Source organism: Loxodonta africana, chromosome 7, assembly GCF_030014295.1.
Source record: "Loxodonta africana isolate mLoxAfr1 chromosome 7, mLoxAfr1.hap2, whole genome shotgun sequence".
NCBI lineage: Eukaryota > Metazoa > Chordata > Mammalia > Proboscidea > Elephantidae > Loxodonta > Loxodonta africana.
The window spans coordinates 49,483,904-49,772,261 of record NC_087348.1 but is presented as its reverse complement, the minus strand read 5'-3'; the positions used below and the strand labels follow the sequence as shown (position 1 = coordinate 49,772,261).

Sequence of the window (288,358 nt, the reverse complement as noted above, 5' to 3'; positions counted from 1 at the left end):
TTCCACCGTGTGACTATGTCATAATTAATTTATTATGCAGTTAATGGACACTTGGATGGTTTCCTTTGGGCTATTACGGATTTTACTGCTTATTTTCATTTTAATACATGTCCTTTGGTGAACATATGTAGGCATTTCTATTGTCTATGTCTGGGTGGGTTATGTGTATATTTTTCTTGGGCATATTTCTGGGAATGGAGTTGCTAGGTCGTGGGGTGTTCTAAGGAGGGACCAATCCCTGGAGAAGGGCATCATGCGTGGTAAAATAGAAGGTCAGCGAAGAAGAGGAAGACCCTTAATGAAATGGATTGACACAGTGGCTGCAACAATGGGTTCAAACATAGCAGTGTTCATGAGGATGATATAGAACTGGGCAATGTTCCATTCTGTTATACGTAAGGTTGCTATGAGTAGGAACTGATTCGGCAGCACTTAACAACAAAGATATGCATATATTCAGCTTAATAAACACTGTTAGTTTCCCAAGTGATTCTACTGCCACCTTTTTTTAACAAAAGAATTTACCTCGACTATCTTTTAAATAAGTGAGTCAATATATTTACCTTATGACTCTGGGTGCCAAATTTTTTTTGATACCCTATACCTTCATAATAATCCCATTATACAAAGTGAAGTCTGTCTGGGTGTGTTGTAACTTTATTCCTGGGAGTTTATTTTCCTTCGAATTTCTCTCTCTTGGCCATCAAAAAAGTCATTTGACAGCTTCAAATATGGCAGGGCTTAAACTCACTCATTTTCAATAACAGTTTCTGTGTTTATTGCAAGCTTTTCTCACCTCCCAATTCTGTGAATGTAACCCTTTGATTATTTACTTCCTCTCACTGAGTTTTCACTTGCTGTTCTAATGTGCAGCAGGAAGAGTCAGTGGGGCATGCTCGCTTTCCTTATTCCACGCAGATGACATTCAGAGAGCCCTGTCTTCAAAAATGCCTAAAGAATTGATAATTTGAAATGTCACTCATTAGGTAAATTCTCCCCTACTGATTTAAAAGGAAACCCTGGCGGCGTAGTGGTTAAGTGCTATGGTTGCTACCCAGGAGGTCAGCAGTTTGAATCCGTCAGGTGCTCCTTGGAAACTCTATGGGGCAGTTCCACTCTGTCCTGTAGGGTCACTATGAGTTGGAATCAACTCGACGGCAGTGGGTTTGGTTTGTTTTTTTTTTTTTTTTCAGAAGTTTTATATCATTATTCCATCTTCATCATCACTGTCACTTATTGCCTGCCTACTATGGCCAGCGAACTGAGTGAATCACTTTACTTATGTTATTTCATTTTCACAGCAAGTCCATCAAATATCATTACAGATTATCAATCTGAGCAAGGCACAGAGAGGTTAAGTCAGTTGCTTAAGGACACAGAGCTCGTAAGTGGTGGAGTCAACATTCTAACCACAGCATGCAGGACTCTGAAACAAAAACAAACAAACAAAAAACCCAACAAACCAGTTGCCATTGAGTTAACTCCAACTCACGGTCACCCCACGTGTGTCAGAGTAGAACTTTGCTCCCTAGGGTTTTTCAATGGCTGATTTTGAGGAAGTAGATCATCAGACATTTCTTCCAAGGCATGTCTGGGTAGACTCAAACCTATACTGCCCAAGGACTCCCTCAGAACTCTGAAGTCAGAGCTAGTTTCTGTCATATACCCTCACATCTCTGTATCCTCTCAGAAGTACTTAAATTACAAGGAGCAAAACAAGCCTGCACAAAACTCTCTGAAGTAAGTCTTAACGTCTGAACGTTCTATTCATTCAGGTTCATTAGTTGGTTGTCGGAGGAATCTCCAGTGAATGCCTATTATCTGGGCTTTTAGTCCGTAATCGTTGGAAATGATGCAACTGTAAGCTCCTGTCTCATCGTCTCTCCTTGCCAACCAGCTCAATATTCTGCTGCCAACACAACCTTTCTCTCCTACCCCTGCTACATGATACCCCCACGCTTGAGTCACATCGGGTTTCAAATCAATGGTAAAGTTTCTGTGCAAGAAATCCAGGCTATTCCCCACTCCTGCCTGCTTTCCCACCCCCCGTTTCTTGCTGCTTATCTCCTGTTCCCACTGCCATCAAATTGAGCCTTGACCTGTCATGCCTGCTTGTTCTGTTGTTTCAGGTCAGAGCAAAGCAATGGGGACTGTTCCTTACTTTCACCATCTGTGTTCTCTAGGAGGTTAATGTAGCAATATTTGTAACAATTAGTAGAAAAGGGAGTCTTCACTTTGATCCTTCCCACGTGTAGCTACAATTCTGGGTTTGTTTTTTACGGCCAGATTTTTTTGGCATCTGGGAATATGCTTCCAGGACTACAAAATATTTCAGTAGCAAAGTGAAATATTCTAATGTTCTACCTCCACGACAACAATAATAGCTTATGTTTATTGAGCACTTATCATGTGCTAAGTATTATTCAGAGTACATTATTATATGACTTATATTGTTTCATCAACACAACAGCCCCATGAGTTATTATCCCCATTTCACAGATGAGGAAATTGAGGAACAGAGAAGTTAAATTTACCCATGGTTATCAGCTAGAAAGTGGCCCAGCCAGGATTTGAACTCAGGCAGTCTAATTCTGGTATAATTTACTCATTATTCTACCCTGCCCAGTGGGCTGAATGCACTGGTTTCTGGAAAGAGCTCTGGATCTGAAGTTAGGAAACTGGGATGGGTCCTGGCTCTGTCCTTTATTAGTTGACCATTTAAGGCAGGGAGGGGGATACTTAGTTTCCTTATTTGTCAAATGGGGACGAGCAGGGTTGATACGATGTCAAACGTGGATCTTGTGTGTAAAAGTGCTTTCGGAGCCATAAAGCACAGGTGTAGCATTGTGAGTGTTGTCTCCGTGAATTACGTTTCCCGAGATGCAGCCTCAGTTAGTCTAGATGTGATTTAAAACCCACAATGGGCTGCAAGAATCTGGCATTAGAAAAATCATCTGATATTTTTTGAGGTGATAGGTTATTTCATCATATTTTTGCTACATCCAAACTATGAAAACACCTAGGTTTTAGCACTTTGGAAGAACATGAATGTATTTGAATGATTTATGAAATTAGGCCTCATTTGATATTGGAGTTATACTTTTATAAAGACATTGAAGCTGACTGATGTCAAAGTCTAGGCTGTTGCAGGAGCCCCACCCCACCCAAAGTCAGGGCCCACCAGCACTGTTCAGTTTTCTGTACCAAACTCCTAAGCCACTTGATTTCCTGGGGAAATACCTAATTGCTGGTGTGACAGTACTTTAAGTGGGAAGCAACATGATGTACACAGGGAAATCTGGGTCTTGTCCAAAGGTGGCTGCTCAAGATACCACCAAAACAACATGCTGCCAAGGCGAAGCTGAGTTGACTGCTAGTTCTAGCCAGGGAGAGCACCATCTTGATGGAGTCTTAGTGTTTCAGAGCTGGGAGAGCAAGGTCAGGATATTTATAATGTTTTGAGGGGGACTTCATTAGAGTTAGATGAGGACCTTGATACAGTAGCTTAGGATTAGTAGACACTGCAAGGCAAGAGTTTTGAAGGGTTTTGGAGTATATGTAGTCATTTGATGCTGTATATTGAAAAGATGAGCCATATTAAATAGGTTTTTGGGAAGTTCCTGAAATGAATAATAAAGTTATTTGTAACTTTAATCTTCCTGGCCGTGAGTTTCCTGGAAGAACAAAGTTATATTGATAGAGACAGTGAAATAGTGAAGTCCTGTTAGCAGGGCTTCAAATCGATTCTTCTTGGTTCAATCATGGCCAAGGAAGTGACACTGGAACAGATCTGAATTTTTAAAATTTGAGTGAACCAGAACCATAACCAGGACGGGAAAAATTATGGGTCCTAGCCCTGCTATAAACTTAATCTCCCCCTTAGAAAACAAGGGCATAGCAACCAAATCTCTTGCCGTTCAGATTTTGTGCAGAGTTGGAAACAGCAGTGCCCCAGTCAAAGATGGTGGCTGACCATGCCAGTTTGAATGTGTATCGCTCTCCTCAGTCCTGGCAATAATCCAATCTCACGTATCAGGCTCCTGAAAGGGCTCACTACACCTCTTCCAAGTCTCCCATCCCAGGACTTCAACCCGTAATTTTTTCCATTCCCGTTATAGTTCCAGATCATCCAAATTTAAAAAATTTGAATCTGTTTCAGTTTTGCTTTGTTGGGCATGACTGAACTGGTTTGAACTGGTTCGAAGCCCTGCCAGCTAGTGAAGTCAGCTAAATAGTCACATCAGTGTACACAATAAGCTGTGTGGGTGTAGATTTTTTCAGTTCTCAGACTATCCCGTCTTAGCACTTGTGTAAACTCGGTCCTTATTTGTGAAATGGAGATAATCATAACTACCTTACAAGGTATTTTTAAAGATTGAGTCATAGGATAGGTATATTAGTTCCTACTCTTCACCTGTTAGCACACACCAAAGCTCATTACAAGCAAAATTTTATTGATATATTACCCTGTTAGGGTTCAGTTGCAGACAATTGAATCCACTTTAGCTAGTTTATGCAGAAATGGGTTATATTACAGGTGTTAGCACTGAATTAGCTTACTAAATCATTGGGATGGCTGAAGAACAGGTTCATGGCTGCACTTTCAGGAATAACTTCCAAAACCACCTTGAAGAACTGGGCCATCAAAGGAACTGCTGTCTCTGCATAATCACAAAGCTGCTACCATAGCTGGTGGCTCAAGAGTCACGCTGCCGTAGCCATGGCCCGCAACAGCAAAATGGATGTGCTACACCTTTCCTTTCTCCACATACGACTTAGTTCCAAATCAAAATCTTACGCAATGCATCCATTTAATGGCACCTAATCCACACAAAAATGCTCACAACTGGACTGATAAGCAACATCATGATAAATAGAGAAAATACTCAAGTTGTCAAGGATTCCATTTTCCTTGGATCCACAATCAGTGCCTGTGGAAGCAGCAGGCAAGAAATCAGATGATGTATTGCATTGGGCAAATGTGCTGCAAAAGACCTCTTTAAAGTGTTGAAAAGCAAAGATGTTACTTTGAGGACTAAGGTTCACCTGACCCAAGCCACATGTTTTCAATCACCTCGTATGCATGCAAAAGCCGGACAGTGAATAAGGAAGACTGAAGAAGAATTGATGCCTTTCAGTTATGGTCTTGATAAAGAACATTGAATATACCATGGACTGCCCAAAGAATGAATAAGTCTGTCTTTGAAGAACAGCCAGAGTGCTCCTTGGAAGCAAGGATGGTGAGACTTCATCACACGTACTTTGGACATCTTATCAGGAGGGACCAGTCCCTGGAGAAGGACATCATGCTTGGTAAGGTAGAGGGTGAGCAAAATAGAGGAAGACCCTTGACAAGATGGCTCGACACAGTGGCTGCAACAGTGGGCTCAAACAAGCAACAATTGTGAGGATGGCGCAGGACTGGGCAGTATTTTGTTCTGTTGTACATAGGGTTGCTCTCAGTTGGAACCCACTCGATGGCACCTAACAACAATAGCAGCAACAACAGTCCACACACAAAACCTCAGCTGCAAGGGAATCTGGGAAGTATAGGCAAGTACAGCTTTTTACTTTCCAACTTTTACATGCTAGAAAGGAGTTGTAATAGATATTGAGTAAGCCAGTTCACACTATCCACCACAGGATGCTCCAAAAATTTTACTGCCAAGGGATGGTGGCTCCATGGGCAAGGAGCCCGGGGCACTGGCCTCTGCTTTTCCCCCTTTCTTATTTCACTGCCCATTACGCTCTTAATTTCAGAGGGAGCAGAGGCAGGGAGATGGGGAGAAATAAATTGCTATACTTTGTTCCTTGTAGATAAGGGAGAAAAGGTTAAAATTAATGGCTACCGGTATAATGCACAGGGCGTGCCAGAGCTGAGGAATTTTACCTGAGTGTCTACTTAGGTGCAGTGTCCTCATTCAGCCTGCCCCCAGGCTTTAGGCACGGTGCTTGTTCCCATAACCCAGATATCGCTCACATCCTTCCCCTGTCCACCTCCACCACACCTGTACCCAGTCTCCTCTTCATTTAATCCTTCCTTAATTATGCCATGCCACACGGTTGCATAAGAAATAGGCATGGCTATTGTGCACAGGCGGAAACCCTGGTGGCGTAGTGGTTAAGTGCTACAGCTGCTAGCCAAAAGGTTGCAGTTCGAATCTGCCAGGCGCTCCTTGGAAACTCTATGGGGCAGTTCTACTCTGTCCTATAGGGTCGCTATGAGTCGGAATCGACTCGATGGCAGTGGGTTGGGTTTATCGTGCACACAGAGCATTTCCCGCCACCACCTTGCAGATCCCTTTGCGATCTGTCTCTGAATGAGGAAAAGGAAGGGTGGTGTTCAAAGAAAATGGAAGCCTGGGATTTGGCCTTAGGCGATCTTGGGCAAGTCATTTCACCTCTGGCTTCAGTTTCGGTTTCTTCGTGTATAAAACAATTGGGGCATATGGTCCTTATGGCTTCCTTTTAGCACTTTGATTCTATCACGTTTTGTTGTTGTTGTTAGTTGCTGTCCAGTCAGTTCCAACTTACGGCGACCTTAAATAGAACAGAACATCGCCTGGTCCTGCGCCATCTTTATGATACAATGAAACCTGTGAGAGCCAGAACTCAAGAAGACTGACTTGTTTTTCTGAGCCTCACAATTTTTCCGCCTTTGACAGGGTGCAGTCTTACCACTTTTCTATCACTCGTTTTAATGGAAAATATTTGAGTTTTTGTTCTCTGACAGGTTTCCGCCTCACAGTTTCCGGCTTTTGCAGGTTTCACTGTAGTTAGTATGTTGGAGTCCATTTTGCCGTTATCGCATAGTGCCTTCCAACCTAGGGAGGTCGTCTTCCAGCACTATAACAGACAATGTTCTGTTGCGATCCTTAGGGTTTTCATTGGCTAATTTTCAGAAGTAGGTTGCATGCTGGCCTTTCTTCCTAGTTTGTCTTATTCTGGAAGCTGCTCTGAAACCCGTCCACCAGGGGTGATCTTGCTGGTATTGGAAATACTGATGGCATAGCTTCCAGCATCATGGCAACAACGCAGGCCACCATAGTATGACAAACTGGCAGATGGATGGTGGCTATCACGTTTGCGGGAGTTCAATTCCTAAATGATAATCGATGGGGTGACTTGTTTTCTGAAGTGAGACTAGCGAATTATGCCACCTTCTCTGTAACCTTGACCCCCCCATTACAGAGTTCCTACCTAATTGGTTTCCATTGCTCTTCTACCACTTAAGGCACTCAGCACACTGTATTTCTAATGATCTGTTGGCATGTCTGTCTTTCTCACAATCTTTAAAGGCAAGGACTCCTTTCTTATCTTCTTAGTGTTAGGCCTAGGGGGAAAGGCCAAACCTGCCCTCCATGATTTGCAAACTGAAAGTACTAGACACACCTTCTAGGCACTACTTTAGTTTCCACTTGTGCATTTTACCTCCAGAGAGCCTTGCACCTGCACCCCCTTATTCTCACTCCTCACTCTAGGACCCAAAAGGACAGCTTATTTTATTTCCACTGGTAATGGACAACATCAGATAACATTTGTGATTCTGAAGAAGTACAAAGTCAAGCAAGCTCGCCTGTTATTACAAGGGTGAACTATTGCTGTTTCTTGGCATCAGCAAGGATCTGCTCTGTAAAGTGAAGGTTTAATGTTCAGTTTCAGGGTGAAGTATAAAAAGGTCATAAGAAGCAATAAAATTTTCATAGTGTTTATGCTGTCCCTGCTTGCTTGGCCTGCGTTCTTGTTTCCGTCTGAGGCAGGAGGTTTGTGATTTAGAGCCTTAGCAGATCTGCATAACCCATTAAAATGTCACTTTTTTAATTGCAGAAGCTATTCCTCTCAAGCACACACCTGCTGCTGCTGGAATTTATAGCCAGGACACAGCGTGATTTGTTTTTGGAATGAATGTAGCCACCTCTGCCATCCCGGGCTGCCCCTAATAATGTTGCTCTGATCATCAAACTGGAGGCGAGAAGAAATGACCCCCACCACCAGAATGTTCCATATTCTCCTCCTAGCACCTTTGGGGACTCATTTAGAATTCTATACACAGCATCAAATCAAGATGGATTTTGAGGGAGATTTTGGATATTGGCTACTTATAGCAAATTGGTGGTCACACTTGGGCCAATAAACTGCAGAAGGGGCCTTCGTTAGTGTGTGCTGTAGGGACTGGCCCAGGACGGTGTAGAAATAGACAGGGATTGTTTCTAGAATCCCAGAACTGTTTGTCTCTAAAGCAACCAAATTTTAGAGACGTCAATATGGAATTCAGGTTTCTGAGATGCTTGCTAGGAAGATGAGGGCGCCTAGAGCTGGCGCGAGCATCTCTGAAGGCAGATATGTGGTTAGGCTGTAGGGAAGGTGGACATAGCCAGAGAGGAAAGGTAAGTAGAGACACTTATGGAAATCACCTAGAATGTGCAAGTGTGGAGGCCATGGTGAGCTCCCAGGGAGCACGGAACAAGATGAGGGGCAAGAAGTAAGTGAAGAGGTTCAGGATTGGCTGTTCTCAGAACCACCTGTGGAGCTTCTTCAAGCGTGGGTATCGCAAGCCATGAGGAATCTGACTCAGTAAGTCTGCGCTTGGTTGTGGCCAGACGTGAAGCCAGGTTTGAGACCACCAAGACAGAAAAACTGACAGGAGGGAAACTGAGGGGGAGCAGTAAGGTGCTGTAGAAGGAGCACAGAATTAGGAGTCACACAGACTGAGTTCAAATCCCACTTAGGCAAGTCACTGCTGGAGACTCCATGTCCTCTGTCTTCTTCCCAAGTGGACCTTCCTAGACCTTAGATAGATAGATAGACAGACAGACAGACAGGTAGATATAGATAGACAGATAGATGATAGGTAGATAGATGATAGACGGATGGATGGACGGATGGACGGATAGATGGATAGATAGATAGACAGATAGATAGATAGATAGATAGATTAGATAGACAGACAGATAGATAAACTGCTATTGAATCTACTCCAACTCATAGTGCCCTTATGTACGACAGAACAAAATGTTGTCCTGCCCTGCATCATCCTCACAATCACCAGCATGTTAGAGTTCATCATCGTGGCTATTGTGCCAACCCGTCTCACTGAGGGTCTCCCATGCCCTCATTGTCCCTCTGCTTCAGCAAACAGGATGCCTTCCTCCAGCAATTGATCCCACCTGTTGATGTGTCCAGAGCAAGCAAGTCGGACAGTGTTCTATTATGACCCATAAAGTTTTCACTGGCTAATTTTCAGAAGTAGATTGCCAGGCCTTTCTTCCTAGTCTCTCTTGGTCTGGAAGCGCCACTGAAAACTGTCCATCATTGGTGACCTTGTTGGTATTTGAAATGCCAGTGGTATTGCTTCCAGCATCACAGCAACACTCAAGCTACCACAGTACAAGAAACTGACAAATGGATGGTTGTCCTAAGCCTTAGAAGCTGGAGAGCTAAAAATGATATGCCCATGGCTCTGGTATAGCTAGGATCCTGGACGCAAGTTAGGATTGGCCAGTCGGATGCTCCACCATGGTATCCAGAAGACAGAGGCCACACTTAAGCTCCTACTCTTCTTCCACGTGCTCACATGCAGTCATGTTGCCTCTTTTTGTGCAGTAACCCGCTTCTTTGGTGTGACTTTGGATATGCTCCTGAATGTCCCATCTCCACCCGTTGCCATCAAGTCAATTCTGGCTCATAGCAGCCCTATAGGACAGAGTAAAACTGTCCCATAGGGTTTCCAAGGAGTGGCTGGTCGGATTCAAACCGCTGACCTTTTGATTAGCAGCCGAGCTCTTAACCATTGCACCACCATGGCTTTGTCCCATGTCTAGAGACCTCCTAATAAATTCCTTAAGCCATTTATTATTCCTAGTAAATCCCTTCCTGCTTATAGTGGCCTCTCTGCAGAGGAAGCCTGGTGGGTACACGGGGACAATAATATTTTACTCAAGGTGTTATTGGGGGGATTAACAAGATAACATATGTCAAATATCTGTACGTAGCTGGCCTTGAGTAAATTTTATTTCTTTTCAGAAAGGAACAAAATTTCCAACCATAAGATATCACGGGAGATCTTTGAGGGATTCCGTGTTAATCAGGGAATCGGTCGTGCAATGTTTACTGAGCATCTGTGCACATTTCCATCTGGAAATTGAAATTGAAGGTTGTCTGGATGAATCTGAGCTGCCTCATCTGCCCTGGTGGCACAGTGGTTAAAGCGATTGGCTTCTAACCAAAAGGTCGGCGGTTCAAACCCACGAGCTTCTTCTTGGGAAAAAGAGATGGCAGCTGCTTCCATAAAGATTCACAGCCTTGCAAACCCTGTGGGGCAGTTCTTCTCTGTCCTATGGGATCACTATGAGTCAGAATCGACTCGATGGCAGTGGCTTTGGTTTTTGAGGTTGAGAATGATCATTTAGATTCTAGAGAGTTTCTTTTGAGAAGCCTCAAGTCTCTTTTTACAAGCTAGTTAGCTATTTCTCCTGGATAATCTTGATAGTATACTGCTGTAAAACCAAAACACCAAACCCATTGCCACTAGTCCATTCTGACTCATAGTAAACCTATAGGACAGAGTAGAACTGCCCCATAGAGTTTCCAAGGAGCGCCTGGTGGATTAGAGCAGCCAGAGCTCTTAACCGCTACGCCACCAGGGTTTTCATACTGCTGTAGGTATGTAAACATCTCAGAATATTCTAATTTAAAACTGTAGATGGTCAGGTAAAATTCCAGGGGCCAGATCGTTTATTTAGTTGATTATATATACACTTACTATATGAGAAATTTTTATTAAAAAAAAATCAGATTTGTAGTTTTAAAAATAGACAAGATAAAAAGTGTAGGTATCCAAACATCTTTCTCAGAGTGATCAGATGCTTAACAATTTAATGAACATAGATAATAATAGGTAACAATGGATTCATTGTTCCTTTGAATTTGGCCAAAATTATCTTAAAGTTTTCGCCTTTTAGTGCTGTAATGGTGGCAATCATTAATAAAGGTAATAGCCAGTTTTTTTTTTTTTTTTTTTTTAATGACTACTGTGTTCTAGGTGGAAACCCTGGTGGCATAGTGGTTAAGTGCTATGGCTGTTAACCAAAAGGTCAGCAGTTCAAATCCACCAGGCACTCCTTGGAAACCCTATGGGGCAGTTCTACTTTGTCCTATAGGGTCGCTGTGAGTCAGAATTGACTTTATGGCAGTGGGTTTGGTTTTTATGTACTAGTTACTATGCCAAATCCTGTTTATGCTTTGTCTTCTTTAGTCTTCATATTATTGATGTGAAGGAGGTATTTTTGTCTCCAGTTCATAGATGATAAAACCAAGGCACAGAGGGGAGGTAAAGTGAGTTGTGCAAAGTTACACAGCAAGTAAGCATAGAGCTGGGATTTTAGTCGGTTGGATTCTAAAGCTCGGGGTGGAGAAATCTGAGCACGGGTGACCTTTGTTGGTGTCATACATTGGCTCTTCCTCCCTTCACCCTCCTCCGTGCCCTCTGGATTGTGTGGTATAGTTGACCTAGGACATGAGAGACAGAGAACATCAGCAGTGCTTCCTGAGGTGCTCCCAACACCATGGTCAGAGGTGGCAGCTGGGAAGCTTGCCCTTCAGTCTCTAGATTTTTAATGAAATCTCATCGAGTATCTTCAAGAAAAAGCCAATTTCAAATGTCATGAAGTGTTTTGGACTCTACCGAAATGTTCACAGATAGACTACAAAAACAAGATAACATGAAACTAAAACAAATATTTTCCAATTACATAGAAAATCCTGTAGTAGAGAAGTGGAATCTTATAATGGAGGAATAACCTTTTTTTTTCTCCCTGAGGTTGGTTGGGGAGGAGGTGTTTTACAATCATCAGTAAGGTTTGGATGGTGGTGGTTCCCTGTAGGTAGTCTTTGGCTGCTAGTAACACTCCCATGAGCTGAGTCGGAGACCCGGATTTTATTGGAAGGCTGCAGGGTTATATTATAGAACCCCAGATGAGAAAGTGCATCTGGGCTTGGAGAAGAGAACGACTGAAATTAGGACCGGCCATCTGTGTTTCTATTGCTTTCTGTCTCTGCCTCTCTTTCCCCCTTTCTTCTCCCCACAGGTTCTCTCATTTCTGCTTCTCTCTGGCCCTCTCCTTTATGTTTATCTGAAGAGTCTCTCTGGGTCCATGATACAAATAAACTAAACCAAACCCGGCTGTTGAGTCAATTCTGACTCATAGCAACCCTATAGGACAGAGTAGAACTTCCCCTTAGGATTTCCAAGGAGTGGCTAGGGGATTTGAACTGCTGACCTTTTGGTTAGCAGCCATAGCTCTTAACCACTGTGCCACCAGGGCTCCATGATACAAATAGCCAACCTGAAGTGGCACCCCAGAGCCCACTGTTCTATGGACAATTAATGGACATTCTCTGTGGCCCAGAGAGGATCTGATAGCTGGGAGACCAGCAGTGCTTGGTTCCCCCCGGGGCAGGTGTTCACCACTGGGCCCATGGCAGCGGTTGAGAATGAACTTTGTGTTTGCAGGATGGCGCATTTGTTATCGAAAGGACCACATGCTGGGCAGATGTTGCAAATAGTGTTTTCTACAGATGAGCAAATGATGATCATTTGTCGGTCATCTACCTTGTGCAAGACCATCTACTATCTGAAAATGAAAATCAAGACTGTACTGACTACTCCAGATTATTTTATTTGTATCTCAGATCTATGCTATCTGGACAGGCAGGTGTCTGAGGCAGCAAATGACAAAGGAAGATGAAGCTACAGCTCCCTCTGCACCAGTTGCAGGGACGCTTTGCTTAGAAAGGTGGAGCCATGTTACGGTGTAACCTACAACTCTCCAGATCTCTCTTTTGTGGCCTTCTGGTCTACTTAAAGATTTACACAACCTGGAAAAGCACCAGAAGATTTATCTTTTCAGGGTTTAAGCATAAACATGGTTTTGGAGTAAACTAGAGGAGGAAGAATAAACTCACCAAAATGGAGGAATATCTTAACGCAAAATCACTGCAAAACTCTGAAACAATTCAGATTTTCCTCTGGGGAATTAGTTTCCTAGGATGTGTGGTGGAAATCATGAGACCAATCAACCCTTTGCTAACCATGTTATTTCAACAGGTCTACACTGAACAAGGTTGGCCTGGGTAACCTCTCAACAGGCTTTTTCCTCAGCATTTTCATAGCCTGTGTCAGATTCAGCAGACTTCATTGAAAATTCAATCCCTGAAAAAGTAATTTGTCTTTTGAAAGAGTTCATTTCTCCTGACTTCATATCATTTTGGTTTCATACAAAGAGGCTATAGAGCAGCTTTAGACAGGCTTTGCCTGAACACTTCCTGGTGTCTTTATTTAATCACAGTTTTATGAACTCTTCCTATGCCAACCAGCCAGTTTTACAGCCTTGGAATCTTGCTAATGAGACAGACGCTGATTTTCCTCCAGCCGATATTAAAGGCCTTACCACCTGGGATTTTTAGTAACTTGTGAGAAGCAAATGGATAACATGTTTTCAAGATCTTGCAGCCCAAACTGTAGGGTTGTTGTGTGTGAAATGCATGATAATGACACAAGCTTGTTTCATAGTCATTTATGAAGGTTGTCATCAAAATAGATTTTAAAGAGCTGATATTTTGTTAATTTGATTTATTGCCTTAATGCCTTACTTGGTAGGTAGAAGGCAGTATTTTATTGCAGAAGTGGAGACCACCCAGGGTTCCACTGACTTAACCAGAAGTCATATTTGCTTGGAGGAATTAGTGGTTCAGTGGTAGAATTCTCGCCTTTCACGTGGAGACCTAAGTTTGATTCCTGACCAGTGCAACTCTTGCACAGCTAACCACTTATCTGTCAGTGGAAGCTTCCATGTTGTGTTGCCGAACAGCTTCCAGTGGAGCTTCTAGATTCAGATGGGCTAGGAAGAAAGGCTTGGTGATCTATTTCCAAAAATCAGCCAATGAAAACCCTATGGAGCATAGTTCTACTCTGACACACAACAGTCTAATCTGCAACAGATCATGGGGATGACGCAGGACTGGGCAGCATTTCGTTTTGCTGTGCGTGGGATCACCATGAGTTGGGGCCCAACTCGAGGGCAGCTAATAACATGTTTGCTGCAACAAACAGAACCCATTAGTTGAGCTAGTTGTAGCAAAAAAGACTTACATTTTAGAACGCATACAAGGGTATCTCAAGGAACACAATAGCGTGTAGTACAGCTGACTCCCGCTAAAATGTAGAACTGGGGCACCTAGTCTGTCTAACTTGCTCTTTCTAGTGTAACACGGTCTCTTTCCCCTGCAGCTCTCTTCAAACCAACATCCCCCTCTCTCTTCAAGCCAGCCTTTGGCATGTATGTGGGGCAATCATTGCTTTCTGTTTTATATCATTTCCCTGGGTCAAGCACACAATGTAGAATGACAAATGTCTCTAGGTTCTGGTTTCAAATTCCTGGGGAAAATATCCAATTAGTCCAGCTTGTACCAGTTATCCATTTCTGGTTCAAGCATCTGTGTTCAGGAGGCCATAGCCACATGCCCAGCTGTTCACTCAGTAGAGGCTGTGAGAGGCGGGTAATACAAGTAGGTTCTCTCTGGGGGGTGATGAGGAGGAAATCCTCAGTAGAGGACACATCAATATCTCTGATTCTCCTGGTGGGAAAGCAGCTTACTGGCACAGCAATTATAGCCTGGGATACAGGTCTGTTTCCTGGCCAATCTCTGTTAATCCTGCTGGTCTCTTCCTGTTTTTTCATTTTGTCCTTCTATAATTCTTTAACTTCTTCCTTCTCACTTCATTTTCTCTCCTCTGTCTCTCAGTTGACACTGCAGAAAAGTAACATGATGCACCTGGTGATGGAAAGAACATTGTTATAGGGAGGCAGGGACCGAGCTTCTAGTTCTGGTGCAAGGCCTTAGGCAAGTCACTTAATTATCCTTAGCCTTGCTTTCATCCACGGCTTCTAACTGGTTTGTTCCAGTTGGAACACTTGCTGAGAATTTGCCTTTCTAACAAGTTGCCAGGAAGTTATACATAAGAATCACGTGGGGATCTTGTTAAATGTAGATCCTCATTCAGTATTTCTGAGGTAGAAATGCAAATTCTCAGCAGGGAACTTGTTAGAAATGCAAATTCTCAGCAGGGGTTCGAACCAGAGTGAACCTTTTGAAGCCCTGGTTTCATCTTCTGAAAAGGAATGGAGCTGGACTAGATGCTGGGAGAAACTTCAGAGATCACCTTGTTGAGGGATGCTAAATATCTATCTACTGATGCTACCACTCTGCAATACTGTGTCCATGGCAGACATTGCTAATTGATTCTAGAACTATTCCCTGCTCATCAAGGAATGTGTTTAGAATCCTTGACAACAGCCCAGGCAACCACTACCAACCAGTTGAAGGTGACCCTTGAGATTTGACCAGTTAGCTGTCTTTGAGCAAGAAATCAAGGCCTAGTATCTACAAGCTTTTCTCCTTCTTACCTCCCTTTGAGGGATGGAATATATGAAGCCTTTATTCCTAATTCCCTGACATTTTGAAGGAAAAAAAAAATGCCCTCCTCTGCTCTTCTCTTCCTAATTATTCATTCATTTTAAAAACCCTGCTTGCTTCCTGACTTTCATCCAATGCCCCCTTTAATTTCTCTTGTGACTGGAGAATTGATAATTCTTTTAGCAAAGGTTTGGAGTCAGCCACGTTTGTCTGTACTGCCGAGATTTAGAGTGGCTCACTTTGCAACTGTGTGGTGGCAGGCATCAGTGAGGATTATTTTACTTTTTGAAAATATTTTTTCTACAGTTATATTTAGACTGAAGAAAGATTCTTGCATTCTTAGCTTAAATTATATTCAATGTGCCTAATTGCTGTTACCCCCAAATACGATACTGAGTGAGGTTGCGTCTTCGATTCACATTTGTCATCTATGTTTACAAATGACACAGCTTTGGAACATCTGCTCTGCCTATGGAATACTCATTTTTGTAGAAGATGCAGCTGTAATGGCTGGTGCAGAATTGTTTCCTCGACGACAATGCTAGGAAACACCTCTCTCTCCCTGCTGGATGCCATTTATTTTATTTATTGTGCTTTTTTTAAGTGAAAGATTACACATCAAGTCAGTCTCTCATACAAAAACTTATACACACCTTGCTGTGTCCTCCTAGCTGCTCTCCCCCTAATGAGACAGCATATTTCTCTCCTCTGCCCTGTATTCCCCGTGTGCATTCAACCCGCTCCTGTCCCCCTCTTCCTTCTCATCTCACCTCTAGACAGGAGTTGCCCACATAGTCTCACGTGTCTACTTGAGCCAAGAAACTCACTCCTCACCAGTATCTTTATCTATCTTATAGTCCAGTCCAATCCCTGCCTGTAAAGTTGGCTTTGGGAATGGTTCCAGTCTTAGGCTAACAAAGAGTCTGGGGACCATGACCTCCAGGGTCTCTCTAGTCTCAGCCAGACCATTAAATCTGATCGTTTTACAAGAATTTGAGATCTGCATCCCACTGTTCTCCTGTTCCATCAGGGATTCTCTCTGTTCTGTTCCCTGTCAGGGCAGTGATCAGTGGTAGCAGGGCACCATCTAGTTCTTCTGGTCTCAGGCTGTAGTCTCTGGTTTATGTGGCCCTTTCTGTCTCTTGGGCTCATCTTTACCATATGTCTTTAGTGTTCTTCATTCTCCTTTGCTCCAGGTGGGTTAAGACCAATTGATGCATCTTAGATGGCCGCTTGCTTGGAAGCTATTTTTTAAGTTGCCTTCTAGAGTCCATTTCCCTCGGAGAGATAGGTTTAAACACCTAAGGCAGCATATTTCTATTATTTCTGCTGTAGGGCTGCCTCATGGATAGTTACCAATGGCAACCTCCATGTGGCAGGGCTCTGCAGGTTGGGGAGCTATGAGTCTAGAGAAGTCTAGGAAGAAAGGACTAATGTAGATAGAAGGATGAAGGGAAATTTTGCAAAGACTAGACCTAGGGTAAAATCTGTGGCCCTAATGCATAAGAGCCCAGAACTGACTTTTTAATTAAAAAAAAAAAAAAAAAAAATCCTTGGTGTTGGTAGAAAATGTGGCCATGACACGTAATTCCTTCTTGGAAAGGGCTAGTGTTGTGGGTGAATGAGTAAGAGTGGGGATATGGTTAATACAGTTTGCACTTAAATGTTTTTCTTGTTATTTACTCCCCATTTCAAAATATTATAAGTTAATAAGAATGAGGACTTACCAAAGTCTTCCATATCTGGATCCAAGTGCCCATTTGCAGGAAATACAAAGGACAGAGAAATATGTGGGAACCGCACTGTAAATATACATCAGACAATTCAGACTGTGGGAAAAATTGAAGGACCCAGATTCTTCAATAGATGCATTGCAAGGGAGGGAAAAGGAATGGAGGGGAGAACCTGGAGATGAAAAGGACTTAAAAGACATAGCAAAAAAAAAAAAAAAAGAGCCAAGATTAATCTATGTCTTGTTGTTGTTGTTGTAGTTAGGTACCATCAAGTCGGTTGCGACTCATAGCAACCCTGTGTACTGCAGGAACAAAACACTGCCCGGTCCTGCACCATGCTCGAAATCCTTGTTATGCTTGAGCCCATTGTTGCAGCCACTGTATCAATCCATCTCACTGAGGGTCTTCCTCTTCTTCACTGACCCTGTACTTTACTAAGCATGAAATCCTTCTCCAGGGATTGTTCCCTTCTGATAACTTGTCCAAAGTATGTAAGATGTACTCTTGCCGTCTTTGCTTCTAAGAAGCATTCTGGTTGTACTTCTTCCAAGGCAGATTTGTTCGTTCTTTTGGCAGTCCATGGTATTCAATATTCTTCTCCAACATCGTAATTCAAAGGCGTCAGTTCTCCTTTGGTCTTCCTTATTCATTGTCCAGCTTTCGCATGCATATAATGTGATTGAAAATACCATGGCTTGGGTCAGGCGCACCTTAGTGTTCAAGGTGACATTTTTGCTTTTCAACGTAATCTATGTCTAGGTTGTTGAAAAGGAGTCCTGGTGACACAACAGTTAAGCGCTGGGCTGCTAACTGAAAGCTGGATGTTCAAACCCACTCAGTGGCTCTTCAGGAGAAAGACCTGGCAATCTGCTTCCATAAAGATTATAGCCAAGAAAACCCTATGGGGCAATTCTACTCTGTCACATGGGGTCATTATGAGTCAGAATTGACTTGCTGACACCCAACAACAACAGGATGCTGACACTATTTAAAAATTATTTTTCACCTAAATGAACTTTGAAAACATTATGCTGAGTGAAATTAGTAAGTCACAAAAGGACATATGTTGTATGGTCTCACTTATATGGAATATCTAGAATAGGCAAGTATTTATAGACTAAAGTTTGTTATTGGTTACGAGGGGTGAGCAAGAGGGAGGGGAAAAGAAGGACACAATGCTTAGGGGACACTGAGCTTCTGCTAAGGGTAATGGTATAGTTTGGGAACAGACAGTGTGATGATTGAACAAAATGATAAACATAATTAGTGTCACTGAACTGTACATGTGATGAATGTTGAAACGTCAATGTGGTTAAGTGCTACGGCTGCTAACCATAAGTGTCAGTTCAAATCCACCAGGCGCTCCTTGGAAACTCTATGGGGTAGTTCTACTCTGTCCTATAGTGTCGCTATAAGTCGGAATTGACTCGACGGCACTGGGTTTTTGGTTATATTTACCACAATAAAAAAGTATTTTTCAGTTTAAATTATACTATAATTAAAGGGTTCTCTCTTATAAACAAAAACCCAACCCCTTGCCACCAAGTCGATTCCGACTCATAACAACCTTATAGGACAGAGTAGAACTGCCCCATAGGGTTTCCAAGGCTGTAATCTTTAGGGGAGCAGACCTCCACATCTTTCTTCTGCAGAGAGGCTGGTGGGTTCTAACCACGAACCTTTTGCTTAGCAACTGAGCACTTCACCACTGCACCACCAGGGCTCCTCTACTCAATGTCACCACTTCTTGTTACAGATGAAGTCCCTAAGGATTAGTCAGGCAAAGTGACTTGCTTGATGCTGCAAAGGGAGTAGGTGGGAAATTATCGTCAGAATCCAGGTCTTCTAGGTCTTTGTGTGATGTTTTTACTACTCCTTCCATCTATGATCCTGTATCTACATTAACTTTATCATTGAGTTCATTGAAACAGACGAAATCACAGCAGTCGACAATATATTGGAGACTACTTTGTGTTAATCCATTCTCTTAACTGCTTTTCAAACAAAATTGGCTTCTGGCTTCGACCTGTGTATAGTGGCAGTAAGCCCAGGAACTGTGACGCCATCCCTAAGTTTTGGAAGCCTCAATTCACAGAATAAAGTTATCCTTTCACTTTCTACTCGCTTTGACATTATAAAGTTAGTTTCATTATTCAGCACTATTAAAATACTCTGAAGTTGCAATTAAAGTTATAACATAATCTTTGCCTTTGTTATTAAATTTCATTTTTTCCCAGTAGTTCTTCTAACATTGCTTTAAATTACTTATTTTCACATGTGCAGCGCTTTGACTTGGGGGATCCATTATTTAGCAGATTGGATTTTTTGAAAATGAGAACTGTTTGATGTAGGTTGGCATGAAAAATAACCAGTTAAATTCTCAAATTCTGAATTAAGAAATGTATATCTCTACCGTGCAATTTAGTCAACAAATTCACCCTCCTGCAATAAATGGTTTTAATTATTCAATATTTCATTCTAGGTTGCATAAAAGTAGATTTTAAAGAAGACTCAATGTCAATTTCTATATGCTACAGTGATATATGTTGGCCATTAATTATTTTTAAAAGAGTCAGGATTTGGATTTAATTACAAGTAATTAACGGCCCACCCAGGGTGCCACAAGAAACATTTAATTTCTCTTGGTATTTGTAAGAAGTCAACAAAACATGCCACTATTTCACCGGTAAATGGTTCTAACAGTTATTTACTGTGAAAATAATAGTGTTAACAATTCAGGGTAGAAGATAGAATTGTATGTTATTTATCTGGAGGGTAAAAGTCTGTGTTTTTAACTTCAAGGCACTGTGCGTGCATAATGACAATGGAGCTAGAAGTGTGAAAAATCACAAGCTGGATAAAATCTTGACACCAAGAGAACTCTCTTTTCTTCAGGGGCCATCACAGAAAGTGAGATAGTGTTCCATTGGCTAAAAAGTCTTTATGCATGCAGTTTTTCCTTGGTCATCCAGACTGGCCCCTCACAGTGCGTACAGTCAGAATGTCCTGTCAAGGCTGTTGCTGCAATGTCAGGCCCTCCTTATGCATCCTCCCCGCCTCCTGCCTCCTCAATCCCAGTGGAAATGCTGTTCTTTGTAGTAAAGTCCTTACCTATGGAAAGCAAGCTTCTTCAGAAAGCGTTAAAAAAAAAAAAAAAAAGGGTAGATTGGGGGTTTAAAAAAAAAAAGGGTAGATCGCTAATTTTCAGACTTGGAGAGTTCAGGGACCAGTAAAATGAAAAATTTTGGAAGTCCAATTTAGCCTGGCTAACTCTTGATTTGTCAGTTAGGGGCATGAAGAAGAAAACAGCTATCACCTATAATCACCATCATTTAGAAAAGAAGTTTTGACACTGAAAACGGAGGAAAGGCAGTTGATGGACACACACCCACAATTGTTATTTTTCTTGTTTGTCTTGGTTGGGTAAAAACTTTGCCTTGGATTGGAGTTTGGAGTAGCATTTGGAAACTTTGTGCTAGATGATTTGTGTTTAAAAAGTAGTATCTCTAAAAAATGGGCTCCCTTTTTATTTTATTCTGGTAAATATATTGTAACAAAACATTTGCCACTTTACCATTCTTCACATAAGGCAGGCCCTGGGTTAGGAATTACAAACTTAGAACCTGTAGTTCCGAACCAGCCCCCCTAAAGCCTATTACGTGAAAAATGTAAGGCATGTACAATGGTTTGTAATAACAAACAGGTGCTACTTTGCAAAGGCATCAAAACATTATTATTTTTACTGTATTATTATGTTAAAGATGTTTTAGTGTATCCGGAAGTGTTTCTTTGATGTTTTTTACGCATAGAAAGGAACACTATATCCTATATACTATGACAAACATTTAACTAACTGATGTTAGATACAAACTGTACCTTAACTGTTCCAACTTGACTTGTGTACAAATTCGACTTAAAGACAGATTAAGAATGGAACTCGTTTATAATCTGGGCACTACCTGTATACAATTCAGTGGCATTGATTATGTTTATCATGTTTAACCATCATTATTATCCACTTCCAATTTTTTTTCGTCAAAAGGTGGACCCTTTTGAAGCCTTTTAAGGAGTTATACACCTTGAGGTGGGGACTCGTCTTACATGCTGTTCTGTAGTGGGGCAGGATGCAGTTGTAGTTAAGAACACTGACTCTGAGACCAGACTGCCTGGATTAGAATCACAGCTCCACAATTTGCAAGCTGTATGACTTTGGGTAAGGTTTTAAACTTCTCCATGCCTGTATCTACATCTGCAAAATGAGAATAAGAATTAGCACCTTCTTCGTAGCATTGGCATTGTTGTGAGGAGTAAACGTGTTGATATTTGCAAACAGAACAGTGCTAGACGATGGGAAACATTCAGTAAGTTTTAGTGTTTGGTGCATAGTAGGTTTTCATCAGGATTGTTGAGTGAATAAATAAAGGATAAGTTTCTTGTATATAGTAGAAAATGTTGACTGTGGACAACTATCTTTTTTAATAACTTATTTTTATTGTTGTTGAGAATATACACAGCAGAACATATACCAATTCAATAATTTCTATGGACTATTGTTTTTATTGTCTTTTAAGTACATGGCAATCAGCAGACACGTGGCACATCCTCCCAGACTCCTAACAAATGGCGTACAGTCCGTCCTAGGCTTTTCCTAGAGAAGAGTTGTATCAGCACTAGTTAGCCCAAGGACCAGCATTCTAGTTCCCCCTCTGTGGGCACCCCTAGTTCTGGCCAAACATCTCAAGACTCTGTCGCTAGTCACAGACTGGCCTGGAGGAGACGGGTTGAATAAAGGAAAACCCATCGCCAATTCTGGAAAATCATGTCCAAGCATGACTCCTCTGTGTGTTGGAGCTCTTTCTTCAAATAAAATCTTATGTGAAAGTCCAATATATAAAGCATTAAAAACAGAGCTGGTCTGGGCAAAGGGATAGAACATTGCCTCTCTCTCCTCCACATTCCTTTCTTCATAGCTCCTCTGACTCTGATAAGTATTTTGATAGCTGTCAGCATTTACCTAAGGCTTCTCTAGAGATGAACCAGATTACTCTTAGAAACCATGACCCAACCAGTTTAAATGGTTTTAGAGAGGACTAAGGAAGATGTGAGGAGAAGAATTTAAGGAGATTCAGAGAGAAAACTTGCTGGGCTCTGGAATAGGATACAATGGCACAAGGAGTCATTGTTGGAGGCTGGTTCGGGAACATGAAGGAATTAATGGGGCAGAAAAGAAAGGGCTTAAGCAGAGTGGTTAAAAATGTGAGGTCTATAGCTTGCTATTTACTAGCTATGTTAACTTCAGTGAGTTTTTTGCCTCTCTATATGTTATTCATCTGTAAAATAGAGATAATGATAGTTCCTACCTCTTAAGGTACTGCAATAATTAAATCAGTTAATATAAAAATACTTAGAATAGCATTTGGCATATAGTGTTTTAACAGGAGTCCTTGTATGGTACACATGGTTAACTCCCTAGGCTGCTAACCCAAAGTTTGCAGATTTAAGTCCACCAGGAGGCACCTTAGAAGAAAGACCCAGCCATCTACTTCCTAAAAATCAGCCATTGAAAACCCTACGGAGCACAGTTCTGCTCATGGGATTGCCGTGAGTCAGAATCTACTCAACAGCAACTGGTATGGTAAATGTTATGATGATGGTGACGATGATGTTGATGAGGGTGGGGGGCTTGGTAGGGCCTCCATCTCCATTCACCATGGAACCTTGTCATCAGTTCTGAAGCAAACTGGAAGCCACAAATAACGTTCTGCTTTGGGATAAATGGGTACCAGGTGAAATATATAGACATATTTAAAATTGCTTGTCACACCTGGACAAGGGAATTTACTTAATCTCATCAGTGGACTGAAGTGCTCTGAAGAGAAATAATACAAGATAAAGTAAAAAATAACAAATATGGTGACATAGAGAAGCCATAAAAAGTAAACGTTATAGGATATGAAATGGAATCTGCTGCTAGAAAAATACATAGATATCAGCCCACCAAAAGGTCAGAAGAAACACTTAATGAATAAAGGCCAGTGAGCAGCAATTTTATACTAAATAAGAGAAAATATAGGCTCATTTATAATGTCTAAATTATAGAATTTAAAAAATAAATGCTATTTTGATATGATCACATATGTAAACAAATCAAGGCAAATAAATAATAAATGAGAATTGTTGGATATGAACATATTATTTCTTTGCTTTTTGGTGCTTCTAAAAGGCTTGAAAATTATTTACTTGGAATAAAATATTTTCTTTTTTTATCTTAGAGATAATCAATTTAATCATTATTCAGTCTTAATAGAGTTGGGCTATAATTTCTTATTATAAGAATCAGAATGAACAAATCCTGAAATAGTATTCGTATTAAAGTTAGACCTCTATAGTAAAATTTAGACTTAAATGGGTCATCAGTGAATATGAGTTAATGAGTTAATAATTACGTTTGTTATTAAAATTGGCAAAATATTCTGATTCTTTGACCCCAAACTAGATACTTGAAGATTTTTAGTGTTTAATTGTGAAGACCATCAATATTCATGAATCATCACACTGCCTTTTACAGTAGAGCATTTTTCTTATATGTCTGCAGTTAGAGGTGAAATTGATTATTATTGATATTATCATTTTACCAAAATTAGTGCTCCGAAGAGGCAGTAGAGCCAATTGGTATAGTAATAATGGGTCCTTAAATTTGCTACAGCACTTTACAGGTTTCCTAGTGCCCACCCATATGCCATCTCAAGTAATGTGAAGAGCACATGGAATGTAATCCATGTCACTATATTGTACATGCAGAAATTATTGAATTGGTATATGTCCTGCTGTGTATATTCTCAACAACAACAAATAAATAAATTAAATTAAAAGATAGAAAGTTCACAAATAAGTCTGATAAAAGACACTGTGAAATACGCAACCAGTAGAAGAGTTTGTCAGCTGTATTATGATAAAGAACATATTTTCTGATTCCATAATGACTCAGTCTATGTCATGGATTGAATTGTGTCCCCCCAAAATATCTGTCAACTCGGCTGACCATGATTCCCAGTATTGTGTGATTGTCCACCATTTCTTCATCTGAAGTGATTTTCCTATGTGTTGTAAATCCTATCTCTATGATGTTAATGAGATGGATTAGTGGCAGTTGGTTAATGAGACGGGACTCAATCTATAAGAGTGGATTGTGCTTTAAGCCAATCTCTTTTGAGATATAAAAGAGAGAAGTGAGCAGAGAGACAAGGGGACCTCATACCACCAAGAAAACAGCACTGGGAGCAGAGTGCACCCTTTGGACCTGGGTTTCCTGCACTGAGAAACTCCTAGTCCAAGGGAAGATTGATGAGGAGGACCTTCCTGCAGAGCTGACAAAGAGAGAAAGCCTTCCCCTGGAACTGGCACCCTGAATTCGGACTTCTAGCATCCTAGACTGTGAGAGAATGTTAAAGCCATCCACTTGTAGTATTTCTGTTTTAGCAGCACTAGATAACTAAGATAGTCCACCAATCAATTCTTTGTTTTTTCTCTCTCAGTACCTGAAGTTGCTCAAGGGCAGTGATGTTAACTCTGAAATGACCTAAGCTAGAATTCCCCTAAGGAGCTCTTCACAGGAGTGGTTTTTGGGCTATTAACTGGTATTATACAAAAAAGAAAAAAAAGAGCTCCACAGTCAAATAGTTTGGGAAATTTCTAGGTTAAAGAGCACTTTTGTGTACCATAAGACTTTTCAGAGCCTTGAGTGTACTTATATGCACTGTGAATCTTCAGTAAGGAGATTTTCGAAACTTCTTTGAATGCTGTTATTAGTTGCCGTTGAATTGGCTCCAACTCACGGCAACCCCATGTGCAACAGAAGAAAACGTGCCCAGTCTACTTCATGGACACATCCAAACTCCCTGAGGGACCAAATTACTGGGCTGAGGGCTGGCGACCATGGTCTCAGGGGATATCTAGCTCAGTTGGCATAACATAGTTTATGAAGAAAATGTTCACCATCCTACGTTGGTGAGTAGTGTCTGGGGTCTTAAAAGCATCTAAGATACTCCACTGGTCCCACCCCCATCTGGGTTGGGGAGAATGAAGAATGACAAAGACACAAGGGAAAGATTAGTCCAAAAAAAAGTCCAAAGGACAAATGAATTACAGCTACCACAGCCTCCACCACACTGAGTCCAGCACAACTAGATGGCACCAGGCTACCACCACTGACTGCTCTGACATGGGTAACAATAGAGGGTCCTGGACAGAGCTGGAGAAAAATGTAGAACAGAATTCTAACTCACAAAAAGAGACCAGACTCACTGGTCTGACAGAGACTGAAGAAACCCCGAGAATATAGCCCCTGGACACCCTTATAGCTCACTAATAAAGTCACTCCTGAGGTTCACCCTTCAGCCAAAGATTAGACAGGCCCATAAAACAAAACGAGACTAAATGGGCACACCAGTCCAGGGCCAAGGATGAGAAGGCAGGAGGGGACAGGAAAGCTGGTAATGGGGAACCCAAGGTTGAGAAGGGGAGAGTGTTGACATGTCATGGGGTTGGCAACCAGTATCACAAAACAGCATGTGTACTAATTGTTTAATGAGAAATTAATTTGCTCTGTAAACCATCTAAAGTACAATTAAAAAAAAAAAAAAAACTTTGGCCTGGTCCTGTGCCGTCTTCATGATTGCTTGTATGTTCGAGTCCATTGTTGCAGCCACTGTGTGTTTTGAGTGTTTTCCAATGTAGAGGCTTACCTTCCAACACTATATCTGACAATATTCTGTTGTGATCCATAGGGTTTTCATTGGTTAATTTTCAGAAGTAGATCACTAGGCCTTTCTTCCTAGTCTGTTTTAATCTGGAAACTGCACTGAAACCTGTCCACTATGGGTGACCGTACTGATATTTGAAATATTGGTGGCATAGCTTCCAGCATCATAGCAACATGCAAGCCACCACAATAAGACAAACTGTTTTGAATACCGAACCCTTTTTTTCCTCTCAGATCATCTCATGGGACCAGTGTTTATTGGAACAGATGTCGAAACATGGTTATCTCTGCTTATTGCTCGTTTTAGAGACTGTCATATTGTCTGGATCTCCATAAAATAGAAGGTCCTTTTTCTTTGTAATCTAACAGAATACCCTATGCGATGCAAAATGAACGAAAAGGTCTCTGCCTATCATGAGCCAGCAGTGTCTATGGTGTGAGTCTGGGATTGCAAATGACAACCTGAAGGACAACTTCAGAATCTTGGGTATGACCTAGATTCCCACTACTTTGTCCTTAGATTATTTCCTATTTATGGCATAAAAAAATAAATGCAGTAAAAAGTCCTTTTGTATACGTGTGCACACACATGCTTGTTTATGTGCTTGTGTTGACTATCATGGACTTAATAAAATTTTTATTTGTGGTTGATAATTACGTTTTATATTATTAAATAATTTGCTGTTTATAAATACACACGCATAATTTTTACATAATTGCACAAATGTGATCCTATAGGGTGCAGAGGTTTTCATTTTTATCGCAGTCTTTTTTCCTCCACTTTTGCTTGGCTGCCTCGTATTCACTTGTTGTTGTTGTCGTTGTTAGGTGCCATGGAGTCGGCTCCGACTCATAGCGACCCTATGCACAACAGACCAAAACATTGCCAGGTCCTGCGCCATCCTTACAATCGTTGTTATGCTTGAGCCCATTGTTGTAGCCACTGTGTCAGTCCACCTCGTTGAGGGTCTTCCTATTTTCCGCTGACCCTGTACTCTGCCAAGCATGATGTCCTTCTCCAGAGACTGATCCCTCCTGACAACGTGTCCAAAGTATGTAAGACGCAGAGTCGCCATCCTTGCTTCTAAGGAGCATTCTAGTTGTACTTCTTCTAAGACAGATTTGTTCGTTCTTTTGGCAGTCCATTGTATATTCAATATTCTTCGCCAACACCACAATTCAAAGGCGTCAATTCTTCTTCGATCTTCCTTATTCATTGTCAAGCTTTCATATGCATATGATGCAATTGAAAATACCATGGCTTGGGTCAGGCACACCTTAGTCTTCAAGGTGACATCTTTGCTCTTCAACACTTTAAAGAGGTCCTTTGCAGCAGGTTTACCCAATGCAATGTATCTTTTATTCCTTGACTGCTGTTTCCATGGCTGTTGATTGTGGATCCAAGTAAAATGAAATCCTTGACAACTTCAATCTTTTCTCCACTTATCATGATGTTGCTCATTGGTCCAGTTGTGAGGATTTTTGTTTTCTTCATGTTGAGGTGCGATCCATACTGAAGGCTGTAGTCTTTGATCTTCATTAATACGTGCTTCATTTACCTGTATGGTATTTTCATTATTTAAAAAAAATTAGTTTAATGTATCTTTATTGGGTTTTGGTATTAAAGCAGTGTTGCTTCATAAAATGAATTGGGGATGTTTCCATGTATTTCTAAGACCTGAATTAGTTTAGTTTAATAACATTGGAGTTGCATCTTTTTTTTTTTTAAGTTACATAAGACTCAGCTAAATATATCTGATTCTGGTGCCTTTTTAAATAGCGGCTCTTTTTTTTCTATGTTAATTTGTCTCTTTAGGTTTTTTACTTCCGGATTAATTCTTGTTATAAAAGTTATTCATTTCTTCTGGGTTTTCAAAATTTTTGCCACAGAATTGCATATGGAATTCTCTTATAATTATTTTAATTTCTTCTTATATGGTTTGTCTCCTCTCTCATTCAAATCTTTTATAATTCTGTTCTCTATTTTTTGTTCCTTAACCAGGTTATTGAAGGCTTCATCTATTTTACCCTCTTTTTTTCTTCAAAGGGTCCGCTTTTAAATGTATCCTTTCTACTCTTATTTGTGTTTTAATACAGTAATTCCCACTTTTATCTTTATTTTTTATTTCATTTTATTTTTTTATTGTACTTTAGTTGAAGGTTTATAGAACAAACTAGTTTCTCCTTAAACGGTTATACACACGTTGTTTTATGACATTGGTTAACAACCCCACAACGTGTCAACACTCTCCCTTCTCAACCTTGTGTTCTCTATTACCAGCTTTCCTGCCCTCTCCTGTCTTCTAGTCCTTGCCCCAGGGCTGGTGTGCCCCTTTAGTCTCATTTTGTTTTATTGGCTGAAGGGTGAACCTCAGGAGTGACTTCACAACTGAGTTGAAAGGATGTCCAGGGGCCATGCTCTCAGGGTTTCTCCAGTCTCTGTCATGCCAGCAAGTCTGGTCTTTCTTTTTGAGTTAGAATTTTGTTCTACATTTTTCTCCAGCTCTGTCTGGGACCCTTTACTGTGATCCCTGGCAGAGTAGCCAAGTGGTGGTAGCCGGGCACCATCCAGTTGTACTAGACTCGGTGTGGTGGAGGCTGTGGTAGATGTGGTCCCTTAGTCCTTTGGACTAATCTTTTCCTTGTATCTTCAGTTTTCCTCATTCTTCCTTGCTCCCAAAGGGGTGAGACCAATGGAGTACCCTAGATGGCTGCTCACAGGCTTTTAAGACCCCAGATGCTACTCCCCAAAGTAGAATGTAGAACATTTTCTTTATAAACTGTTATGCCAATTGAGGTAGATGTTCCCCAAGACCATGGTCCCCACAGCCCTCAGCTCAGCAGTTCGGTCCCTCAGTGAGTCTGGATGTGTCTGTGGAGCTGATGAGTAGTAGGTTTGTTAACTTTCTTTGTGGTTACCTTGAAATTTACCGTTATCTTCCTAGGTTTGAACCAGTCTATTATTACTTGGAATCACCTTCTTCTCCATTAGAATGTTCTATACCTGCACTGTTTATTCCATCTTTTATTGTTCTGACTTTGTTGTCATTTACAGATTAACTTCTCTGGTTCACTGTTGCAATTCTTTTGGTTTTGGATAGTCTTTGAGAGTTCATTTCCTAGGTTAACATCTGGCTGGTACAGTCTTGCATCCTAGATTCAGGCTGTGGTCTGATGTTCGTTCTCAGATCAAAGGACTCCCTTTAATAATTCTTGTAAGTTTGGTTTGTTTTTTACATATTCCCTTAATTTCTGTTTATCTGGAAATATCCTAATTTCACCATCATATTTGAACAAAAGTTTTGCAGGATGTATTATTCTTGGTTGGCAATTTTTTTCTTTTATGGTTTTATATATGTCATTCCATTGCCTTCTTGCTGGTGTGGTTTCTGCTGAGTAATGAGAAGTTAGTCTTATCGTTTCTCCTCTGTATGTGACTTTTTGTTTTTCTTGATCTTCTCTCAGGATTTTTTCTTTGTCTTTAGTTTTAGCGAGTGCGATTATGATATGCCTTGGTGATTTTCTTTTGAGGTCTATCCTATATAGGGTTCATTGAGCTTCTTGGATGGTCAGCTTCTCACCTTTCATAATATTAAGGAAGGTTTCTATCAGCAATTCTTCAGTGATCCTTCCTGTGTGTTCCATTTTCTCTCCCCGTTCTGGAACGCTGATCACTTGCAAATTTTTGCTTTTCATTGTATCCCACATAATTCTCAGGGTTTCTTCCTTTTTTCTTCATTCTTTTTTCTGATTTTTCCTCAAACAGAGTTGTATTCAAGTATTTGTTTTCAATTTCACTGATTTTGTCTTCCATCGTTTCAAACCTGCTTCTCAGCCCATCTATGACACTGTCCATTTCTGAAACCTTTTTGTTTATCTTTTGGATTTCTAATTGTTGTTTTTGTATGATTTCTAGTTGTGAATTTATTTTGGCATTTTGTTCCTGTATCATTTTCCTGAATTCTTCTTTTGCCTGTATGTTCCATGAATTTGTCTGCCTTTTCCATAAATTTGTCCATTTTTTCTTCATTTTTGTCTGCTTTTTGCTTCAGCTCTTGGATAGCTCTGAATATTAGAGATTTGAATTCCCTGTCAGGTAGTTCTAGTGCCTTTTCTTCTACTGGAAAGTCATCTTGTGTTTTATTTTGGACGCCTACTGGAACCATTCTGTCCTGTTTTATTTTTTATGTTTTGATATTGTCTGTTGTCTTCAGGACATTCAGTAGTTATTTTCTTTGTTTATTGACTGTAGATTTGTTTGTTTTATCCTGCTTTTTTTGTTTTATTTGGTTATGTCTGAGTAGATGGACTGTGCGTTCTTTGTTGTTTGCTCATCTGTATTCATGATAATTTTCACCTCCTTGTCCAATGCGTAGCACCAGTCACTCAGCTGTGGTGGTGCAGGGCACCAGCTGAAGGGGAGGGGCTGAGATGGGTTGTTTGTGGCATGTACTACAGCCTACAGGGCAAGTCAGGAATCAGTGCTGTGCAGGTTTAGGTTGGCCGTGCTTATGCTGCTCGGGGGTGTGATGTTCAGTGCATGGTCCAGGTAGGCAGAAAAGAGGTGGGAGGTTTTGATGTGTGGAGCTAATATGGGTATGGGAAAGAGGAGAGAGAAATAGGAGCCAAAAACAAGCAAACAAACAAAGGGAAAAAAAGTGCTAAGGGAGCTTGCTGTTGGAGTGGAGAGATGAGAAACTGAGAAATGGACAAAAGGAAAGTAAATGAAAGGAAAAAAAAAGCTAGATAAAAATTTAGAAAAGAAAAGCCCCCAGGAGTCCTACCAGTGCAGCCATTAAGACTGGGGAAGTGGCTCCCAGGCTGCAGAGTGTAGCCTGGCTAGAGGGGGTATAGATGTCACACAGCACCAGGTATTCAGGAGACAGGAAAAGAAGGTAAGTATAGAGAGATGAGAACTGAGAAAGGAAGAAAGACTGAAAGGAAAAAAGAGAAAATAAAAAGAAAGGAAGAAAAAAGAAATGCCCCCAGGGGATGCACAGACTGAGGAAGTGGCTCTGAAGGCATGCAGTGCAGCCTGGCTAGAAGGGGCTCCAAGCCGCGAAAAGAAAAAGAAAACACAAACAGAACAAAGCCCCCCCCCAAAATAATAATACCCCAGGGGTTCCACCAGTGTGGTGTCTCAGCCGGGGGAAGTGTTTCCCCAGTCAAGCAGGGCCTCACAGCCTTTCAAGAAGAAGCAAAGACGGCACATGGAACCAGGTGTTTGAGAGAAAGGAGAGGGAGGTTGTGGGAGGCACGGAAGAAACGAAAAGAAACAGAAAAAAGCAATGTTAGCTCAGGGAGCTGGCCAGTGTGGGCAGAGTGAATCCAGGTGGCCTGGGTCTGAAGCAGTTGCCCCCTGGCCAAAAAAGACCTGCAACAGGCAGGAAGCAGAGGAGGCTGGAGGGGGGGAAAGGTGGGGGTTAGGAAAGCAGATATGACTGGTTACCGGGTGCTCCATCTCCTGCTGGGAACTTCGTGAAGCTGCTCTCCTGTACTCCCTGTCCGCGGATATCTGATGTGGGCAAGATGAATCCAAGCAGCATGGATGGTGCACTTCCTGCCTGGCCGAGCCGCCACAGCCAACCAGGCAGTTCAGAGGTAGAGGGGAGAGGATGGGATGTGAGAAAGTGTGTATTGCTGGTGCTCTGTCTCCTGTCGGGAGCTCTGTGAAGCTGCTTTTCTGTGCTCCCCGTCTGCCAATCTCCAACAGGAGTCTAAGATGGCGAATCCGTGCTGCATTAGCCAGTAGGGGACCTTCACACGTATCTCCCCTCGCTCTCTGGCCTCTTTCAGTTTCTTATTCCATTCGGTGTTTGGCTGAGTTCTTTATTTCTTCATTTGACACTTCGGGTTCAGGAATGACATTTGTCGGTTTTAATTAGTTTTTCAGGTCTTTGCTGTGGAGAAACAGCATGGTGTTTCTGTATGTGGTGCCATGTTGGCCGAAAGTCAACAGTTTTATCTTTAATTTTTTTCCCAGTTTTTTTTTTTGCGGGGGAGGGATGGCTTCTTTTCTAATTTTTAAATGTTTTAAAATAACACTGTTGTTCTGTGCTGTGGAGTCAGTTCTGACTGGTAGTGACCCTATAGTGCACAGTAGAACTGCACCCTAGGGTTTTCAGGGAGCAGCTGGTGGATTCAAACTGCCAGCCTTTCGGTTAGTAGCTGAGTTCTTAACCACTGCACCACCCTAGGGCTCCAAAATAACACTAAGCTCCTTTACTTTTTAGCTTTCTTTTTTAAAAGGAAGACATTTGAGACTTTAAATTTTCCTCTAGGTACAGCTTTTACTGTTCCAAACGTATGTTGGGAGAGTGTTAAGAATTCTTCGATCTGAAAAATGATATAAATATATGTATTTACATACATAAAATATGTATATAATTGGAGAAGCTCTTGTTCCAGCTCTGCTTTCTCCTCTTAGCATCTCAGTTATAGTTGTAACTGAAATTGTGAGGAATCTTAATGGGAAAGGCATTGCTTTGTAACCATGTCAAAAAAGTCATCTCCAAAACCATGTGCTTGATTGTGGAAATAGGCTGACGTTAGGGGAGAAATCAAATGCAGAACTGCAGTGAGTCGTACTAATGCTAAGAAAGCCAGCTGGATTACCCAGGTGCTCATTGGAGAATTATGGTCAGAGAAAAGGGTATCATTTTAAGAAATGTGAATGATTCCAGAGAAGATAGAAGAAGGTGACACAAAGCGGGTACATAAGAATTGATTATTATCCTACTTTAGGAAGATGATAAAACTCTGAAACCTCTTAGATTTTGTTCTCCTTGATAATAATCATGATAACTAACATTTATTGATTACTGACCATGTACCAGGATGTGTTCCAAATATTTCATATGGATTAATGCCTTTAAGCCTCCAAACAACTTTGTGAGATAGATATTATTATCGTTTTAGAAAAGAGGAAACAGGTATAGAAAGGTCACGTAAGTTGCCTAACTTTTCACAGTTGGCAGAAGGCATCTGGGTTACAAACCCAGTCAGTCTCACTCCAGATCGCATATTCTGAACCGTGATGCTTGGCCACCCTCACAGTGAGGACAACAGCTTGTTAGTCTCTGCAACTGAGTGACCATCCTAGAAAGCATTCAATGAGTATTTGTGGAATAAATGATTAAATGATTGAGCAAGTAAGGAAGGTAACTGGCTATAATACTAAGCAGGATTTATAGAGCTATAAATAAAGAGATGTAGGAGTAGTGACTTCTTAATTATGGGACTATCACTTAGAAGAGGTTTATATTTAAATCTTTACAACATAATGTGAAGCCCTGAATTCCATTTTGTCTTTTTGTCCAATTCCCTAAGCACATATTACTGCTTTTTTTTAGGTACAGAATTTTCTATATTCTCAAAGTCTTTCTTGCCTAATGGATCTAAATAGCCTCAACTCCCCACAGGGCCATTAGAATGAAATAGTAAACATTAACATGGAACTTTGGAAAGGTTTGCTGATAGTATTGTCCTGGTTTTGAAGGTCAGCTCTTGGTCAATCGTGTTTCCTATTATGGCATTAGACCACTGAGCGGGGTGAAGATTTCAAACTTATAAATGACCCCATCAGAAAGATACAGGGGGGTGGGGCTAAGAAGAAACCCCCAGTTTGATCGGCTTACTTCTCTTGATGCAAATGATATTCTTCTGAAAAAGTGACTGAGCTTCCAGGTGTGTGTTATCTTAGTCCTTAAGTGGAGGTCTTTGTGTCTACTCTATCTGTCGCATAGGGATTGTGATGACAACATAACCAAAGAGATGAGGCCATTGCTTATAATACTGAGAATTTATAAACAACCAGTGTGTTAATAGTCAGCAAATGGTTAAACAAATCATAGTACCATGTCTCAGTGGAAATAGTATGCAGACTTTATAACAATGTGGAAAAATATGTGTTATATTAATAATATTAAGAGAGAAAAAACAGATACAAAGATGGATGTGCAGTGTGATCACAGTTATATAAAGCAAGCACACAGAAGCTTTTCCAAAAAACAAAGTCTGGAAGTAAATTTCACCACAGTATTAATAATGGTTTTCTCGATATGGTGGGACATAGAAGTGGTGAGACCGAGGGAGGGAGTGAGATTTTTTTTTACTCTTCCGCCTTTTCTAAAATTTCTATAATGATCATGTATGCCCAGGTCAAAAAAAAAAAAGTGAAATTTTATTACCATTCTAATGGGGAAAAATCACCTTTCTGTTTAAACCTGTTCCACAAAGGATTTGACAGCAATCAACTTTTTAAAAAAGAAAATAGCTGTGAAAGAGCTTTGAAAGTTAAAATGCTTCTGTTGATGCAGTAAACAGAACCTTCTATTTGCTGGCATCATTTCAGGGAATGGCAATTTGATTCTATTAACTGGTACATTTTGTTTTAAAAAGCCCCAAGAGAAATTGTCTTAGGCAAGAATATCCCAGGCGCCAAACTTCAGAACATATGTGCCCTGTCAGGGTTTGGCGCGAGAGGGTTGGGGTGTCGTGGATGCTTTAGCACAATGATGGCTCTTACTGCATCTCTTTGACCTTCTGGGAATCAAAGCGTGACAGGTCTTGGTGATTTAGAGCTGTGTTCAGTAATGTTTGCCAAAGCATCACCATAGAGACATCATCAAACCCAGAAAAAAGAGGCAAGTACTATGTGTACAAGGAGCCCTGGTAGGACAGTGGTTAAACGCTTGGCTGCTAACTAAAAGGTCAGTGGTTTAAACCCATCAGCCACTCTGCAGAAGAAAGATGTGGCAGTCTGCTTCTGTAAAGATTACAGCCTTGGAAATCCTATAGGACAGCTCCACCATGTCCTATAGAGTCACTATGAGTCGGTATCAACTTGATGGCAACGGGTTTGATTTTTTTTGATCACTATGTGTGTGCCAATATGTTCGAGTCACTCTATGGGAGGATGGAACCGACCCAGACCTGAAAATGGAGGAAGACTATACTCCTCACCTGTGCTGCAGAGAGCCTTGGGTCAAAGGACTGGGGTTGAGTCACACTGGAATACAAAGTAACTCTTAGTTTGACCTTCACCAAGCCACCCTTAACCTCTCTAAGCCCTGGTTTTCTCACGTGAAAAATGGAGATAATAATTTTTACCCTTTACCTCATAGTTCCTGTGAGGAGCAATGAGGGATGATGGATACGAAAATATTCTACAAACTATAAGGCATTGCAGAGATGTGAGGGACAGTGACAGTGAACGCTGTGTAACCATTTCTGAGTTTTCACTGGCTCCTGCATTCTCTGAGGAAGCTCCTGAATGCATCCATGCCTGCCTTGCCCTGAACAAATAATGATAATAACAATAGCAATGCCAGTAGCAGCTAGCATTTTTAAACACTAACTGTGCCAGGTATATTCTAAGGAGTATACATGTATTGCTCCATTTTAACCCTTGAAACAATTTTATGAGGTGGGTAATGTAATTGTTTCCGTTTCTGCAGATGAAGAAACTGAGGCACAGAGAGGCTAAGTAACTTTCCCAAGGTCACACAGTTAACAAATGGGAGAGTGGAATTTGAATCTAGGCAGCTTGACTTGAGAGACTTCTAGAAAGCTGTAGTTATTTTTCTTTAACACATAAGGAAGAGAGGTTTGGGAGGTTTATCAATTGGTCGCCTTAGTTTCTTGCATTAAAGAGCCATGGTGGTCAGGTTTGCTTTTCTTTAAGTGCTGCAGTGAGGGAAACCTGGGCAGTGATTGGACAAAGTGGATCATCTGATGTCCATGGTTGAGAACACAGCCATGCCTATACCCAGACTGGCCGTGGGGAGGTTTTCTTCTCAGCATCTCCGCCAGTCAAAGAAAGGGAAATGTAGATTGGGAAAGGACCGAGTTCGTGGCTGGGTTACAAGAGGAAGCCAGGGAGCAATAGAATGGCAATAGAACCTGAATGGAGAGTACTTCTTAAGCAGCAGACTATTTGATGGCTTTGAAAACAGCCATGAACAGGGGACTGACACAGGCCTGGATTGAAGAGATTCAGAAAGGAGAAAGCAGCAGAGGACCCTGATGTACGTGTGGGCTTTTTGAGGTAAAAGTTCTGTTTGCTGCGTGGCAGGGGCAACTTGAGGGTAGCAGCATCACAGCCAGGGTCCCAGTCTTGTGTACAAGTGTTGTTGTGCCATCAAGTCAGTTCTAACTCATAGCAACATCATATATAACAGAACAAAATGTTGCTGAGCTCAGTGCCATCCTCACGATCGTTGTTATGTTTGAGCCCATTGTTGCAGCCACTGGGTCAATCCATCTCATTGAGGGTCTTCGTCAACCTAGAGTGATAATCTAGCAGCACTAGGATCCTCGGATAGACAGAAGTCTGAACAATCCATCATTATGCTCCTTGGTGTCCCCACGTGGGTCTCTGAGGCCTCGGGACACAAGGGAGGGAGTTCCTACCATTTCTTGACATTAGTCAGTGACAGACTGTACGTGTCCAAACATGGCCAAGCACTTTCTTAACTCTTTTTATGTTTCACTGTGTAAATGATCTACTTCCTGACTTTTAGTTCAGGGCTAAAGTTTAGCTTTCATGGGATGCTGTACAAACTTTCTAAGCACACAAAAGCATTTGATACTTAACCTATGTGTATACACTTGTGTACACTGAACCAACTTGTGCAGGTTATTATTAATTCTAATATTCTTTCCGGAGTGACTTATCATTTTCTTGTAGCCCTGAGTCCTGTGGTTATATTTAAACCTGGCTGGAACAAATTAAGTTTAAAATGTGTGTGTGTGTGAGTTACCTATTGAATAGGATTCTGTATGACTACCCATTCTCCTTACCTTGAGATGGGAAGAGGCAGGGCTGACTCATTTTAACTTTTCAGTATTTTCAAAGTCTTTATCTTGCTTGTGGGTGACTCTTGTTTCCAACATAAATCCATCTCTGCTCCCCATCTTGCTTCATCCCCCCCCAAAAAAAAACAACACCCTGTTGCCGTGAAGTCAATTCCGACTCATAGTGACCCTGTAGGACAGAGTAGAACTGCCCCGTAGGATTTCCAAGAGGCGACTGGTGGATTTGAACTGCCAACCTTTTGGTTAGCAGCCAAATGCTTAACCACTGGACCACCTCCTTAAATCTCTTACCATTTAAGCAACTGCTTTTTTAAATTCTTTAGATTACTAGTCTCTTTGTGGAAGTGTAAGGGTCAATTCACTTCAATCTATTTCAATCTGTTCTGTTCTACTTCTGTTCTGACACCGGCTGTACATGCAGCACTTCTTCCTCTGACATGAACCACTAGGAGCTGGGTCAGATCTTACAAGTTAAAGGGCATAGTCCTCCATGCTGCCAAGTCTTCCCAAAACAGCAGACACAAGAGACAAGCTTGGGGGTCCTCAAGACACCCTCACTTCTGACCACCTGGCTGCAATTTCAGGGTTTTCCCATTGCCCCTTCAGGATGTCAGCCACAAGCTCAGGGCCCCCTGGCCTCTTTTCACTTTTGACCTGCTGGCTACAAATTTGTGGGTTGCTTTTAACCCCTCAGGATACCAGCCATAAGCTCAGGCATTCCCAGGGCCCCCACTTACAACCTTTTGGCTCCCACGGCTCCCTCGAGTTCAATAATTTGCTGTAATGACTCCCAGAACTCACTATGGAACTTCAAAAGTGCTATACTTATAATTACTGGGTTTTTTTTTTTTTAATTTTTATTGTGCTTTAAGCAAAAGTTTACAAATCTAGTCAGTCTCTCATACAAAAATTTATATACACCTTGCTACCCAGTAAAAATACACCTTGCTATACACTCCTAATTGCTCTCCCCCTAATGAGACAGCACACTTCTTCCCTCCACTCTCTCGTTTCGTGTCCATTCAGCCAGCTTCTGACCCCCTCTGCCCTCTCATCTCCCCTCCAGACGGGAGTTTCCCACATAGTCTCATGTGTCTACTTGATCCAAGATGCTCACTCCTCACCAGTATCGTTTACTATCCCATAGTCCAGTTCAATCCCTGTCTGAAGAGTTGGCTTTGTGAATGGTTCCTTCTCAGGCTAACAGAAGGTCTGGGGACCATGATCTCTGGGGTCCTTCTAGTCTCAGTCAGACCATTAAGCCTGGTCTTTTTACGAGAATTTGGGGTCTGTATCCCACTGCTGTCTTGCTCCCTCAGGGGCTCTCCCCTTGTGTTCACTGTCAGGGCAGTCATTGGTTGTAGCCGAGCACCATCTAGTTCTTCTGGTCTCAGGCTGATGTAGTCTCTGTTTTATGTGGCCCTTTCTGTCTCTTGGGCTCATAGTTACCTTGTGTCTTTGGTGTTCTTCATACTCCTTTGCTCCAGGTGGGTTGAGATCAGTTAACGCATCTTAGATGTCCACTTGCTAGCGTTTAAGACCCCAGATGCCAGTCTCCAAAGTGGGATGCAGAATGTTTTAATAGATTTTTTTATGCCAATTGACCTAGATGTCCCCTGAAACCATGGTCCCCAAACCCCTGTCCCTGCTACGCTGGCCTTTGAAGAGTTCAGTTTGTTCAGGAAACTTCTTTTGGTTTAGTCCAGTTGTGTTGACCTCTCCTGATAATTACTATTTTATTATAGCAAAAAGGATACAAATGAAGGGAGGCTTAGGGAGAGGCCTGGGAGGATTCCCAATGTGGAGCTTCCATGTACCAAAAATGGACATGCTATCCTCCCATGTACCTTTCACCAACCAGGAAGCCCATGGATCTTCAGGTCAAGAGCTTTTATTTGGGGGTCTCATTACATAATTCAGTCTCCAACCTCTCTCTCCTGAGGTCGGTTGATATCATGAGGTTGATTATCATGTGGTAAGTCTTTCTGGCATAGTCAGCCCCCATCCAACATAAGTCATAAACCCTTAGGTGTGGTCTGGAGTCCTCATCAAAGACGCTTCAACAACTAGGGATATTCCAAAGTTTTAGAGGTTATCTCTCAGTTACTAAGAACAAAGACCAAATTCTGTGGGTAAAGTTAACCTCACAGGGAGGCATTGTCTATCCAAACAGAGGATAATAGTTGGCTTGCCCCTGGAATGGGTGATCTTGGTAGATGTTTGGATGGGTGACTGGTCTGGGGCTTGTGCAGGAAGACATTACTGACTTTCCCTGTACCATGCATGGGACTCCTCTTTCCACTGTAGATTTCCCTGATGTCATTCTAAGTAAAAGAAAGTAATGGTTTTGGGGGGGAGGTTTGGAGGGACTGTGGGACTTCACTGAGAAAAATAAGAATTCAGTAATTTAGCTAAAATAGTTTGGCATTTTTTTTCCCTTGGAAAATGGGACTTTGAACATACAGCTTGCTTCACGGCAACATTTCAAAGTGTTTGTGGCTGTGGCTTTGTTTCTACTCTTGCAAAGACTGTGTTCTCTTTAAATAAGCTCCGCGGAGTACCAGGTACTATGTTAGAATTTTTATTTCACAACTCATTCTCTATTGTACTCCAAACAAACTTAACTTGTGCTTCTTTTTTTACTGTCTTGGTCATAACTTCTGTCCTTCCTTCATGCTATTCCTCAGTCCCGATACCCTGTGCTTTGTCCCTTTTTCTTATATTCCTGCTTCACCATAAAATCTTCTATAGCTCCCTACTTCCTACCTGTATTAGTTTTCTATTACTATGTAACAGAGCTGTCACAAACTTAGCAACTTGAAACAATGCACATTTATTATCTTGTAGTTTCTCTGGGTCAGGAGTCTGGACACAGCTCAGCTGGTCCTGTGCTCAGGATCTCACAGGCTGCGATCAAGGTGTCAGCTAGGTTGTGTTTCCATCTGGAGGCTGATTGGGGAAAAATCCATTTCCAAGCTCACACAGGTTGGAAGAATTCATTTTCTTGCAGTTGTAAAACCAAGGGCCTCCGCTTCTTGTTGACTGCTGGCTAGAAGCCACCTGCAATTTCTAGAGGCCACCTGCAATTTCTAGAGGCCACCTGCAGTTCTTTGCCACATAGGTTTTCCCAACGTGGCCACATACTTCATCAAGCCAGCAAAAAGAGCCTCCAGAATGAGTCTGCTAGCAAGATGGAGTTTTATTCTTAATTGTGATAAAAATATGTATAACAAAACATTTGCCAATTCCACAATTTTTACACATACAATTTAGTGGCATTGATTACATTTGTCTTGTGCAACCGTCACCACTATCCTTTTCCAAATTATTCCACCACCATTAACAGAAGCTCGAGAAGCCCTGGTAGTGCAGTGGTTAAAGTGCTAGGCTGCTAACCAAAAGATCGGTGGTTCAAACCCACTAGCCACTCCACGGGGAGAAAGATACGGCAGTCCACTTCCGTAAAGATTTTCCAACCTTGGAAATACTATGGGGCAGTTGTACTCTGTCTTATAGGGTTGCTATGAGTCGGAATCAGCTTGATGGTACCCCCTAAGCAATGACTCCTCTTTATCCCCTCCATCACACCTCTAGTAACCACTAACAACCTTTGGTCTCTATAACCTGAAACACCCATTGCCACCGAGTCAATTCTGACTCATAGCTAACCTATAGAACAGAGTAGAACTGCCCCATAGGGTTTCCAAGGAACACCTGGTGGATTCGAACTGCCAACCCGTTGGTTAACAGCCGTAGCTTTTAAGCACTACTCCACCGGGGTTCCTTGTTCTCTATACATTTGTCAATTCTAGATATTTCATATAAGTGGGATTATACAATATATATCCTTTTGTGACTAACTTACTTCACTCAGCATAATATTTTCAAGGTTCATCCATGTTGTAGTACGTATCAGGACTTTATTTCTCTTTATGGCTGAGTAATATTCCATTGTATATATATACCACATTTTGTTTATCTGTTGGTGGACATTTAGGTTGTTTGCACCTTTTGGTTATTGTGAATAGTGCTGCAGTGAACATTGATATACAGTTTATTTCATTCCTGCTTTCAATTCCTTTGGGTATATACCTACACTGGGATTGCCAGGTCGTATGGTAGTTCTATGTTTAAGTTTTTGAGTAATTGCCAAACTGTTTCCCACGGCAGCTGTACCATTTTACATTGCACCAATAATGGATGAGGGCTCCAATTTCTCCATATCCTTGTCAACACTTGCTATTTTCCTTTTTTATTTTTTTATTATAGCCATTTTGTTGTTGTTGTTGTTGCTAGGTGTTGTTGAATTGGTTCCAACAGAACGAAACGCTACCCAGTCCTGCACCATCCTCTCAGTCATTGTTACGCTTGAGCCTATTGTTGCAACCACTGTGTCAATCCATCTTGTTGAGGACCTTCCTCTTTTTCACAGACCCTGTACTTTACCAAGCATGATGTCCTTCTCTGGGACTGATTGCTTCTGATTACATGTCCAAAGTATGTGAGATGTTGTCTCACAGCATCTTTGCTTCTGAGGAACATTCTGGTTGTACTTCTTCCAAGACAGGTTTGTTTGTTCTTTTGGCAGCCCATGGTATATTCAGTATTCTTCTCCAACACTGTAATTCAAAGGTGTCAATTCTTTAGCTAAAATAGTTTGGCATTTTTTTCCCTTGGAAAATGGGACTTTGAACATACAACTTGCTTCATGGCAACATTTCAAAGTGTTTGTGGCTGTGGCTTTGTTTCTACTCTTGCAAAGCCTGTGTTCTCTTTAAATAAGCTCCGCGGAGTGAGCATATGCATATGAGGTGATCGAAAATGCCATGACTTGGGTCAGGAGTACCTTAATCTTCAAGCTGACATCTTTGCCATTTTAGTGGGAGTGAAATGGTATCATATTGTGGTTTTGATTTGCATTTCCCTAATCACTAATGGAAACCCTCATGGCGTAGTGGTTAAGAGCTAGGTCTGCTAATCAAAAGGTCAGCAGTTCAAATCCACCAGGTGCTCCTTGGAAACTCTATAGTATAGCTCAGTTTTACTCTGTCCTATTGGGTCTCTATGAGTTGGAATTGACTCTATGGCAATGGGTTTTTTTTTTTTTTTAAATGACTGATGACATTGAGCATCTTTTCCTGTGCTTTTTGGCCATTTGTATTTCCTCTTTGGTGAAATGTCTATTCAAATCCTTTGCCCATCTTTTGATTGGGTTGTTTGTCTTTTTGTTGTTCAGTTGTAGGAGACAGAATTTTATATAATGTAATATAATCACAAGAGTGGCATCCCATCACCTTTGCCTTGTTTTAATAGTTAGAAGCAAGCCATAGGCCCTGCCCACATCCATCTATACCTTCTCCCCACAGGCCCTAGTTTTATCCTTGGAGCAGCAAATAATGCACTGATCCGTTTTCCACATCCTCAAGGATATAGGAAAGGCATGGCCACCAGGAGACAGGGATCATGGGAGGGGAGAGAAGTGTATCTTAGAGTCTGTCTGCCACACTTCTTATACCAAACTTTTACACCACTGCCTTCCTTTTGGTGCATTTTAAGGTTTCTGTAAATTGGCTTTGCCCTACTTGCAAACCATGAGGCAGTTCTCAATGAGTACAGGTATTTTGATGAAATGATGTGTGGATTTTGATGTCCTCTAGCTGTATATGCATTTTGCTATGGATTTCTGTTTATGGTATAGCTTCTGGCTAGCCGAGGCCAGAGGAAGCTTTGGGTCCTGCAAGTAAGGTCCCTAATGATTCAGATCTGATGATCAGAAGAAAAAGAGATTGAGTGGGGCAGCTGAGGATGGCTTGTCCAGAAGAAGGATTTGGCTCTCACTTACAAAATCTAGTGAACAAGTCAATTGATGGATCTACTATTAGCTTACACCCCAACATGTTCTAAAAATGGTTTATGACCAATTTCTTGGGTATCTATGAATCCCAAGAACGGGGAATTTTAAAAATAAGAAAACAAAGAGTCAGGAAGGAAAATTTTTTGTGATACCTAACTCAGGGTAAAAGACTCCTTCTGTCCTCACTTTTCCATAAAGCCTTAAAAAATGAATTGAAAATAATATTTCAGTAAATCAGCAATGTTTAGCTTTTGTGGCTGCAGAGAGGCACAGAGAAGGGCTTTCTTTATTGCGTATGCTAAAACCTCCAATGTTTTACAATTTTGGGTTTAGTTTTGTGTTTGCTTGTTTGTTGTTGTTGGCAGAGTCCAAGGGGATGAGGTGAAGACTAGGAACTGTGTTGAAAAAGACAGTGCAGAAAGAAAGTGGGAAGAAAATCCTTCATTGTGAGTGAGGAAACCTTGCATCTAGACCCACGTCTGCCCCTGATCAGTTAGGTGGCTTCTGGAAAATGGTGTCCCCTCTCTTGGCCATAGTGTCTTCTTTGGTTAAACAGATGAATAAAAAACCATGAGGGCTTGGAGTTGTAATGATAGCTAACATTTGTCTTGTGCTTCTTGGTAGAGCCCTTACTTCTACCTTCATAGTTTCATTTGCTCCTCACAGCATCCCGAGGGATAGTTGTTAGCTTCAGTCAGTTTGGTCCCTCGATTCATGGTGACCCCATACACAACAGAGTTCAGTGCTGCCCAATCCTGCACCATCTCCATGATCAGTTGCATATCAACCCATTGTGATCCATAGCATTTTCATTGGCTGGTTTTCAGAAGCAGATTGCCAAGCTGCTCTTCCTTGCTTGTCTTAGTCTCAAAGCTCCTCTGAAACCTGTTCAGCATCATAGCAACATGCAAGCTTCCACTAATACAGGTGGTGGCTGCACGTGAGCTGCATTGGCCAGGAATCAAGTCCAGGTCTCCTGCATGGAAAGTAAGAAATCTACCACTGAACCACTGCTGCCCCTGTGAGATAGTTAGGGTGTGTTTATTGTTCCAACTTCATACAACAGAGATCCAAAGACACACAGCTCAAAGTGACCAGTGGAGGTTGACTGCAAACCCAGACTTTCTGGTTTCCAATCTTGGTTTATTTTTTCTATCACATGCTTCTATCATTTTTAGAAAATAACATAGAAAGACAGCTCTTTCTTTTTTATTTTTAGTTTAACAGATTATCTAAATATATTTACAACAATGACCAAAAAAAAAAAAGAGTAGCTACTGAGGGTGCTTATGTACCACCAAACACCTTTTGGAATTTGGTTCCTTGGTTTGGAGGTTTAGGGTCATGGTTTCAAGTGACATCCCAGTTCATTGGCCTAATAATGTGTTTAGTGCACCTGTTCTACCTCCTAGTTTGTTGTGTAGTACCTCGGGTCTTAAAAGGTTGCACGTGGCCACCCAAGGCACAACAATTGGTCTCTATTCGCATGGAACAACAGAGGAAGAAGGAGAGTCAAGAGCAGAAGGAGGATATGGAATATGTGGCTAACTGAACGTGAACAACTGCCACTTTTGCTATGAGACCAGAAGAACTAGATGATGCCTGGCTACTACTACTGAACATTCTGATCAAGGATTCTATAGAGGAATCGTGATCAAAAGGGGGAAAATACAGAACACAATTTCAAATTTTCACGGACTCCAGATTTTCTGGAGCCATGAAGACTAGATGAACCCCTGAAACTATTGCTCTCAGTTAATCTTTGTGTGTGTGTGTGTGTGTGCTTTAGGTGAAAGTTTACAGCTCAAGTTAATTTCTCGCAAAAATTTATACACATGTTGTTATGTGACCTTAGTTGCAATCCCTATAATGTGACAGCACAGTCACCCTTTCCACCTTGGGCTTCCTGTGCCCATTCAACCAGCTCCTATCCATTTCTGCCCTCTCATCCCACCTCCAGACAGGAGCTACCTGTTTAGTCTCATGTATCTACTTAAGCACACTCTTCATGAGTATTATTTTATGTTTTATAGTCCAGTCTAATCATTGTCTGAAGAGTTGGCTTTGGCAATGGTTTTAGTTCTGGGTTAACAGAGAGTCCAGTGCCATGTCTTCTGGGGTTCCTCTAGTCTCAGGCCATTAAGTCTGGTCTTTTTACATGAATTTGAGTTCCGCACCCTACTTTTCTCTTAGTCCGTCAGGGACTCTCTGTTGTGTTCCCTGTCAGGGTGGTCATTGGTGGTAGCCAGGCACCATCTAGTTCTTCTGGTCTCAGGCTGATGGAGTCTCTGGTTTATGTGGCCCTTTTGTCTCTTGGGCTAATATTTTCCTTGTGTCTTTGGTGTTCTTCAGTCTCCTTTGCTCCAGGTAGGTTTAGACCAATTGATGCATCTTAGATGGCCGCTTGCTAGCTTTTAAGACCCCAGATGCCACTCACCATATAAAACGTTTTCTTAATAAACTTTGTTATGCCAGTTGACCTAATGTCCCCCTAAACCATGGTCCCCAGACCCCTGCCCCTGCTACTGTGTCCCTTGAAGTGTTTGGTTGTGTTCAGGAAACTTCTTACTTTTGGTTTAGTCCAGTTGTGCTGACTTCCTTTATATTGTCCTTTCCTTCACCTAAGTAGTGTGTTGTCTACTATCTAGTTAGAGGAAACCCTGGTGGCATAGTGGTTAAGCGCTACAGCTGCTAACCAAAAGGACGGCTGTTTGAACCTATCAGGTGCTCCTTGGAAACTCTATGGGGCAGTTCTACTCTGTCCTATAGGGTCGCTATGAGTCGGAATTGACTCGACAGCAATAGGTTTGGTTTTTGATTTGGTTTTATCTAGTTACTGAATTCCCTTCTCCCTCCCTCCCCTACCCTCGTAACTACCGAAGAAAGTTTTCTCCTGTGTTTGAACCTTTTCTTGAGTTCCTGTAATAATGGTCTCATGAAATATTTGACCTTTTGCAGCTGACTAATTTCACTCAGCATAATGCCTTCCAAATTCGTCCATGTTGTGAGATGTTTTGCGGCTTCATCATTGTTCTTTATCATTGGGTAGTATTCCATAAACAAATATACCATAATTTGTTTATCCATTTGTTGATGGGCACCTAGGTTGTTTCCATCTTTTTGCTGTTGTGAACAGTGCTGCAATGAGCATGGGTGTGCATGTATCTGTTTGTATGATGGCTCTTATTTCTCTAGGATATATTCCAAGGAGTGAGATTGCTGGATCATATGGTACTTCTATTTCTAGCTTTTTAAGGTAGTGCCAAATCAATTTCCAAAGTGGTTGCACCATTTTACATTCCCACCAGCAGTGTGTAAGTGTTCCAGTCTCTCCACAACCTCTGCAACATTTATTATTTTGTGTTTTTTGAATTAATGCTAGCCTTGTTGGGAGGAGATGGTATCTTATTGTAGTTTTGATTTGCATTTCTCTAATGACTAATGATCATGAGCAATTCCTCATGTAGCTGTTAGTCACCTGAATGTCTTCTTTGGTGAAGTGTCCGTTCATATCCTTTGCCCATTTTTTATTTGGGTTAATTATCTTTTTGTTGTTAAGGTTTTGCAGTGGCTAGTAGATTTTAGAGATTAGACCTTGATAGGATATGTCTTAGCCAAAAAGTTTTTCCTAGTCTGCAGGTTGTCTTTTTACTCTTTTGGGTGAAATCTTTTGATGAGCATAAGTGTTTGATTTTTAGGAGCTCTCAGTTATCTAGTTTCCCTTCTGGTGTTTGTGCATTGTTGGTGATGTTTTGTATACAGTTAATGCCAAGTATTAGAGCTCTCCGTGTTGAAGACTAAGGTACACCTGACCCAAGCCACGGTATTTTCAATTGCATCGTATGCATGTGAAAGCTGGACAATGAATAAGGAAGATCGAAGAAGAATTGATGCCTTTGAATTGTGACGTTGGCAAAGAATATTGAATATACCATGGACTGCCAGAAGAACAAATAAATCTGTCTTAGAAGAAGTACAACCAGAATGCTCCTTAGAAGCAAGGATGGCGAGACTATATCTTACATACTTTGGACATGTTGTCAGGAGGGATCAGTCTCTGGAGAAGCACATCATGCTTGGCAAAGTACAGGGTCAGTGGAAAAGAGGAAGACCCTCAATGAGGTGGATTGACACAGTGGCTGCAACAATGGGCTCAAGCATGACAACGATTGTAAGGATGGTGCAGGACGGGGCAGTGTTTTGTTCTATTATGCATAGGGTCGCCATGAGTCGGAGCTGACTCGACGGCACCTAACAACAACAACAGTGTTGTCCCTATTTTTTCTTCCATGATCTTTATTGTTTTAAGTTTTATATTTATGTCCTTGATCCATTTTGAGTTAGTTTTTGTACGTGGTGTGAGGTATGGGTCCTGTTTCAGTTTTTTGCAGATGATTATCCAGTTATACCAGCACCATTTGTTAAAGAGAATGTCTTTTCCCCAATTAACGGACTTTAAGCCTTTGTCAAATATCAGGGGGTCATAAAAAAATGTATTTACATCTGTATTCCCAATTCTGCTCCATTGCTCTATGTATCTGTTGTTATGCTATACCAGGCAGTTTTGACTACCCTGGAGGCATAATAGGTTCTAAAATCAGGTAGTATGAGGCCTCCCACTTTGTTCTTCTTCAGTAATGCTTTACTTCTCTGGGGACTCTTCGCTTTCCATATGAAGTTGGTAATTTGTTTCTCCATCTGGTTAAAAAAAAGTCATTGGAATTTGGATCAGGATTGCTTTATATCTGTAGATCACTTTAGGTAGGATTGACATTTTCACAATGTTGAGCCTTCCTATCCATGAGCAAGGTATGTTTTTCCACTTATGTAGGTCTCTTTTGGTTTCTTGCAGTAATGTCTTATAGTTTTCTTTGCATAGGTCTTTTATGTCTCTGGTTAGATTTATTCCTAAGTATTTTATCTTCTTAGGGGCTATTGTAAATGGTAGTGATTTGGTGATTTCCTCTTCAACATTCTCTTTGTTGGTGTAGAGGAATCCAACTGATTTTTGTATGTCTATCTTGTATCCTGATACTTTGCTAAGCTCTTCTATTAGCTCTAGTGGTTTTCTTGTGGATTCTTTGGGGTTTTCTGTGTATAAGATCGTATCTGCAAATAGGTATACTTTTACTTCTTCCTTACCAATTTGGACGCCCTTTATTTCTTGTCTTGCCTTATTGCTGTAGCTTGGACCTCCAGCACAATGTTGAATAAGAGTGGTGATAAAGGGTATCACCTTTGTCTGGTTCCTGTTCTCAGGGGAATGCTTTCAGACTCTCCATTTAGGATAATGTTGAGTGTTAGCTTTGTATAAATGCCCTTTATTACGCTGAGGAATTTCCCTTCTATTCCTATTTTGCTGAGAGTTTTTTTTTTTTTTTTGTCATGAATGGGTGTTGGACTTTGTCAAATGCCTTTTCTGCACCAATTGATAAGATCATGTGGCTTTTGTATTTTATTTATGTGATGGATTACATTGATTGTTTTTCTAATGTTGAACCATCCCTGCATACTTGGTATGAATCCTACTTGGTCATGGTGAATTATTTTTTTGATATGTTGTCGAATTGTATTGGCTAGAATTTTGTTGAGGATTTTTGCGTCTATGTTCATGAGGGATGTTGGTCTGTAATTTTCTTTTTTTGTGGTGTCTTTACCTGGTTTTGATATCAGGCTTATGCTGGCTTCATAGAATGAGCTTGACAGTATTCCATCCTTTTCTATGCTCTGAAATACGTTTAGTAGTACTAGTGTTAACTCTTCTCTGAAAGTTTGGTAGAATTCTTCAGTGAAGCCGGCTGGGTCAGGGCTTTTTTTCTGTTGAGAGTTTTTTAATTACCTCTTCAATCTCTTCTTTTGTTATAGGTTTATTTAGTTGTTCTGCCTCTGTTTGTGTTAGTTTTGGTAGTAAGTGTGTTTCTAGAAATTTGTCCATTTCCTCTAGGTTTTCAAATTTGTTGGAGTACAATTTTTCATGGTACTGTGTCATGATTCTTTTAATTTCAGTTGGGTTTGTTGTGATATCGCCCATCTTATTTCTTATTTGGGTTATTTGCTTCCTCACCTGTTTTTTTGTTTTTGTCAGTTTAGCCAAGGGTTTATAGATTTTGTTAATCTTTTCAGAGAACCAGCTTTTGGTCTTGTTAACACTTTCCATTGTTCTTCTAGTCTCTATTTCATTTATTTCTGCTCTAACTTTTATTATGTTCTTTCTTCCAGTCCCTGTGGGCTTCTTTTGTTGCTATCTTTCTTTTTGTTCCAGTTGTAGGGTTAATGTTTTGATTTTAGCCCTCTTTTCTTTTTGGATGTGTGCATTTATTGCTATAAATTGACCTTTAAGCATGCTTTTGCTTTGTCCCACAGGTTCTGGTAGGAAGTGTTTTCATTCTCATTTGATTCTGTGAATTTCTGTATTCCGTTCTTGATTTCTTCTATAACCCAGTAGTTTTTGAGCAAGGTGTTGTTCAGTTTCCATGCATTTAACTTTTTTTCCTTGCCTTTTCTGTTGTTGATTTCTACTTTTATGGCTTTAGAGTCAGAAAAGATGCTTTGTAGTATTTCTGTGTTTTGGGGCTCTGTTAAAGCTTGCTTTGTGGCCTAGTATGTGGACTATTCTGGGAACATTCCATGTGTTGGAAAAGAAAGTACACATGGCAGCTGTTGAGTGGAGTGCTCTGTATATGTCTATGAGGTTAAGTTGGTTGATTGTAGCGTTTAGATCTTCCATGTCTTTATTGAGCTTCTTTCTGGATGTTCTATCCTTCACCAAAAGTGGTGTGTGGAAGTCTTCTACTATTATTGTGGAACTGTTTCTCTTTTCAATGCTGTTAGAGTTTGTTTTATGTATTTTGGAACCCTGTCATTGGGTGGGTAAATATTTATTATGGCTATGTCTTCCTGATGTATTGACCCTTTAATCATTACGTAGTGTCCTTCCTTAGCCTTTGTGGTGGATTTTGCTTTAAAGTCTGTTTCACAGAGATTAATATTGCCACTCCTGCTGCTTTTTGATTGGTGTTTGCTTGATGTGTTTTTTCTATCCTTTGAGTTTTAGTTTGTGTCTTTGAGTCTAAAGTATGTTACTTGTAGGCATAATGTAGACAGATCATTTTTTTTAGTTAATTTAATTATTGTGCTTTAAGTGAAAGTTTACAAATAAAGTCTCTCATATGAAAAGTTATACACCTTGCTACGTACTCCTAGCTGCTCTCCCCTTAATGAGATAGCACATTCTTCCTCTCCACCCAGTATTCTCTGTGTTCATTCAACCAGCTCCTGTCCCCCTCTTCCTTCTCATCTCGCCTCCAGACAGGTGTTGCGCACATAGTCTCGTGTCTACTTGAACTAAATAGTGTTTTTTTAATCCATTCTGCCACTCTCTGTCTCTTTATTGGTACATTTAGTCTGTTTATGTCCACCAAGTTTAGTGCTGTCATTTTGATGTATTTTTTTGTGTGTTGTAGAGTTTCTTTCATTTAGTTTTCTGTGCTGAGTAGTTTTTCTTTATGTATTTTCATTGTTGTTGATTTTGTATTTGCTGAGTCTTTATGTTTTTCTTTTTTATTTTGACATGTAGGATCGTTAGTTTCCTTTGTGGTTACCTTAATATTTACTTCTGTTTTTCTAAGTTTAAACCAATCTTTTATTTCTTCATATCGCCTTGACTTCTCTTCATATGAAAGTTCTATGACTACGTTATTTAGTCCCTCTCTTTTGTTTTAATGTTGTCGTCTTTTACATATTGATGTCTCTGTTTCCGTATTTTCAGTGTTTTAGCTTTGATTTATTTTTGTGACTTCCCTATCTGGGTTGATAGCTGGTTGTTCTGTCCTGTGTTCTAGTCGTGGGTTCTTATCTGATGTTATTAATTTTCTAATTGGAGGACTCCCTTTAGTATTTCTTGTAATTTTGGTTTGATTTTTACAAATTCCTTTAAATTCTGTTTATCTGGAAATGCCCTAATTTCACCATCGTATCTGAGAGACAGTTTTGTTGGATATATAGTTCTTGGCTGGCAATTTTTTTCCTTTCAAGTCTTTATATATGCCATCCCATTGCCTTCTTGCCTGCATAGTTTCTCCTGAGTAGTCACAGCTTAGTCTTATTGACTCTCCTGTGTAGATGACTCTTCATTTATCCCTAGCTGCTCTTAAAATTCTCTTTATCTTTGGTTTTGGGAAGTTTGATTATAATATGTCTTGGTGACTTTCTTTTGGGATCTACCCTGTGTGGTGTTTGATGACCTTCTTGGATAGATATCGTCTCGTCTTTCACAGTATCAGGAAAGTTTTCTGCCAACAAATCTTCAACAGTTCTCACTGTATTTTCTGTTCCCACCACACACACACCCCACCCCATTCTGGTACTCCAGTCACTCGTAGGTTATTCCTCTTGATAGAGTCCCACATAATTCTTAAGGTTTCTTCTTTTTTTTTTTAATTTTTTATCTGATTTTTCCTCAAATAATTGGTATCGAGTGCTTTATCTTCAATCTCACTAACTCTGACTTCCATTGCCTCAATTCTGCTCCTATGACTTTCTATTGAGTTGTCTAATTCTGATATTTTATTGTTAATCTTTTGGATTTCTGTTTGCTGTCTCTCTATGGATTCCTGCAACCTGTTAAATTTGTCATTATGCCCTTGAATAACCTTCTTAAGTTCCTCTGTTGCTTTGTCCATGTGTTCCTTGGTTTGTTGTATGTTTTGCCTGATCTCCTTCCTGATCTCTTGAAGAACTCTCTATATTAATCTTTTGAATTCTACCTCCAGTAATTTCAAGACCTTGTCTTTCTCTGGGAGATTTCTTGGTTCTTTGTTTTGGTTACTTGCTGAAGCCATCATGGTCTGCTTCTTTATGTGATTTGATATTGACCATTGTCTCTGAGCCATCAATAAGTTATTATATTTATTTATTTTATGTTTGCTTAGTGTCCTAGCTTCTTGTCTTGTTTTGTTTTGTTTTGATATGCCCAAATAGGCTGTGTGAGCTAATTTGACTATTGGCGTCTTTGAAGCTCTCACATCCTGTTACCAAGTGGTTAGAGCTGTTACTAGGTATGTGAGCCCAGAAGTCCATTTACTTTTCTTGTGTGGATTCAGCTCAGGTGTCCAAGTTGTCGGTCACCAAGTGTGTGGTGCAGACTCTCACCTACAGCCGTAGACAGGCATGGCTACATAGGGGTGATTTAGTAGGAACAGGTATCTGGCTGAAGTAGGGGGTTATGTGCTGAGCAAGGAAGGGAGCTGATAGCTGACCCTGAGTGCCTGGGTGGAAGGTGTGTCCCTGTTCCCTAGAGCACGTAGGTGGGTGGGTTTTGCAGCCAGACTTTGAGCACCCAAAGCTGTTGGCTGTAAGGACTGGGAGACACCACTTATTCTTGGACTCCTGTCATGGGTAGCTAGGTGGAGTGGGTGGAGTCACCAGTCCTCAGGTCCCTGATGTGGGTAGGTGAGGACCCTGCTTAACGGGTGGTGTCAAATGTCATGAATCTGTCACTCCCTCTTAGCTGTTGCAGTTGAAATAGGCTTCAGGTATATACACTGTTGTACTGTGCCAATGGAGAAGGACATCATGCTTGATAAAGTACAGTGTCAACGAAAAAGAGGAAGACCTTCAGTGAGATGGATTGTCACAGTGGCTGCAAAATGGGCTCAAGCATAACAATTGTGGGCATGACACAGGGCCAAGCAGTATGTTGTTCTGTTATACATAGGGTTGCTATGAGTTGGAACCGACTTGATGGCACCTATCAACAACAATACAGTGCTAATGAGGGTGTACACTGTTGAAATGGGCCCACACAGATCTAGGCAGGGGTGAAAGGCATTCAAAGTCTGTGGACCCCTATGCCTATGCCTAGACAAAGGGGCTCTGCCTCCTCTGAGTCCTGGCTTAGGGGAGCTGGCAGATGATTTTTTCCTGTTTATTAATTTGTTCCCTCTCCAAAGCCAGGAGAATTGCTCAGAGTGCAAGATGGGTCCTACCTCTGGCCCAGGGGGCATGGCAATCACTGAAGCGGGACAGACCACGACCAGAGCAGAGCAGGGAAAGGGCAGGTAAATGGAAGAGAGGTACTTCCCAGAGGGAAGAAGGGTTTTTTGATCCGCGACATAGCTTAGATGCTCGCACTTAACTTTCACGGAGTCAATGCTACTTCTCTCTGGCTCTAGAGGCTTGTGCAGTCTCTTCACTGCTCAGTTTCAACCAGTGTGGAAAATGCATCTCAAGTGCTACTGCTTCCCTCAACCCATGCAAGCCGGCCAATCCAGCCTGCAGAGTGCGGGTGCTGGCCAGATCAGGTCTGGCAAATCCTTACTGCTTCTGAACTGTCTCTCCCGCCCCCTGCTGCTCAGTCCAACACCTCAACTTTATCTTTGTTGTTCAGGGCTCCTAGATTGTCATATATAATTGATTCCCTTTTTTTTTCCTGGCCTTTGTTGTAAGAGGGACCATAGGAAGCGTATGACTACTCTGCCATCTTGTCCCCACCTCCTGCCCTCAGATAATTGTTAAATCTTAAACCAAAAATGTCCTGTCAAGTCTTCTTAAAACCAAACAATGGTTTAACTTAACTAATAAAAAATCCCTGCCGTGAGGATTATGCTCTTTTAAAAACTGTCTATATGGGATCAAATTGACAACAGCAACTTGAAAGATTAGACGGGAACATTCGGGGGGGGCGAGTTTATGTTAATGTGGGAAAAACAACTCATAAAAGGTGGGTGAGAATGGTTGCACAACTTGGAGAACATAATCAATGTCACTGAATTGTACATGTGGGAACTGTTGAATTGATATATGTTTTGTTGCATGTATTCTCAACAGCAACAACAAAATAAATAAAATTTAAAAAAAATAATAAAAGAATAAAGAAAAATTATTTAAGAGCACTTAACCACCTCTGGGGTCATCAGAAACATGGAGAAGGGGACCGGAGAATCATCAAGCCTGTCCTTTCTCTTCGTGTGTGAAATTCCTAGCTTTCTGGTAGATTATTTCCTTCTTCCTTTACTGTGGATGTTACCATTTTGTGCCCTGCATGTTTCTTTGTCTTTCTACCTGTGGTTTCGCACATCTGCGCTGACCGTTTCAATCTCTTCAGGTGCTTGTAGTGACACCAGGCCTGGTGGGAGGTGTCTTTGGTAGAAGATTGGTTGTGAATAACTTTGAGGGTGTAATCTGAAAGAAATTCCCTTTGCTATTTGACATAACATGAACAATAGTATCAGGAATCCTTCTAAATCCACAGAAATAAATTTGTCTCATTGGTGCAATCTTTCCAAACATAAGCAACCTCAGAGCTTCTGCTTGAAATGCCTTGGGTTCCTAGAGCAGGATTTGTGCTCAGATATGGTTTTCCTTTAGGATTACATTTTGGGCTCTTGGACGAGGTTTATTTTGGTGTCATCGGCCATGTCAGGTAGCCACATTCATCTTTGATTTTCTAAGTTGTGGTTTTCAGAATCCAAGCCTCACAGGTGGTACAGAAAAAAAAAATTATATAAATATTTTCCAAGCATTTATTTGTCACTTCATCAGAGGCAACTTCCCGCCAACCTTACCCAGTAAGTTAGCTGTAGCACTTTGCATATTTGCAGTTACTTAATTCACTATTTGAATTTGGTTAATGAGTCTTCTGTGATGGAGTGGAAGCTTTGTGAGGTCCAGGCAGCACCAGTCTTGTCCACTTCTTACCTCCAGCACCTGACCACAGCAGGCACTTGATGACCATCCATTACCTGACTACCTGATACTTTGTTTCACAGGAATAGACAATCTGCAGATAAATGTCACCCCAACCCCGGAGTCATTTCCTCACCAGAAGTTGTTACCAATTTCACCAACATGGCCTTTCTCAGAAGTCAAGTTTTCCTCAGCACTGGACAGGACCAAGGATGTGCCGGGACTGACCCCTGACAACACAAGCTTGCTCCAGTTCGCCCAAACACCTCCGCCCAAGACACACCGCAGAACTAGGGCTCCCGAGGATTTCTCCTCTTCCCTGTACCAAGGAAGTGGACACAGCGCCTCCCTTGAGCTTTCCAAGGATTCTACCAAGTCCCTGGTCCAACCAAGACCTCACGGGGGAAAAGAAGCAGCCGATGAGTCAGGTTTGCCTCACACCAGCATGCTCTCCCCATTGTCCATAGTCCCATCGGTGACATCCTTGGGTGCTGTCCTTTCATCTTGGCCAGTACCAGTAGGGGGTTCCTCCATTTCAAAGCCAGGCATTCTCCCGCCTCTCCCCCCACCTTCGTCCTCTTCATTGGCTTCTGACTCACCTCATTCCATCATCTTTTCTAAGATAGCAGAGCGACCCACCAAAGTGCCTTTATTCCCTCAGACAGCTCCAGCTGACTCCTACTCAAGTCAGAGTGTAGCTAACTCCCTAAGCCCACTTGCTGATGAAATGAACCATACTCCATCCAGAAACACCCAGGATTTAATAGGCATCCCTCGTCTAGGTTTCTCCGGACCTACAACAAAGCAATATTCTGAGCCCTCCCCAACAAAGAGTCCCGGCTCAGCAGCCTCACCCACACCTAGGTTTTGGAGCCCCATGGCAAAACTGACCCATCTGTCTTCCCCTCCTCTAGCACCTGGAAGTCTTCTTTGGCTTCCAGGTGGGACACCCTCCTTGTCAAAGTTGGAAGTAGCTTCAAGCCCTGCATTCATGCAGCCAGTCAAAGCTGAAGTGGCTAAAAAAGCACACGATAGGGTGCCTTTGCCAACTCTTAAGAATACAGCAGCAGCCCCTGATGCTGAGCCTTCACCTTTCCAGACCACAGAATCAGTGGGCATAGAAAAGACCAGCAGAAAGCTTGCCCCCACCCCTGTAAAGGACCCTGCTCACCTGCTGCATTTGTCAGCAGCTCCAGAGCATTTCAGGGGGCTCACCCTTATAGCTGAACAAGCCTCTTCCTCTTTGGTGTCATCTCTGCCTTCCACCACTACGAGTCACAGGAATGTGTCACCATCAAATGGCACAGCAGACTTTACCTCCACATTTACTTTCCTCCAGCCAGCACAAAATCATCCCTTTGCACCCAGCGTACCAAATATGCCGACTCCTCAAGAAGAGGGCGATGGTGGGTCCCCTGTCACTGCAGCTACAGACCTCTTCAGCAAGACTCCTAATCTTCCTTCCACCACTTGGACATTTCCCCTGAGGAAAGACGATAGCGTGACAGCTGTTTTAAAGGAAAATGAGAAGGCAAATATGACGGTTCCTCCCCAGGCCCTGCCAAGTAAAGAGATTTCAAGTCTTCACACTGTAAGCAGATTCACTTCTGATTTTAGCACTGATCCTATTTCATCTACTGTCATTACAGCATTGAGGACAAATCTCACTCTTTTAGAATTACTTTCACCTACCATCCCAGCCATACAAGCCATGCAGACTAGTTCCCCATTTCCTAGCTTTTTCAATACCAAGTCAGAGACTTATGCAGCTGCTGTGGACTCTTCTGGATTCCCAGCTTCAGCTTCCAAGCAGGCGACAGCATTTCCCTCTTCCACTGATATCTATGATTCTTCAACAATGGGACACGTGAAAAAGCCAGCAATCACAGATGTTTTCTGGCGTTCTTTTTCAACAGAAATTGGATCCCCTTCCACAGAATCAGTGATATCTGGCTTGCTGCAGCAAGCAGATTATGATTTAAATGGACACACAGCTAACTCCACAAGCTGGGAAACTCGTTCAACTTCGACTACTACTCCCAGTGGTTTAACTTCAGCTGCCAGTGCAGTAAACCCTCAGGGCTTTAAGGATATCGCTGGGCCTTCAGCGACAGCAGAAGGCCTTAGTGTTCAGGATCCATTCCTTAGTATAAGCATAAACCAGCTCGTGCAACAGCCAAATGTTACCATGGTTGGAAACTATACAAATTTCTGGCCCACCAGCAAAAACAACCATGCCAGAGACTTCAAAACAGCTGAGGTTGAAGATTACCCATCCACAAGTCAACATTCTGGGTCTCGTCCCCATTTACAGCTGCCTGCCCATCCAAGACATCCTCTTTTGCCAACTCTGCCAAGTCTAACTTCTCTAGCTAGTTTGCAGGAAATGCTTTCAGATGGAAAAGATACAAGTTACCAAATTTCCAGCAGCATCTCTCCATCACTTGGGATCAATGTTTCCACGCCACTCCAGAGTGTCCTGAGATATCACTCTACTGCTGAATCTCCTCCTGTATCAGCCAGTGCCTTATTCAGGACACCCTCCAAAGTACTGCTGGCTTCTCAACGCCCCGAGAAATGGACAGGTGCAGCCACTAATGCAGGTAGTTTGTTTCCTGGTACCCAACCAACAGGTATGACCACTTCCATGGCCAAAGCATCTTCAAGCTCAACACAAATAACTAGGTTTACTCTCAAGGACCACACATACCCTTTCAGCAATGAGTTAACACTCCAACTAGTCATGTCATTGATCCTCTGCCTCCTTGATTTTTTGAAAGTATTCAGAATTTAAGTGTTCCTATGACCAAATATAGCTTTGCTGAAGCTGGCCTTCTCATTGTAGTTAATCACCTTAATAAGCCTAAAGCTGTTTTGCTTAAATTCACCCTACTGCGATGCAGCTCAGCGCTCAGGGCCTTTTCACCCTAGCAAGCCCATAAGTTGCATCCATTCATCACCAGAATACATGACATGTGCATTCCAACCCAATAACAAACTTTGCTTTATCTCTCATTTCAGTGAAGTCCTCAGTGTCATTCAAGGCAGAACCAACAGCAGCATCAGCAGGCACGGTGTTTTTGAGGAAATCAAGTCCACTGGTGCTGTCTGCAGCCCTGGTCGCTAAGGGCACTGGCAGCAGCCCTTCGGCTGTGGTCGCAGGATTAGCCAAGAGCAGTTTGTCCACCACTCTAGCAAAAAATATCACAAGCAAGGCGGCATCTGGCTCGAAGGTGACACCAGGGGCCATCCATACTGCCTTCCCATTCACGCCAACCTCCATGTTTGCAAGGACAGCACACACCATGAGCACGCACACAGCCCTGCAAGGAAACATGGGCAGTGCCTCTGGCCTATTGTCCACAACACACTTCCCCAGGAAACCACAAGCCATGCACACGGACCTTCCAAACCCCACCAACCCAGAGATACCCAAAGTGTCCACCACACGCCCACTGACAATCACGGCAGCGTTGACATCCATCACAGCTTCAGTAAAGGCGACCCGGTTGCCACCTTTGCTGGCAGAAAACACAGATGCTGCTCTTCCTGCTGTGTCCACTGCAGTGGTCACAACTGGTAAAATGGTGTCCAACCTGGAGTGTCAGATGTCCAGTAAGCTCCTGGTGAAGACAGGTAAGTGTCTACTGTCCCTCTGGTTTTACCTGAAAGCAACAAGCACATCCTGGCCTCAGATGTAACAGAATTGTTATGTTTTCTTTCAGACCACTAGTTCTCAACCAAGGGTGATTTTGCGCCCCAGGGGACCTTTGGCAATATCCAGAGGTCTTTGTGGTTGTCAAAACTTCGGGGGGTGGGGTGCAACTGGCATCTAATGGGTAGAGGCCAGGGATGCTGCTAAACATCCTACAATGCACAGAGCATTCCCCCACAACAAAGATTTTTCCAGCCAAAAAAGTCAGTCGTGCCAAGGTGGAGAAGCTATTTTTTATCAAGTGACAGAGAAGAGGAAGCTCATTATGTGACATGGCTACTAGAGTCCTGGTCCCATTCCTGAGATCAGTGCACCAAATGCACCAAATATATGCAATTATGCACCAAGTTTTGCCTATAGAGTGAATAAATGATGTCTCACATGAATGAATGATGTGACTAGTATAAGACAAAATCTTTGGAGGTGCTACAAAATCTAGAAAGGCTTTTTGTCATGTATTTTCTCAATCAGCAGATACTAAAAGTACAGCTACGGTATACTATGTGGGAGCCCCATATTCTAATGTTAAAAAGGAAAACTTCTTCTTGGAAAAATTGGGTGGGCATCATTAGAACTGTGAACAAACCTTGGGTGCTGTGTGTTTAGCCCCCAACCCCTCGCTGCAGCAAAGCAGGCTTAGAGGTGCATGGGCGCTTTTAATAGGGTGGTGGTGTTTGCTATAAAAAGCATTAGAGAAGTTATGTGAAAGAGCATGCCAATGCTGAATGCTCATATCCCGCCTTCCTCCTCATCCTACAAAGAATTAAATGAAATTATGTCTTGAGACATGTCCTATTCTAAAAGGGGAAACTGTGAAACTAGGCATAGCACCAAGTACAGTATCTTTTTCTATTCCTCAAGAAATTACACCATCTGGCTTTTCACACCCCTCCCCCTCTGAGTGGCAGGTGGCCACCCAGAGCCAGAATTCTCAAACATTCTCCCCTTTCTCTCCTTCTCCGTGTCTCTGCACCCTGGCCACATCAATTCTATCACTACGTCCTTTCCATTCTACCTCCTCAGTGCCCCTTCTGTCCATACCCACTGTCACTTCCCTAGTTCAGGCTATTGTTGTCACTCATTTAAATTTCTGCAATGACTGCCACATTTATCTCTCTGCCTGCAGACTTCCCTCCTCTCCAGTCTGTTCTTCACTCTGTAGTTGGGGACCATCTAAATGCATTCATTTGCTGAAAACCCTTTACTCCCCATTGCCCTCAAGACAGAGCCTCTCTCCCCTTGCACCTGGTGTTCCCTCTGTTGGGAGTGAGTGGAGATAACCCCTTCCCCACTGGCCTACTCCAGTTATCCATCTGGACTCACTGAAACATCACCTCCCCCAGGAAACCTTCCCGGATCCCCCAAGCCCTTCCTAAGTCAGGGCAGGATGCTCCTCCTAGGAGCTCCCATAGTATCCTACGCTTCCTTTCCCATTGCACTTGCACATTCAATCCCAAATGCCTCTTCTCCATCCCCACTTGAAAGCTGGGGGCTGCACCTGCCTGGTTGACAGTTGTTTTAGGCAGCAGCACCTAGCTCGGGGCCAGCATCTGAGCAAGCTGGCTGTAATTGCAGTTTCAGGAGTTTCTTTGCATGTAGACCCATCAGAGGTCTCCTCTGGCAGGCACTGATGATGAGCTGGCTTTAGAATCAGAGGCAGCGTTGGTCAGAGATGAGGTTCCACCAGCATGACGGCTCTTATCCAAGAAACCTCCCCAGATCCCCAAGCCCTTCCCAAGTCAGAGCTGGATCCTCCTCCTAGGAGCTGCCACAGCATCCTAGGCTTCCTTTCCCATAGCACCTCAATGTTCAATCCCAAATGCCTCTTCTCATCCCCATCCCCACTTGTGAGCTGGGGCCTGTACCTGCCTGGTTGTGCTGTTTTCTCTTCCACGGCCATGCAAATGGCTGGGACCTTCTGTCCTTACAACTTTAGTGGGGCCCCATCCTACCCTCAAGGAGCTCTGGTGACACAGTTAAGCACTGGGCTGCTAACCAAAAGGTCAGCACTTCAAATGCACCAGCCATTCCTTGAGAGAAAGATGCAGCAGTCTACTTCCATAAAGATTACAGCCTTGGAAACTCTATGGGGCAGGTCTACCCTCCTATAAGATCTCTATGAGTTGGAATTGACTCAATGGCAAGGGGAGCAGGTCCCACCCTTTTACCAATTAGACCTGTGCTCACCGTCTTTACTGAGAACGGGCCAAAGGTGGTGGCTGGGGAGGAGGGGAGGGCTTGTTAATGATGATGTCCACTGCCTCACCCTGATTACCATGCTTCTATTTTGCCCCACAGTTCTCTTTCTGACCCAGAGGAGACTGCAGAGCAGTGAATTCTTGAAGCTCAATGTGGCTAAAGGGCTCACACAGGCATTGCGGAAGGCCTTCCACCAGAGTGATGTCTCTGCTCACGTAAGCCCCTTGCCTTTGTACTCAGGATAATCCAACTGCGTCTCCCCCTTGGCCCAGAGTGTGTTTAGGTTATTTTCTTCCTTCCCAGGTGCCATAACCACACTTGCCAGAACGATCTCTCTTCATTTTGGCAAATAGCTAAATGCATGGTGGCTAGAGACAAAGGTCAAATTTCAAGACAGAAAATTGAAGCAAATTGCTTTTTGTCTATAGTTTTCTTTTTAAGCCTGGAAATGTGGCACAAATGGTTAAGCACTCAACTACTAACTGAAAGGCTGGCGATTCAGACACACCCAGAGGTGAAAAAAAAAAGAACCTGGAGATCTGCTTCCAAGAGGTCACAGTCTTGAAAACCCTATGGAGCATAGTTCTACTCTGTGATACATGGGGTCTCCATGAGTCAGAGCCAACAGCAACTAGCTTTTTGTTATTGTTGTTTTTACTGTTTTAAATTGACCCATTATCTTGTTGATCTGGGAAAGTAATATCTTCAGTGTGATTCTCCAGATACCATTTCAGTGCTTTTTCCTTTGTCCTCCTCATCCTTGCAAATAGTGATTTATTTCTGGACATTTTAAAATTATTATGACTTGTAAATCAAGTCCAACTTTGCGTAAATTGCCAGAAGCAGACAGAGAAGTAAACAGATTTTTTTGTTTGTTTTTAGTTTTCTTTTTTTTCCTTTTCCCTGCAAACACTTTAATGCCAAGTACTGTTTAACAACTGCTGGCTAATTTTGATGGCATACCGAAGTGATGGAAGCCTTGCTTTACACTCTTTTGGTTTGATTCCAAGCATTAAAGCAGTAAATGCAATTGGCAGTCAGTGGGCGCCCTTTCGTACCACCTAAAGTTATTGCTCTGGCTTCCTGCTGTGATGCTCTGGTCTACAGCTGCATACAGCCTAGTGGTCCTCCCCCACCCCCAAGGACTAGACATGAGATTTGGTACATAGTTTATGGGCCGTTGTCAGCCTCTTTTATATAATTATGAAAAAAAGAAATGTATTCTGTGAAAGGTTTCTGCATCAGAAATTGTATTTAAAAGTTAAAAAATGTGAATGTCTTGGTTGCTGGATACAATTTTCACTAAACTTAATTATTTGCAAACTACCTTCATGGTTTTTATCTTTTCTGCATGTCGTCACGGACTATGGTGACAATTAGTAGGTGTTAGTATTTTCAAACAGGCTCATTTTTTAAAACTTAAGTACATTTTTTTTGAAAGGACATTTGATATTACCACCACAAATGAAAACCAGGATCATTTGCCACAAATAAAAGGTAATCGTAAAAATGAGAATAATGGAAACAAAACAAAAATTCAAACTAGACATTGTTGCCTACTGAAGCCTCTGAACCTGGCGTCCTTTTAGTTTGTTTTTTAAATTTTATTTTTTAAAGGACTGGCAAGGGCTGTAGAGGTGTTAAGGAATCCCTGGTGGTACAAATGGCTAATGGACTGAACTGCTCTCCAAAAGGTTAGAAGTTCGAGTCCACCCAGAGATCCCTTAGAAGAAAGGCCTGACGATCTGCTTCTGAAAAAGCAGCCACTGGAGATCCTTTGGAACCCAGTTCTACTGTGACACACGATGGGTCTCCATGAGTCAGAGTAGACTTTACAGCAGCTGGGAGATTTTACTGGTAAAGAGATGTTAAAGGGAAATAATCCCAAACTGAGACTTGCTGCTTGGGGTAATTAGAAGAATTGAGAAGGGAGTAATTATCTCACTGGGTGATTTAGTGTTTAGTGATGTGTCCCATCGTCTCTTATCACTAAAACAGACGATGGAAAAGCTCAATATCATCAGTCAGGACAAGGCCAGGGGCTGACTATAGAACAGACCATCAATTGCTCATATGCAAGTTCAAGGTGAAACTGAAGAAAATCAGAGCAAGTCCACGAGAGCCAAAATATGACCTTGAGTATATCTCACCTGAATTTAGAGACCACCTGAGGAATAGATTTGACGCATTGAACACTGGTGACCAAAGAGCACACAAGTTGTGGAATGACATCAAGGACATCATCCATGAAGAAAGCAAGAGGTCATTGAAAAGACAGGAAAGAAAGAAAAGACCAAGATGGATGTCAGAGGAGACTCTAAACCTTGTTCTTGAGCGTCGAGCAGCTAAAGCAAAAGGAAGAATTGATGAAGTAAAAGCACTGAACAGAAGATTTGAAAGGGCGGCTCAAGAAGACAAAGTAAAGTATTATAATGACATGCGCAAAGAGCTGGAGATAGAAAACTAAAAGGGAAGAACACGCTCAGCATTTCTCAAGCTGAAAGAACCGAAGAAAAAATTCAAGCCTCGAATTGCAATAGTGAAGGATTCTATGGGGAAAATATTAAACTATTCAGGAAGCGTCAAAAGAAGATGTAAGGAATACACAGAGTCATTACACCAAAAAGAATTAGTTGATGTTCAACCATTTTGAGAAGTGGCATATGATCAGGAATTTTGCTTGTGAATTTTGCTTGCATGTGATATTAATGATATTGTTGGAAGAAGTCCAAGCTGCTCTGAAGGCATTGGCAAAAAACAAGGCTCCAGGAATTGTTGGAATATCAATTGAGATGTTTCAACAAATGGATGCAGCGCTGGAGGTGCTCACTCGTCTATGCCAAGAAATATGGAAGACAGCTTCTTGGCCAACTGACTGGAAGAGATCCATATTTATGCCTATTCCCAAGAAAGGTGATCCAACCGAATGTGGAATTGTAGAACAATATCGTTAATATCACACGCAAGTAAAATTTTGCTGAAGACCATTCAAAAACGGCTGCTGCAGTATATCGACAGGAAACTCCCAGAATTTCAGGCTGGTTTCAGAAGAGGACGTGGAACCAGAGATATCACTGCTGATGTCAGATGGATCCTGGCTGAAAGCAGAGAATACCAGAATGATGTTTACTCTTGTTTTATTGACTATGCAAAGGCATTCGACTGTGTGGATTGTAACAATTTATGGATAACATCGTGAAGAATGGGAATTCCGGAACACTTAATTGTGCTCCTGAGGAACCTTTACATAGATCAAGAGGCAGTTGTTCAGACAGAACAAGGGGATACTGAATGGTTTAAAGTCAGGAAAGGTGTGCGTCAGGGTTGTATTCTTTCACCATACCTATTCAGTCTGTATGCTGAGCAAATAATCCGAGAAGCTGGACTATATGAAGAAGAACGGGGCATCAGGATTGGAGGAAGACTCATTAACAACCTGCGTTATGCAGGTGACACAACCTTGCTTGCTAAAAGTGAAGAGAACTTGAAGCACTTACTAATGAAGATCAGAGACCACAGCCTTCAGTATGGATTGCACCTCAACATAAAGAAAACAAAAATCCTCGCAGCTGGACCAATGAGCAACATCATGATAAATGGAGAAAAGATTGAAGTTGTCAAGGATTTCATTTTACTTGGATCCACAATCAACAGCCATGGAAGCAGCAGTCAAGAAATCAAAAGACACATTGCATTGGGTAAATCTGCTGCAAAGGACCTCTTTAAAGTGTTGAAGAGCAAAGATGTCATCTTGAAGACTAAGGTGCGCCTGACCGAAGCCATGGTATTTTCAATCACTTCATATGCATGTGAAAGCTGGACAACGAACAAGGAAGACCGAAGAAGAATTGGCGCCTTTGAACTGTGGTGTTGGCGAAGAATATTGAATATACCATGGACTGCCAAAAGAACGAACAAATCTGTCTTGGAAGAAGTACAACCAGAATGCTCCTTAGAAGCAAGGATGGCGAGACTGGGTCTTACATACTTTGGACATGTTGTCAGGAGGGATCGGTCCCTGGAGAAGAACATCATGCTTGGCAGAGTACAGGGTCAGCAGAAAAGAGGAAGACCCTTAACAAGGTGGATTGACACAGTGGCTGCAACAATGAGCTCAAGCATAACAACGATTGTAAGGATGGCTCAGGACAGGGCAGTGTTTCGTTCTTTTGTGCATACAGTCGCCATGAGTCGGAGCCGACTCAACAGCACCTGACAACAACAACAACAAGTGATGTGGCCATGTTCTTTCCAGAAGTATCTCTTGTTTCACCTAAAATCATCTCTAACACCATCTTACAGAAACAAAGTGATGGGGACACACAGTGTGGAAGAACCAAAGACCCACCCATCCTGTCACAGGATCTGTCGTCTTGGCTTCTTTGGAAAATACACATGACACTACTTAGGATGATGCAGGCATAAGCAGAGAAAGGCTGGTGTTAAAAAACACCCTGAATTGTTTATATAAAATACAAAGTAAACAAAGTAAGGTAAGAATAAAACCCAAAGCCTCAAAATCATCCATTTGGGCCAGAAAAGAGCTCAGATCACCAGTGTCCCTTAGAACTCTCAGCTGTAAGACAGACTCTCTGGCTCATCCCTGCCTTGGTCTTGAACCAGTTTACAGGTCAAGGAAATGTGAGATGGAGTCAAGTCTGAGTGACTCATCTCTCAGCTCAGCCCTGGTAGAGCAGTGGTTAAGTGCTTGGCTGCTAACCAAAAGGCTGTTGATTCAAATCTACCCAGTGACTCAGTGGTGGAAAGACCTGGTGATCTGCACCTGTAAAGATTAAAAAACCTCTTGCCATAGAGTCGATTCCAACTCTAGTAATCCTGTGGACAGAGTTGAACAGCCCCACAGGGTTTCCAAGGCAGTAATTTTTTGTGTGTGCTTTAGGTGAAAGCTTACGGCTCAAGTTAATTTCTCATACAAAAATTTATACACATATTGTTATGTGACACTAGCTGCAATCTGTATAATGTGACAGCACACTCCCCCTTTCCACCTTGGGTTTCCCGTGTCCCTCCAGCTAGCTCCTGCCCCTTCCTGCCTTCTCACCCTGCCTGCAGACAGGAGCCGCCCATTTAGTCTCTTATATATCTGCTTGCACTAAGAAGCACACTTTTTTTTTTTTAATATATACATATATATCTTTTTTTTTTCTTACTTTAGATGAAGGCTTACAGGACGAACTAGCTTCTCATTAAATAGTTAGTACACATATTGTTATATGACATTGGTTACCAACCCCACGACATATCAATACTCTCCTTTCTCAACCTTAGATTCCCTATTACCAGCTTTCCTGTCTCCTCCTGACTTCTAGTCCTTGACCCTGGGCTGCTTTGCCCCTTTAGTCTCATTTTGTTTTATGAGCCTGTCTAACCTTTGGCTGAAGGGTGAACCTCAGGAGTGACTTCATTACTGAGCTAAAAGGGTGTCCGGGGGGCCATACACTCAGGTTTCCCTAGTCTCTCTCAGGCCAGTAAGTCTGGTCTTTTTTTGTAAGGAGCACACTCTTCACGAGCATTATTTTATGTTTTATAGTTCAGTCTAACCTTTTTCTGAAGAGTGAGCTTTGGGAATGATTTTAGTTCTGAATTAACAGAGTGTCCAGGGTCCGTGACTCTGGGGGTTCCTCCAGTCTCAGTCAGACCATTAAGTCTGGTCTTTTTAAGTGAATTTGAGTTCTGCTCCACACTTTTCTGCTGCTCTGTCAGGGACTCTGTGTTGTGTTCCCTGTCAGGGCGCTCACTGGTGGTATCTCAGCACCATCTAGTTCTCCTGGTCTCAGGCTGATGGAGTCTCTGGTTTATGTGGACCTTTAGTCTCTCAGTCTGATGTTTTCCTTGTATCTTTGGTGTTCTTCATTCTCCTTTGCTCCAAGTGGGTTGGGACCAATTGATGCATCTTAGATGGCCACTAGCAAGCTTTTAAGACCCCAGACGCCAAGGCTGTAATCTTTACGGAAGCCGATTGCCACATCTTTCTCCTGCAGTGTGGCTGGTGGGTTTGAACCACAAACCTCCCAGTTAGCAGCCAAGTGCTTAACCACTGCGCCACCAGTGTAAAGTTTACAGCCTAGAAAACCCTACGGGGCAGTTCTACTCTGTCAAATGAGGTTGCTATGAGTTGAAATTGACTCGGTGGCACCTAACAGCAACTTCCTGACCCATCCTGAAGGTACCCCACTTAATCTATCATTTCTACCTGTTAATTTTCATAAACTAAGAGAAAGATAATAAAACTGTTTTCCCCTGAATTCCATTCCCTGGAAATGTGTTTTGTCTGTCACTTCCTTTCTTTGCCTTTTTGGTAATAATTGTTGTTTATAGGATTCTACTGAAACACTGAAGGAATAAAAAAATACAGATTTAATTCTAGTCCATGTAGGTTTGATGAAAATTATATTTTGTTGTATTCTGATACCTTGAGACTTGGCAATCCATGTATGCTTTATAGGATTGTTACAGTATTTGTTGAATAAGAACATTCTATTCCCCAGCCACGCTACGTAACCGTTGTGATCCTAAGAAACTCCAAGAAGAACCTAAAGTACTGTGGAAATAAACAATGAGTTCTGTGGGTCCATTTGTTTTGTAGGTGGACATTCTGGAGTATTCTCACAATGTCACAGTTGGTTATTATGCTACCAAGGGGAGGCTGGTGTACCTGCCTTCAGTAATTGTCGAAATGCTGGGTGTTTATGGCATCAGCAATGTCACTGCAGATCTGAAGCAACACACCCCAAACTTGCAGTCTGTGGCAGTACTTGCCTCCCCGTGGAATCCTGAGCCTGCAGGCTACTTCCAGCTAAAAACAGGCAAGTAACTCAGAAGGAAGGAGTCTCTGGATGGTGCAAACACATCCAGCTGCTAACCAAAAGGTTGGAGGTTTAAGTCCATTCAGAGGTACCTTAGAAGAAAGTCATGATGATCTACTTCAGAAAACATCAGGCATTGATAACCCTATGAAGTACAGCTCTTCCCTGACACACATGGGGTTGCCATGGGTTGGAATTGACTCGATGGCAACCAATAAACTCAGAAGGAAAGACTTCATATCTGTTCTGGGATCCGGGAGGTACCAAGAGGATGCCTGTCTAAAAATTCCATTGTCAGGTGGTCAATCATCTTTTAAAGTTCTTAAGTATCTTCCTCAAAGGTCCCTGCTAATCAAATGCCTGAGTTCCCTCCACATCAGCCTAAATTTTTCCAGCCCTGTATTCATCAGAAATGTCCCATCACAGGAGCCTTTTTTGCTAATTTATATCATTTGTGAGTAACAAGTACTATGTTTTTTTCTGTATTACCAGTGGACACTAGTAAGAGTTGAGTGTCAATAAAAATCTGTAGTTTACAGCAATGGATTCCATATGCCACTGAATTAGAATCTCTAATTTCGTTAGCACCTTGGAGTCATTTTTTTCTTTTAAGCTGCCTCATGATCCTGATCTGCAAAGTTTATAAACCATAAGAGTGGGGAAAGCATTGAAATTGAAAGACTCAACTTAATAATGGAGGTCAGTTGATTTTTTTCCTCTTCCAAGGAAATAGAAGGCATAATCTCTTAGGTTAGTCTTTTCTTGGTCTTTGAGCAGATGCGTACATATTCCAACCAAATGAAATCACAAAATCCTTTGCGTCGGAGGGAGTCTCAGATTCAATCGTGCTTTTAATTCTTGGATGTTATCAATCATTTTAAGAGCCACTTTCAAAACTACAGTGAAACCTTGTCTGGCCTTATTGTTCATTTGCCTGATGTCCCTAATCTAAAATCATGCTGTTTTATATCATGTCCACTAGTAAATTCAAGGAACTAAGACGTGGAGCTTTGCTGTTGCTTCCTTTGATTTATACCTCTTATTCTAGTGCTGCAGTTTGTGAGTCAGTCAGACAACATACAGTCCTGCAGGTTTGCCCAGACAATGGAACAGAGGCTGCAGAAGGCGTTCCAGGATGCCGAGAGGAAGGTCCTGAATACCAAAAGCAACTTGGCAATTCAGGTGAGGAAGAGAGTGCTCAGGTTGTGCTGTTGACAGAGGCTGATCCTATGGCCCATGCTGGCGAGAAGTTACTTGGGCCCCCCATTTCAAAGCTGCCTTTTTAAATGTAACTTTGTACTTGGGGCATGTGATGTAGACAGGAGAAGGTGCCACTTTGATGCCACTGAGTTGAGTTGATCATGACACTGGTGAGGATGTCTGGGGTATGGCTGTCACAGCTGGGGATGCTGTCATTCTGTACTTCCTGAGGCTTGGGATTTTACATATATTTTCCCATATGGTGCTTCCTCTTTCCTTTCCAATACATTTATTATTTTAAAAAATTGAACTAGAATATATTATGTGTCATAGCTTGAATCGTGTTCCCCAAAAATATGTGTATCAATTTGGCTAGGCCATGATTCCCAGTATTGTGTGACTGTCCACCATTTTGTCATCTGATGTGATTTTCCTATGTGTTGTAAATCCTGTCTCTATGGTGTTGATGAGATGGGATTAGCAGCAGTTATGTTAACGAGGCAGGACTCAATTTACAAGACTGGATTGTATCTTGAGCCAATCTCTTTTGAGATATAAAAGAGAGAAGTGAGCAGAAAGACGTGGGGACCTCATACCACCAAGAAGGCAGCACCAGGAACAGAGTGCGCCCGTTGGACCCGGGGTTCTTTCAAGGAGAAGCTCCTAGATCAAAAGAAAATTAATGACAAGGACCTTCCACCAGAATGGACAGAGAGAGAAAGCCTCCCCTAGTGTGAATGCCCTGAATTTGAATTCCTAGCCTACTAGACTGTGAGAAAAAATTTCTCTTTGTTAAAGCCATCCACTTGTAGCATTTCTATTATAGCAGCACTAGGTAACTAAGGCACTATGTAATATATGGAAACGCTAGTTGTGTAGATTAAGTGCTACGGCTACTAACCAAAAGGTTGGCAGTTCGAATCCACCAGGTGCTCCCTGGAAACTCTATAGGGCAGTTCTGCCCTGTCCTATAGGGTCGCTATGAGTCAGAATCAACTCGACAGCAGTGGTTTTTTTTTTTTTTTTTTAATATAAGTTATGTCAAATTTCTAATATAAAATGAATCAGTTCTAAACTGCTTACTCACCAAGATTCGCCTATTCTGCGATTTGCATTGGGTTATACTCCAGACACCCATGTGGACCATTACTTTAGTTTAAATACACACACACACACACACACACACACACACTTTCTCTCTTTTTATATTGAGAGCTTATTATATGCCAGGAACAGTGCTAAGCGTTTTACAAATGTTTTGCTACGTAATGCTTAAGACGTCCTTCAGAAGAAGGAAACGAGAGAGGTTAAGAAACTTCCAGAAGGCCACACAATTGATAAAGAATGGAAGAAGTACTTGGAACATTGGAACTTGGCATGGAACTTAGAAGAATGGAACAAGCCAAGAACCTATAGCCTTAGCTACTATGCTATCCCAGTGTCAGAGCGATGTAGAAATGGGGTCCTTGATGAAACTTTTGACAAACACGTGAACTCTTTCCCAGGGAAATTCTATCCCTGGTGCACTATATATATTTGAGCTTCCTTGATTAACAGCATACACACCATCAAAAGCTTTTCTCAGACCCTTTTTTTTTTTGCAATTTTATTATCTCACCAAAGACAGATGCTTATTAATGAAATCCATCCAGCTCCCAATTTCTCTCGTTAACTGTACTATCCAATGTCCCTGTTTTGACTACAGATCTCAAGCCTTTATAGTTAAACCCAGAGGTTCTGAAATTGACATTTAGCATAAATGAATTATCTGAAAAGCCAGTATAATGTAGAAAGCATACAATTAAATTTGAATGTGCAGCTTTCCTTTTCTAGATTCATCCAAAGTGTGTATGGAAGTATCTCATTATGGTTTGGTTCATATTAGACTGAGATCTAAAAATATGTCACCGACTTAAGATTTATGTAAGGAGTATGACTCAGTGCTCTCTGAGAACTCTTTTTCTTTCCGATTCGATCTGTGATCCCCACAAGTCCATGAGCCTAGTTAGAGCTTGGCAGCAGAGCATACCCTGTAATTGTATTTAGGAAGCTCAGTCTTCTTGAGCACCTGCTATTTATCAGGCATTGGGAGGGACACCAAGATAAATAAGCTGCCCTTGACCTTGAGAAACCTCTCTTGTTTTGCTGTGTGGTAGTCTTGGGTCATTAGATGAAACAAAAAGCAACTAACATGCCTTCCCTGGAAATGACCACAACAGGTGATTTGAAAATTGCACCTAAATAAATTTATTACTTAATTATACCCATTGAAACATCTCTTGAAACAAATGGGTAATTGTGTGGATTGTTTTTACTAATCCTGCTTCCGTTTTTGCTTTGGCTGATAGGGAGCCCACAGCCAAACTTGTTGCCTGGATTTATTAACCTTCTACGGCCCTTATATCACCCATAGATAACTACATGGTAATGAACCCCCTGGGTTGCCTTTCATTAGTTTTTTTCAGGATCCAGTGTTGTAGTTAGTAACTTCCCATTTTATTGTATTAAATATAATTTGTGAGGCACCTTAAGTCCTTTGCAAAATAAGACCATGTAAATATTTAATTGATCAGAGAGTCCATGAAATAGTGACTTTCTTTTTTTGTTTTTACTTAAATGGCGTTGGTTTTAGGGGCTAGACTACAGTCAGGTCAATTAGGACTTTCTTGGTGGCATGTGACAGAATCCAAAAAGAGGAAGCTGTTGACTTGTAACTAAAACATTCAGAGTTCATTTACTTCAGGCACAATGAGATGCAGTTGCTTAAATGATTTCTTTATGAAGTTCTTTTTTTGTTTTTTTGTCTCGCTTTGCTCTGGGGTGGCATCATCCTCAGGCCCCATGGGGTGGCCCCTGGCACCTCCAGGCTTGCCTCATCCTTATTGCTCACAGTCCAATGGAAGCAAAGTGTCTCTTGTGTCATTCATAAAAATCTTCGGATGAGCTCTGATTGGATTAGCGTGGATCAGGTGCTCATTTGGGAACCATTAACTGTGGCTGAGGACATGGATGGTCCCACTGAACCAGGCTGGGCTCCAGTGCCCACTCATGGCTGTTTGGGAGGGGCAGCCCCGTGCAAACCACATGGACAGAGGTGGTTCCCCAAGGAAAATTGTGGTGCTGTCATAGAAGAAGGGGGAATGGATGCTAGGTTGGCAAAAAACAGCTTTCTACTCTATCAGCCTCGTGGGTCTAATTGCAAACTGAATCATGGCAGGAGTGAGTGAGAAGTTAAGAGACAGCACTCAAAAATCTTTGGGAGTCTAAGACTAAGGGGATGGTGGGAGAGTTCCCCCCGCAGGGCTGCTTCTGTTGGGGGTCAGGGGCATGACACAGTGAACAGGGGATGTGATCTTGGTCTGTGAACCTCGTCTTATTTACAGAGCACCTGACTTAGCCATAAAAAATAAGTATAACTTACCTGGATGAGTATGCTCTTGTTAGGTGCTGTCCAGTTGGTTCTAACTCCTAGCGACACTATGTACAGAATGAAACATTGCCTGGTTCTGCGCCATCCTTAGAATTGTTATGCTTGAGCCCATTGTTGCAGCCACTGGGTCAGTCCATCTCCTTGACGGTCTTCCTTTCTTTCACTGACCTTCTACTTTACCAAGCGTGATGTCCTTCTCTAGGGACAAGTTCCTCCTCATAACATGTCCAAAGTATGTGAAATGAAGTCTCACCATTCTTGATTCTAAACAGCATTCTGGCTGTTTCCCTTCCAAGACAGATTAGTTCCTTTTTCTGGCAGTCCATGGTTTATTCAGTATTCCTCACCAGCACCATAATTCAGAGGCATCAATTCTTCTTCGGTCTTCCTTATTCATTGTCGAGCTTTCACATGCATATGAGGCGACTGAAAACACCATGGTTTGGGTCAGGTGCACCTTAGTCCTCAAAGTGACATATTTGCTTTTTAACACTTCAAAGAAGTCTTTTGTAGCACATTTGCCCAATCCAATACATTGTTTGATTTCTTGACTGCTGCTTCCATGGGCACTGATTGTGGATCCAAGCAAGATGAAATCTTTGACACTTTCAATCTTTTCTCCATTTATTGTGATGTTCTTATTGGTCCAGTAGTGAAAGTTTTTGTTTTCTTTATGTTGAGATGTAATCCATATTGAAGGCTGTGGTTTTTGATCTTCATCAGTAAGTGCTTCAAGTCCTCTTCACTTTCAGCAAGATTGTGTCATCTGCATAATGCAGTTTGGTAATGAGTCTTCCTCCAGTCCTGATGCCCATTCTTCAGGTAGTCCAGCTTTTCGAATTATTTGCTCAGCATACAGACTGAGCGAATATGGTGAAAGGATACAACCCTGATGCACACCTTTCTTGACTTTAAACCACTCAGTATCCCCTTCTTCTGTTCAAATGACTGCCTCTTGATCTATGTACAGTTTTCTCATGAGCACAATGAAGTGTTTTGACATTCCCATTCATCACAATGTTATCCATAATTTGTTATTATCCACACAGTCAAATGCTTTTGAATAGCTGGTAAAACACAGATAAACATCCTTCTGGTTGGTATTCTCTGCTTGCAGGCATGATCTATCTGACATCAGCAATGATATCCCTTGTTCCACATCCTCTTCTGAATGCAGCTTGAATTTCTGGCAGTTCCCTGTTGATGTACTACTGCTTTTGAATGATCTTCAGCAAAATTTTACTTGTGGGAAATTAATAATATTGTTCGATAATTTCTACATTCTGTTGGATCACCTTTCTTTGAAATGGGTACAAATATGGATATCTGCCAGTAGATTGGCCAGGTAGCTGTCTTCCCAAATTTCTTGGCATAGACAAGTGGTCACTTCCAGCACTGCATCCGTTTATTGGAACATCTCAGTTGGTATTCTGTCAATCCCTGGAGCTTTGATTTTCTGCTAATGCCTTCAGTGCCACTTGGACTTCTTCCTTCAGTACCATCCGTTTTTGATCATATGCTACCTCCTGAAATGGTGGAATGTTGACCAATTCTTTTTGGTACAGTAACTCTGTATATTCCTTTCATCTTCTTTTAATGCTTCCTGAGTCATTTAATATTTTCCCTGTAGAATCCTTCAGTGTTGCAACTCAAGGCTTGAATTTTTTCTTCGGTTCTTTTGGCTTTAGAAATGCTGAGTGTGTTCTTTCCTTTTGGTTTTCTGTCGCCAGGTCTTTGCAAATTTTATTATAGTACTTTACTTTGTCTTCTCAAGCTGCCCTTTGAAATCTTCTGCTTAGCTCTTTTACTTCATAATTTCTTCCTTTCACTTTAGCTACTGAATATTCAAGAGCAAGTTTCAGAGTCTCTTCTCACATCCGTTTTGGCCTTTCTTTCTTTCCTGTCTTCTTAATGACCACTTGCTTTCTTCATGTATGATGTCCTTGATGTCATTCCACAACTCATCAGGTCTTCGGTCATTAGTGTTCAATGCATCAAATCTATTCTTGAGATGCTCTCTAAATTCAGGTGGGATATACACAAGGTCATACTTTCGCTCTCATGGACTTGTTCTAATTTCCTTCAGTTTCAACTTGAACTTGCATATGAACAATTGATGGTCTATTCTGCAGTCATCCCCTGGCCTTGTTCTGACTGATGATTTTGAGCTCTCTTTCCACAGATGTAGTCAATTTGATTCCTGTGTATTCCATCTGTCAAGGTCCATGTGTATAGTCGCCATTTATTTTGTTGAAAAAAAGGTATTTGTAATGAAGAAGTCACTGGTTTTGCAAAATTTTATCATGGGGTCTCCAGCATCATTTCTTTCACCAAGGCCATGTTTTCCAGTTACCAGTATTTCTTCGTTTCAGAGTTTTGCATTCCAATCGTCAGTAATTATCCACGCATCTTGATTGCATATTTGATCAATTTTGTATTGCAGAAGTTTGTAAAAAGCTTCAATCTCTTCACCTTTGGCCTTAGCGGTTGGTGCGTAAATTTGAATAATAGTTGTATTAACTGGTCTTCCTTGTAGACATATGGATATCATCCTATCACTGACAGCATTGTACTTCAGTATAGATCTTGAAATGTTCTTTTTGATAATGAATACGACGGCATTCCTTTTCAATTTGTCATTCCTGTCATAGTAGACCATGTGATTATCTGATTTAAAATGGCCATCACCAGTCCATTTCAGCTCATTAATGCCTAGATATTGATCTTTATGTGGTCCATATCGTTTCTGACAGCTTCCGGTTTTCCTAGATTCATACTTCATACATTCCACGTTCTGATTATTAATGGATGTTTGCAGGTGTTTCTTCTCATTTGAGTGTTGCCACATCAGTAAATGTAGGTCCTGAAAGCTTGACTCCATGCATGTCGTTAAGGTTGACTCTACTTTGAGGAGGCAGGTCTCCCCCAGTCAAATTTTGAGTGCTTTCCAACCTGAGGGACTCGTCTTCTGGCACTATATCAGACAATGTTCTGCTGCTCTTCGTAAGGTTTTCACTGGCCAATTTTTTCAGATGTAGACTGTCAGGTCCTTCTTCCTAGCCTGTTTTAGTCTAGAAGCTCCACTGAAACCTGTTCACCAAGGGTGAACCTACTGGTATTTGAAATACTGGTGGCAAATCTTCCAGTATTGCAGCAATATGTAAGCCGCCACAATATGGCAAACTGATAGACATGTAACAGGGGTGAGTATAGTATGTACAAAAGTACCCATATGGCCGGCATTACAGATTTATTTGGTCAAAGCTTCCCTTGAGATTCAGTGGATTCCGTTGTGTTGTAAGTTGAAAAATAGAATATTTACAATAAAGACAAAGATTGAAAATTTGTTTTGATTATTATAATTATTTTAGGTAGAGGTATGACGAGGTCCTTTGAATTGTTCAGAAAGAAGTGTCTTTTCCAGGGATTGGACTGGACTATGGGATAGAAAATGATACTGGTGAAGAGTGAGCTTCTTGGAACAAGTAGACACATGAGACTATGTCGGCAGCTCCTGTCTGGAGGGGAGATGAGAGGGCAGAGGGGGTCAGAATCTGACTGAATGGACACGAAAATAGAGAGTGGAAGGAAGGAGAGTGCTGTCTTATTGCAGGGGAGAGCAACTAGGAGTATATAGCAAGGTGTATATAAATTTTTGTATGAGATACTGACTTGATTTGTAAACTTTCACTTAAAGCACAATAAAAATTTTTTTAAAAAGATGTGTCTTTTCTCTTTGGTACCTCGGGAAAGAGGCCTGAATACCTGTGGCTAAACTGCTTTCCAAGAATAATTCCAGAGAGTGAGAGTTGCCCAGAAGGATTGACTCAGCTTATCGTTAATCATGGGAGTGTAGACTATGGGTTAGAGAATTAAAAAAGAATTTCCACTTATGGCGAAAAATGGGAAATATAGGGGCAAAGCTATTTTTGACTGCCTTCCTCAAAGTAAGGTTTGAAAGCAAAGTTGGCAAAGACCGTATGCGCATATATATGTCAGGGTCCCAGCAGGAAGTAGGTGGCACACTCAAATTAAGGTTATTTGAGGACAGTTCAATAAAGGGGCCATTGCAGATGTGTGGGCAGGCTCTAGCTAAACCACAAGGGACAGTGTATACCCAAGGTGGTAACACTTGAACCTGATGGGGCGACAGGAGGAAGTAGTTACCGGAAGCTCCAGACCAAGAGGCCAGAGCTGACTGACAGGAGCTGTAGCCCTGCAAGGAGGGGAACCAGACATTTGTACTCTGATCTCACTCTCCTCCCTCAATCCCATGTCCTCTGGAGCTCCCTTTTACTGCAGCCAGAGGGCAAAGGAGCCCATGGAGCAGGCCTGAAAGTGGGTCTGGAGGGGTAAGGGAAAGACCCCAGCACAGAACCTGAGCTTAGAATGACTTCCTACTGCATCTGCTTTCCTGATCTCATCCATGGGCTATTTTAGTCCATCCACTGACCCAGAAAACCTCATTCCCCAGTAACTAAATAGCTGACTTAGACAAAAAGAGAGAAGAAAACCATGCCATCTCATTGTAATAGTTGCATGTTCTATATTGATGGCACACAGTAACAACAGCAATATATGGAGTTAATAGGAGTCCCTGGGTGGCACAAATGGTTAAGCACTTGACTACTAGCTGAAAAGTTGGCATTTCAAACCCACCCAGATGCACCTCAAAGACAGGCCTGGCAGTCTGCTTCTGAAAGGGCACAGCTTTGAAAACCCTATGGAACAGTTCTGCTTTGCACACGGGGTCACCATGAGTTGGAATCGACACAACAGCAACTAACAACAACAACATATGGAATTAATAGACTGCAAGGAAATGTAATAGCTCTCTAAAGAAGCTGTCTTAGTCATCTGGTGCTGCTGTAACAGAAATACCACAAGTGGATGGCTTTAACAAACAGAAGTTTATTCGCTCACAGTCCAGTAGGCTGGAAGTCTGAATTCAGGGCCCCAGCTCCAGGGGAAGGCTTTCTCTCTCTGTCAGCTCTGGAGGAAGGTCCTTGTCATCACTCTTCCCTTGGTCTAGGAGATTCTCTATACAGGAACCCCAGGTCCAAAAGATGTGCTTTGCTCCCAGTGCTGTTTTCTTATTGGTATGAGGTCCCCCCGTCTCTCTGCTCATTTCTCTTGTATATCTCAAAAGAGATTGGTTTATGACATAATCTAATTTTGTAGATTGAGTCCTGCCTCATTAACATAACTGCCACTAATCCCATCTCATCAACATCATAGAGAGAGGATTTACGACACAGGAAAATCACATCAGATGACAAAATACTGGACTATCACACAATGCTGGGAATCATGGCCTAGCCAAGTGGATACACATATTTTAGGGGGACACGATTCAATCCATGACAGAAACTATTTTGTATTTCTGAATTCCTTTCATAATCAGGTTCAGTCGCCCTGTTCGTTACTATTGGTGTTCAGCTGTGTGTGTTCCTAGTCCTTTCAACTTTAAAATTTCCTGGAAGTTTGCGTTGGGCTTTTTCTGTCTGAGGCGTTGAGCCCTTCTTAAATTTAATGTTCCTATAATGCTTATCATGCTTGACTGATAATCACAAGGTTGGAGGTTTGAGTCCACCCAGAGGCCCCTTGGAAGAAAGGCCTGGTTATCTACTTCCAAAAAATCAGCTAGAGTTTTGGAGCATAGTTCTACTGTCATGCACATGGGGTCGCCATGAGTCAGAAACGACTTGATGGTAACTGTTGGTTTATGCCCAGTTTTATGTGTTTAGAATCCTAAAAGTAATCTGAGACAATTAAGCCCCTGGAAAAGATACGTGACAGTGGTTACAAGCTCAGAAGTCAGACTCTCTGGGTTCGAATCCTGACTCTGCCACTTATTAATTCTGCAACCTTGGCAAAGTCCCTTGAGCAGTCTGGGCCTCAGTTTCCTCATCTGTAAAAGGGAGTCATAACTTCTGTGAACCTCCTCAGGCAGTGGTCAGGATTAAATGAGACAACATGCCCTTCCTTCACACAAAGCCTGGCATATAGTAAGCAATCAGTAAATGATGACTGTTGTTATTCTTGTCTCTTCCTTGCTCTTTTCCCACCTCCCTTTCATTCCTACCCTCAACTTCTGCTTAAACTTCTCCACCCACAGCCTCCATGAAACAGACCCTCATCTTATTTGGCATGTCTCCCTCCCCTTTCCTCCTGTGTCGATTCAGATTGTGAGCACGTCCAACGCCTCTCAGACAGTCACCTTGGTGTACGTGGTGAGCAATCAGAGCACATTCCTCAACGGCACTGTGGCCAGCAGTCTTCTCAGCCAGCTCTCCGCTGAGCTGGTGGGATTCTACCTCACCTACCCGCCGCTCACCATTGCCGAACGTGAGTACGTCCACGTCCTGCAGAACTCTTTGTTGTTTTCCTGAGGTCTGTCTCCATTTGAGGAGTCCCACGGTGGTGCAAATGGTTAAATGCTTGGCCTCTAACTGGAACGTTGGTGGTTTGACACCACCCAGAGGCAACTTGGAAGAAAGACTTGGTGATATGCTTCCATAAAGATTACAGCCAAGAAAACCTGTGGAGCTCAGTTTTGCTCTGTAACACGTGGGGTCGTCATGAGTCAGAATCTACTCACCAGCAACAGGTTTTGTCTCCACTTGGCAAACACCTATTGAAAGCTCACTATGTGCCAGGTCGCATACCACCTGTTTTGTCATAAAACAACAACTGGAATATATGGTAATTTGGGGTAGAATTGATGAAAAGTTCATTGCACATTGAAAAATTCAATAGCTTTTCCTAAGAACTCACTATGTGCCTTTACCTTTACAAATCTATTATCTCATTTAATCTTCACAACTACCATATCAGGTTGGTGCAAAATCAGTCCCATTTTGGAGAGGAGAAAACCAAAGTACCCAGAGGGTTAACAAGATGCCCATTGTCACATAGCTTGTGAGAGGTGGAACCTGGGGTTCAAACTCAGGCAGTTGCCTTCAGAGCTTACAGGACTGCCTGGTAGGCCCTCTTTCTTTGGGGTAAGCTGAGTTGCTGGGGATTTCCCCCACTTCTGCCATCAGCAAATGTTGGTAGACCTTCAGCCTCTGCCCTAGCTATAGATACAATGCAGCACATTTGCAATTAGTGTCATGACTTCCCTTGATGAAGTCCCCATAGTCTTGTGGCCTCGTCTTCCTCTAATGCTTCAGTTACATAAATCTCATTACCATGCAGTAAGCATAGACTTTGAAGACAATGCAGCCTGCATTTGGTATTCAAACACTTACTTGGTAGCCAAAGAAAAAAAGGTTTGTGCTCTTCAGTTTCATCATTGGTACACTGCTTAAGGTCACTGGGCATTTTTTTTTTTAAACACATATTAGCAAAAATCATCTCAATTTCCTTCTTTAGTTGTTTTTGATACTATAAATGAGATACTGTGTGTCAGTGTACTTATTAGCACATAGTGACCACTCAGATTTTTTTTTCTTGAGTGTTTCAATGGCAAAGAAGCCTTGGTGGTGCAGTGATTAAGTGCTCAGCTGCTAACTGAAAGGTCAGCAGTCTGAACCTATAAGCCACTCAGCAGGAGAAAGATGGCAGTCAGCTTCCTTAAAGATTACATTCTTGGAAACCCTATGGGGCAGCTCTACTCTGTCCTATAGGGTCGTTATGAGTTGGGATTGACTCAGTGGCAGTAGGTAAGGAAAGATAACTCTGGGTTTTATTAAAACGATGATGTCATAAAAGATGCCATCATATCACATGGCAGAAAGAGAAGAATTTATTTTGTTTCATGACCTTGATATTTTGATAACAACAACAACTAAGATTTATTAAGTTCTTACTATGTCCCGGCATTGTGTTAAGCCCTTTATGGGTGTTAACTCTAATTGTCGCTAAACTTGTTAAAAAAAAAAAAAAAATTGGGCCATTTGTTACAAATATTTGGCTACTGAGCTTAGTTCTTGGCATTGGAAAAATCCATGCAAGAGATAACCGTTCCTAAAAATGTTAGTGATGGTTGGATAATTTTAAAGATAAAGCTATAGATAAAACAGGCTCAAACTGTGGGTTTTGAAAATGAAGGTTTTCAACTTTGGAGGGTTTTGTTAGAAAAAAATGAAATAACAGAACCTTCCAACTCTAAAAAATTCTTCTTCTGAAAGTTAGACCTTCACTAAATATTTTACTTGCCTATACAGCAAGATATTTTTGGCCTGTATACCTATTTATACCTAAAGCTCCGAAGAATGATAACACAGCTTGGGAACTGCTTGATGTTTTGTTTCCTGTGTCTGTTTGCCTTGAGAATATTCATCTAACTTATAAAGGTCATTTGATGTGTTTCTTGTTTGTTTTAGCTCTGGAATACCCCAACCTTGATATATCAGAAACAACCAGAGACTATTGGGTGATTACAGGTAACCTATTGTTTTTGTTTTTTTCCCGCTTCATGCTCTCAGGCTGATTTGGCTTTTAAAACTCCATGCCATATACCAATGTTCAGTGCAGTCTTATTCACAATAGCCAAAAGGTGGAAACAATCTAAGTGTCCATCAGCAGATGAATGGATAAAAAAAATGTGCTGTGTTCCTAATGGAATGTCATTCAGCCATAGAGAGAAATGAAGTCTTAATACGTGCATGACATGGATGAACCTCAAAAACTTTATTCTGAGTGAAATAAGTGAGACACAAAAGGACAAATATTGTATGATTCCACTTATATGAAATATCTAAAATAGGCAAATGAATAGAGACAAAAGTTTGTTAGTGGTTATCAGCAACTGGGGGGAGAGAGAAATAGAGTGTTATTGCTTAAGGGGTACTGAGTTTCTGTTTGGGTTGATGAAACACGTTTGGAAGTGGATAGTGGTGATGGTTGCGCAACGTGGTGAATGTTAAAGTGTGAGCAGTTCAAGACCCTAAGGAATGGGCAGAAATTAGTCACCACAGTGACAGAAATTGCTGTGTAAGGGAAGTGCCACTGGGTGCTTTTCCCTCTCCCTTCATGTTATCAAACCCAGGAAGGTGGGCCCTGGTCGGACACACTCAGATCTGCTAATAATCTGGAGACCGGTCTTTGAGAAAAAGAAAGTAACTTAGCTGCAATGTGCAGAGCAAGTTCCTCAGAGCTGACTCCCAGAATGGCGGGGGAAGCGGGGTTTGTATGTGGTTTAGGTAGCAAGGTAGCGGCCGCTCAGGTGCACTGGGGAGGGGAAAGTCCTAGAAAGAATATGTAGGGAGGACGTTGTTGGCAAGTGATTTTCACGGGGTCAGACTGCATTCACACCATGGGATAAATCTGTATCAAGTCGTTTCTTTTCTGGATTTCCTCTGCCTTTCTGCTCTGAAACTGCGTCTCTGCTCTGCGGAGCACAGTCACTTGCCTTCACTGAGATATACCTCAGGGTGGGATAGCAGATCAGTTGACCATCTGCCAAAAGGTGCCACTTTTCCACTGTCAACTCAACCACACCACCAGTTCATTCTTAATGAACTGCAGACCAGGATTGGTAGGTTTCAGCTTTCAGCTTTTAGGGGTTATTCTACTAACAGTCTTTTGGGAAGACTAAAACAGTCCCTAGGAATTAACTGATCAGAATGTTCACAAATGAATCTTTTTCTAACAATGCACATGAAGGTAGCAGAAATCAGTGTGATTCCAGCTGGTCCTTCTAACCAAATTCATTTTTCACTGTTGATAAGTGAGGCAAAGGTTGCACTGAACCAAAGGCTGAGGCTTGGCCATCTAACATTCCAAGAAAAATTGTTTCCCGTAAGCATTCCTTTTATTTTGCATTCCATCCTGGGTATTCCTGAACCATGAAAGAGTAGGTTCTCCTGTTCTAACTGCTATACCAGTGCCCTGCACCTCAGACAGTTAAGAGTCCTGGAGCCTTTCTCTGGGATCCCTGCCTAGCATCTTCCTACAGAGATGACTTTTTAAAAAAGGGAAAACAAGAACACACCATTCCAATCTAGCATTCCTTCCTCCTTCGGTGCTAGGTGCCTGTCATTCGTCTTTACTGCCTCCTTTTTCCTGTCATGCTCAGCATTTTATGGCTTCTGTCCAGGCAACCAAACAGAGGACTAAACCCTCCAGTGCAGGCTGGTTTTAGGTCTTGATTTATGTAAGAATCTTGTACAGCATTGCTAGTGTAGATTTCAGTTTTTCCCTCTAGGGCAAACACCAAAATATACAACTTTTTCCTGGGAAGATAAATTGCCCTGTGACTTCTACCCATTTCCTGAGGCCTGTGGAAATAAACCTTTATGTACTTAAAGTTATGCAGAAAATAGAATAAATACCAAAAAAAAAAAAAGAAAAAAATCCATCACTGAACAATAAATTGTACCCTTAAAATGCTTTAATAGCAAATATTTCGTTATATATATTTTGCCACAATAAAATTAAAAAACAAAACTGCATGGCATTCTGTAATAGGATTGGCATCTTTTCTTGGGTCATGTCTTCTAAGTCAGGGAGTTCCTTCCAGAGGAACAGAAGTGAGAGGGGTAAGCTTAGATAAGAACAGACATCACATGGGACATGAATATTAGATAAACAATTCAATACAACTACCTTTAAAGTCCCATTACGTGACCTCCTCATAGTTACAGCATTAACATGTGGGTGTCTAGGGCTTGGCCATGTGAGTGGTTGTTTACGTATTAGTTTCTCGAAGCGCCCATAATAAGATACCACAAGCTAGCTGGCTTATAAGAAGAGACATTTGTTATCTCAGAGTTCTGGAGGCTAAGAGTCCAAATTCAGTGTCAGCAGGACCATGATCTCTCTGTCCGCCCTAGGGGAAGACCCTTCCTTGTCTCTTCCAGCTTCTGGTAGCCCCAGGCTTGTAGATGTATCTTCATGTGGCTGTCTTCCCCTCGTCTGTCTCTCGGTGCCTTTTCTCCTTTTTTTATAAGATTGGGTTAGGACCCACCCTATTCTGGTATGCTTCATGTTAACTAATAACATGTTCAAAGACCCTGTTTCTAAACACATTCATAGATACCGGGGATGAAGAAATCAACATATCTTTTTGGGGACCACCATTCAATCTATTTAAAGATGGTAAGCCTTTCTGCCCTGCCCTACAAAATCCACATTAAAGCAAGAAGATTGCTGGGCGTGCACTTTTCCATCTCCAAGGCATGAGTCCCCGCCCACACTAACGCGGGTGGAGTCCAGGCACATCCTGACTTTGTGGGCGGATGGAAGTAGAAGGGCGTTTTGGTGATGTTTTCTTTTTTTTCCTTGACATTTCCCAGCTGAGCTTTATGAAACAGCAAGAAAGTTTTTTTGTTTTTCAAAAGCCAGAGAGTAGCTCTGAAAATCGGAGAAGCAAAGATTGAGAACAAGAGGGAGAGGACAGATGTTTGTAGAAGGAAAACTGACCAGCCCAAAAGGAGAAGAAAAAGAACAGCAGGAGGAGAGAGAAAGATCCTGCAAGTCGTGTAAGACTCAAACCTCCCTTTTTCTCTTCCCAGTCTTCTCCCTTCTTTGCAGCCCCAAAGGAGCAATATAGGTGGGCTGCTGCCTAAAATACTAATGAAGGCACACACAGCCCTGCTTGATGAAGCCTGCTCAAGACCTCTTCTATATTGCAGAAAATTGCATTTCTTTCCTCCCTGAAGAGCCATGGGTATGTGGAGATTATTTTACCTGCTAAGAAAGCAAACCCAAAGAACATGTTAAAAAAAAAAAAAAAAGACCGTATGCCCAAGAGACAGACAATGCTAACCCAGTGTTTTAGTTATCTAGTGCTGCTATAGCAGAAATATTACAAGTGGATGGTTTTAGCAAACAAATTTATTCTCTCACAGTTTAGGAAGCTAGAAGTCTAAAATCAGAGTGCTGACTTTAGGGGAAGGCTTTCTCTGTCTCTGTCAGCTCTGGGGGAAGGTCCTTATCTCCTTTCACCATCTGTGGGCCCGGCCTTCTTTGGAGGTCTCCACGTATCTTGGCATCAGTCTTCCCCTGGATCTAGGAGGTTCTCAGCGCAGAGATTCCAGGTCCAAAGAACACACTCTGCTCCCAGCTCTTCCTTCTTGGTGGCAGTGAGGTGCTTCTCTCTGCTTGCTTCTCTCTCCTTTTATCTCTTGTAAGGTAAAAGGTCATATAGGCCACATCCCAGGGAAACTCCCCTTGAGTTGAATCAGAGCTGTGATCTGAGTAAGGGTGTTGCATTCCACCTTGATCCTCATTAACATGACCTGATCCTGCCTCATTAACATAACAGACAGCTCACTCCCAACTGGGACCATAGACACAGGCATAGAGGCTAGGATTTGTAACACATCACAAAATGGAGGATAACCAGATCACAAAATGGAGGACAACCACACAATACTGGGAATTATGGCCTAGCCAAGTTGACACATATTTTGGAGGGACACAATTCAATCCATGACACCCAGCAACACATTTTTGAAGCCAGCAGATTATGTAACATTTACAAAGTCATGTTTCCCTCACAAGGTATGCTGCTTTTTAACTTACAGACATTTTCCCCTTTCTATTAACTTCAGTGGCGTAGTGGTTAAGTGCTACGGCTGATAACCAAAAGGTCAGCAGTTTGAATCCACCAGGCGCTCCTTGGAAGCTCTATGGGGCAGTTCTTCTCTGTCCTGTAGGGCCGCTATGAGTCAGAATCGACTCAATGGCAACAGATTTGGGTTTTTTTTTTTTTTGGTTTATTAACTTTAAGTAATGGTTTACATTAAGTAACACGTTCACTCTTAAACGTAAGATATGTGTTCTGAACAATCTTGTTTCATCTCTCCCTGCCTCTTTTCTGATGGCATAATCTTAATGAAAAGCCCCACACGTGGTCTTGTTTTCAAGATTCTCCTGGGGCTTAACCCCTGCCCACTTATGTATGTGTAACCCTCTGTTGTTGTTGTCGCTATTGCTGTTGGTAAGCAGAATAAACAGTGCTGTTCATTGCTGTGTTTGGGACTAGTTGGTACAGTTGGTTAGCACTTGGTGCCCAGGAGGGCAGAGGGACTGGACCTAGGTCTCAGGATGATCCACCTGCCTTCCCTTTGGCCCGTGACCACTTTCTGAACCTGTGGGCAACACCTCCAACCTGCCCCATTATTCACAAAAGAGATGGGGGAGTTTAGGGGCCTGAGAGATGAAGAGAGCTTTGGGCTGTGTTATTTGACCTGTTCAAACCCATGGCCCCTTCAGTAACCATTCCCACCTTAACTCCTCGACATCCATCACCGGCACTCTGATCTTCTCATTGCTAACAGTCAAGATGGTTAGGACCAATTTCCTGTAGTTTCCAACCAAACTTATATTAAATTGGGTATTATATGGATTGGATGATATCCCCCCCCAAAAAAGATATATTGAAGTCCTAATCCCTCGTACCTGTGAATGTGACCTTGTTTGGAAATAGGGTCTTTGAAGATGTTATCAGTTAACAAGAGGTCATATGGGTTAGGGTGAGTCTGAATCCAATCTTAGAAAACGTTTTGTTTTCCAGCAAAACTTATGTTAAATATGTTTTTGCACACTGTACACTTCTCCCCTCCCAGAGCATGGGTCCCTCTTTGATGTAAAATCGTTTGCTTAGGGTGAATTCTACATGCCTTATGTACAGAGGTCCTGTAGTCGGGTTTATATAGATGAGGGCAGATAGAAATGTACAGACTTATGCGGCTGCCTGACAGAGGTGAGAGCCCATCTTAGGTTTACTCAACTGATTTTATTGCCCCCATGAGAGTCAAAATATCCCAGGCCAATGAAATGAGGGATTTCTTCTGATCTCAGCTCTGCTATTTACTAACCTAGTGAGTCCTTGAGCATGTCACCCAGGCTTTCTAGACTCCATTCTCCCTTCTTTAGAATGAGGGATGATATTAGCTGAGTTCTAAGAGTCTTTTGGAGCCCTGGTGGTGCAGTGGTTAAGAGCTTGGCTGCTAACCAGAAAGTTGGTGGTTTGAATCCACCATCAACTCCTTGGGAGAAAGATGTGGCAGTCTGCTTCTGTAAAGATGTACAGCCTTGGAAACCCTATGGGGCAGTTCTACTCTGTCCTATAGGGTCCCTATGAGTTGGAATTGACTCAATGGCAGTGGGTTTGGTTTTTTTTGTTTTGGTTTGGTTTTGGCTTAAAAGTCTTTCAGCTCTAAATGCGTAGGATTCAGCTATGAATAAAACAATTTAGCTAGAGTACAGGAAGCTGAATTCGGCCTGATCGTTGGAATTTTAGAGTCCAATGTGATTGTAAGTAAAGAAGGAGTAAGAGAACAGTGATATAACAGTTGTTGAATCTTCTGGACAAAACTCCTGTGAATACCAGTGCGGACTTGTCCAACTCCTTTAACCTTAGTTATTGGTGGCCAAGGGTGGCAGCCAGGACCCCGGCTGTTGGTCTGAAGAGACTGCTGTCTTCCTAAGTGCCCATGCCAGGGTTGGAACCCCCCTGCAGCTGCTGTGTCACTGCTTGAGGGAAATGGGTGCCCATTTGCTTCCCCATTCCCTTCCACGCAGGCAGAGAGGGCCAGAGAGCCTGAGGCCAGCAGCACTTACTAGGGAAAAGAAGAGGAACCACCTCCTAGAACACATTTCTGTTCTTTCCATGTTGTTTCTCCTCTGTAAAGATGTGCCTAGCAAAGATGTGGGCACATTTTAACAATAGCAGCTACTGTGTATTGGTGTCCTATCAGGTGCCAGTCACTAGGCTATAAGCATTTTTTTAATGAATTATCTATTCTTCACAATGACATAATCAGGAGTAGATTACGATCAGATGAGGAACGGAGGCCCAGAGAGATTTAGTGATTTTTCCAAGAACACACAATTAATAAGGAGTCAGGATTCGAACTCAAGGCCCCTGGCTCCAACCCCTAGCCCTTCCCCAGATGCGTCCCAGGAAGAACACATTCTTTTTGCAAATAGAGGCAATGAGGCATGTGTGAACAGTCTCCTGTTGATTCCATGTAACTCTGTGGGAGGCAGCCACAGCCGCCTTTGCTTCCCTGGAGGCTTATTATTATTATTTAATTTATTGAAATGAAATTTACAGAACATAAAATTAACCATTTTCAAGTGGTTAAACTGAACAATTCAGTGGCATTTAGTACATTCAAATGTTGTGCGACTACCACCTACCTCTATCTCATTCCAAAACATTTCCATCAGTCCACAATAAAACCCCTTTAAGCTGGCAATCCCCATTCTCCCCTTCCTGACCTTGGATGACCACCAATCTGCATTCTCTCTCTATGGATTTATCTATTCTGGAAGTCTCATGTAAATGGAATGATATAAATATGACTTTTGTGTCTGGCTTCTTTCATGTAGCATAATGTTTTTTCAGGTTCATCCACGTTGTTGCATGTCTCAGAACTTCATTTCCCTTTATGGCTGAATAAAATTCTCTTGTATGTATATGCTACAAATTGTTTATCCATTTATCTGTTGATGAACATTTGAGCTGTTTTCACCTTTTGACTACTGCGAATAGTGCTACTATGAACACATGTGTACACGTACTTGTTTTGTTTGAGAACTTGATTTCAGTTCTTTTGAGTATGCACTAGGAGCGGAATTGCTGAGTCATATGGTAATTCTATGTTCAACTCTTCAAGGAGCCACCAAACTGTTTCCATAGCACCTGCACCATTTTACATTCCCACTAGTAATGTCCAAGGATTCCAGTACTTCCACGTCTTCACCAACACTTAATATTTTCCGTTTTTTGGATTATAGCCATTCTAATGGGTGTGAAGGAGCCCTGGTGGCATAGTGGTGAAGGACTCGGCTGCTGATTTGAACACACCAGCAGCCCCGCGGGAGAAGGGCCTGGCAGCCTGCTTCTGTAAAAATTAACACACCACTGCCGTCGGGTCAATTCCAACTCATAGCAACCCTATAGGACAGAGTAGAACTGCCCCATAGAGTTTCCAAGGAGTGCCTGGTGGATTCAAACTGCCAGCCTCTTTGGTTAGCAGCCATAGCACTGCTGCTATGCCACTGTGCCACCAGGGTTTCCTCTGTAAAGACTATAGCCTTGGAAACCCTATGGGACAGTACTAGGATTGCTGTGAGTCAGAATCGACTTGGCAATAGGTTTGATTTTGGTTTAGTGGGTGTGAAGTGGTACCTCATTGTGGTTTTGATTTGCATTTTCCTAATTACTCCTCTGAAGGCTTTTATCTTGACTCTTGCCCTTATTTGATGTCTTCCTTTGAATCCTCAGGGAAAACTCACACAATGTCATCTGTATCACCTCTTTCACTCCTGTCTAGTGGTCAGGAGAGGCGAACTCAGTAGTAGTAGTAGTAGCATTTGAGCAATTTGTTATGTAATTTTACAAACGGGGCATCTTTGAACCAGGACGCGAATAGGCTTTCCTTCTGGTGCCAGGACACAAGGTGGCTCTTCCTGGGACTGATAGCTCTGTTAGGAGGAATCCTGAGGGGCATTTCTGGGACCTGACACAATGGGAACAGCACGGGAGTGTTTTGTCTTTGTTTACAGGAATTTGGTTGACAGATGAGCTGGGAGCCACTCACAAAGGCCCTAGAAAGAGAACTGCTTTATACCCTCCATGGAGATGATTTGGCATTTATGGTTTCAAAGAAGTAATTTCTAAAACCCAGCTGTGGGTTTTATTTCTCTCTTGATCGCTTTTAAATGTCATTCTTTGTGTCTCATTGTCACCGGTGCTTGATCTGGCCCTGTATAGAGAATGTGATCATTAGTATTGGCTACTGGTAGCGCCCCATTGCACCGGATGCCGTAACAACAGCACGTCCTTTATATCCAAGCTGTTTCCACATCCCAGTGGATGGATGGTATTAATGATCCTTGGGTGGTCTGCAGTAGAACAAATTCTATTAAATGAATAATCATGCATTATGTTCCCAGATCATGTAAGTTTTGTTCTCTTTAGAAAGATCAGAATTGTTTTAAGCATCTATGATTGCAGGGATGATTGTCCCTGAAGGCAGGGTTTGTATGTTTGGGATGAAGTATGCTTCCCAAGGGACATGGAGGAGGGGCTGGACTTTTGGGGTACACAGAAGGTGGCAATTGCCCCCACAGTAAGTGAGACTCCAGCAGTCCTGAGAAAGCTCTAGTATTCATTGAAACCCTCCAAATGCTTAATGTGCTCAGCTACTAACTGAAAGGCTGGAGGTTTGAGTCTATCCAGAGGCACCTCGGAAGAAAGGCTTGGTGATCAACTTCTGAAAAATCAGCCATTGAAAACCCTGTGGAGCACAGTTCTACTCTGACACAAACGGGGTGGCCACACATCCAAGTTGACTTGATGGAAGCTGGTTACTGGCGCATGCACTGACCATTGTTTTTATTTCCATCGTTAATGCCTTGCTTGTTGACTACAGATACGCCTGGTATTGATGAAGCATGGCAGCTGATTATATGGGGGGGTGAGTGGGATGGGAGAAAGATGGGAAAGAAAGGAGTTCCATTTATCTTCTATGCACCAGGCACTGTGCTGAGCTTCTTTGTACATCCTCTCTGACTTAAACTTTAGAGCCCATTAGGAATATGTTCTGTGATGTAGACTTTCTTATTCCCTTTTTACAGAGAAGGACTTGAACTCTGAGAGCTCCAGTGGGTTCACAACTGGCAAGTGATAGAACTAAGAGAGAGCCCAGTCTCTCTTAAGCTGTCCTCCTTCTCAAATGAGAGAATACCTGAGGGGGTTCTGGGCATCTTTGGGGTGGATATCAAAAGGACCCCATAGAGGAGGAAGGGGTGAGGACACACAACAGGGTGGTTTGCCCAGGTATGAGGGGCTGAGTTATAGGGAAGCACTCAGATTCCTCAGCAAAGCTGTGGAGGAGGAAAAATAAAACATCGGCAGCCTTGAGCCAAGGCTTATGAGTGGGAACCAATGAAAACCCAGTTAGCCATACCTGCAACTGTGCTGTATTCCTATATGGACCTTTAACAGCACACATTCTTTTAAATAAAATGTGGGTTTAATGAAGCTGCATTGGAGATGTCACAGCTCACAAAGGAGGGAGCCCAGGCTTTTGGAGTTACACAGGCTTGGGCTTGAACTCTGCTTGTTACTGGCTGTGTGACCTGGACAAGTCACTTAACTTTTTCTGTATCCATAACACGTGGATAATAATTCCTAACTCCTGGGGTTGTTGGGAGGGTAAAATGAGGTAAGAACGGCCAAGCCCTAGCATGGGGCAGAGCATGGTAGCCTTAGTGGTGGGTGCAGGGCCAGCGGTGGCTGTGGTTCCTGAGGCAGCAGGGAGTCAGCCCTCCGAGCATCCCCTCTGCCTTCTGCCTCCGCAGTGCTGCAGGGTGTGGACAACTCGCTCGTGGGCCTACACAACCAGAGCTTTGCCCGGGTCATGGAGCAGCGCCTGGCCCAGCTCTTCATGATGTCTCAGCAACAAGGCCAGCGGTTTAAACGGGCCACCACCCTGGGAAGCTACACCGTGCAGGTGAGTGTGTGCAAAGCTTCTAGAATTGTCTAATAAACGTGGGGGATATGCTTCCCAAGACTAAGTAAGTCATGCTGTGTGCAGAGAGCACTGGTGCTGTAAACTAGTTAAGCCACTTAGTCAACACTGCTTTTAGGTTTGGGCGACTGATGGTCATAACCATCAAAAGCACGAAGGAGGGTGAGAGTTAGCACCTCACCCTACTAGCTCACTACCCTATTGGTTGTTGCTGTGGGTTGAAGAGTCTTTGGTGGTCTGCAATGACCTCATCAGGTAAAGCAATGGTCAATTTTGTGGCCCAGGTTCGTGGTTTCCCCTCTGGTTCCACGGGACCCCTATAATTTACAGATCTCCAAATGACAGAAAGGAAGTCTCTAGAACTCAGACAGCTCCAAAATGGGATTTACCTCAGCTGAGGGGGATAAAGAACTGCCATACAATCCTCACGTTATTTGTAAACCTAAGAAGCCTAACACATTCTGTGCGTCTAAAAGGCCCCAGGGAGACATTCTTTCCCTGGTTTCTTCTAAGTGCTCTGGTCACTTGGTCCCTGTAGCTGCCTAGAGAGTCTACGAAGCAGATGGGGGTTTAACTCTGGAAATCCTTAATTACAGAGGCTGCAGATCACCTTCTAACATTACCCTTGGAGAAATCTTGATATGAATCATTTGCTATTAAATCAACATAGAGTGAAGTTCTTAGATATTTAAAAGCTCATTCACCTTCTACCTGGTTGTACTAACACTCTCCTCGTCTTCTTTCCCACTAGGAAAGTGGATAACTTTCCCAGGTTTCCCCAAATAAAATTCGTTCTACATAGCTTACGTCACCTTCCACCCAGAGGCCTTTCTTCTGGGCCCAGATAATTTTAAACGTGGAGCCCTCTTCAAGAATATTTAGATTTAAAGATACTTCCCTAGTTGATATGTTTGAAAAATGAGTCTGAAGAAGAAATACATAGGGCTAATAAAGATTTTTAAATACTTAGCTCCATTCGTGATCAAAGTAATGCAGGTTTTAACAACAAGATGCCATTCCCACCTGCAAAAGATAAGTAAAATTGTGCTATCCAGTGTCGGTGAGCATAGAGTAGATTTCAAATACAGTAAATTGGTACGACCATTCTGGAGGGCAATTGAGTAATTTAGACATCAAGAGCCTTTGAGAAGGTCCCAAACTTTCTCCTAGGAGTTCATCTCTGGGAGATAGAGGTGAACACAAAGATGTATAGGTAAGGGCAGTGTTTTCTCTGAGAGTGTCCAGAAAATGGTCCTATGAGGAGGCCTGAGTCAAAGGGGCTCAATGGTCAAATCAGTCTGGGCAAGTGTACACCCCATATTCCCTTCTTAAAGATTTTCAAAGCGTATTTGCACACCAAAAACTCTAAAAAGATCTGCAGTAAAGCAATCTCAGCTTTACTTCATATGCTGCTTTCCAAATAAAAGACCCTTGTTTTCAGTAATATCTACTTTCTACTTTTCATAATACTTTATTATAATACTTTTTCTACTTTCCACTTTTCATACTTTATTATGAAAAGTTTCAAACATGCAAAAAAATGAGAAAATTATACAATGAACACCCATCTACTCACTATCTAGGCTCTATGATTAATATTATACTATTTTACTATTTTATACTTGATATAGATTTTTTTGCAATTCATCAGTGTTGTTGCATTATTCAGTAGTTTATTCCCTTTTATTGCTGAATAATCTTTCCTTATATGAGTATACTATCTTTTGTTTATCCATTCTTCCATTGAATGACACTTGGCTTTTTCCAGGTTTTAGCTTTTATAAATAAAGTTGCTGTGAACGCTCTTCTACAAGTCTTTTTACGGCCATATGTTTTTGTATCTCTTGAATAAATAGTGGAGTTGCTACTTCATAGAATCAGTGTGTGTTAGTGCTCTAAGAAACTGCTAGTCCTTTTTCCAAAGTGGTTGTACCATTTTACACTATTACCAGCTGGCTGTGTAGTTCCCGTTGCTCCACATCCTCTTCAACACTTGGTGTTCTCCTTATTTTTAGCCATTGTGGTGGGTATATACTGGTGTCTTATTGTGGTTTTAATTTGAATTTGCTTGATGACTAATGTTGAGCATTTTTTATGTGCTTATTGGCTATTCTGCTGGTGAAGAATACTGAATATACCATGGACTGCCAACAGAAGGAACAAGTCTGTCTTGGAAGAAGCGCAGCCAGAATGCTCCTTAGACATAAGGGTGTTGAGACTTTGTCTCGCATATTTTGGACATGTTATCAAGAGGGACCGACCAGTCCCTGGAAAAGGGCGTCATGCTTAGTAGAGGGTCAGTGGGAAAGAGGAAGACCCTGAATGAGATGGTTTGGCTCGGTGGCTGCAACAGTGGGCTCAAGCATAACAAGGATTATGAGGATGTTGCAGGACCAGGCAGTGTCTAATTCTGTTGTACATAGGGTCGCTCTGAGTCAGAACCACTTGACAACACATAACAACAACAACAACAGTTGGCTATTCAGATATCTTCCTTTGTGAGCTTTATGGCTGGATTTTTTGCCCATTTTTTATTGTGTTGTAGTAATATCTTTTTTTTTAATTGCTAAATATAGCATATAGAGAAACTCATATAAAAAATATAGGAGCTTAAAGAACACTGATTAAAAAAAAAACACACAACCCAAAGGCAAAAACATTACATTTACCTTACTTACCCCAGAAGCCCCTCCTATGTGCCTTCTCTGATTGTACCTCCTTTTGGTGGCATGGTGGTTAAGAGCTCAGCTGCTAACCAAGAAGTTTGGCAGTTCAGATCCACCAGCCATTCCTTAGAAACCCTGTGGAGCAGTTCTACTCTGTCCCATAGGGTCGCTATGAATCAGAATCGACTCGACAGCAGCTGGTTTGGTTGTTTTTTTCTGGCCAGAGTTCAATGTGATTCTGAAGTTTGTGTTAAATCGGTCTTGTATTTACTGTATAGTTTTTGACACCTGCATATGCATCCCTAAGTAGTGTATCATTTAGTTTTGCCTGATTTTGAATTTTATATCCTGTGATTTATTTCTTTCACTCAATATCAGGCTTTTATATTTACACATATTGATATAAATAGCAGTAGTTCATTTATTATCACTATAATATTTCATTGTATGACTATACCTTAACTCACAGTCTACTATTAATGATTTTTAGATTTTTCCAGTTTTTTGCTATTATGAACAAAGCTGCTATATTTTAAAAAATATTTTTAATATCCTCTGAAATGCGTATTCTGTAGTACATATTTTGCCAAATGCTATATTATAATGTTTATCGATTGTTAATGATAGTAGTGAAAAGTTGATAATCTAAATGTTCAATAATAAAGGGTCAGTTAAGTGTATGTTTATGAGATACCTATATAATAGAATACTACGTAGGTATAAACATTTATGTTTTATGTATTTAGAATATTTATAAATTGTTCATTAAAACTGAGAATTAGTAGCAATTAAAATGATTAATTGTAAAGGAGTTGTTAAGTAAATTCATGAGATACGCATTGGAAATCGTGTAGAAATTAACATTTATGCTTTTGTTATATTTAAGGCCATTTAAGGATACAAGAAAAAATAGCAAGACATGATACTATATATAGGATGTGATAAACAATTTTATAAAAAGAAAAAAAAAGATTTGTGTGGGAAAAGGCAATGAATAGAAGCAAATACTCCAAAATGATAACAATAATTAGCTTGTGATAGAGGAATTGCAGATGATTTTTATTTTATTTCTTTATGCCTTTCTGGATTTTCATCTTTTCTGAAGTGAATATGTCAAACTTTTAAAGTGAGAAAAGATAACAAATGTTAATTTAGAAAAAGGACACCGTGTCCCAAGTACTGTTCTTATCAGCCATATTTTGAGTCACGAACATATACCTTAATTTTTTTTTCGTTTCTGGCAGTTGCAGGAATTTGAAATTAAAAGCTGTGTTTGAGACTAACCTAGCATGTCCTGATTTAATGTGACGGCCTGTTTTTAATTGAGGTCAGAGTCCTGTGTGGAAGCTGGGAAACATCAGCATTCCAGTGTTTCCTTCTCCAACCCCGAATTGTTCTTTCTGGATGTTCATATTTTCGCAATCTTTTTTCTCTTCCCATCTCCCCCTCCACCCACAGCAGGGCTTCTTGAGCTGTTGCTGAAAGGGAGGCACACAAAGACTGAAGTCTAAAACACACGTTGTGGGGCCACTTAACTGCTGAAGGCTGCAGCAGTTGGGAGAGAGCCCGCTGATGGCAGGGGTGAATGCAGGGGCAAATGCAAGGTCAATGCCAGATGCCCTGTAAACATGGCCTCTCTTTTTCCGAAAGATGGTAAAGATGCAGCGTGTGCCGGGGCCGAAGGACCCAGCGGAACTGACTTACTACACCCTGTACAACGGGAAGCCTTTGTTGGGGACTGCAGCGGCCAAGATCCTGAGCACCATCGACTCCCAGAGGATGGCCTTGACCCTGCATCATGTTGTCCTTCTGCAAGCTGATCGTAAGGGGACAGCCTTTTAATGCTTTATTTTTAATGCCGTTGTTAAATGTCTTCTGCAAATCAAAGTGATTCCTCAAACCCGTGTTAATGGACCCAGAGGTAAACATATTTCTGCTGATAGAAGATTCTGAAATCAATCTGCTATGTTTCCTGTGTGGCTTAAAGCAATAGGTTTTGGGCAAGGAATATTTTGAATATTAGAATGATGGTAATGATATTGCTTTGGCCCCCAAGTCGTACCCACTCTTCCTCCTCAATGTAATCTACTGACTAGCTAAGAAAAATCACAGTGGCCGAGATTATATTTGTATGCCGGGGGAATTCAAGATAATTTGATTCAATAAATATTTATAGAGTCCTCCATGAACAGTGCTAGGTGCTGGAGGACGTGCAGAAGTGAGCAAGACCTGGAAGAGGAGAGGAAGTTAATGCAGGTATGAAGGGGTACAATGCAGGAAAGTGCTGCTGGAAGGCAAAGTGACATAGAAATCAACAGAGTTTGCATTGAATGGGGCACCTGGAAAGAATTAATAGAGAAAGGATATTAAAAATAATAGCTACCACTTTGAATATGCTACCTGGTGACAGATACTGTGCTAGTTGCTTTATATAAAAAAAAAAACCAATTTCTGCTCTCATTGCAACAGAGTTTAGTCACCTCCAAATTACAGATGAGGAAACCGAGGCTCCATAAAGGTAAATGACTTCCTCAGCATCACAGAGCTAGTACTTTGGCAACCAGGATATGAATCTGGATTGTCCTGACTTCAAACCTGTGTTCTTAACTGTGTTACACTGTGAGATTTCAGCAGGAGGGCTGTGTGTTCCAGAAAGAGGGTACAGTGTGAGCAAAAGACTGGAGGTGAAAAGCACCAGGTGTGCTTGAAAACTGGGAGTTCAGATTGCCTGGAATGAGGAAACAGGTAGAGGAGCAGATGCAATTAGAAAGGTGTAGTGACTGGGGGACTGTGGCCTTGAGTGGCAAGGGAAGGAGTGTAGCATTGTATGATCAGCTGAGTGCAACTGTTACAGATTTCTGAGCCAGAGAGTAATATCATTGGAACTGGCCCTTATTTAGGGAGGTTGCTCTGCCAGCGCAGAGTACAGGGCCAGCAGAAAAGAGGAAGACCCTCAACAAGGTGGATTGACACAGTGGCTGCAACAATGAGCTCAAGCATAACGATTGTAAGGATGGTGCAGGACCGGGCAGTGTTTCATTCTGTTGTGCATAGGGTCGCTGTGAGTCGGGACCGACTCGATGGCATCTGACAACAACTCTGTCAGCAGTGTCCAGGAAGGGTCAGAATAGGAGACGGAATATGGTGTGACCATTAAGTAAGGGCCTTACCATGGCCCAAGGGTTTGGGGTCCAAAGGAGGACTATAAGTGAAAAGAGAGTTAGGAAATGAGGAGTGGAAGGTGAGAGCTTTTGTGATAGAAATTTCAGTATTTGGCAACAAACAGCATAAAGGACATGGGAGATTATCTTCCATTGATTTCCCGGTTGGTGTCCACGCTGCTTGAGAACTTGATGCCTGGCTCATGGTTTTCCTTCCCTCCTGTCTTCTCCCTTTTTCCTGAATGACTTTTGCTTCTGGGGTGATGGCCCAGACCACATGCTGTGGTGGTTTTCACTTCTTCTTTGCCTAGGAATGATGGTTGCCCTCTGTATTCTTGAGTTTTGAAATGACCTTTTCTGACCAAAATGCTCTTCTTTTGCACTTTCCCGTTCCCTCCTTTTGGGCTCTGTCCCCGTCTCTGGTCAACCACTTGTTTCATCTGTTTTGCTTCATCCTCTTTATGTGGATTTTTGTAGGTTTCCGCTCTCCAGGAGCAGATGAGAAGAGACAAGCCAATGAGAAAGAGGAGGAACAGAGATTTTTTAAGTCCCATTTTCTCCTAATAGTTTTGAGGTCGGCACTTTGAATAGAGAACCACAGTGTTGAATGACCACCTTGTCCCTGTGAAGGAGACTGTAATGCCCTGTGTGTTTCCCAAAACCTCACTGCTGTCGAGTTGATTCCGACACATAGCAACCCTGAAGGACAGAGTAGAACTGCTCCATAAGGTTTCCAAGGAGTACCTGGTGGATTCAAACTGCCGACCTTTTAGTTAGCAGCCGTAGCTCTTAACCACTACACCACCAGCGTTTCCCTGTGTGTTCCAGTGCCTTCTAAATCACTAGTTCTAGAACCAAGATGGGAGTGGGCAGTGGCCACTTGACCTTTCCACCTCTGAGTAACAGAGCAGCACTTGATTCCTTAGAAGTGGCTATGTTTCAGATGGAGGTTCCATTTGTGGCCTTTCAGGGTGGTTATCCAGCTGCTGGGGTAGGGAAATGTCTCCCCACAAGAAGCAAATTAAAGCTAGAAGTGGTTTACCATACATGGCCATCAGACATTTATCTCAAAAAAGGCTGCTTAAAGAAAGCAATAGACTGACCCTAGGAGAAGGAACTCTCATTCATTCATTCTTTCAACAAATTTTTTTGAGCACCTACTATGTGCCAGGCACTGTTGTAGGCCCTGGGGATGCAACAGAACAGAGCAGACAAAACCATTACCCCCGTGGAGCTGATGTTCCTAGTGTGCAGATCAAATAAACAAAATAAATGAGTGATATGTTAGATGCTGATAAGTGTTATGGAGAAAGGTAAACAGGAAAAGGGCTAGGGGACAACAGGGAGGGGAATCAGGGAGATACTTACTGAGGAAGTAACCTTTGAGTGACCATCTGAAGGAAGGCAGCAAAGGAATGATCCCTGAGGATATCTGAGAGCAGGGTTCCAGGCATAGAGCTGGAGACAGGAGATGTTTGAAGGGTTTGAGGCCCAGCAAAGCGGCCACTGAAGAAGGATAGATGAAGCCAGGGGTGCAGACAAAGGGGCCAAGGTGCAGAAGTGCCCCAAGTGGAGTGGTGTGTGGGGTAGGAAGCCACAGAAGGGTTTAGGCAGGAGAGAAACATGGACAGAGCACTCACTAGCTGTTGGGCACTGGGCTACAGTCTTCCCGGCATTGACTCACACCAAGTTAAGGAACTCATGTTTGAGACAAAGGTGACAGCATGAAAACAAGCTGGGAACATTTTTTATTTTTTTCTTTTTTGTGTTTTTCCATCCCTCCCTCCCTGCATAACCACCGAAGATTGTTTCTTTTTGTGTGTAAACCTTTTCAGGAGTTTTTACAGTGGTGGTCTCATACAATGTTTGTTCTTTTGTGATTGATTTATTTCACTCAGCATAATGTCCTCCAGATTCATCTCATCCATGTTATGAGATGCTTCACAGATTCATCACTGTTCTTTATTGTTGCATAATACTCTGTTGTATGTATGTGCTGCGGTTTGTTTATCCATTCATCTGTTGATGGGCAGCTAGGTTGTTTCCATCTTTTTGCTATTGTGAATAATGCTGCAATGAACATGGGTGTGCCTATGTCTATTTGTGTGAGGACTCTTAATTTCTCTAGGCTATATTCCTAGAAGTGGGATTTCTGGATCATATGGTATTTCTATTTCTAGCTTTCTAAGGAAGCGCCATATCGTTTCCCAAAATGGTTGTATTATTTTGCATTGCTGGGAACATTTTTTAATGGGTTCTTTTCCCCTGTTTAACATTTGCTTTCTGTGAGAATAATTTATCATGAATTTGGATTATTCTTCATTTCTCTGACAAATACTTCTGCGGGGACACGTGTACTTCCATTCATATGTGTTAACTCAGGAACGACTTACATTGTGTACTGTTTCAGAGAAATGACTTCAAAATGTCTAACCTCCCTGGGGCTCAGTTTCCTCATCTGCAAACTTGGGATCAGAATAGCATGTGAGCAAAGAGCCCATCACATAGCCACTCAGTAAACTTTGGCTCCTTCTATCTTCCTCTACTGCAATTTTTGCAAATTAACCATTTGTTCCATTTCACCTCTGTCCATGACTCTGTACTTTTAGATCATTATGCCAATGAATATATTGGGTTTGGATGGCTTCAGTTGACCTAACTTTACTATCATTTTGACAATTAAATGAATTTATTAATGTGCAAAAGATAAATCTGTTCTCTCCGCATTTCCGTAGAGGTGAAGGGATTTTACATACTGCACCAAGATGAAATACAGCTGCCAAAAAAATACAGCTGAGTAAAAGCCAAACACATGTAAATATTTCATTCTTGCCGATGAAAAATGTATATATTCAGGGGATCATGCTCTAATGTGCTATATATATATATACATTTTTCTCCATCAGGATAGAATAGCATAGCCAAATAGAGGCATACTGATACTTTTCACAGAAGCTGTAAGCTTTAAAAAATGTTAATGGCATAAAACTCACATATAAATACTGAATTACTAAAAATAGTAGCAATTAAGTGTTAATGTCAACAGAAGTACATTGTCTAATGAGCTGTTTTCAGAAGCTAATAATGTGATTAATCACCAATCGATAAAAACTGTGGAAAAGAAGCTCTTTTGTACTAATAGTATTTCAAATCCAAGTGCAGCCAGAAGAGAGGAAATTCTTGGCTAACAAGATACTGGTTGAAATCAGGGGGTGGTTAAAGTCAGAGAGAAAGCTGACTGGCTCCTCAGGCAGGTACTCACCACATGGCATTTACTGGTGGGGTCTTTATATCCTAGGGTCTGGTCCTCAGCTTTGCAGGTCTAGTACCCACCTCCCTGGAGATCAGCAGGTTCAGGAGGACCAACTCATGCTAACCAGACTTATAAGAGCTTGATATGTAAACCAGATGGCCAGTATCTTAATTTAAACTATGACTAGAACTGCCAAGGAGATGGGACTTTTCCTTTTAGCTGGTTGATAATCTGTCCTGTAAGAAAGCCTATATGAGGAGCCAAATTGTAACGGATAATGTAATTCATTTATACATTCATTGAACATTTAATTGAGTATCTACTATGAGCATGTAAAGAAGACCTGGTTGTGTAACGGTTAAGCACTTGGTTGCTAACCTAAATAAAGTTTGGCAGTTAGAATCCATCCAGCAGCTCCGTGGGAGAAAGACCATTGCAGTAATTCAGGTAAGAGATATTGGTTGCTTGGGCCACAGTGGTAGCAGTGGTAAGAAGTGAAGATTCTGGATATATTTGGAAGGTGGAAGTGACGGGATTTGTTGATGAATAGGATTTTGGGTGAGAGTAAAACAGAAAGATAAGCTTTGATGTCAAGGTTATTGGCCTGGGACAATGTAAGGAAGGAATCGCCATTTATTGGAGTGGAGAATATCACAAGAAGAACAGGTTTGCTGGGAAATTGAGAGTTTGGTTCTAGGTATATTAAGTTTGAGTTACCTCTTGGAGATTTGAGTATGCAGTTGGATATAGCAGTCTAGAGTTTAGGGTAGAGGTCCTGGCTGGAGATATAGAAATCAGCATCATCAGAGCACAGATGGTGTTTAAAACCATGAGTCTGGATGCTCATCTCAGTGCTTTGAACCGGTTGCATTTCTAACAAGTTCCCAGGGAGTTATACATAAGAATCACCTGGGGATCTTATCAAAATGTAGATTCTGATTCAGTATATCTGGGGTGGAAATGCACGTTCTCAGGAGAGGTTCAAACTGGAATGAACCAGTTCACAAAGCTCTGAATCATCTAAAAAGTGAAAGAGAAGAGAACTTTGGTGGTATTAATGGGCAATTATCACCAAGCTGAAAGAGCCCATTGCAGCCCTCTTGTCCACCAAGGTAGACCTGCTTGCTCTCTGACCAGATTCTTCATGTCTGCCAGTCAGCATATGTTCCCCTGGCATGGACAAGTTCATGCCTGCCTTTTATGCCTTTTTCTAGATTTCCTGCAGACCCCACTTCCTTCTGATGATAACTTTCTTCCTGCAGATAATCACTCTGGTTATTGTTTTTTATTCCAATCCTAAGAACATATTGGTCATTTTGACTTTTCAATTGGACCAAACTATTCCAAGCTTCCCACCAGTGATCCTGGGGGAGACTCATTGATCTCACGTTGAGGGCCTTTTCCTTTTTCCTTTTCTTCCTTCCTTTTTTCCTTCTTCTTTCCTTCCTCCCTCCTTTCCTTCCTTCCTCACTTACTCCCTCTCTCCCTCCTTCCCTTCTTTCTTTTAGATTTTTCCTAACCAAACTTAGCAAAAAGTTGAAAAAAGTATATAGTGAACACCTATGTACCCACCACCTAGATTCTAAGTCAATATTTTACTATATTTCTGTTATCACACAATCTATCCTACCATCCATCCATCTTACTTTTTTTGATGCATTTCAAAATAAGTTACAGACATCAGTATACTTCAACCCTAAATACTTGAGCATGCATATCATTAACTACAGTTCAGTGTTTGTTTATGATATGTTTAGGCAAAATTTACGTACACTGAAGTACACAGATCTTAAGTAGAGAATTTGATGAGCTTTGACAAATGAATTCAGTTTTGTAACGCAAATTCGTACTGTGATAGAGTATGACATTCACCCCATTGCCCCTCCTAGGTTAATTAATCCCACTTCCACCACTGCAGGCACCTACTGTCCTGATGACACATGCTTTCTACTGACGATCACTTTGGTTACACTTTTCTTTACTCGGATTCTGAGGACAGCCTGGTTTTTTTAATTAGACTGAGGCATTCTCAAACTTCCCCTGCCAGCTATTTTGGGGGAGATACACCTACTCTTTTTGTATTTTATTCATTGCTTACTCAGAGGTTCATCTCTCTGTAGCCTTTGCCTCCTGATTCTACCACCTACTTCTTTTTTTTAATTTTTTTTGTGCTTTAAGTGAAAGTTTACAAAAAAGTCAGTCTCTCATACAAAAATTTATATACACCTTACTATGTACTCCTAGCTGCTCCCCCATTAATGAGGCAGCACACTCCTTCTCTCCACTCTCTCTTTTCGTGTCCATTCAGCCAGCTCCTGTCCCCCTCTGCCTTCCCATCTCCCCTCCAGACAGGAGCTGCCCACATAGTCTCATGTGTCTACTTGAGCCACGAAGCTTGCTCTTCACCAGTATCATTTTCTGTCTTATAGTCCAGTCCAATCCCTGTCTGAAGAGTTGGCTTTGGGAATGGTTTCAGTCTTGGGCTAACAGAAGGTCTGGGGACCATGACCTCCGGGGTCCTTCTAGTCTCAGTCAAACTATTAAGTCTGGTCTTTTTAACAGAATTTGAGGTCTGCATCCCACTGTTCTCCTGCTCCATCAGGGATCCTCTGTTGTTTACTACCTACTTCTAATCCTTAGATCTCTTCTCTCCTCCTTTGGCTCTTGGGTATCATCAGTGGAGGAAGTTAGCAATGACACATCTTCCTCCTCCTCCTCTTAACAATAATGAAGACTAGCATTTATTGAGCACCTACTGGGGACCACATGCTGTGCCAAATCACCACATGTACTTTGTGTCATTGATTCCTCACATAATGATAGCCCCATTTTACAGATGAGGAAACTAGGCCTTAGAGAGCTCGAGTAACTTGCCAAGGTCACCCAGCTACAGCGGCAGAACCTTTCTGACCCCAAACCCTCTTAACCTCCACACCCTCCCCTTCCATGACTTGGGTTGGGAGGAATTTGTCTTGGGGTCACTTCCCTCTTCCTTTCCTCAGTGCTGCTCGTCACGTGCTTCCTGCTTGTTCTTTCCCACAGCTGTTGTGAAGAACCCGCCCAACAACCTGTGGATCATTGCTGCGGTGCTGGCGCCCATCGCCGTGGTCACAGTGATCATCATCATCATCACTGCCGTGCTCTGCAGGAAGAACAAGAACGACTTCAAGCCAGACACCATGATGAACCTGCCTCAGAGGGCAAAGGTATGCGGAAGCAGAGCAGGAACCCAGGCCTGCACAGCTCTTCCTGTCTTTCCCCTCTGGTTTCTGAGGCCATTGCAAATACCATCAAAGACATCCTTACAAGCCCTCATTTTGAAGGAGACCCTTTATTTTTATAATCAGGACATGATAGGTAATACTTATCTAATGCTCACTCTGCCATCAGTGCTTCTAACTGCTTTACATGTAGCAATTTGCTTAATCCTTATAGCAATTCTTTGAGGAAGTACCATTATTTTACAAGTGAGGAAACTGAGGCACAGACAGGTAGGAACTAGATAGACCTGAAAGGGGCCTTGTTATTGTTGTTGGCTGCCATGGAGTCAGCTCCTGATTCATGGCGTCCCCATACACAAGGGAACCAAGCACTGCCTGATCCTGCACCACCTCGTGATCAGTTGCAGATCGGACCATGGTGATCCATAGGATTTTCACTGGCTGATTTTCGGAAATAGATTTGCAGCCCTTTCTTCCTAGTCCATCTTAGTCTGGAAGCTCTCCTGAAACCTGTTCAGCATCATAGCAACACACAAGCCCCCAATGACAGATGGGAGGTGCCTCACATGAGGTACATTCCCAGGTCTCCTGCATGGAAGGCCAGAGCTCTACCACTGAACCACCCCTGCCTCTGAAAGGAGCCTTAGATCATCTAATCTGACTCCCTCCTTTTACAGATGAGAAGCAACTCCTTCAAGGTTACACAGTTAGTAAGTAGAAGAACTGATTATATAGAACCAAGTCCCTTGGCTCCCAATGCAGGGTTGTTCTGGGGATATTAGACCCTCAAAAACAGCCCTTCTTCCGTTGGCTGGAATGATGTACCTTCGAAGGCTGCCATGGTGGACTAGCTGCAGAACCTTGGCCAGGTAACCATCAAACTCCAGTTCTGTGGCTTGACTGAAGCCTGACTGGAGCCTGTCCTCCTCCAGTGAAGCCACCTCTCTGTACCTTCCACCTCCACTGACTGGGAGGGGCATGGATTAAGGAGACATTGAAGGCTAATTTTCCAGTCATGTCTCTCCCTTCATGATATCCACCAAGAGAAATATAATAACTTGTAATACCCGATGTTTAAATAATGCCTTAGAATTTGCTGGGCTTTTCTGGGTTCATCACCTCCTTTGCTCATCACAGCAGCCCTGTGAGGTAGATCATAGTTAGGGCAGGTTTTATTATTCTCATTGTGCTGCCGAGAAACCCAAGAGAAAGAGAATCTGAGGGACTTGTCCAGAGTCATATAATGAGCACCAGAGGGGTGACTCAGGCACATGTCTGAGTCCCTGAGCTCTTTCTACATTACACACCTGCCAGAACCTTGAGATTTGGCAAGTAGAAATCCCCTTCCAGCTCTGAACTTCAGAGCTGGGTCTGCCTGTGCAGGAATGAAACAGTGAATACATCTTGCACTTCATATGCACTGGAATGTGCAGCAGCTGTGGAGATCGTCCCTGCTGGGAGCCACACTACAGGCTTAGTTCTTTCCAGATGATCACACCTCGCTTCAGCAAAGGAAATCAAAGGATTTCCATTGTTTACTAAACTGATACACCTGTTGCAGAGCTGCAGCTTGATTAGACACTGTGTACTGAATAGACAAACCCCGAGGAAGATTGTTCTATTTCTGTTGCCACAAAGGCACCCGCTTCCCAGTTACAGTATGATGTTGGTAAGAAATGTATGTTGGAAAATTATCCAAGCAGGGGCATTTCTGTTCCATCTTAGCTTAGTTACAACTTGAGCCTTTCAGATGTAACAGTAATTACCAGAATCTAATTGCAGCCTAGCCCAGGAATGCAAAACACGCCGTACTGAGGCTGTAAATAGTATTTTTGTGATACAGATTAAACCAAAGTTTTATTAATTTGCCAAGCTGAGTTGGGCAGTACACGATTTCAGCATACCTTCTGGCTGGAGAGCTGCCTGAAGCTGGAGCCAATGAATGTTTGTGGGTTTTCGTAGCCCCTTTCATGTTCCCACCCGGTGCATTGTGCTTCTGAGATACCTGGCCGATACTGAAAATCAAGCATACTTATGTTTCATGAGAAGATTGAATTCACTTATGTGTGCTGGCAGTGGTGGTGGTGGTAATGGTGGTTGTGATTGTTTTCTTCCTCAGTGAGGCTGGGCTATGCATTTTGCTTTCCAAAACCCTTTTATCACGGGAAACCAGCAGAGTGGAACTGTCTCGTTCTCACCGAGGTCCTTCTGCCATTGCAACCCAGGCACACTGCAGTGTTGGAGGGAGGAGAGAGCTGCCCACATCGCTTCTTACAACCTTGTGTGTGTGAGCAGAATTCAATTAATGCCAAGGGGACAAGGCTGAATGAGAGAGTTAGCCCTCGCCACCAATCCATGAACTCGGAGGATGGTCCCAGGGGCATCACTGTGTCTTTGGACTGCAGGCTCCAGTGGCAGAGGACAGTGCTGGGGATCCTTGCTGAGACTCAGTAATTAATTAACACGCTAAGCAGAGGAGGTGAATGTGCCTTCCTGGGAGCTGAGGCTAGGGCGTGGATGCCTGCACCCTTCTCCAGAGACAAGGTACTATGGACGTAACCTGTTACCATTGTCGTCAGCTAGGCTTCTGCAGGGAGAATGTTGAGAAAATGATACATACAGAAGGGCCAGGAGTCATGCCTTTTCCACCTCTTTTCTTCCTAGTTCAGTTCTCTGTATCCCTTATCATTGGATTTGCAGCCTTTTCCCAGTTGTTCCCTTCATATAATTGAAGAGAATGTGCCACCTGGAAAAGGCAACCTTAGGAGAAGGTAATTGGGGCCATACCCTGATGTAGGATGAAGCAGGGAGGGCCTGCAAGGGTTGGCATGAAAATCTGCTTGGGACAATCACCCCCCAAGGACAGCCAACTGTCTCCTCTCTTGCATACTATCTGTATGACCTTGGGAAGTTATATAACCTCATCGTGCCTCAGTTTTCCCATCTGTAAAGTGGAGGTGATAACAGTACTCACAAGTTATCATGAAGATTCAGTTACCTATACATTGCTTTGATCTGTGCCTGCCATATAATAAATATTATATGCAAGTTGGTCTATTTGAGCACACATGCTTTTTTCTTAAAAGGTCTGGGTAACATGTCTACCTTTGTAATTATTGGAGATTATTTTGATTTGATAATTTTATAAAATCCCACTGAAGCACCTATACGTACTTCATAATGTTTTTGTTTTTCTTTTGCCGTTGCCAAGAGTCACTAATGTGCATCCAATGGAAATTAATTCATCTCAGGTAACTTTCAAAGGTTGAGAGTTGAAAGGCCACATTGTCCTGGGAGTCAGAAAACCGAGGGACTAGTTACCTCTTAGCTGTGTGATCTTGGGCAAGTCACTGAACCTCTCTGAACTTCCATTTTTCTTTATCTTTAGAAGGAAGATGGTGATATTTTTCCTCCTTACCTCATAGGGGTATTGTGAGGATGAAATGAGGTGTCAGTGTTTTATGGACTTTAAGTACCAAACATATGCCTGGATTGTTATTATTAACCTAATAGCAATGGCCATCTTTTACGCTTGTCATTCCTTAATGTCTCTCTTTCAGCACTCTCATCATCACTAATCTAGTCACCTGAAGTACCCAGTGGATAACTCCAACCTAGTGTGAAGGGTAAGGGGTCAAATCCAGACAGAGTGAGGGTGACTGGGAGATAGGATCAGAGCCACCTTCTACACCTCACGGGGATCTTGGAAAGCCTTGCTGCCATTAGAGAAGGTCATTGCCTCACTACAGGCCAAGAGTCTCAGTAGGAGGTGCCCAACCAAGATGGCAGACTATAGAAGGAAAGGAGAGGTCATGGGAAGAATCATAAAGCTGTGGTTAGATGCTCAGGCTCTGAGTCATATACTACTGGGTTTAAATCTTAGGTCCACAACAGAGCCGCTGTGTAAGCCTAGGTAAGTTGCCTAACTTCTAGAAGCCTCAGCTTCTTCGTCTATAAAGATTCATAATACCAACCTTCTTGAACTAGATAATTTATGCAATGTTCAGTACTGTACAGGTAATACTGAATAAGGCCAAAACTGTGAGTCCCTTGAGGGTAGGGGACCATTTGTTGTTCATCTTTATATTATTCATCTTTATATCTTCAACGGCAAGCACAATGCTCAATAACTGTTGTTGGAACTGAAGTGAACTGGACAATGGGGCATGGGGGTGCAGCAGAAAAGGAGCCAGGGGATGAGGCTGGGCAGGTGGGTGCAGCCAGATTGTGAAGGGCTTTGAATGCCTTGCCAAAGAGTTTGGGTGCCATCAAACATTGTTCATGAGGGAGTGACATGACCAGACATGGTTTTAAGGATGATAACACTGGAGGCTTGTTGAGGGTGGACCTAGAAAGATGAATAGGAGCAATAAGACCAGTGCAGGAAACAATGGAACGGTGGATGTGGGGAGAAAAGGTCAACTCCAAGAAACATTTCTGGAATTGAGTCAATTGGTGACCAATTGCTTGGGGAGGAACAGACAATTCAGTATTCTAGGGACATGATCAAGTCATCCAAAGGCTCTGTTCTCTTTCACATAGCACCAGTGCATAGGACAGAAAAGAACAGACATTTGCTTCCCTTAGCAAAACACTATTTCAGAAACACATCCCAGATCCTGGTGTCAGAATGCCAGTGATTTCACATGGATTAGAGCATGGCTGTCTCAGAGGAGAGGAAGGGTGACCACATTTCCCAGAGTGAGGTCCCCCAGGGAATTGGAGGAACCATCCATGGAAAAGCTACCAACTCATGGCAACCCCATGTGTGGCAGAGTAGACCTGTGCTCCACAGGGATTCCAGTGGCTGATTTTTTGGAAGTAGATCACCAAGTCTTCCGAGGCACCTCTGGGTAGACTCAAACCTCCAATCTTCTGATTAGCAGTCAAGTGTGTTAACTGTTTGCACTATCCAAAGACTCCATGGTGGGATTAGAGGCATCTTAAAATGAGGAAGATTTAATGGATTTAACAATAAAACTCCATCCTATTCTGAGACTCAGTGGTAAAATTTGATGAGTTGGCCCACAGTCCCAGATATAATAAATTTGGAGCCTCCCTGGAGCTCCGGTGGTGCAGTAGTTAAGCATTCAGCTGCTAACCAAAAGATCAGCAGTTCGAATCCACCAGCTGCTCTGGGGAAACCCTATGGGGCAGTTCTGCCCTGCCCTGTAGGGTCACCATGAGTCAGAATCGACTCGACAGCAACAGGTTTGTTTTTTTTTCCAGAGCCTCCCTGGTGCATTTCTTAACTAAATTAGCTTCTGAAGGAGGAGCTTCTGATCATATCAAGTTCTGATAAGATTCAAGTGGTGAAGGTGGCTTTTCATCCCCAAATTTTGTTGAAAAGAATGACTGACGTCCATTTCATCTGGACTGTGAGTTAGTGGAAGCGCATGTGACAATGATAACTAATGTTGATTGAGCTCTTACTAAGTGTCACTTAGCTAAATGCTGAACAAGAGTTTCCTTACTTAATCCTCACAGGAGCCCCTGAGGGCAGTTAGATATCACTCTCACCTACACACACATGTCATCATATTTACCCTAATATCATTCCCATTTTACAGATGGAAACGGATGCTCAGAGGACTTCAGTAATTTACTCCAGGTCATACAGCTAATAAGTGAAAGAGCCAGGATTTGAGCCCAGGCAGTCTGCTTTCGGAGCTGTTGCTGTAATCTCCACCCTGTACTGCCTCAGATTTGTATTGTGCTGCTTTGGGGTGCCAAGCAGAGTTGAGGCACTCCCAGGAATTGTTTAAACATGGCTCTTGTTTTTTTATTACCCCATTAATAGATGTCTGTTGGGTTTTGCTCGCAGCTGCCCTATTCACTTGGGATTTCAAACACTGTATAATAAATTCTTTGCTTATTTCCCAGTAATGAATTATAGGAGAGCCAGCCTGCTTAAGGGAGAAGTCTGGATTAAAGAGTAATTCTATAAATTCCATTTTATTGTTAATGATTTGCTGCCTCACATTTTATAGCATGTTTCTCTGTGTTTTCAGATCTGCAATTCTCTTTAATACCCAAGCATGGTGGAGGTAAAGCAGATATGATTATCTTAGTTTCTCAGATGAGAACACTGAAGTGCAGAGTAGTTAAATGGCTTGGCAAAGCCACCCACTTGCTATTACCTATAAAGCTGTATGAGAGCTGAGTTTAAGTATGATACACTATATCTAGACAGGAGATTCTGCAGGGCCTGTTTTAACACATCAGTTAAGAGTGTTTCTAATTAGCAGTCTCCATTGACTTAAAATTAATGTTCTGAAATCTTAGAAATAAGTTTGTTCTCGCACGCATATTTGCATCTTTATTACACTTTTATCTACAGAGATTCTGTAGCTGGGTGCAATTAACACCGATTCTGACGTTGCAAAGGCAGAAGTTATGATGGAGATTAGAGTGAACCCTCGTTCACTGGAAACCCTAAGTGTGGTTGCATGACATGCACTTTCCCGCCTGCCTTCTCTTAAAGTCGTCTAATTAGAGTCACACTGCTAGAAATGTGATTGCCAATCGGTTTCCTCTTCACAGCCAGTGCAAGGCTTTGACTATGCCAAGCAGCACCTGGGCCAGCAAGGGGCGGATGAGGAGGTCATCCCGGTGACTCAGGAAACGGTGGTCCTCCCACTCCCTGTTAGAGATGCTCCAGCCTCTCAGGAAAGAGAGGCTGCTCCGGATGGAAGCACCATCAAGACCGCCAAGTCCACGGAAACCAGAAAGAGGTAGGACAGGGCCAACTTCTGCCTCTCCATATCAGCAAGAGAGATGATTGATGGCGAGAGCTGCGAAGCCCTCACGTTAATTCTGCTGTTCTCTTTAGACATCCCCCCCCCCACTGCTGATTTTAAATATTTGAAAAGGAGACTAAGGGAGGGGATGAGAATCACAATACCTGCTTCACATGACCCACCCCTTGTGACAGCAGAGGTCTCGCTCTTATGTTTATTATAACAAATTTCGCGTTGATGTGGCACTTATATATTTTAATTTATCTTAAAAGTAGTGCCTTTGATCCAGCATAGTTGTATTTTATCTGGCAGTTTCTCAATAAAAACCTGTTGCTGTCGAATCGATTTCAACTCAGAGTGACCCTACAGGACAGAGCAGAACTGCTCCATAGGGTTTCCAAGGCTGTAATCTTTATGGAAGCAGACTTTCCCATCGTTCTCCTGTGCAGTGGCTGGTAGGTTTGAACCATTGACCTTGCAGTTAGCAGCTGAGTGCTTAACCACTGCACTACCGGGGCTCCTAGTTTCTCAACAGAATATATGATTTCTGCTCAAAAAACGTTTATTGAGTTTTTACTATGAACAGAGCACTTTGACGGACATTGGGGGGGCTACAATAGTTAATAAGTTTTAGGGGGCACTGGGAGCCCTGGTGGTGCAGTGGTTAAGAGCTGGGCTGCCAACCAAAAGGTTGGCAGTTGGAATCCACCCGCTCTGCTCCTTGGAAAGCCTATGCAGCAGTTCTACTCTGTCCTGTAGGGTTGCTATGAATGGAAATTGACTCCACAGCAACGGTTTTAGGAGGCACTGAGTTTCTGTTAATGGTGGTAGAATAATTTGGAAAAGGAGAGTAGTGACAGTACCACAAGATGGTGAACATAATCAATGTCACTGAATTGCACAGATAGAAACTGTTGAATTGGCAAATGTTTTGCTATATATATTTTTGCCACAATAAAAAGAAAAAAATCAATAAGCTTGATTCCTGACCCCAAGAATCTCATGATGGAGGAGACGGAGAGAGAAATAACTGGAATATCAAGCATAATGTGTGGATGCCCACTTTGGAGTCTGAACCAACTGCTATGGAAAAGGGAGGGGGAAGAACTTAATTCTGACCAGGGAAGGCTTAAGGGAGGAAGGATGATGGCATGTCAGTTGGTGGGGAGAGATAAAGGCACCCCTATCTGAAAGAGCTGGGAGAAGAGAGGGACAGGCACACTGACTTAACTGGTGAATGTCCGTGGAATTTAGAGTTCACAGCGGTTGGGATGCAGAGAAGGTAAAGATAGAAGATAGGTTAACATTGTGGAGGGTCTTAACTGCCAGGCTAAGGAGTTTGATGTCCAGTGTGTATTTTATAAAGATGACTCTAGTGGCACAATGGTTAAGTGCTTGGCTGCTAACAGAAAGGTTAATGGTTCAGACCCACCCAGCAGCTCCACAGGAAAAAGACCTGGTGATCTGCTCCTGTAAAGATTACAGCCTAGAAAACCCTATGTGGCAGTTCTACTTTGTCACATGGGATCACTATGAGTCAGAATAGACTCAGAGGCATCTCACAACAACTCTGGTGGCAACATGGTTGCTAGATGATAGATGATAGATTAGAGGCTAGAAAATTCATTAGGAGGACTCTGCCCTATAATGGAATAATGAACCCTATAGCAGACTCAAAAAAAAAAAAATTTTTTTTTTTTATAGCAGACTCAGTTGGCTAAACCAACACCCATTGCCAGCTCCCTTCTCCTTGTCTGAGACCACTTGGAGGCTTGAAAAGCACCTCCTGTCTCCCTTCCTCCCTCCCTCTTTCCCTCCTTTCACCTAATAGATATTTATTGATCGTCTGCTGTTTACCAAATGGTGCAGTGGTTAAGAGCTTGGCTGCTAATCAAAAGGTAAGCAGTTCAAATCCACCAGCCACTCCTTGGAAACCCTATGGAGCAGTTCTACTCTGTCCTATAGGATTGCTACAAGTTGGAACTGACCTCACAGCAATGGGTTTGGTTTGGGGTTTGGGGATATTGCTGTGAGCAAAAGAATGTTCCTGTTCTCATAGAGTGTACAATCTGGTGGTGAGACCTAGATGGTAAACAGAGAAATAGATACATAGTACTTTAGGGGGTAATAAGTACAAAGAAGCACAGTAAAGAGATAAAGAGGTAGAGAGGGGCATGTTGCTATGTTAGATAGGAAGTCATAGAAGACCTCTCTGATGAAGTGACATTTGAGAAAGACCCAGCTGAAATGAGATGTAAGCTATGAGGCTATCTGGAGGAAGAGTGTTCCAAGGAGATGGAACAATATATGCAAAAGCCCAGAGGAGGGAACTTCCTTGACATGCCTAAAGAAGAGCAAGAAGGCCAAGGAGGCTGGCATGAATTAGAGAGGAAGTGGTAAGGGGTAAGTCAGAGAAGTAGCCAGGGGTCAGATCACATCAGGCTTTACAAACCAAACTCAAGACTTGGAATTTTATCTTTAATAAAGATCAGAAGTTGTTAGAGGTTTTGAAAAGAGGAATGACATGATCTTGCAGTTTTAAAGGCTCACTCTGGCTGCTGTGTGGACATAGATGGGGGCGAAGCAGAGTGGAAGCATTAGGACACAATTAGGAAGCTAGTTTTATAGGATGCTATCAACACTGCTTGACATCAAGTTGACTCTGACTCAAGGAGACTCCATGGGTGTGAGTGAAGAACTGTGCTCCGTAGGGTTTTCGATGGCTAATTTTTTGGAAGTAAATCACCAGGCCTTTCTTCCAAGGCACCTCTGGATGGACTTGAACCACCAGCCTTTCAGTTAGCAGCCAACCACATTAACCATTTGTACCACACAGGGATTCCCCAAAATGTTTTCTAGTGAGAGGGGATTGTGGCCTAATAGATTGGGAAATACCTGGTTAAACAAAATTCAATAGGCCTCTTTATGACAGAGTCATCAGGGCTTTTGATATTTTAATGAGCATTAGGAATCTTCAATGAAGAAATACAATGAATAAACTTGTTTGTGGAGCTTTGGGGTGGGACAGAGCTGGGGTGGAGCGAGGAATGTCTCACTTGGCTCTAGTGTTCCATGGAACACTCTTAGCAGATGGGAGCCTTATTCCATGGATGTGAGTGGTCATTTTCATTGTTCATGGCCTTCAGAGTGCTAAAGTACACTGAAGTCCACAGAGCTGAGAATTTGAAATTCCCAGAGGATGAGGAGGGAGTGAACAGAAGGAAGAGGAGGATCTGCAAAGATACACGGCTTTGACTTAAGATGCTGCTTACTTGTTGGCCAAGTGCATTTTGTTGTTGGTCGGTGTGTTGAGTTGGTTCTGACTCATAGCAACCCCATGTACAACAGAACAAAGCACTGCCTGGTCCTGCACCATCCTCACAAGCATTTCTTATGTTTGAGCTGATCACTGCAGCCACCGTGTCAATCCATCTCCTTGAGGGTCTTCCTCTTTTTTGCTGACCCTCTACTTTCCCAAGCATGATTGGCCTTCTCCAGGGCCTGGTCCCTCCTGATAATATGTCCAACATATGTGAGATGAAGCCTTGTCATCCTCACTTCTGGCTGTACTTCTTCCAAGGCAGATATGTTTTTCTTCTGGCCAACGAAAAAAACAAAATTCATTGCCTTCGAGTCGATTCTGACTCATAGCGACCCTATAGGAGAGAGTAGAACTGCCTTCTAGGGTTTCCAAGGAGCAGCTAACAGATTCAAACTGCTGACCTTTTGGTTAGCAGCTGAACACTTAACCACTACACCACCAGGGTTCCTGTCTTCTGGCAGTCTATGGCATATTCAGTATTCTTCACCAACACCATAATTCAAAGGCATCAATTCTTCAGTTTTCCTTATTCATTGTCCAGCTTTCACATGCATATGAGGTGGTTGAAAATACCAAGGCTTGGGTCAGGCTTACCTTAGTCCTCAAAGTGACATCTTTGCTTTTTATTCCATTCAGTTTTCCATTGTAGGGACTACACGCCATTGTTTTCTGAATTTGGACGATTGACAATAGAAAAACAAGAGGTTTGATAAGGCCTCTGGATATCTGCCTCCTGATTGTCTCTCACAGGGAAGAAGGCAGTTGGTCTTTATGCTCAGCCCACCCACAGGCTGGCATGATGTGAGTGTGGTGTGAGGCACTGGAAGCTCAGCAGGGGCTCATTTTCCCGCAGAGCTCTGGAAGAGAAGTCCTGCCCTGAGGGAAGGAGAGAAAGCCCTGTGGCTTGCTCTATGTAAAGGCCCCCCTTGTCTGGGATCACTGTAGAAGACAGTAGAAGGAAGCAGCTCTGGCTGTGTGGGAGACCTCCTACCTGCAGGGGTGCCCTAGCTTCCAGTGCTAACTTGCCACTTCCCAACACTGCCCTCGACAAACCACTTCACCATCTTGAGCTTCACATTTCTCACTTGCTAAACAAGGTTGACAATCACCAAGTCAGAGGGTCTATAATGATTCATTAATGCTTTTGAAAGCACTCCGCACCATCCTTGACACATAGTAGTTACACCTGGGAGCTTTTGGCGAGCATAGGGTGCTGTCTTAGTATCTCTTTGCACCAGTATGCCTAGCACAGTGCCTGATAGAGAGAAGGTGCATAAAAAGTATTTTCTGGCTGAATGATTGGCTTAAATTGGTAGTTTCAAAATATAGGTGGTTACCACATTGGTTGCCATAGTCAAAGAATGTGCGTGTGTGTGTGTGTGTGTGTGTGTGTGTGTGAGAGAGAGAGAGAGAGACGGAGTGAAGACCTCACTGGTGGGATAACTTTAGTAGTTGAGGTATAAAGAGAGCAGTACAAGAGAAGCATGTTTTATGCATGTCCCTGAAGATGTCCATGTGATTGAAACATTCTGCAACACTACCCAAAGTGCTGTGTTTTAAAAAGAGGGTAAGAAAGAGCCGTTGCCACTGGTTCCATTGTCACTGGGGGTTAATGAAAAAGAGGAGGCAACTGAGGACTGTGCTCATTGAACTTCTCTGCAGAGCTGAACCCCAGTAAATGCCCTTTAGAACAACCAGCTGCTTAACCCATGCCATACTGTGGGTTGTTGTGTGTTATTTTGTTTTCATTTTTTTCCCCCACCTCCGTGTCATTTCTTCTTTGTGGATAAAACTGGAATGAAAGGCTGTAGACATAAACGGTGCAAATAAGATAACCTTGAGAGGAGGCTGCTTCAGTTGAAACTTACTGTCTCCCCTGTTGCTATGGTTACTTCCAGCAGGTCTCCCAGTGAGAATGGCTCTGTCATCAGCAACGAATCAGGGAAGCCCAGCTCAGGGAGGCGCTCACCGCAGAATGTAATGGCACAGCAGAAAGTGACAAAGGAGGAGGCAAGGAAGAGAAATGGTGAGACATTGTCCCTGCCAAGCACCACCCCCACCCCATCCCACACACACGCACACACGTGTGCGCACACTCACGCACACATACACACACATGTGTGCGCACGCACACACACACACACGTGTGCTTTAACCCTCGTTTGGCTCTATTCTGTCCCTCAAGGGTCAGGAGGCTCATACCTACCTCTTGAGGTCCCACCTTATCCCCTTCTCTGAATTATTCTGTCTTACTTCCTCTGCCCCCTGTTCTTACAGAATTTACGTGCCTTAGAAAGACCCTTGCAGACGAAACTGATGTTTGCATAGAGATTTTTCTAATTCTTGGGTGAATCAACATGATTTCCATCATCAGGTCCATGAAGGTGACAGGTCTCTGAAATGCTGCTTGTCTTGGAAAGCCCCCTCATTTTGTTGCCCAGACTCCCCTGATAAGTTTCAGGGGTCCAGTCTATGTCAGTGAGTCCAGATTTTGCAAATCTGTCTCTCCCAGAAAAAACAACAAAGGAATAAATCTGTCATCGTAAAAATCAACCTCATGCTTCTGCCTTGGTTCTCCAGGGAAACTTAACTGTTTAGTTTCTCTCTGTCGCAGATTTGTCCCCCGCCCCCCCGTAAAGGATTGGGGTTGGGGGCTTGTTGACTAGTCCTCTGAGCTGCCTGACTGTGCAGTGCATCGTTAGTTATCTGTAGATCACTCCTGGTGGATATCACTGCTCTGCTTTGCTTTCCTCCGATCCCACCTTTGTTCTGACCCTCTCCACGCGGTTCTTTTGTGTGTGATGCTGGACCTCCAGCTGTGGCTTCCTGGAGCCCAGGTTTAAAGCACCTGTGGCTGTCACTCAGCGCAGAGAAAATTCCTTTTGGATTTCAGAGGGTGGTAGGTGGGGCCAGACAGAAATGCCAGGTGAAAAGCCAAGGAAGGAATCTGGCGCTCTGGGTACCTGAGCTTCCCTTTTAAAGGAATCTCAGGGACTTTGTTTTGAAACTAGTGCCAGAATATTCTTTTGTTTTCAAATGTCCCTTTTTCTGGCCCATAAAGGAAAAAGAAAGAAAGAATGACACCAGAGGCAGATTATGCAATTTCACTACAGATTAATAAGTAAGCACAAGTAAGCCTGTGCGTACCTCACTTACTGGATCATCCGCCCGTTGGGGGTTGTATATTTAAAAAGTGGCTTTGATTCTGTAGGAAGGTGCTGTGGGGTTGGGAGAGAGAGAGATGCCAGCCATACCTAGAAGCAGAATATTTGATGTGGTGAAAAAAATGTGAAATTGTTCACTACAGATAATCTGGTAAGCAAGGTAAACACCGTGCTTACCTTGCTTATTGGCTGATCTGCTGAATGACACAGCGAATTTATATTCTGAAGGGAAAATGTGGACTCTGTTCCCATTTCCAGCTATTATATACTTATTTAAACTGTCATAACATTTTAGTTCTTGAATTTTTGCTTACCCTGAATTCCCCATGACCTCCAACATAGACTCTGAGCTTTCCTTGCCAGAATTAGGGCATGACATGTGGGGTTTTCCTGGAATATCTGCCCTACCTGGGACCACTTGAAATCCTGCCCCATTAGCTCCCTGCCAACCAGGCACACAAAAAGTAAGAGGGGCTCTAGAACTTGTGAAAAGAGGTATGAATTTAGCAACTTTTTTCTCTTTTTCTCAGAGTGAGGTAGTAAGAGAAATGGGTAGTGGGAGCCAGTGACAGCAGAGACGATGGACAGTGAGGCCACAAGGGCAGGTTGTTTTCACTATTGTCATTGCCACCAATCCAAGATGATACCTCCCCTCCTCTCTCCTCCTGTCCCTCGTCTTCCCCCTGCTTCCTTTTCCTTTCTTCCTGTATACACTTCTAGGAAGTGTTTAAATGAGTCTCTGTGTGGTGCAAATGGTTAATGCAATCAACTGCTAACAAAAAAGATTGGTGGTTCGAGTCTACCCAGAAGCACCTCAGAAGAATGGCCTGGTGATCAATTTTCAAAAAATCAGCCATTGAAAGCCCAATGGAGCACAGTTCTACAGTGACACACATGGGGCTGCTATGAGTTGGAATCAACAGCAGCTGGTTTGGGTTTTAGAAGTATACCCAAACCCAGTGCCGTCAAGTCAATTCCGACTCACAGCGACCCTATAGGGCAGAGTAGAACTGCCCCACAGAGTTTCCAGGGAGCACCATAAAGTCAAAATCTACTCTCTCCTCCATGCCTCACTCACCCAACCCTAGTCCACAAATGACCTTGAATAATTCAGTGTGGGTCTTTCTCAGACCTTCTATGCGTATGACAACACATACATAACCTTGTTTTTTTGTTGCATTGCTCTGTTTTATTTCATAAAATGGGATCACTGCACATATTGTTCTGTGCCCTTTCTATGTACTTAAAAATGTGGTATCAACAGACTCCTCTGTCAGTAAATGCTGTCTACAGCCCGATGCCTTTCCTCCTCTGCATTTAATCCACAGAGGAAGAGGGCGCTGAGCCAGTACCAGACACCGGACTCCCCACCCCCAGTTTACTGAACACTAATCTACGTGTTCTTGCTGACCTTCACCGTTCTGTCCGTCCACCCCCTCCGCCTGCCTCCTTGTTCTGTTTAGGTCACTTTCTTTGAGTATTTAAGTATCACATTCAGATAAAACAGCAGATGAGTACATGAACCAAATGCCATTACTGTACTGGGTTGAGGTTTTCATTTGTTTATTTTATTTATCTCCAGGTGTAGAGTGCTTGGTTACATTTTATTTCTGTCAAAAGCAAACCCACTGCATTTTCAGGGTTGGTTGCTTCTGTTTCAGCACAGGTTTCCATTCAGTGAGGTTCAGGTTGGAAATTTTCAAACAGAAATGAAAGGACCAACTCACTGAATGTAAAACGCAGCAGATACTGAAGCACATCAGGATTCTAGGATAGGCTGTCAGTGAAGCCTACGCTTGTCCTTTTTACCGAAGGACTCCATTTTGTCATAATACTAAGTTACATTCTAACCAAGAGAATTAATAGTGTATTTTATTGGGTTGGAAGATGAACCAAAAGGAGGCAGGGAGGAGGGGAGAAAGGAGGAAAATAACAAACATTGAATGGAAATGTGGAGAAAACAAAAAGGTATATTTTCATTGCATTGTCAGCTTATGAAAAGTATTAAGGACTTTATTGTCTGAATGGGGCTTGTTAGAAGAGATTACTCTGTTGATCTGGAAATTCAAGTACTGTTTCCTTATGGCATGTCTGTTCTAGTGTCCATTCTTAGGGTTAATAAGTATCGTTAAGAAATGTTAATATACCTACATTCCGAAAGGTTTGTTGTATCTGTAGCCTCCAATTTTCTTTTTTTAAGAAAATCAAAACTTTTAAAAGGAAAAGACACTATCTTGATGGCAACATGGTTGGTGTGGATTCTTCTAGAAGCTCAGTGACCTCATTAGTTACCATAGCTTCCAGGCAATTTTAGGGTCTGTTTCATGATGCTGTTTAAATATAACTGGCAAAGATACATGCGAGAGCTGGGATTTTGAAAGCAAAACAATTTAGTGTTTTTTTCAACCAAATACAGACACTTGAACTTCTGAGTTGAAACCAGTGTCACCTTAGAAAGGGTATTTTCCAGGAGCAAATTAAAATTGAGTTCAAGATTCTAAGGTAACATACGCATTTGCATCTCTAGTCATTTAAAGGCAAAGGAACTTCCTAAACCCCTCAGTCATTGAGAGATTTCACCGTCAGGCTCAGAATCTAATCAGGCCTTGCCTTCTAGTAGTCATGGGACAGGTGGAGCAAGGCCAGGACACGAATCAGAGCGCCTGGAGAATAGATTACTACTTTCTTAGCAGGGGCCTTGAGGGGATTCTGGTATTAAGAAATAAAGGAAAATTTGTCAGAGACATTAACTCAAAAATCAGTTTCAGTTTTTATTCTTTTTTTGCTTCCCCAATGAAGTGCAGACTTGCTTATTGCCTGAGGGCACTGATGCTCGTTATAGATTATTTGTCTTTGAGCTTTAATGAAAATTTTGGAAAGAAAGTGCATGTGTTGTTTAAAAAACATTTTCTGCCTCAAGTGGGAGGCCTCTCCCCATTGCCGATTCAAACAGGAAGCAATGAAGTTTGCCCTCCCAACCTGATTTACTGAAGTTAAAACCAGCCATGCAAATAGAGCCGAAGTAGATATGAGATGGTTGTTGAGTAGCATTTGCTGTGATGGTGGGATGTTGTTCTAGGATACTTCCTCGGTTTATCTATGGCCCTTTCCTTTAGCATTCTACAATGCCCTTTTCTTTAGAAACTAATTATACATTAAAAATTCCCAGGAACCTAATGGTCTGACTGAAACTGGAAGGATCCTGGACATCATGGCCCCCAGGCCCTTTGTTAGCCCAAGACTGGAACCATTCCTGAAGCCAACTCTTCAGATAGGGATTGGACCGGGCTATAAGATAGATAATGATCCTGGCGAGGAGTGAGCTTCTTGGCTCAAGTAGACACATGAGACTATGTGGGCAGCTCTTGTCTGGAGGCAAGATGAAAAGGCAGAAGGGGGACAGAAGCTGGCTGAATGGACACAGGGAATACAGGGAGAAGAGGAGGAATGTGGATCTCGTTAGGGGGAGAGCAGCTGGGAGTACATAGCAAAGTGGGTATCAGTATTTGTATGAGAGACTGACTTGATTTGTAAACTCACACTTAAAGCACAATTAATTAATTAATTAAAAAAATTCCCAGGAACCTTCTGTATTCACACAACATTTTAATGTACAAATGTATTAATATTTAATGGAATGTCTTTTCCCATACTTTTTCCATGAAGCATATTCTAAGACCTTTTTTCTGGAGGATATCCTAGAGGAATTATTGTGCCAATCTGAATCTTGACTTTTTGTGAGTGAGGATGAAAAAAACACCTGTAGTTTGTACAGTTCCCAGTATGTCATTTTCTTGCCTCGTTATAGTTATGCCCCGCCCCCCGTTACCCTGTCCATGGGATCACGACCCAGAGCAATAGAAATGCTACGTACCACTTTTCATCCTCTTAACAGCTTAGTGATAGCATGGCATTAACTTCTACGTGTTCTACAGGTACTAACAACATCTTTTCCATGTTAAGAAAGTTGATTCATTCATTCATTCAACAGATTCTTATTGAAAACCAACTATACGTGAGATACTGTTAAAGGTAATGGGTACAAAAAAAAAAAACCCAAACCCGTTGCCTTCGAGTCAATTCCAACCCATAGTGACCCTAAAGGACAGAGTAAAACTGCCCCATAGGGTTTCCAAGGAGCGCCTGGTGGATTTGAACTGCCAACCTTTTGATTAGCAGCCATGGCTGTTAACCCCTCTACATATCAGCCTTTAAAAAGAGGGGCAAATATGGAGCTTCTGTTCATTCTAGTGGCAGAGGTGGGGTAAGACTGTAAATCATTACAACAAATAGTAGTGATATGTGCTAGGAAGAAAACATAATAGGGTGATGAGGGGGTTATTTTAGATTGGTGGTCACAGGAGGTCTTTCTGAACCTAAGACTTGAAAAATAAGAAGGAAAACCAGCCGTGTAAAGCTGTGGGGAAGGAGCATTCCAAGCAGAGGGAGCAGCTAATGTCAAAGGGCCGTGATGGAAACAAGCCTGATGTGTTCAAGGATCAGAAGGCAGATCGCTGTGGCTGGAGCAGAGTGGATCCAGGGGAGAGGTAGGAGACAGGGTCAGCAAGATGCCCAGCACCAGATCATATAAGACCTTGCAGGCCACGGTAAAGACGCTGGAATTTTTCCTGAGAGAGATAAAACCTCAGAAGGTTATGAAGCAAAAGAGTAATGTGACCTGGCTACCTTTTGAAAAAATTAGCCATCCTGGCTGCTGGGGGAGGGTACAAGAGTGGAAGCTCAGAGGTGAGAGGCTGTTTAGGAAGTATATTCATTATTTATTGTTGTGTAACAAATCACCCTAACAGTTGTTGTTGTTAGGTGCCGTTGAATGGATTCTAATTCATAGCGACCCCATGTGATAGAATAGAACTACCTCATAAGGTTTTCTAAGCTGTAATCTTTATGGAAAGCAGTCACCAGGTTTTTCTCCTATGAGGCTGTTGGGTGGGTTTGAACCGCCAGCATTTTGGTTAGCAGCTGCGTACTTAACCATTGCATCATCAGAGCTCCTAATACTTAGTAAGCTAAAGCAACAATAAGCATTTATTATTGCATATAACGTCTGTGGATCAAGAATTCAAGAATGGCTTGGCTGGGTGGTTCTGGCTCAGGGTCTCTCATGAGGTTGCAGTCAAGATGTTGGCCTGAGGTTGTAGTCATCAAAAGGCTTGACTAGGACTTGATGATCCACTTCCAAAATGGCTCACTCATATGGCTGTTGGCAGGAGGCCTCAGTTCCTTGCCACATGGACCTCTCCATAGGGCTGCTTGAGTGTCCTCATAACATGGCAGCTGGCTTTTCCCCTAGTAATTGCTCTAAGAGAGAGCAAGATAGAAGCCACAATGTCTTTTATTACCTGGCCTTGGAAGCAACACATTGTCATTTCTGCAATTTTATATTGGCTATACAAAAAAAAATTTTTTTTTTTTTTTTATACAGGTCAGTCCTGCTCATTGTGGGAGGATGACAATATCAGGAGGCAAGAAGTATTGGGAGCCATTTTGGAGGCTGGCTACTAGAGATGGCTTTTGTAGCAATTTTCCAGGTGGGAGGCGATGGTGGCCAGGCAAGGGACGTCCAGAAAAACTATATTCTAAAAATATATATACATCTGGCAACACATCGGAATAGAGATTTTCCTCTGCAGTTGGCTTCTTGGTGGCCTGCTATTTGCAAATAAGCCCACAGAACTCAAAAAATCTCCAATTACAATACATTGTTAGACTCAGAGGTTTTTCTTTCACACTCTAAAGTAACAATTTACTTGACTTAATTTGACAAATTTTCTGTGATTATGATAAGTGACAAAATGATACAACTATGTGTCTATTACTTTACTCAATAATTGAAATAACATCTCAATCTCTTGGGCAGACAGGAGGAAAGATAAACACACTTCTAGTACAATCAGATTTTCTGTAACACCGATTTTGCTCCTAAATTGTTTACTGTTTAGTTGTTTGAATAGGCTTAATTTATCTCTTGCTGAGCCATGCTCAATAAGCTGTCATTCTTATAGTTACTTAATGGGAATACACTTTAGGAACAAGTAAATCAGCACGATACCATGGGCCCCGGGAACTTCTCTTGTCAGTTTAGTTATGGGTGCACAAGGCAGACTGGTGTCTCTCAGCAATCACAGCAGAATTACCTGTCAGAGGGGAGAATTAATTTAACAGAGCGTAGGTAGAAATCACTCCATTTAATTAGGGGAGTTGTCTGTAACTTTAAATTAGTTTCTCTGGTGGTTATTTCTTAGCTTTCTTTTGTTTTAGACAAATGGAAGAAACCAAAACTCAAATCACTGGAGAAGCAGCCTTTAGAAAGAAAAAGAATGAAGTGTCATCAGTGAGTAATGTGGCCAGTTGACTAAAGAAGACGTGTTACCTTAACATTGGTAGCTTTGGTGGCGGAGAACTGAATGTCATATTTTTAAAATAGTTGCTCGATCTGACCAAATTGAACCTTTCCCACCTCTGGCTGAAACATAGAGAAATGATTGTTCTTTTTCTTTTCTTTCCTTCCTTCTTTCTCTTTTTCTTTCCTTATTTACTTTTTTTTTTAGTGCATATGGTTGCAGTTTTGGAAGAATCATTTTTACTGTTTAAATTCAAACCTTTATCATTTCTTTCCAACCTACCAATAACGCAGCTGAGGTGTAGCTAGTATGTTGTTGGGTGCCATCAAGTCAATTTTGACTCATGGCTACTCCATGTGACAGAGTAAAACTGCCCCATGGGGTTTTCTTGGCTGTAATATTTACAGAAGCAGATCGTCAGGCCTTTCTCCCATGGAGTCCCTGGGTGGGTTTGAACAGCCGTCCTTTCATTTAGCAGCGGAGCATGGAACCATTTGCACCACCAGGGCTCCTATACCTAGTGTAGGTCTTGAATTTAAAAGAAATCCATGAGCAGTGGTGTCCCTTGGCACTGAACGAGATACTGTTGTTCCGAGGTTGTTTTTGAGTAAAGCAATATCTTAAGCTATGAGCGTTTCATAAATTCTCCCAGTGCGGTGCAGCAACCCTAAATCATAAAATCAATGTGTTTATGTTGTGCTCTAGTGCCAGCGAGTGATGAAGAGGAGGGAGCAGTTCTTTTTGATAGCTCTGGCAAAGCGGCTGCGGATCCCTTTGACTCGTCTTCTGGCTCAGTGCAGCTCATTGCAATAAAGCCCACTGCCCTTCCTGTGGTACACCCAGCCTCAGACAGGAGCCAGGAGTCAGCAGCCCTCAATGGTGAGGTAAGGAGCTGAGGCCCCAGAGCGGGAGTGAGTCCAGCCAGATCTCAGTGAATGAGCACCTCGGAGCAACACCTCGGAGTAGTTGGGTGGGGATTGGGTCTGTCAGACATACTTCGTGTAAGCACCAGGGCTCTGCAGAATGAATCAGGACTCAGATCACCCAAAAGGAATTTGTTAGGGGATATTTTCAGGGTATTTTCTACCATTATTAGAAAACCCAGAGGAAACTTTTTAAAAACTGTAGCTATGAAGAGAAACATCAGAAGTTCTATGTTCTCCACCTGCACATAAAGACTTGCCTTTCTTGGTGACACTCCTGCCTTAGGTACCTAGTGCTGCAGTAACACAAATGGGTGGTCTTCAAGAGCAGGAATTTATTTTCCTCACAGTTTTGGAGGCTAGAAGTCCAAATCAGGCTCTCAGCTGTGTTGATTCCTTCCCTGTTGGTAGCTTGAGTGTTCCTTGGTTCCTTGGCTTGTAGAAGAAGGTTCTCACAAGGTGTCTGTCTTCCCCAGAATGTGTCTCTGTGTCCATTCTGCTTTTTTGGTAACTCAGAGATGATGATTTAGAATTCACCCTACTGGGGTATGAGATAATTAACATAAGGAAAAAAACCCTGTTTCCTAGTGGGAATGGGAGAAGCTTGAATTGAGAGGGAGCCAGAGAAGATATTGTCATATGGACAGGGATGTAGCCCATATTATAAGCTCTGAAACAACTTTTACTCCTTTGAACAAGCTTGAAATAACCCATTGTCTGCTTCTAAGATTGCGTTGTGTATCTAATGTTAATTAACTTACCCAAGAGTTTTAAAAAAAACTGATAGCGTCTACCAAAGAAAAACAGGTATTAGATAGATAGTGTTTGTAATTTAAAGGAAGAGCAAGTTGGGTAAAAATTATCTGCCATTCTTCCATCTTCTGCAGCAGAATGGTCAGTGGGCTGAAAATGCTTGGGAACCTTTAAGAACAACACACATATGGAAGCTGATAAGAGTGTTTATATCACATATGTGCACATGTACACACATACACACACACACTTTCCTATATTTTTTTGTTAAGTTGGCAGATTTGTTGTTCATTTCGTTTGTATATACCTGCTATTGTTACCTGAAAAAAGTGAGAGATTTCCGAAGTTTTAAAGCCTTTTACCCCAGCACCTCAAGGAGCTTACCACAGCCCTATACAAATGGGCATGGTAGCATGGTGAACTCATGTCAGGTGCTTGCCGTCATTCTACCATCCAGGCCACTTACAAAAGCGTTTCACAAACCTGACTCAGGAAGCACCTCTTATTTCCTGGGCAGAAGGACTGAGCTAGCCTAAATCTCTCTGTGCCTCAGTTTCTTCATCTGTAAAATGGGGCTTCTGTGAGAATTCAAATGAGTTAATGTGTTTAAAGCACTTAGAACAGTGCCTAGCTCACAATAAACACTCTATGTGTTACTTATTACTATCATCAATTAGACAGCCAGGGAACAAGGACTCATTGACCAACCCCTTTATGCCACTTGAGTCTATAACCCGATGGAAACTGGATGTCTTCCCAGAGCCAGTCACAGCCTCTGAATCTTTCCTTGGGCCTGGCTCTACCACCAGATACACAAGCCCGATTAGAGGCCTCTGCGCTTCCACTAATAGGCTGAGAACTGCTCTTGATGAGGACCTTCAGCCCAGTTACGGGCCCAGGTAATAGCCACCATGCCTGGATCTTATCATCACACCTTAATGATGTGGATGCCGTGGGGACAGATTCCAAATCTTGCTAAATTCAACTTACCGATCCCCTTTTTCTGCCAGCCCCATCACCCTGTCACAGAAGGAGAACAGATGAACATGTTTCTTGTCCAGAAATGGATACTAGCTGTATTTTGGTAGTTAAAGGAATGGATATTGCTGGCATTTGCATTGGAAAAGAGCCCCAGACTGTTCTCTGTTATTGGCTGCCTCTGTGGAGCTCGAGGCAGATTGTCTTATAATTTTCTTTCTGTTCTTCTGAGTGTCTGGTTTAAGTGAAGAAATCACAGCTCAGAAGCCATAAATTTATCTTTTGTGGATTACATGAAAATCTTTTCAAAAAGATATTTTAAAGAAAATACAAAAACAGTATCAAATATAACAGAAAGTTCACACAATAACAGAAAAATCACTATAATTTCACCCTCCCTTACCATATCCTCTGTTTTCATTTTTGCACATTTTCTTCAAGCTTTTAACCAAACTGATGTATATTTTAGAATCCTGCAACTTTACGTTGTACGCCTCGGTCCCCAGCTCTCAGCCCTTGGCATGGGCTAGTGAGGAAGCTCCACTGCCATGGTCCTGGGGACCTGCAAGCAATGTCTCTTCTGTCATTGGTCTTCAGGGGGGCACCACCATCACCCATATATTTCTTATGTGCCCACCTCAGGCCCATAGTCCTGCCTCTTTTTCTTCCCAGAGCCCAGTTCTAACTAATTGGGACATTGGGCCCCAAGTTTCTGATCCCCTAGACCAGCAGACCTCACACCTTCTCTACGCCAAAGCCTTCCTTCGAACAAGCTGTTGTGTGGAAATCCAATATGGAACATGCATCAGGGACATGGGCTGGCTGTTGGAGCCCAGATCCAGCAGCCCAGCATCATCTTTTTGCTGCTCCCACACTTCCCTAACCCCTGAAAATCCTCCTGGAAAGCTAGGGAAAGAGTTCTTAACCTGGGTCCCTGGAGTTGCTGAACTTGTATGAAAATTGCTGTATATTGGCTTATGGGGGATAAGACCCATAGCTCTCATAAGAGTCTCAGGAGCAGTGACCTTCCAAAAAAACCACGAATCCATGGAACACAGTTTGGAAACTAGCACTCTGCACCAAAGATGCAACCCAGGTAGTGGATCAGAATCAGCTCCAGGGCTTTTCAGAAATTCAGATGCCCAGGCCCCATGTTTGAAGATTCTGATTCAATAGGTCCAGGATATAGCCTGGGCCTCTGTATTTTTGCCACCTCTGCAGCCAGCTTGGATATACTGCCAGGGAACTACTGTCTTGGTCATGTTCCAAATTGAAAGGCCCAATTCTGGTGAGCCCATGCCAACCCCAGTCCCTAGCCCCTCCCTGGGCAGAACCTGCCAGTCCAAGGGCTTTGACTTTGGGTCTTCCCCACTTGCTGTGTTCTGATCCTAAGGGGCGTTGCAATAGTACACAGCTGGACTCTGGCTGCCCAGAGTCAAATCCTCGTTCCACTTCTGGTTATCTGTGAGGCTTTGAGAAGGTTCCTTAATCTCCTCATCTGTAAAACGGGGAGTAATAGTGACCTGCCTTATGGTTGTTGTGAAGATTAAGATGAGTTCGTACACATAAAACACATGGTGCCTGGCACATTGCTACACTCTGTTAGTCTTTATCAGATAACTGGTGCCCCAGTTCTGCAGTTTACTAGCTTAGCCTTTTTGGGCCTCAGCTTTCTCACCTGTCAGTTGGAAGTAATATCCACACTTACCAGACTTTTGATGAGTGTCCCTTAAAATTACAGCTGTGAAAATGCTCTCTACACTACTATACCAATCAAAAACCAAACCCATTGCTGTTGAGTCAATTCCGACTCATAGAAACCCTATAGGAAAGAGTAGAACTGCCCCATAGAGTTTCCAAGAAGTGGTTGGTGGATTCAAGCTGCTGACTTTTTGGTTAGTAGCCCTAGCAATTAATTAAGCCTGACTACATGGAGCACCAATGGTTCCCATAAGTACCAGGCAGATTTCACCATGCAGCTCCATTTATGGATATAACATTCTCAGCATTTGTTATTTTTACAACAGAGTCATCTACTTGTATCTTTGACACATCATGGGGTACATTTTGCCTTGTTCCTTTCTGAAAGCCCAGATCAGGCTTTGCCCTGTTGAACAGGACCTGATTGGTATTGATGGTCATGCAAGCTTTCAAAATTACTTGTCTCTCAAGAAAGACATGGATCTACAAAAATAAGTTCTCAAATGCAAGTTGATAGTCTGGAGAGACCGCCAAAGCAGGGTGTTCTTACTCCCTTCTTGTCCCATTCATCTCAACTCAACTCTTTAAGGAATGGGCTGTCTTATCCAGCTGGGCACCAGCTAAATGGGCAGGGAAGGCCATCTTGTGGTGCTTAAGGTCTGATAGAAGGGAAAGATAACCTTTGGCTGGAGCTAGAGTAGGGGTATCAAGAGCTAGCTTGTGTGTCAAGGCAGAGGTTCCCAAACAGGGAAACAAAAAGGCATAGGCAGGGACCCAAAAGGGCATAGGTGAGGTTAAGACCAATGCCACAAAGCTAAGAGCTTGAAGCCAGGTCTAGCCTTTAGCAGAGCCAGGGCAAATGGGGAGAAGGATACTCAGGTAGAAGATGTCTGGTGACTTAGGTGAGTGCCAGGCTCCACATTACTTGTGGGCTGGCCTTGGAAAGGGGCACGGGTTGGTCTAGCTGACAAGAGGTGAAGCCTAGGATGGCTTTTGCACCTCTGATGAAAGCTCTATACCTGTTAGCACTGCTGGGCCAGGTATGTACGTGCCTGAGACAGTCTCTCTCCCCAGGTGAACAAAGCTCTGAAGCAGAAATCAGACATTGAGCACTATCGGAACAAGCTGCGCCTCAAAGCCAAAAGGAAGGGATATTATGATTTCCCTCCAGTGGAGACGAACAAGGGTCTGACTGAAAGAAAAAAGATGTATGAAAAACCCCAAAAGGAAATTGACCACATCTTGGATCCAGACCCAGAACTCTGTGCCCCATTCACGGAGTCTAAAAACAGGTATGGTATCCAAGAGATTCTTGCAATGTTTGTGGTATTGCTGGTGGGAGGGGGGCAGAGGATGCCTCGGGCAATACAGTCTGTGATCTGTTACCCTAGGACTGTAATCTTTGCAGGCTGCTCATGCGTGAAAGCATATGCTCCATAATGAGTCTGGGAGAGAAAAGAATTGAAACCATTAGAAAAAAATATTTGGGCAAACAACCATGATTGTACTTTAGCTTTTTTTTTTTTTTTTTTTTTTCTTTAACCCAGTAGCTGTTTTGGGGCTGGGCGAAGATATAATTATCACTTACCCAGGTTTTATGCAAATTCCAGATCAAGGGGCATTGTATTTTTCAATTATTTCAGTGGTTCTTACATAAGAAAAGCAAATTGCATGCCTTAGCATTTCCTTCGGCCTTAGTGAGTGTGTACTGCACAGCTACTCAGAGCTCCATGCTCGATCGTTTCTTTAACTCACAGTTCGTGCACTTACTCAACATTAATTGTCACCTACTATGTATTAGGCACTGAGCAAGATGCCGAGTTCTCTCATGGCTGTGTGTGCTTTTTCTCATTTGTTCATTCAACATTTATAGTGGACAAGACAGATTGGTGCTCTTGTGGGGCTTAAGGTCTGATGGAAGAGAAAGATAATCATCACCCCAAAGGTTTGTTAATCACAGGTGCAGTGGGCGTATGATGGAAAAATTTGAGCTTCTGTGACAGCTTAAAAGGGGAACCTGTTCTTCAAAAAGTTAAACAGAAAATTACCATGTTGTTGTTGTTGTTGCCGTCGAGTTGATTCCCACTTGTGGCGACCGCGCATGGGCAGAGTAGCACTGTGCTCCGTAGAGTTTTCAAGGCTGTGACCTTCAGGAGCAGATCACTAGGACTGTCTTCTGAGGCACCTCTGGGTGGGTTCAAAGTGCCAATATTTGGGCTGGTAGCCAAGCGCTTAACCATTTGCGTCACCCGGGGACTCCCGAAATTACCATATGACTCAACAATTCCGCTCCTAGGTATACACCCAAAAGCACTGAAAGCCGGGACTCAAGCAGGTACTTGTGCATCAGCGTTCGTTGCGGCGTTATTCACGATAACCAAAAACTGAAAACAACTGAAATGCATATCCACAGCCGAATGGAAAAACAAATGGTAGTGTACCACACAGTGGAATATTATTAAACCATAAAGAGAAATGAAGTTCTAATGCATGCTAAGACATAGATGAACCTTGAAAACATTCTGAGTGAAATAAGTCAGGCACAAAAGGACAAATATTATATGATCTCACATATATGAAATATCCAGACTAGGTAAATGCATACAGACAAAAGTTTATTAGTGGTTACCAGGGGCTGAGGAGAGGAAGATAAGAGGAGTTATTGCTTCACGGGTAGAGGCAGTTCCCAGGTTATGAAACTCCAACTTATGTACAACCTGTAGTTATGAACCAACCCCTGTAAAGCCTATTATATTAAAAATTCGAGGTATATACAATGGTTTGTAGTAACAAACGGGCGCTACTTTGCAATGCACATCAAAACATTGTTATTAGTACTTCTGTATTATTATGTTAAAGATGTTTTAGTGTATCTGGAAGTGTTTCTTTAATGTTTTTTATACATAGAAATGTACAGTATATACTAAGACAAACATTTGACTGACATTAGATACAAACCATACCTAATTGCTTCTACTTATATACAAATTCGATTTAAAGACAGATTTAGGAATTGAATGTGTCTATAACCTGGGGACTGCCTGTACTGGGTTTCTGTGTAGGGTGATGAAAAACATTTAGAAGTAGACAGTGGTGACAGTTATACAACATGGTGAATATTAATATAATTGGCGTCATTGAGTTATACACATCAAAATAATTAAAGCAGCAAATATTTTTTTATATATATTCTATCACACTAAAAATTTTTAAAGGGGGGATTGGACTGGCCTAGGGAGGAGGGGTTAGGCCAGGTGCTTAATTTGGAATCCTTCCAAACTTTGTTGTTAACTAAGCAGAGGCAGGACTCACATACTAAAGGGGTATAAGTTTGCAAAGCTAAACATGCCCACCTTTCTTCCTTTTCTCCCTACCGTGAAGCACTTTCTCAAAAGCATTCTCAGGGCTTAAAACCACGTCTTTCAAATATACGTCCTTCTTAGTGACAGCCTCTTGGCTCTGAGCAGTGCTGAGACTCCAGCCTGGCACACAGCCTTGGCAGATGCATTGTACACAGACTGAGGGGAGTAGGGCAGTTCCTGGGTATTTATTAAAACTAAAAAATGAACATGTGACAGGCTTGGATTGACGGCACAAAATTAAGCTGGGAGGTGAGGCTAAATTTTATGAATTCAAATCAACAGAACTTTATTTTCAATAAAGAAAGGAGAGCAGTCTAAACCCGTGCTCAGTTCACCATGCTTCTAATTAGGCTAGGTTGGCGTGACAAGCCATTGATAGAAAATTACACCATGACAGGGTTCATGGTGTATGTGTCAACATGTTATAACTGCAGTAAAGAAAAGCTAGGGATTTCATAGCAAAGCTGGTGGCTTCTCTAGCTTTTATTTTGCAATTTGGGACTTTTTACCTCATTGGTAGACTGGGGTGAAGAGTTGTTTTCTATGGGTTTCCTGCTGGCACTCAGGAAAATAAATCAGTGATCATATACAAATAAAAAGAACTTAGTTTGGAAGTTATTTGAGAAATAAATTAAAATTTTAGTTAAGACTTTCATAAGAATGAAGAACAAAACTCTCTTCAGTGGTGATGTATCCCCACTGCCTAGCATAGGGTCAGGCCAGATTCCTAAGGCCCTTTTTATTGCCATAGGGTTTTCATTGGCTGATTTCAGAAGTAGATCATCAGGCCTTTGTTCCTAGTGCCATCTTAGTCTGGAAGCTCCACTGAAACCTGTTCAGCATCATAGCAACACACTGACAGATGGGTGCTGGCCACCCACGAAGTATACTGGCCAGGAACTGAACCTGGGTCTCCCACATGGAAGGTGATAATTCTACCAGAGAATCACAAGTGTCCCCTTAATTATGAGTAAGTGTCTGTTGAAAAAAAAAAATTTAATAGCTCTAAAACACAAAAAACAATTAAAAAAAAAATTTTTTTGTGACCAGTTAAGGGAAGAAGATAGATAACCACAATCAGCTTGAGGTAGGATCAGGAAATGGTGGGGACAGAGAGAGAAAGACTGACAAAGGAAAGAGAATGACAGTAACTCAGTAAACTCAGGGTGTTTTTCTCGGTACACTGTCCTCTTTACTCCAGAGAACACCTACAGTTTGTTACCTGTTATCACAAGTCACAGTTACCTGTTAATTGCTAGTCACAGTTCAAATATCCAGAGGTTCTGCTCTGAATGACCTAGCCACAGCAAGGCCCAAGTGAGCGAATTATTCTTTTGTCTAGAGGTAGCATCGCTAATCAGAATTTCACCCTAAGAACCAAATTAAGGCAAATCAAAGACAAAGTTGAGACTTCAAATTTCAACTCCTCACTTGTTGTTGTTGTTGTTAGGTGCCATTGAATCGGTTCCAACCCATAGCGACCCTATGCAAAACAGAATGAAACACTGCCCACAGTCCTGCCTCATCCTTACAATCGTTGTTATGCTTGAGCTCATTGTTGCTGCCACTGTGTCAGTCCATCTCGTTGAGGGTCTTGCTCTTTTCTGCTAAGCCTGTACTCTGCCAAGCATGATGTCCTTCTCCAGGGACTAGTCCCTCCTGACAACATAGCCAAAGTACGTAAGACGCAGTCTCGGCATCCTTCCTTCTAAGAAGCATTCTGGTTGTACTTCTTCTCAGACAGATTTGTTCATTCTTTTGGCAGTCCATGGTATATACAATATTCTTCGCCAACACCACAATTCAAAGGTGTCAATTTTTTGGTCTTCCTTATTCATTGTCCAGCTTTCACATGCATATGATGCGATCAAAAATACCATGACTTGGGTCAGGCGCACCTTAGTCTTCAGGGTGATATCTTTACTCTTCAACACTTTAAAGAGGTCCTTTGCAGCAGATTTACCGAATGCAATGCGTCTTTTGGTTTCTTGACTGCTGCTTCCATGGCTGTTGATTGTGGATCCAAGTAAAACGAAATCTCTGACAACTTCAATCTTTTCTCCATTTGTCATGATGTTGCTTACTGGTCCAGTTGTGAGAATTTTGTTTTTTTTATGCTAAGGTGCAGTCCATTCTGAAAGCTGTGGTCCCAGATCTTCATTAGTAAGTGCTTCAAGTCCTCTTCATTTTCAGCAAGCAAGGTTGTGTCATCTGCATAATGCAGGTTGTTAGTGAGTCTTCCTCCAATCCTGATGCCCTGTTCTTCTTCATGTAGTCCATCTTCTCAGATTATTTGCTCAGCGTACAGATTGAATAGGTATGGTGAAAGGACACAACCCTGACGCATGCCTTTCCTGACTTTAAACCAATCAGTATCCCCTTGTTCTGTCTGAACAATTGCCTTTTGATCTATGTAAAGGTTTCTCATGAGTACAATTAAGTGTTCTGGAATTCCCATTCTTTACGGTGTTATCCAGAATTTGTTATGACCCACACAGTCAAATGCCTTTGCGTAGTCAATGAAACACAGGTAAACATCCTTCTGGTATTCTCTGCTTTCAGCCAGGATCCATCTGACATCAGCAATGATATGCCTGGATCCACGTCCTCTTCTGAAACCAGCCTGAAGTTCTGGCAGTTCCCTGTCAATATACTGCTGCGGCTGTTTTTGAATGATCTTCAGCAAAATTTTGCTTGCATGTGATATTAATGATATTGTTCTATAATTTCCACATTCAGTTGGGTCACCTTTCTTGGGAATAGGCATAAATATGGATCTCTTCCAGTCAGTTGGCCAGGAAGCTGTCTTCCATATTTCTGGGCATAGATGAGTGAGTACCTCCAGTGCTGTATCCATTTGTTGAAACACCTCAATTGATATTCCATCAAATCCCGGAGCTTTGTTTTTCGCTGATGCCTTCAGAGCAGCTTGGACTTCCTCCTTCAGTACCATCGGTTCCTGATCATATGCTACCACTTGAAATGGTTGAACATTGACTAATGCTTTTTGGTATAATGACTCTGTGCATTCCTTCCATCTTCTTTTGGTGCTTCCTGCATAGTTTAATATTTTCCCCATAGAATCCTTCACTATTACAACTCAAGGCTTGAGTTTTTTCTTCAGTTCTTTCAGCTTGAGAAACGCCGAGCATGTTCTTCCCTTTTGGTTTTCTATCTCCAGCTCTTTGCACATGTTATTATAATACTTTACTTTGCCTTCTTGAGCCGCCCTTTGAAATCTTCTGTTCAGTTCTTTTACTTCATCATTTCTTCCTTTTGCTTTAGCTTCTCGATGTTCTAGAGCAAGTTTCAGAGCCTCCTCTGATATCCATCTTGGTCTTTTCTTTCTTTCCTGTCTTTTCTTTCTTTCCTGTCTTTTCAATGACCTCTTGCTTTCTTCATGGATGATGTCCTTGATGTCATTCCACAGCTCGTCTGGTCTTCGGTCACTAGTGTTCAATGCGTCAAATCTATTCTTCAGATGGTCTCTAAATTCAGGTGGGATATACTCAAGGTCATATTTTGGCTCTCATGGACTTGTTCTGATTTTCTTCAGTTTCAGCTTTAACTTGCATATGAGCAATTGATGGTCTGTTCCACAGTCAGCCCCTGGCCTTGTTCTGACTGATGATATTGAGCTTTTCCATCATCTCTTTCCACAGATGTAGTCAGTTTGATTCCTGTGTGTTCCATCTGGCGAGGTCCATGTGTATTAAAAAAAATAATAATAATAGTCACTGTTTATGTTGGTGAAAGAAGGTATTTGCAATGACGAAGTCGTTGGTCTTGCAAAATTCTGTCATTCGATCTCGGGCATTGTTTCTATCGGCAAGGCCGTACTACTTCTTCTTTGTTTCCAACTTTCACATTGCAATCACTAGTAATTATCAATGCATCCTGATTGCATGTTCAATCAATTTCAGACTGCAGCAGCTGATAAAAATCTTCTATTTCTTCATCTTTGGCCTTTGTGGTTGGTGCACAAATTTGAATAATAGTCGTATTAACTGGTCTTCCTTGCAGGCGTATGGATAGTATCCTATCGGTGACAGCATTATACTTCAGGATAGATCTTGAAATGTTCTTTTTGACGATGAATGCAACACCATTCCTCTTCAAGTTGTCATTCCCAGAAGAGTAGACTATGATTGTCCAATTCAAAATGGCCAATACTAGTACATTTCAGCTCACCAATGGCTAGGATGTTGATATTTATGTGTTCCATTTCATTTTTGATGATTTCCATTTTTCCTAGATTCATATTTCATACAGTCCAGGTTCCAATCATTAATGAATGTTTGCAGCTGTTTCTTCTCATTTTGAGTCGTGCCACATCAGCAAATTAAGGTCCTGAATGCTTTACTCCATCCATGTTTTTAAGGTCGTCTCTACTTTGAGGAGACAGCTCTTCCCCAGTCATCTTTTGAGTGCCTTCCAACCTGGGGGGCTCATCTTCCAGCGCTTTATCAGACGATGTTTTGCTGCTATTCATAAGGTTTTCACTGGCTAATGCTTTTCAAAAGTAGACTGCCAGGTCCTTCTTCCTAGTCTGTCTTAGTCTGGGAGCTCAGCTGAAACCTGTCCTCCATGGGTGACCCTACTGGTATCTGAATACCGGTGGCATAGCTTCCAGCATCACAGCAACACACAAGACCCCACAGTATAACAGACAGACACATGGGGGAACTCATCACTAAACCTTATTAAATAGTTTCCACAGCTTTTCATTTTTATTAATCAGAAGAACACTCCTATTTTTATGCTATAAACCCTTAAGCAGCGACACAAGGTATGTAACATACCTGAGGCAGACGCTGTCAGTGGCCCCATTTATCTGCTTGCCTGTCACTGCTCCTGAAAGGCTAGCAGCCTCCTACTTACTGAAGATACCTGCACCTACCACTTGAAGACTTTCCCCGTCAGTGGCTGATGGGAAGTGCCGGGGAGCTAAAATGACCTCTGGAGCATCCTCAGTGAATGGCAGGTGGGAACTGGTGAATAAATACCCCTGGCAGAGGAACTCTGAGGTGTGAGCTACACTGTCTCCCAAAACTTCCCCAGCGGCTTGGAGCTCCAGTTGCCCACAGCACTCATCAGCCACCTATCATGCTCCTTACTGGCTTCCTTCTCTTCTCAATTAGTTCTCCTAGGGCTGCTGTGACAAAGCACCACAGTTGGGTGGCTTTAAACAACATAAATTTAATGCCAGCTTCACAAAGCTAAGAGTTTGGAGTCAAGCCTAGGGCCAGGGCAGACTGGGTAGAAGGAGGCCCCAGTGGAAAGCCTCAGATGACAGCTCTGGAGGCTGCTGTTGGGTGCGATTCAGTCAGTTCCAACTCATATCAACTTTGTGTACAATAGAATGAAATACTACCTGGTCCTGTGCCATCCTCACAGTTGTTCTGATGCTTGAGCCCATTACCGCAGCCACTTCATTAGTCCATTTCGTTGAGGGTCTTCCTCGTTTTTGCTGATGCTCTACTTTTCCAAGTTTTATGTCCTTCTCCAGGGACTGGTCCCTCCTGGTAACATGTTCAATGTATGTGAGACAAAGTCTTGCCATCCTCAATACTAATGAGCACTCTGGCTGTGCTTCTTCCAAGACAGATTTGTTCATTCTTTTCGCAGTCTGTGGTATATTCAGTATTCTTGGCCAACACCATAATTCGAAGGCATCGATTCTTCTTCCGTTTTCCTTATTCATTGTCCAGCTTCACATGCATATGAGGAGACTGAAAACACTGTGGCGTGGGTCAGGCGCACTTAGTCCTTAAAGTGACATCTTTGCTTTTTAACACTTTAAAGAGATTTTTTGCAGCAGATTTTCCCAGTGCAACGGGTCATTTGATTTCTTGACTGCTGTTTCCATGGTTGTTGATTATGGATCCAAGTAAAATGAAATCCTTGACAGCTTCAGTCTTTTCTCCATTTAGCATGATATTGCTCATTGGTCCAGCTGTGAGGATTTTTGTTTTCTTTATGTTGAGTTGTAATCCATACTGAAGGCTATAGTTTTGATGTTCATCAGTAAGTGCTTCAAGTCCCCTTGACTTTCAGCAAGCAAGGCTGTGTCATCTGCATATCACAGGTTGTTAATGAGTCTTCTTCCAATCCTGATACCCCGTTCTTCTTCATATAATCCAGCTTCTCAGATTATTTGCTCAGCATACAGATTGAATAAGTATGGTGAAAGGGTATAACCTTGATGCACACCTTTCCTGATTTTAGACCGCTCAGTATCCCCTTGTTCTGTTTGAACAGCTGCCTCTTGGTCTAAGTACAGGTTACTCATGAGCACAATTAAGTGTTCTGGAATTCCCATTCTTCATGGTGTTATCCATAATTTGTTATGATCCACACAGTTGAATGCCTGTGCATAGTCAATAAAACACAGATATACATCCTTCTGGTATTCTCTGCTTTCAGCCAGGACCCATCTGACATCAGCAATGATATCCCTTCTTCCACATCCTCTTCTGAATCCTGCTTGAATTTCTGGCAGTTCCCTATCAGTGTACTGCTGCAACTGCTTTTAAATGATCTTCAGCAAAATTTTGCTTGCATGTGGTATTAATGATATTGTTCCATAATTTCCACATTCTGTTGAATCACCTTTCTTTTGGAATGGGCACAAATATGGATCTCTTCCAGTCAGTTGGCCAGGTAGCTGTCTTCCAAATTTCTTGACATAGACGAGTAAGCCCTTCCAGCCCTGCATCCGTTTGTTGAAACATCTCAGTTGATGTTCTGTCAATTCCTGGAGCCTTGGTTTTTGCCAAGGCCTTCAGTGCACCTCAGACCTCTTCCTTCAGTACCAATGGTTCTTGATCATATACTACCTACTGTAATGGTTGTATGGGACCAATTCTTTTTGTATAGTGACTCTGTATTCTGAATTCACGGTGATGTCAGCAGGGGCACGTTCTCCCTGAAGGCTCTAGGGAATGGTCATTTCTTGTCTCTTTCAGCTTCTGGTAGCCCTGGGCATTTTTTAGCTTGTAGCTGCAGTAATAACAGTCATCACATGGGTATCTTCCCTCTGTCTATCCCTGTGTCTCTTCTTCTATTTTATAAGGATGTCACTGAGATTGGGTTAGGACCCCCACACACACCCACTCCCGTTATGATCTCATGCTAACTGATAACATCTTCAGAGACCCTACTTCCAAACAAGGTCACGTTCACAGATACAAGGGTTAGGACTTCAGCATATCTTTTGAGGTGACACAATTCAGTCCATAATACTTTCCTTCTCCTATTTCCACACTCTCCAACAGGTGCTCCTGGGAGTCCCCTCCCAAATAAACCACTCGCACTCAAATCATCTCAGGGCCTGCTTCAGGGAGTACCCAGCCTAAAACAGTAACATAAAAACGGAGTTGCTCTGGTAGAAGCAAGGCCTCCCCTTCATCCTTCTCCGTGGCTCCAGGGCATCTCTAGGGAAGCCTGGGGTTCCATAGGATACAGCTTGAGAACTACTTTTTTAAACTATTTCTTTCAATTGCTGTCGAGTCAGTTCCAGCTCATGGAGACCCCACGCGTGTCACAGTAGAACGTGCTCCGTAAGGTTCTCGGTGGCTGATTTTTCAGTAGATCACCAGGCCTTCTTTTGTGACTGCTCTGAGTGAGCTCAAACCTCCCACTTCTCAGCTGACAGCCAAGCGCATTAACCACTTGCACCAACAAGGGACTCCTCTTAAACTAGACTGGGATGAGAAAGATCTGGAAAACTTAAGTAAAACTTGTCATTATTCGCCCACCAAGATTTTCAGAGGTAAAAAAAATCTTGTTTGTGTGTTTCAGATTTTTGTTAAAAATAAAATATGGAACACTTCACCAATTTTGCATGTCCTCCTTGCACAGGGGCCATGGTGATCTTCTCTATATCGTTCTAATTTTAGTATATGTGCTGCCAAAGCAAGCACTGCATGTTTCAAACTTTATTAACTTTTTTAGATACAGCAAAATACCAACAAGAAGTGAATACGCCTAATAAAACTCTACTTAATTAAAATAAGCTATCTTTTCTTCCAGAGAGCCTAATAGCTAAGTAGATGCTCACATACCAGCACCCACTGGTGATCTGGTCAGCTGACATCCGTGTTAAACAGCATCTGTAAGTTGTGTGTCATGTGCCTCTGGGGAAGAGTAGACAGGTGTGCGCTCCAGTGTCTCAGCTCTCACCCACATTCGTGGTTCCTGAAAGGGTTTACAATCTCACTGTTTTATTTCTAATACTTACAGAATAACCTATTTAAATATCAATTGCTCATCCTAGCATTTTACTTCCCCACCACCCTTATCAGTAAATCTTTTCTAAATAGGCTAATTGGCAGCCTTAAAACAGTGGCGAAGTCTGCTTTTTTCGGAAGATGATTTGTAATTAGGTCAAGGATGACAATTCTTTGGGATCTGCCTTAAAGTGCGATTCGCTCAGAACAGATTCTATTTCATGAGCTTCCTGTGGTTGTGTTCCCTTCCTAAAGGAAGGCTCTACTTGCAGGTAACTATTGAGCATAGTCTATAACACTAGGTTATAAGCTCCTACATTAGTCAGGATTCTTTTGGCTGCAAATGATGGAAATCGGGCACAAATTGGCTAAATAAAAAGGGAATTTCTGGTTGAACATTATTGAGCGGTTATGACTGTAGGCATGGCTGGTGCCAAAGGTCCGACAGTGTCTCCCATTTTTGACGTTGTTCTCTGTTCACTCTTTGCTGGCCCCATGTTCAGACAGGCTCTTACCTCATGGTGGCAAACTGGCTGCCAACAGCTCAGGCTTATATCCTGTCTTAGAAAAACTCAATGCCAAGAGGACCTATTTCCTGGTTGCCCTAGCAAAAGCCTATACACTGAGTCTCATTGAACCAACTTGGGTCATGTGCTCACCCCCTGACCAATCACTGTGGCCATAGGGATATGATGCTCTGATTGGTCCAGCTTAAGCCACTTGCCTACCTGTGCAGGAAGGGTAGCCTCCAAGGAACATCAGGATATTCTTACCACAAGAAGTTTGTCATAGGTGCCGGGCAAAGACCACAGATGTTCTCTAAATAGGTGTAAGCTCCTCATGCTGAGGGAGTAGATCTAATAGTTCCTGTTTTATTTCTAAGGCTCGTTATAAGGGTAGTCCTCTGCTTTGGAAGTTCTGTTGTCTGTTCTTCACGCCATGACTACCTTGTGTGATCGTTAAAAGGTACGTACATCTTCCAGGCTTCTGACTCACCCAGTGCTGTCGAGTCGATTCCGACTCATAGCAACCCTGTAGGACAGAATAGAACCGCCCCATAGAGTTTCCAAGGAGCACCTGGTGGATTCAAACTGCCTACCCTTGACTACTCACAGGAAAAATAACCATGTAACCTCTTCAAGCCATGAACAGGTAGAATCTTTAGAACTGAGACATTAAATAGGTGGTGTTTGAGGAGTTCTCTGAAGATAGATGCTCTGAAAACGTAAGTTGTTTGTTTACAGAGAGAGTCTTATTGTTGGATGAGAGGCAAGTAGCAGTGATTTTATCCCAACTTTGCCACTCTGCAGGATAATGTGAGAGTCACCTGTCCCCATTGGGCATCACTCCCCACTAGTAAAAGGACAGAGGACATTACCTGTTGCTTTTTGTGAAAGAAGAAAAGAGAAGCCACAACCCCCATCATATTGTTATTTCTTTCCTCCTCAAAAGGTCCCTTTAATGACAAGTGAGGAGTCCCTGATAATGCAAACGGTTACTGCACTCAGCAGCTAACTGAAAGGTTGGAGATTTGAGTCCATTCAAAGGCACCTTGGAAGAAAGGCCTGGCAATCTTCAAAAAAAATCAGCCATTGAGAACCCTGTGGAGCACAGTTCTTCTCTGACACACATAGGGTCGCCGTGAGTTGGAATTGACTCAACAGTAACTGGTTTTAATGACAAATGAAAACAAGACAATGGTGACAAATGTATGAATTTTCTAGGGGTAGCTGAGTGGAGCCTCTGAATGTACCACTCCCTGAAACTGAAGTGCTCTGTGACTGGATCGGCACATGGCTGGCTCTGCTTAGGTCTCGACTTAAACATCACCTCCCCAGAGAGACCTTTCCTGACCATACTATCTAAAGTTATTTCTCATTCTAATCACCCTCTGTCATGTCTTCTTAGATTTTTTTTTTTAATTGTGATAAAATACACACAACATAAAGTTTGCCATTTTAACTATTTTCAAGTGTACAATGGGGTAGCAGTAATCACAATCACCATGCTGTGCAACCATTACACTATTTGTTTTCAAAACTTCTTCATCTCCCAAAGAGAAAATCTGTGTCCAGTAAGTAATAGCTCCCCGTCTCCCTCCCTTCAGCTCACGGTAACCAGTAATCTACTTTCTGTCTCTATGCATTTTGTTGATTCTAGATAGTTCATATAAATGAGATCATACGATATTTGTCCTTTTCTGTCTGACTGACTGACTTAGCGTAATGTTTTCAGGGTTCATCTATGTCTTAGCATGTATCAGAACTTCATTTCTCTTTATGGCTGAATAATATCACACTGTATGTATATACTGTATTTCGTTTATCCATTCATCTGTTGATGGACGCTTGGGTTGTTTCCACCTTTTGGCTATAATGAATAATGCTACAGTGAACACTGGTGTACAAGTACCTGTTTGAGTCTCTGCTTTCATGTCTTTTAGGTATATGCCTAGGAGTGGAATTCCTGGGCCATATGGTAACTCTGTGTTTAACTTTTTGAGGAACCACTAAAGTGTTTTCCAAAGCGGCTATACCATTTTACCTTTCTCCAGCAATGGACAAAGGTTCCAGTTTCTCCACATCCTTGCCGACACTTGTTATTTTCCATTTTTTCCTTTTCAATAATACCCATCCTAGAGAGTGTGAAGTGGAACCTCATTGTGGTTTTGATTTGCATTAGCCCCAATGACTAATGATGTTGAGCATCTTTTCATGTTCTTATTGGTTATTTTTATATCTTCTTTGGAGAACGTCTATTCAAGTCCTTTGTCCATTTTTGGATTGCCTTGTTCATCCTTAGTTTTTCTTAATAGCACTTATCACTCTGAAATTATTGTGTTGTCTTCCTTCATTAGAATGTAAGCTCCAGGAGGACAGGGGCCGCTGCTGTCTTGTTCAGTCGTGGATCTTCCACAGTGCCTGGCATATAGTAGGCACTCTAAATATTAGAGGAAGGAAAAAAGGAAGGAAGAGAGGAAGAGAGGGAAAAAGGAAGGAAGGAAGCCCCCATGTGGTTTATGGATCCTTAGCTCAGAAGGGAAGCCTCTGTGATGAGGTAGAAAAGAAAGTCTGTTAACAGTCACAATATTAAACAGCCCATTAGCAGCACAGTTTATTAACACATCATAGAACCCCGCACATGAACTCAGAAGAATTAAAAGGAACAGGAGGCTGCTGAGTCAACAAAGGCAAGTTAGTGCTTCAGGTGTTAGCCGTTCTAGAGGGTCGAGGAAAGCCACTGACCTTTTCATCAGCAGAATTTTAGATTAGGTTGCAGTGTTGCAATTGATTATAGTTAGTTTTCATATGAAAAAGCATTTACAACTCAGCCAAATGGTTACAGCACCTGGAGGCGGGGGAGCAAAACCTTTATTCAACTCTTTCTTCCACCCCTTATGGCCGGGGAACAGATACCATCAATTCTGAGATTCGTGAGGCAGATCCAAACCCTTCATTGGTTGCCTGTAGTTTGGATCAGTGGAGAATTCCATCTGTCAGGGCATTTGCTGCATCATAACAGTTGATTTTTCTTCAGGCAACAGATGAAGAACTCTGTCTACCGAAGCCGGCAGTCTCTGAACAGCCCGAGTCCAGGGGAAACCGAAATGGACCTTCTGGTGACACGCGAGCGACCCCGGCGTGGAATCCGTAACAGTGGATATGACGTAAGTCTCTCAGGTGGATTAGGGTGAATACAAGCTTTGTTTTCCTCTTAAAGCAAAGGGAATATGTCATCCCATAATTTTTCAGTTTCCTACATATCAATGGAATTCGTAAATGCACTAAAATATTTTCTATCTTATTATTTTTTATTACCTAGTTTGCAAAGTAAGGTGCCCTGGTGGTGCAGTGATTAAGCGCTCAGCTGCTAACCGAAAAGGTTGGTGGCTCGAGCCCACCAGCCACCCCACAGGAGAAAGATGTGGCAGTCTGCTCCTGTAAAGGTTATAGCCTTGGAAACTCTATGGGGCAGTTCTCTGTCCTGTAGGGTCGCTATGAGTGAGGATCAACTCCATGGCAATGCGTTTGGGAATTTACAAAGTAAGACTGCTTGGAATGTGTTAAAGTAACAAATGACTGCTAAAGGGGTCTTTATTTCTAAATTCTACCTTTTTATGAATAGTATATTGTTGACTTTAAACTCAACAATGACTATGTCTGTAATTTTCTTCGCGTCTGTCCTTAGAAACTCAGTAAGAAGCCTGGCTGTGGGTTAGAATTCATCTGAGCACAGGTTTCTTTTAGTCCATAGCACTGTTGAGAAGTTGGATTTGTTCCTGATTTCGTAGCTCCTCAATATGCCATAGAAACAATGGGATGTCCAGCAGAACAGTTTGGCGATTTCATATGATGAAGCACATGCTTATGTTCAGAAATGTCTCCAAATTGTATAAATTCTTCTAGTCCCACCAAATGTCCCCAAATTCTGAGTTAGAATGTGGTGCCTCCCACAGAGTTGTATACATGACGTGCGGTTACATCCATATGCTCGTGTGAATGATACTATGCGCAAATATTCAATAATGCTTTACCCTGCCTCAAAATTCCAAATAATCTTGAATATACTTTTAGGTTTTGTGAAAAATGTTTCTTTCTTATTCCCCTAAAACGTCCCTCTAATTACAAATGAAAGGTTTCGTTAACGAGAGTTATAATTTAAAAATGTCTGGATAAAATCTGTTATAATCTGAAAAGTTGTAATTTGAAAATGAACCTTAATTCCTTAAATACATCATGCTCATTTGAAGCCAAGAAGATTTTTTTTCTCCTCAGGATTGGTCATTGTTTGCTACAAAAGCTCGAAATGGGATTTTTTAATGGTTCATTTGAAAACAGAGATATCCTACCTAATTTGAATTTTTGATTACCTTACATTCAAACTTGATGTTTGCATTGGTGGCAAGGCCCTTATCTTTTTTTGTTTTTCCTTTTCATAAACAAATGTTTGATCATCTAGTTTTATAGGATTCCAGATGCTTGCACATTTTTTTTTTCCCCTCCCTGGGTTGGATTATTCCATTTAATTTTTCTCATAAAAAATATTTCTTACACCAAACTCAATTATTAATTTGACAATCAGCCTGTGATTAAGAATTGGGCATTTGAGGTTACCAACTTATCTCTCCCTCCAACTGTGAATACTTTTCCCATATGGATGCGATGCTGTTGTTCTTAGGTACGTTGGTTCCAACTCATAGATTCTTAATTTATTTCAAGTTTTGTATTAATAGATCTCTTGTGAGATTCTAGGCACAGACACTTTTACAGTTGTGAAGAAAAAGGTGAGAGGTTTTCCTACTAGTCATGAAATGAGAACGCTGCCGATTTTTTTAAACCACAGAGACATGACTTGCAGTTCTAACTTAATACCTTTAGAATGTCATGTTTGTAAATTATTGTCTTAATTTCCTAGGTCTGCCATGACAAAATACCACAGCATGAGTGGCTTTAAAGAGTAGAAATTTATTATCTCACAGTTCTGGAACCTAGAAGTCCAAATCAGGGTATCAGCCATGTTGATTCCTTCCGAGGGCTCTGAGAGAGAAGCTGTCCCATGCCTCTCTCCTAGCTTCTAGTTTCTGTAAGAAATCTTGGTATCCCTGTGGTTCTTGTAAATGTATCTTCACATGGCATCTTCCCCTGTGTGTGACTGCCTCTGTCTCTCTTCTCCCCTATTATAAGACACCACTCAGAAGGGATTAGAACTAGGACCCACCTTATTTCAGTATGACTTAACTGACAAAGTCACATTCACAAGTACAGGCGTTAGGACTTCAACATATCTTTTTAGGGGACACAATTCAATCTATAACAATTACCTAGAGCAATAGGAAAAGAAAGGTTGCTAACCCCTCATAAACAGGTATAAACATTCCAATTACAGATTATTTGGTGGGGGGAGGTCTACTTCATTTTTTCAAAAATGTACTTTTTTAAAAATATACATTTCTTCCAGAAGTGCATATGTCAAAAACATCAACAAATATAAGCTTCCTTAAGAGAAAATGATCATCTAGGAAACAACTATAAGAATTTAGACCGTTCACTGTAAAAACGAAATTGCTTCACCTGAATCTCCTCATTCGCTCTTTATACTAATCATAAGTAGCTAAGAGTTACGGACTGCTCACTATAAACCAGGCCCTGTAGTCTTTTTATGTGTATCATTTAATTGAATTTGCACAGTCTCCAGTCAGGTAGGTACTATTATTATTCCATTGTATAGATGAGGAAACCTAGGCACAGTACAGCTACGTAATTTGTCTGCCCAGCTCCAGAGCCCATCCCCATAGCCACCACACAATACGACTTCCCATATGCATCCCCCATACTTTATGTCTGTCCTTGCATAACATATGTCCTGTATTTCTGCACCCTGGAAGAGGTTAAATGTCACCTTGCACAAGGATTCTTACATGGCTAACACATGTGCAAAAAATGAACCATTAGGTGAAGTAGAAAAAGAGAAGAGCCATAGTTCTAAGCGATACATTCATTTTCTGATCTCCTCAAAAATGCCAAAGCACTCCTGGCAAAGAACCCAGCAGCCCAGCAGAGAACAGGTAATTCATTTGGAAAGATGTTATCCTTCCTACTGGGTCTAGGATCTTGATGCCAGGCCCAAATATCCGGTCATTTCCACCAGGGTAGTGAGCAAGCCAGGAAGACCTGCACCTGGATATGGTAGAAACAAAAAAGTTAGAAGACGGATTGAATTTTGAATTTTTCAAAAGTTGGCACAAAGGCATGTGTGAAAATAAGTAAGTAAGTAAGTTACAAGCAAACAAATGACACACACAGTATGCCGGAAAATCTTGGCCCCAGGGCTGGATGGCAGCCTGAGTTTTTTCAAAATTTTTCCGTAGACTCTAACGGGCCTGCAGAGAGAGACTTTTAGCTCTAAGAGGTTTGAGAATCACTGTGTTTCACAGCAGCAAACCTCAACCTTTTGGTCACCTTAAGAGCTAAGGGATACAGCACACTCCCAGGTACCTGTGGCTCCCTGGGGTAGTGATTTTCAAAGAGGAGACACTCCCTTTAGAAGGACACATGGTTTGAAAAAGATGCCCAGAACTGACCACTCCTAAAAGGCTAGATGATATCCTAACTAACTTTGCCATTGAAATTAATTCCTCTCTATAAACCAACCAGTTACCATTGAGTCGACTCCAACTCATGGCAGCCGCATGTGTGTCGAAAGGGATAGAAAAGATGTCAACCTAATCTTTAAAAGCAAAAATGCCTGTATTTCAGAGCATTTTTAAACTCCTATTTTTCAAATGAAAAGCAGCAGAAAATACCAAGGCAGCGAGAAAGAGGAAAGAAAATGCCCCCAGTGTGAATTCTCGAGCAGACACCCAAGTCAGTTTTCCCGTATCGGCCAAATTATTTCACCCTATATGTGGATGACGAACCCCTCTTTGCTTCCAAAGGGCATGTCATAATCAAATTATTCTCCAGAAATAAAAGTGCACCATCTCAGCCTTGATTTAATTTTTGGAGCTAAAAATTCTAGGACAGGAATGGAATCAGCTATGTGCCTGGACTATGAGGGAGACCCTGAAAACAGATTATTTGAATTATACCTTTGAAAAGGAATGTTGACCTGTATTCAGAAGTAGAGACCTTTACAAGCTACTTCCCTTAGGTTTCTCCCCAGCATCTTGTCCAAGGTTCCATACCCTGGAGGTGCTTGGAGCTCATTCCTGACAGACTGAAGGATTTGGACCCTAAAACGTAGGCATTGGGCCTGGGACTGTTGAGGAGGATCGTTGATCCGTTGATGCATCTCAGGAGAGCCAATGTTGAAGGCTCTGCTGTAGGACTCAAAGTCATCAGTTCTCATTCTGGAGGCTTTCTTCTGGGAAACATTTTGAAATGTTATCAAAAGAAGGATGATTTCCTGAAAAGTGCATGTAATCTTCAAAAATGGGACTCTATCAGGCAAGGTTGCAGAAAATAGAAAAACCTAGCTTTTTTACAGACAAAAAAATAATATATGAGAAATTAGATGCTTACAAAATCATTGGAGGGACTAAAGGAATGGTCTAAGATAGACTCTTAGAACAAATCCATAGAGCTGGCCCTGAGGAAGGGAAGCTGGCTCTGCCCCAAGCAGGAAGGTAGGGAAGCAGGGTTCCCTGGAACTGCTGAGTTAAAGAACACACAGCTATAACATAATCCAGGAATAAAAGAGCCCCACAGGGTCAGAGACTGGACACTGATACTCAGCTTTTGAAAAACCCCGTGTCTCAACTACTGGGCTTATAGCAGCAACAGCCAATGCAGCAGAAAGATCACCCCTGCCTCACTTCTGCTGTCCAAATCGCACAGTAGACAGAACCTAATTCTTATCCACGGGGGCACTGGTGGTTCAGTGGTAGAATTCTTACCTTCCACGTGGGAAAGCCAGGTTTGAATCCCAGCCAGTGCAGCTCATGTGCAGCCACCACCTGTCTGTCAGTGGAAGATTGCATGTTGCTGTGATGCTGAACAGTTTTCAGCAGAGCTTCCAGATGAAGATGGACTAGGAAGAAAGGCCTGGCAATCTACTTCCAAAAATCAACCAATGAAAACTGTTTGAGCCACAATGGTTCAATCTGCAACCTGTCATGCAGGTGGCGCAGGACCTGGCAGCTTTTCATTCCTTTGTGCATGGAGTCACCATGAGTTGGGGCTGACTCAACAGTAGTTACCAATAACAACAAGTAGAACAACAATTCTTATCCAGAGCCGTAGCTTCAAGGAAGGCCAGCAAATGTGCATTTTAGGCGCTCAGCCATGGCACTAAGGGAGGTGTACTATAAAGAAGTTGCCAAGTGCCGATCTACCATCTCTTCCAAGGGCACAGGGGAAAAGGGAGATAAGAGGAGAATTCTGTAGGCCGGCAATACTTGGAAAGCAGTGGGGGACTGGTGGAGAAAAGTATAGCAAAAGAGGGAGATGGAAGTGTAGCACTATATCACTCAGAGCTCAGTCTCAGCAGCCTCTGAAGGCCTGGGGCATTGTGTCGAGTGTAATGGGGGGTGGTATCTTGCTGGCTTCTCTTGGCTGACAGTGCAGTCGGCTCCCTTTGTTACAGGTGAGCAGTGGTTACTGAAAGGAGACCAAGGCAACAAAACAATTGTTTTGTTTTTAAACCGAGCACTTCTTTATTTTTTTTTTTAAATTTCTCATTCAGAAACTTATATACATATTGTTTTGTGACATTGGTTGCAATCCCTACAATGTGACAGCATGCTCCCCCTTTCTACCCTGGGTTCCCTGTGTCCATTCGTCCGGTTCCTGTCCGTTTTTGCCTTATCGTCCTGCTTTTGGACAAGAACTGCCCATTTGGTCTCATATGTTTGATTGAACTAAGAAGCATGTTCCTCACATGTATTATTTTTTGTTTTATAGGCCTGTCTGATCTTTGTCTGAAAAGTGGGCTTCAGGAATGGTTTCAGCTCTGGGTTAGCGGAGCATCCAGGGCCATAGTTTTGGGGGTTCCTCCAGTCTCCGTCAGACCAGTGAGTCTGGTCTTTTGATGGGTTCCTTTTGCAGGGAGATAAGATATGATCTTGAAAGCCCCTGGCTGCCTGCAGTAGCAAGTTGGAAGTCTGGGGTCTTCTAGGAAAATGTGTAAGTCCCATTACTAAAGAGAGTCTCTCCTGCCCACCCACTCGCACTCCTGCCTCAGCATTTCATGGCTTTGGCCTGATAGCCTGTGACCTGACAAAACCCAGGAATGTCCTGGTGCCACATGATGTAAAAGCTCCAGGTTAAGGGAACAGTCAGCTCTTGGCTTCTTTGGGAAGCAAACAGTTGGGAATTTTGTCGTTCATCCCAGGAGTCCCTGAGTGCAAATAATTAATGTGCTGGGCTGCCAACCAAAAGGAAGTTTGAGTCCGCCCCCAGAGATACCTTGGAAGAAAGGCCTGGCAATCTAATCCCCCAAAAAATTAGCCATTGAAAACCCTACAGAGCACAGTTCTCCTCTGATACACATGGGGTCCCCATGAATCAGAGTCGACTCAGTATCAACTGGTTTTTTTTCAACTGGCCCTTCACCCCAGAATCAACCTGCTTGTTGCCCCCCAAAACCACCCTGCCCCCACCATCACCACCTTAGCATCCCACCTAGAGTTTTCCTACTTCTTTTCTGATCCCAGCCTTTAATTCTTTCTCCTACCTCTGCCACGTAATTTAAACTGTTAATAGCCCTGATTTGATATGTTATTGAAAGTTAATTTAGAGCGTATTGTATTGTAACAGGGGTCTCTATGAGTGGAAATCAACTCGATGGCAACGGGTTTTTTTTTTTTTTTTTCATTCAAGGAAAGTATCTGACAGTGGGAACTTAGCTCCCTGGGAGGACCTCAAGCAGAGAGGTTGAGGCATTTGATGGTGAAGGGGCTTTTGTTACAGTTCAGATCTTACCAGGCAGGTGGCTGCCCAGAAAGATACTTATAAAGTCCACCAAGATGGAGGCCACTTGGCAAGTTAAAAAAAAAAAACCCATTGCCATCAAGTCCAACTCATAGTAACCCTATAGGGCAGAGTAGAAGTGCCCCATAGAGTTTCCAAGGAGCGCCCGGTGGAGTCAAACTGCCGACCTTTTGGTTAGCAGCTGTAGCATTTAACCACCATGCCACCAGGGTTTCCACTTAGGGGAAATTCTTGTTGGCAGGTTTGGGAGGGAGCAGGCTGGGTTTTGGGATTGCCTAGTGATCTCATCTGCAGGCCCAGGACTCCACAACTCCCACCCCCCATTGCAGGCAGTTTTCCACAGCGCAGGATAAGAATAACTTCCCTCTGTTTTGAACTCTCAAGTGTCACCTCCCTGCTCATTCTGTCAGATCCCCTGTGCTCTAGACCTTGCCTGCTCCTGCTCCTGGGACTGCCTGCTCATCCCTGCTTCTCCTGGAGCCTGAGACCTCTTAGCCTCTTGACATGGGGTAGCCACTTATTGCAGGCCAGGTGCCCCAGCATGCTCTTAGTATTAACACCTCTGGGGGAAAGGGAAGGAACAGGACTGGCAGAGGCAGAGTCAGACTATGGTGCAGACACTTCAGATCCTTAGCTGACCCTTAGGGAGCTCAGAAGCTCAGGTGGCCCTGCTGAGTTGTCCCAAGTTTGGGTGAAGGGCTGGACTTTTGTACTCTTGTATTAACCGGTCAGTGGGTATTTCTGGGGGAGGCACCTCTCTTTAGCCAAGGGCAATTCCCAGAGAGGGCTGACAGCTGAGGCCTGGTAGCTGGCAGGTAAGTATAGTCCTGAGCATCACAGCACAGCGTCCACGCCACACTAGTTCCTTCCATCCCTGTGTGTTCCTTGGCCCACCTGTGGCCTCCAAGCCCCTGCAGGTGCTGGAGGCCAGTGGACAAATGAGACACTCCTTGGGAGTTGCTATGCCTTTCATTTCTTCTAGCAAGCATTTGTTGAGTGAAGGAACCATTGCATCATATATGCATTTAGTGTGGACAGATTCAACAATATAAGCTCTGAAAGGAAAAGGAAAAATAATACATAATGGTAAAAAACTAACTTTTGCAAATATTCTCAAGATATTTTACATTACAGGTTATATACTTGGGTTTACATATTATTCTATAAGGTTGTATACACAGAGCTACATATACTATATTACATAGATGACTTAAAGGCTTTGCGATGGTTTTACTATACAGGATTTTTACCTTCTCTGCTAGCATTCACATCTAAGCCCTGTCTATGATTCCACTGTGCCTCCTTGTGTGAGGCTCTATGGAGAAGAGAAAGATGAACTAACTATAGTGCCTGCCCCAAGGTGCCTACAGACCAGTGGAGGAGGGAAGAAATGCATGTTTAGTAGAAGCACAGACAGCACACTGTGGCAGTGGAAAGAAAGGGCAGTGACCTTGGACAAGGGCATTAGCCCTCCAGAAGGTCTGTCCCTTCCTGACTGTCCACAGCCACTGCCCAGTCCAGTTCCAGCTACAATACTGCTGGAGCTGCCAAACAGCTGCTGAGAACATCCTTCTGAAACACACACCTTTGTTTAAAATCCTTCGGCAACTCCCCATGGCTTTTGGGATGACACTCGAACTCTACGCTTCAAGCTTAGGATTCAGCAGTTCTGGCTGGCCCCAACATGGCCTTCTAGCTGACGCTCATCACTCCTCAACCTACCTGTGGGCTCCAGCCCTGCATCCCCTTCCCAGGCTTGTCATGTGGTTCACAACGCCATGCTCAGCCCTCTGCTCAGAACACCCCTTCCCACCTGGCTCCATCTGTGCCACGGTTTCTCAGCATGAGCACTATTGACATTTGGGGCCAGATGATTCTTTTGTTAGAGAGCTGTCCTGTGCATTGTAGGATGTTTAGCAGCCTCCCCTGCCTCTACCCACTAGATGCCAATAGCACCCCCTATTCCCAGTTGTGACAGCCACCATTGTCTCCAGACATTGCCAAATGGCACTAGGGGAACATTGCCCTCAGTTGACAACCATTGATCTAGTCAATGCTTTCAGAATAGTATTTAAACATTAACTCCCCTAGAATCTTTCCCTAAACTCATGCCTATGTTTCTGACTTAGATGCCCGTCCTTTACCAGTAGCACATGGTACCCACCCCAGAGCCCTTATGCCATCTTCCATTTGTTGGTTTCCTTGTACTGTTCCCCCATTTGACTCCTCAAGGATAGGAATCACATCATATTCCTCCTTGAAGCCTCAGCACACGGTGTAGGAACTGGTACACAGTAAGTACGTGAGCAAATGAACAAATGTGCCGATAAGAAGTGACTCCTGAGCCAAGACTTGAAAAAACGGGGGCCAAGATTTATAACTCTGCAATATACAAACGTTTGATTTGATTACCAAAAGTGTAGGCAAATGTACTTTACTGCATGGGGTTCATAAAATCCTTTGCCATCGAGTTAATTCTGACTCATAGCAACCCTTATAGGACAGAGTAGAACTGCCCACATAGACTTTCCAAGGCTGTGATCTTTACAGAAGCAGACTGCCACATCCTTCTCCTATGGAGCAGCTGATGGGTTCAAACTGCTGACCTTTTGGTTAACAACGGAGTGCTTAACCACTGCACCACCAGGGCTTCTCTCAGCTTGAATGGCAGGTTATCAATTAAGATGCTGTGACTAAAACTACCAGAAAATGCAACCCAATTCAAACTGTCTTGAAAAATAATTTATTAGGTCAGTAAATCTAGCCTTGGTTTGATGGGGGCTGCAGTTCAGTTTCTCTGTATTACACAGTGCTGTCCTCCTTCAAAGGAGCCTTGGTGGCACAGTGGTTAAGTGCTCAGCTGCTAACCGAAAGGTTAGCAGTTAGAACCCACCAGCCACTCTGTGGAAAAAAGATATGGCAGTCTGCTTCCGTAAAGATTTACAGCCTTGGAAACCCTATGGGGCAATTCTAATCTGTCCTTTAAGGTAGCTATGAGTCAGAATCAACTTGACGGCAATGGGCTTTTGGCTTTGGTCCTCCTTCAAGGATCCCTGGATAACGTAAATGGTTAAGTGCTCAGCTAGTAACCCAAAGGGTGTTGGTTGAACCTACCCAGCTGCGCCTTGGAAGAAAAGCCTGGTGATCTGCTTCCAAAAGGTCACAGCCTTGAAAACCCTATAGAGTGGTTCTACTCTGTACACATGTGGTCACCATGAGTCAGAATCAACTCACTCCATAGCAGTGGGCTTGGTTTTTTGTTTTTTTGTTTTGAATTGTCCTGCCTCATGTATTAGCTTCATCACAGACTGGCTCCTTCCAGTAGAAAATGACCACAGCTGCCCCCTGCCTCACATCTCCAGACTGTGTTGACCAATGCAGGAGAGAATTTCTCTTTTCCCAACCCTGAAATAGGGTTTATGGGTTTCCAGCTGACGGAGCCACTTGCAGGTCAAGCACCCACCCTGTATCAGCTACTGTAGCAGAGAGGAATGGACAGTTACACTGGTTGATGTAAACCAGTCAAGCCTCACCAATAGAGCTGGGGCATGATCAGTCCCACCCAGTCGTCCTGGCTGAGACTGGGGCAGGGGTGGTGGGGTGGAATGGATATGGAGGAGGCCATTGCAGTACCTGCTGCTTGGGGAACACTGGTGGTTGGGCTTTACAAGGTGCAAAACCAGAGTAATCCTCTATGTCACTCCTCCAGTTTCAGGCTGTCATCCTTGGTTGGTCCTCCATGAAGGGAAAGAGCTATGTGGTGATGAGCCAATGACTACTGTTCACTGTGGGCTTAGGAAGTCAGGTTACAGTTAGAAGTTTGTGATTTGAAGTAGGAAGGTAGAGAGCCATAGAGAACTTTGGTGCATCTTTCTGGCTTTTTCAAGACCTGAAAAAGCAGTTTTGAGCTGACGATGGGGAGAACCTGTTTTGTTATGGAACAGTGTTGACTCACAGGATTGGTCCTCTCAGTCTCCTTGCTGTCTGCAGTGCCGGCTCAGCTAAGAAAAAAAAAAATAAAAAAGAAGGTGAGAAAAAAGCAGGTGATGACTCATCTCAAAAGCTAAAAGCAAAATAGCTCCCCAGGAGAGAAAGCCACTCTTACACGTTTACTTTCAGGTTGATGCCTTTTAATTAATTTACTATGGCTCATAAATTGCTCTCAACGTTCAGAAGCACCACTGTGCTGTGGTTATGCTCACAGCCTCTGGAGCTAAAAAAAAGGAGCTAGGCTGGGTTCAAATTCCAGCTCTCCTACACTACCCGTCTGTTTGGGGTTTACTTAACCTATCTGTGCTTTAGTTTCCCCATCTGTAAAATGGGAATATAAATGGTACTTACTTTTTGGGTTGTTGAATTATTGGTTGTGACTGTGAAATGAGTTGATAGGCAAAGCACATAGAAAACACACAGTGAACATCAGTTTTCACAATTATATTTTCCAGAAAAAAAAGCACTTCCCAGCAGGGCTATAGTTTCCTCCATGTTTGTTCCTGTGGTATTTCAAAGAGAGGCTGAAGTCGGATACATAGTCACTTTGTGGGCGGTTCTAGGTGTGGGGGACAGTTTTTGCTCTTTTGAAAACCACACTGAAAGGATTGCAGAATGCTTGCTCAAAACCAGAGCCCCATGGGTTCCATGTGGAGAAGGAACAGCCTTAATTTCTTCCCAATATTTGTAGCCTTTGTTGACGAGTTATGATATAGCATAAACCCATTGCTGTCAAGTCAGCTCTGACTCATAGCGACCCTATAGGACAGAGCAAGACTGCCCCACAGAGTTTCCAAGGAGTGCCTGGTGGACTCAAACTGCCAACCTTTTGGTTAGCAACCTTAGCACGTAACCACTACACCACAAGGGTTTCCATGATATTGCATAAATATCTTAAATATGTGCATATCCTCTGACCCAATAATTCCACTTCTAGAAATTGAACCTAAGGCAGAAAACATGGTTACACACAAAATTTAATCACAAGGACACCTACCGCAGCTTTGTTTATATAGTAAGGCATTAGGTAATCACCTAAAATAGTGGGCTTTTAAATGTAGTCTGAAAACTCCATATAACAGAACACTATAAAATCATTTAATATTACTCTCTGTGAGCGTATTTACTGACAGAAATTTGCTGACATTATTGTTAGATAAAAAACTTTCCAAATATTATGTATAATATAATCCCATTTTATAAAAAATCTTTTACGTGTGCCTATAAATATGCATACGTGTGTGTGTATATATGAGTGTGTATATTCTGTTTATAAAATCATGACCTAGGTGGCTCAGTCTGTGACCAGTATGTAAGTCAAAAGAACTGTGCCACCAAAAGTAATTTTGCAATAACACTACTTCTCTACTGATTCCTCACATACCTGAAGGGGAATACATCAGGCCCAGCAATATTTTTTTAATTCCCTTATTGCCTTTCCCATCCATATGCCACAGCTGCTTCTGCACCTTGCTGCACAACTCCACCAAAGATCTGTAGCCCACACCCCGTCTGCCTTGTTGGTTACCCCCACTTCCTATCCTCCACCGCAGAAGCAGGAGAATCTATGTGGTCAAGGCTGGAACCTCCTTCAAAGCGGAGGCGGGGAGAATCTGACATGAACCAAGCCAGCGTCCTGTGTAGGGACCAGAGGCTGGGGCTGGGGTGGGAAGGGGCTGACAACGCTCCAGCATCCATAGTCTTCATCCCCCTTCACAGGCATAGAACACATCAGGAAGAACATGCACAAAGGTCAAAATGTTAATAGTAGTTCTTCCTGGTGGTGAGATTAGAGTGGATTTTAATTTTCTTCCGTTTGCTCATCCGTGTTTTCTAATTTCCTACCATGAACCAACATTCCTTGATTAATTTTTTAGAATTTTTTATTGGAATGTATCTTGATTAATGTATAAAAATAGTTTTTAAAAATAGTTTCCCAGCTTTTTTCAAGAGTATGAGGTTGGAGAGGCAAGTATGGTGAATTCTAAGTTAAACAGGCTTAAAAATAGATTCTCTGTCCCACTACAATCCTCAACATCACACCCAAGCCAGCTATCAGTCAACACTGGAGATTTGTCTTTGCTCTGTCTCCCCCTTTATTTTAAATAAAAGCAAAAGGTATTTTCAGAAATGTACAAGTTGGGAAGAAGGATTTAGGGCAAGTTAAGCCAGGAGAGTTGATATCCCTTGTCTGGAACACAGGTGTAATTGTGCCTTTCTTAGGGATTAAGTGAGGTAACACCAGGGGAAGGGGTGCAGATGGGGAGGGTGGGACCCAATGCAGGGCCAGCACACCCCAGGACCTCAAATGGACTTGAGACCTACGATGTTACCTTCTTCCACTTACCAGATAATTATTGGCTTCAACTCTGTGCTTGGCACTGGGTTGGGGGCTCTGGATACAATAATGAGTGAGATGCTGACCCTTCTCTCAAGAAGCTCCAAGTCTATGGGAGAAGCCAAATAACAACAACAATAATCACTAACATTTATTAAATACTTATGTGCCAGACAGTCTTCTAAGTGTTTTTGGATATATTGATACTTTTCATCCCTACAATAATCTATGAGCTCAGTTTTCTCAATAATTATTTTATCTTCTACTGGTCACAGAAGCCTATACTTCCCTCTGTCAGAGCCCATACCTGTCGTACTGTGATGGATCTGTTTATATATGTACAGTGGGTAAGAGTTTGGATGCTGAGGTCAGACTCTGGGTTCAAATCCCAGCTTTGCCAGCTATGGGCAACATACTTGATTTTTCTATGCCTTAGTTCCCTCATCTGTACAATAGAGATAATCACAGTTCTTCCCTTACAGATTATTGTAAGGATGAAAAGAGTCAATATAATATATATAAAGCGTTTAGAACAGAGTCCGACATATAAGCTGTTAATACATATTAGAACCTGTTGTTGTTGTTAAAACTGGGAGCTCCGTGAGGGATGGGTCAGTGTCTCATTAATTGCCATATCCACAACCCCCAACCCACGACCTAGCACAGTGTTGAAGGCAATAATTGTTTGTCAGACATGTTGTGGGGCCAAGATGCAGGCTGTATACAGGGTTGCCCTTCAGGAGTAGACATCAGAGTCCCCCAAGGATAGCAGAAGCAATCTACTATCCTGGGGCAGAGAGAGTCCAAGAAACAGTAAATGTCAGAACTAGCAAGGACTTCATAGGTCATAGTTCGACTCTTCCATTTTACAGATGAGGAGACTGAGGCTTAGGAGCCCATGTGACTTACCTGTGATCATGCAGCTTTTTAGCACTGGAGAAAATTTGTTAGGAAATATAGACCTTTTATCTCACCTCAAATTCTATCCATTGGCAATTGGGCAGACTTTATATTTCAGTTCAATTTCACAAAGCTTATTGTATACCAAGTGCCTTATATTAGGCTCATGGGATTCAGAAGTCAGATGGGCTCAAGGAACTTCCAGTCTTAAGCAGGACAGACATTAAATTGTTGTTGTTGTTGTTAAGTGCCATCGAGTCAGTTCTGACACACAGCGCCCCATGCACAACAGAACGAAACACTGCCCAGTCCTGAGCCATTGTTACAATCGTTGCTATCCTTCAGCTCATTGTTGCAGCCACTGTGTCAATCCACCTCGTTGAGGGTCTTCCTATTTTCCACTGACCCTGTACTCTGCCAAGCATGATGTCCTTCTCCAGGGACTAATCCCTCCAGACAATATGTCCGAAGTATGTAAGACACAGTCTCGCCATCCTTGCGTCTAAGGAGCATTCTGGCTGTGATTCTTCTAAGACAGATTTGTTCGTTCTTTTGGCAGTCCATGGTATATTCAATATTCTTCGCCAACACCACAACTTCAAGGTGTCAATTCTTCTTTGGTCTTCCTTATTCATTGTCCAGCTTTCGCATGCATATGATGCAATTGAAAATACCATGGCTTGGGTCAGGCGCACCTTAGTCTTCAAGGTGACATCTTTGCTCTTCAACACTTTAAAGAGGTCCTTTGCAGCAGATTTACCCAATGCAATGCGTCTTTTGATTTCTTGACTGCTGCTTCCATGGCTGATGATTGTGGATCCAAGTAAAATGAAATCCTTGACAACTTCAATCTTTTCTCCATTTATCATGATGTCACTCATTGGTCCAGTTGTGAGGATTTTTGTTTTCTTTATGTTGAGGTGCAATCCATACCAAAGGCTTTGGTCTTTGATCTTCATTAGTAAGTGCTTCAAGTCCTCTTCACTTTCAGCAAGCAAGGTTGTGTCATCTGTATAATGCAGGTTGTTAATGAGTCTTCCTCCAATCCTGATGCCCCGTTCTTCTTCATATAGTCCAGCTTCTCGTATTATCTGCTCAGCATACAGATTGAATAGATATGGTGAAAGAATACAACTCTGACGCACACCTTTCCTGACTTTAAACCATTCAGTATCCCCTTGTTCTGTCTGAACAACTGCCTCTTGATCTATGTAAAGGTTCCTCATGAGCACAATTAAGTGTTCTGGAATTCCCATTCTTCGCAATGTTATCCATAATTTGTTATGATCCACACAGTCAAATGCCTTTGCATAGTCAATAAAACACAGGTAAACATCCTTCTGGTATTCTCTGCTTTCAGCCAGGATCCATCTGACATCAGCAATGATATCCCTGGTTTCGTGTCCTCTTCTGAAACCAGCCTGAATTTCTGGCAGTTCCCTGTTGATATACTGCTGCAGCCGTTTCTGAATGATCTTCAGCAAAATTTTGCTTGTATGTGATATTAATGATATTGTTCTATAATTTCCACATTCGGTTGGATCACCTTTCTTGGGAATAGGCATAAATATGGATCTTTTCCAGTCAATTGGCCAGAAAACTGTCTTCCATATTTCTTGGCATAGACGAGTGAGCACCTCCAGCGCTGCTTCCATTTGTTGAAGCATCTCAATTGGTATTCCATCAATTCCTGGAGCCTTGTTTTTCGCCAGTGCCTTCAGAGCAGCTGGGACTTCTTCCTTCAGTACCATTGGTTCCTGATCATATCCCACCTCTTGAAATGGTTGAACATCGACTAATTCTTTTTCGTATAAGGACTCTGTGTATTCCTTCCATCTTCTTTTGATGCTTCCTGCATCATTTAATATTTTCCGCATAGAATCCTTCACTATTGCAACTCAAGGCTTGAATTTTTCTTCAGTTCTTTCAGCTTGAGAAACGCTGAGCATGTTCTTCCCTTTTGGTTTTCCATCTCAAGCTGTTTCCACATGTCATTATAATACTTTGTCTCCTCGAGATGCCCTTTGAAATCTTCTGTTCAGTTCTTTTACTTCATCAATTCTTCCTTTTGCTTTAGCTGCTCGATGTTCTAGAGCAAGTTTCAGAGTCTCTTCTGACATCCATCTTGGTCTTTTATATCTTTCCTGTCTTTTCAGTGATCTTTTGCTTTCTTCATGGATGATGTCCTTGACGTCATTCCATAACTCATCCAGTCTTCGGTCACCAGTTTTCAATGCGTCAAATCTATTCTTCAGATGGTCTCTAAATTCAAGTGGGATATACTCAAGGTCATATTTTGGCTCTCGTGGACTTGCTCTGATTTACTTCAGTTTCAACTTGAACTTGCATATGAGCAATTGATGGTCTGTTCCACAGTCGGTCCGTGGCCTTCTTCTGACTGATGATATTGAGCTTTTCCATCATCTCTTTCCACAGATGTAGTCAATTTGATTTCTGTGTGTTCCATCTGGCGAGGTCCATGTGTATAGTCACCGTTTATGTTGGTGAAAGAAGGTATTTGCAGTGAAGAAGTCGTTGGTCTTGCAAAATTCTATCATTCCATCTCTGACATTGTTTCTATCAGCAAGGCCATAGTTTGCAACTACCGATCCTTCTTCTTTGTTTCCAACGTTCGCATTCCAATCGCCAGTAATTATCAATGCATCTTGATTGCATGTTCAATCAATTTCAGGCTGCAGCAGCTGATAAAAATCATCTATTTCTTCATCTTTGGCCCTAGTGGTTGGTGCATAAGTTTGAATAGTATTTGTATTAACTGGTCTTCCTTGTAGGCATATGCGTATTATCGTTATCACTGACAGCGTTGTACTTCAGGATAGATCTTGAAATGTTCTTTTTGACGATGAATGCAACACCATTCCTCTTCAAGTTGTCATTCCCAGAAGAGTAGTCTATATGATTATCCAATTCAAAATGGCCAATACCAGTCCATTTCAGCTCACTAATGGCTAAGATGTTGAAATTTATGTGTTCCATTTCATTTTTGACAGTTTCCATTTTTCCTAGATTCATACTTCATACATTCCAGGTTCTGATCATTAATGAATGTTTGCAGCTATTTCTTCTCATTTTGAGTCGTGCCACATCAGCAAATTAAGGATCCGAATGCTTTACTCCATCCATGTTTTTAAGGTCGACTCTACTTTGAGGAGGCAGCTCTTCCCCAGTCATCTTTTGAGTGCCTTCCAACCTGAGGGGCTCATCTTCCAGCACTATATCAGACAATGTTTCGCTGCTATTCATAAGGTTTTCACTGGCTAATGTTTTTCAGAAGTAGACTGCCGGTTCCTTCTTCCTAGTCTGTCTTAGTCTGGAAGCTCAGCTGAAACCTGTCCTCCATGGGTGACCCTGCTGGTATCTGAATACTGGTGGCATAGCTTCCAGCATCACAACAACACGCAAGTCCCCACAGTACGACATTCTGACAGACACGTGGGGGAGACATTAAATAAGCAAGTACAAATGTGATGAGGGGAGCCCCAGATACAATGAGAGCTAGTTTTGTTTCTGCCTGTATATATCAAAAGACTGAAAACCAAGTGAGAATTATAGGAAAACAAGACTACTTTAGAAGAAGGCTTGAACAAACCTGCCTAGGTCTTACTTGTGTTATGACTCTGGACCCAGCAGTTAAAGGGGAACCCCCATGCAGTATGGAAACCCTGTGGAGGGAAGCAGAGGTTAGTTTCCCTTGGGAAGCCATGGGGCAGATGGTAATGTTAGTTGCCATCAAGTCAGCTTCAATTCATGGCAACTCTGTGTAGGAAAAAAACACTGCTGGGATGGCATTGGGAGCTATGGAATTCCTTAAAGATGGAATTGGAGAAAATGTCTCAGCCTCTCCAGCAAACATATCACTTCTCCCCACCAGCCTTACTCAGAGAACTGTCCCAGCACAGCCCCATTGCAGGGCTCCCGGGGGAGTGGAAGAGTAGGAAGATGTTGCTAAGGAAAGTGGGAAGACTTTTGCCGTACTTATGGCACAGCTATAAATCCACATAATAATAGCTCCACCAGTGTCACTGAAAGGCACAGCACAGCTCAGGAGTGGGAAAAATTATATCTCAGTTCTCCCTGGTACCATTAATCTTCCACCTGGGAGTAGTTTAGCATTAAGTATCCATTATTTATTAAGGGGACTCGGGATATAGGGAGGAAGGGCAGCATGTGGTAGCAACGAGCATTGATGAGGAAATGTAAGAGACAACTTGGTGCCGCTGGATGTGTGTGGGACAGGTTCTGGGAGAGCGAGGCTGTGCTACTGCCCACCTCTCGGGGACTTTGGACAAGTCAACACTTAAAATACCTGGCCTTGACCTCCTTATCTGCAAAATGGGGCTTGAATCAAATGGTCTCCTAAAGTCTTTTCAGGCTCTGGAAGTCAGCTTCAGAATGTTTTATCCATTGTGAAGAAAACGTCTTTCAGAAGTTGCATACAGTACCCTAGAACTCATTTAAAAGGCAATAGACTTGATGCATATTCAGGACAGTACATGCATTGGCTATTTAATCCTCCCGGCTGACCTTAAGGGCCCTTAGCCTCATCTTAGAATGTCTGCATTTCCTGTCTGCCCAGCCAGCCACTCCAATTTTGTTCACCACCGAAGGTGTCACCAAGCAGAATCTCAGCAGGCAGCTTTGCAAGCCTTTGGCCCGTTGAAGGTGTCACCAAGCAGAGTCTCAGCAGGCAGCTTTGCAAGCCTTTGGCCCATGCTGGCATGCGCAGCACGGAGTGCATTGCCCTGAGAATGTTCTCCACCTTTCACTAATGATCTCCTACTAGCAAAAGAGCCCAGTGCCTCCCCCAATCCACAGTTTGAGGGCATGCCCCAGGCATGAAATGTCTTAGAGTTCTCCTTTATGATTACAAAGTGAATTTTGCATTCGACTCCATAATCCATCACCTGCCTGTCAGTCTGTCACGTAGCTAGGATGCTGGAAGTGATGCTGCCAGTATTTCAAATACCTGCTGAGTCACCTATGATAGATAGGTGTCGGTGGGGCTTCCAGACTAAGACAGACAAAGAAGAAAGGCCTGGTGATCTACTTTTAAAAATTAGCCAATGAACTGGTCAGCGGGTGGGAGAGAGACGCTGATGAAGAGTGAGCTAATTATACCAGGTGGACACTTGAGATTGTGTTGGCAACTCTTGTCTGGAGGGGGGATGGGAGGATAGAGAGAGAGGGAGGCCGGCAAATTGTCAAGAAAGGAGAGACTGAAAGGGCTGACTCAAGAGGGGGAAAGCAAGTGGGAGTAGGGAGTGAGATGTATGTAAACTTATATGTGACAGACTGATTGGATTTGTAAACGTTCACTTGAAGCTTAATAAAAGTTATTAAAAAAAAAATTAGCCAATGAAAACTTTATGGATCTCAACAGAATATTGTTTCTATGTAGTGCTAGAAGATGAACTCAAACATACCACCCATCACGAAGATGGTTCAGGAACTGGCAATGTTTCCTTTGGTTGTACTAAGCTAGGGAGCTGACTCAATGGCAACTTAACAACAACAACTCCATAATCTATCCTTGCTTATTTTAATATAAAAATGGTGCTTGAAATTACTTACTTTAAATGTTTGTTGATGAATCTAGACTTGAAGGTCAACAGGGAACTGCACTTTTGATCTTGCAGGATAGCCAAGCCTTGACCCTGGATGATAAGATTACAGGCGACGTTTAATGTCTTTTTCGTGCGTTATGTATTTTCAGTTTCTTCTCTAATAAGCATGTATTAACTTAATACCAAAGAAAAGTAAGTTTAGTGTCTCTATGTGTGGCAGATTTTGATACGAAACTTGCTTTCACGATAACCTAACAATGTTATCATGAAAATAACAAAAGCTTAGCCTTTCATGTGTATTGTTTAAAGAGGGAAGGACTTCACTTACGATGAGTTTCCTAATAAAATTTTCCTGCCGTACTCATTTTTACACCTCCCAATGCTTTATACATAGTAGTTACAAGTATAAATCAATGTGTGTAGTTGAATGAATAAAAGTAATGATAATAACAATTATGACAGCAACTACTATTACTGTGTTTTTACCATGTGCTACTGTTCCAAACTTTTTTAAATGTGTTGTCTTATTTAATCTTTATGAAACCTTTTGACTCAAGGTCTGTTATTATCCTCATCTTACAGATGAGGAAACTAAAACAGAAAAGTTAAGTAACTTTCCTCATTAACCCACAAAAAAAAAAACCTGAGTCGGAACACATTTATGCCCTGTCTTTTATCTTCTCAATGCACCTTTTAGATCTGGGCGTTGCTAGGGCAACCCACCCTGCATAGCAGCAGCCTGACTGTGTCCGCTGAGCAGCCCCATAGCTCTTGCTTTTTGCTCTGAGACTTCTCTGCTGCTGTTATGTGGGACGCTGTGGGGGTCCGTTTCAGCCAATCTGCCACAATGACAAACCTCAGAGTGTGAGGGTGTCCTCGGGGCAACCTTGCTAAGGCACATTCTGTGTAGTTCCCCAGAGGGTTACCACCAGCTCATTAACCCACCTTGACTGGCTTTTCTTCTCCAATTTACTCATTCTAGGCCTCCACTCCTATTCCTGAGATTGTTTTCCAAAATCAGTTATCTGCCCTGTGTCTTGGACTCTGCTGTTGAGAAAACATAAGCTGCCATGTTGCCCAAGGTCATGCAACTGCTAAGTGGTGGAACCCAAGTAGGAAAATATTCACTATATATAAAATAATACTGACAATCAGAATCAGGATCTAAATACATTTTAAATGGACATGTACACACACACACATATGTGCACACACACAGATAGGATTGGGAGTGGAGTAAGTACACCTAAATGTTAAAAAGTAAAGTGATATCTTTTATGGTAATAACCCATTCCGACCCTATAGGACAGAGTAGAGCTGCCCCATAGGGTTTCCAAGGAGTGGCTGGTGGATTCGAACTGTTGACCTTTTGGTTAGCAGCTGAGCTCTTAACCATTTTGCCACCAAGGTTCCTTTTATGACAGCAAAGGGGACTTTAATTTTTTCTTCCTCTTTTTTCCTACATCTGTATTTTCTAATTTTTTTAAGATGACTGTGTATTACTTAAGTAATGGATGGGGAGTGGGTTGGCAAACTGGCCTAAGCCAGTTTATTCCTGCAGAACTCTCAGGTTCTTTCAGCAGACAATGGCAACCATGGAAATATCTGAAGTGGACACGGTTTAACTACTTCCCCACAGCCTCACTGCCAGGCTATCATGAAAACAAGTCTTCTGTCAAAATCTGCCACACATACAGACACTAAACACACATTCATGAACAGACAGGCTCAAGACAGCCCACACAGCGGGTGCGGGAAGCTCAAAGAAGTTCTAGCTCTCTGCCCATTTAGGTGCTGTAGCTACTGGCTGTATGAAAAGCTCACTGGAGGAAGGCAGGAGAATGTTCTAGATCAGTGGGTCTCAAACCTGAGTGGGCATCAGAATCACCCAGAGGGCTTGTTAAAGCACAGATCACTGTGCCCCATCCCAGAGTTTCTGATTCAGGTCTAGGGGTCTGGGAGGCCCTACACTTTGAGAACAGAGCAGGATTTTGTCATTCTCTCTGATCACTGGTATTGAACAATCAGCATTACCTAACCAGTGGCAGGACACAGGGCCATTTAGAGAGTTAGTCTAGGATGCCATCCCTCAGGGTATACACTACAGGACTCTAGAGTCTTATATCCAAAAGGCATGAGGGTGGGCATGGTCTCTAAAAGAGTTTAGAGAAAACTGTTAATTTCACCAGTGAAAATCCATTTCTCAGAATCATTATGCTAATTAACAAAGCCTGTGGCATCGACTGAACTATGAATAACTGAAGAATGGATAGCTGGAGTGTAGCCTCACCAATGTAATGCTAGCTGGCCACCCCTGTAGTGTGAGTTCCTAAATAGAACAGGATAGAACTTCATATGATATCACTTAAATTAGCACAGATGCATAAAATCACATTATCCATGCTAAACATTTTAGAATAAATTACCCCGTTCTTGGGAAGGAAAGTTAATTAACCAATCAATGGGCTTTTGTTGGATCCCACAGACTGAGCCGGAAATCATCGAGGAAACGAACATTGACAGAGTTCACGAGCCCCGGGGCTACACCAGGTCCCGGCAGGTGAAGGGCCACTCGGAGACATCCACGCTGAGCTCCCAGCCCTCCATCGACGAGGTCAGACAACAGATGCACATGCTGCTGGAAGAGGCCTTCAGCCTGGCGTCTGCAGGCCATGCAGGCCAGAGCCGGCACCAGGAGTCCTATGGCTCAGCACAGCACCTGCCCTACTCAGAGGTGGTGACCAGTGCTCCTGGGACCATGACACGGCCCCGGGCAGGGGTGCAGTGGGTGCCGACCTACCGGCCAGAAATGTACCAGTACAGTCTGCCCCGACCCGTAAGTCGCACATCCACCAGTCTGCCATCATCAGGCCAGCCCCATCCTATGTGTCCTGACAGGGTCTCAGAGCAGGGACTGCTAGTGATAAGCCACCTTGGAATTTGGAGATGAGCTTTGCTGGGCTCTCATCATGCCCTCTACACCATGATCCAAAGCCCTTTCCCTTTTAATCCTGTGGCAACAGGCCACAAGAAGCCCTTTTGTCCAATCAAAAACATCAGCATCATATATTTTTTAAATGAGGCCACCTAAAATGGAAAGGAAAGGAACTGAAAAAGAACACAATAGAGAGACAGGCCATCAAACCAGAACATTAAAGTCAGTTCTTTTGTTATTAAGGTTTCGTTTTTTGCCAGCAGCACATGCGGTCTCTATTTTTATGAAAGCAGAAGGTGGCTAACGATCAGTAGAAATGATGATTCTTAACCCAAGCTCTTGCAGAGCCCCCGCTTGCCCTAATAATGTGGAAATCAGTAGAAAAGGTGGCAGTACAGAATGATAACTATGATTACTTTTCGTCTTCCAAAAAGGAAGCGCTTTGAGCTCTGCCGGAGGGTAATTGGAAGCTGGTGGTTTTAAATGCACTAAGCCAAGCTGATGACATTTATATCATGGAAAAGGTTACTTCTGGCAGCTTGGGATTTCTGCACTGCAGTTCAGGATACTCTTGATCATATTTTACCCTTTGAATCTGTGAAGAAATTGGACTCGACACCTAATGATCAATCCAATTTTGGGAGCAGCTCTAATGGGTCTGTGTCCAATGGAATGAAAACATCCTAGAGCCTTCCTGTTAGTGATCAAAGTAGGGGATTCTGAGAAAGGCCGCAGGGCTAAAACATCTTTCCCACTAGAGGCTTTCCAGGTGGAACTGAAGTAATAACAACAATAACAACAGCTGCCATCTATAGAGCTGGGCATTATCTGCTCTAATCTAACAACTACACTTATGAGGTCAATATTATTATCCCCATGTACTCAGTGAGGGGGTCCCTGTATGATGCAAATGGTTAAGCGTTTGGCTACTAACTGACAGGTTGGCAGTCCAAATCCACATGGAGACATCTTGGAAGAAAGGCCTGGCTGTCTCCTTCCTAAAGATCACAGCCATTGAAAATCCCATGGAACACAGTTCTACTCTGAAACACATGGGGCGGCCATGAGCTGGATTTCACTCAACAGCAGCTGGTTTGAGTTATTTTTGGTTTGTACTCAATGAGGAGACTGCAGCTTGAAGAAGTAATTTGCCCAAGGTGGTACTGCTATAAATGGCAGAACCGGGATTTGAATCTACAGCTGTCTGACTCAAAGCCTGCACTCTTTCCACCACATGTCACCTGGCCAAGGGGAGCCATAGGGATGTCCTTCAGGCTCTGACGAAAACTCAAATCTCCAAAACTCTGGAGTTTGATCCTCTCATAAGAAGCTTACCCAGTGTGAGAGAATTTTGCTCGTTCCTGTCATTGCCCCTAGTAAGGGAGACATCTCCAGTAGGGTGAAGTTAGGAATTTTACAGTCTTTCCTCCTCAAAAACAAAGCAAAAAGAAAGGCCCTTCCCCAAACCTTTGTTAGCACTAAAATATGCAGGTATGTCCAGCATGAGTTTGCATTCACCGTGACGCTTGGGTTCCAGAAATGTTACATTTCTTCTGTTTCTCCAAATCAAACTTGAATCTGCTCTGAGCTCCTATCTGGCCAAATGAGTGGGAATTTCACCATCAGTTATTGTTGAGTTCCCTCCACTTCTTGTTGTACAAAAGTCGTTGGCAGCTTGATGAAGTTTAGAACACCAGGGGAGGGTCTACACCGGTCACTGTTGATCTGTGTGCAGTACCCAGTTCTCAGGGGCCCTTGAAGGTGGGTCACTCTACCGTACTTGGGCCAGCCTGGGCACAGGGATCTTTACTTTTGAAACGCCCTGAGAAATCCCCTTTGAAAACCAACTGAGTGCCTGACATCTGGCAAGAACTTACCCTCTAAGCTTAGAAAGAGCATTAGAGTGAGTAAAAACTGCAGTGTTACAGGCAGGTTGCTTGGGAAGGGAGAGAGGGCAGGCAGGAGAGGGAGGACTTATCTCAGTCCATAAACTTGAGTGTGCAAGAATGTTACCATTTTTGGTTTCTCTGTATTCTTCTTCAGATGAAGCTCAGTTTCAGTCAGCTCAGGGTCTCCTTCTCTTCCCTTGAGTTAGGCTTATTTCAGAGGGAGAGGGAGGGGCTACAGGATACAAAGCATGGTGGGGATGGGGAGAAAGCTTCCCTATCTGGTCCCAGTTTATCCTCATCTACCACTCTGATAAGTATCCCTGAGAAGTCCTTATTTGCATTTAGTCTCCAGTTCATCCAGACAGACTGCAGCTGTATCTTCCTCCTGCTTCCAGGCTCCCTCCAGACCCTCCTCCCCATTCTCTAGAGCTCTCTTGTTCTTTGGTAACAGTTCTAAGCAATAGCTTCCTGTAGGATCCCAGTCACAAAGCAGCCAGCAGAGGGCCAGGTCCAAAAATTGTGGTAAGACCAAACCCATTGCGGTCATATATCGACCCTAAAACCAAAAAACCTGTTGCCATCGAGTCGATTCCAACTCAAAGCAACCCTATAAGACTGAATAGAACTGCCCCATAGAGTTTCCAAGGAGCGCCTGGTAGATTTGAACTGCTGACCTTTTGGTTAGCAGGCAAACTCTTAACCACTGCGCCACCAGGGCTCCAGTATATAAGAATGGGCACCAAAACACAAAAAGCCAGGAGGGCTTTGGAACCACAGGAGCCTGCACAGCCAAAGGTAGAAAAACACTATGTAGGGGAATTCCCTCAGCTCACAAGCACATGACACAGGCTGTCTCTGTGTTTTATGTAGTCCCTGTGGTTGCCCCAAGGCTTCAAGGATACAGCCTGAAGGGGACTGTGTAATATCCTGTGCAGTCTTGCTTTGTACCTGGAAAACCCTTCCAGAGAACGGAATTCCCTCAGTGCTTGTCAGAAGTTCAGAGCTTTAATCAGTTCTTTGCTTGAACTGCTGCAGGACAGACACCGGCATAGAAAGCCTGTTCTTGGCTGGCAGACTGTGGTGACTATGGAGTAAACCTTCCAAGAACCAGTGATAAAAGTAGGTCGTCTGCCTCCACTGCAGAATATCATGAGAGGCCAGAAGAGAGAAGAGGGGCTACAAACCCTTTTCTCTTTTTGAGGAAAGACGTGTCCTTACTTGTTGGTTTATTGAGAATCATGGATTGCAAAGCTGAAAGGACTTCCAGGACAGTGACTTTCAAACTGTCTGCAAAATCTTATGGTTGGGGTAGGCTGGGGGGTGGTTCCCAAGGCACCATTATGATGCTAAGTGAAGGGCCAAATTCACCAGGCATCCCCCTCCCAACTTCAACCAGAAAAAAGAAAGAAAAGCTCTGCTTTAATCTGCTTATATATTTTGTCAAAATATAGGTTCTGTCAAAATTATTTTATGGCTAAAGAAATGTTTGGAAATCCAGGAGTTAGTCTGCTATCTTATTTCACAAAGAAGAGAGAGAGAGAAACTCAGAAAGGCTGAGTGACATGTCCACCAAAAATGAATGGTTAAATCAAGATGAGAGCCTGGGTCGCCTTAGTCCTGGTATACTCAACATTCATTCAGCAAGTAGTTATTTACAAGGCACTTTGTTGGTAATGTAGGCATCCCAGGATGAGACAGAAATGGTTGCTGAACCCCAAGTTGCTTAGGATCTAGTGGAGCTGAAGATTTTGGTTCCTTGAATGCTACTTTAGCATACATAGTTTACTGATGCTCAAGAAATAGAAATTATTTCAGTCATACTGCTAGATCTGGACAAATCTCAGAGTTTTCTTTACAAATTCTACTCTTTCTTACTGCCCAGGACTATAACTATAGAAGAGTAAGCTAAATTTATACCAACTCCAACATGTACACTAAAACCTGGTATCTTTGGTTTAATTCAAGAGCTAGAGAAAGTATCCATAATTCTAACCTGAACTTCACTTGGGTAACTGCAGGTCTCATTGATTGAATGTCTTGGCCCCTTAGAAGTATTTTTCAGTCTGCCCGGTCCCAGCCAAGTTGAGAGGATTCCTTTGATGGGTATCTTAGACAGCATCCCTGCCAATAATACATTGGTTGTAACAACCAGGGTTCATTGGATGCAAGCAACAAAAACTGGCTAAGAAGGTCAACAACAACAACAAAAAAGATTTGGTGACATTTTTGGAAGCATATGGGATAGTTCACTGAATTAAAGGGAAAGCTGGAAAAAAAAACAGCTAAGACTTAGGATTGTTCCAAGTGTCTGACTAGCAAAACTAATGGATAATGTTTCTCAGGGCATTGCCATGAGGATTAATGAGTGCAACCTTGTGTCACTCTGGTTAGGAATCAGATTCCAGTAAGAAAGAATTTGATTCGAGGTCTAGCCTGAAACACGTCCGCACCCCTTGGCCAAGCCACCAAGACTTTATCCAGTTAGGGAAGGATAGTTTCACAAGATCAAATTGAGATGCTGTTAACCAGGAGACAGAGGATATATACTGGGCAGTCAAAAACAGGAGCTGTCAGTACACAGACAATAATGGCTTAGGGGATGGTTCAGGGTGAGACTATGAAAATGACTGTCTCACATTAGTGATACTAAACCCATTGTTGCTGAGTTGATTCTGAATCATAGTGACCCTATATTGTTGTTAGGTGCTGTCAAGTCAGTTCCGACTCATAGCTACCCTGTGCACAACAGAACGAAACACTGCCCGGTCCTGCGCCATCCTTACAATGGTTGTTATGCTTGAGCCCATTATTGCAGCCACTGTGTCAGTCCACCTCGTTGAGGGTCTTCCTATTTTCCACTGACCCTGTACTCTGCCAAGCATGATGTCCTTCTCCAGGGACTGATCCCTCCTGACAACATGTCCAAAGTATGCAAGACACAGTCTCACCATCCTTGCTTCTAAGGAGCATTCTGGTTGTACTTCTTCCAAGACAGATCTGTTCCTTCTTTTGGCAGTCCATGGTATATTCAATATTCTTCGCCAACACCACAATTCAAAGGCATCAACTCTTCATCACTCTTCCTTATTCATTGTCCAGCTTTCACATGCATATGATGCGATTGAAAATACCATGGCTTGGGTCAGGTGCACCTTAGTCTTCAAGGTGACATCTTTGCTTTTCAACACTTTAAAGAGGTCCTTTGCGGCACATTTGCCCAATGCAACGCATCTTTTGATTTTTTGACTGCTGCTTCCACGGGTGTTGATTGTGGATCCAAATAAAATGAAATCCTCGACAACGTCAATTTTTTCTCCATTTATCATGATGTTGCTTATTGGTCCAGTTGTGAGGATTTTTGTTTTCTTTATGTTGAGCTGTATTCTGTACTGAAGGCTGTGGTCTTTGATCTTCATCAGGAAGTGATTCAAGTCCTCTTCACTTTCAGCAAGCAAGGTTGTGTCATCTGCATAACGCAGGTTGTTAATGAGTCTTCCTCCAATCCTGATTTCCTGTTCTTCATATAGTCCAGCTTCTTAGATTATTTCCCCAGCATGCAGATTGAATAGGTATGGTGAAAGGATACAACCCTGACACACCCCTTTCCGGACTTTAAACCACTCAGTCTCCCCTTGTTCTGTCCAAACAGCTGCCTCTTGACCTATGTACAGGTTCCTCATGAGGAACCTGTACGTAGATAGCAACCCTATAGGACAGAGAAAAATCGCCCCATAGGGTTTCCAAGGAGCAGCTGGTGGATTCAAACTGCTGACCTCTTGGTTAGCAGCCGAGCACTTAACCACTGTGCCACCAGGGTTCCAACCATTGCTGTAGAGCAGATTCCAACAGTAGTGACGGTAATCATGTTTCTCTACCCCTCCCTTTGGGATTAAAAATAAAACGAGAAAAATGCCCCTCTCATGGCTCACAGGTTCCAAGGATTATTGAATTTATCAGAAAATGTTTTCTTTCAGTCTTGTTCTTGAAAGTTATTATTGCTGAATACAATTCTAGGTTGACAGTTATTTTCCCTGAGCACTTTGTCCTTCCTGGGCCCTATTGAGAAGTCAGCTGTCTAATTGTCTCTTTGTAGGTGATATGCCTTTTCTCTCTGTCTGCTTTTAAAAGCTTCTCTTTGTCTTTGGTGTAAAAACAGTTTCACTACAATGTCTTGCTGTGTATTTTATTTATCCTGCTTGAAATATACTGTACTTCCTAAAATTATTTATTTAATTTCTCAACTGGAAAATTCCTAGGCATTTTTTCTTAAAATTATTGTCTCTCTTCTCCAACTTCTCTCTTTTGGGACTTTGATTAGCTGCATGTTAGACTTTCTTATTCTATATGCCACATCTTTAGCTCCTCTTCTGTATTTTCTACCTGGAATGCTTTTCTCCCAGTTCTTCATATGGCTTTTTCCTTTATTTCATAAATCCAGCCACATACTCCCCTACCAAACCTTGTTTCCTTGTGGAGCCCTGCTGGCATAGTAGTTAAGAGCTTGGCTGCTAACCAGCAGGTTGGCCGTTCGAATCCACAAGCTACTCCTTGGAGACCCTATGGGGCAGTTCTACTGTGCCCTACGGGGCGCTGTGAGTTGGAATCGGCTTTATGGCAATGGATTTGGTTTTTTGTTTGTTTCTTTGTTTCTTTGTACTGCATTCTTAGTAATTTCTTCAATTCTGTTTTATAGTTCATTAATTCCCTCTTCACCTGTGTCTAATCTGTTGTTTAACTCCCCTGTAGTATTTTATTTTAGTAGTAATGTTTTACTTCTAAAAGTTCTCTTTTTTTTGTGGGGTCATTCCTGATAGTATCTGCTCAATTTTGTAATTCCTCTTTTATTTCTTTAAACATTCCTTACGTTGTTATTTTCCTGTTTTGTATCTGTTTATTTTTTCTATTGACTTCCACTTGTGTTTCCTGGTCTTTGATTATGAGCTCATATTTGCTTCAGCTTAATCTGTGGAAATCCAGAGAGCCTGTTTAGGGGTACTCTCTTCCAAAAAGGACTTACAATTGTGTCTGCCTGAGCCTGGGAATGCTACCAACCAGGGACCAATGTTAGCCCCCTTCTGGCTTTGATATGAGAATTCAGCTCCCCCACCTTGCCCTATCCAAAATGATTCCCAATCTGGCATTCGCCTTTGGGTTAGCCCCACCTTTCATACTGCTTACCACTCACTACTCTCGCCTCTGGTTTCAGTTCATAGTTTTGTTTTAGTTTGCTGAGGTGTGTATAGAGGGGGCTGGAGAGGATCCCTGGAGTTTGCCCTTACACTTTGCACTTCCCACAAAGCATTTAAAAGTACGTTTTATCCAGGATCTATTTGTTATTTAATAGGTTGACCCTCAGCAGTATGTAGTCTGCTATAATGTCAGAGGGGAAGGCCCATTCAGTTTAAGGAATCCTGTTTATGGATTCCCTGTGCTGCAGTTTTTTTGTCCTGATGCCTTTGAGCTTAAAGTCCTGTCATCTTGCTCCTTGAGAGATCTGGCAGACATGATGCCTAAAGAAAGGAATGGATGAGAAGCACAAGTTAAGCTCTGTCATCCCTGAGAGCATTTCTGGATTTTCTCTTGCTACAGGAGCTGTGGCCTGGCTCTCTAATCGTGTCCATCTCTGTCCGTTTCCTTTTATCCCCTCACATGTTGATAAAAGTCTTCATTTTTGTGACAGTTCCAGTCTCATATCCTTGAATAGTACTTTATAGACAGAAAAATGCTTACACATACACCTACTTGCCTGATCTTCTCAGTACCCTTATGAGTAAGGTATTGTCCCCATTTCAGAAGAGAACACTGACCCAGAGAGGTCACCATGAAGTCTATTCATCAGCAGGCCAGGACCTCCACCCATGCCTCCTGAATCCAAATCCATTGTTTCCCTGCTAACCTTGCTGGGAAAAGTGAGAAAGTAAAACACAATCAATGATTCAGTTATCCATTCATCTAATATTTATTGAGCATCTGTTACATGCCAGGCACTGTTCCAGGCATGAGGATATAGCTGACAACAAAGCCCCTGCCCTCATTACAGTGTAGTTGGTGACAGATACTAAAGAAACAAACAACAATATAATATAATATAATGTTAGGGTGGCAGTTGCTATGATGGAAAATAAAATAGTGGTTAAGTGCTACGGCTGCTAACCAAAAGGTCAGCAGTTTGAATCCACCAGGTGCTCCTTGGAAACTCTATGGGGCAGTTCTACTCTGTCTTATGGGTCGCTTTGAGTTGGAATTGACTCAATGGCAATGGTTTTGGTTTGTTAGGGGCGTATGTGACAGGGTGTATGAAATAAAAGAAGAAGCTATATGAAGAACTGGGAGAAAAGCATTCCAGGTAGAAGGAGCAGCAAGTATCAAAGCCCAACGCAGGAAAGAACTGGGCATGTTCTAGGACCATCTGAAGGGCTTTGTGACTTTGAGCCTGGAATGCTACCAAGCAGGGACCAACATGGTGTGAGCAAAGGGGAGAGTGGTAGGAGATGAGATGGAAGACGTGGCTGGAGACCACATTAAAGAAAGATCTAAGAAAAAAGTTTGAGGAAGAAATGCAAGTCTGACCCTTGGAAGCCTGCTTCTCTCTGGTGGTGCAGTGGTTAGGGGCTCAGGCTGCTAACCAAAAGGTCGGCAGTTCAAATTCACCAGCTGCTTCTTGGAAACCCTGTGGGGCAGTTCTACTCTGTCCTATAGGGTGGCTATGAGTTGGGATAGACTCAACAGCAATGGGTTTTTTCTGTTTGTTTTTTAATGTGCGGATGGGCACTGGGTTTTAACAAGCCTCCCTCCATTTGCTTGTCTCTTTCAACAGGCTTACAGGTTTTCCCAGCTTCCTGAAATGGTCATGGGCTCTCCCCCTCCACCTGTACCCCCCCGGACTGGTCCTGTGGCTGTCGCTTCTCTCAGGCGGTAACATATTCCTTTCTTTGCTTTGTTTGGAGTATTTGGAAAGGGTTTGGCCCTGTGGGCCCTGGCCTGACAATAGCACCACAAATGTCCCTCATGCCCTACCCCCTTCAGGGTTCCTCAGCTGTACAGACAACCGCATGCCTAGGGTAGTCTGAGTACCATGAGGGAAGTGGGAGCCACAGAGGGTTGACAACTTTCACATCTTTTTAAACGGAGAGTCGTTTAGAATCCATAGTTAAAGAAACCCAAGGTCAATTGTCCCATGCCCTGACCATGAATATCTAAAAATTACTCCATTCTGGACCACTATGACAGCTGCTACAAGTCTGGGCACCTCCTGCTGTATTTGCACACCCAGAAGTCTGTTTGTTTTTTTGCTTTCTTAATTTTTTTTTATTGTACTTTAGATGAAGGTTTACAAAGCAAACTAGTTTCTCCTTAAACAATTGATACACATACTGTTTTGTGGCATTGGTTGCCAACCCCACAATATGTCAACACTCTCCCCTTCTTGACCTTGGATTCCCCATTGCCAGCTTTCCTGTTCCTTAATGCCTTCTAGTCCTTGTCCCTGGGCTGGTGTGCCTATTCAGTCTCGTTTTGTTTTATGGGCCTGTGTAATCTTCGGCTGAAGGGTGAACCTCAGAAGTGACTTCGTTACTGAGCTATAATTTTGTTCAGGGGCCATACACTTGGGGTCCCTTTATTTACAGGTGGTGTCCAGGAGGCCAGGGAGAAACATGTCAGGCACTCACTGACAGCTCATGACTTCCAAAGGCTAAAAACACATGAACTCAGATCTGTCAATTATGAAGCACAGGCTTAAAATTCTCTTTGCTATGTCTCAATACAGAAAGCACACATTTTATAAAAATAAGAAAAAATACAAAAGCCATGAGCACTGGTTGGAATGGTCATCATGTCCTAGGTTGGGAGAAACAGCTGTGCCCTGGAGTATATATGAACCATTGCCCTGGCCCTCGCACCCCAGCCTCTCCACAGCATTCCAGTCACATGCTGTTTGTGGACCACAGGCCTGGACTTTATCAGAACAGTGAGGAAAACACGAACTTCCCTCAGAAAAGACCCTGCCTTCATTCTCAGCAGTTTAGACTGCGGAGCTGTGTGTAGACACCATCCATCAGTCCCAGCAGACCCCAGTGGACCAGGGCTGCAGTCCCTAATCTGCCAGCAACTCACTGTGTGACCCCCAGCAAGTTGCCATGCCTCTCAGGCCGCTGTTTCCTTACCTGTGAAATGAGGGCAGTGGCCTAAATGATCTCAAAGGCTCTGGGATTCCTCATAAGGGGGCCAAGTGTAGAGAGCCAGAACCCAGGGATTCTCCTGGGAGGAATTTTCTGAACCAGTAGTAGATGCCTGGAATGGCATAGGGAAAGCCAGGGCTGAGGAAGCAAGCAGGTTACAGATGGAAGGATAGACGGAGAGAGGGAGAACCCACACTGAGCCTTGGGCACCTACACTGATATGTAGTCCAGTCATCACAGCCTCTGCATTTTAACCCTCTGTGGGTAAATCCTGAGATGTGTGGAGTAGAGGAGCCTTTACACCGTCCATTTATGGTATCTCTTCTATCAACCACCAGCCTCCTTCCATGCCCTTCCACAGCTTCTTCCATCCTTGCCAAATATCAGGTCTCTGGTTGAGGTTCTGCCCTCCATATAAACCCAGAGAATCAGACCAAGAAGGAACCTTAGAGATGAGCTCACTTGGCCCTTTCCTTTTACAGACAAGTAAACTGAGGCTCAGAGAGGGGAAGTAGCTGGAACCCAGCCCTCTGCTTCCTCACCCAGTTCCCTTGCTGTGGCTCTTTTCTGCTCTTACTGTGACAGCCGCTCCTGCTCAGAGGGTGGCCTTGTGGGCTGGCAGCCTGCCCACCCGTGCAGCAGCTTTTGCCTCCCTCCCCTTTTAATTTTAGGGGAGTCTGACTTCCTTCTGTGAGACTGCCTCAGGCAAAGGGTGATGCCTGTACAGAAAGACAGAGCCTGCAACCCCCTTTATAAAAGGGCGAGATGCCAGAGTCTACCCAACGCAGTCAGCACTCCTGTTCTATACATGGCTTTCTGAGCACTAAGTGCAAATATGGTGTGTTAAATGGGCCTGATTCTCTGGCTGCCGGGGGCGGGGAGGGGGGCAGGGGGGTTCTCATTCATAATGCCCAGAAAGCTAGGCTCCTGCTCCCTGGAGCAGCCTGAGCTTCCCACATGTTTCCTGTCCCTAGAAGAAGGGACGGTGATCCCAGCTTCCTGGGTCACTAGTTCTAGTGTCAAGAGGAGGAGCAGACCGTTCGCTACAGACGGAACCTTCTCATTGGCTGCCGATGATGTCATCACCTCCTAGGTCGACCATCCCCAGCTAATACCCAGCACTAATTGCTTTGCTTATTTTTATGTGGAAATTAAGTGTTCTACTACCCAGAGACACCAGAGCCACCCTTAGGGGAGAACTGACCTTGAATATCTAAAAATGACTCCAACCTGGGCCACCACGGGGGCTGCTACTAGTCTGGGCACCTCCTGCCGTGTTGGCGCACCTAGAAAGTCCCTTAGTTGTTTGGGGGCAAATCCAGCCCTGAGGACCCCACCCTTGTGGGGCTTGGCGTGGGGGGGTGGGCTGCCCACTGACTGGCAGGAACTTCCGCCCACTGCTCCTGCCCTGGCAGCCCCGCGGAGAAGTCTGCCGGAAGCGGCTAATGCAGCCCCTGTTCCCCATCCAGATCCACCTCGGACATCGGCAGCAAGACACGGATGGCCGAGTCCGCGGGGCCAGAGCAGGCCCAGCTGCACGACAGCGCCTCCTTCGCCCAGGTGTCCAGAGGCCCCGTGTCCGTGGCTCAGTTGGATCAGTCGGCTTTAAATTACTCAGGTGGGCAAACGAGGAGGAGAGCCTGGAAAAAGCCTGAGCGGTACCCCAGCCCGGCACCTGCTGCTGTCGCCCCCGCCCTACCCCGCCCCCAAATGCACGTTCTGCAGAGGGGTTCCTTCTACCTTCCACACCCAGGCATCAAAGCCATCGTATCTCTGCATCCCTGGTGACTTCAGTAGCCCTGACCAGTAGAGCTACTGGTTTTATTTCTTAAAAAGATCTGAAATCTGACAAAACGTTAAGATATGTTAAGTCGTGGTATATGTTAACAGTTTGCAGACCTCAGATTTTTTTTTATTGTATTTTTGAAGCATTACAGATACAGCCGTCCACCTCCACCTCATTTCCTTCCCTCTCCCCAAAGGTAATCACAGTCCTGAAGTCGTGGTTTTAACCTTCCTGGTGGTATGGTAGTTAAGAGGTACAGCTGCTAATCAAAACGTCAGTAGTTCGAGTCCACCAGGCACTCCTTGGAAACCGTATGGGACAGTTCTACTCTGTCCTGTAGGGTTGCTATGAGTCGGAATTGACTGCACAGGTTTGGTTGGTTTTGGTCTGTGTGTATATATATATAGTAAAACAGAATGTTATATATATACATTCATATATATTTAAAACAGCATATTATTGATTTATGTATTTTACGTTTACAAAGCGATATCATGCTATACATTTCCTTCTGTGGTTTGTTTTCTTGGTTTAACATTGTTTTTGAGTTTTTCCATGTTGCTACATATAGATGAAGTTAATTCATTTAAACTGCCATAATGAATATCATATGAATATGCCACAGTTTATCTACTACCCTAAAAAAAAAAACAAAACTACCCTACCGATGTACATATTGGAAGTTTCCAGTTTGGCAGTATTACAAACAATGCTGAAATGAACATTGAGGTTTAGGCATGCTCTAATTGTTTTTATTGATGTAAAATTCAAATAACATAAAATTAACCATTTTTAGGTGTACAGTTCAGTAGCATTTTGTACATTCACAGTGTTGTACAGCTATCAACTCTATCTAGTTTCAAGACATTCTCATCACCCCAAAAGGAAACCCCATAACCATTAAGCACTCACTCCCCATCCCTCCCTCCTTCTCCCCAGGCCCTTGGCAACCCTAGTTTGCTATCTCTCTCTCTAAATTTACCTATTCTGGATGTTTCATATAAATGGAACGAGACAATATGTGATCTTTTGTGTCTGACTTCTTTCACTTAGCATAATGTTTCCAAAGCTCGTGTACATTGTAGCATATATCAGTACCTCATTCCTTTTTGTGACTGAATAATATTCCATTGTATGGAACCCCTAATTTGTTTTTGAGTTTTATTCAAACCATACCTTTTAGGCAGGCACCCAATTGTCAGCATTATGAAAGCATTCACTGTGTCCAGAAATTCCACCAGTGAAATTCTTTCCTTGGCTGTCTAAAAATACACATTCTCCTGGGAGGAAAACACTGGGACACGGAGCTGTCATTTCCTCTAGCCAGCAGGTCAGGGATGTTAGGGGCAGGGTGGTGAGAATTCAGGGAGGGGAGCTGAACCGTCACTCCTTCAGAAAGCCAGACTTAGGTCTGAGCCACAACAGCTGGATGAGGCCTTCCACACCAGCTGGCAGAAGTGAGCAGGGCCGGGGCCCCAGGTGGACGTCAGCATCTGGAGTGCTGCAACCCCCAAGGCCTTCGTCCCCTCATCCCCCAGCTGGAGCCAGTGCTGAGTCCTCCCCTCCTTCCCTGGCTTTAGCTTGTGGAGATGTAGGCTCAGTGGATAGGGTGCTGGCTGGGCGCACATCTCCCTCTTCAGGGGGATGGGAGGATGGGAAAAGTCCTGGGCACTCCTAGCCCACACTGCATTTTGGCAGAATTAGAAAAAAGCTTCCCTTTCTCTGAGCGAATGGAGACCGCGGCCCAAGCAAAGAGAACAGAGGCTGTGTTTTAGCCCTATTTGGCTCCTAGGCCAGATGCCCTTGAGCAGTACACTACCGCTCAGCTGTACACAGTGGCCCTGAATGAGTCCCATAAAGAAGGGAGGCCAGGTTCCGTCCTCCACATCCCAGTCTCCTCCCTATTTCTAGCCTATCTAGGATCTCGGCCATCATGGCCAGGGTGCACCCTACCTTGGATAGAACTACATCTCCCAGCAGGTGTTATAGCCAGAGCAAGCCCCTCTCAACTCAGACTTGCTTTAACGAGACTTCAAATACAGCAGACAGGAAACCTTTATTCAGTTCTTGAGTGGCTGGATCCTAGAGATGAGCATCTCATAATCTGCCTCATCCATCTCCACCATGCCAGGTAATACGGTGCCGGCAGTGTTTGCCATCCCAGCTGCCAACAGACCCGGCTTCACTGGCTACTTCATCCCAACGCCTCCCTCGTCCTATAGGAACCAGGCCTGGATGTCCTATGCAGGAGAGAACGACCTCCCGGGCCAGTGGGCCGATTCGGTGAGACCCTTGCTCGCTCCCTCTCAAAACCTTTACACATTTGTGTAATGTGCTTTACACATTTCAGGGAGAAAATGGGTTAAAAGGTTGAGATTAAGTGTTGTTTTTCCTTAGCCCCTTCCACCAAGCAGGTGGCTAGAGTCAGCCATTTTTAAGGAGACAGTGTGATAAGGTAGGCGTCCTCCGGATGGAAGGAGCCCTCAGGGGGCAACAGTTAGGCCCTCAGCTGCTAACTGGAAGGTTAGCGGTTCAAACCTACTCAGCTGCTCTGTAGGAGAAAGACCTGGTGATTTGCTCCCATGAAGATTACAGCCCAGAAAACCCTGTGGGGGAGTTCTACTCTGTCACGTGGGTTTGCTGTGAGTTGTAAATCGACTCCGCAGCACCTGACAACAACCACCACCTCTGGATGGGGGAACTTGAGACCTGCCATCAAGTCCAGGTTCTGCCTCTTTCTAGCAAGCGACCTTAATCAAGTAGTTTTTAATAATTTTTTTTATAATAATAATTCCCATTTGTTGATCTTGTGCCAGTTAATATTTTAGATGTTTTGTTTATCTTGTTTAATTGTCACAACAATCCTATCAGGTAGGTATTACTATTCCCTCGATTATTCCCATTTCACAGATGAGAAAACTGAGGCCTAGTCAGGTGACCTGACTTATCTAAGGCCACACAGCTACTAAGTGCCACCGCCAGAATTCAAACCTGCGTTTGTCTGGCTCTAAAGCCTTCGTTAAATTTGTTCCTTTTAGCTTTGAAATTCTATAAAAATTTAGATTAAATATCAGAAAATGAACTGTTAGAAACTCACATGTAGATCCCAAGGCTTCCTGCCTGACTTCTTCTGAGGACTGTCTTGTCATGATCCCTGTGTTTTCTTCCTTCATCACAAGTGGGAGCATAAGACACAGTGGACCTGCCCCAGCCTGGACCAAAGAGGGGTAGCAACAGGTGAACCTGGATATTCATGCCCAAACCTGCCTTCTGAGTCACCTATTTAAGGGCTGCCAGGTGGAAAAAACAAGCAAACCAAAAGAAGGCCAGTGGTGACCTCTAGAGGGGGTTGAGATCGGCCATCATGGATAAGAAAGCAGACTGTCTCCCCTGGCTGAACCCGAGGCCACCTGTTCCAAGTCGTTAGAGTTTGGTCTCAGCACTTGGAGTACCTTCTAGAATTAGAAACACATTGACACCCAAGGTCTGGAGCATCAGCTTTTTTCCCTGTCCAAGCCTTGGGGTCATGCCTTCTCCTCCTACAGGCTCCAGTCTTAACCCTGGTGTTGATATCAGTTCTTCTTGTAGTGATGCCACATTTAAGTGACATCACCAGGGGTCAAGCTATCCTCTGTATATTCACTTTCCTGATGATGAAAGCTTTAATTTCTGAAGCAGTTTAAAATACAAGGCATCTTGCATAAAAATTTCTTTAATTAATTATATCCTCTTCCTTCCTGCTTAACAAGAAGATATAACATAATTTGATTTGTCTTTAATGACTGGTTGAATGTTTTTTTGCCTTACTATACTAAATGAGGTTTGTAGGATGGGCTCTGATTATTATTGTTGTCAGATATCCCCAAGCTATTATAATTTTTGGAGTTATTATAATGATTGGACATGGCTTTTCTTTCTCTGACCTTGCTACCATCTGGCACTTTCTATTGCTCTTAATGTCCTCCTTTCCAGCAATATAAAAAAAAAACAAACGAAACCGCTTGCCGTTGAGTTGAATCTGACTCAAAACGACCCTGAGGACAGAGTAGAACTGCCCCATAGAGTTCCAAGGATTCGAACTGCTGACCTTTTGGTTAGCAGCTGTAGCACTTGACCACTATGCAACCAGGGTTTTCTCCAGCAATATGCTCACCCGTAAATATGCTTTTCCTAATGTGCTACGATCTGCAAGTGAGGGAGGTTCGAGCTCATTAGGATTGTTTGTAAAGTTGAAGTAAATAAGCTCTAAGAGAGGACCTGAAGGACTCCCTGCAGTTAGGTGTATGAATCGTAATGCTTCCTTTGTCATCCTAAGCTGTTCTCAGTAGCTGAAGTCACTGTATATAAGTTGGTAAATTCAGAGACAATTTGACTGTTCCATTTACTGTGTACAAATATTGTAACTTGGCAGAGGTAGATGATATCTCACTAGTGTTAATCAGGCAGTAATCCTGCAGCTTTGACAACTCACCCACGATGTGAGAGTATTTCCCTGGGTACTCTGCAGGAGTCTGCAGAAGTACTTTCCAGAATCTTGACCCTTGCCCTGAAGACGCTTAGAATAATAACTTCACCAGTTTTATAGCTACATCCAGGTGCCCTTGGGTTCATATCACTTTAAAGATGATGGAAAAGGAACCTGGCAAATCAGAACCTAACCTTCCTGGCAGGACAACTCCATCATCCTGGGCTCATCCTCCTCCGTGTGAGGGAGAGCCAGCTTCCTATTATTTGTTCTTAATTAAGACGAAGGTGATTGCTGCAGCCTAACTGGGTCTTTCCTAGAGCCCAGTTATCACCTGTAGTTAAGCAGGGAGGTGTGCCTATGCATGGAGCTCGGCAGCCAGGGACCAAACCAAGAGAACGGGTGATTTATGACATGCACAATACAGTCCAGGAAGCTCAGAAGAGACCAGTTTGAGAAAAATACCACATTAGAGCAAGGATAAGGCACACCTGGCACATCCATATGGAAGAAAAAGTCCCCTTCATCATTTGGATGTCTGACCTTTGTGATCCCAAGTATCCCAATGAAAGGAGCTAGCTTGGATAAAATCACCAGGTCCCGAGATGGCAAATAGGTTTCATTGTTGGTGCTTCCTCTGATTGACTCTGCCTGGAGCAGGGATGGGAGGACTCAGAAGGAAAGTGTGCTGGAATCAATTGGTGATGTCTGCCATGGGCACTGGCTAGGGAAGGAGTGGAATTTGCCAGTACTGAGTTTTGGCTGACAAGATGTGATGGCTTCTACCTGCATCTCCTCCTCTAATTTGCTTCAGTCCCACTTCTGAATATTATCCTGAGGCCATTTCGGTGGGGTCAAGTGTCTTTTGCCCGTTCCAGCCACCAGCACCGAGACACTTGATGCAGAGTCAGTATTAACTCTTCCAGCTCTAGGCAAGTACAATTAGCTGAATTTGAAATGCAAGTAAAGGGGTACATGGCAGCCTCCTTCACAAATATTTGGCACCAGGTGATCATCCTCCAATGATTTTCAAACTGTGTTCCTCAGAACCCCAGGTTCTGAGAGACTCCCTACTATGTCCTTGCGCAATTCTGGGCACTGGCGTACAGTGGTAAGAAACGAGACACAGTCCCTGCCTTCACGACGTTGACGGTCTGAGACAGGTGGTTATGTGATGAGTGATGACTGTTGTGCTAGAGAAGCTGCACGCAAGCATCTAACAGGGAGCCCCAGCCTGATACAGGGCTGCGGAAGGTCTCCTGGAAGAAAGACTACGCTGAGATCTAAAGTGTGAATCCCAAGTCCTGGCTTTGCTTCTCGTTAACCTCAATCGCCTGCACTTCCCCAGCTCTTATGGCCCAAGGACTCGGACAGTCTGACTCTGGTTTTCCTCTAAGGTTCCAGTGAAACACACTAGCCCTTGTGTACAAAGACCACCATTAGCACCTATTTGCCACTTTGTCTTTCTCTTTTTGCCTTTGGGTCTTATGGGGAAATTAAAGTCCCAAACTAGGGGGTCCTTTCCATTATTTCTTCCCTCCCTCAGGTCCTTACCAGCTCTCACCTGACTATTGAGGCAGCCTTATAACTCACCTCCGCCCTGCCTCCAGTGGATCCACCTCCAGAGTGTCCTTTCTAAAATCCAGACTGCTCTTCTGCCTGACACCCCTCAGTGGCTCCCAGGCGAGGCATCAGCCCTGCATTGGCTCTTAGGAGCCTTGCCATCTCAGGAGGGGCTGTCAGAACATCTTGGGGTTGGGGGCAGCACTAGTTCACACCACATGTTCCATGACCCAAAGTGTCTGAGCCATCACCCAATCCCATCCCATTCCATCCTCACCCTGCGCCCGGGTGAGCATTTCTATTAAGAATGGGAACGTACCGTATTCCTCAGAAGTGTTACATAGCGAACTAACAGGATGCACCAGGGAAACCCACACTCCTTAGCCTGGCATTCCATGGCTTTAGGGCCTGGCCCTGCCTGTCTCTCTCGGGCCTGAGCTCCTCCCCCTGACAGACAAGCCCTCTCTGGTCAGACCAAACTCATTATACTCTGCATCTCTGTCTTTGCTTTTGCTTTACCCTCTCCCTGGTATGCCCCTCCCCAGCTTGTCATCCTGGCCTGTTCATCTTTCATACTCAGCCAAGCTACCTCTTCTGGAAAGCTGCCCGACTCCCACATATGCTCTATTCCCTGCAGCTCCCTATGCCGCTACACCCAGGAGCACTTATCCTACAGTGTCCCAGCTGACATTATGGGATATCACGGCCTTTTGTGGGCTACCCTGGAACAGCATCCTCATGTGTGGCAGTGGTTCTGTGAAGGTTGAGCCTGAATCCCAAATTACCAACTTGTCCCTATTACTAGAAGTTTCCGTACATTTACGCATAGAATTGTTTGTCCTCTACTTTTAAAGAAAAGTTAAAATTTTTTTCACAAAATGAAGATGATTCTCAGATTTAAGGCATTCTAGTGCAGTGGCTAATTCCCACCCTTAGAGCCAGACAGACTTGTTCCCAGCCTGGCTTACCAGTACCGGTTACCGTCAAGTTGATCCTGACTCATGGTGACCCCAAGTAGCTCTTGGTGGTACAAACGGTAAAGCACTTGGCTGCTAACCAAAAGACTGGAGGTTTGAAGTTCCACTTAGAGGTGCGGAAGAAAGACCTGCTGATGTACTTCCAAAAAGTCAGCCATTGCGCAGGGGAGCTGAGCACAGCACCCTGAGATGGCGCAAACACGGGGCACAGCCCTAGCCCCCAGAACTGACCTTGGGGGAAGCCCAACCAGTGCACGCAGGCAGCGCAGTGACGCAGCTGACAGGAGGAGAAGTCACCGGGAGGCAGCGACTGGTTTTGGAGCCAGGAGTGTGGCGTCCCAGCCAGGGAACCTTGGCGCTGGGCTTTGGACTAGGAGCGGAGGAACTTGCCACAGCTTCTGAGACAGGCAAGCACGGGAGGCGGGCCTGACCCTCGGGGACAATCTCTACCCAGCCAGCACACACAGTTGACGCCCCCCCCCCCCAGGAATCTCAGATAAAACAGTCATCCCAAGCAAGATAAGTAACTTTGTCTATATTCCAGGGTGCTACTCTCTCCTATTTATCTGAACCCTCCCTCCCCTTCCCAGGCGGCTTCATTAACATTGGAATTTCCTGAGCCAGAGAGTGAGCTGCACTGCGGTTTTTATTTCTTTTTTTTTTTTTTTTCGTCTTTTCCTAACCCATTCTCCTGGCCTGAGAGAAGCAGCTACAAAAAACCCAGGGACCAAAAATCCTTCCCTAATTGAACTAAAAACACAGAACCAGCTCCAGCCAAGCATATGTGATCCACAGTCTTGGGCTTTCATCCCTACAGGGAACAAGGTGGCTATTATAATGCAAGGCATTTCTGATAGGGATCTGACTGTAATTGTTTTAGTGGATTACTGGAAAGACAAGTTTCCCAGGTCTGATATCTCTGCATATTCAACAGAGCCCTCACTGGCCCACAACAGGGAACTGAGGGCTGAAGCTCCCCCGAGACCACCTAGCCTCCTGCCTTAGGGGTCTAAGGAGGGTGACACCTACCAATCTGTAGAGGTACTTGCATTGGGGGCCTAAGGTACAGCTGCAGAGCCCACCCACCAAAGTGCTTGAGGAATAGAGACACACCTACCTCACTGGCACTTGGGGGAAGCCTGTCGGCATCCTGCCCCCCCTGGAGTGAGAACCCCTGCTGCTACTAGAATCTGGTGCACACAACTATCACCACTACTTCTCTAGGTGGATAGATGACAGTCTGCACCACACACTTGATGACCCAAAATCAGATTCTACTCAAGAATAGTGAATGGACTCTTAGGCTTATATATCTGGTAACGGCCCAAACCAGCTGGTAATAGGACATAAGTGAATCAAGGGCTACAACAATCAAGACAACGCAATCTAGTAGCCCATCTACGTATATTGAAAGAAAACAAAACAAGATAAGACTCAGTGAGCAAACATAGAATAAATCACTACAATATCTTAGTGATGGCTTGGAGACAGCAATCGATATCAAACCACATAAAGAAGCAGACCATGATTGCTTCTACAACTCCCCAAACTAAAGAATCAAAATCTTTCCCAAATGAAGATACAATCCTGGAATTGCCAGATACAGAATATAAAAAACTAATTTACAGAATGCTTCAAGACATCAGGGATGACCTCAGAAATGAAATAAGGCAATCTACAGAAAAAGCCAAGGAACACACTGATAAAGCAGTTGAAGAACTCAAAAAGGTTATTCAAAAACACAGTGGAAAAATTAATAAGTTGCAAGAATCCATAGAGAGACAGCATTCAGAAATCCAAAAAGTTAACAATAAAATTACAGAATTAGACAACACAATAGGAAGTCAGAGGAGCAGACTCGAGCAATTGGAATGCAGAGTGGGAGATCTGGAGGACCAGGAAATTGACACCAATATAGCTGAAAAAAAATCAGATAAAAGAATTTAAAAAAATGAAGAAACCCTAAGAATCATGTGGAACTCTATCAAGAAGAATAACTTGCGTGTGATTGGAGTCCCAGAGCAGGGAGGGATCACAGAAAACACAGAATAGTTGAAGATCTGTTGGCAGAAAATTTCCCTGACATCACGAAAGACGAAAGGATATCTATCCAAGATGCTCATCGAACCCCATTTAAGATTGATCCAAAAAGAAAATCACCAAGACATATTATCAGCAAACTTACCAAAACCAAAGATAAAAAATTTTAAAAGCAGCCAGGGATAAAAGGAAGGTCTCCTACAAAGGAAAATCAATAAGTTCAGACTACTCAGCAGAAACCATGCAGTCAAGAAGGCAATGGGATGACATATATAGAGCACTGAAGGAGAAAAACTGCCAGCCAAGGATCATATATCCAGCAAAACTCTCTCTGAAATATGAAGGTGAAATTAAGACATTTACAGATAAACACAAGTTTAGAGAATTTGCAAAAACCAAACCAAAGCTACAAGAAATACTAAAGGAAATTGTTTGGTCAGAAAACCAATAATATCAGATACCAGCACAACACAAGGTCACAGAACAGAGCATCCTGTTATCAACTCAAATAGGGAAATCACAAAAACAAATTAAGATTAATTTTAAAAAGAAAAAAACACTCAAAACAGGGAATCATTGAAGTCAATATGTAAAAGATCACAGTAATCAAAAAGAGGGACTAAATACAGGAGGCATAGAACTGCCATATGGAGAGGGATACAAGGTGATATAGGACAATACAAGTTAGGTTTTTACTTAGAAAAATAGGGGTAAATATTAAGGTAACCATAAAGAGTTATAACAACTCCATAACTCAAAATAAAAACCAAGAAAAACGTAATGACTCAGCAAACATAAAGTCAAATACTATGAAAATGAGGAACACACAATTTACAAACAAAAAGTCAGCCATTGAAAACCCTATGGAGCACAGTGATACTCTGACACACATGGGGTCACCAAACATGGTGCAGTGCAACCGATTACTTTTGTGTGGCTTTCTAGCCATGGTCTTGTAACTCCCATCCTGGTGATTGGGCAGTACTGTGTGATAAGGTAATTGTGGTCCACCAAGGGGATTGGTCAGTTTTGCTTTAAAAGAGCCAATTCCAGAGCAAAGAGGAGAATCCTACCACCACCAAGGAAGAACAGCCAGGGGCAGAGAGTGCGTCCTTTGGACCCAGGATCCCTGTGCTGAGAAGCTCCTGAAAGCAGGAGACGGAGAGAGAGAAGGGGAGAGCATAAGCTATAACCCTGAAGACAGTGAGAAGCGGTGGCAGGAGAGACCTAGCAGCAGAGACCCAACAGCAGGAGATGGCGCGGTAGACTTCCCAGTCCACGGAGAGAGAAAGCTGAGTGCCTTTGGGGAGACATGTAGGGCTTAGGGAGGCGCTTGCCTGTGAGCATAGTTTGGAGGAGACTGTCCTGATGGAAGAACTGTAGCCTGAGTGTTCCTGAGCCTGAATTGTAACTGTTACTTCCCTAATAAACCCCAAAATCGTGAGTATGGTCCATGAGTTCTGTGTGTCCATTGCAATGGATTATGGAACCCAGCAGAAAAGTAGAGAGTGCTATGCAATGAACGGTTGGTGAAGGAATTAGTAAAGATGGTGGAGAGAGGAGGCTTGTCTGGCCATCTCCTAATGGGAGTCAGCCTTGTGCTGTTGATCTTACTTCTCCTTAGCCCTTGTGGGGTTGGAGGAGGTCAGACACTGCCTCCGAGCCATTTTTACACATGGCTTAGTGGCTTATTAACTGTGTCACCCTTAGACTACGGTATCAAATTCTTTGCTTCAGTCTCCTCATCTGTAAAATAAGGATAACAGTACATACCTCATAGGTTGTTTTGAGAATTAAGTGAGATAATGTGTATAAAAGCTCTTAGCACTAGGCCTCGCACATGATAAGTGGTCAATCTATGTTAGCTATTATTAATAATACACACCCCAAGTTCCTTTGTGATCCCTAAATAGTGACAGTTGTGCTTGCTGGCTTGTGCTTATTAATAGACTCAGATAGACTCAGATATCATCCAGATGTTTTCAGGAAGGGTTAAAACACCTGGTTAACTCGTTCACCCAGCATATTCAGTGATTGCAAATTACCTATTTTCTAAACAAAACCTGGACAATGGTACTTGGCTTCCATTTGCTTCTAAATGTCTTTCCTTGTCCTCAGATCCCTTCTGCTTCCAATATCGAGCACATCCTGTGACTTGGACACTTCCCTAACCCTACGTCTTTGTTTCCCTATGGCTTCTGCAGGTCTCTCTCCCAGGATACATCGAAGCTTATCCGCGGTCACGTTATCAGCAGAACTCACCCTCAAGGCTGCCTCGTCAGTACAGCCAGCCATCCAACTTGCACCCCAGCTTGGAGCAAGCCCCAGTACCCTCCACAGCGGCCTCACAGCAGAGCCTAGCAGAGAATGACCCGTCAGACACGCCCCTGACCAACATCTCCACTGCAGCCCTTGTCAAGGCCATCCGGGAAGAGGTGGCCAAGCTGGCCAAGAAACAAACGGACATGTTTGAGTTCCAGGTCTAATGCCTTGTCCCCAGGGGACTCTTGACTTCCAAACTCTGAGGAAACGGTCTTTGGGTTTCTCAAGCCTAACATCTTGGGACTTGTGAGAAGACATAGACAATGGGTGAGTCTTTCTCACCCTCTGTTTCTGATAAGGTGAACAGTGAGACTTCTGGGAAACATAGGAAAGTTTTGAACGGCTGGATTCTTGGCGTAGTCAACTGATCGTGTGTCAAGAAGTCCCAGCTTGGGACCATATGTTTGATATTCTGTTAAATGTATGAACAATGGGTGTGTTTCCTTATGGAGGCTTAGTCACAAAAGGCATTAGCTAATCTACAGATTCTTATCCAATACCACATTCTAATAAACCACCGGGGGGGAAATCTAGCTCTATCTTCAGTGACCTCTGCATGTTAACTTTGTTTCTGTGTTAAAGCCAATGCAGGACTGTGGATTAAGCACCAGACTGTACTCTCTCTCATCCACCTGTGATTGTAACTGTAAAAATCATCTCCAGTCTGTAAGAAAGGTGCTGACTCCAGCCAAGGAACTTGAGTCTTTCTTTTTAAAAGTTCATGTTCAAAATCAAATGAATTGGATGAAAACCAGTAAGTACTACCAGTGGCTGCGCCTATAAATAGGCCTGACTCTTCCCCCTCCCCCAGGTATTAAACAAAGGCCAACTAAGAGAGAAGATGAGAAAGGATGGTAGATTTGTGTGGACAGGTTTTTGAAAAGATGCTGTCATTTTGGAAGTAGAGTACCCTACAAGTTGGGATCTAACTGAAAGAGGATCGGTGCTAAGAGCTTTTAGGATCCTACAAAGGAAAAACAGCTATGTGTGGAGGTGTTTCTTTGCCCTGCATTGAAAGTGGCCTGAGAATGGAGCGTCTCTCTCTTCCGAGATAATAGATACATTGACTTTTACGAGAAAACCTCTGCCTCTTTAACAATGACGTCCAGCATGTGCTGCCAAGTGCTATAAAAGGAAACAGCAATTGATGCCTATTAGAGACCAGAATGGGGGATTCACAGTCTCCCCAGGCTGCGGCCAGTGTGTGTAGAAGCTTACGAATGTAGAGAATCTGTTGATTTATGTTTAAATGTAAATAACATTTTTCAAAGTGTATGAATTCAGCCAGATCCGTGCAGTTTAATGGATGCAGAGGACATTTGCTGAAATAACAAGGCAGCCAACCTTGTGACCAGGATCTTGTAAATCATCCTGCCTGGCATGGGGAGTCGGCCACCAGAGCTCCAGACAGAGGACATAACCAGGCAGAGGATGTAACTTTGCAGCACTGAAGGTGCCAGCAGTTCAGTACCCGTCAAAGCAAACAAAACAGTCACTGACTTTGGTAGTGAAGAGGGAGGGAAATCTTTGGTTTCCTCACCAAATTTGGGAGCCGTGTACAATGTTGGGGGCTTACTTGGTGTCTGCTGGAGAATGAGGTCTTGTCCTGCCTTCACCCATGATCCATTTAGCTTCAGCTGTTTCCATCCCCTTCTGAGGCCATCTTTCCTTCTGTTCATGAGTTTCTTTGGTCTTTACTGAAAGAAGAAGGTGGGAATTTAAAATCTGAGAGAAGAGTAGGAATGGAACTGATTAGAGTTGGAGACTCAAATTGTCAAAGCACAGACTTTTCAAAGAAGCTGTTTTTATTTCCCAGTAGCAAATCGCCTTTTCTGGAAAGTACTGGAGATGGTGTGTCATGGAATCCCCAAACGGGTCTCTCACTCAGATATTAGTTAGTGTCCTTTTGGTATGCTGGTTGATCTTTCATAGTGTTAGCTTTTTGTTACTTAAAAAAAAAAAAAAATCAGCTATAAATAAAATGTATTTTTGTAATTTCCATGTGTATATATGGTATATTTCTACCAATGGCCAGTTGTTGTAGTCCAAAACCCAAATGAGCTTGCAAAACACTGTGGACAGTGCAAGATTTTATTGACAGATTAACACGCCTAAGTCTATCAAAATAGGCATGCAGTGCACTTGAATGAACAAAGAGCCAAAGAAACTCAGCCTTTTCATGCAAATGGTATGAGTCTGATAAAGTCAATTACATTGTCCCACTTTATCAATAACATTAATATTTCATGAGTGCAATGATATCTATCCAGTACTTTGTCTACTTGGTAAATGCCTGGAAATACTGTATGTGAAAATGAAGTGTCAAGACCTTAGTATAATTGAAATGTATGTACATGCTTCAAAAAACAGCGTTTGGACTTTGGATGTTCCTGTGACTCACAGAGAATGAGTCCACAGTTCACAGTGGTATACAGCTCCAGCTTGCTGAGAGAGTAGAGCCACAAATCATGTGGTCTTCACAGAACCCCATGAAATATTGAGTCAACTAAGGTGACTAAATATCTAACATGTTAAATCAAACACTCTTTGAACATAGACACCGCAAGTGTAAGAAAAATATATGGGAAGAAAACCATAAATTGGAAAGATACCAATGTGTCCATATTTTTCTACCAATTGGGAGACAGCCACCATTGTTTTCACTGACTGAGATGTGGTCCTTTCTCTGACCATATGGAGGTGACAGATAATTGTACAGTTTACTCTGAGAAAAATCAGATGGTTTTAAAAAAAAAAGTGCCTCATGGAAGTAAAAGTAGAGTTCTGTGAGAGCCCAGAGGAGGCGGCAGTTAACTGTGTTCATCGTGATACTCCAGAGTCACAGGAGCCACAAAGGAAGGACCTTGGAGACCTCAGAGGAGGAAGCTGAAGTTCAGAAACATGGTGTGAGCTGCCCGAGGATTCAGAATCAAGCCTGTGGATTCATTAATCCAACTTGCTTCCCATTTCACCATGCTGCCTCCATGCTTGTCTGTGACACACTTCTTTAACTGTGCTGTAATTTTTTAAAAGTATACAAGGGTCATGTGAGGCCCTCCTCATGTTCTTGAGAAGAAAAAAGATGACTGAATATGTAGGGAACTTCAGATAAAGTGTGTAGAGTGCAAATCATTTGTGGCATAATAAACACTTGTTGGCACTGGTCTTGATGTGATTCTTCTGCATTAATGAAAAAGAAATACATTCTACAAAAGTGGCTTCTTCCAGAGAGGGCCATCAAAGAAATGGTGTTCTCAACTGCTATTCATGATGTGGGGATGTATTCCTCTCTCAGGGCTATGGATCCAAATGGACAGGGACACCATTACAACTTGTCACCGTGAGGCAGCAGATGCCATTCTCTGCATTGGGTTGACAATGCCTACAGTGGTGCAGGAGCACCAAGGCCTGTCGTGTGCCCTGATAGCATGATCTGAGGCTTGTGCAATAACGAGAGGGAAATTGTTACCGCTGGAGCAGGAAGTTGCCTCTTTCAGGATAGGTTATGTAAGAATCAATTCTCTGGTCCCGGGGGACATTATATTGTGTGTTTGTTAATTTAAGGACTCAGCAGAAAGGCATGTAATTTCTGAGCAATCTTGATGGAAGAATGGATAGGAAATTGTTAGATCTATGATTTAGAAAAGAAAAAGAAAACCCTCCTGAGAGAGAATGTAAATTGGAGGGTGTGAGGAATTTAAATACCTGATAAAAACGCTTCACTAAATTAGGGTAATGGATCAAAAGATTTAAATAGTGCTGTTGTTAGGTGCTTTTGAGCCAATTCTGACTCCTAGCAACCCTATGTACAGCAGAACAAAACACTGCCTGGCTGGTCCTGCACCATCCTCATAATCGTTGCTATGCTTGAACCCATTGTTGCAGCCAGTGTGTTGATGTGTATCATTAAAGATCTTCCTCTCATTCGCTGACCCTCTACTTTACCAAGCATGATGTCCTTCTCCAGGGACTGGTCCCTCCTGATAATATGTTCAAAGTATGTGAGACGAAGTCTCGCCATCCTTGCATCTAAGGAGCATTCTGGCTGTACTTCGTCCAAGACAGATTTGTTCGTTCTTCTGGCAGTCCATGGTATATTCAGTATTCTTCGCCAACACCATAATTCATTAAAAATTGATTATATATAAATGAGCTACTTTTTTTCTACGTAACACACAGGTGCTCAATGTTTAATGAATAAAATAGCAGATTTTATTTTTAAACTTTGAGAACAGAATTTGAACTTAACCCATTTCTTTTATCTTACATGATACACCAGAAAATAATTTGGATTTTCCTTATAAAATTCAGCCAAAAGTTCTTCAGAAAGGAGAATGATTGAGTTTGGAGTAGTAACCAACTCAGGTCTAAGTGCTAGAAATTAAATCCTGCCATTTAGTCCAAGCTTAAAGATATTCTAGTCAAAGAACTTGGCAAGGACAAAAACCCACTCACACTTAAGTGTAGGGGTTGACTGAAAGAACAGGGATCTATCATGAAAAAAAAAAAAAACAGCTCCCATCATGGGGAAGGGATCAAGCCAGCAGCCCTCACTCTTGCTCTCTTTATCTCATGTGCTCTTTCCACACGAGTTTTCATTGCTGTTTTTCTCTTCTTATCTGCCCAGTTCTCTCCCCTCAACCAACAAACTTTCTCTGCTTTCTCATTAAGATATTAAAAAAAAAAAAAAAAAAACCCATCACCGTTGAGTTGATACTGACTCACTGCAACCCTATAGGAGAGAGTAGAACTGCCACATAGGGTTTCCAAGGATTCAAACTGCCCACCTTTTGGTTAGCAGCCATAGCTCTTAACCAAAAAAAATCCAGCCCAGGATCCACTCTGTACAACTTTTCCTTTTCAGTTTCCACCACTCTCTGACTACCATCTTTGGCCACTAGGGCAGATTCTTAAGAATCTGGTTGATGCGGTTCATCTGTCACGAATGAGCCACCCCCCCGGTCTGGTGCCCAGCCAAGAAAACCTTAAATTGACAAGATATCAATGGATAGGCAGGGTCATGTAATATAAGCATGGCCACTTGGACTGACCCTTCAGAGGAGGATTTTGATGGGGGCCAATGTGCAGAGGAGGGAGCATGAGCCGGGCAGGACTTTCAAAAGGAACCTACTACAGGTGGAATTGACTGGAACTCCTAGGATGCCACCCAGTAGCCAGTACTGAGTGAGCAATCCCTGTGGATCCTGTCACATAGAAGAAGGGGTATCCTTCAGTCCAGCATCAGGTGAGAATGCATGCTCTTAAAACCCTGGTAGGCTGGCCGGACCTGCCTTGGCCACTTCCCACCCCAGCACCAGTACTGCTGATACTGCTGCTGGCCTAAGAAGTGAGTTCTGACTAAGACCCAGTTAGCACAATACCTTGCTCAGTAGACTATAAATACTTGTAAATTGAATTGCATGGTCTTAGCTCAAGTGCTATTAATGTGACTCACGGCCACCAACTTGCATGGGTGAGAAAACCGATGAGCCTCTCAATCGAGTCTTTTGAAACAAAATTGGTTTCAGGTCAAACTGATATTGTAGCTCTGACCTTCCAAATATAACAAGTTAGTGTCCTGAGAATTGAAAGGCCTCTTGATTTTTTAAGGTGAACTGTTACAGAATCCTGGCCTATGACAAGTGCTAAAATGTAGGGTGTTTCTGAAAAGGAATATTTAGAAAATACACTGAATAGTGCCAGAAACAAATTATTGTAGAAGATGTTCCATTGGCTTTGATTCTACAGGTTTAAAAAACAAGGAAATTTGTGACAGGGCAGAATTTGTCATAAGTCAAACCTATATTTTAGGGAGCACCATTATGTAATGAAACCTATATTGATAATTTTCATTCTCTGACCTTGGTCGGACATTTTTAAGTTATGAGGGGATGCCATCAATGGATTTTACAGATATTCACTGTGGCCTTGTCTTATTTTCTTCCATCTCTTCCTTATGTTTATTCTCACCCACCCTACACACAAACTGAATATAGAGAATATTTACACAGAACAGAGTCAGAGGAGTATCACTGGACTGGAAATTCTGAAAAAGGTGTAAATATTCTAGACCTTGGGACACTTGCTTTAAACCAGTCTCAGAGTCCTCATCTGTCAAATGGGTATAACAACATTCACACCTCCTACCTCACATGGTTGCTGTGAGGAACACATGGCGTAATGTATCAGATAATGTCGTAAAACTTATGTTGGAAGGTTGTTGTGTGCTGTTGAGTCGATGCCGACTCATAGCAACCCTGTAGGACAGAGTGTATTGGAAATTATTCTTACTAAATTATTTGCTTCATAATCCAGTTTTATCTAACAAGATATTTCAGCTCCCCCATCCACGAAGTTATTTTGTGTTTTCACATGGTCTGTGACACAACTTCTTGTTGAGGAAGAATAAAGAAGTTCCTAAGTTTGGAAGTGCCCGCAGAAGCCAGCCTCATCTGGAGTTGTATTTTGCTGTTACTGTTGTTGCATGTGATTTGGAGGTGGTGTAAGTACTTGTACGTGTGCTTTAATCTGGGGGGAAAGAACTCAGTCCTGTGTTTCTTTACCAGCCCCATTAGACCCATTGAGCACAGACAGACAAGTACTAAATGGGAGCTTTGAATGTCGCTGTTCTCATTGTAACACTTTGCTTTCTAAAGAACTTTGTACATCCTTAGCCTCTGCCGGGAACAGAGCGTTCACATGCTGTTAGAATTTTTTATTGTAAAATAAAATGACAAAGGCTTTCATACCCCAAAACCTGCCTGGCTCTCATTTTACCTCCTCCAGAGGGTGAGATGGAATCCCCTTCATGACCCAATTGTGCAGAGGTTCCTGCTGGGGGTTGTTAAAGAACAGCCACAGGGTTACAGGCCTGGCAGACCCAAAGTGGGCCCAGAAAATGTCCCTATGTAGGGCATGAGGTCATGGGTGGAAAGAAGCTTGCTCCTTGGCCTTTCACAGGCCCCAGAGAAGCAGCAGCAGACTATCCATGACATGGCAACTAAAGGAAGATGTATTCTTGGGACTGATGGTGCCCCGGGGCAGAAGAAGCCAATAACTATTCAAGTGTCCTTCTGAGAGCATAAAGGAATCCCTTGAGGACTGTACCTACCGATGAGACCAGGGATGACACTGATATGGGACACAAACTCCAAAGACCACCTACCTCTCCCACCCTGTGCTAGTCCTGGCAGCCATGATGCCTGCCATATCTTTAGCCCTATCCAGAGACCGTGTGTAACACAGCATGCTCTGCCCTCTGGCCTAAGCTGGTTGGACAGGAGAGACATCCAGCCTAGGAGCCATAGGCTGACCAGCAGCTAAGATGTGGCTCAGCCCGTGGGCTGGGCCAATTGGATTCTCTCTTTAGGAAATCGCAAGAAACAGAGTGTTAGCAGCAGATGTTGAAGCTGGATGGTCTTGACTTTAGAGAGGTCATGATGGGCTGTACTCCAAATAAAAGTCTAAGAAAGCAACTACTACAAGAAACTAAAAAGGACCTACTTAAGTGGAAAAATATACCTTGCTCATGGATAGGAAGACTTAACATAGTAAAAATGTCTATTCTACCAAAAGCCATCTACACATACAATGCACTTCCGATCCAAATTCCAATGACTTTTTTTAATGTGATGGAGAAACAAATCACCAACTTCATATGGAAGGAAAAGAAGCCTCAGATAAGTAAAGCATTACTGAAAAAGAAGAAGAAAGTGGGAGGCCTCACTCTACCTGATTTCAGAACCTATTATACAGCCACAGTAGTCAAAACAGCCTGGTACTGGTACAACAGGCACATAGACCAATGGAACAGAATTGAGAACCCAGATATAAATCCATCCACATATGAGCAGCTGATATTTGACAAAGGCCCAGTGTCAGTTAACTGGGGAAAAGATAGTCTTTTTAACAAATGGTGCTGGCATAACTGGATATCCATTTGCAAAAAAATGAAACAGGACTCATACCTCACACCATGCACAAAAACTAACTCCAAGTGGATCAAAGACCTAAACATAAAGACTAAAACGATAAAGATCATGGAAGAAAAAATAGGGACAACCCTAGGAGCCCTAATACAAGGCATAAACAGAATACAAAACATTACCAAAAATGATGAAGAGAAACCCAATAACTGAGAGCTCCTAAAAATCAAACACCTATGCTCATCTAAAGACTTCACCAAAAGAGTAAAAAGACCACCTACAGACTGGGAAAGAATTTTCAGCTATGACATCTCCGACCAGCACCTGATCTCTAAAATCTATATGATTCTGTCAAAACTCAACCACAAAAAGACAAACAACCCAATCAAGAAGTGGGCAAAGGATATGAACACACACTTCACTAAAGAAGATATTCAGGCAGCTAACAGATACATGAGAAAATGCTCTCGATCATTAGCCATTACAGAAATGCAAATTAAAACTACGATGAGATTCCATCTCACTCCAACAAGGCTGGCATTAATCCAAAAAACACAAAATAATAAATGTTGGGGAGGCTGCGGAGAGATTGGAACTCTTATACACTGCTGGTGGGAATGTAAAATGGTACAACCACTTTGGAAATCTATCTGGCGTTATTTTAAACAGTTAGAAATAGAACTACCATACAACCCAGAAATCCCACTCCTCGGAATATACCCTAGAGAAATAAGAACCTTCACACAAACAGATACATGCACACCCATGTTTATTGCACCTCCGTTTACAATAGCAAAAAGCTGGAAGCAACCAAGGTGTCCATCAACGGATGAATGGTTAAATAAATTGTGGTATATTCACACAATGGAATACTACGCATCGATAAAGAACAGTGACGAATCTGTGAAACATTTCATAACATGGAGGAACCTGGAAGGCATTATGCTGAGTGAAATTAGAGGCAAAAGGACAAATATTGTATAAGACCACTATTATAAGATCTTGAGAAATAGTATAAACTGAAAAGAACACATACTTTTGTGGTTACGAGGAGGGGGAGGGGGGTGGGAGAGGGGCTTTTTACTGATTAGTTAGTAGATAAGAACTACTTTAGGTGAAGGGAAGGACAATACTCAGTACATGGAAGGTCAGCTCAACTGGACTGGACCAAAAGCAAAGAAGTTTCCGGGATAAACTGAATGCTTCAAAGGTCAGCGGAGCAAGGGCGGGGGTTTGGGAACTATGGTTTAAGGGGACTTCTAAGTCAATTGGCAAAATAATTCTATTATGAAAACATTTTGCATCCCACTTTGAAATGTGGCGTCTGGGGTCTTAAATGCTAACAAGCGGCCACCTAAGATGCATCAATTGGTCTCAACCCACCTGGATCAAAGGGGAATGAAGAACACCAAGGTCACACGATAACTAAGAGCCCAAGAGACAGAAAGGGCCACAGGAACCAGAGACTTACATCATCCTGAGACCAGAAGAACTAGTTGGTGCCCGGCCACAACCGATGACTGCCCTGACAGGGAGCACAACAGAGAACCCCTGAGGGAGCAGGAGATCAGTGGGATGCAGACCCCAAATTCTCACAAAAAGACCAGACTTCATGGTCTGACTGAGACTAGAGGAATCCCGGCCGTCATGGTCCCCAAACCTTCTGTTGGCCCAGGACAGGAACCATTCCCGAAGACAACTCATCAGACATGGAAGGGACTGGACAATGGGTAGGAGAGAGATGCTGGTTAAGAGTGAGCTACTTGTATCAGGTGGACACTTGAGTCTGTGTTGGCATCTCCTGTCTGGAGGGGGGATGGGAGGATAGAGAGAGTTGGAAGCTGGCAAAATTGTCACGAAAGGAGAAACTGGAAGGGCTGACTCATTAGGGGGAGAGCAAGTGGGAGTATGGAGTAAGGTGTATATAAGCTTATATGTGACAGACTGACTTGATTTGTAAACGTTCACGTGAAGCTCAATAAAAATTTAAAAAAAATGTCTAAGAAAGCAGAATATTGAGTAAGAAGTAGCTTTCAGGCAGAGGTGAGTTAGAGGAGAGGAGAGAGAACCTGTAACAAAAACAAACAAACACCAATTCTGATTGTTTCTGAAGAGTTGGTATACCTCACAGAGAACCATGACCCTGGGGTTTTTGTGGCTTGATCAAGGCTTGGGGAGCCACACAGTGTTGCTTCTCACTGGGACCTAATCTGCTGAAGTTCTCTGCCAAGTACTCAGAAAGTAATGAGAGACTGAGGGTGAATTTTTTACTTTCCCCTCTACCCTTCTCTAAAAAGGGCTCAAATATGCACGAAAGATGATGCAACACCACTGCCTTGCTGCAGTGATGAGGAATAAACTTGGAGCCTGTGTGGGCTCGCCATGGGTTAGGGACCAGTGTAGAAAACAGACCAATGGGCCCAGGAAACTGAGGGGCTCTGTACTCCTCCCTTCTCTTTTTCCTTCCTCTTGGAGGCTGGCTACTCTTAGCTTTCAGGACAAAGGAAGTAATCAAGTGAAAAGAAGTGGTGCCCAGGGATGGCAGGCAGACACAGACCCAGAAAGCTGGAAAAGAAGCGTGCAAACCTACCTGCTCCTTGCTGGATCCCTATCAGAAACAGAAGAACAAACTTATTCCAGAGTCTCTAGACTTCCCCGAGTAAATATAGTGCATCCATTTCATGAGCTTTGCTGGCCACTATACGCCAGAAAGAATGTGCTTAGAAAGGAGTATGGGACCGAGTGGTGAAAACATTGTCATTTTTGGGTACCATTGAGTCAGAATTCATAGCAACCCCATGTGACAAAGTAGAACTGCCCCATAGGGTTTTGACTGTAATCTTTACAGAAGCAGATTGTCAGGTCCTTCTTCCACATTGTGGCTGAGTGGGTTCCACTGCGCCACGAAGGCTCCTAATAGAAACATTAGCAAGAGTGGTGTTGATAGTCAGCCACCTGTGAAATGTCCACAGTGGTTAGGAGGAAGCACAGTTGCTTTGAGTCTCTCTATGACCTCTTCAAAATGTGATTATGGCAATACTGCTATGCACCATTGGGCACTTTGCTTAACAACACTCCACTGCTAATATTTCCACCTACCATAAAAGAAAGAAGAAAACCCCACCGCTGATGAGTTGATTTTAACTCATGGAGACTTCGTGTGCTACCGAACAGAACTGAGCTCCAGAGGGTTTTCTTGGCTGCGATTTCTACGGAAGCAGATCACCACAACTCTATTCTGCAGTGCCATTAGGCAAGTAGAGGAAACCAACAGAAACCCACATTTGGGGAAAGGCCATCTTCCTCATTGGAACTGGAGTAAAGTTTCGTTAGCATAACACTTTTACCGCCAATGCCTCCTCCGAGCCAAAGAGCTCTGGCAAACTTTGAAGTGAAAGCACTCCAGATTATCTCATCTCTGAAATGGGCTATACGCACTTGCTCTGGACTCTGGTGGGCCTTCACTCAGCATTAAAAAAGAGCTTGAGTTTTCCCTTGGTGCCCACTCCCCCACCCAGCTTCTCAGTCCCAGTGGCTGAGGCCTTTAGATCAATAGGACCAGAAGAAGCCACACCCCTTGAAGTCATCTCCCCAGTGATGCCAACACAACCTAATGAACCATCAGGCTGCCCCCCTCCCTCCTCCCCCCGCAGATGCCTTGCTTATGCGACTTGGGGAAACAGCTGGATTTTGAACATAGAATCTACCAAAAACCTGGATGTTGGGCTGGATATCTCATGTTTCATCCTACTGTGCTGGGATTCGTGGAGGTAAAGCCAGAGGCTGTTTGCATGATCCTGCAGAAGCCCATTTTCTGAGTCAAGTTTTCGCAGCATCGAAAGTGTCTAGATAGTCTTAAGATGGTGAAAACAAAGGGCTGCCAAATGGCCTGAAATAATTTGTGTATTAATGGCTGTCAGCTTTGGGGACTGCACATTTAAGTATTTGTTTCTAAAACTGGTAAGTCCCAAACACACCTCCTGCATCCCAGAGACGGACCCTTAAATATGGGTCCAGGTAAAAGAGAACCATTGGCTGAGACAAGAGACCAGATGCCGCCACTAGGCAGACATTCAGCCCCAGAGAAGTATGGTGGGGCTGTCTCTCTGCCAGGAGCAGGTGTGTTTGTGTATGTTTGGTTTTATCCTGTTGATCATTAATCTCTCATATAACTGGAACTGATAGACCCTTCCCCATAGCTGTCTATTTGGTTTTTCATTTATTAAGCAAACATCCCCAAGCACCTACGGTGCATCAGATACCACAATCCGCAATGGGGACTCAGTGGTGAGAAACGCACAGCTCCTGCACCTCCCAGAGCTCACAGTCAAGTAAGATCGATCCTTGAGACACACACACAAAAAACAGCAAACCCATTGCCATCAATTCAAACTCAGGGCCATGTTATAGCTCAACATACTATGAGCACACCATTCATTCAGTGCTTTTTCTACCTCATAAAAGCAAACCAAATAAAAAACTTCCTTCTGAAAACATCTAGGCTTAGAAAAAGACAGGCTCAGCTGTTGCATCTTCCTATTAGGCTACACAGCTTTTCCCTCCCAATTATCTTTAACCAACTAGTAAGATGCCCACAACATGCCCAGGGAAGAACAGAGAAAATTGCCAACTGCCTAGAATCAACAAGCCTTACAGACCCAAATTTCAGAGCTGTCATCACCAAATGGAATCAGGAGCCTGAATTGTAAAGAAAGGAATAACCAATTTGGGGACTATACTATGCAAGCCAAATGAATGAGACCACAGTACACCGAACACTCTGATTTTGAATTTTGGTATCAATAAAGTGCTGTTCAGAATGCACTCGATTATTAAGGTAGGGGTTTTGGTTTTCATTCAGCCTCTAGGAGGTAGTGTTCTATGGAGCAAATCTAAATAGGGAACCAGGTAGAGCTTTGCAGTGATACTTTTTTTTTTCCCCCCCAGCATTAGTCTGTTTGGCTTAGTTGAAATTGTGTTGTTTCCCACCCCGCTTTGGCAAATTCACACACAAAATAAACCACATTGTCTTAAATCTGGCACTGTTAGCTGAAAATTTTCCTCCCAAGGTGCTCGTGAATATTTGTGTTCACATTTTGTCTATTCTCTTGCTGAATATTTCTTTCTCCATCCTCCATAGGGAAAATATTTGAACATTTACAACATTCTCTGATGATTAGGAACCACCATTTCTGTGATGCATCGGTGATGAACTGATGTATCTTGCCGTCTTTGAAATGATAAGATCCCAGGACTCTTAGAGCTGAAAAGAAATTGAATGGTGATATTATCCAGCTTTGCCAGTGGCACCACTAGGGTTGGTGTCACTCAGTGCAGTAACGCATGGTGTCACCCCCTCCCCATGCTAATTACTACAAGATTGTAACTAAAACACCAGAAAATTTGACAAAATCAGAAACTACAAAAACACTGGCGGCAAAGAAAACGTGCTCATAGCGTGTGCAGATGGAACCACGTGATTGGAAGCGTCCTTGTAATTGGGTAATAATGACAGCTGCGACCAGAGTGCAGTATAAAGTTCAAAAAATAAGTTAGCATAGACTTTTAGCCTTGTAGGTCCTTTGGACATGTTATCAGAAGGGACCAGTTCCTGGAGGACATCAAGCTTGGTAAAGGAGAGAGTGAGCAAAAAAGAGGAAGTCCCTCAAGGAGATGGATTGACATAATGGCTGCAACAATGGCCTCAAGCATAACAACGATTTTGGGGAGAAGGGAGAGTTTCGTTCTATTGTACGTAGGGTCGCTATGAGTCAAAACCTACTCGAAAGCACCTAACAACAGCAGCAACAACAACAGGTATATTGATACGTGTAAGCTGGGCTTATGAAAAAAAAATTTATTGTCATAACTAACTACAGGTATATTTTTATTTAAAAAATTAATTTCTGCTGAAACACTGCACAAAATTTTTCTAGACAGTTCTCATTATCCTAGTGACACCACTGGCTTTGCGCCCCACTGTCGTCACAGGATAAACCTCATGACCTGACCTCTGTACACAATATTGATTTACCTCGTCAGAGATTAAGCAGAATTAGGGTTTCTGAGGGGGATGGAGGAGTGGAGAGGGACATTGGGAGGGAGAAGGGGCAAGGGAAGGCAAGCTATGGATTCAGACTCACAGCGACTTTATAGAACAGAATAGAAATGCCCCGTAAGGTTTCCAAGGCTGTAATCTTTACAGTCTCCCAAGGAGCAGCTGGTGGGTTCCAACAGCCAACCTTTTGGTTAGCAGGCGAGAGCCTAACCCCTGTACCACCAGGGTTCCTTGGGGGAAGGGAGAAGAGGTTTTAAATACAATTTGATATTGGGGGGAGGAACAAGCAATGTAGTTGCCCTGTGGAAATAAATCACAACTTTATTGAACTTCTTTATGCTTATTTTAGAGTTTAGGATTATATTGGTTTTAAATTACACATGGGATTAGAGGGCATCAAAATTTATTTGAAGTTTGGGGCCTGAATCTATGTCACAACCACTGTTATCCTACCTTAAAGGGATCCTCACCCAGCCCTAGGTCTGAATTTGCCTTTACCACTCTCTGTGTTTCTTTGGGCAGTCATGTCCCCTCTTGAGCCTTACCTGTGAAATGCAGGTAAGACTTAGTGAAGTTACTGCAGAGTCATAAGGGGACACTGCACATTTACAACTGTATGGCACTCTGCAAGCCCGACAAATTGTAATTTACATAGCCTCAGCTTAAATAGCTGGCCAGTTGGGGAACTCACAATCCTACCAGTGCTGATGATCACCCAGAAGGAAGGACTCTTGTGCTTGGCCTCACCTTGTTTTGGTTGTTAGCTGCCATGGACTTAGCCTGTGACTGAGGGAGAACCCATGCACAATGGAACAAAACACTGTCTAGTCCTTTGCCTTCCCCATGATTGGTTGGGGATCATACCATTGTGACCCATAGTGTTTTCATGGCTGATTTTGGAAGTTGATCATCACTTCTTTCTTCTTAGTCCATCTTAGTCTGGAAGCTCTGCTAATACCTAACACAATCCATAACTATATATATATCCAATACAGCAGACACTAACCACATAAAAAAGGCTATTTAAACTTAAGATTAAATAAAAGTAAAAACTCGATTTCTCAAATGCATTAGGCACATGTCAAGTCTCAAAAGCCACATATGGCTAGTGGCTACCACATTAAACACAGCAGATAGAGAACATTTCCATCATTACAAAAAGTTCTCTTGGACAATGCTAATCTAGACCATCCAACCACTAATGGATAACGAAACAACATAATAAACAGGCAGACAATAGTCGATGTAGATAAATAGTTGTGTAGCTGAATAAGAGGAACTAAGTGTAGGGTTGCTATAAGTCGGAGTCCACTTGATGCCAATGGTTTGGTGTTTCTGTTTGTTTTAAATTAGATAAATTACAGAAAAGAGCAAAATAATTAGGTATTGTTGTTGTTGGGTACCATCAAGTTGATTTCGACTCAGCAACTCCATGTGACAGAGTAGAAGAGCCCCATGGGCTTGCTAGGCTATAATCTTTACAGGAACAGATCGCCACGTCTTTTTCCTGCAGAGCCACGGGGTGGGTTTGAACCACCGACCTTTCAGTTAGCAGCCAAGAGCTTAACCCACAGACCACTTGGTATACACTGTAGATAAGTGCTAATGAGTTCAGCCCAGCGTCTTTAATTTGTGAAGACTGGCCTCTTCACCTTGAAACCCGTTCTGAAAAGGCCAGATTTTCCCTTTGTGAGCAAGATAAGGCTTTCAACTGGCAGCCTGCCCAGTGCGGCAACTATGTTTATTTTTGCAATGAACGTCCTCAAGACTGCATTGTCTCCTCCCCCAAAAGCTTCCAAAGTGGGTTTTCTTTTAGATGATAATGAACTGGCTGTTAAGCGGCAGCCAGGGACAGGGAGATGAATAGAAAGGGAAGGAGGCTGTTTCAACCCACTTCTAAGTCCAAGCTGCCACCTAGTGGATCCCACCAGGAGAGAAACTTGGGGATTTTGTGTTTATGTTCAGAAACCTTGATGCAAATTTGTCCAGCAAACCCTATGAAGCAAAGATTGTGGTGGCAGCCGGTCAAACTGTGCATCAGCCAGGTGGTGAGCTGACCAGTTTACACACATTATTTCAGTTAACTAGTGACAACCCCAGGCAGGAGGAATTATCGTGCACAATTTCCAGACGAGAAAATTGGGCTTAGAGGAGTTCTGAACCTGCTTGACTGAAAGAATGATTAAATGCATAAGCAAATGAGTCAATGAGTAAATGAACACAGGCTTAATTTAAAATGCTGTTTTCAGAGTTACAAGGGACCCTGGAGGCACAGCGGTTAAAGCGCTGGGCTGCTAACCGGGACTTGAACCCCGAAGCCGCTTTCTGGCAAAAAGATGTAGTAGTATGCTTCCATAAAGATTTACAGCCTTGGGAACTCTATGAGGCAGTTCTACTCTGTCCTGTAGGGTCACTATGAGTCGGAACTGACCTGACAGCAGTGGGTTTTTTGTTCCTTGGTTTTTCTTTTTTTTCTTTTGGTTTTCAGGGTTACAGACTGTTTGCACTGGATTCAGATACACTGTGAGATGTGACGAACAGTGCTGAAGGGTTTGTGAAGAAGATGAGCTAGCTAACACTTGCCGAGCGCTTTGGCTGGGCATCGTTCGGAGCGCTCCATACGTATTTACTTACTTAAACCTCACATAGTACTCTATGAAGTGGCATTATTATTAATTTCCTCATTTTACAAATGAGGAAATTGAGGCACAGAGAGGTTATGTAGTTTGCCTAAAGTCACACTGCTTGGGATTTGGACCCAAGCAGTAAGGGTGCAGAGCCAGCACTTTTTCTTCACATGTTGTCAAAAGTGTTTTTAATGTTATTGAAGAACACTTTTTGATACAAGGATGGGAAATTTCCGAATACATCCTTGACTGTTAAAATACTACACAGATTCTTGCATGGAAGTACTTTTTTTTTTTTACTTTTTTTCCCTACATTTTATTTTGTTGTTGTTGAGAATATACACAGCAAAACATACACCAATTCAACAGTTTCTATATGTACAATTTAGGGATATTGATTACGTTCTTCAAGTGTGCAACCACTCTCACCCCCCTTTTCTGAGTTGTTCCTCCCTCATTAACATAAACTCATTGCCCCCTAAGGTTCCCATCTAATCTTTCAAGTTGCTGTTGTCAATTTGATCCCATATAGATCTTACTATATATGGATCTTAAAAGAGCATAATAGAGCCAGGACTCTTAATTGCTGCGTTTATACTGCCTCTTAGACCAGGAGAGATATCTAAGGCTGTGTTGTTGTTGTTAGGTGCCATCGAGTTCGTTCCAACTCACAGCAACCCTATGTACAACAGAATGAAATGTTGCCCGGTTCTGCTCCATCCTCACAATCGTTGCTGTTTCAGCCCATTGTTGCAGCCACTGTATTTCAATCCATCTCGTCGAGGGTCTTCCTCTTTTTCGCTGACCCTCTACTTTACCGAGCACAATGTCCTTCTCCAGGGATTAATTCCTCCTGATAAGGTGTACAAAGTGCATGAGATGAAGCCATCTCCCTTCTAAGGAGCATTCTGGCTGTACTTCTGAGACAGATTTGTTTGCTCTTCTGGCAGTCTGTAGTATATTGAATATTCTTCACCACCACCATGATTCAAAGGTGTCAGTTCTTCAGTCTTTCTTATTCATTCTCCAGCTTTCACATGCATATGAGGTGATTGAAAACACAATTTTGGGGGTCAGGTGCACCTTAGTCATCCAAGTGACATTTTTGCTCTTTAACACTTGAAAGAGGTCTTTTGCAGCAGAAGTGCCCCCTGCAATGCATAGTTGGATTTCTTGACTGCTGCTTCCATGAGTATTGATCGTAGATCCAAGTAAAATGAAATCCTTGACAACTTCAATCTTTTCTCTGTTTATCATGATGTTGCTCATTGGTCCAGTTGTGAGAGTTTTTGTTTTCTTTATCTGGAGGTGTAACCCATACTGAAGGCTGTGGTCTTTGATCTTCATCAGTAAGTGCTTCAAATCCTCTTCACTTTCAGCAAGTAAGGTTGTGTCATCTGCATAACACAGGTTCTTAATGAGTCTTCCTCCAATCCTGATGCTGCATTCTTCTTCACAGAGTCCCGCTTCTCAGATTATTTGCTCAGCATACAGATTGAATAGGTATGGTAACAGAATACAACCCTGACACATGCCCCTAAAACTTGGTGTAAAAAAAAAAAGTCAAGACATATTTTAAACCTCAACCTATCATAAACAGGCTTCCAGCCTAAATGGTTCCCAGGATATTACATCTAGATCATCCTTTCTTATGATTTTATGCAAATTGATGTTTTGACAGGTTGCACTATAAATCAAATCAAAAGCCCAGAGACTGCATTTCCTTCTCCATCTACAGCCATCGGTTTGCTCAGCAAGTACCTGAGGGGTGTCTACTTTGTCCAAAACCCTGTGCCTAGGATGATGAGAATACAGCCATTGCCTTCTAGAAGATCACAGTCAAGTTATGGAGACAGATAGATGGGCAGTCACAATCCAGGGCATAAGTGTGAAAAGAAAAGGTGTTCGAAGTGCTAAGGGAGCTCAGAGAAGAGACATGTGAGCTAGATGGCTGGTGAGTGAGATCAGGGAAGGCTTCCTGGAGGAAGTGACTCCCTGCACCAGTCACTCAACAGTAAGGGCTGAGTCCTGAACAGAAAAAAAAAAAAAAGGGAATAGTAATATTGACTTTTACTTGGGGAGCACTTTCATATCTGTCATCTTATTTGTTGTTCCCTCACTGAACAGGCATGCTATGAGACCGATATCTCCATTTTACAAATGAGGAACCTGAGGCTCAGAGAAGATAGGTAACTTTCCCAAGGTCACATATGTTAGTGATGGAATCAGGACACTGTTAAAAGGAAAGGACCTGTGTGTCATGAGATACCAACATGGTATCCTCCTCCCATCCAAGGAAAAGATTCCAAGCAGTGATTACATCTCTCTTCATTCCATTTAGGGAGGGCAGGCTGCAGCAGGCACTGCGTCCTGCCTGATGTCTTTGGCAGACAGGGTGTGGCACACATCACTTGGATAAAAGGGTATGGGAGGTCCTCCCATCACACTTGAAATCTATATTTCTCTCAAGATCTGTGAAAAATAGAGTCATGATTTAAATAGCTGGTTTCATGTTCTGTCAGGCTTTATCTTCTGTCTTGCTCAAAACAATTACCCCTGGAGAGGGACAGACTTCAGCACTCCCCCTTACATCTACATACAGGCTTCTACCTCTGCTCGTTCTCAGCCCTAGTTTCCCTAATATAGGAGAAGTTGCTAATCTGATTGGTCAGGGTTCAGGACATTCCTTGGACCCCATTTTAACAGTGGGCAGGTTTAAAATAAATCAGTAAAACTCACTGCCATCAAGTCAATTCCAATTCATAGCAAAGCTATAGGACAGAGTAGAACTACCCCATAGGCTTTCCAAGGCTGTAAGTCTTTATAGAAGCAGATTGCCACATCTTTCTCCTGTAGAGTGGTTGGTGAGTTTGAACCACCAACCTTTTGGTTAGCAGCTGAGTGCTTTAACCACTGAGCCACCAGGTCTCCTAGGCAGGTTTACTACACCTTAAAAGTCAGTAGAGAGTGCTGAGCCCATTCAATAGGAAAGAATAGTCTCTTCAACAAATATTACTGGGAAAATTGGATTTCCACATGCAAGAAAATTAGGTTGAACCCCTACCTCACACCATATACAAAAATTACCTCAAAATGGATCAATGACCTATACGTTAGAGCCAAAACCATAAAACTCTTAGAACAAAATATGACTTTAAGCTATATATATTTTTACCCTAATAAAAAATTTTTAAGCCAGTATAATGTGCTTTACTTCTTCTTCCTGAGCCCTTGTAATAGATTGAACAAGGAAGAGCCTGCCTTTGCAGGTCAGGCACCACCTGGTTCTTCTTTCCTACCTCTTCCAGTCTATAACTGGGTGGGCAAATCAAGCCAGAGGAAGCAGGGAGCTTCATTTATACCTTTAGCCCAACCTTAAATGCTCCATGGCAACTTTCCCTCTACTTGTGGCTGCCTGTTGAAGCCATCTGGGGTCCTCTCGTTCTGGATTGTCACAAGGAATCTAGATCAGGAGCCCCCATCTACTTCAAGTGTCTTTGTGGCTCTGTGGGTGGGCACTGAGGGGTCAAGGCAAAACAATGTGCCAGCGTCATCGTCCTTGACAGTGTGCCTGTGCCAGTTACCATACCATACCAAGGGCACCAAGAACATGCCTGAGGGCTGTGAGAGATCAGAGCCCACCTAAGGCTTCTTCTGTGTCTGTACCTCACTGAGGAAGGAGAGCTCAGAAGAGCTTTGCCAGATCAGAGTTCCAAACATAGCTTTGCCATTTCCTAGCTCTGTGACTGTGGGTAAGCTACTTTACCTCTCAGAGTTTCAGTTTCCTTATTAGCAAAACATGCCAATAGTAGTACCTACTTTACAAGGTGTGGGTGAGGATTAAATGAGATTATGCATGTCTACTTTGCTTCCCTCCGTGTCCAGCACATGGTGTGCACTCAATAAGTGGCTGCTTTTATGAGTCTGACCTGGGGAGGGCTATTGGGACTCTGGGGGAGGGAATAGAAAACAACTCCTTCCATTCTGTGACTCCATCTGAGCTCTGCGCTGGGTTTTCCTGATGCCTGGTTAATTTCTAAACACCTCATTAAGATTCTCAAGCCCTCTACCACTGAAGTTTTCTGGGAGAACAAGGGAGTTTCCCTAGTAACAACATGCCCGGGCAACAGAAACCTGCCTCCTTCCTGGGGAAGGGAGATGGGGCCTGGAATCCCTGCCCCCTGTGTGAGAGCTCCCTTGGTAAAGCAGAGATTGCAAACTCTGAGGGAGTGACCTGTCTCTTAGTTCTCCTCAAGTCTGCTCCGACTCATGGCGACCTTATATATAAAAGAATGAAATGTTGCTTGATCCTGTGCCATCTTCATCATTGTTGGTATATTTAAATCCATTGTCGCAGCTATTGTCCAGCCTCTGTTGTTGTTAGGCACTGTCGAGGCAATTTCGACTCATAGTGACCCCATGTGACAGAGTAGATCTGCCCCCATAGAGTTTTCTAGGCTGTAATCTTTATTTTTTTATTTTTTTTTTAATCTTTGTGAGTGGCACAGTGGTTAAGAGCTTAGCTGCTCCACTACATCATCCTGAGACCAGAAGAACTAGATGGTGCCTGGCTACAACCGATGACTGCCCTGACAGGGAACACAACAGAGAACCCCTGAGGGAGCAGGAAAGCAGTGGGATGCAGACTCCAAATTCTCCTAAGACCAGACTTAATGGTCTGAGAGTGGAAGGACCCCGGTGGTCATTGCCCCCAGAACTTCTGTTGCCCCAGGACAGGAACCATTCCTGAAGCCAACTCTTCAAACATGGATTGGACTGGACAATGGGTTGGAGAAGGATGGTGGTGAGGAGTGAGCTTCTTGGATCAGGTGGACACTTGAGACTATGTTGGCATCTCCTACCTGGAGGGGAGATGAGAGGGTGGAGGGGGTTAGAAGCTGGTGAAATGGACATGAAAAGAGAGAGTGGAGGGAGAAAGCAGGCTGTCTCATTAGGGGGAGAGTAATTGGGAGTGTGTAGTCTCACTAGCAAGGTGTATATGGGTTTTTGTGTGAGAGACTGACTTGATTTGTAAACTGTCACTTAAAGCACAATAAAAATTATTTAAAAAAAAAAAAAAAGAGCTCGGCTGCTAACCAAAAGGTTGGGAGTTCAAATCCACCAGCAGCTCCTTGGAAACTCTATGAGGCAGTTCTACTCTGTCCTGTAGGGTCACTGTGAGTCGGAATCAACTCAACTGCAATGGGTTTGGTTTGGTTTAATCTTTATGAAAACAGATTGCTAGGTCTTTCTCCTGTATAGCCACTGGGTGGGCTTGAACCAGTTGAGCGCTTAACTGTTGCACCACCAGGGCCATTTGGCCTGCAAAGTTTTTTTTTGGACACATTTGAATTAAAAAAAAAAAATTTTTTTTTTTTTTTAATTTGAATTAGTTGCTGAGATTCAGAAACCAGAAGCTTTCATCTAACACTTGGGTCCACACTCCTGCCTTGGCAGCAAAGCACTTGTAACTGGGTATCCGCTCCCCCTGCAGTCGGGCATGACTACTGCAGTATATTGCAGTATAGCTATAGGGTCCTACCTGAACCAGACCCCTGTCACTCTGCCCTCAACCCCACCACTCTCCTCTCACTCATCCTGGGCTCTTTGCTGACCCTCAAACATGCTCCCACCTTAAGTGACTTTGCACTGGCCCTTCTGCCGGGAACATTCCCCAGGGTGCCACAAAGCCATCGCCCTCAACCTCCTTCAAACCTTGTTAAACGTTCTATCTTCAACAGACTATGTGAACTTCTACCCTGTCTCCCTCCAACCCTCCCCACTCTTTTTTCCCCCTTAGCATGTGACCTTCTATGATACCATATTATAATGTACTTATTTATATTTACGACTTGTCTCTCCCCCACTCGGAATCCTAAATCCTAGAAGCACTCAAATTTCTTGAGTATGCAAATTTCTAGGAAAAACCATGGCTTTGATCAGTTTTCAAAGAGTTTTGTGGTCCAAAAGCCATTTAAGAAAAAACAACTTCCAAGGATTAAAGTTCTTTGAAAAACCTCCCACTGTTCCAGTCTTCAAAGAGTCTTTCTGAGCAGAGACACAGCAACATAAGCAAATACATTTGCCCTTGGTTTCTTCCAATTTCCTTCTGACCTATCAATCACTCTGGTTTTGACTGACTGTGGCAGTGTTTGGGGTCCCCGTCCCGGGAGGGCCTCACAGGTCTCCTCCCCTGGTCTCAGGAGCCCCTGAAGGCCAGCAGGGCAGCAGCTTCCAGGTCCCACAAGAGAGCGTCCCAAGCAGCAGAGGGTCCACGGCACAGAGAAGAGAGAGACCAGGAGATTTATGCAAGCAGGCATGTATGTGGAATAAGTGCTGAGAGCAACAAGAACAGCAGTAAATACAGAACAGAAAATAACGATCTTTGAAAATAACAACAAACAGGACACATTATCTAAGCACTAACACCTAAGGAGGCTGCTGCCCAGGCTCTGGTGAGGTAGCTCCTCAGGACAGAGAGGCCGACTTCCTTCCAGGCTGCCTGGTCTTCAGTCCTTGTAACTTTTCATCTTTTAGCGCTTTCAAGAATTTATCTGCAGGAGAGCAACACAAAGCTAGCTGTAGTGGAGATAAGAGCAAGGCTTCTAGGCATCTTTCGTGCTCACTACATGAGCCCCAAACCCATTTATGATCCAAGTTGGGGGGAAAAAGAACCCTAACAGCCAAAAGACATTTAATTGGAGATGGAGAATACATCATTAAGAAACCCAGGTCTTAGAAAATCCCGGGTTTCTAGGGCCATGCTGACTTAAGCATTTGGGATGATTCATTCTCCCCTCCCTGTGTGGCAGGGGACCTCTTCGACCTGTTACACAATAGTGGGGGTATTCTTTTTGGAACCATCTGCACTTCCCCAGTGGTCAAATACAAGCCTTATCCGGAAGAGCTAATGGGAATGACAAAGCCTGAAGAATGTAGGTCCTTCGGGCAGTAGAAATGGATTTAACAACTTTGTCCTCCAACATGGAGGAACCAGTCAGCTTGCATCCCAGAGGAATCCTGCCCACATCCCTATACCACAGCAGGTCTGCCCTGGTCCAGATCCCTAAGACTTAAGGCTTACAATCAGACACGGGAGGCCAAAACCCTGGAAAGAGAGCTTCCAGGGCAAGGGCCACAGGGCCACAGGAAGCTGCCCTCCAGCATCAAGAAGGGAGTGTCCCAAAGATGCTCAATGAATGCCCTTGGGCCTTCCAGGCTTTGCACAGTTCCCATCTTCCCCTCCGGACGCAGAAACTGATTCTCTCCTACTTCCGTCTACTCTCATGAGGGCCCCAGTTTAAGACAAATACTAAAGCTCCGGCCTCTGGCAATAAGGGCTGTCTGTGGTGGGTGGAAAATACTCCAGAGAACAGAGGTGGTGGGACTACTGGGCTGGAGGCTTAAAATTCAGGATGGGGGCGGGGGGGGGGTGGTTGTGGATGGCATTCCAGATTTGGGGGCTCAGGGTCCAGACTACTGAGAGAAAGGGTTCAGGATTGATGGAGGATAGAGTTTGGGTTCACGAAGTCCAGATTTGTGGTGGTGGAAGGGGTCGGTTGAAATCTAGGATGGGGGAGTCAGGGTTCTGGGGGATGGATTTGATATCTGGGATTCCTAGGGGCGAGGTCTGAGTCCAGGGACATATTCTGGAGCGAGGCATTGAGCCAGGGAGGGAGCCGAGGTTAGGCAAAGGGTGGACCATTAGGACCAGGGAGGTCACGCACAGCGCTGAGAGTCGAAGCCGTCCCCAGTGATGGTGAGCAACTCCAGCTCCTTGATCCGGATCTCCAGCTCACACAGCTCCTCCGGGTGGGAGGCGGAGGCGAGCCGCGGGGTCGGGGGTCCGGGCGCCAGGAGCGAGGTGGCTGCCTCCGGCCCCGGCGGCTGCGAGTAGAAGAAGCGCAGGGGCTCGTAGGGGATGGAGGCCAGGCCGGAGGGCCAGGGAGGGGGACAGGGGCGCTCGCTGGGGGGACCCAGGCCGGGCGGCGGGGGTGGTGGCGCCGGGGCCGGGGGCGTCTGCGGCAGGGGCCGGCTCCCTGCCGCCCCACCAGTTGGCGTCCCGCCTGCCTTCAGAGGCACGAAGAGCTTCTTCCAGATGTTGAAGTCGCTGAGCGGAGACGAAGAGATGCCGCGGTCGTAGAGGGACGGGAAGTAAAGGGGTGGGGCCGGCCGCTGACTCATCGTGGGGCTCTGGCTGCCGCGCCGCCCCTTCGGCATCATTTGAATGGGAGGCTGCGTGGGAGGAACCCCGCGCCAGGAGACTCGCGCCCCGGCCCCGAGTCTGAGGGGTTCGAGGTTCCACAAGCCACGCCCAAGGGGTGTGACCCCGCCCCTTAGCCACAGCTCCGCCCTAAGAAGGCGGGGTTCTAGGCATCAGGCCACGCCCCAGAATGTGGCCCCGCCCATTGACGGCAGGCCGCGCCCCTGGAGAGCAGAAAGCCACGCCCAGCCGAGTGGCAAGAATCGGAACGCCCACAGTGGCTCCAATCCCTCGGTTTTCTCTCTGCCCCGCGAACGTCCGGGGTTGTGAATTTGCACGACCTGTCACGTCTTAGGTGGCTGACTCCCAGCCTGGCCCCGCCCCTCGGCTTCTTCCACTGTTCCTAAATTCCACAAACCACGTCCCCGCGCCGTCGTGGCCCTGGGCTTTGAGGCCCGCTAGGTGGCGAACGTTCTCAGCTTCGGAGATGGTGAAGGGCGGCTTCTTCCCCTAGGTGTCTTGCCGCACCCCTACGGTTACCGAGACCTAGCATCTTGGCCAGTCTGGTGTGAAGTCTGCGCCCCCTCGCCTCTTGACTCCTTGCCTTGACCCCTCGCCTCTACTCAGGCTGATCCCTGGAAGGAATGTCCTTTTCACTCTCCCTTTTAGACAATCCCTGACACTTCCTGCAGGCCAAGCTTGCATCACCTCCTCCTTGAAGCCCTTCTTAACTCCCCCAAACACTCAGCCTCACTTCTTGCTCTCCCATTGCCCGCTGGGGAAAATTCCATTGCTGCAATAGCTCCCGGTATCAAAATGGTTTATTTGTCTTCCTGTCTCCTTCACCAGACTCTAAACTCTTTGAAGGCATGACCCTTGCTTTGTGTTTGTGTATCCTACAAATAGATTCCAATATCTGTTATGCGACGGAAACTGATGGTGGCAGGGGCTGGGGATATAGTGGAGAACAATGCCCACGACATCGTTGGAACTTGCTTGGTGCCTCTTCAACAAATACCTTTTCTCCCTCTCCCTCGGGATGGATTTCAGAGGTAGCTCCTTGGTGCCCAGAACCCAAATCAAAACTCTGAGAAAGGGCTGTGAAGAACTGTGGATCAGAAGTATATGACAGTGTCCTAGACAAGTCTCTTTCTTTCTCAATCTCTGGTGAGAATTGAAATATACTCCAAACTAGCTTAATACAAAAGAGGTAACTCACAGAATTCTAAGAAGCATTTAATGGTGGGAATTGAGACACCATCTCTGGCCTCAAAGGCCTTCTACTTCTCCTCTATTAATAAAATTCAGCCTCCTGTGCCCCCAGGCTCTATATCTCAGTGTAATTTCTTAAGCATTTAGCCAGCTATTCTGTGGTAGAGACAACGTTACGTATGCACAGAAGCATTTTCTTATCAGGCACACGGTAGGACTACATTTCTTATTTTTCTTTGCAGTTTGTTGTGGTCATGTAACTGCTTTCTGACCTATGGAATGTGGGCATCAGTGATGTAAGCCACTTTGAGGCCTGGCCATTAACAAAATTGTTTTGATTTTCCTGGAATCCATACTTCTGAGTTTATGGAATTGGAGTGACTCACCCAGGCCATCTTCCCTTAGGTGTCCTTTTGAACCTTGTAGGAACTGGTTCCCTGGAGTCATCTTTAGATCAAAAAATAGCTTAGAAAATAGTTTAGGCATTGGGTTCTTTTGGAAAATTATGTGCAGATAGCTTTGAGAAGCAGGAACTCCAGGGTCTGACTGTTGTTGTTGGGTGCCATCCAGCCTGTTCCAGCTCACAGGGACTCCATGAGACAGAGTAGAACTGCCCAAAGAGTTTTCTTGGCTGTAATCTTTATGGAAGCAGATCTCCAGGTCTTTGTTCCACAGAGCTGCTGGGTGGGTTCGAACAACCAATCTTTTGGTTAGCAGCCAAGGACTTAAACATTGCGGCACCAGGGCTCCTTACAAAAAATAATACCTGTCATCCAGTCTGTCAGGGAGGCAGTATGTGTAGTGAATAAACACTGGAATGGAAATCTGGAGGCCTCAGTTCTGGTGCTGGCTCCAACTTAGACAAGGGGCTTCAATTTGTTTCTTCCACTGATACAATTAGGTTAAGTCTGGTGATCAAGGTTCATTCTGGTTCTAAAACTACAAAGACTTATTCTACAATAACATCATTCCCATTGCTCTTACTTCCAAGTGGTCATAATGAAAATACGGTTGGCATATAACACATAAACGTACCCACACCGATATTCATTCTTACAGAATGAATCAACTGTGTTTTAGGATGTATGGTGGGTATGGCCTTGGTGATTCTGTTTCTGTGAAGAATGGACCCTGAAACCCTGCTAGTGCTTTAACGTTACCTTCTAAGCAGCTCTGGTGGCTCAGCGGTTAAAGCGGTCGGCTCCTAACCAAAACGTCTGCAGTTTGAATCCCAATGGGATCTTTCTGCGGGAGAAAGATGTGGCAGTCTGCTTCCCTAAAGATTACAGCCTTGGAAACCCTATGGGTTCCTTCTACTCTGTCCTATAGGGTCGCTATGAGTTGGAATTGATTCCATGGCAGCAGGTTTGCTTTTTGTTTTTTTTCCTGAGAAATTAACATAACAGTGACCTATCTAACCCACTTTCACTGTCCCTTCTGTGGAGCGCCTTCCCAACATGTTCAGGTGACACTGCCCAATTCGAATCGTGTCTGCTCAAAATAAATATATTCTGTTATAGGAATTTTTTGTGTTTCTGTAAGCAATGTAGGTTTTTGATGCCATAAAACCCTTTGCATTGTTAAGTTTATGTTTTAGTCTCCAGACTACCTGCAGTTAAACAAATTCTTTAAAAGAGTTAAAGAGGCTGGATTCTTCTACCTCAGGCCACCCTGTTTGAAATGCCCCATCTCTGACCTTACTGGTAGGCACAAACATTTCTGCTGCACATATTTTGTTTTGCCTGCTTGCTCAGAGTTTAAGCTCTTTTTTGAATAGATAAATTTAAATGTTTGGGTGTTTTTATATGACCTGATGGCTTCTCAAAATAGGTGGAAAATATTTAGTTTCTGTCTTTCTGCCTTTTAGGTCTTATAAAAACTTCTAGCTTTTCTTTGCCCAGCAAAGCATGTCTCACAAGGCTGCTTCTGGTTCATGAACCTCTTCTGAAACCAAAATAAAATCTATAAAATTAACTTTATGAGAATATTTTCTTAACAGTATAAACCTTCAAGCTCTCCTTTCCCAATGCACAAAGACCTTGTAGAACAAGTATTAAGATAGAATCCTGGGATTCTGCATACATGCAGCAGAGCCATTAGACTTGTCAAAAAGAGAAATTGAGAGCAGTATCTTGCTTTGATTTTGGGGTTTTCTTACCCACTGTCTTAGCCTGGGTTCTGTAGAGAAACAAAACCAGTAAAGCATATAAATATATATAGAGAGAGATTTATATCAAAGAAACAGCTTCTGGAAGGTCCCAAATCCATGGATTAGTGTAGAGGTTTCTCCCGATTCTCGTACCCACATGGGCTGGCAAACCCAAGATTGGCAGGTCGGAAAGCAGTGCTCTTGCTCACAGGCTGTGAATATCAACAAATCCCAAGATTGCCAGGCAAGACCGCAAGCCTTCTCCAGATTCACGTAGCTGCAGGGGCTGGTGAACCCAGGATCTGCAGGTTGGAGAGCAGGGCTCCGCTCACAGGCTGTGAAGATCAACGAATCCCAAGATCGGCAGATAAGCTGATAGCTCAAGTCCCAAGAGCTGGAGGTCAGATGAACAGGAGGCAGCTGCAGGATCCAGAGCAAGCAAAAAGCCAGAATGTCTGCTTATATTTGGATGTAGGCCACACCCCCAAGGAAATGCCCTTTCAATTGACTGGCTACTCACAGCAGATCCCATCATAGGAGTGATCACGTATAACATTGAGAATCATAGCCCAGCCAAGCTGACATACAATCTTAACCATCACACTCCACCCCTTGTCAACTTGGCACATGCACACATCTCCTTAAACCATACATAATCTCTGAATAAAGACAATTATAAAGTTATACTTGCACCTAACATGATACAACTACCATGCATATAACTGAAAACACACTAGCCCCGTTTACATATTTTATAAGTGAAGAAAACAAAAATGTTTGATGCACACACACAAAGCAGAAATACTCATAACAATTACAGTCCTTGTTTCTGCAACTGGTCACATGGCCGTAACTGGTATTTAGAACTACCTTCTTTCTTCCACCACCCATTCCATATTCCTTTGCCCTCAGCAAGCACCTCAGTTGATCATGGTTCTTTGCCTGGTGGGGTGACCCAAACCTTCATTCCTGAAGGGTCAGAGTCATTAGTAGTCATATCGGAATTGGGTTGCTGTAGTTTTCCATGGACTTTAATCACAGGGCATGGTAGTACTAAGAGATGCCCTAAGGGATCACCTGCATTCCGGACATACTCTTCTTTACCTCCATTATGTAATATCAATTCGATTTCCTCTTGGTAATCAGGATCAATCACATCAGCCAGTATGGTAACTCCCTTCTTTGCCTGTTGATCCAGAGGCATAAGGAGCCCAAAGTGGCCAGGTGGCATTCCTAGCTTCCAGTTCAATGGAATCAATGATGTGTCTCCAGGTGGGAGCATTCCCTCCTTTGGAACTAAAACCTCTAGACCTGCAGAGCATAAGGTCATAGGGACAGGAAGCAAAAATCTTGCAAGTGGGTTACTAGGGGTAATAGCAAAAGTGCCACTCCATTTCCACCCCTTTGATTCCTGAACTCATGAGTCCTGGCTATGGGAGAAACAGCACCATATACTGGACACTGATTTAGAGTTTGTATAGCCTCTGGAGAACATTGCCCCAACACTGTAAGGTACTCCCACCTAGCTGGCACTGTAATTGTGTCTTTAGAAGGCCATTCCATTGTTCTGTCAAGCTAGCTGCTTCAGGATGATGGGGAACATGGTAAGACCAGTGAATTCCATGAGCATGGGCCCACTGCTGCACTTCATTTGCTGTGAAGTGAGTCCCTTGATCTGAGGCAATGCTGTGTGGGATATCAAGACAGTGGATAAGGCATTCTGTAAGTCCACAGATGGTAGTTTTGGCAGAAGTGTTGCATGTAGGGAAGGCAAATCCACATCCATATCCAGAGTAAGTGTCTATTCCAGTAAGGACAAAACACTGCCCTTTCCATGATGGAAGTGGTCTAATGTAATCAACTTGCCACCGAGTTGCTAGCTGATCACCCTGAGGGATGGTGTCATATCAGGGACCCAGTGTTGGTCTCTGCTGCTGGCAGATTGGGCACTCAGCAGTGGCTGTAGCTCAGTCAGCCTTGGTGAGTGGAAGTCCATGTTGCTGGACCCAGGCATAACCTCCATCCCTGCCACCATGGCCAGTTTGTTCATGAGCCCATTGAGCAATGACAAGAGTAGCTGGGGAAAAAGGATGACTGGTTTCCACAGAACCCATCATCCTCTCTACTTGATTGTTAAAATCATCCTCTGCTGAGGTCACCCTTTGGTGAGTATTCACGTGAGACACAGATATCTTTACTTCTTTGGCCCATTCAGAGAGGTCTATTCACACACCTCTTTCCTATAAATCCTTGTCTCCAATTTTCCAATCATGTTCTTTCAAGTCCCTGACCATCCAGCCAAACCATTGGCCGTAACCCATGAATCAGTATACAATTGCACATCTGGCCATTTCTCCTCTCAAGCAAAGTGAATAACCTAGGGAAGTTCTGCCCATTGAGATGATTTCCCTTCACCAGTCTCCTTCAGGGAGGTCCCAGAAAGGGGCTGTAGTGCTGCCGCTGTCCACTTTCAGGTGGCTCCTGCATATCGCGCAGAACCATCTGTAAACTAGGCACGAGTTTTCTCTACTTCAGTCAACTGATCATAAGGAACTCCCCAGGAGGCCATAGGTGCAGAGTGGGAGATGGAAGGTAATGTGATAGGAGTGGAGGCTATGGGCATTTGGGCCACTTCCTCATGCAACTTACTTGTGCCTTCAGGTCCTGCTTGAGCCTGATCTCATGTATGCCACTTCCATTTAATGATGGAGTGCTGCTGTGCATGTCAAACTTTATGACTGTGTTAGTCAGACAACAGCCAGTTCATGATGGGCAGCTCAGGCTGCATGGTGACTTGGTGCCCCATGGTTAAGCATTCGGTCTCTACTAAGGACCAGTAACAAGCCAAAAGCTGTTTCTCAAAAGAACAGTAGTTATCTGCAGAGGATGGCAGGGCTCTGCTCCAAAATCCTAAGGGTCTGCACTGTGGTTCACCAATAGGGGCGTGCCAAAGACTCCAAACAGCATCTCTATCTGCCACTGACACTTCAACACTATTGGATCAGCTGGATCATACGGCACAAGTGGTAGAGCAGCTTGCACAGCAGCCTGAACCTGTCATAGAGCCTTCTCTTGTTCTGGGTCCCACTCAAAACTAGCAGTTTTTCAAGTCACTTGATAATTAGCCTAGAGTAGTACTCCCAAATGAGGAATGTGTTGCCTCCAAAATCCAAAGAGGCCCACTAGGCATCGTGACTCCTGTTTAGTTGTGGGAACAGCCAGATGCAATAATTTATCCTTCACTTTAGAAGGAATGTCTTGGCATGCCCCACACCACTAGACCCCTAGACATTTCACCAACGTGGAAGATGTCTGAATTTTTGTGGGATTAATTTCCCACCCTCTAACATGCAAATGTTTTACCGATAAGTCCAAAGTCATTGACACTTCTTCTTTACTAGGTCCAATCAGCATAATGTCATCAATGTAACGGAGCATTGTGACATCTTGTGGAAGGGAAAGGCAATCACGGTCCCTCTGGACTAAATTATGACATAGGGCTGGAGAGTTGACGTAGCGCTGAGGTAGGCAAGTGAAGGTGTATTGCTGGCTTTGCCAGCTGAAGGCAAACTGCTTCTGATGGTCCTTGAAAACAGGTATGGAGAAAAAAGACATTAGCCAGAGCAATAGCTGCACGCCAGATACAAGGAGATGTACTAATTTGCTCAAGCAATGAAACTACATCTGGAGCATCAGCTGCAATTGGAGTCACCACCTGGTTAAGTTTTCGATAATCTACTGTCATTCTCCAAGATCCATCTGTTTTTTGCACAGGTCAAACAGGTGAGTTGAATGGGGATGTGATGGGAATCACTACCCCTGCATCCTTCAAGTCCTTGTTGGTGGCAGTAATCTCTGCAGTCCCTCCAGGAATGTGGTATCTCTTTGGTTTACTATCCACCTAAGTAGGGGCCATTCTAATGCCTTCCACTTGGCTTTTCCTACCATAATAGCCTTACTCTATTTGTCAGAGGTCCAATGTGGGGGTTCCACCAGTTGCTGAGTATATCTATTCCAGTTATGCATTCTGGAACTGGGGAAATCACTACAGGATGGGCTCAGGGAACCGCTAGACCTACTGTGAGACATACATGAGCCAAGACTCCATTAATAACTTGACCTCCATATGCCCCCACTCTGACTGGTGGGCCACAGTGACATTTTGGGTCTTCTGGAATTAGTGTCACTTCAGAGCCAGTATTCAATAATCCCCGAAAAGAAAAGTCCAATTATTTCCTTTTCCCCAGTGAATAGTCACTCTTGTAAAAGGCTGTAGATCCCTTTGGGAAAGCCTGGGGGAGAGATTAACAGGAAAAAGTTTCTGGCAGTGTGTTGGAGTTCATCCTTAAGGGGGCCCAGCCTCCCCTTTGTTCAAGGGGTTGTGGGTCTTTAACTCACTCAAATCTGGGAATTGAAATCCCTGACCAAAATCACTCCACCAGCTGCTTTTCTTTCACCTGAAGTTACAAATCCTTTCTTTCCTGTTCCAAGTCAGGCTTACTAAACTTGAATCTCAAAAGGTATGGCTGGGTGGAGGGACAGAAAATATCTTGTGATCTTGATATCCATTGATCTCAGTAAAACGGGGAAGGCAGGGTTCAATCACGTTAAGATTAGCCAATGGTAGGCCTTCTATACTTCTCCCTCCTCTTCTGTTTATATAAGGAACCCTGGTGGCACAGTGGTTAAGTGCTCAGCAGCTAACTGAAAGGTTAGCGGTTAGAACCCACGGGTGGGGTTGGAACCTATCAGCTGCTCCTCAGGAGGAAGTTGTGGCAGTCTGCTTCCTTATGGATTGCAGCCTTGGAAACCCTATGAGGCAATTCTACCCTGTCTTTTAGGCTTGCTATGAGTCAGAATTGACTCGATGGCAATGAGTTTGAGATTTTTGGGTTTCTTCTCTTTACAAGCCTCATTGTACCTAACTTCTTCAAGTCATTTGTTTTTTCTGCAATCAAAATGGTCTCTCTATATGCAGATAGAACATCAACCTTATGTTCAAATTTTGGTGTGTTTTGATTTTTTTTTTTCCTTTTTTATTGTGCTTTAAGTGAAAGTTTACAGGTTAAGTTAGTTTCTTATAAAAAATTTATACACACACTGTTATGTAACTCTGGTTGCTCTCCCTATAATGTGACAGCACACTCCTCCTTCCCACCCCAGATTTCCTGTGTCCATTCAGCCTGTCCCTTTTTGCCTTCTCATCTCACTTCCAGACAGGAGCTGCCCATTTAGTCTCATGTATCTACTTGAGCTAAAAGTACTCTCTTCATGAGTATTATTTATGTCTTATAATCCAGTCTAATCTTTGTCTGAAGAATTGGTTTCAGTTCCAGGCTAACAGAAAGTCTAGGGGCCATGTCTTCCAGGGTACCTCCAGTCTCAGTCAGACCACTTAGTCTGGTCTTTTTACTAGAATTTGAGTTCTGCACCCCATTTTTCTCCTGCTCCATCAAGGACTCTCTGTTGTGCTCCCTGTCAGGGCAGGCATTGGTGGTAGCCAGGAACCATCTAGTTCTTCTGGTCTCAGGCTGATGGAGTCTATGGTTTATGTGGCCCTTGAGTTTTGATTATTTTTAACAGACTATATTGGACTGTGATATGAGCAATAAAGTCTTACTACGGTAAGCCACTCAGCTCTGGGGTTGTTAGAGCAGCTTGCATACTCTAATACAGCTTACCTGGGATCGGGTGCCTACTCCTACTTCAATTATTAATGGCCATGGGGGAGGTTAATGTACCAGAAACGTGGGTAGAGTTTTTCAGAGATGAGAGGTGTGGGCTAGGCAAACGCCATAAAAGGTCCTATTATAGGTAGAAATGTACTGTTTATTTACTCAAACATTTGTCTGAAAATAATAGAAAAGTAAACTTGCAGTAGCTTACATCAGGAGTCAGCAAACTATGACATGTGGGTCAAATGCGGCCCACCGCCTGTTTTTGTATGGCCCACAAGCTAAGAATTCCCCTTGGCCCAAAAAGCCTAAAGCATTTGCTGTCTGGCCCTTTAGGAAAAAGTTTGCTGATCCCTGGCTTATACCACAAGGGCTTGTAAAATGCCTTAACAAGATGCCTGATAAAACAAACTTTAACAGAATTGAAAAGTGAGATAGACACCTCCACAATTATAGTAGGAGACTTCAACACACCACTTCCGGTGAAGGATAGGGCTTCTAGGAAGAAGCTCAATAGAGACATGGAAGATCTAATTGCTACAGTCAACCAACTTGACCTCATAGTCTTATACAAAACACTCCACCCAACAGCTGCAAAGTATACTTTTTTTTTTTCTAGTGCACATGGAACATTCTCTAGAATAGATCACATATTAGGTCATAAAATAAACCTTTGCAGAATCCAAAACATCAAAATATTACAAAGCACCTTCTCAGACCATAAGGCCATAAAAGTAGAAATCAATAACAAGAAGTCTGGAGATAGGCAGTGCCAGGGTTCATTATCTCCACAGGGTTAGGCGCTAGGCTGATGCCTCTAGGATTCTTCTCCTTATGGTCACAAGATAGCTGCCACAGCTCTAGCTATCATATCCCAAAATAACCTCATCCCAAAGCAGAGGTGTCCAGGATGGCAAATGAAAACTTTCTTCAGTATTCCTCTCCTTTTATCAGGAAAGAAAAATATTTCCTAGAAACCTGCCTCCCTGCCCCAAAAGATTTTCCTTACATCTCTTTGACCACCCTTCACTGTGAAGAAGCCGGGGAAAATGAGTAACTATCTTCTACAGTGGAAGGCAAGGAGCCCTGCTGGCACAGTGGTTAAAGTGCTCAACTGCTAGCTGAAAGGTCAGAGGTTCAAAACCACCGGTGGCTCCATGGGAGAAAGATGTGGCAGTCTGCTTCCATAGAGATTTATAGCCTTGGAAACCCTATGGGGTCGCTATGAGTTGGAATCAACTCCACAGCAGTGGGTTTGGTTTGGTTGATAGTGGAAGGCAGACAAAGGAGAAGGGTGCTGCGTGGAGACAGCTGTTAGAGCCAATCCATGTTTCTGGCAAACTTGCAGTGTGTCAGAGTCTGGGAAAGGGGACTCTCATCTGGATTTGTAATAGATCTGAAGTTGAGAGTATTTTCAGTGAAATGCAGTTTAGCTCTCTTTCAAGCATAAACATTATCATGAGCTAACAGGCCACAAACTAACCACCAAAAGGAAATCCTACTGGATCCACCTCAACTTACATGAGTCACCTGGATGTTCTGTCCAAAGCACATGCCCAACTCATTGATATGATTCCAAACCAAACCAAAGTACTGTCGAGTCAATTCCAACTTAAAGTGGCCCTGTAGGGCAGGGTAGAACTGCCCCATTGGGTTTCCAAGGCTGTAATCTTTACGGAAACAAGCTGCCACAGCTTTCTCCCAAGGAGCAGCTGGTGTGTTCAAACTGTCGATCTTTTGGTTAGCAGCTGAGCACTTTAACCACTGTGCAACCAGAACTCCTGTATTGACATGATTAGCCTATGACTATTTGTCATAGACTGAGGGGAGGTAAATGTCCTTGAGAGCCTTAGCCTAATAATCCTTGGTGTGAATAAATAAGAATGGGCGGGGGCCAGTTTAGGCTGTTGGCCAGTTAAGATCTGAGTTAGTATCAGCTTCACAATCGAATGTTATATATGTATTTATTTATATAGCGGTGAGGCAACAAAGTGGAGAGAGTCAGATAACCAAGTTGGGTAGATTTGGGCAAACTGCTGACCTCTGAGTCAGTTTTCTATAAAATAGAAATGAGATATAGAGGTGGAGCCAAGATGGAGAAATAGACGCTTCCGTCGAGCCCTCTTTACAACAAAGACCCTAAAAAACAAGTGAAACGAGTATATTTGTGACAAGCTGGGAGCCCTGAGCATCAAAGGCAAGCTTAGACAACAAACTGAGGGGCAGGGGAAGGAAGAGACTGTTCAGAAGCGGAGAGAAGTTACCGGACCTGAATCGCAGGGAGCCCTCAGGCACCATTCCCAGAGTGGCAGCGGCAGCAGGCTGGCACTAGCGTTCGGCTGCAGTTTCCTCAAGGAGAAGCAGCCAGCCACACAGCCCACTCACACTTCCGGAGCCTGAGCAGAAGGGCACTCTCGGCAAAAGCTAAGTACTTGTGTATATTTTACCGCGCCCACCCGACCCCCAACCCAGCTTCGGCGGCTGAATCCCTAGACCTGAGATAGACCCTGGTGAGCATCTGGAGCCATCCTCCTGGCCTTGGGGAAGGAAAAAATTTCCAACTGGGGGGAAAAGATAATTCGCTAGCTCCATTAACTGGGGGAGCTCAGGACAGAAGTGACTCCTGTCCAGGCATAAACCGTCTGTGGACCTTGAGCACCTTTCCCTTCTGCATGGACCTGTGTTGGCCAATTTTGAGAGAATAGGCCCTTGTTGGCCAACTCCAACCATTTCAGCGGTGTGCAGGAGAGGTGGATGTTTGATGTTTGACATTGCTTTGCCTATTAAACAAGGTCCTCACCTACCCACAACAGGGACCTAAGGACTGGTGGCTCCACTTGGGTCGCCCAGCCACCCGCGACAGGGGCCCAGGGATAACTGGTACCTCCCAGTCCTTACAACAAAATCTTTGGGTGCCCATGGTCCCTCTGCAGAGCCCACCCACCAGCACGCTCTAGGGAACAGAGATGCGTTTTCCTCAGAGACACTTGGGGGTCGGTTCTCAGCCTCCTGCCTTGTTCAGAGCATGACCCCCTGCTGCAATCAGATATGGGTATATACGCCAATCACCCCTGCCCCTGCGCCTCTAAGACAAGAGCTCCAAAGGTGAAAATAATCAAGCTAGCTCACTCAAGCAACCCATAGGGGTATACCAAAACAAAACAAAGCAAGCAGCTACGACACAGTAAGCAAGCATAAACTAATACAATAACTTATAGATGGCTCGGAGACAACAGTCAATATCAAGTCACATAAAGAAACAGGCCATGATCACTTCAACAGGCTCTCAGAACAAAGAATCCAGGGATCTTTTAGATGAAAGTGCATTCCTGGAATCACCAGATGCAGAATACAAAAGTTTAATATACAGAACCCTTGAAGACATCAGGAAGGAAATGAGGCAATATGCAGAACAAGCCAAGGAACACACAGATAAAGCAACTGAAGAACTCAGAAAGATTATTCAGGAACATAATGAAAAGTTTAATAAGCTGGAAAAATCCATAGACAGACAGCAACCAGAAATTTAGAAGCTTAACAATAAAATATACAGAATTAGATAACTCAATAGAAAGTCAGAGGAGCAGAATTGAGCAAGTAGAAGACAGAATTTCTGAACTCGAAGATAAATCACTTGGCACTAATATATTAGAAGAAAAATCAGATAAAAGAATTTAAAAAAAATGAAGAAAACTTAAGAATCAAGTGGGACTCTATCAAGAGAAATAACCTATGAGTGATTGGAGTCCCAGAACAGGGAGGGATAACAGAAAATACAGAGAAAATTGTTGAGGATTTGTTGGCAGAAAATTTCCCTGATATTGTGAAAGATGAGAAGATATTTACCCAAGATGCTCATTGAACTCCACATAAGGTAGATCTTAAAAGAAAGTCACCAAGACATATTATAATCAAGCTTGCCAAAACCAAAAATAAAGAGACAATTATAAGAGCAGCGAGGGATAAAAGAAAAGTCACCTACAAGGGAGCGCCAATAAGAATAAGCTTGGATTACTCGGCAGAAACCATGCAGGCAAGAAGGCAATGAGATGACATATTTAAAAAACTGAAGGAAAAAACTGCCTGCCTAGAATCATATATCCATCAAAACTGTCTCTTAAATATGAAGTTGAAATTAAGACATTTCCAGATAAACACAAGTTGAGGGAATTCATAAAAACCAAACCAAAACTACAAGAAATACTAAAGGGAGTTCTTTGGTTAGAAAATCAATAATATCAGGTATCGACCCAAGACTAGAACACTGGGCAGAGCAACCAGAAGTCAACCCAGAAAGGGCAATGCAAAAAAAAAAAAAAAAAAAGCCCAACACAGGGTAATGGCGATGTTATTATATAAAAGAAGACAACATTAAAATAATAAGAGGGACTAAGAAATGTAATCATACACCTTCCATATGCAGAGGAAGATACGGCAATACAAAGAAATAAAAGTTAGTTATAAATTTAGAAAGATAAGGGTAAATAATAAGGCAACCACAAAGGAGACAAACTATCCTACTCATCAAAATAAAATACAAGGGAAAAATAGAGACTCAGCAGAAACAAAATCAACAACAACAAATATGAGGAAAGGACAATATATAAAGAAAAGCTACTCAGCACATAAAATCAGGTGGGAAAAAGAAGCTGTCAACACACAAAAAAAGACATCAAAATGATAGCACTAAATTCATACCTATCCATAATTACCCTGAATGTAAATGGACTAAATGCACCAATAAAGAGACAGAGAGTGGCTGAATGGATTAAAAAACAAGATCCATCTATATGCTGCCTACAAGAGACACACCTTAGACTTAGAGACACAAACAAATTAAAACTCAAAGGATGGAAAAAATATATTAAGCAAACAACAATCAAAAAAGAGCAGGAGTGGCAATATTAATTTCTGACAAAATAGACTTTAAAGTTAAATCCATCAGAAAGGATAAGGAAGGACACTATATAATGATTAAAGGGACAATACGCCAAGAAGATATAACCATATTAAATATTTATGTGCCCAATGACAGGGCTGCAAGATACATAAAACAAACTCTATCAGCATTGAAAAGTGAGATAGACAGCTCTACAACAAGAGTAGGAGACTTCAACACACCACTTTTGGTGAAGGACGGGACAGCCAGAAAGAAGCTCAATAAAGACACGGAAGATCTAAATGCCACAGTCAACCAACTTGACCTCATAGACATATACAGAACACTCCATCCAACAGCAACCAACTATACTTTCTTTTCTAGTGCACATGGAACACTCCCTAGAATAGACCACATATTAGCTCATAAAGCAAGCCTTAGCAGAATCCAAAACATTGAAATATTACAAACCATCTTCTCTGACCATAAGGCCATAAAAGTGGAAATCAATAACAGGAAAAGAAATCAAACACTTGGAAACTGAACAATAGCCTGCTCAAAAAAGCCTGGATTATAGAAGGCATTAAGGATGGAATAAAGAAATTGATAGAATCCAATGAGAATGAAAACACTTCCTATCAGAACCTTTGGGACACAGCAAAAGCAGTGCTCAGAGGCCAATTTATATCAATAAATGCACACATCCAAAAAGAAAAAAGGGCCAAAATCAAAGAACTATCCCTACAACTTGAACAAATAGAAAGAGAGCAACAAAAGAAACCCCCAGGCACCAGAAGAAAACAAATAATAAAAATTAGAGCTGAACTAAATGAAATAGAAAACAGAAAAACAATTGAAAGAATTAACAAGACCAAAAGCTGGTTTTTTGAAAAACTCAACAAAATTGATAAACCATTGGCCAAACTGACAAAAGAAAAACAGGAGAGGAAGCAAACAACACGAATAAGAAACGAGATGGGCGATATTACAACAGACCTAACTGAAATTAAAAGAATCATGTCCGATTACTATGAAAAACTATACTCAAACAAATTTGAAAACCTAGAAGAAATGGATGAATTCCTAGAAACACACTACCTACCTAAACTAACACAAACAGAGGTAGGACAACTAAATAGATCCATAACAAAAGAAGAGATTGAAAAGGTAATCAAAAAACTCCCAACAAAAAAAGCCCTGGTCTAGATGGCTTCACTGCAGAGTTCTGCCAAACTTTCAGAGAAGAGTTAACACCACTACTACTAAAGGTATTTCAGAGCATAGAAAAGGATGGAATACTACCAAATTTATTCTATGAAGCCACCATATCCCTGATACCAAAACCAGGTAAAGATACCACAAGAAAAGAAAATTATAGACCTATATCCCTCATGAATGTATATGCAAAAATCTTCAACAAAATTCTAGCCAATAGAATTCAACAACATATCAAAAAAATAATTCACCATGACCAAGTGGGATTCATACCAGGTATGCAGGGATGGTTCAACATTAGAAAAACAATTAATGTAATCCACCACATAAATAAAACAAAAGACAAGAATCACATGATTTTATCAATTGATGCAGAAAAGGCATTTGACAAAGTTCAACACTCATGATAACTCTCAGCAAAATAGGAATAGAAGGAAAATTTCTCAACATAATAAAGGGCATTTATACAAAGCCAGCATCCAACATCACCCTAAATGGAGAGATCCTGAAAACATTCCCGTTGAGATCGGGAACCAGACAAGGATGCCCTTTATCACCACTCTTATTCAACATTGTGCTGGAAGTCCTAGCCAGAGCAATTAGGCTAGATAAAGAAATAAAGGGCATCCAGATTGGCAGGGAAGAAATAAAAGTATCTCTATTTGCAGAAGACATGATCTTATACACAGAAAACCCTAAGGAATCCTCCAGAAAACTACTGAAACTAATAGAAGAGTCCAGCAGAGTATCGGGATACAAGATAAACATAAAAAAATCAGTTGGATTCCTCTACACCAACAAAAAACATCAAAGAGGAAATCACCAAATCAATGCCATTTACAGCAGCCCCCAAGAAGATAAAATACTTAGGAATAAATCTTACCAGAGATGTAAAAGACTTATACAAAGAAAACTACAGTACACTTCTGCAGGAAACCAAAAGAGACTTACATAAGTGGAACAACATACCTTGCTCATGGATAGGAAGACTTAACATCATAAAAATGTCTGTTCTACCAAAAGCGATCTATACATTTAATGCAATTCCGATCCAAATTCCAATGACATTCTTTAATGAGATGGAGAAAGAAATCACCAATTTCATATGGAAGGGAAAGAGGCCCCGGATAAATAGGGCATTACTGAAAAAGAAGAACAATTAGGAGGCCTTACTTTACCTGATTATAGAACTTATTATACCGCCACAGTAGTCAAAACAGCCTGGTACTGGTACAACAACAGATACATGGACAAATGGAACAGAATTGAGAATCCAGACATAAATCCATCCACATATGAGCAGTTGATATTTGACAAAGCCCCCAAAACAGTTAAATGGGGAAAAGACAGTCTTTTTAACAAATGGTGCTGGCATAACTGGATATCCATCTGCAAAAAAATGAAACAAGACCCATACCTCACTCCATGCACAAAAACGAGCTCAAAATGGATCAAAGACCTAAATATAAAATCTATAACCATAAAGATCAAGGAAGAAAAAATAGGGACAATGTTAGGAGCCCTAATACATGGCATACACAGTATACAAAACATTATAAAGAATGTAGAAGAAAAACTAGATAACTGGGAGCTCCTAAAAATCAAACACCTATGCTCACCCAAAGACTACACCAAAAGAGTAAAAAGACAACCTACAGACTGGGAAAAAGTTTTTAGCTATGACATTTCCGATCAACGCCTGATGTCTAAAATCTACATGATACTGCAAAAACTTAACTGCAAAAAGACAAATAACCCAATTAAAAAATGGGCAAAAGATATGACTGGACACTTCACTAAAGAAGATACTCAGGTAGCTCACAGATATATGAGGAAATGTTCACGATCATTAGCCATTAGAGAAATGCTGATCAAAACTGCAATGAGATTTCATCTCACTCCAACAAGGCTGGCACTATTCCAAAAAACACAAAATAATAAATGTTGGAGAGGCTGTGGAGAGATTGGAACACTTGTACACTGCTGGTGGGAATGTCAAATGGTACAACCACTTTGGAAATTGATTTGGCGCTTCCTTAAAAAGCTAGAAATAGAACTACCATACGATCCAGGAATCCCACTCCTTGGAATATATCCTAGAGAAATAAGAGCCTTTACACGAACAGATATATGCACACCCATGTTTATTGCAGCAGTGTTTACAATAGCAAAAAGATGGAAGCAACCGAGGGGCCCATCGACGGATGAATGGATAAATAAATTATGGTATATTCACACAATGGAATACTATGCATCGATAAAGAACAGTGAGGAATCTGTGAAACATTTCATAACATGGAGGAACCTGGAAGGCATTGTGCTGAGTGAAATTAGTCAGTTGCAAAAGGACAAATATTGTATAAGACCACTATTATAAGAAATTGAGAAATAGTTTGAGCTGAGAAGAAAACATTCTTTTGTGGTTATGAGGGGGGGAGGGAGAGAGGGTGGGGGAGGGGCACTCACTAATTAGTAGATAAGAACTACTTTAGCTGAAGGGAAAGACAGCACACAGTACAGGGGAGGTCAGCAGAATTGGACTAAACCAAAAGCAAAGAAGTTTCCTGAATAAACTGAATGCTTCGAAGGCCAGCGTAGCAGGGGCAGGGGTCTGGGGACCATGGTTTCAGGGAACATCTATGTCAATTGGCATAATAAAATCTATTAAGAAAACATTCTGCATCCCACTTTGAAGAGTGGCGTCTGGGGTCTTAAACGCTAGCAAGCAGCCATCTGAGATGCATCAATTGGTCTCAACCCACCTGGATCAAAGGAGAATGAAGAACACCAAGGACACAAGGTGATTATGAGCCCACAAGTCAGAAAGGGCCACATGAACCAGAGACTACATCATCCTGAGACCAGAAGAACTAGATGGTGCCTGGCTACAACTGATGACTGCCCTGATAGGGAACACAACAGAGAACCCCTGAGGGAGCAGGGGATCAGTGGGATGCAGACCCCAAATTCTAATAAGACCAGACTTAGTGGTCTGACTGAGACTGGAAGGACCCCGGTGGTCATGGCCCTCAGACCTTCTGTTGGCCCAGGACAGGAACCATTCCTGAAGCCAACTCTTCAGACATGGATTGGACTGGACAATGGGTTGGAGAGGGATGCTGGTGAGGAGTGAGCTTCTTGGATCAGGCTGACACATGAGACTATGTTGGTATCTCCTACCTGGAGGGGAGATGAGAAGGTGGAGGGGGTTATAAGCTGATGAAAAGGACACGAAAATAGAGAGTGGAGGGAGAGAGCAGGCTGTCTCATTAGGGGGAGAGTAATTGGGAGCGTGTAGCAAGGTGTGTATGGGTTTTTGTGTAAGAGACTGACTTGTAAACTTTCACTTAAAGCACAATAAAAATTATTTAAAAAAAAATAGAAATGAGAACCAAGTTGCCTTAGATGGTTGTTTATGATAATCAGAGAGAGAATAGTGTGTGTGAAGCACTTTATAAACTTGGACGCTCAGTCCAAATGTAAGGGGCAGCTATCCCCACCAAGGGGCTTGTTTGAAGCTGGGAAGCTTTTCTTCCCACACTTGCTATAAGCTCCTTGAAGGCAAGGATCCATCCCAAGGATTCTATTATGCTGACCTGGTAACGTTGTTGTTAGTTATTGTGGAGTCAGCTCTGACTCACGGCGATCCTATGCATAACGGACAAAATATTACCCGGTCCTGCCCTCTCTTCATGGTCATTGGTACGTTTGAGTCCATACTTGGCAGCTCTCGTGTCAGTCTATCTCATGGAGGGTTTTCCTCACTTTCACTGGCCCTCCACTTTACCAAACACGATGTCCTTCTCCAGCAATTGGTCCCTCCTGACAATGCATCCGAAATAAGCGAGTTGAAGTCTTGGATAATATTCTGTTGTGATCCATGGGGTTTTCATTGGCTAACTTTCAGAATTAGGCCTTTCTTCCTAGCCTTAGCCTGGAAGCTCTGCTGATACGTGTCCACCATGGGTAACTCTCCTGGTATTTGAAATATCGGTGGCATAGCGTCCAGCATCATAGTATGACGCAAGCTACCATAGTAGGATAAACTGAGAGGGGGTAGGAGCACATAATAGGACTCTATAAACACTTGGGGACATTTTAAACAGTGTTACATGTTGTGGGAACCATAAAAGTAGTAAGACCCTGGGTTTTAGACTCATACCTGGAACCAAGACCTAAATCCACTATATACTTGACCTGTGTGGCTGAACCTTTCTAAATCTGTTTTTCATCCATAAAATACAAATAATAGTGGCATCTACTTGCTTGGATTGGCAAGATTAAAGAGGCAATCTAAGTAATTAGCTATGGTAAGTGCTCAATAAACATTAGCTCTTGTTATGTATTGAATGATCTTAGAAAAGTTCAGAGATTTTGCCTTTGTTTTTTAAGTGATGCAATATAATCACAGTTTTACTTGTATATACTCATTCAAGGAGAAAAAGCTTACAGATTTTTTCCCCCTTAACTCTAAGATAATCTAAACAGATTTTTATAATGGATGGCTGAATTATAACATAATCCATGAAGTTATAGCCCATGGGTAAATATGAAGTTGATGAGAAAATTGTGTCCTCTAACAACCACAGGACCCTGAGTCGCAGAGTTTGAACTTGGCTACTAACCTAAAGACTGGCAGTTCAAACCCTGCCAGCTGCATGGCAGAAGAAAGACCTGGCGATCTGCTTCTATACAGATTTCAGCCAAAAACCCTATGGAGAAGTTCTATCCTGTATTACATGGGGTTGCCAGAATTGATGTGATGGCAAGGGGTTTGATTTTTGGTTAACAACCACACAAGAAGAAAGAAAACTCAGGTGCCACAATAAACAAACACTGAGGTCTGGAGGTAAAGTCTAGACGGGGTAATAACAACTTGTGGTAGTTAAGGCAAAAAAATCCTCAGGCTCTTCCTGCAAATACCAGTTCCAGGAAACTCAAGTTGGCAGTGAAGACGGAGCAGAACTGAACCCAATTTAATCAGAATATTTCTCTCCCTCAGCTCTGAGGCTCTAGTGTCAACTACCTCTCCACTCAAACTACCATTTAAGTGCCATTGTGCTGGGGCTTGTGGAATTCAATTCCTAACACCCCTGCTCCCCGCCTGAATTTGGAAACAATAGATGGAGAAAGACACACAAGTGTGGAGTAGAGGAGGTAAAAAAATACTGCCTTTTCTTGCTGATCAAGCTTGGTTGGAGAACGTGGTTTTGGGTCTTATAGTCAGATCAGCTTGCTAATATAATATGGCACCTCTGAATTGAGCTTACTCATCCAATGCAAGACCTTGTCCATGGGGAAAGGGCCTCTCCTGGCACAGCGAAGAGCAGGCCAAGGGCAGGTCTGGTCTCTTCTCAAAACTCACCAACCAGGCAGTCTTTCCTCTCCACTCTCAGGAGGAAAGCCAGGAGTGTCTCTTTTAAGAAATGTGACATAGTGTGGCGGAGTTTCCTTTCCAACATCCTGACTTCAATGCTACATTTAACCTGGGCTGAATCAATGAAATTGGGGTTGACAATTTTTCAGTGCCACAGTCCTCCCCAACCAGGAGTTCCTGGGAGCCTGTAGGGTATTGTTTTTCGGTTCTCTCAGTCATCTATTTGCCTCCTTCCTTCAGAGACAGTGCAGAAAGCCCCTCTTGGACTTGCTCGTTAAGGAGTCCCACCTCCCTTCCATCATGTTAGCTCTGTATCTAGACACTGCCAGCAATCACACCTTTACCTGATTCTCAGCTTTGTCAGGGGTATGTTACGATTTGCCATGCCTGCCTTGGCACAGGACAGGTTCTAGGGGAGTGTGGTGATTGTGTCTTGGAATACAACATATTTGTGTTTGAATCTAGGACTCCTTGTGACCTTGGGAAAGTCATGTCAGTTCTCTGAAGCTCAAATTTCTGATCTGTAAAATGAAGACAGTATCTACTTCACAGAGTTGATGTATTTGATAAAAATATGTATAAGCAGTACCTGGGACACATGGTAGGTGTGTCAATAAAATGTGGCTATGGTTATTATGCAGTTATACATGAATTCCGCCATTCACCATTAAGGCTGGTGAATTGATGAGGAAGATGGAGCAGGGGGTGTCCCTCCTAGAAAACCAAATTGATTCCAGATAATTTACCAAGTGACATACCTAAGAAGCAGCTTACCTGTTACCTTGCTGAGGATAATGCTAAGCATATAAAGACAGGCTACTGTGTATCAGGCACTTAACACATTTAATTTTTCCAACAAGCACAGGTGCTATTATCCCCATTTTCCAGCTGAAGAGACTGAGGCACACAGAGGTTAAGTAACTTGCTTCAGGTCCTGTGGTTGGTCAGAACTGGCATTCTAACCAGGCAGGCTGACTCCATTACCGGCGCCTCTATGCCTTTAATTAAATAAGGTTCTTGCCTCTCACTGGTCAAGAATGAACAGGTAAGGCACAGAGAATTTTCCACACGAGCAAAGCTTTATTAAAAGAGGCTTGTAAGCAGAGACATGGGGGGCCTAGGCAATGCTCACCCCCATCTCTCAGAACAAAGGACTTGCATGGGTTTTAAAAAATTATTGAGGGGTAGGGGAAGATTCATGTTTATTCAGAGGCATAGGCAGGGTTTTCTGGCAAGTGGCCTGTTTTGGGTGGGGATAGGTTAACTAAGGTGTGCGTGCACAGCTTTTTAAGATGGCTTTAAGACAGCTCCTGTCCCTGAGGCTTCTGGGATCCATAGCAGGACTTATTATGGGGTGTTGCATCTGCACAGTCACCTGTTCCGAGTTCGATTCTCCAGCCACGGCTGCAGCTCCTCACTGCCCCTGGTGAAAAGTCACACAGTGGTCACAGGTGGATGTTCTGCCCATGTCCCTGGGGCTGGTTTCACCTAGCTGCTTCTGAAAGACAACTTTAAGGAAGTTTGCAGGCTGTTTTCAGATACCCTGCCCCACTGTTCTGGGGAATGGCTTTGTTTCTGCGCCCTGGTCTGTTTCCTGTTACTTGGTAACTTTATGTGAATTGCACATGATTTGGAGGCCCTTCTTTTTCCTGTCTTAGCTCCAGCACCAGCCTCATCACCATTCCTCCCTACAGCTTCCCAACAGTTCCCCAGTTCTCAGGGCGAGGCCACCATCACCACAGCCTCTGACCTCCCACCCCTCTTCCTGGCAGAGGCTGACATAATTAGAAGTTGTTTGTGCCACAATTCAAGGGCCCAGCTATTCCGAGAAGCCCAGGACAGTCTTTCTTTTATTACTCATCTGAATTAACCATTGTGTTGGTACAGACTTGGGGTCAAGGCATTCCCATCTTTCTTCCCAACACCCACTCTTTCAAAAAAAAAAGTTTCTAAAAAATGTGGTCCAGCCCTTATTCTTGTTTTACTTGGTAGATGGGTCTCCTGGTACTTGTAGAGTAAGCAAAATTTTTACAAACTAAAATCTTACAAACTAAAGTCTGAGAGAAATAACAGCTTGCTACAGGAACTCCTAAGTTTACGGTCATTTATATGACCCTTGATGATTCTGATTGCTCAACAGTTCTATCCCCATCTCCCATTTAGTAGCACCCAAGATTCAGCTTTAGAAAATTACCCTTTCCTCAATGTGCCTTGGCCAAAAAGTGGGTAACGCGACAAATGATAGGCCAGTCATACAGTCTAACCTTGGAATCTAATCCCAAGAGAGATTCCTGGAACTGCTCAACTCCTGGCTTTTTGGAGTCTGGTTGAATGAAGTTCCAAAAAATTCATTTTCTGCTTAAGTGAGTCAAAGTTGGTTGTCACTCCTTAGAACCAAAAAGTCCTATATGAAATAGCTGCTTTCCTCAGCTAGTGGCTGTGGGCATGGTTAGTACTTTCCCAAGCAGAGAAAATTTGATTGTGGAAAGAGTCACAGCTAGTATTCTGTCTTGGAACAAAGAATTAAAGATGATTCAAGGGGAAGCACTGAGCCAACAGACCACAGAACACCAGGGGAACACAGGTGTTGATGAGGCAATCTCTGTCGATGGTCAAGTAATGGCCTCAACAGAAAAGAACCAGTACTGCCCAAGACCTCTTCTTCCAGTTGCTAACACTGGGTATATTGCATATGCTTTTATCCTTTTGGGCCAATAACCACACTCATATCCATTTGATTAGATTTCATTTTCAGAAAGTCACCATTAGCTCTTCCAGTTTGTCTAGCAGATTATATAATCAAGGGGTTAAAAAAAAAAAACTTAATTTCATTAAGACTTCCATTTTCATTTGCAAAAATCAGGCTATGCTGTCAAAGACAGACAAGCTCATAAGGCTATAAATATCACTAAGTCTACCAGATCTTGAGAATTATTCACCAGTACCCACAGGAAAAAGGAACAACTCCACCCTCCCGAAAGGGGTGTTATCATTTTTTTAGGAAACCAGTAGAGCTTCCCAGAAAGCCTGTTATGCTAGTAGCCCTTACAATCTGTGCTAAATCAGCCAAGAGTCAACAGGCTGGATGGGCAGGGAAAAGACATGCCTTCAGATCTGTTGCTGTTAATGATGGCATTTGGAAGTCCCAAACTGCAACCCTAAAGGCTGTTCCTTCGCATTCATACTATATACAGACACAGAGTTTTCCTACCAGTAACTTTTAACATAAACATACTTAATACATGTAGCATAAAATATTTATTATTTAACTGTAGCAAAGCCAAGATATTACATCACTGGGGGGAGAGGGGGAGAAAAATAGCTTTAAAAGCCCTATTAATTTATTCTCTAAGTTTTTCTAGTGAAAGACAGCAAAGCCCATACAAAAGTTAGGGATGAAATTTTTCAGCAAACTAACTTTGTGTTTCCATTCCCTCCCATCTGGAAAGCTTACCCTCCCCTCTTCCTTGCCACACACCTTCTCATTGAAATACACAGTCATTCCAATCACTCAGCATTAAGAATCTTTTTGCCCCGGCAGATGGCCCACCATCCAGAACATTCACCAGGTCTGCATGGCAACACAGGGGCCGTGACAGGAAAGCATGAAAGCATTCCACAAGAAAGAGAATGTTAAAAAAGGTCCTTCTCCCCCTCCCCGCCCCACAAAGTACTGATCATACTATTTAACTATACCCAAGTGTGACCCCAATACTCCCAAGCATGTTTTCTCCTTTTTCAAAATGGGTGACTGAGAGTTTGACGTAACTAATGCCATGATAAACCATGATGAACCTATAAGTTCTTCTCCTTGCTCTGCCTGCCTCCTCCTTCACATACCTCTGTTAATGACTTTGTTTTGACCTAGTGTTAATGACTCTTTTTTGTTTTTACCTGATGCAAATAACCTTTTGTTCTGTCCGACCACCTGTGGCTGACAGCCCCCACAAGAAAATCACCCAGGTATCTGGTATGTATATCTTTAACCTAATAAAGAGATGTCTGGCAGGTATCTTTTGTCACTATGCTGTAATGAATAACTCCTCTTGAGCATACCTCCAGCCAAATAACTACAAAGGCACTTCTAACCCTTGTAAAAGTGTGTGCAAGTTATAATTTAAAATTGCTCTTTGGGACTCCATAGAGACGATCTGTGTTGCTGCTGGGTCCCCGGTAATGTATACATCTCCTTTATAAACTTTCTCACTCTTTCTGACTTGGAGTATGTTTCATTGGCTCAACTGCTCCAAGGCACGAACCCTAATTGGGTAACACAAGGAACCAGAGGGGAAATAACTGAATACTGCAGAGAAGCTACCTAAGCTGTTAAGGCAAAGCTGGTCCTCCAAAGAGCAGAGGAACCTAGCTCCTCATGTCACACGTGCCCCCCTGAAAAGGACTGATCTTCAAAGTCTCTCAGTGTCCTCTCTCTTAGACAAACTGCTCAAACTAATTTTATATTCTTCCCCAACAGGATCTGCTTGGAAAAATAAAGCCTTTGAAATGAAGTGGCAAGGAAAAGGGGAATATACCAAAATGAGTTTAGGGGAAGCCCTCCTGGTGTGAATTTAGAGACAGAGGTTCCAGGCTGCCACCAGCAGTGGGGCCATTAGCAGAGCTGTTTTTCCTGGGAAGGTCATCCCAGGATGACCGTTACACAGGTCTTTCTGGCAGCAGCTGTACTGCAGCTTGTTCTCCTCCAAGGCATTTGAAATATACTGGAAGTTGCAATCTGACATCCTCCAACAATGGTAATACTTTCTTGACTCTGTGGGGAGACATACAAACAAGGGTTTAGAAAGCAAGTGGATAAAGTTCTGAGAGCCTGTCTTTGAACCCTCAGTTTTAATTCTTGGAACTTATCCTGTGGAAGAAGAGACATCTACAAAGAATATTGGTCCCAGTTAGGTTGTAAAAGTAACAGTTAAATAAATGATAATATAAAAAAAATAGCTTGCTCTAAACAAACTCTTCCATAAAATGGAAGTCTCATCACAGCCAGTATAGTTGAGTATGATAGACATGAGGCATTCGGACTGTTGTTTTAGAGGGAAATTTGGTAATATCTACTAAGATTTTAAACACACACGCTCTTTGATTCACACAGTTCCACTCAGGAATTTATCCTATGAAGTTATTTGTAAAAGAGATGTATGCTCAAGGTTGGTCACTCCAGTACTATCTGTAACGGTAAGAAACTGAAAACCAGTCCATCTTAATTAAAAAAAAAAAAATGTGTTTAAAGAAATTCTGGTAGAATGCCATACCATGGAATTCCATGAAGACAAAGAAAAATGGCACATGCCTGCAATAGCTGACATGCAAAAGGCTTTAAGATACTGTTTAAAAACAAACAAAATCCCATGATGCAGAAATAACAAATAAGTTGAAATTCACTGAAATTAAAAGTGTTTGTGTTTGAAAAGACACTATCAAGGAAGTGAAAAAACCACCCACAGAATGGAAGAAAATATTTGCAAATCATATATCTGTACAGACTTCTATCCAGAATATATAAAGAACTCTTACAACTCAACAATAAAAAAGAAAAATAACCCAATTAAAAAACAGGCAAAGGATGTGAATAGACACTTCTCCAAAAAATATATGTATGCTAGATGCTGCGGATTTAGAGATATAGAAGGTTTGGCATTGTCCTAGAACTGTTTTCTTGTTTTCTGTGCTGGAAGGAAAAAAATATAGATGCCTATTCCTTATTTAAGGATTGTAACAAATTTATCCAATTCCATTCATAGCTCAGAACAAAACAGTTCTAAGTTTATAACTGCAAGTATAACTGTCCCATCCCACTCCCTCAGAGGTATGAGTTTTTGGATTAGAGTTTAATGAAGTTTGCTGAAGTGGTAGAGGCCAGATAGATTGTTCCAGAAATGGCTCCACTTGCTAGAGTCACAAGTATTTAAGCAAATGCTTCTGATATTGTACTAAAGGCTGCCGTAGAACAGGACAAAAAACTCATGGCCTTTGAGCTGATTCCGACTCTTAGTGACTGTACAGGCAGGACAGAGTAGAACTGCCCCACAGGATTTCCAAAGAGCTGCTGGTGGATTCGAACTGTTGATGTTCGGTTGGCAGTCAAACGCTTAACCACTGCACCTCCAGGGTTCCTGAATAGGACAAGTTGCTACTTTATGTAACAGTAATTAAGTATTGGAACTTGTAAAGCATTACAGCTACGAGAGTTTTAACTAAGGAAGCCTAACAGCTTTGGGAGAAGTGATAGTAATTTATCAATAATTGATACCAATTAATCACTTACGTATTCTGCAGTGTATCAAGCACTTTACATGTATTTTCATGCATAACAACCTTATGAGACAGTGAGAAGAGCGGAATTTATAGTGGTATCTTCTTACCACAGAGGATCACCCAAATCAAAGCAGATTACATTAGAGTGAGGAGTGGGGCGTGAGGAAGAAAGATGTGCAGAACACTGGAGGGTCAGAGGCTCTTTTTCACTTGAAAAAGAGTCTTTGAAGACTCAGCTCAAGTCTACCTTCACCCAACAGCAGTACCCAATTCTCCTAGGCAGTCTGAAGTATATCCTTTATCCATAGTGCCATTACAGCAACGCTCACTTGGCACTGTCCTCAGAGGTTTTCATCAGACTCTAAGTACATTTAACGTGGTTTATGCTTGCAGGGCCTGGCCAGGATGCCAGTAAACACTGGTTGAATTAGCATCCAACACTCGTCTCTCTCCTACACTTATTCTGCACTGTCATATCTATTTTCCCTTCTAACTGCCCCACTGACCCCCAAGAGATAAGTGTTCCCATTTTACACTTGGGGAAAAAAAAATGTGGCTAGAGAAGTTAAAGGATGTCCCCCAAGGTAGTACCTGGTGGTTGACTCAGGATGGACTCAGAGTTCAGTGTATGTTTACGACAGTGTGTTCTGCCTCTCCCATGCTGACATCAACCAGAGCTGGAGGGGGAGTTAGATGCTTAAATTTAAGGCCAGAATACCTATATTTCAAGAACTGCTGGTATCCTGTCTAGCTGAAGGTCTGGGACTAACGTTCATGAGAAGAAGAAAAATATTTAAGATTCATGTTAACAATTTTTAAAAGTTTAACAATTCAAAATAAGAAACTATGGGATTTGAGAGCTGGAAAAAAGATTTTTGGCTCTGGTTTACTTCCCTCTCCTCCCCACCTCTGCCACCCAACACACATATTTCATTAATAAGAAATGGAGGCAGAGAGAACTAGTTGGTGGCAAGACAGAGGCCAGAGCTCCTGACTGCTAATCCAATACTTCCTTAACTTATAATATTGCCTTTACTCTCTCATCTAGATGTAACAGTTTTTGTAGCACGGGTCCAAGAGATATAGATGATCAAGGTCAGGAACCAGGTTGCCTGAGCTGGTACATTAACTGGTGTTCAAATATCTGTGGAAGGAATGACTATGTTCTCTTATCTAAGAATGCTCCTTAGAAGCAAGGATGGCGAGACTATGTCTCACATACTTTGGACAGGTTGTGAGGAGGGATCAGTCCCTGGAGAAGGACATCATGCTTGGTAGAGTAGAGGGTCAGTGAAAAAGAGGAAGAACCTCAACAACACAGTGGCTGCAACAATTGTGAGGATGACATAGGACCGGGCAGTGCCTCATTCTGTTGTACACAGTGTCGCTGTGAGTCGGAGCCGATGTGATGGCACCTAACAATATCGAAATTGTCAGATACTCCTGGTGGGTTTTGTTGTTATTGTTAGGTGCTCTCAAGTCAATTTTTGGCTCATAGTGACCCCATATGACAGAGTAGAATTGCCATAGGGTTTTTTAAAGTGTAATTTTTACAGGAGCAGATCGCCAGTTTTCCCGCAGAGCTGCTGGGTGGGTTTAAACATGACAATTCTAATTTGTCTTTACTTATTGAGGGATCTCCTTTTTCTGGGAAAATTAGTCTTCTCCTTTCTATCGAGTTTTGCTGAGCCTGTAGGTCTCCCAGGCCTTCTGTGAGTTTTCCTGCTATGTTTACCATTCACTGATGTTGATACTGGGAAGGGTTTGTGGTAAACGATATAAGAGTGAAAATAACCTTGAGGAGTGTTTTTACTTTTATCTCTTAGAATGTAAGTCTGAGGGTTTTACCCTGTACACTAAGGAGACCCTGAAACTGCCATTCCTCATCACTATCATTTACATACACAGATTTAATTCAGAACCACACCCCGGCAAGAAACTTTGCTAGTTTCTTTTCCCATCCACCATTTCCTAAAACCTATTTTAATAGGTTTTATAGAGGTGGAAATTCCATAACCTAAGCAATTTGGAAAACAGAGTTAGACAGGACTTGATGTCAGCACTCTCCCCAGCCCCACTGATGAGCGCTTTGCTCTCTAGGGCCACCAAGCCTTGGTACCTTCTGTTGCTTCGTCCAGAACACTCTTCTCCCCTTAGACCTCTTACTTCCTTCTTGTCCTTTGAGCTCAGCTTGAGTGCCCTCTGGATTCTGTATGTACTAGATACCCCATGGATTTATATCTCTGTACCAGATTTTTTTTTTTTTTTTTACCAGATACCCTATGATAACTAGAGTAGAGATGTAAATAATTTGGGACAGCTGAATAGGCCTCTATCATAATTTTAATTGTTTATCTTCCTTCTTCATCTTTGCATCCCTAGCACCTAGGTCACACTCTGGCACACAGTAGGCTATCGAAAGTCTGGGAGACAGCACAGTGTAGCAGTTAAGAGCACAAACTTTGCAATTAGATGGATTCCCAAGTTCAAATCCTGACTTGGTTACTTGACCTCTGCCGGCTGCTTAATCTGAGCCGCAGTTTCCTCATTTATCAAATGGGAATGAAAGAGCACACTGAGAGATGGTAGGAAGCATTAAATAAAACACGTATGGGGGGTGCTTAGTGCCCAGTACACAACCAGTGCTAATAAATGATAATTATTTCCTGTTGAATACAAGTTTAATGAGAATTAGGGTGGCACAATTTTTTCCTAGGTCTTTTTATCTTAGGAGGGGGAAGGGGGAGGTGCTTACCGGCTTGGACAAAGAGACATGAATTCAGAGGATATGTACAATTGGTGGTCTGGGTGCAGGGATGGCCTGTTGGGAGACAGCTGTAGCACAGCAGGCTATAACCTAGAACAGGAAGAAAGCTTGTCAGGACCTGTTAGAACAGCACCGATTTGCTTGTTGTTGTTATCAGTATAGGGTAGAGGTTGGCAACCCCTGGCCTCCCTCCATTCCCACACAAATTTGTAGTGGACAGATTTTTGCAAGCTCCAATCACAGCTTCAGCAACATTTTCTGGACCTTGATGCAAGTACAAAGGGTATTATTTCCTTATTTCAAAATCCATCTAACCATGCAACTGAGAAGCTTCCACTGAACCTTCAATCAAAGTGATTAATCTACAGTGTAATGACATATTAAAAGGGAAATACCAAGAGAAGAAACTAACAGAATACTTTAAATGCCTTCCAAGAGATGAATATACTCACTGAAATCACATGCTCGAGAATTAATAAACAGTATATTTGGCAGTACCTATCTATGCAGAAAGACATTTTCAAAGATGAATACGTAAAATCTCATCACAGATAGCATTAACAAATGCACATTTGCAATCAATTTGATGATAGAGAACACTAACTTTGAACCCCAATTAAGGAAAATCTTATCCTCCCAAAAGAATTCTATTCTTCTCATTAGTAGATCTGTATAACAAACAATTATACTCAATTTAAACATTAAATTTCAGCAATTGAAAATATGTGGAAAATTCTTAAATGAAATGTGATGGTTGAGGTTGTGTGAGGTTGTGTGTCAACTTGGCTGGGCCTTGATTCTCAATGGTTTGGCAGTTATGATACAGTTTCACAATTGTTTGATGTTGTGATCACTTCCATGAGATTTGATATAATGTGATCATCTCTATGATGGGATCTTCTGTGAGTACTCAATCAGTTGAAAAAGAGTTTCCTTGGGCATGTGAACTGCATCGAATATAAGCAGACATTCTGGCAGGTTCTTGTGGGCTTTTGCTAGCTCTGGATCCTGCAGTTGGCTCCTGTTCGTCTGACTTCCCGTTCTTGGGACTTGAGCTAGCAGCTTGCCTGTGGTCTTGCCTGCCAATCTTGGGATTCATTGATCTTTGCAGCCTCTGAGCAAGAGCCCTGCTCTCTGACCTGCTCATTTGGGTTCGCCAGTCTCTTTGGCTAAAAGAATCAGGAGAAGTCTCTATCCTGACCCATGGACTTGCGACGTTCCAGCCTCTACAACTGTGCGCCACTTCCTTGGTATAAATCTCTCTCTATATATATTTATATGCTTTACTGGTTTTGCTTCTCTAGAGAATCCAGCCTAAGACATGAAATATCTAGAATAGGAAAATGCATAGAGACCAATGTTTATTAGTGGTTATCCAAGGGTGGGAAAAGGAGGGAAAGATGGAGTCATTATTTTAGATGCATAGAGTATTTATAAAGTGACAGAAAATCTGGCAACGGATACTGGTGATGGTTGTATGACGTGACTAATGAAATCGATGCCCTTGAATTATACGCATAAAAAAAGGCTGAATTGGCAGATGTTATATTATATATATGTTTACCATAATTTTTAATAGAATATTGTTTTCTCTCTTATTATTTATATTATTTAAATATATTTATATTATTTATATAAGAACCTATATAATATCCTTGATTTTGCCTCCTGGCCTGTAAAGCTTAAAATATTTACTGTGACCCTTGGAATAAAGTACCATCACTGAAGCCTGTTCCCTGGTAAAGGGGGTACCCATCATCAGAAGTACACACAATTGGGGGCAAGACAACAACTGCATAGTTAAACCCATGTGGGTGGGGCAGCCATGTACAAGAAGAAACACTGAACATGAAGAGAAAGCATCAGCTTACAACAGAAGCAAATTGCTTCCAGTTCCCTAATTTGAAAAATGGAGGGAAATTTCAAGTTTAACTTCATTCAACTTCTTAGTATTTATCTCTGCTAGCTGGACATCAGTTTTTGCTAGATTGTTTTTTCTTTCTTTCTCTGTTTTATAATTGTTGTAATAGCAGAAAAGAAAAAAAGATGAGTCATATTCAACCTATGTGATGGAGAGCAAAGTAGGGCAAAGGCAGGGATAGTCAGTGTTGGAAGGAAATCTTCCTGATCCACCTGGACACACCCTTTCTATAAACACAGATGACCTTTTCCTGCCACATGGCCTTTTCACATAACCAGTATTTGGCAGTACCTATCTGTGTGAAGACATTTTCAACAATGAATTATTTAAAATCTCATAGAAGAAAGTGAGGTTACACCAAGTTTGGGTTTTAGAACCCAAAAGGCTGAATTAAGGTCAAAGCCTAGATTCACCACCAGGGAAAAGGAATTTTCTGGAAGGCCAGAAGAAAGCTGGCTCCTTACTGCCTGAGCACAGACAGGAGTCAGGCTCTCTGGAGGCACCTTAAATGGTCAATTAAATGGGTATGAAACCCCAGCCAGCAGAGGACCCTTTGATGTGTGAGGGTTTCAGATTAACTCCTTGAAACATCAATAAAAAGCCTTCCTCCCCACTTTGTTTGCAGATGACATGACAGATGCCTAGAGAGGTGAAGTGATTTGCCTAAGGAGGTTCAGCTACAAAGCAGCAGAGCCTAAGCTAGCTCCCAAGCCTGGGGCAGGGCTCTGTTAGACCCCTTGGCCTACTCTCCAAGTCAGCATTTCTCATACCTGCATGGGAGGGGCACCACGAGAAGGGATAAAGATGCAATTTGTCTACCATTCCTTCTTTGTTCTGGATGTGTGTGTACACACAAGCATAAGGGGAAAGAACATAAAAGGGAGGGTGTTATTCTTGTCTGGCTATTTCTGAGAGCCCTTTTAAAAGGTCACTGTCATGGATAAGATTGTGTGTCAATTTGGCTAGGCCATAATTCTCAGTGATTTGGCAGTTATGGAATGATATAGTTTGGGAGTTATGGAATGATATAGTTTGGGAGTTATGGAATGATGTAATTTGGCAGTTATATAATCATGTAGTCATCCTCTTTATGTGATCTGATGTGATCAGCCAATCAGTTGTAAGGGGAGTTTCCTTGGGGTGTGGCCTATATCCAATATATATATGGATGTTCTGGCAAAGTTTTCTTGCTTGCTCACTCTGGATATTGCATCTAGCTTGTCATCATTTGACCTCCGGTTCTTGGGACTTGAGCCAGTAGCCTGCCATACTGCCTGCTGATCTTGGGATTTGTCAGCCTCCACAGCCTGTGAGCCAGCAGCCTGCCATCTTATCTGCCAATCTTGGGCTCGTCAGCTCCTACAGCTACGTTGAGTCAGGAGAAGCCTCCAGCCTGATGCCTCACCCATAGACTTGGGACTTACTAGCCTCTACAATTACGTGAGCCATTTCCTTGAGATAAATTTCAGTCTTTCTCCCTATATATGTACATATGTATCACACAATACACGTATTTATACATACATACATATATATTAAAAAAAAAAAAAAAAAAACCTGTTGCTGTTGAGTTGATTCCGACTCATAGCAACCCTACAGGGCAAAGTAGAACTGCCCCATAGAGTTTTTAAGGAGCACCTGACGGATTCAAACTGCCGACCTTTTGGTCAGCAGCCATAGCTCTTAACCACTACACCACCAGGGTTTCATATGTATATGAACACACACACACGTTTCACTGGTTTTGCTTCTCTAGAGAACCCAGCCTAATGCAGTCACTCATGGGAATGAATGTTCTCTTGACTAGAGCCAGGGCTCATCAGGCTTCTTGATAAGCCTTTAAATAGAGGGGCCAAATCCCACATTTGGAACTTTGGTGGGGCAGAAATATTCATAGCTAACAAGTCCATTCAATGATCAAATATCTGAGCACCTATGTGTAAGCATTGTTGTAAGAGGTAGACTCAATTATCGCCACTCCCATTTTGCAAGGGAAGACTAAGAAGTTAACTAACCTGTCCAAAGTCACACAGCTACTAAACGACAGAGCTGGGACTTGCATGCAGGCTGTAAGTTCTTAAACCCAAGCATGGTTTAGCCATGATACTTTTCTATCATCCTGAGTAGGGTAGAGAAGGAAACAGCACAAATTGTGGGGTGAACCTAGGTTAAGACAAGCAAGAAGTCAGTTGGAAGGCTGCTTGATATTCTAGCCACCAAGGCAGATTAGAAGGAATTTGACCCTGACCAACAAGACTGGAGTGCAGGGAAAGGTTTACCCACCAGGCTTCTCAGTCTTTGGGCAGCAGGAAAGGAGGTCCCTCACCCATGTGTGTGTGCGCATCACACCTCAACTCTCTGAGGAAGGGCCTAAATGTACACTGAGGCCTGTCACAGGACAGCCAATGGCCATACTACCTAAGCCTGCTCCATAAACAAACATAGAACGCAGGAAATAGGATATGATCAGGCCATTACAATAACAGAAATTACACTGGGTAGAAGAATTGAGAAAATGATGTAGGGTCATAACATAGGTAAAAGGAGTTCTGGTGGTACAACAGCCAAGCACTTGGCTGCAAACTGAAAGGTCAGTGGTTCAAACCTACCAGCCACTCCATGGAAGAAAAGATCTGGCATATGCTCCGATAAAGATTACAGCCTTGGAAACCCTATGGGGCAGTTCTACTCTGACTCACGGGGTCACTACGAGTCGGAATCAACTCAACAGCATATAACAACATAACATAGGTGAACCTCATTACAACCTAGCCTGACTAGAATTAGCAGAGGAGGGGAGTCATGATTTCCTTTTTTTCTCAGGAGAGAGCATGCTTACTTGCGTCTTTGGGCAAGTTTCCTTTTTTTAAGTTCGCTTCAGTTTCCCCAGCTGTAAAATAGGCTTCATAGCACTGACCTCTCATGGGATGGTTGAAAGATTAAATGAGATAGCCTGTGCAAGGGGCGTGGCACTGTGCCTAATACACAAAAACCCTTCAGTTACTATTGGTTTAAAGGTATACCAGCCCCTTTTTATGCCTCTGGACCTTGTAGTATTCTGGTTCTAATGCATTTAGCATCAAGGTGAGTCCCTTTTGAAATGGGTGAAGCTCAACGAACTGGAATTGGAGCCTGATTGTTGCATAGGTGGGGCATTCTATTAGGTGCTGCTTCCTGGATGTGTTAGCTTTGTAAACTTCTTCCTTTTTTTCTGTGAGATAAAGCTTACAGGAATAATTCTGGCTTTCCTGTGTAACAGTTAGGGAGCCCTGATGGATTTATTTTGGTTTTTCTGTGTCATATTTGGAAAACCAAGGGTTCCCAATGGAACCAAACCAAAAAACTCTCTGCCGTTGAGTCAATTTTGGCTCAAAGCGACTCCACAGGGTTTCCAAGACTGTAAATCTCTACAGCAGACTGTCACATTTTTCTCCAGCAGAGTGGCTAGTGGTTTCGAACCACCAGCGTTTTGGTTAACAGGTGATCACTTTAACCAATGTGCCACCAGGGCTCCTTAACCTAACGGAAAAACCCATTGCTGCCGAGTTAATTCTGACTCATAGCAACGCTAAAGGAAAGCCGTCCACAATAAATTCTCTTTAGTTCTTACTGGTACATTCTCATATCACAGATTGAAGGTGCCAGAGTGCCATTGCGTTATTGGTGGTTTAAATTACCAGATCATATTTCTCAAAATCCATACAAAAATTTAAACACGTTCAACTAGTAAGCATGCATTTCAAGACTGAAAACACAAAATTTTAAAAATAAAAATTTGATAACTAAAGGGGTAAGTGGAAACCCTGGTGGGGTAGTGGCTAAGTGCTGTGGCTGCTAACCAAAGGGTTGGCAGTTTGAATCCACCAGGCACTCCTGGAAACTCTATGGGGCAGTTCTATTCTGTCCTATACAGTCGTTATGAGTTGGAATTGACTCGATGGCACTGGGTTTGGTTTTGGAAAAGGATAAGCTGTCAATAGATGATGGCTACGATAGCTACTAATGTTATACGACACGTTCCAACACTGCAGAATTTTTTTTTTTTTGCTCGTTGTATTGCTACTTCCTTTTCTTTCTCTCTGTCCACTTCCCCACCTCCCCAAAAGGCAGTGGCCACAATGTTGTACCAACATGCCACAGGCAGAAAATGACATTTTGATCCTTACAATGAAGCCAAGCAAGTAATAGGTGTTTTTACTGGTATAGAGGCAAAACTAAGGATCATGCCATTATGTCCAGAACCCAGGGAAGAGGTGACCTGGGGAAGGAGTTAGGAGCAGGCACTCTGGTGCCAGGCTGCCACGTCTTTCTCCCGCGAAATCTTATCTACAGCCCCAATAAGAAAAACATGTAGAAGTTTGTTTAGCCTTAATTTATTTTTTAAGTTTAAAATGTAACAATAAATTACAAAGTCAATGTCTTATATCAACTTCAGAATTCATTTTATTTCTCTACATTGCATAGTTTTGCCAAGTCTCAAGAATATCCTTATTTGCACATACAAGTAGCTGTGATTGGCACATTTTTTTAAATAATTTTTATTGAGCTTTAAGTGAACGTTTACAAGTCAGTCACATATAAGCTTATATACACCTTACTACATACTCCCACTTACTCTCCCCCTAATGAGTCAGCCTGCTCCCTCCTTCCAGTCTCTCCTTCCGTGACAATTTTACCAGTTTCTAACCCTCTCTACCCTCCTATTTCCCCTCCAGACAGGAGATGCCAACACAGTCTCAAGTGTCCACCTGATACAGGTAGTTCACTCTTTGTCAGCGTCTCTCTCCAACCCATTGTCCAGTCCCTTCCATGTCTGATGAGTTGTCTTCGGGAATGGTTCCTGTCCTGGGCCAACAGAAGGTTTGGGGACCATGACCGCCAGGATTCCTCTAGTCTCGGTCAGACCATGAAGTCTGGTCTTTTTATGAGAATTTGGGGTCTGCATCCCACTGATCTCCTGCTCCCTCAGGGGTTCTCTGTTGTACTCCCTGTCAGGGCAGTCATCGGTTGTGGCCGGGCACCACCTAGTTCTTCTGGTCTCAGGATGATGTAAGTCTCTGGTTCATGTGGCCCTTTCTGTCTCTTGGGCTCATAGTTATCGTGTGACCTTGGTGTTCTTCATTCTCCTTTGATCCAGGTGGGTTGAGACCAATTGATGCATCTTAGGTGGCCGCTTGTTAGCATTTAAGACCCCAGACGCCACATTTCAAAATGGGATGCAGAATGTTTTCATAATAGAATTATTTTGTGATTGGCACATTTTTTAACAGCTTGCCTTGCAATCTCAGGACACTCCTCAAATCAACTGATCTAAAGCTTTGAAGAGGATGTGATGGTTAAGGTTTTGTGCCAATCTGGCTGGGCCAAGATTCTCAGTGGTTTGGCAGACATGTAATGATGTAGTTATCCTCCATTTTGTGATATAATGTTGTTATAGACTGAATTGTGTCCTCCCAAAATGTGTATCAACTTGGTTAGGCTATGATTCCCAGTATTGTGTTGTTGTCGACTGTTTAGTGATCTGACGTGACAATCCTATGTGTTGTAAATCCTAACATCTATGATGTTAATGAGGCAGAAATAGAAGCAGTTATGTTAATGAGGCAGGACTCAATGCACAAGATTAGACTGTATCTTGAGTCAATCTCTTTTGAGATATAAAAAAGAGACTCAAGCAGAGAGGAGAGGGAGCTCAAACCACCAAGAAAGCAGCACCAGGACTGGAAAGTGTCTTTTGAACCCAGGGTCACTCCGCTGAGAAGCTCTTAGACCAGGGGAAGATTGATGACAAGGACCTTCCCCCAGAGCCAACATTGGATGCCTTCCCCTGGAGCTAACACCCTGAATTCAGACTTCTAGCCTCCTAAACTGTGAGAGAATAAACCTCGGTTTGTTAAAGCCATCCACTTGTGGTATTTCTGTTATAGCAGCATTAGGCAACTAAAACAAATATGATCACCTCTATGATGTGATCTGATATGATCAGCCAATCAGTTGTAAGAAGTTTCCCTGGGTGTGTGGCCTGCACCAACATATAGGACATTCTGGCAAAGCTCACTGGCTTTTGCTCACTCTGAATCCTGCATCCGGCTTGTCAACATCTTACCTCTAGTTCTTGGAGCTTGAGTCAGCAGTCTGCCGTCTTGCCTGCTGATCTTGATTATCAGCCTCCTCTGGCCATGAGCCATGAGCCTAACTGTCTGACCTGCCAATCTTGGGTTCATCAGCCCCTGCAGCTTCGTGAGTCAGGAGAAGTCTCCAGCCTGACGTCTGATCCACGGACTTGGGACTTCCCAGCCTCTATAACCACATGAGCCATTTCCTTGAGATAAATCTCTCTCTCTCTCTGTGTGTGTGTGTGTGTGTGTGTGTACACTTCATTGGTTTTGATTCTCTAGAGAACTCAGCCTAAGACATTTGGAATCAAGAGTGGTTCTAGAGAAACAAAATTATAAGGATGAGTTTTCTAAATTGGTTCTCAAGTCTGGTTAGTCTCAAAGATGTTGATGACTCTGCTTCCAGTAGTAAAGAGGGCACTGCTAATCCATGGTGTGAGGTGGCAACAGATCAAGTATTGGTGAGAAATGTGGCTCTGGGGGATCACAGGTTTGATACTTTTCTACAATTTTGTCAGAATGAGAAGTATAAGGAAGCTGTTGTTTGATCCTACTTTTGCTAGACAAAGTGGTGAAAAAACAGATGAACTCAGGGCTTCAGAGTCATAGCTCAAGCACTGTATAAGCAACCTCAAAGTTGCCACTTGTGCCCTGAAAGACAGTCTTATTTCTTGTAGTAACAGAGCTGACATTGCTAAAAACCAAACCCACAGTCTTATCGTAAGAGTGCCTGCATCACAACGCCAATTAAATTCCCAGCCCCAAATGGTGTCTGAAGTTAAAGTGAGGGCATTGACTGGGAAGAAATAGGATCCTTAAACTTGGGATGGGGACATATGGGCAGATAATCTGGAAGCTGGGGACAATAAGAACCTAAGTTCCATGGAATCACTCCTGCCAACAGAACCAGCCCTCTCATTCCCATATGAAGAGATTATGCCATCTTTGTCTGCTAAGCCACCCTCCCCAGTATAACCATTAGTGCCTCCACCCCTATCTGATGAGATTAACCCAGCTGTATTTGAAGAGCCTTTGTCTGAATTATCACCTGGAGAGGCATCTGAGTCATTGCCTGGGGCATCCCCTGAGGCAGATGCCTTACAAGACATTGGTAAGTGTTCTTAGAACACATCCCCACCACCCATTTCTGCTTCTACACCTATAACCAAAGTCCCAGCAATCCTCAAAAAGTGAAGCACAAAGCATGACCCAGAAGGAGGTATGCTACACTCCAGAAGAACTGCTTTACTTTGCTAATATGCACCAACAGAGACCTGGGGAATACATGTGGAAATGGCTATTAAGGGTGTGGGATAATGGTGCAAGGATCATAAAGTTGGATTAGTCTGAGTTTATTGATGTGGACCCACTAAGCACAGATTCTTCATTCAGTGTTTTAGCTCAAGAGGTTAGCAAAGGTTATTTTGTTGTTTGCTGAAGCATGGATCATGCGGTGGTCTACACTAAATCAAGTTGAAGTACCAGACCAGCCTTGGTATACTGTAGAGGAAGGTATCCAAAGATTTAGGGAAACTGGTGTGTTAGAGTGGATTTATCAGGTTAGACCCACACCCACACATGCAGTGCCCAGACAACATACCTTATACGACAATGGTGAGAAACAAATTTGAGACGGGAGTCCCAGTATCTTGAAGACTGTTGTGATTATTATTTTATGTAAGTCAGATGTGGCAGTGGGAACTGCCCTAACTGAATTAAGACACCTAACTACAACGGGGCTAATTGGACCCTGTGGTGGTAGGGGTCAAGTGGCAGCACTCAATTGACCAATACAAGGTGGGTGTGGTTACCATAATGGACAGCAGAGTCAAAGCAGTAATCAGAATAGTCTAAATCATAGGACTTATGGCACTGGCTACTTAGTCATGGTATCTCTAGGAGTGAACCAGATGGGGAATCTACTAAATAATTACTTGATCTGTGAAAGTGGAAAAATTCCAGGTCAAGTGAACAGAAGTCTAAATTGAATCACCAGGATACAGAGTCACAGCCCCTAAATCAATTCCCTGACTTGAGCCAGTTTATAGACCCATAACCCCTAGAAGGAAGGGAAGACCAGGTACCCTTGAGGAAAAACCCCACTATACTGCCAAAAATTTATACTGTTAATCTTTCTCCCAGCCTTCCCCAAAGAGATCTATAGCCTTTTATGAGAGTGACTGTTCACTGGGGAAAGAAAATAATAAGACTTTTCAGGGGTTATTGAAAACTGGCTCTGAATTAACACCAATTCTAGGAGACCCAAAACATCACTGTGGCTCACCAGTCAGAGTGGGGGCAAATGAGGTCAAGTTATTAATGGAGTCTTAGTGCAGGTTCATCTCACAGTGGGTCCAGTAGGTCCCTGAATCCATTCTGTAGTGATTTCCCCAGTTCTTGAAGGCATAACTGGAACAGATCTATCAGCAACTGGCACAACTCCCACACTGGATCCCTGACAAATGGAGTAAGGGCTATTATGGTAGGAAAAGACAAGTGGGAGCCATTAGAATTGCCCCTACCTAGGAATATAGTAAACCAAAAGCAATACTGCATTCCTGGAGGGACTACCACCATCAAGGACTTGAAGGATGCAGAGGTTGTGATTTCTACCACATCCTCATTCAACTTGCCTGTTTGGGCTGTGCAAAAAATGGGTCTTGAAGAAAGACAGTGGATTATTGTAAACTTAACCAGGTGGTGACTCCAACAGTAGCTGCTATTCCAGATGTGGTTTCATTGCTTGAGTATATTAATACATCTTCTGGTAACTGGCATGCAGTTACTGACCTGTCCAATGGCTTTTTCTTGATTCTGGTTTTGAAGGAACACCAGAAGCAGTTTGCCTTCAGCTGGCAAGGCCTGCAATACACCTTCACTGTCCTACCCCAGGATATATCGACTCTCCTGCCCTATGTCATAATTTAGTCTGCAGAAATACTGATCACTTTTCCTTTCCACAAGACATCATACTGGTCCATTACATTGATGACATTATGCTGACTGGACCAAGTGTCAATGACTCCAGTAAAAACTGTTGTGTGCTATGGTGTGGGAAATTAATCTGACAAAAATTCAGGTGCCTTCCAACTCAGTGAAATTTCTAGGGGTCCAGTGGTGTGGGGCATATCAAGATATTCCTTCTAAAGTGAAAGATAAGCTATTGGATCTGGCCCCTCCTACAACTAAAAAGGAGGCACAATACCCGGTGGGCCTCTTTGAATTTTGGAGGCAACATATTCTTCATTTGGATGTGTTACTTCAGCCTATTTATCAAATGACTCGAAAAGTTCCTAGTTTTGAGGGGGTACAGAACAAGAGAAGGCTCTGCAACAGGTTCAGGCCAGTACTGTGCAAGCCGCTCTGCCATTTGGGTCATATGATCTGGCTGATCCAATGATGCCTGAAGTGTCAGGGGCAGAGATGCTGTATGGCATCTATGTCAGGCCCTACTGGTGAATCACAGTGCAGACCCTTAGGATTTTGGAGCAAAGCCCTGTAATTCACTGATCTTACCATATTCCCCATCATTTTGAAGCAGCTGGCTTGACAGAATGATGGAGTGGCTTTCTAAATACACAGTTAGAGCACCAGCTAGGCTGCAATACCTTGCAGGGTTGGGGCAATGTTCTCTGGGCGGCTGTATATGCTCTAAATTAACATCCGATATATGGTGCTGTTTCTCCCATTGCAGGATTCATGGGTCCAGGAATCAAGGTGTATAAATGGGAGTGGCACCACTCACTATTGCCCCTAGTGACCCACTTGCAAAATTTTTACTTCCTGTCCCCGTGACCCTATGCTCTGTGAATCTAGAGGCCTTAGGTCCAAAGGGAAAAATGCTCCCATCAGGAGAAACAACACTGAATCCATTGAACTAAAGTTACAAATGCCGCCCAGCCACTTCGGGCTCTTCACGCCTCTGGATCAATAGACAAAGAAAGAAGTTACTGTGTTGGCTGGTGTGACTGATCCTGATTACCAAGGAGAAATCGGGTTGATATTACATAATAGAGGTAAAGAAGAATATGTCTGGAATACAAGAAATCCCTTATGATGTTTCTCAGTACTACCATGTGTTGTGATTAAAGTCAATGGAAAACTACAGCAACCCAATTCTGACATGACTACTAATGGCCCAGACCCTTCAGGAATGAAGGTTTGGGTCACCCACCCAGGCAAAGAACCATGATCAGCTGAAGTGCCTGATAAAGGCAAAGGGAATACAGAATGGGTGGTGGAAGAAGATAGTTCTAAATACCAGTTACTACCGCATAACCAGTTGCAGAAATGAGGGTTGTAATTGTTACGAGTATTCATTCCTTGCATATGTGCATCAAATACTTGTTTTCATCACTTACAAAAAATATCATGTAAAAGGGACTATTGTACTTTCTGTTGTAAGCATCTTACGTGTATCATGTGAGGTACAAGTATGACATTGAGATTGTCTTTATTTAGAGACTGTATACGGTTTAAGATGTGTACAGGTGCCCAGTTGACAAGGGGTGGTATAAAAATGGCATGGCAAGGGTGTCGTCTAACCTATTCTAACTTCACAAGTGGGAAGGAGAATCAAAATCAATATCCCAAGGCTTATTCCTATCAGGCAGAGGTCAGGCATGCCTCCCCTTTCCACCATCTTTACCAGTTCCAACAACAGTCATCCCTCCTATGGCATTCTCTACTTACCTGTTGAGTTCAATAATTGATTACAGTGGCCACCTGGAACTCGAAGACACACTCACAATTATGGGGTTTATTAGGGAAGTAACAGGCACAACTCAGGTTCAGGAATGCTCAGCATACAGTTCTTCCTTCAGGGTAGCCTCTCCACAGCTGTGCCCATAGGCATGCCTCTCCCTGGCCCCTCAGCATCTGTCCTGCTTAGGCAAGGGTACAAAGGTCTTTTAACTCTGCCAGTAAATGCCAAAAGGCACCCCACTCTGCCAGTAAGCCTTGGCCAGAAGGCGCTCAGCTCCAGTTCCGTGGGTTGGCAAACCTAGCTCCACCAAGTGTCTGAAGGCACCTACTCGCCAACAAGTCTCCTACACTTAGCATTCTTGCTCCATGGGACAGGAAGCCCACTGAACCATCTCCTGCTGGTCTCTCCTGCCAGCATTTCTCTGCCACTGCTTTTTGCCGTCTTCAGTGTTACAGCTCTCTGTCAGTCTCCTGGTTCCAGGAGCTTCTTAGCACAGGGATCCTGAGTCCAAATCATGCACCCTACTCCTGACTCTTCTTTCTTGATGTTGGTGAGATCCTCTTCTTCCACCTCTGGGATGGTTCATTTTAAGCCTAGTGGGAAGGCAAAACTGACCAATATCCTCATTAGGGTTTCGTAGACCTTATTTTCATGTTCCCACCCCTATATGGGTGCCATTAACTTCATTTGCATCATTAACAAGCTAACCAATTCCCTTGATGGGGCAAAATTACCTTATTTGTAAATGCCAACCTAATCACTTGGGTAGGAGTTAACAAGACCATGGCAAGAAAGGCCATATAAAAGTGGCCCATTGCATCACAGGCCACCCTGTGGCTTTTCTAGCCATGATTCTTTCATACTTGGAGAATACCTTCCCCCTTCCAATCATTTCTCCACATGTTTGTCAGTTTGTATTACTGTGGTGGCTTGAGTGTCACTGTGATGCTAGAAGTTATGCCACCTGTATTTCAAATACCAGCAGAGTCACCCATGGTGGAGAGGTTTCAGCTGCATGTCCAGACTAAGACAGACTAGGAAGAAGGACCTGGTGTTCTACTTCTGAAAATAATTAGCCAGTGAAAACCTTATAAATAGCAGCACAACATTGTCTGATATGGTGCCAGAAGATGAGCCCCTCCGGATGGAAAGCACTCAAATATGACTAAGAAGAGCTGTCTCCTGGAAGCAGAGTAGACCATAATGACATGGATGGAGTCAAGCTTTCGGGACCATCACTTGTTGATGTGGGATAATTCAAAATAAGAAGAAACAGCTGCAAACATCATTAATAATAGGAACATCGAATGTACGAAGTATGAATCTAGGAAAACTGGAAGCTGTCAAAAATGAAACAGAACTCGTAAATATCAATATCCTGGTATTAGTGAGCTGAAATAGACTGGTACTGGTCATTTTGAATTGGACAATAATAAGGTATATTATGCTGGGAATGACAAATTGAAGAGAACTGGCATTGCGTTCATTGTCAAATGGAACATTCCAAGATCTATCCTGAAGTACAATGCTGTCAGCCATAGGATAATATTCACACAACTACAAAGAAGACCAGATGATATGATTGCTATTCAAATTTATACACCAACTGCTAATGCCAAAGATGAGGAAACTGAAGACTTTTACCAATTTCTGCAGTCTGAAATTGATCAAACATGCAACCAAGATGGATTGATAATTACTGGTGATTAGAATGCAAAAGTTGGAAATGAAGAAGGACAGTAGTTGCAAAATATATATTTGGTGACAGAAATGATGCTGGAGATTGCATGATAGAATTCTGCAAGATCAAAGACTTCTTCATTGCAAGTACCCCTTGGACTGTGGAACAGATCATCAGTTGTACGTATACAAGTTCAAGCTGAAGCTGAAAAATATTGGAACAAGTCCATGAGAGCCAAAGTATGACCTAGAGTATATTCCACCTGAATTTAGAGACCATCTCAGGAATGGATTTGATGCACTGAACACTAATGACTGAAGACCAGACAAGTTGTAGGATGACATCAAGGACATCATACATGAAGCAAGAGGTTATTAAAAAGACAGGAAAGAAAGAAAAGACCAAAATGGATGTCAGAAGAAACTCGGAAAGTTGCTCTTGAATGCAGAGTAGCTAAAGTGAAAGGAAGAAATGAAGTAAAGCGCTGAACAGAAGATTTCAAAAGGCAGCTTGAGAAAACAAAGTATTATAATGACAGGTGAAAAGACCTGGAGATAGAAAATCAAAACGGAAAAACATACTTGACATTTCTCAAGCTGAAAGAACTGAAGAGAAAACTCAAGCCTCAAGTTGCAATATTGAAGGATTCTACACAACTTCACTGCTTCTATACTAAATAATGTAGAAAGCATCAAAAGAAGGTGGAAGGAATACACAGAGTCACTGTACAAAAAGAGCTGATTGACGTTCAACCATTTCAGGAGCCAGCAAGCATATGATTAAGAACCAATGCTACTGAAGGAAGAGGTCCAAGCTGTACTGAAGGCACTGGGAAAAAACAAGGCTCCAGGAATTGACAGAATACCAACTGAGGTGCTTCAACAAACGGATGATGCACTGGAAATGCTCATTCATCTATGCCAAGAGATTTGGAAGACAGCTACCTGGCCAACGGACTGGAAGAGATACATTAATTGTGGCCATTCCAAAGAAAGGTGATCCAATCGAATGTGGAAATAATTGAACAATATCATACAAAAGTAGAATTTTGCTAAAGATATCATTGCTAACGACAGATGGATCCCGGTGAAAGCAGAGAATACCAGAAAGATGTTTACCTGTGTTTTACTGACTATGCAAGGCATTCGACTGTGTGGATCATAATAAATTATGGATAACATTGGGAAGAATGGAAATCCCAGGACACTTAATTATGCTCATGTGGAACCTTTACTTAAACCAAGAGGCACATGTTCGAACAGAACAAGGGGATACTGCGTGGTTTAAAATCAGGAAAGGCCTGTGTCAAGGTTGTATCCTTTCATCATACTTATTCAATCTGCATGCTGAGCAAATAATCTGAGAAGGTGGACTATTATGAAGAAGAATGTGGCATCAGGATTGGAGGAAGACTCATTAACAACTTGCAATATGCTGATGACACAACCTTGCTTGCTGAAAGTGAAGAGGACTTGAAGCTCTAAGTGATGAAGATCAAAGACTATGGCCTTCAGTATGGATTAAGACACGAGATAAAGAGACAAACATCTTCATGGCTAGACCAATAAGCAACATCATTATAAACGGAGAAAGATTGAAGTCGTCAAGAATTTCATTTTACTTAGGTCCACAATCAACACACATGGAAGCAGCAGTCAAGAAATCAGATGCATTGCCTTGGGCAAATCTGCTGCAAAAGATCTCTTTAAAGGGTTAAAAAGCAAAGATGTCACTTTGAGGACTAAGGCGAACCTGACCCAAGCCATGGTGTTTTCAATCCACCTTATATGCATGTGAAAGCTGGACGATGTATAAGGAAGACTAAAGAAGAATTAATGCCTTCGAATTACAGCATTGGTGAAAAATACTGAGTATACCATGGACTGCCAGAAGAACAGACAAATCTGCTTCGGCAGAAGTACAACTAGAATGCTCCTTAGAAGCAAGGATGGCGAGACTTCGTCTCACATACTTTGGACATATTATCAGGAGGGACCAGTCTCTGAAGATCATCATCCATGAGTAAAGTGGAGGGTCAACAAAAAAGAGGAGATCCTCAAGGAGATGGACTGACAAGAGTGGCGGCAACAATGGGCTCAAGCATAACAATTGTGACGAAGGTGCAGGACCGGGTAGTGTTTTGTTCTATTGTACATAGAGGCTCTATCACTGGGAGCTGACTCAACAACACCGACTCGACGGAACCCAAAAACCCAATCATTTTACCAGTCCAAAACAATCATTAGCAATTAGTCCTTCAGTACAGCAAAATCCTAAGGGTGAGATTACCAGCCATTCAGGTTTACTTCAGGTGTCCATTTGATCTGGTGAGGCTCTCCAAAAGTCATCTCAGCTTCAACTTTACTGGTGTTTGATAAAATTTAACTGAGAGAAGATTATTCCCTTGCTTTAAGCCTCATAAAGTATCAGCATAGTAAAAACTTTAAGGGACTTTAGGTTCAGCCACTGTACCCAAGTCCAGCAGTGCCTCCACCATAGTCCACTTTTTCAGTTACTGCTTCTACAAAGACAGATTTTATAATCACAATTAACCCTGTTAATAATCAGTACTCACAACTGAATCATATAATCTCATCAACATCTTCCCCCACCCTCTCTTCCCCAGATCCATCAGGAAAAGAGGAATCTATTCAATGGGGATCCTCCCTTGCCCTCATTTTGAGTGTAAGTATACCCATGAAGGGATGTCAGCCAGCCACTGCATGCCTTTATCTCCCTCCACACCCCACCCCCCCATTTCAGAGAGCCAATGTTTACACTGCCTGTCCTGATCAAACCAGTACTCTGAGAAGACAAGCATGTTCCTTCCATCTTGAAACATTTTCTGTTTCGGTTGGAATTTTGAGCATCTGTATCCATAAACAAAGTCCAATCTAGAGTAAGTCATTAAATTGCACACAACCTACATCAGCTCACAGTGTCAAACGTTCTCTTAATTCAGTTGAGTTCTGGTCAGCTCATCCCTAGCCATCCAAGCTAGGTCAGAATGGGTACCAGCCTAAAACTTGAGAGTTCACGCACACTTCCTTGCACTTCAGACAAGCCAGCCCCTTCTCTCTCTCTCATCTCTAGTCCCCATGGTCTAGGTCAATGGGACACCACCACGACTACCTGGACTTCTGACCAGCCGGTCCTCTCTCTCTCTCTCTCATCCCTAGTCTCTGAAGGCTAGGTCAATGGATGCCAATGGAACATGTCCAAAGTCAGCTCATCTCTTCATCACTGCATTTCCTGGGCTCCCACTCATAAGTGACCCAGGTGGTCACCACAAGTGAGTACACCAACCTGTCTACTTACTTGTTCTCTTTAACTTCCAGTCTTAGAAGCGGGTTCCTTCTGATGGGCACTGACTTTTCCTGTTTCAATGCAACCAAAGGCAAAGGGCTTGCTGGAAATTCAAAAAGCAAAAGTTTTTTTTCCCCCTGCAAGTCTTTCCTTCAATGTAAATCTTCTCCTCTCCCAGCAGCTGGATCCGCATGCCTTTCCAAATGCAAATTATGGGTATTGTTAGTTGTTAGGTGCCATCAAGTTGGTTCTGACTCTTAGTGAAGTAGTGACTCTATGTACAACAAAAGGAAACACTGCCTGGTCCTGCACCATCCTCACAATCATTGTTACAGCTCAAATTGTTGAAGCCATTGTGTAAATTCATCTCTTTGAGGGTCCTCCTCTTTTTTGCTGGCCCTCTACTTTACCAAGCATGATGTCCTTCTCCAGGGGCTGGTCCCTCCTGATAAAATGTCCAAAGTATGTGAGACGAAGTCTCGCCACCCTCACTTCCAATGAGCACTTTTGCAGTACTTGTTCCAAGACTTCTTCTGGCAGTCCATAGTATCTTCAATATTGTCCACCAACACCATAATTCTAAGGCATCAATTCTTCTTCAGTCTTTCGTTTTCACTGTCCAGCATTCACATGCATATGAGGTGACTGAAAATCCCATGGATTGGGTCAGGTGCACCTTAGTCCTTAAAGGGACATCTTTGCTTTTTCACACTGGTAAAGAGGTCTTTTGCAGCAGATTTTCCAATGCAATGCATCATTGGGTTTCTTGACTGCTGCTTCAACAGGCGTTGATTGTGGATCAAGTAAAATGAAATCCTCGAAAACTTCAATTTTTTTTCTCCATTTATCATGATGTTGCTTATTGGTCCAGTTGTAAGGATTTTTATTTTCTTTATGCTGAGGTGTAATCCATCCTGAAGGCTGCAGTCCTTGATCTTCATCAGTAAGTGCTTCAAGTCCTCTTCACTTTCAGCAAGCAAAGGTGTATCACCTGCATATCACAGGCTGTTAACAAGTCTCCCATCAATCCTGATGACACGTTCTTCTTCATACAGTCCAGCTTCTCAGATTATTTTCTCAGCATTCAGACTGAATAAGTATGGTGAAAAGATACAACTCTGACACACACCTTTCCTGACCTTAAATCAGGAAGTATCCCTTGTTCTGTTCAAATGACTGCCCCTTGGTCTAAGTACAGGTTCTTCATGAGCACAATTAGGTGTTCTGGAATTCCCATTCTTCACAATGTTATCTGTAATTTGTTATGATCCACACAGTGGAATGCCTTTGCATAGTCAATAAAAGCAGGTAAACTTCTTTCTGGTATTCTCTGCTTTCAGCCAGGATCCATCTGACATCAGCAATGATATCCCTGGTTCCATGTCCTCTTCTGAATCCAGCTTGAATTTCTGGCAGTTCCCTGGTGATGTACTGCTACAGTCACTTTTGAATGATCTTCAGCAAAATTTTACTTGTGTGTGATATTAATGATATTGTTCAATAATTTTTATATTTTGTTAGATCACCTTTCTTTGAAATGGTTACAAATACGTATCCCTACCAGTCAGTTAGCCAGGTAGCTGTCTTCCATATTTCTTGGCATAGACCAGTGAGCACTTTCAGCACTGCATCTGTTTTCTGAAATATCTCAACTGGTATTCTGTCAGTTTTTGCAGGCTTGTTTTTCACCAGGGCTTTCAGTGCAAGTTGGACCTCTTCCTTCAGTACCATCAGTTATTGATCATATGCTATCTCCTGAAATGGTTGAATGTCAACCAATTCTTTTTGGTACAGTGACTCTATGTGTTCCTTCCATCTTCTTTTCATGCTTCCTGCATTGTTTAGTATTTTCCCTGTAGAATCCTTCAACTTTGCAACTTGAGGATTGAATTTTTAATTCAGTTCTTTCAGCTTAAGAAATATCAAGCCTGTTCTTCCCTTTTGATTTTCTATCTCCAGGTCTTTGCACATTTCCCTATTATACTTTGTCTTCTCAAGCTGCCCTTTGAAATCTTCTATTCAGCTCTTCTACTTCATATTTCTTCCTTTCACTTTAGCTACTCTGTGTTCAAAAGCAACTTTCAGAGTCTCTTCTAACATTCATTTTGGCCTTTTCTTTCTTTTCTGCTTTTTAATGACATCTTGCTTTCTTAATGTGTGATGTCCCAGCACAACATGTCTAGTCTTTGGTCATTAGTGTTCAATGCGTTAAATCTATTCTTGAGATGGTCTCTAAATTCAGATTGGATATACTCAGGGTTGTACTTTGGCTCTCGTCAACTTGTTCTAATTTTCTTCAGTTTCAACTTGAACTTACATATGAGCAATTAACAGTCTGTTCCACAGTTGGCCCCTGGCCTTGTCCTGACAGATGTTGTTGATTCGATTCCTATGTATCCATCTGAAGAAGTCCCTGTGTATAGTAGCCATTTGTTGTTGAAAAAAGGTATTTGCAATGAAGAAGTTATTAGTCTTGCAAAATTCTATCATGCTATCTCCTGCATCATTTCTATCACCAAGGCTGTATTCTGCAACTACTTTTCCTTCTTCGTTTCCAACTTTTGCATTCCAATCGCCAGTAATTATAAATGCATCTTTATTGCATGTTTGATCAATTTCAGACTGCAGAAATTGGTAAAAAACTTCAATTTCCTTATCTTTGGCCTTAGTGGTTCATGCATAAGTTTAAATAACAGTTGTATTAACTGGTCTTCCTTGTAGTTGTATAGATATTATCCTATCACTGACAGCACTGTACTTCAGGATAGATCTTGAAATGTTCTCTTTGATGATGAATGCAGCACTACTCCTTTTCAATTTGTCATTCCAAGCATAGTATACCTTATGATTGTCTGATTCAAAACGGCCAATACCAGTGCATTTCAGCTCACTAATGCCTATTACATCAATGTTTATGCATTCCATTTCATTTTTGACTACTTCTAATTTTCCTAGATTCATACTTCGTACATTCCATGGTCCTATTATTAATGGATGTTTGCAGCTGTTTCTTCTCATTTTGAGTCATGCCACATCAGCAAATGAAGGTCCCAAAAGCTTGACTCCATCCATGTCATTATGGTCAACTCTACTTTCAGGAGGCAACTCTTCCCCGTCATATTTTGAGCGCCTTCTAACCTGCGGGGCTAACCTTCTGGCATCATATCTGACAATGTTCTGCTGCTATTCATAAGGTTTTCACTGGCTAATTCTTTTCAGAAGTAGATTGCCAGGTCTTTCTTCCTAGTCTGTCTTAGTGTGGAAGCTCAGCTGAAACCTGTCCACCACAGGTGACCCTACTAGTATTTGAAATACAGGTGGCATAGCTTCCAGCATCACAGCAACATGCAAGCCTCCGTAGTACAACAAAATGACAGACACGTCGGGGAAAAAATTCTGGGTGGGGCTCAGGTTTTCGAACTAAGCTCTCACTCTATATACACAGGGCTACCGGCTTGGGAAAAAAGCCTCCTTTTTTTTTTGGATGGGGAGGCAAATCCTAGTTTCCCTTTTAATGTATCCAATGAAATATTAGCTGAAGGCAGCGTTACACACTCTTTGTTATCTATAATATTCAATATTTATTTCTATCATTCATTTAGGTTTGCTTTACAACACTAGGAGCCCTGGTGGAGCAGTGGTTAGGAGCTCAGCTGCTAATAAAAAAGTTGGCAGTCTGAATCCATCAGCCACTCCTTGGAAACTCTATGGGGCAGTCCTACTCTGTCCTATAGGGTTGCTACGAGTCGGAATCGACTCAATGGCAATGGTTACAATACTAGGTGGGGAAAAAATTCAATATCCATAGTATTTTCAAATAAACAGATAATCCTAAACCCATAACCCTTTTAAAAACACTCTGGTTTCACCTTCTCCACCCCGACTATCTTTCCATCCATATGCATGTGGCCTTGGACCAGAAGACCTTGGCCCCCCGATCAATCATTCCATTTAACCAGCCTGGTCCTTGCCCCAAGCCACTCCAGATGCTGCTCTTCTCCCCTCAGCTTCAGCATAACATCTCTTACTTTCATTCTATCATTACAGATAACAGTAACCAAGGTAACCACCCAAAAATCAAAAGTTCACTGCCAGGGGAAGGCTTTCTCTGTTGGCTGTGGGGGAAGGTCCTTGTCATCAATCGTCCCCTTGTCTAGGAGCTTCTCAGCACAGGGACCCTGGGTTCGTAGGACACATTCCTTTCCTGGTTCTTCATTCTTGGTCGCGTGAGGTCCCATTCCTCTCTGCTCACTTCTCTCTTTTATATCTCAAAAGAGATTGACTCAAGATACAACCTAATGCTGTAGATTGAGTTCTGCCTCATTAACACAACTACTTCTAATCCTACCTCATTAACATCATAAAGGTTAGGATTTACAACACGTAGGATAATCACATCAGATCACAAAACGGTGGACAACCACACAATACTGGGAATCATGGCCTACCCAAGTTGATACACATTTTTGGGGGACACGACTCAATCCCTTACATGCCCCGAGGTATGCCAATCCACCAGTAAGCCTCAACCCAAAGGCACTCAGTTCTGGGTCCATGGGTTGGCAAACTTGGCTCCACCAAATGCCCAGAGGCACCCTACTCTACCAGCAAGACACTCAGCTTTCTCGTTCCATGAGCCGGGCCATCTCCTCATTCTGCGGCCTCTGTTGTTGCTGTTTCTCTGCCACCGCTTCTCACCATTTTTGATGTTAAAGCTCTCTCTCTCAGTTGCCTGGTTCCAGGAGTTCCTCAGTGAAGGGATCCCACATCCAAAGGATGTGCTCTTCTCCTGGCTATTCTTCCTTGGTAGTGGTGAGATCCTCTTCTCCTGCCTCTGGGGTGGCTCATTTTAAGACCAGCAGGATGTTAAAACTGACCAACCCCTTCATTAGGATTTTATAGACTTTATTTTCATGGTCTCACCCCCACACGGATGCCATGAACTTTATTTGCATTATTAGCAAGCTATCCAATCCCCTTGGTGGGCCACAATTATCTCATTTGTATACTCCCACCCTATCATTTGGGTGGGAGTTAAAAAGATCATGGTGAGAAAGGCCATATAAAAGGGATCCATCACACCACAGGTGGACTATGATGGTTAAGGTTGTGTGTCAACTTGACTGGGCCATGATTCTCAGTGGTTTGGCAGTTATGTAATGATGTAATTTGGCAGTTATGTAATGATGCAGTTATCTTCCCTTTTGTGATATAATGTAACCACCTCCATGATGTGACCTGTTATTAGTCACTCAGTTGTAAGGGCAGTTTCCTTGGGGCTATAGCCTGCATCCGATACATATAGCAAACCCTGATGGCTTTTCCTCATTCTGGTTCCTGCATCTAGCTCATCATCATCTGATTGCTGATACTTGGAACTTGAGTCAGTGGCCTGCCAATCTTGGCATTCATTGGCCTCTGTGGCCTGTAAGCCAGTAGCCTGCCATCTAACCTGCTGATCTTTGGATTTGTTGCCCTCTGCAACACATGGGCCAGTAGCCTACTGCCTGACTTGCCTATTTTGGGTCTGTCAGCCCTTACAGCTATCTGAGTCATGAGAAGCCTCCAGCCTGACAACTGACCCACAGACAAGGGACTTGCCAACCTCTACAACCGTGTGAGACATTTCCTTGAGATAAGCCAATCATTCTTTCTCCATCTCTCTGCCTTCCCCCGCCCATATATATACACACATATTTTTCACTGGTTTTGCTTCTCTAGAGAACCCAGCCTAAGACAGAGGAGAAGAAAGCTTTTTTTCAAAGTTGAATCGCCAATGACCGCCAACATCTTTTTTTTTTTTTAACAAGTATAAGACAGAAAAGGAGTATCCAAAATTATAACAAGCAACAAACCTATCCCTAACTCAATTTTACCACAAAACATTTCATATGTAGTTGCTACTTTTTATCCAACTGTGTGTTTTATTATATTAACAAAAGACCAAGAATAGAGGCACCTGAGCCTTGCAGGAATTAATCACATAATTCTCTTCAGCATACTTGTGCTATAGGAGTGAATGGGCTCACATGTGCAGCATGCCTAAGTCTGACTTTGAAAAGCAAAAAAGTGAAGACCTAGAACTACCCTGACCAATAACACATATACAAGAACTTCTTAATATCCTCTGAAAAACTCCATGTAGACTAAAGAAATAAGCCCATCATTCATCATATGTGGCGTGTTTGTGTGTGTGTATGCACTCTCACTCATAAAAAAAAAAATACTCATAGCTGCTATTTATTTTTAAGACTTAAATCTTCGCTTATTTCCATCTAAGAAATGAGGGAAGGGTATAACTTTATGTTTTTGCCCTAATCTCTAACCATTTGTCCCAGCAATATTTATGGAAGAATTTATCTTTTTTTTTTTTTAACCTTTATTTTGAAATGTCAGCTTTAATTATCTACTAATTCCCATATTTTAGGTTCTATTTCCAGGGCTTTTTTTCTGTTCCATTAAAAAACAAAACAAACAAACAAAAATACTTAAAGTTCTAGTCAAGCACTTGTAGAATCCTGTAGCAGCTCTGTGGACTCCTAAGATCTTTATGTTACATCTGACCAGTGCACTTAATTGAGAATCAAGCTGAACTGTAACAGAGACTGCTATACTCAAGCAATCAAACACACCACAGAATGAGAGCACCTTCTATTCCAACTCCTCACCCAATGTAGGAACCTTAGCTACTCAGTTGACCTGCCCTCTACTCCAGCTCTGATTCCCATTGTGTAATCCTGGGCAGGTTACTTTATATCTTTGGTCCTCAGGTTCCCCTGGTTTGAAATGAGAACTTTAGATTTTCCCTAAAATTTGTCACAATTCCAATATTCTATAATTTTGTCTATGTTATGAGCAAAATTAATCATGTCTTTTTTTTTCCCCCTGGAAAATCTCAGAGGACTGAGGCAGAACTTTTAAAATGAGGTGTTTGTAGTGGAAAAATCCTAAATTTAGGGTCAGAATACCTGAGTTTGGGTCCCAGTTGTAACCTTGAACTAATCACTTAAACTCCCAGGGATTCAGTCTCCTTATTCATAAAACTGAAGTGATGATAGACTTCCGGCCAACATCGCTCCACAGACAGAAGCACCATGCCATTCCTCCACAGCAAAGACCCGAATAACTATGTAAAACAGAGACAAACGTCATTCTTGGAACCTAAAGTGTCAAACTGAAGAGATAAAGAGCTCAGCCAAATATCGAATGGAATAAGAAACTGACAGAGGACAGAGAGCAAGGAGCAAGAAGTGCAGAGGTCCCCTATCAGCTAACGCAGCACAGATCCACCATCTTGGACTCCTGTCAGAGATTCTTGGACAGGGAGCATGGGAAAGCAGCTTCATGTAGCTCCCAGCAGGAGACAGAGCACCCAGTAGTCAGTGATAAGTGCTTTCCCACTCCCCCCCATTCTCTCCCCGTTGCTCTACCTCCAAGCCTCCTGGCTGGCTGCGGTGGCTCAGCCAGCTGGGAAGTTCAGTGACCGTGCCACCTGGACTCACCCTACCCACATCAGAGATCGGCAGACAGGGAGTATGAGAAAGCAGCTTCACGAAGTTCCCAGCAGGAGACAGAGCACTCGGTAACCAGCGATATACACTTTCCTAACCCCCACCCTTTTGTCCCCCCCGCCCCCCATTTCACCTCCTCTGCTTCCTGCCAGTTGCAGTCTCTTGGCTGAGAGGCAACTGGTTCAGCCCCGGGCCACTTGGATTCGCTTTACCGATGCTAATCGGCTCCCCAAGTGTCATTTTTCTGTTGCTTTTTTCCATTTCTTTTGGTTTCTTTTGTGCCTCCCACCACCTCCCCCTCCTTTCTCTTGAACATCTGGCTCTGTGTGCCACCTTTGCTTCTTCTTGAAAGGCTGTGGAGCGCCACTTGTCTGGGGAACCACTTCCCCAGCCCGCGACTAGTAGGATCCCTGGGGCTTTTTTTTTTTTGCTTTGTTCTGTTCTGGTTTGTTTGTTTATCTTTTCGCAGCTTGGAAGCCCCTTCTAGCCAGGCTGCAACGCATGGCTTAGGAGACACTTGCCCCAGTCTGCACAACCCCTGGTGGCATTTCTTTTTTCTTTCTTTCTTTTCTCCTTTCTGTCTTCATTTCTCAGTTCTCCTCTCTCTATACTTGCCTTCTTTTCCCATTTCCTGAATACCTGCCACTGTGTGACATCTATACCTCCTCTAGACAGGCTATAATGTGCAGCCTTGGAGCCATTTCCCTGGTCTTTGCAGTCACACCGGTGGGACCCCTGAGGGCTTTTCTTTTCTTCCTTTTTTCCCCCCAATTTTTTACCTAGTTATTTCTTTCTTTCTTTCTCCATTTCTCATCTCTCCATTCAAACGGCAAACTCCCTTAGCACTCTTTTTTTGTTTGTATGTTTTGGCTCCTGTTTCTCTCTCCTCTTTCCCATACCCATATTAGCTCTACACATCACAACCTCCCCCTTCCTTCCTGCCTACCTGCCCTATGCGCTGAACATCACACCCCCAAGCAGCACAGGCACAGCCTACTGGAACCTGCCCAGCACTGATTCCCGGCCCATCCTATCAGCCCTAGTATGTACCACAAACAACTCATCCCAGCCCCTCCCCTTTAGGTGGACCTGTCCTGCTGCACCATAGCTGAGTAATTGGCCCTGCCCATTGGACATGGAGGTGAAGAGTATCATGACCATAGATGAGTAAACAACAACGAATGCACAGCCCACCTGCTCAGACATAACCAAAAAACCCATAAAAGCAAGATGAAAAACACAGATCTACAATCAGTAAACAAAGAAAATAACTACTGAATGTCCTGAAGATGGGAGACAATATCAAAACATTAAAAAACAGGACAGAATGGTTCCAGTAGGCAACCAAAATAAAACACCAGATGACCTTCCAGTAAAAGAAAAGGCACTAGAACTACCTGAAGGGGAATTCAAATCTCTAATATTCAGAGTTATCCAAGAGTTGAAGCAAAAAGCAGACAAAAATGAGGAAAAAATAGACAAATTTATGGAAAAGGCAGACAAATTCATGGGAAATACAGACAAAAAAATGGAAGATTTCAGGAAAATACAGGAACAAAATGCCAAAATAAATTCATAACTAGAAATCATACAAAAACAATTAGAAATCCAAAAGATAACAAGATTTCAGAAATGGACAGAGTCATAGAAGGGCTGAGGGGCAAATCTGAAATGATGGAAGACAGGATCAGCGAAATTGAAGACAAATACTTCGATAAAACTCTGAGGAAAAAAATCAGAAAAAAGAATGAAGAAAAATGAAGAAACCCTGAGAATTATGTGGGATACAATCAAAAGCAAAAATTTTGACTGATCGGAGTTCCTGAACAGGGGGAGAAAACAGAAAACAGAGAGAGGATCATTGAAGAACTGCTGACAGAAAAACTCCCTAATATCATGAAAGATGAAAGCTGCCCATCCAAAAAGCTCAATGAAAACCATATGGGATAGACCCCAAAAGAAAAAGACCAAGGCATATCATATCACACTTGTTAAAACCATAGACAAGGAAAAAATCCTGAGAGCGGCTCAAGAAAAACAAAAAGTCACACACAGAGGAGAAACAATAAGACTAAACTCTGATTATTTGACAGAAACCATGCAGGCAAGAAGGCAATGGGATGACATATATAAAACCTTGAAGGAAAAAAACAACTTCCAACCAAGAATAATATATCCTACAAAATTCTCATTCAAATGTGATGGTGAAATTAGAACATTTCCAGATGAACAGAAATTAAGGGAATATGTAAAAAGCAAACCAAACTTACAAGAATTATTAAAGGTAGTCCTCTGGTCTGAGAACAAATATCAGAGCACAGCCTGAGTCTACGACGCAAGTTTGTACCAGCCAGATACCAACCTAGGAAATGAACTCTCAAGGACTATCCAAAACCAAAAGAATTGCCACAGGGATCCAGAGAGGTTAATCTGTATAGGACAACAACGTCAGAAAAATAAAAGAGGGAATAAACCATGTAGGTATAGAACTATCTAATGAAGAGGAAGGCAAGGAGATACCAAGTAATAACAGTCTGATTCAAACCTAAGAAGATAACGGTAAATTTCAAGGTAACCACAAAGAAAGTTAACAAACCTACTAATCAAAATAAAGAACAAAAACAATGTCTCAATGAAAACAAAAATAAAAGAAATGAAAAAGAAACCCACAAACAAAAGGTACTCAGCACAGAGGAGTAAGAGGAACAAAGAAAATGTCGGCACCACACACACAAAAAAAAGACTACAAAATGACAGCAATAAACTCTCACCTATCGATAATTACACTGAATGTAAATGGCCTGATTGCACCCATAAAGAGACAGAGTGACAGGATGGATTAAAAAACACAGTCCATCAATATGCTGCCTACAAGACACACACCTTAGAAACAAAGACATAAATTTATTAAAAATCAAAGGATGGAAAAAATATATATCAAGCCAATAATTACCAAAAAAGAACAGGAGTGGCAATACCAATTTCAGATAAAATAGATTTTAAAACAAAATCTACCATAAAAGACGAAGAAGGGAACTATATAATGATCAAAGGAATGATCCAAGAAAACTTAACCATAATAAACATCTATGCACCCAATGACAGGGCTCAAAAATATATAAAACAAACTCTAACAGCACTGAAAAGAGAAATTGATAGTTCCACAATAATAGTAGGAGACTTCAACACACTCTCGATAAAGGACAGAACATCTGGAAAGAAACTCAACAGATACAGAAGAGCTAAAGGGTACAACTAACCCACTTGACCTCATAAACATATATAGAACACTCCACCCAAAAGCTGCAAAGTACACATTCTTTTTCAACGCACATCCAACGTTCCCCAGAATAGACCATATCTTAGGCCACAGAGCAACCCTAAACAAAATCCAAAATATTGAAATAATATAAAGTATCTTCTCTGATCACAACGCCATCAAAGTAGAAATTAACAACAGGAAGAGCAAGGGAAAAAAATCTATTACATGGAAACCAAATAACACCCTGCTAAAAAACCACTGGGTTATAGAAGAAAACAGAGATGGAATAAAAAAATTCCTAGAATCAAACGAGAATGAAAACTTATCATACCAAAACCTATGGAACAAAGGCAGCCCTCAGAGGAAAATTTATAGCAATAGGTGCACACATAAAAAAAAAAAAAAAGGAATAAAACCAAAATATTAGCTACACAACCTGAACAAATAGAAAGAGAACAGCAGAAGTCCACAGCCACCAGAAGAAAGGAAATAATAAAGATCAGAGCAGAAATAAATGAAATAGGGAGTAGAAAAACAAGAGAAAGAATCAACAAAAAGCTGTTCTTTGAAAGGATCAACAAAATCAACAAACCACTTGGCAAACTGACAAAAGAAAAACAGGACTCAAATAACCCAAATAAGACTTGAAATGGGGGACATTACATCAGACTCAACTGAAATAAAAAGGATCTTAACAGAGCATTATGAAAAACTATACTTCAACAAATTTGAAAGCCTAGAGGAAATGGACAAATTTCTAGACCCAAACTAACACAAAATGATGTTGAAAATCTGAACAGACCTGTAACAAGTGAAGTTATTGAAAAGGTTAAAAAAAAAACTCCTAACAACAACAAAAAACCCTGGCCCAGATGGCTTCACTGGAGAATTCTACCAAACATTCAGAGAAGAGCTTACACAAGTACTACCCAAAGTATTCTGGAACACAGAAAAGGAAGCAATACTTAAAAAAAAAAAAAAAAAAAAGGAAGCGATAATTGTTACGATTACTACTGACCCTCATTTGTCGGAGCTTTAGTCTTCATAAACAAAGTAGATTGCATAGTGAATATATTTAGTAATTATAATTTTGTAACAAGCTTGTATTGAGCATCTGTGTATCGGCTACCCTTACTTCTGTTATTTTATTCTATTTAAGTCATTTGGACATCACAGGTGCTCAGTGAGATAGGTTACCTGTAAGAAAGACTGAGGTTCAGGGATCAGACTGTTGTGATCCATAGGGTTTTCACTGATTGATTTTTGGAAGTAGATTGCCAAGCTTTTCTTCCTAGTCTTAGTCTGAAAGATTGTTGAAACCTGGTCAATATCATCATAGTAACAGGAAATCCTCCACTGATGGACAGTGGGTGGTAGCACTTCAGACACACTGACCGGTAATCAAACCCAGTCTCCTTTATGGAAGGTGAGAATTCTACCAGTGCCCACCACTGTCCCCTGTGCACAAGGTAACCCAGCTAATAAGACACAGAAGCATGTTCAATCCCAGCTTTGTCCAATGCTAAAGCATTGGGTTTCTTCACCACACATCAGCAGCTTTGACAGAATTAATTCCAGAAAACTGGCAAGCTTTGAAGTAGAGGAAAGTTTTCTTCTGATGTTTTCTGTTCATATTTATGGGGGAAACTGTCTTTCTGAAAAACTTGGAAACTCTAACAAACAAATTCAAACATCCACGTATAGCACTTTTAAAATTTAGAACTCATCTGCCACAAAATCCCCATTGTATTAAAGGACATCTTGTCTCCAAAGAAAACAGAATAAAGGCATTTTGAAATTGGTATCAGTTTCAACTTTAACAGGCTTGTCTCAAGGACTTTTACAAGTAAACAAGAGTTAACATTTAATTTGATTAAACACTTAATTTGATACTACCTTTAAATATTCATAAGACACTGAATACTGCGAAACAAGGCACAGTTCAAGACTGACTGTTGGCTGTTGTTAGGCGCCGTCAAGTTGGTTCTGACTCATAGTGACTCTGTGTATAACAGAACGAAACGCTGCCTGGTCCTGCGCCATCCTCACAATCATTGTTATGCTTGAGCCCATTCTTGCAGCCACTGTGTCAAACCATCTCCTTGAGGATCTTCCTCTTTTTTGCTGACCCTCTACTTTACCAAGCATGATGCCTCACCATCCTTGCTTCTAAGGAGTATTCTGGCTGTACTTCTTCCAAGACACATTTGTTCATTCTTCTGGCAGTCCATGGTATATTCAATATTCTTCACAAACACCATAATTCAAAGGCACCAATTCTTCTTTATTTATTGCCCAGCTTTCGCATGCATATGAGGCGACTGAAAACACCACAGCTTGAGTCAGGAGAGCCTTAGTCCTTAAAGTGACATTTTTGCTTTTTAACACTTTAAAGAGATCTTTTGTAGGAGATTTGCCCAAAATAATGCATTGTTTGATTTCCTGACTGTTTCCATGGGCGTTGATTGTGGACCCATGTAAAATGAAATCCTTGACAATGTCCATCTTTTTTTTGTTTATCATCGATGTTGCTTATTGGTCCAGTTGTGAAGATTTCTGTCTTCTTTAAAAGGTTGAGGTGTAATCCATACTGAAGGCTGTAGTCTTTGATCTTCATCAGTAAGTGCTCCAAGTCCTCTTCACTTTCAGCAAGCAAGGTTGTATTATCTGTGTAATATGATGTGCACACGAATTTCTTTCAGGAACCATGGGAAAACTTTGGGGTGCAGCTTCCTTCTCTGAAACCTTAATGGTGCTCACCAAGTTTATAAATTGTTGTGTTTGCAAACAAGGCAGTAAACCCAAAGAAGCAATCATGTCTGTTTCATTATATAAAAAAAACAAAACCAAACTTAGTGCCATCGAGTTGATTGCCGACTCATAGCGACTCTATAGGACAGAGTAGAACTGCCCCATAGAGTTTCCAGGTAGCACCTGGTGGATTCAAACTGCCAACCTTTTGGTTAGCAGCCAGAGCTCTTAACCACTATGCCACCAGGGTTTCCATATGTGAGTAAAATTATGCTTTTCTTTGCAAAAATTAGCAGAAGGCATGCACCTTTTGTCTAGACTTGCTCTCTCAGCCTTTTCCTTCCCCTGAATTAAAGCACCAAATTTTGGAAGGATGAAGAGTACCTTCTTATCAGCCCTGATAATTGTGAGACGGAAACTTACCCTGACTGCAGAGAGAAAGAAAAACGCATTTCCATTCCACTGCAAACCTTGTACATTGTTTTCTCCTCTCAGATACTGAAGAAAAAAATATCACTTGGGCATGAAGCCAGAGCAGTGAAACCAGTGTCAGGATATGGAGGTGGTAGGACTGGGGCAGGTGAGAAAAGATGATCTATTTTTACCTTTTACAAGCCCTTTAGGACAAAGTCTTGTGATGTTGGTGGTGGTGGTGTTGCTATAGTTGTATCAAATCTCTTCCATGTCAATAGTAATCATAATTATCATCACTTCCATTTTATGGATAAGGAAACTGAAGCTCTGGGAGTTTGAATCATTAGTTCAAGGTTACGACTGGGACCCAAACTCAGCTATTCTGATCCTAAATTTAGGACTTTTTCCACTACAAACACTTCATTTTAAAAGTTTTGCCTCAGTTCTCTGAGATTTCCCAGGGACTTTTAAAGGAACGAGAGACTAAGAACATGAAATAGAGAAGGCCAAGGGGAAGATATGGTCTCTGTCTTCAAGCAGAGGGTCATATGGAAGAGGAATTAGGCTTGTTCCAAGTGGTTGCGGTAGATATCAGAATGAGATTCATCAGTAGAAATCTGAAGATAAAAGAACTTTCTAACCATCAACACTATTCAATAATAAAACAGGCAGTGATGTTAGGCAGTGAGCTTCTTGTCCTGAAAATGCTGTCTGGCTGATTCTCTGGTGAGGATACCGTGGCTGGGTTTCCTGCATAGGGTGTTAAAAGAGCTAGCATTTGATGATGTGAGGCTAACGTTAAGGTTTATTATTGCTATTACATTTAGGTGAAAACTAATTTTTGACCTGTAGTGTTTCAGTCCTGAGTCTTACATTTTATTTTTCTGTATAAATGTTGATATTGCATCTTTGATGTGGTGAAAACACTACAGATTAGTAAGAAACTACAAGTAAGCATACCTTGCTTACTGGGTAATCCATTCCTGGCTGGTACTGCTCACATGGAAGAAATTAGGACCATTAGATACAAGAGAACTAGTATTTATTCTATGATTTTTGTTGGTTGGGTTTTTCAGAAGCAGATGCTAAGGTGGAATTTGTGTGCTAGATATTAATTAGGGGCTAATGTTTGTGGAGGGAGGGCGGAATTAACATAGCCCTGAGGAACAACCATAAATGTATACTGGTGCTGGCCCACGTGAATAAGAACTATTTCTGGTCTTTTTTTTTTTTTTCTGATCAGGCAAGAAAAGAGTACATTTGCCAAATCAATGGCTGCATACTATGTACCTGTTCATTTGTTCTAGTAAAGATACCATAATTAGCCCAGAGGTTATAATCGGAACTACTAATTGGTTGAGTTTGCTCAAGTGTGCTATCATCCTCCAGGACACACCTGGCATGCTGGCTGCCGCTGAAGCTACTACTTGGTTGAATTTGTGGTATTCTACCATTATCCTCCAGGATCTATGTTGCTCCTCAGAGGTGTAACTACTATATGGCAGGTATGAAAGGTATTGTACCGGCCCTGGGCACACGGCACCACCAGGCAGTTTCTATTAACCTGGTATGGTCAGTGGCATGTCTATGGAAAACGGCGCCTCTACCAAGCACTGAAATTGTGCCCCTGTCCAAACATCTGATACCCCTCTTTTAGATAACTTAATCATAATATCAGCTCAAAAATATGTCAAGCTTGTTAATCTTTTAATTAACACATTACCGTGCTTGAGGAAGGATGCTGGGCCATACTGGGTTAACAGAAACTGCTCAGTGGCACCACGTGCCCAGAGCTGGTATAATACCCTAGATATGCCACTGTTGTTCCTGGTGAAGTAAATGGAGATACAATGGAGACCATCTCCCCTGCATCCTTTAGATTCTTAAAGGTGGCACTAATTTCCGCCATTCCCCCTGAGTTAGGATATTGTTTGATTTATTATTTTGGTTGGGTAGAGGGCAGTTTCAGAGATTTCCATTAGTCTTTCCTACTATGATAGCTCTTAAGTCTTACCTCACAGGACAAGGACTCAAAGTAGGGTTGCACCAATTACCAAGTACCTCACTCCCAATTATACATTTGAGGACTGGAGAAATGATCACTGAATATAGCTACAAACCTAGTGGACCCAGTGTAAGTTGGATCATCTCTTACCTGATCCCCATATGCTCTTACTCTAACACGTGAGTCACGATGATGCTTTTGGTCTCTGGGTAAAATGTCAACTCAGACCCTATACCCAACAGTTCCCAAAATATTTGAGTATTCCTTTTTGTCAGCAGGGAAGGACTGGGAGAATCATTACAATATATGCCTTCTAGAATGTTATAAGATTCTTACTCCTGGGGACCCAGGCTCTTCTTTAGTCAATGGGTTCTGGTCTGAAAAGTGGCTCAAGATCATCAATTTTTAATTGGAGTGATTACTTTCAACTTCTTGGTCATTCATCCTTGATTTCTTCTGATGTTACAAGCTGAGTAGTACTCTTGTACTGCTATAGAGAATAATTCTCAATGGCCAAGTTCCCTGGGCTTACATTAAACCCTGTTGCTTACTATGATAATTGCATCCACATGGACATCTACCACTGAACGACCACTGCCTTTTTTCATGACTCTTGGTGGTTTTTTTTTTGGTGGTAATGAGTGATGCAAATGATTAACACAATCAGCTGCTAACCAAAAGATTGGCAGCTCAAGTCCACTGGGAGATGCCATGAAAGAAAGGCCTGGTGATCAACTTCTGAAATATCAGCCATTGAACATCCCATGGAGCACAGTTCTACTCTGACACACATAAAGTTGCCATGAGTAGGAGGTGACTTGATGGCAACTGGTACTTGTATAGAAACAGAATTAGTGGTTGCCTAGGGCTGAGGCTTCCAAGGGCTGTCTTAGTTATTTAGTGCTACTATAACACAGATATCACAAATAGGTGGCTCTAACAAACAAATTTATTTTCTCACAGTTTAGGAGGCTAGAAGTCTGAATTCAGGGTGCCAGCTCTAGGGAAAAGCCTTCTTTCTTTGTTGGCTCTGGAGGAAGGTCCTTGTCTCTTTTAGCTCTGCTCCTGGGTGATCTTCATATGGCTTGACATCTCTTCCCCCATCTCTGCTCACTTGTTTAATCTCTTTTATATCTCAAAAGAGACTGACTCAAAATACACCCTACACTAATCCTGCTTCATTAACCTAACAACGGCAACCCATTCCCAAATGGGATTATAACCACAGGCATAGAAGTTAGGATTTACAATACATATTTTTGGGAGACACAATTCAATCCATAACAACCCAGGACCTGTAACACTGGAAAGCAAAAGAACCCAAGCCAGGCCTGAAAAATGAACTGGAGCTGAAACCTAAGTCAGTTGTATCAGCTCAGCCTTTCCGAGGCCTAAGAAAAAAGGAAGGTGATAGCTGAGGCATGCTGGCTTGTCCAGATTCATGTCCCAGGGCTTCAGACCACTCACCTGAATGGCAGAGGACAGCCAGGATGAGTAGGGGCCAGAGCAGGACAAATCCTCCTTTGCTTCCCATTGTGACTGTCTACAGAACCTACAAGGAAAAGACACAGGGATTGTCATGAACAACAAACTCAGAATTTAAATGCCCAGGGGGCTTCAGAAAATGGGATGGCAAAGGAGCTAGCAGACTATAAAAGCACAGGAAATCTACCATGGTAGGGTATTTTGAACCAAGCTCTCAGGTGGGACAGCACTTGAACCTTTCTTCTGCCCCAAGATCTCAGCTTACTGAAGAAAACCCTACCAGTCTTGGTGAGAGGTACCAGGTATGGGGAAGTCAAAGTACACTGGTCAAGGAGTCAGGAATACCTGGACCCTGCCCCAGTTAGGGCCCAACCCAGGCTGCTAGCTGAGCCAGTGCCCAGTAAGGGCACTTCTCCAGGCCATGACAGTAAGAGCATCAGGCCAAAGTGGTGACTCTGTAATAGGGACACCTCCTTGTTTGTTTTGGGGATGTAAAGAGGGTTTCTGGGGTAACCTTGAGAGCTAGTCCCCATTAATGCCTAGATCTGTAGCAATAAGCATCAGGTGAGAAGAGGAAAGTATTGACAGACCTCAAACTCTTCTTTCACCAGATGAGGCCAAGGCAGGGGAGCTTTTTAACTTGCCTGAGTCCAAACCTTAGTAGCAGATCTAAGTCTCTCAGATCTAAGGAGTCCCACTCCTACTTCCCTTCTCTTTGCAGGGCATACTCTTCCCTGAAGCCATCCTGGAATAAGGAGGCAACAGCTCCTCTTAGTCAGAGTGCTTGACATTCTATTCTACTGAGCCCCATGGGCGAGGACTTAAGCCTCTCAGTGGGCTCTCACGGGGGGCGAGCCACCGACACTCCTCTAGGTTAGGAGTGCAGAGTGCCTTGTGACTATGAACTCATCATTTCTCACATCTTTAAGGGTCATCTATTGCTCAGGAATTGGCTCATGACAGCCACTGAGAAGTAGAAAAGGCAAAGTCTGGCACTGTCCAAAGAAAACAACACTGAATCATGTCCAGGTGAGAGGGACAGGACACTTTTTTTTGTACTTTAGATAAAGAACTACTGAGAAAATTAATTTCTCATTAAACAATTAGTACACATATTATTTTGGGACACTGGCTGCCAACTCCACAACACATCAACACTCTCTCCTGGCCCCAACTGCAGGCTCCCTGCTACCAGGTCTCCTGTCCCCTCCTGCCCCCGGGCTGCTATGCCCATCCAGTCTCATTTTGTTTTATGGGTCTGTCTGACCTTTGGCTGAAGGATGAACCTCAGGAGTGACTTCAGTACTGAGTGAAAAGGGTATTCATGGGGCCATCCTCTCAGGGTTCCTCCAGTCTCTGTCAGAACAGTAAGTTCAGGCTTTTTTTGAGTTAGAATTTTGTTCTACATTTTTCTCCAGCTCTGTCTGGGACCCACTATTTTGATCCCTGTCACAGCAGTCACTGGTGGTAGCCAGGCACCAGCTAGCTGTACTGGACTCAGTCTGGTGGAGGCTGTGGTAGTTGTGGGGACTGAACACTTTCTGATGTGTGGGAAACCAGGAAGGAAATCAAACTGGGGTTGGCCCTTCTTTTCAAGTTGAGTACCCACTACCTTCCTCTGCCTTCTTCAAAACCTTCAGCCAACTACTGGCCACCATCCCCCATGCTGACCTTCCCAGGCTTAGCTGCCTACAGCAACTCTACCCTGGTGAGGATCTGCCTAAAGAGCAGTGGTTAAGAGTTCAGGCCCAGAGTGGCAAATACCTAGATACGAGACCTGGCTCTGCCTTAGTAACCCAGTCTCAACTTCCTCATCTATAACGAGGGTCATATGCTTATGTGTGATGGTTAATGTTTTGTGTCAACTTGGCTACACTATGATTCTCAGTAGTTTGGCAGACATTGGACTGATTGCTCTTCCATAATGTAATATAATCACCTCCATAATGAGACCTGCTATGAGCAGCCAATCAGTTGAAAAGGGAGTTTCCTTGGGGGTGTGGCCTGCCTCCAGATGTTCCAACAAGGCTCACTCTCACTCTGAATCCTACATCAGGCTTGTCATCGTCCGACCTCTGGTTCTTGGGACATGAGCCATCAGTCTGCCATCCAACCTGCCGATTTTGGGTTCATCAGCCCCTGCAACCACATGAGCCAGGAGAAGCCTCCAGCCTAACGCCTGACTCATGGACTTTGGGACTTGCCAGCCTCCACAACTGCACGGGCCATTTCCTTAAATTAAATCTCTCTCTACATGTACATGGTGGCATAGCGGTTAAGGGCTATGGCTGCTAACCAAAAGCTCGGCCATTCAAATTCACCAGGCGCTCCCTGGAAACTCTATGGGGCAGTTCTACTCTGTCCTATAGGGTCGCTACGAGTCAGAATCAACTCAATGGCAATGGATTTATGGATATATATATATATATATATATACATACCTTGCACTGGTTTTGCTCCTCTGGAGAACCCAGCCTAATAGGTGTTCTTTCAGCACTGAGAATTAAGCGAAATAAGACAACTGAACAAATAACAATATGTGGTTGGCAGGGTCGGTCATGGATAACCGGTAGGTGTTACCCCCTTCCTACCTTATCACCACTACCACACATACAGACTTCCTGCCCTAAATCAGACAGGCATGTCCACTGCTCCTGGCCTGAGTATCTGATTCTCCAGGAATCTTTCTTATTATTTCCTGACCCTGAGAGATGGGGGCATGAGGTCTCTGTACCCTAAAAGATCAGGAAGAGGCCCCAGACCTCTCCTGCTGGCACCCTGCCTACCCTGCAATGCCCTCTGCCTGCAGCCAGATGAGAGAAGCGGAACAACCACAGCTGTTCTTCCTTAGCCCAGTGATCCAGGCCCCCATGGACCCAGAGCACACTCAGCCTCCTGGGTTCCTCACACTCAGGGGTTTCTGAGTGGAAAAGACGATTCACAGACTCAAGTTAGACGGGGCTCGGGTACAGGAAGAACTACTTCCGCCTGCCCCAAGTGAGCAAGGAGAAGAAACTACTGAGCTGAGGTTCCCAAACTGTGAGGAAAGAAGCTTCTGACATTTCTTAAAAGTTAAAAATAGCTCTTGCTTCAAGTATCCCCATGGGAGGAGGGAAGGACCCTCCTGACTCATAATGCTAGAAAGGAATCAGGCACGAGCTTCGAGCTCCAGAAGACTTCCCTTGGAATGGTCCTTGACATTAATAACCCCGTTATAACAAGGTGTCTTACTACAGAAAACTGTTCCTTATTTTGTTATCCAGTGCTGCTATAACATAAATACCACAAGTGGATGGCTTTAACAAACAGAAATTTATTCTCTCACAGTCCAGTAGGCTACAAGTCCAAATACAGGGTACCAGCTCCCGGGGAAGGCTTTCTCTTTCTGTCAGTTCTGGGGGAAGGTCCTTGTCATCAATCTTCCCCTGGTCTAGAAGATTCTCAGTGCAGGGATTCCAGCTCCAAAGGATGTGCTGTGCTCCCAGCGCTCTTTTCCTGGTGGCATGAGAGCCTGCTCTTCTCTGCTCGCTTAGTTATATCTCAAAAGAGAGTGACTCAAGAGACAACCTAATCCCATAGATCGAGTCCTCCCTCATTAACATAACTACCTCTAATCCTGACTTATTAAGGTTAGGATTTACGATACATAATAATCACATCAGATCACAAAATGGTGGACAATTATACAATACTGGGAATCATGGCCTACCTAAGTTGACACACATTTTCGGGGGGTGTAGGGTAATGCTGTTCAGCTATAGCAATCCCCTCCTAATGGAGTCAGCTTTGCTCTTCCCCAAAGCATGCAGGGGATGAAATCGGGATGGATTCGGGCTAAGGTACAAGGCCGGGAGTGGTGTGACTGGGCTGGTGACCAAGTTTCAGAGTTAAAACAATAATAATAAAACACCCAACTCATGGCTTGAAGCTCCCCCTCAGTTTTTTGATGCCCATAAGTTAAGTGTAGATATGGTTGTGCATGAACCGAAAGTGCATGACTTTCCCTATCTATCCAAACCAAGCACTCGCATGCAAGACACACCCACCCGAAAGGTGTCAGTCAACTCCTCAAACTCTTTTTAAACATACCAACGAGTTTATCCCTACAGACTATTCTAACAATGCTACTGTTGTTCCAAGTGATTTTTAGAACTTCCAAAGAAGCTATGCAGTGACAAGTCTTCATCCTTTGAGGGTGAATTTAATTTATTGGAAACAGTCTGAAGTCATTGTAAGCCGCTAAATTTGCGGTAATTTGTTTCTGCCGCAATACCAACCTCATAGATCTAGTAACTGAGTGGTGAGGCGGCAGTGAAACCCAGGTCTGACCTCTTAACCATAGTTAAAACTCTCTGATGGGGAGATTTCTTGTAACTTCAGCTTTTGAAAGAAATTAGTTAAGCTGAGGCCACTAGAGAAGAGATTTTATATTGGCAGTGTTTCCATGACATTCAGAGATGCCCATGGGTAGAGTTACTGCTCCTGGGAGCCTGTGGCCTTAGAGGCTGATAAACTTTAAGACTGGAAATGGCCTCAAAAATAAAACCTGACTCCTGATTTTACAGCAAATGAATAGAGGTCCTGGAGGGATGAAGCTGCCTGTCCCAAGGCAACAGGTTAGTTGCAGAGCTACCTTGCTTCTATTCACCAGGGGCTGGTGACTTACAGGTGGCTTACCCCAGTGCTGGCAGAATGTCAGGAGCCTGAAGCTTTTGTGTCCTATCACTTTGGACACATAAGTGCCTGCTATAGCCAAGCAAGTTGAGACTCAGAGAAGTAATTACTTCCAGGACTCCCATCAGCAGGTGGAGACAAAGAGAAAGCCACCTTAACAAGGTAAGAGCCCCTTCCAGCCACCTGGAGGTCCTGCTGTCAGAGACTACAGCCCCAGAGCTCCTAACTTCACCAACGTGCAGTAGCTTCTCTACAAAGGGCCTCTGTGCAATGTGTTCCAGAGCCCCAAATTCCTAGCCTCAGCCACCAATGCAGGAAGGAAACCTTCTCACCCCATTCTCATCATCCTGCACTTTGGGATTATACATGCAATATCTTCATTGAACCAAACCCACTGCCACTGAGTCGATTCTGACTCACAGTGAACCTATAGGACAGAGTGGAATTGCCCCATAGGGGTACCTGGTGGATTCAAATTGCCGACCTTTTGTTAGCAGTCATAGGTTTTAAGCACTACGGGTCACCAGGGTTTCCTTATTAAACCAAGGGTTTCATATTTCAAAAGTACATGGGGCATAGGTTGAAACACTTCTCCTTTAGAAAAGTTCAAGTAGCTCTGGGCTTAGTTACATTTGTGGCAGTTTGGCTGAGGTTCTCAAAGGAAAGAGCCGGCCCAGAATTTTCAAAGCTTTCCTTTTCAAGAGCTTGTACCTGCAGCTGTCAAAGATGAACCTGAATTCCATTCTCCCCACCCAAAAACCAATTTTATCTGGGTTTTTATCTTCCAAGTCACCCAGGTTTATGGAGTGTTTTTTCTTACAGCAAAGCTGAGCAAGAAGCTTCCAACTTCTACTTTTGCATATACAGAAGTGACCAGTCACAGTGCATATCTGGCCTGTCCAAAGGCAACTCCCTATCTGGTTCCAGCCAAATTCTGGAAATAGTGTGTGCTGGTCACCTGGGTAGAAACACATTTTGACAAATGCTGCACCCCTCCCTCAAGTAACATTCTGGGCTCTGTGTTTCTTCCTTGGACAACTGGGAGTAAATCGCCCCCAATGGCGAATCTGAACAACTGCCATGGGGTCACAAGAGTACCCAAAATATTAAGGGCCACCGTTTGTTCGCCACATATCAGGTGCCAGTATGAGCGCTTTCTATGCATTATCTCATTTAATTCTTACACCTATCCTATGAAGTAAGGCATACTACTGATAAACTAGTTTGCTCAAGGCTACTCAGCCAGCAAAAGCATCCAAAAAACCAAACCAAACGCGTGGCCGTTGAGTTGATTCCAACTCATAGCGACCGTATAGGTCAGAGTAGAACTGTCCATAGGGTTTCCAAGGCTGTAATCTTTACAGAAGCAAACTGCCTCATCTTCCTCCTGTGGAGCAACTAGTGGGTTCAAACCACCAACCTTTTGGTTAGCAGCCCAATGCTTAACCACTGCACCACCAGGCCTCTTTGCAAACAGCATAGCCTTTAAACCTGGGTCTGATGCCAAAGCCCAGGCCCTTGACCACTACACTGCAATACACGAAACTGATGAGAAAATGTGAGTTCAGCAATTCTCTTCAAGCTCACTGTAGCTTACTCAAATTGTGTTGATTCAAGCTGCTTTTCAGAGCCATGGTCATCAACAGATAGGTTAAGCTAAAAAACGAAGGTCAAAGTGGTAGGAAAAAAAGGTGTTTCACTGAATTGGAATTCTCAGAATGAATACAAAGTACTCTTTGGGTTATCTCTTCTGAGTTTGTGGTCTCTCCTTCTTTTCAAAAATGTCCACCATCACAGGATAATGTATATAGTGTGGGCCATGCTCCCGAATTTGTAAAAATTTGTGGACTTTAAGAATGAGGTAGAATTATGGCAGTTGAGGGGCATGAGAGCCATGTCTCAATTGGGGCCTCGGCTTCCTCAGGAAATTCACCACCAAGTAAGAAGGTGATTTTTAAAACAACAAGCTGGTTCACAGCAGTAGCCATTTAACAAGTCATTCAGAATTGAAGGAAAATAGGAAAATACTTGTCAACAGGAAAACTCCAGGAAACCTCCTGAGCTGGAAAGCAATCATGTCAGAATCGCAGGGCGGAGAGGAGACCTAAGTTTCAGAAGTCACAGGACTAGATATTTTCAGGGTGAGCCACAGACTCCAGGTAGTCTCACTTCTGGGTTTGGGGTAAAAGGGGAAGAAGCCATTTCACTGGCCACTAATTCATATTTGTTAGAGAGAAGACAAATGTAATATACGTTAGGGGGCACATTTCCAGAGTCTGTGGAGTGCCTGGCTATCATTAAAAAACAACAAAAAAATCACTAGTTAACATTTTTAAAGCAGTCGTTGTCAGGCTCTGGAATCAGGCTGGACCAAGAAAACAAAACATGGCGCAACTTACAGAGACTTGAAAATTCTTAGCTTCGCCTGCTTTTTAAAATTCAAAATGTGCGCTGCTAGACTTAGACTAGAGAAGGAAGTCCCAACGTTAAGTGCTGGACTAGTAACTGAAAGGTTGGCAGTTTGAACCCGCCCAGAGGCTCCTCCGAGAAAGACAGGCTTGGCAATCTGTTTTCGAAAGGTCACAGCCATTGAAAACCCTACTCTGCAGACATGGGGTTGCCAAGAGTTAGAATCCACTGGAAGGAATTAACACTAAAGCGAGGGTAAAGAACAGCCATGACCGCTATAGGCGTTGGCTTTTATCTCCTTTTTTCAAGGTGTGACTTTCTCTAAATTGCAGGAGCCCCCCTCAGAGTAAGAACAGGGCAAGCGGTCAATTTTTGCGGAAAATGTTCCCGAAGGAATGGAGGAACGGTCCGTGGAATTCGGAGTGTTTTTCTTTGTCATAAACAAAAACGCTGGCGTTTGGCCTGGCTCTTTGGAGAGCCCAGCGCATCCTATTGGGGGTCTCCGCTGAGGAAACGGCAGGCCGCGGGGACACCGCGCACGGCCGCGCGGCCGAGGGGGCCATACGGCCGGCCGCCCCCAGGCTTCCGGCGGGAGCCCCCAAAGAATGCCGCAAGCCGGGCCCGCTGACCCGTGCGGAGTGACAGATGCAGGCGCGAGGGGCACCGCCTCCTGGTTCAGGGTGGGCACTTCGACCTCCCGGGCTCCGTCCCTTTCCAGGCACGGGGGTCTCGGTGCTCTGGCTTCAGCCGCTCGCGGGCGCCGTCGCCTCACGACCCCCAGCCTTGAACCCTTACCTCACGTGAGCCGCTGCTCCGCTCTGTGGCGGCGTCTGGCAGGCCGAGTTTGAAGCCTTCGCTCCCCGCCCCGCCTCCCGCCCCGCCTCTCGCCCCGCTTCTCCGCCGGCTCTGCCCCTCCCACCACACCCACCCGCTTCGACTGGGACCACGCCCTTGCGCCGCAGGGAAGGTGGGTCCAAGGTCACAAATAAGGTCGGCGGCACAGCCCAGGCTCCGGACTCCAGCTCGCCACCATGCGCGCCCAGGGTTTCCAGGCGATGGCTGCAACCACCAGGCCTGGTCAGGAAGCAGGGTAGTCACTGGACAGAAGGTGACTTAGGTCCCCGGCTCGGGTTCATAAAAAGACCTCCAGCCAGAATTAAATTAACGCCTTTAGAGTCCAGGGAACTGAAAGTTTATGGTGTTCTTTTCCGATCTGTTATCGAAAATAAAAACAATACGATATTCTAAAGTGTGAGGAAATCCAAGTCTTCTGATTTTCCTTCCTATGCTAAAACATATATTTAAAATTTTCAACATTTTTGTGTGCACGTAGGTTGTGCTCTGAACAGCCTGGCTGTTGGGTTATCCAGCCCGCGGCACCCTGAGGCTCCTGCTCACAAGCTCTGGCAGCCCCCGGGTATCCTTCAGGCACACCCAGAAGAGAAGGACCAGTCCCCCATCCTCCCTCTTCCACGCCTTGTGACTTATTTGGAACCAAGACAAAAATCTGTCTTGGATTTAAAGAGACCAGAATTACTATTTAGAACATTATTTTTATGTGAAAATGTAATTTGTCGCTTGGAAAGTGTCCCATCCACTGCAGAACCAGCTTTAACAGCATCACGAGTGAGAGTGGGGAACAACAGGCCAACAGTACAAATCTTTTTCCAAGAAACTGATCTCAGTTGGAGAACATAAGATAGTCTTTGAGGACCAGAGTAAGAAGGCCTTGCATCTCAGGGCTGCTTAGGCTAAGTTGGGAGGGGAAGAAGGCATAAGACAAAATTCAAGCAGGTGAGGTGGGCAGCCGCTGGAGGGCGGATGGGAGGAACTAAGCAGCCATTTCCCCTCCGTGAGGGCCCCAAGTGCTACTGCGCTGACCAATGATGTCAGCGTCATCATAGAAGCAGTCCACCAATCCTGATGGACCACGCCCTTGAACATGCCCCTGAATACTCCCTGAAGAAGAGCTTCCTCGCCGTATAAAACCCTGTGCCTGTCCGTCGAGGAGCCATCTTGGTGACGCAGGTGTCGGTGTGCTACTTTGTTTGGCCAACCACATAAAGTTTTCTTCTTTCGCTTTTATCCACTGAGCGAGACCTGAAGGACCAGTAACACAGGGAAAATCATGATTATTGATAAGGACACATGCCTTCTACCAAGATCTTCTGATGGCTTTGTGATGTGCGGAATCAAGTGTCACTTGGTAGTGCCCATGTCTTGGTTTTCCTACAAATGGGAGCCTTTTACATCAGGAAAGAAGGACTTGCCTTAATATTTGAAGTACAGTTACTATGGAAACCCTGGTGGCATAGTGGTTAAGTGCTGTGGCTGCCAACCAAAAGGTAGGCAGTTCGAATCCGCCAGGTTCTCCTTGGAAACTCTATGGGGCAGTTCTACTCCGTCCTCTAGGGTCGCTATGAGCCAGAATTGACTCCATGGCAGTGGGTTTTTGGGTTACAGTATTTCTGCATATAGTTTTCAAAGCTCTTTCACATGCATTATCTTATCTGACAAGATCCGTAGGTGGTGCAAACAGTTAGAGCTTGACTACTAACCTGAAAGCTGTTGGTTCAGACCAACCCAGTGGTACTTTGGAAGACAAGGCCTGGCAATCTGCTTCTGTTAAGATTATAGTCAAGAAAACCCTATGGAGTTCTATCTACTCTTACACATGGGGTCACCGTGAATGAGAATCAACTCAATGATAACCAACAACATCTTACCTTACAGGCATCATGTTAACTGCTCCCTCCTTGAAACTCTCTTGGATTCAGAGAAGCCACTCTCTCCTGGTTCTGCTCCCAATTCCTGGAGATTCTCTTCCATTAACTCATTGCCTTTGCATCCATTCCAACTAATAGTGACCCTATAGGACAGATTAGAACTGCCCCATGGTGTTTCCAAGGAGCAGCTGATTGATTTGAACTGCCTACCTTTTAGTTGGCAGCCAAACTCTTAATTACTGCCCTACCAGGGCTTCTAACCCCTCATAATCTGGTGTTCCCAGGGTTGGATTGAGGACCATATTGCTACACGAGTTCCCTGGGAGACTAACGCATCCACTCTGTTTTACGTCTGAGATATATGTGCGCAGATGATTTGCAAATACTCATCTCCAGTTCTGACCACTCTCTGGGAAATCATATTACGTCTTATTAGCTGCTGGACATCTCCATATGTATGTGTCCCACAGTCTTGAACTCAGTGTGTCCAAACCTGAACTCATCTCCAATGATCAAGTGCTTTTCCTCTAAGTTTTTTCCCCCCCGATAAATCCAGAAACCTGGGAATCAACTTTGATTTCTTCCACTCTTTCTTAATCACCAACTCCTGCCTACTTTACTGTTTATTTTACCCTTACTGCTACTGGCCTAATTCTGAAGTAGAGAAAATACATTTTCTTTAGTGTTTCAGTACCAAAATAAGAGAATATGTATTTTTTGTTTAGTTGTATAAGCTGTGATTAAATCTTTAGTCTTTGAAAATGTCAATTACTTGCTCAGGAATCTGTCTCACGATTGTTCCTTTGTAGAAAAACAAGGTAATTGAGATTTTTGTTGGTTAAGCCAGGGGACAAGACAATGAGCAATACCATCAGAACCCGAGATAACTGAGCAAAATCAGAATCCATCTTGTGACCGAAACCAGGATGGCGGTAAGAGACCTGCTAGATGCCAACAATAGGTCACTTCGTCATTATGTCCACCTCCAAGAAGAATCAAAATTCCTGGAAATCTCTAAACCCTGACCCTCTCCCTATAAAACCCTGCAGTTAGCCCTTTTGGGGCAGACAGAATTGGGGGAACCCTCTGTCTCTTGAACATGGTGTTCAGTAAAGCCCTCTTGCTGCTTACCTCCTCCTGTCTCAGTACTGGCTTTGTGGCAGACGGCTTCAATCCGCAGTCTGTGGTAACAATTCCTGCTTGTAGCCCATCTTACTTGTACCTTTACAGTTCTCTCATACCAGGTCTCCCTGCTTCCGGTTTTGCTTCCCACCTATCCTCCACATGATTTCTGGAGATTTGGCTGGTTTATACTTCGGTCTTATATCTCACTATACCCTGTTTCACTTTCTACATTCCACTTAATTTTGCCCTTTCCTCACCATTCTTCCTAGAGTACAATATGACTGCAGCAGCCATCTTGCAATCATGAAGTGATATTTAAGATGAAAATCTTATGCTGTCAGAGATGGAAGAAGGAAGTTGGAAAGCTCATGACATCTTCGTGCCACCACATCAGCCCTGAACTAGTTATCTCTGACTTTTCACAAGAGAAAAATAACCCCTAAGCTGCTTAAACGTCCCTGAGTGGCTCAGTTTGAGCTCACCTACTAACACAAAGGTTGTCGGTATGAACCCACCCAGGGGAATCATGGAAGAACG

At 42.9% G+C, this 288,358-nt stretch overlaps 3 protein-coding genes and 1 non-coding gene across 5 annotated transcripts; 1 reads left to right on the top strand and 3 right to left on the bottom strand.

Annotated features, from left to right (window-relative positions):
* Positions 1-54,055: 54,055 nt before the first annotated feature.
* On the top strand, positions 54,056-187,537 carry KIAA1549L (KIAA1549 like). Its single transcript, XM_064289439.1, has 21 exons — positions 54,056-54,062; positions 54,409-54,753; positions 57,347-57,961; positions 60,339-60,454; positions 66,847-67,066; positions 68,115-68,248; positions 77,882-78,044; positions 80,027-80,086; positions 89,967-90,118; positions 94,453-94,624; positions 102,259-102,422; positions 108,981-109,171; positions 114,398-114,525; positions 122,731-122,909; positions 127,455-127,672; positions 141,511-141,640; positions 163,702-164,052; positions 172,858-172,955; positions 175,690-175,838; positions 178,138-178,289; positions 187,256-187,537. Exons 1-21 carry the CDS (start codon positions 54,056-54,058, stop codon positions 187,535-187,537), a joined length of 4,026 nt encoding a protein of 1,341 aa, XP_064145509.1.
* On the bottom strand, positions 137,560-137,667 carry LOC111751245 (U6 spliceosomal RNA). Its single transcript, XR_002786337.1, has one exon. It is a non-coding gene; the product is annotated as a U6 spliceosomal RNA (small nuclear RNA).
* A 21,520-nt stretch (positions 187,538-209,057) lies between the features above and the next one.
* Positions 209,058-212,203, bottom strand: C7H11orf91 (chromosome 7 C11orf91 homolog). Its single transcript, XM_003412291.3, has 2 exons — positions 211,711-212,203; positions 209,058-210,537 (listed from the first exon to the last, which is right to left on the bottom strand). The coding sequence occupies exons 1-2, from the start codon at positions 212,201-212,203 to the stop codon at positions 210,452-210,454; spliced, it is 579 nt and encodes a 192-aa protein (XP_003412339.3). The 3' UTR covers positions 209,058-210,451.
* Positions 212,204-233,741: 21,538 nt separating this feature from the next.
* Positions 233,742-284,831, bottom strand: CD59 (CD59 molecule (CD59 blood group)). 2 transcript variants are annotated; one of them, XM_010592141.3, is made up of 5 exons: positions 284,766-284,831; positions 276,870-276,954; positions 241,719-241,820; positions 237,226-237,461; positions 233,742-234,116 (listed from the first exon to the last, which is right to left on the bottom strand). In XM_010592141.3, the coding sequence occupies exons 2-4, from the start codon at positions 276,934-276,936 to the stop codon at positions 237,262-237,264; spliced, it is 369 nt and encodes a 122-aa protein (XP_010590443.1). In that variant the 5' UTR covers positions 276,937-276,954; positions 284,766-284,831; the 3' UTR covers positions 233,742-234,116; positions 237,226-237,261. The 2 variants fall into 2 exon arrangements, with proteins under 2 accessions (XP_010590443.1, XP_010590441.1); XM_010592139.3 differs by lacking the exon at positions 233,742-234,116 and having other exon boundaries at positions 235,263-237,461.
* Positions 284,832-288,358: the final 3,527 nt, after the last annotated feature.

What these genes read in the sequence shown, in the direction of transcription:
- KIAA1549L (XM_064289439.1), top strand. An exon ending in AGAAGCAGCCGATGAGTCAG is followed by an intron (nt 54,754 to 57,346) that starts GTTTGCCTCACA and finishes CTCTCATTTCAG; the next exon opens with TGAAGTCCTCAGTGTCATTC. An exon ending in ACCTGCCTCAGAGGGCAAAG is followed by an intron (nt 102,423 to 108,980) that starts GTATGCGGAAGC and finishes TCCTCTTCACAG; the next exon opens with CCAGTGCAAGGCTTTGACTA.
- C7H11orf91 (XM_003412291.3), bottom strand. Translation starts at nt 212,203, where the DNA reads ATGCCGAAGGGGCGGCGCGGCAGCCAGAGCCCCACGATGAGTCAGCGG. An exon ending in CGGCTTCGACTCTCAGCGCT is followed by an intron (nt 210,538 to 211,710) that starts GTGCGTGACCTC and finishes GCTCTCCTGCAG; the next exon opens with ATAAATTCTTGAAAGCGCTA.
- CD59 (XM_010592141.3), bottom strand. Translation starts at nt 276,936, where the DNA reads ATGGGAAGCAAAGGAGGATTTGTCCTGCTCTGGCCCCTACTCATCCTG. An exon ending in GGCTGTCCTCTGCCATTCAG is followed by an intron (nt 241,821 to 276,869) that starts GTGAGTGGTCTG and finishes TTCCTGTTCTAG; the next exon opens with GTTATAGCCTGCTGTGCTAC. An exon ending in ATGTCTCTTTGTCCAAGCCG is followed by an intron (nt 237,462 to 241,718) that starts GTAAGCACCTCC and finishes GTCTCCCCACAG; the next exon opens with AGTCAAGAAAGTATTACCAT.